This window comes from Malaya genurostris, chromosome 2, assembly GCF_030247185.1.
Source record: "Malaya genurostris strain Urasoe2022 chromosome 2, Malgen_1.1, whole genome shotgun sequence".
Classification (NCBI taxonomy): domain Eukaryota; kingdom Metazoa; phylum Arthropoda; class Insecta; order Diptera; family Culicidae; genus Malaya; species Malaya genurostris.
Genome location: NC_080571.1, coordinates 93722544 through 94010901, shown reverse-complemented (window position 1 = coordinate 94010901; position 288358 = coordinate 93722544). Strand labels below are relative to the sequence as shown.

At 37.1% G+C, this 288358-nt stretch overlaps 2 protein-coding genes and 1 pseudogene across 5 annotated transcripts in view; 2 read left to right on the top strand and 1 right to left on the bottom strand.

The window, feature by feature from the left end:
* The first annotated feature begins 103881 nt into the window (after positions 1-103881).
* LOC131432785 (uncharacterized) lies at positions 103882-255125 on the top strand. The gene is made up of 9 exons (XM_058599297.1): positions 103882-104807; positions 172138-172641; positions 186454-187211; positions 237360-237584; positions 237971-238169; positions 240517-240717; positions 241279-241696; positions 254203-254426; positions 254510-255125. Exons 2-9 carry the CDS (start codon positions 172220-172222, stop codon positions 254694-254696), a joined length of 2634 nt encoding a protein of 877 aa, XP_058455280.1. The 5' UTR covers positions 103882-104807; positions 172138-172219; the 3' UTR covers positions 254697-255125.
* Positions 255126-273218: 18093 nt separating this feature from the next.
* Positions 273219-288358, bottom strand: part of LOC131428708 (uncharacterized) — a 53489-nt pseudogene continuing 38349 nt past the window's right edge.
* LOC131432486 (uncharacterized) overlaps positions 287029-288358 on the top strand; it is a 335082-nt gene continuing 333752 nt past the window's right edge. The window contains exons 1-2 of one of the 4 annotated variants that reach the window (XM_058598792.1): positions 287029-287168; positions 288247-288358. The exon at positions 288247-288358 is cut by the window's right edge and continues 153 nt beyond it. The gene's annotated coding sequence lies outside the window, so the exon portion shown is untranslated. Of the gene's footprint in view, positions 287527-288246 lie in introns of all 4 variants that reach the window. The other 3 variants (XM_058598794.1, XM_058598791.1, XM_058598793.1) reach the window with 3 other exon arrangements.

Sequence of the window (288358 nt, the reverse complement as noted above, 5' to 3'; positions counted from 1 at the left end):
GAAAAAAAATACATATTCACGTCTCTAACAAAACCAAATAAAACGAAAGAAAGAATCTATGATCGTTCTCTCTGTTGCACTGTAGTTGTTTTTATATTCTAGCTTTCAACGCGACTCAACTAGTATATAGTAGTATGTATGCGAGACAGTAATTCTTCAGAAACACACTAACACAGTTACGATAGCGTCGCGTAGGATGTATGCTTAGTAGATTTGTTAGAGAATCGCATGACACAAAATCATTTTATGACTTAGGGAAGCACATGAGTTCGCATCATTTTGCGAATCCTCCGAAATAACAGCTATTTTAACAAACCGAAAAATTCAGAAAACTATATAGAAACCGCATATTTCGAAACTTGAGAAATCCCATAAAAGTAATCATATTTCTCATCAAGTCTGTTCACGACCAGACAGCTATGAATTCCTATACAAGCATTGTATAAGAAATCTCTACCATCAACTAATATAAATCACGAAACAAACAAATATAATTTTCCCAAAAAATAGATTTCTTAGTCATCATGATCACAATAGCGCAAACCTTTTTTTCGAATACTAAACTACTGTTCACATTATCGAATACTTTTTGATAAACCAAGCAATGTTGATGAAGATACACTGCTCTTAAATTATCACACACAAGCTTTTATCAATCTTCTAACCAGTTTGAAAACCCTCGAAAAAACGATCTTAATAAATCAACAAAATCAAGATTACAGGAATTGACAACCCAGAATTGCACACCAACGTCACCAAGTGAGAAAAAATTTTACAACTGTTCACACTATTTAATCTGTTTTTACCTCCTTTACTTTCTTTCCGAAAACACCGCCAATCTATATCATCAGGTTTTAGAGATATAACATAATAAATTTTATGTGATCACAATAGCGCCATTCTGTGGGAAGGTTCTAAACTAACATAGTTTTCATAATGTAAACTATAACATTCCTAACAACTTTCCAACAAACAAAACCGCTCTATATCCTTAAGTTCTTTTTATAAGAACAAAATTCGGATAATTGATATTTGTATTCAAGCACACTAGCTACATCTGATGGAGTAAGTCCGAGTTAATACTTTTGCTGTTTGACAAACTCCCGAATTCCCGCATTCTTCAAAATACTATAATTTGTGAGTAACAAATCGTTTTGTCTGTATTAAGCGAATGATTTATATCATGCATTTTTCGAAGCGCCCCTAGCGGAGCAGTTCTTAACTAATTGTCTGTCAAACTACACTAAATTGTTGGTCTAAGTATCTACAACAAGTTTGCCGAAGATTGTATAGCTCTATCTGTCGACCGAAGCGAGATAATCGTTCACAGTCCCAATCAGTCGAAATCCCATATGCTCTGGGTCCCGTTTATCGCGGTTATCCGGCAATAACGAATCCGGCAACAACGAATACCGGCAAAACCGAATCCGCGTTGTACGAGACCCCACTGTACTATTCGCCAATTAGACCGTTAACCGGCCCTCACAGGGATAGTCAGCTAAACGTCTTTCTCTTTGCCGCCTTCCACAGCCCTTCACCACACTAGTCATCATACAATCAGCTTAAGCACAGGGAGGATTTTTCGTTTCACTCTAGTTATGCTACCATTGCCAAAAGAAAAATAAACACACTCACAGTCAGGACTGTTGCAGTGCGGTGTTATGCTCGATGCATTTGATTTGCTATAGTGTTGAAGTCTTTGACACACACAGCAAAAATTATGAAATTATAGGAGACGCAAATGCACAAAAAAAATCATTTCACCGAATGCCATTCGGGATCATAATGAAAAGGCTCAGATGGCACGTTCCCACAAATATTGGAGATTCATGCCCTACCACGTATGTCATCATTTCCTGAAAGGGAAGAGACAGGAAAAGAATGATCAATAAGGTACTAAAGGAGAATACAGCACTATGTTTCATAAATAGATCATTAGGCTTGTCGTACCCTGAGTTATGTGTTAGCTACAACGATTTTGAATGTGATTGTGTTAGCATGTAGACTGTGTAGACGAGTTTTGGATGAAAGAGGTGAGTAAGGAGTGTATCGAAAATACGCTATCCATAAATTTTTCTTTCAAATTATAATAAAAAACCCTTCTTAATCCACCTAGTGGTGTGATAATGCCTTTCTTTTCTTTCATAACAGTCTCATGAAAATATATTTCTTTTATTAATTTTTATTACTATTTTTATTACTTTTTTATATTTTATTACTATTACTATATTACTATATTTTATTACTTTTATTAAATATGTTCGGATACTAATTTGGACACCAATTGATTCAGATTGATTCGAGTAGTTCACAAAAGCATGCTTCAGTGTTTATGTCACACAGTCAGCATCATTTTTCCAAACTAGTGCTTAACATTTGCGTTGCCTATTTGTATGAGAACAGTAATGCTAATCTAAAGAAACCCTTCTCAGTCCACTTAGTGGAATTTTCATATATCTTGAAAAATCACCATAGGGGAGAGTACATGAAATTTTCGAAATCGAAAAAAATGTGTGATGCCAAAAGGCTTAGAATTGCATGAAACGTCGACATTTAGTGTCGACGTTTCATGCAATTCTAAAAAAAAATTTTTTTCGAAAAAATCAACTTTTTGGGACTTAGAAAAAATATCAAAATTTCCCAGTCCCAGAAAGTTGATTTTTTCAAAAAAAAAAAAACTTTTTTTTGAGATGACACTAAATTTTGATGTTTCATGCAGTTTTAAGAGTTTCGGCATCAAAAAATTTTTTGGAAATTTCATTTCCCCCCTATGGTGCTTTTTCAAGATCAAAAATTGTCAAACCTTTACCCCTTACGCATGTCCGATTTAGCTCATATTTTGCATGAAGGCTTTTTTCGAGGTGCTTAAACTTTTGTGCACTAGAGCTTAACGAAAATAGAGGTGATCCTAAAATGTTGGCACCCTTATATAGATATAAGAGCTGTAAAAATCAACGTGTTTTGTCGGTTACGTCACATATACCATCATATATCTGGAACCAAAAGTTACAACCATTTGATCTTGGAACTTGATCAATGGCCCGACAGTCGCTTTCAAACGAGCCCAAGTTTGTTCAAATCGGTTCAGCCATCTCTGAGAAAATTGAGCGCGTTCAAATATCTTCGAAAAGTGCACACACACACACAGACATTTTCCGATCTCGTCGAACTGAGTCGAATGGTATATAACACTATGGGTCTCCGAGGCTCCGTTCGAAAGTCGGGTTTTCCAGGAATTCTAATACCTTTTAAAGAGAAAGGCAAAACGATATTTTGTTCAAACTAAAAGTTGATCCTTTATTGTACGAGGTTAAAATTGAGCATAATGAAAACCGGATGAAATTTAGGTTATTCTTTCACGAATGTTCGAACTTTTGATCGAATGCTTTTCATCAAGATCCGGAAAAGTGTTGCATCGCATTTTTTGGACGCTTGAGCCCAATTTTTTTTGAACTCCTGCATATTTCCAGCTGCCTTACCAGTCTTCTTGAAAACCCTCTTCACGATTGCCCAGTAACATTCGATGGGTCGTAGCTGAGGGCAATTTGGTTATTTTTCTCAACGAAATTTATACTGTTTTATGCAAACCAATTGATAGTAGTTTTGGCATAGTGAGCCGACGCAAAATCCGGCCAAAACAGTGGAGGTGTACTATGCTTCTTATATAAAGGCAGCAATCTCTTCTGGCGATAGATTCCTGCATTTATAGTTCCGGTAGTGTAAAAAATAGTTGATTTCAAACCACAGGAACATATTGCTTGCCATACCAGTACCTTTTGACCAAATTTCTCCACTTGAATCGACCTGCCCGCATCGCTCACATCCTCCCCAACGACGATAGTGAAGTACTTTGGACCTGGAAGGGTTTTTAAGTCTTCCTTTACATAAGTCTCATCGTCCATCAAAACGCATGCATCCGGACACTGCAAAAGACGCGAATACAATTTCCGGGCCCTTGTTGCTGATCGCTTCTTCTATTCTACACTTTGTTTCGAGATTTTCTGCTTCTTGTAGGTCTTCAGGTTATTTCGCCTCTGTATACGCTGGAGTCGTTCCTCCTTTTTTGGTCAAATCACGTATTGACATTGATTTGTTCTTCATGATTAGAGATACCACTTTCTGGTCTAGTTTCGGGTTGGAAGAACCGGGTTTTCTGCTTCTTCCTGGTAGCTCATCCAAAGAATAGTGTTCCTTAAACTGATTAATAATAGTTCTAACACTGACATGATGAATTCCAAACCGCTTCGCCAATTTTCGCATAGTAATACCGTTCTTACTTAGCCATGTGTCCAGAACCTTAATTTTCACTTCCATTTTAATAAGCGAGCTTTTTAAAACGCAGAATTTCAACCGCACAAACAAGTAAACAAACGAAAGCTGACAGCCAAACGCACAGCATGCTGTGATCTGAGCATAAAAAACCATCACAAATACATGCGTACCACACAAATGTATGTGGATAGCTTATTTTCGATACACTCCTTTTTAGTTTGAAGGCCACCAACGGGTTTGGTTATCTACGGGAAGGAGAATATCAAGATTTCCAAAGAACTCACGAATCTCTCCGCTACGATTCAGAACTCTTAGCCACACTGTTTTCGTTCCCAGAACACAGGTTCCCCAATGCTCGGTGGTCCGAAACGGGAAATTAGCCTGACAAAATATTTTCACTATTAAATATTAGTTTTTTTTTTGTAGTTGGTGTCTTCACAAAAGTGAGGGTGGTCCTCATGTAGATGGAAATCTTAAATCTAACTTTCTTAATTTAACTCAAAAACGATTTTATTGTAGAATGAGGTTGTAGGCAATTTTATTTTGAGCAACTTGGCCAAAAAAAACACCTCTCTAGCTTTTCATTTGATCGAGTTACAACAATTTTCCCGTGTAGAAGTAGGGTAGCTCCTGAAAAATTACTTTCTTTGTTCTAACTTTTTTTGTGGAACGTTCTATGAAAAAGGTGTTTTCAAAAGAGTTGTTAAACTAATTATTGCGCACAATAACTTTTTCATATGAGCTACCAGTAAAAAGTTATGAATGTTTTTTTCATCAAAAACTATTCAAACTTCAAATTTTCATATTCATTAGATGCCAGATCGATAAAAATGTATCCTTTGTAGTTCCTGAAAAGTCATAATATAAGTAAAACTTTGAGAGAAAATTGGAAGGGTGTTATTTTTTCAACTCGTTTAAATTAGTCTTAAAAATACAGTTGTTTCTCATGCCCCGATGCAATCGTAGCGTATGTTAGCAACTCAAAAAAAGGGGACTGGGGTCCACTAGGAGATTCATAGTACCTATTATCTTTCTCCGGATAGTACCAGTCTAGATGCCGTGTGGAATGCTGCGGAAAAAAATGAGCCAAGAATAGATCCACTGGGTTCTTGCTTCCATGTCGTAAAAGGCGACAATTGCAGGAATTTCTTTTCCCTTTCAGTTATTAGATATTTTCAATGTTTCACTTCTGATTACTCTATTTTACTAAATTATCTCTTCAATCAACTTATCAATTTGCGACTAGCTTTGGATAGAAGTTTTATTTGATATGTTTTCTTCTTCTCTGTTATTGCTTGTCTTCCAAGATTATAAACTGAATGATAAAAATCAACTATTGCGCAAATTCGTTAGTATTACAAAGCTAATAATAGAGATAACATGTATCGGTATATTGAATAAATAGTTAAAAATACTTGTTTGTTTGATAAATTAATAATTTTCTCTCGGTAGCCGGCTGCCCAGATCAACCAATATAACCAATTAATAATTTTAATGAATAATTAAAATAATAAAGCAGAAATAATAAGAAATCAAGTCACGCGTGAAATCTGTTGACCTTTGTTTGGCGATTTTAAATGATTTTATACACAAATTTAAAACATTGCACTACAATGAATCAACTATTTTGTCTAAATCCCTTTTCACTCGTTTATTTTTCAGCAGGTATTTCAGCGAAGTTTTTATTCGTTACGCGATAGTATTTCAAATTTTCCTTCAGTTTCCACGAATAAGAACTGTGAATCAAGACTCCTCGGGACTTCAGTATCGGATATTGTTGAAACTTTCACTCGGAAAGCCAGTGAGATTAGTCGTGCTTCCGAGCATCTTGAAACCAGAACATACTAGGTCGCACGCGAATACTACCATTACTGAGATTTATACTAACAAATATTCTTCTCCTGTGACACTTGTGGAGTGCGCAGTAGTATATACGGCCTATAGTAACAACAAGTGTTGTACTAACATCCTTTCTCATTCGAACATACGTTCGGGCCTGGCCTGCGCCGGTACTAATCAATGAATTCTGGGGTTACCAGAAGATGTACATTGAAAGATGATTTGCCAGTCCCAGGTCGGATCATCTAGAAATTCCCTGTACAATTTCAGCTAATCCCGATCAGTAACGGAGTAGCAACCAGGGGTGGTCGCTCAAGCTCATTTAAATTAGTCTTAAAAATACCTTAAAAAGTCAAAAACATTGCATAACTTTTAAACGCCTTAACGTATCAACATACTTCCTTTAACAAAATAAAGGCTATAGTTTTTGTGTGTCGCATTTCTAGAATGGACAATGTATGGAATACTTGTGGGGCTAATGTAAAACTATTATTTTGCTAATAGTGAGAATATTTTTGTCACGCTACCTTTTCGGACCACTGTGCATTGTATGGTAAACCGAAAGTTTGGACACGTAATCGCGTTACTGCTGGGCAGTTCCGTATCAAGTAACACGATGTTCCGTTGTCGGATTCACAAAGATCACACGAGTAATAATTAGCACGCTGAATAGTGACCGGGTGGTAATTGATAGAGTTTTGTTTAAAAAAAATGCAATAAATTCTTAGACATTTTAGGATTTGGATCCGGTAATAAAACCTTTCGCATGTTTTGACGCAGCCCAAGAACGAATCTTGTGTGTTATCCAGGTAATTGGTAATGATAATACTGATTCAGAACCAATGGAACTGGTTGCTGATTCAATGCTAATTCGTCAGCCCATTCCTTTCTAGTAATATTAGAATGATCTGTTATATGAAGCTTACATCAATTGATAAGCCCTTCGATTTGTGTTCGAAAAGCGATCACAAGTCTTTACCTCGCTTCATTTGAACCAAGTGCTTTTAAATCTGCTTAGGACAAATACCACGCTAAATCGTATTCAGAGTTGGCAGCATCCTTTCAGATTTTAATGAAACTTGCTGTACATGAAGAATTTGACTTTGGCCAAATTTTTTTTACCATTTTTTTTTCAAATGGCTGTAGTCGAAAAATGACAAGTCCTACAAAAAAGTTTTGTATGAGTGTCATTTACAAAATTAGTCAAGTTTTTGTTTAAAATATCAAAAAAAAAATCTAATCGACTCTTAAAAAATCGATTTTTGAATAAACTTAGGTTCGTTTGAAAGCTACTGTTGGGCCAGTTAGGAGATATGATTGTATAAGTGGCGTAACCGACAAAAAGCGTTGTATTTTTACGCGCTCATTTTTCTCAGAGATGGCTGAACCGATTATAACAAACTTATGCTCGTTAAAAAGCTACTATTGAGCCATTGATCATGTCGTTTAGACATGCGTGGAGTATCGAAATGTCAGATCTCAACTAATAAATTCCTTGCGTACCCAAGGTAGACTATCCAAAGTCCCAGTTCGCGACATTCTTGCTTGTCGTGACCTTCCTTACATGAAACTTCTTTATCATTTCATTAAGCCCATTGAAGTTCCAATTTAAATTTTATTTTATGTTAGAATGTTTTCTCTTCCATGAGTTCAACCAATAGCCAACTATATGATATTGAATGAAAGTGATGAACTGATGTACAAAATAAATGTATTTTATTTAATGTAATTTAGAATAGCAACTCGCTTGTTAAAACAGTGTTTAGATTAACTAATGAATACCAACATACTAATATGATATTCGAAATGTATTAGGTTTAAAGTACTATGTATTGTGGATGCCACGGCGAAGAAAAACTTATGTATATTATCTATGAAATAAACGTATTTATGGAAAAAAATTAGGGCCATGTTGTGTCTCTTGGTTATATCTAAGTAAATAAATAAAAATTAAAATGATTCAAATTAAATTAATTTAATTAATCTTCAAAGGACATTCGCTATGTGCTTTTCAAAATGAGACATTAGTTCATATAAAAAAAAGTTCATATAAAAAAATGAAAACAAGCGAATCGCGTTAAAAAGGCGGGTGGGTAATGTCAGAGACATAACTGGATGTCGTGAAAACGAAAAAACTAACACGCTCCCATCACTTTTCCGAATATCAGTTAGTTGATTGATTGTATGAATTGTGCAAGCTTTCCTCTTTTTCACTAATAGAGTTTGAAGCGATGCACCTACATTAAAGTACAGATTAGTTACATTAAACAGCTATTATTCTACAACTATATTTTATAAACTTGAAACCAGGTACGACAAATTTGTAGTTTATTTTTATTGAAGCTATGAAGTTCGAGGATATCTGATTCTTCTCGAAATTTCAGCACGAGACAATTGCAATGGCCTGGTCTGAAATGTATCGACGATCTTCGGTATGCAAGAGTCATTCTAATAATAATAATGATAGTAATAATAATGATAATAATAATAAAAATAATTATAATAATACAGATTAACCTTTACATATGGCAACCCTGTTTCGCATGGCATATTTTCACACGACCCCATACTAGTATAAAGATGTGTTCAACATCATCACTTTCGCTTTCGCATTGCCGTTCGTAATTGAATGTGTTAGTGACGTTAGAAACCTGCCTTTCTACCGGTTTTCGGTGCCATCGTGCTGACGGTGTCTCGTACGTTCAGAGTAGCTTCTTTAACTTAATTGACGCTACTATTTCTCACATCACATTTCATTTTATACCTGCTACTGGCAGCGGTGTACGGACAGGCCCTGTGCTAAAATTCCTTTCCTGTTCGCAGAACGGGAAACAGTGAGATGATATAAAAGAGAGAGTTAGTAGAGCGGCAGCCAGTAATACGGAATTGGCTGTCTAGCTGTTAACAGCATCTTGTGGATTTTTTACGCAGAAACACGCACACAGGAGGAACAGTTAAGGGCAAGACAATGTCCCGCTCGAACCGTGCTGGTCTGCAGTTCCCAGTTGGCAAAATCCATCGTCTGCTCCGGAAGGGAAACTACGCAGAGCGTGTCGGTGCCGGTGCACCGGTCTATCTGGTGGCAGTGATGGAGTACTTGGCTGCTAAAGTGTTGGAATTGGCCGATAACGCTGCCCGTGACAACAAGAAAACGAAAATCATCCCTCGCCATCTGCAGCTGGCCATCCGTAATGATGAGAAGTTGAAAACCCCGTCCTTTTCAGGACGACCACATCACTGTGATAAAGAAATATTTAGGATTGCTTTAGCCAGTTCTGATACGCCTGGAAAGTAGAATGCGCAAATCAAGTGGAAACATTTGTTATAACAATTTGTTCATTTTTGTTTTCGGCCGCATACTAAAATAATCACGACAAAAATACATATTGATATGTATATATGGCAACCCTGTTTCGCATGGCATATTTTCACACGACCCCATACTAGTATAAAGATGTATTCAACATCATCACTTTCGCTTTCGCATTGCCGTTCGTAATTGAATGTGTTAGTGACGGTGCAAATTAATTTAACTTCCATCTTCATGAATCTTTTGGTAGAAAATATTGAGATCTGAGATGGTTCTCGTGTGTGTCTTGTTTCGGCAATGGGCCTTGCTGGACATTTTGGCTGCCTTTCTACCGGTTTTCGGTGTCATTGTGCTGACGGTGTCTCGTGCATTCAGATCGGGAAACACTGAGACGACAGGTCCTCGATGTTGATCTCGTGTATCTTGTTTCGGGAACAATTGCTCAGCAAATGGTAGGAAAAATGAACCACTCAACTTTTATATGGATGCTCTTGTACAGAAGCAGACTTCTCGCGTTCTGATTGGCTGGTGCTGTCATGGGTTAAATCAAACAGGTTTTCAATAGTGTACTATTGAAAAACTTCAATGTTGTTGCAAAACACGCTCAAGTTGAAAATTTTCGATTCTATTGGTAGTTAGATTATATAAATTCTTCTACAGATCACTGAGCTATGAGCTTTCAAAATACGAGAAAGGCAAACGCGCCTTATGAATTATCCTCTTTGATACTCGTTTATACAAAACATTTCAGAAAAGTTTAATTTCGAACTATTTGAGAATATGTCACACAACTGAAAATTTTATCATAAAATTGTGATCATATTTCCGATGGCATGTAGCAAAAATTATGTTGATTCATTAGATATAACACACGGAACGACCGAAATTAGCTCTGCGCCTAATTCGTATTACTGTTTTTGAATTAGTTGATTTTAACAACAAAATTTCCAAAATAACTATAAAATTAGTTAAAATTTAGAATTTACTGTGTTGAATAAAACTCTTATTTTTAGAGAATGTGTTTAGTTGGCGAATATTCTGGACACAAACCAGCAATATTTCAATCCAACACGAAATTCTCATTGACAACTAATTTCGTTATTAAAATCAGAAACTTTGATTCTATTTATCTATCACCGTCATTACTGAAGGACAGCAGTGTCAAAGCAAAACAATCAATTAAAAAGCTAAAAGGGACAGCCTTGTTGAAACTGCTCGCAAATTGTTTAGATGTTTTTCGCATGTGTTACGATATATCCCTATATAAATTTCTAAACCGATATGTAAAAATGACGTAAACTGTTAGTGGAAAGTGTATTTATTCAGAATTTGTGCGCAGTTGAAACGATTGTGGGTAATAATGTTTTTACGCGAAACAGTGAAGTGAGTTTCGAATGTTGCACTCTAATTGTACACGTCAAATGATGTTTTTTGTATCTTCTCATTCCGGGCTACGCCGTCCGGTGTACTACTTCTATTCGGTTTTTGTTTTTCGAGTGCTCAAAGTTTTCAGTAAGAGAGTAGATTTCGCGAAGTCGAATGAAGAAAACAGCGATTTAGAAGTAAAATTTTTCAAAAAGAAGTTTATGTTTCGCTTATGTCTTTTTCTCCAATACAACATCGTATTTATACCTGCAAATATAGAAAAGATAACCGCGACTGAAATTTTTTTCGGTAGTAGTGTGCCATCTAGTGGCTAGTAGTCATTACGATGTTAACGAGCGCCATATAGCTGCTAATTGCAGAAACCAATTCAACCATTTATGTTGGTTGAAAACAAGGTTTTATTTCTCTAATTCAACTAAAAAATTAGTTGAAAGGATATGAAGCGTGCCTTAGCTAAGAAATGACAGCACGTTTAATTGGTGAATTCAACTAAAAAACGTGTTTAATCCACCTAGCAGTGAGATGATACCTTTTTTTATCAATCCGCATGTGTTTTTTGCATGAATATTCTTCGGTGTTTAAGTTTACATGACATTATTTTAATGACCGTCGTTTTAAGCGACAATTTGAGATTTAATAGACTCTGTAATGTCGAAACTGCAAATCGGATCGAATTTGAATCTAGAAGTGTGATAATCGATTAAACATGCCATGATATGTAAGTTCCACTCTAGAGTTCACGGTAATTTAAGGTACTTCCAGAGCCGGTATTCAGGAAGCAGCATAACCCAAACCGATTCGTATGGCCATATGACGAATAAATTACAACAGTTTTGAGTCCATCTTTGAAGCTTTTCGGGATTGTCATTTTCTATATCGGTTAGAATTTTAAAAATTCATCATCATGTAATTCGAGAACCGGAAGTCATAATTGGATAAAATTAATTAATTTTTGAATGTAAGTTTGTTTTAATTTGAATTTTTGTTTCTGAAATTTGATTAGGCTTTTTTTGAGAAAAAGATTGAGCTTTGAGAAACGATTTTATACTGGAACCGGAATTCTAAAAGCGGTATGGCCGAAGTCAGATAAATTCACCTGAGTAGCTGTACAGTTTACATTTGTTTCAAAATATTTGAAAATCAGTTAAGACATCTTTGAGAGATCATAGCATGAATTAAATTTTTAGGTGCCTTCTGATCGACAACTGAATACCACTAAAACTGAAAAAAGTTAATTTGTTTATCGACTGTCCAAATCTGCTAACCCGATAAATCTGATTAATTTATGTGGAATAGACATTTTTATACCAATCACCCTGAATCCCCGAAACCGGAAGTCGGATCTGACTGAAGAGCAAGAAACTTTTCATTTGAATCTTAGATGATTCTTAGATTTCATTTGAATCTTAGATCGGTTCAGCCATCTACGAGGAGAATGAGTTACACAATTTTGATTTCGTTCCACATATCATCCTGTAGTTCCAGAACCAGAGGTCGGAACCAAACATAATGCAGGAACTTTGTTTGGGAGCATACGACTTTTCGTATGAATCTGAATTTGTAGAAAAGAAATTTTCCGAGAAAATTAAGTGAAATTATTTGTCACACACGCATTTGCTGATCTCGACGAACTGATTCGAATGGTATATGGATGTTATATTGTTCCAGCATTTATTGCTGTAAGTAGTTTAAAACAAAATAATTAAAAAAAATTCTGCCATCATCTGGTTTACATATGTCATATTCGAACGATTATGTTGCCCAAAACGAGCCGTGCCAAAATCGGTCCAAGGCTAAATGTCATGAAAAAGGATGCTGTACACAATCCTTTTGGTACTTAGAAACAATTGTATGTAACAGTATAAAAAATCGTGTTTTCCGTTGCTCCCAAGCATTTCTTTGTCATACAGCGCTCAAAACTCCTACTGCTGGAATAGGGGGAAAAGCCTCTTACAGAAAAATTTCGATATCTCCGTTAAAAATGGACGGATTTTAACAATCTATGGCTTGTTGGATAGGTATTACCGTGCGGAATCTAAGTCTGAAAACATATTCTGTTTTCAAGGTCAATTGTGACAGATACTGTCAAAAAACTGAAAATTTTGACATAAAACTTCATATAACTCAAAAAGTAAACATCCGATCTCAAAACCATTCAATAGCGTTTTGGGTGACGGGGAGACCTTTCATTTGCGACTAGTTTGATGAAAATCGGTCCAGCCATCTCTGAGATCTCGACCTCTTAGTTGACAACACACATACAGACACACACACACATACACACACACACACACACACACAGATATTTGCTCAGTTCGTCGAGCTGAATCGATTGGTATATGTCATTCGGCCCTCCGGGCCTCGGAAAAATTTTCTAAAGTTTGAGCGAATTCTATACCTATTTTTTATATATATAAAAATAGGTAAAAATAGCCATTTCAACAAATATTTTATTATTATTAAGAGAATTAGAATTAAAAAATCTAAATTAGCAAAAGTAAGATTTTTTTAGTTGTCTCAAAAAATAACTAACTAAAATCAGAAAATCAACTAATTTTTTCGCCAAAATGCTAATTTCGGTCTTTCCGTGCAGAAGATATTCACGATCCAAAACTTATCACTCTCTCAGAGGGTAAATTTTGAAAAGGCGCCCCATAGTAAAGTAAGTCACAACAAAATGTTACATACATACATACACACACATACAAACATCTTGCGTGCTCGACGAACTGAGTCGAATGGTATATGCCACTCGACCATCCGAGTCTCGGTTCAAAAGTCGGTTTTCATAGTGATTGCATAACCTTTCTATATGAGAAAGGCAAAACGCCATATTTCAAATAAAAATTGAATTACTGAAATAGCTGTATCACTAGAAATTATCATTAGGTCCCTTTTGTGTCTCTTGATTATTCTTAAGTAAATGTGCACATTCGCTATGTGCTGTTTGCAATGTTAGACTTTGAGACATTAGCTAATATAAAAAATAAAAACAAACGAATCGCGTAAAAAAATCCGATCATCACACCATATCCATTCAATTCATATTCGAAATCTTAGTACACTGAGGTCTTTTTTTACGCCGGGGATACATACCGTGTGAAAAAATCGTATAAAAAACCGAGTACCTTCGGAAATACGAGTAAAAAAACGCGTAGCTTCGGGAATCCGCGTACAAAAACCGCAAAACTAAAGAAACTTGTTTTATGTTAAATATATTAGAAATGCATGAAACGTCTAGATCTGTTACAAACTCAAAAATTTCTTTGGGAGAATTTGAGACCACGTAACTTCGGAAATCCGCGTGGAAAAAAAACGCATAATTGAAAAAAAATTGTTGATGCCAAATGTTTTAGAAATGCATGAAAAGCCGAGATTTAATGTAATCTAAAAATAAATGTAATCAAAAAGAAATCTAAAAAAACGCCTAAAAAGAGACCTCAGTGTATGAAGATTTCAAATATCAATTAAATGAAAATACACTCTTTTCCCCAGAAGATAATTTGTTTTGCTGATTTATAGAAACGGAATTTCGCCCGTGCACGACTCAGCGGTGGTATGCGGATATAAGGCTAAAAAGTCAAGTAAAGTTCCATTGACATGTTCTATCACAAATCGTGAAGCTCCCGAAAGTAAAAAAGTTTAAGATTTTCATCGATTTGAACACCCCCAATTTGTGTTAGTTGTTACTAATTCACACATCTCTCTCCGGTTTTATAAATAAAATCAATATACTGATTGCGAAAGAACTGACGAAACGCATAGCAGAAATGATAACTAGCGAAAAACAAACCCCAGGGTGAAACAGTTTGTTTCGGGCGAGTTAGGAAAGGGAATTAAGAACAGCCCTAGTTCCTAGCCCTTAATCATTATCGATTTTGTTTGATTGATGATCAGAATCGATTTTGGTCGATGCGATTTGGTGATCACAAATCAACTGATCTTAGAAAAATCAGGTCTGTATTGATTGTATAAGCAAGCATCTGCGGCAGTGATTGCGATTTGATCATGATTTTCTCTGCTATGATCCTCACTAAACAATCCCTGACTGTACCACTAAAAAAACAGCCGGCTAGTATAACTAACAAATTCATCCAACCCACAAACGGCGTCGTATCCTGAACCGGTGGTTTGTTCATACACTAGACTGGAGACTCGCCTAAATGTTGCAAAATTAATCTTCAGGGCCTTTCGGCCCAAGGTTGAAATGAGCCTACCGAGCCGAATAGGAAAATGGTGACAAACCGCAAACCACTTTCGTCCTTCCCTGTCCGTTCCGGTTTTTCCACTGACACCGGAAAAACGGAAAAATCTATTAACGTATTTACTTCTACAGTGCGACGGGTGCTGCCAGAGACAGAGACAGAAACAGAAACAGACCGAAAGCCATCGTGCTAACAACGAGGCATTTTCCAAATCGAGTTAATTTTCCATTTTCCTTTCATTGAGCCAACAAAACTGACGGGGGGTGGAGAAGGGTACCGTAGGGCTCATGATAAATCGTCGTCCTAGCGTACGATTGCTTCTGGTATCCGGTGGCGTGCTACGTGTGAAAGAAAGAGAACGAATAGTAAATTGCATCATTTAGAGAAAAAAGCCTGTTGATGAAAATAAATTGTCGACACCGTCTACCTGAAGTATGATGAAGTTACGTTATTTGTACCGGGAATCCTGATTAAGGCGATACGAAAAAAATCCCAGCAATTTGCATCATTTAATGGTAAAACAGTTACGACATATTTTTTTTTACTTCTACATTTGACTTAGCTGCTGGAGTTTTCTTAAATTGGATGCTGCCTTCTTCTCTGCCCAGTGATGTATGAAGAAACGAAATAATAATTACAGAGTTGTTTTTTTTTTCCTTTCTGCACGAAGTTAATTTATTACTCTAAGCCTGGAATTTACATTGCTTGAAAAGGACCAAGGTAGGCATTGCGACGGTGCAATGGCTTTCGTCATCTTTCGTTAATAGCTGTTTGCTTGAAATGTTTTGATAGACGAGTGGAAGCAATATCGTTGTGACGGCGAAGCGTTGTATTTTCGGGTGCCCCCAGACAATGGAACTTGCGAAAAAGCAACAACATCCATGGTGGTCCTTGAAAACTAGAATCAAAACCACTTATAGCTAGAGAAAGAGAGAGAGAGAAAGTGAAAACGTTTTGGCAGGATGTAGGAACTAATTCCGATGGTTTCGAATATGGCTTGGAGTCAACTTTCAGTCGAAAAAGGACGAAGAATTGTTGCCTAGATAAATATTCCATTCACGATTCAAGGCTAAATTTAATGGCATGTGGTAGGAAAACTGTGACGGCTTGTTAAGGTCATTAATAAAAGTGAAACTTTCAAGGCGAAGTTGTAATAAAACAATTTTAAGCGTAATCAGTAATCAATCAGATTCGAGTTTTTTTTACGGGAGAGACGAATTTTTACCGCTTTTGGTTTTTCGTCTAGAATGTTGACTTTAGAATCAATACAAAAATTCTCTGTTTATCGAAAGTCTAGAAGACCGATTCTAATTCAAGTCGTATTGTTCATTCATTCATTTATTCATTAAAGTTTTTCCTATAAGATTTCAAAGCAAACAGACTGTACTCGAATAAAATTAACCACGCAAGCTTATGAAAGCTTATACTGTAAAAAAGTTGTCATATAGAACGGCTATGGAATCACTGTGAAAACCGAATCCTGCTATTGAATTTCATTTGGACTCGACTTTCGGTTCCGGGATTAAGGGGTAATATGTGAAAATTATGTATAAAACTAGCTGACCCGTCGAACTTCGTCACGCCCAAAAATGATTTGTTCGAATTTATGTTTTCGGACAACAGAATTGTTAAACGACTAAGTGGTTAACGTTTCTCTTCATTATTTTTCTGATTAACCCACAACCAACGGAACTCGGCACACATTCGCTTTAGACCAAAAAAGAAATATCACCAAAAATTAATGTTAAAATGTGAATTACTTGTGTTGAGCAAAAATTGAGCAAAGGTACATATTATCATCTCATCCTTTGAATCAAGGCACTGAGCAGATATCTGTCTCTAATGGCTTCGACATAAAGAATATGAGGTGCCACGTTTTCTCTTCCATATGTGATTCTTGCTTTCGGTAATCTATAAAAAAGCTCACTAATCAGAATTTTGTATTGATAAACCTAACACAATGTTGAAGAGTTTCTCTTCTAGAGTTGTTCATTCGGTAGATTAGGATATGTTTGCTGTTTGTATTTAGCTCAAGTAACTAAAAGTTCTTAAAAAAAGATTTAGCTTACGGAATTACTCATACTCGAATGTTCACGCGACGCAACAGAACAAACTTTGAAGCTTCTACAGCTTCTAATCAGTGTGAAAGTTTTCTCAGAACTTGTTCTGTACGTTCAAGTTGCCAAAAAGTGCCACGCGTACTTTAGAGCTCTAATAAAGTGGATATTTTTCAGGTACTCAGGTAGATCTTTTGGTTGCTTGGAGAGACGACGCTTGAATTTTAATTTTATATTAACTCTACCAATTTGAACATTCTTCACAGAATATGAATTATAAAATGACAGTCTCGTTCCATTATGGTAATCATCTTGAACATTGATCTAATTACCACTTATTATGTGCGGTTAGTGTAATCTAAATCATTAGAAAGCAAAATGCAAAGAAAATCTCTTAGTTTGACCTTAGCGCTTCTACAGCACAATCTTTTCATTGCAAGCATCGAAAATAGTGTTCGGATACTCCAAAATGAAACTCAATCTTTTTTCTCAGATATAGTTCAAGAACTTAGGTTTAAGTAGAAGGTTTTATAATCCCGATTGAATTCCAGAATTTCATCTGTATCCGACTTCCGGTTCCGGAACTACTATATTAAGTGTTAAAAATTTTGTAACGCCACCTGAAGCTACGAAGTGGAAGAGGGAAAATTTCTCAGCTAGATTCAAAACTGGTCCATTTCGTAGATCATGTTTGTTGCTGGCCATACGAACCAACTTCAACTAATCCGGTCCGCGAAATCCGGTTTCGAAAGTATTAGAAATAATTTTCAAAAACTGCAAACCTAAATTAATCATATCAATTTTCACAAACTTATAGTTTCAAAGAAAATGGCTTACGGTTTCATAGAGAATCCCTGAATTCGTTTTTCGTGCTATCCCACCGGAACTATAGAGTGTTTTGAATCGTAGATTTTGTTAGATTACGTTCGAACAAACTTTAATATTTCTATTCAATGAACAGTTGTTCTTGGAACTCCACAGTAATATTGATGACGGTATTATAATATTAATTCATAACTTTATATTAATTCGACGTTCGGGACGTCGGTTTTGATATTACACTTAAGTGTAATACCAAAGAAGTGTTTTGCAAATAGCATTAACTTCACGTCTGCCTAGTGGTTTATGTTGAACCGTCAGATCGGAGGTAGCAGTTCAACATAAACTGCTACGCACTGATGAGTCTAAGACTAAACGTAAAATCAAGTTTATATTTATCTTTTTCTAAGGAGCTGCAAAATTATTTCCCAATCTAGACCCAATACATTTCTACAGTTGTTTGAGGATAAATTTTTGAAAAATGAAGAAAATTGATTTTATAGTTTATTTTCAAAGTAAAGTACAGTAAGTACAGCTGATGTAGATAGTTTCAAGAGGTTAGACATGTGCCATTAATATTCAATTCATATTGCTTCGAATTTTAAAACTAAAACCTTGTTTTTCAATGTGTTAATTATGAGTAATTTTATGTTAACTAAGCAGCATTGGCAAGAAGTTTCAGTTTTCTGCTTGTGGATGTTCATGGTGATAATACTCTAACTGATAAATCATGTAGGAAATGGATCCGACATTTCAAGAATAAAGATTTCAGCGTTGAGGACAGGCCTTGCTTTGGACAATTACATCTCATCCAAAAAAGCAAAGTCCTGGCATTACATTCCTTCCGTGGAATTTGGCCTTTCTGTTTCAACAGACTTCGCAGCCGATTCTTAGTGTACAGAATCATTGCATGGCTAGTACTATGGAATAATGGATCCTACTGACACTAAGAATCCTTCCAGGTCAGGGCTACGACAACTGGCTTGTAAGACCAGCGGCCTTACATCCAGTTTTATAAAGAGTTGGGTGCAATTCAATTCACAAAAGACAATAACAATGTGCACTATGTGGAGCACGAGAACATTAAGTACAACATTCCAGTATATATGGATGATAGTGCTATCGAAGTGCGTGTGCATGATCTTCACTCAAGCGTCACCGATTCTTATATTCACAAAACTATGTCCCAATACGGAAAGATTCTCTCTATCGGAAACGGAAAGTGGAAGAATTTTTTCCCCGGTATTCTAAATGGCGTACGTTTATTACGCATACACTTGAAGAGGCCTATACCTTCTTATGTGATTTTCGGTCAAGATACAAGAATTCCGTGCAAATCAGTTGTTACCTATGACAATCAGATGGCCACATGTCAATATTGCCAAAAAGCTGTTCACTACGGTAAGCCATGTGATAGATGGGACAAGGAGACAACTATACCAAAGGACAACGGTGCTTCCTTCACACCAACCCCAAGCAACCCCAGTACACCTGTGACAGTCACCAACAACAGGGAAGTATCCCCTTCAACGAAACCATCCAGCGTAACCCCTATAGAACAAAGTACACCAGCTGCAGTTAACAGCTTACCATCCAAATAACCAGCAACTGCAAACAATGTACAACAAGGCGCATCTACAGCAACTAGCAACGAAATCAACAACAATACCACGGCAATGTATGACGAGACGAATCACGAACAAACTGCCCCTCAATCCTTGCAGGAAGAAAATAAAAGCTCCTCTCCCCCTAGAAAAAGGGTGACAACGAGATCCAATACAAAAAAAATTATATCTAAAAACTCAGCTAAATCGGCCACGTAAAGCTTGTACGCGAATAGGCCTGAATAAAATATCTTTTGAATATAAAAAAAAAAAAAACAAGTTTATCAACAGTTGATATGTACAACAATTTGTGTTATTTTGAGATATTCAACAAATGAAAACAGTTGAAAGTTAAAACTTATGATAACAATATAATAACAAAATCAGTTATTATGTTTTATTTTCGTTTTCAAGACTTATGATAACGTTCATTAATTGGAAAAATGAGTTCTTTTGTTGCTTTATATCCAAATATAATGATCAGAATTTCATAAAACTGAAACAAGAAACCAGATTACTAAATAAATTATTCATTTAATAAAAAAATCATTCAAAAATTATGGATTGAAACGATGCTTAAAGTTGACTGTGATATAGTGTTGCCGTGTTAAATTTGCTAACTGATTTATTACAACATATTTATTAAATCTATAACTCTATAACTAGTTGATGACACCAAGCATTACAGTACAGTAATAAAAAAAAGGTGATAGAGACAAAAAAGTGGGTGGCGAATGGAGTACGAGAGTTGGTGAATGAGGTGGTGAAGGATCGTGGACTAACGACGATGTTAGAATCGGCATGTAGATCTAGTTAGTGTTCGAAGAAAGCATGATGGAAGACAGAAAAAAAGAGGAAGGGACGACCGGGTTAATTTCTACGAGCAAATCTAGTTAGTGTCCAATGAAGATGGTGAAGAGACGAAGTGGGGGTTGAACGAAAAAACAATATTGTCGGCTACAAAACAAATACTGATCGTAAGGCTAATCTGAAATGTGATTACAGAACAATCGTTTAATCATATTTCGAGAGAAATGAAAGTCGAAAACATTGAAACAGTTGTTGAAAGTTCGACACATACTGGAGAATGGTTCATTGTACCCATAATTTGTTCTTGCAATAGGTAATCTGAGAAAGGGGTAGGAACGTAGATTACGTCGATGAATGTCGAGATTAATCAACTGCAAAAGCTCGGGACAGTCGATATGTGATTGAAGTAAATCAACAACGAATGTTGCCTTGGAGATATTTCGACGAAAAAAAAACCGATCCAAGTCAATACGCTTACAGCGATCTATGTAACTAGGAAGATTAGCAGGATCTCTCCAAGGTAGGTTACGCAGGTCAAATCTAACAAGTTTACGCTGAAGGGCTTCCATCCGCTCTATGTCGATTTGACAATGAGATGACCAGACAACAGCTGAATATTCAAGTGTCGAGCGGACTAAAGAACAATATAATGCTTTTAGAGAATGTACATTGACAAAGCTCTTGGTGATGCGGAAAACGAAACCTAAAAGCTTGGATGCCTTAGAAATAGTCGATATGACTTTTGAAATCTAGCTTGATATCAAGAATGATACCTAGATCTTTATCGATAGACTCACGTTTAAGTACATTCTGCGAAATGTTATAGTCGTACCTAATTAACGAGTGTTTGGGAGTAAACGACATAACGGAACATTTCGAGACATTTCAAACCATTCTTTTGCTAATACACCAGCACACGAATATATCAAGCTGTGACTGCAAAAATATGGTGTCGTCAGGTGATTTTATTGGATAATATAATTTAAAACCATCTGCGAAAGATAGTTTGTGGCATTTCAATATAAAATTGAGATCGTTGAAGTAGAGCAAGAGTCCCAAGTGACTTCCTTGAGGGACTCCAGAGCAGACTGCGAAAGGTGTTGAAATGCGGTCTTTAATTTTTACTGACATTTCACGACCAACTAGATAAGACTGTAGCCATTTAAGTAGTGATCCGTCGAATCCAAGCCTATTGAATTTTGCAACTGTTATTTGATGGTTTATTTCGTCGAAAGCATCGGAGAAATCAGTATATATAGCGTCAACTTGTCGACGTGCTTGTAGACATCGTTTGTTTTTGTTCAAGATGCAAAGAAAAGTTTTTTTTGTAGAATCTCTTACTAATATTTATGAAAACAAGAGTTATATGAGAAACGCATTATAGCACCGCTAGGTGGATTAAAATTAGTTTTCAACTAATGGGTCAAGCTATAACAGATCAGCTGAAAAGTTCGCATCGTTTCTATGAGAGGGCGCCACTAGAATTAAATCCATACCATTTTCAGTTAGTAACAACCTTCAAGAGATACGTGTATAAATTTGACAGCTGTCTGATTATTAGTTTGTGAGATATTGCATTTTGAGTGAAGCTACTTTTGTTATTGTGAAAAAAAATGGAAAAAAAGGAATTTCGTGTGTTGATGAAACACTACTTTTTGATGAAAAAAAATTAGAGGGTTGTATTCAAGACACGACCGAGCACAATAACATTAAAAATGGAACGTTTCTAGGGTCTTCATAATTAATACGAAAATAAAGATGATAATGGTGATGATACACTAAACTAAAAACTTATTCAAATGACTAATTACAAACTTGCTCTAGTTTAAGCGCTTAGATTGTTAGCGAATGATAAAATTGACAATTAGATAGTGATGGGCGAGCGCTCACGAGCCGTTCAATCGAACCGACTCGTAGCAATGAGCGAACGAACCACGGCTCTTCAAAATTGAACCGCGGCTCTCAAGCAGAGTTGCCATTTTAAAATCTGCGTTTCAACTCGCAAAATCTGTGTGCGCCCAAATTTAATTGCTTTGTTGGTTAAACGATGATGTTTTCTAATGAAGCTGCCAAAAATACATAGGAACATTTATTCAGCAGTGAATTTTCCAAGAATTCTGTCGTAATAGGAGAAGAAAAATAGATTTTTTTTCCAAATGGTATTTCAACTTATTTATTTCAATATCCCGCTTTTAGATCGCCCATACCGCTCATGCATTTACGTGGCTCTCACACTCACTCTCTCGAACCGCTTCTCCACATTGACGTTTATTGAAAAAGAGCCAATGAGCCGTTCAAATGAACCGGCTCTCAGGAAAGAGCGTTCGGTTCAGAGCCGCTCATTGAAATGAGCCGGATTGCCCATCACTACAATTAGATTCTTTCTTGGTAATTGATTCTATTCAATTTTGATCCCTTTCCACAAATTTTTACATTGTTAAGTTTTTGAATAAAGTTTAACTAGAAGTCAATTATGATGAATTCAAAGTTACTTGAAAGCTCAATTTTAGATACAAACAACCTAAATATTTAAACCTGAACAAATGAAACTATTTTATTTTATGATAATAATTTTCGAGAAACGTACAAACTTATTAATTGTATAAACAGTTAATCGATCCAAGAGAAGATTTTATTTATTTTAACGAAAAATGTTGTTCCAGTAAACTCAGTAATAGTGTAATTTTATTAATCCTTCTTCAAAATCGTCGATAATCTTCGGAAAGTGTCGGTAAATAATATGGCAACAATACGAGGAAGAGAACATGTGTAACAGTCCGCATAAAATATTTAGTTACTTACATTGATTTTCGCTTTGGCATATTAGGAATATACGGAATGGATACGCAAATTCCGGGTTTTTGTTCATATTGTATCTTGATGTTATTAACACATGAATGAACATAGTCATAGTTACAGACGCTTATTGTTTTGAAGCAAATAATAATTGAACTGAAACTGGCGGTTAGCCAAATTCTACGAGGGTTCCTATTCAAACGATACATGTAAAATCGCAGGTAAACTTACCTTGAGATTATCTTTGATACTATATGATATTGCATCTAATTGTACTGTATATGTGAGCCTGTGGAACTCATTTATACTACTAAACCGAGGAGGCCGCTTTTAGATAAGTTTCAGAATTTAATTTTGAATCTTTTGAACCGTTTAATTCAACTTGTTCAGTAACATTGTCACGTTTTATTTGTATGGGAATGGAGATTTCAGTATGCAAACCGATCCGTTTACAAATTAAGACATTTTTAAGCTTACAATATTGAAGCTTTGGAATCATTTAAATTAGGAAAATCCATTAACAAATCATCGAGAAACAAGCGCTGCAAATTAGATCCGAAAAATCTATCGCCGATAATTCTAAATTGGCCTGATAGCTACCAGAGAACCAAAATAAAATACTCAATTCAAACCAATTTTTGAATGGTATGCAATTGAAATATTCAAATGACGTTATCTCATAAGTTTAAGTTAAATGTTTCCGAATCGATTGGTTGTTGAATTAAATAAATCCATCAACAAATGACTGAGTTATAAGCGTTCAAAATTATGACAGAAAAAGGTTACGCGATTAGTTTTGCATGTTTTAAATTGACACCCAGCCTCGGGAAGCGAAGTGTAAGGCATTTTTAATGGCAAAATCTACCAAAAATTTGCTAAATACATGGGATATTTCAAAAGAATCGGTAACTAAGCTGATTCGGTTCTTCAATAGCTAGATGATATATAAGTGTATAAGATACTCAAGCGAACACGGTGTTGCGCAGACAACAGGAAATTTCACCAACACAATGCAAAAGCGACAATCCAGCAAGTGAACGCATATACAATCCAGTCATCAGCTCACTGGACGAGCTACTTGTTTCATTCACAGTCAAACATCAACTAGGCAAAGAAATATTGTGCAGCCTATATTTATAGATTTCTCTTCATACTACGCATAACTATGCAGTGTTTTTTATGCATGACGCAAAGCCTCCTATGCCGAACAAGAAGTTGACGTCATTTTCTACAACAGGGATTGGTGGATGAAAACATAGGTCGATTCCAACCATTTTTTCAATAGTATGCTATTGAAATACTGAAACGACGTCATCATACATGTTTAAGTTAAAAGTTTCCGAATCGATTGGTTGTTACATTATAACAATCCATCAACAAATGACCGAGTTATTAACGTTCAAAATTATGACACAAAAAGGTTACGCGACTATTTTTGAAACTTTTAATTGACACCCGGCCCCATATAGTGAAGAGTAAGGCATTTTTAATGCCAAAATGTCTGCTTCTATTAAACGATACGAACTTTTCAGCCGAACTGTTATGCATATAATAATCCCGAACAATTCTGAATTTAGAACAATCCCGTGTAGAAATTGGAGGACGTAGAATTGTCGAAAAGGAATCGACATAATTTATTAAATGCACTTTATTGAAGAATGCTGCTGTTGATAGCAAATCCGGATTATAAGTTTTGTTTTCAACAAACTTTTCGATGACTTAATTACCCCTGCTAGCGAGACAAGAAGCACATAACTGCGCTAGGAAGTGCTCTGCAACTCCATCAATCTTCAGCACAGATGAAGATTATTTATTACATCCGGATGATCCACTCAACGGCAGCCAAACCACACTCTACTTAATAAAATCACCGTCAACCACTGACAAAGTGGAAATGAGTGCATAATATGCTCTTAACTGCTCACGGCTGCGACCAGTTCCCTGTCACAACAATCCGTATGCGGACTCGCTAACAAAAGGATTTCAGCGAATTCATATGGCGCTACGGGTGTACGGGAAATACAATCAACCGATTCAGTGTTGCCATTTCGAAACCACAGAACATGCAGGGGCTAGTTGCTTCGATCGAAACAATGTCCAATGAACTGTCGATGCATTTAAGTAAACTTTGTTGTTATCAGGTGATTCAGAAAGGCCTTGGTTTGTAGTTTTTTTTCGATTACCGCTATTACAGCTATTTTCCGGCAACCCTGATTTTCTCCTGACCTGAGGACCCGTCAATTCAAGAGAGCATATGTAATCATAAACCAGAATATGAGGCTGAAGAGTGTATTCAATGGCGCCATTCAGGGTAAATTGATATCGTCAAAGCTTTCTGCCACTTGTGCGCTCGTTTTGGATCCTTGATGGGAAATGCTAAACGACGTCCGATTATGTTCCAGTGCGGCGGCTGACTGCATTATGGTTGGTTCTAGGTTCGACCTTTCACTGGAAGGCTCCACCAGTGAGCTGAGGGCGGTGTTTCACTGTTTGCTCGTATCCCATTTGGGAGCCACATTCCGCCTAATAGGCATCCCTTGGTTGATGGCTTTTTTGATTATGATCTGGAGTTGTTTTCGATAAATGGATGCTGTATCCTCGCGAATAATAGCGCTTGCATAGCGTATTTTGGTAAGCAGTTGATAGATGAGGTGTTTTTCCGAGTATAGAGTTACGGTTCTCTATTTGGCATGGCAAACTAACCGGAGCAGTTGTAACCTTCAAGATTATTCAAAGTCGGTGAAGCAACTGTTCCAACCCCGTTTCGGACCAACCATCCGAAGGTCCCAACAAGGCAAAGAACGCAGATGGCTCTCGAGTGCCGTCTCGAAATCGTGCAGCATGTGTATGTTTGGGTGTGTGTTTGCGCAGACAGCATCACTTTTCTCACAATGAGTTTTGCGAAGCGCGTATAACAATGGAACCAAGTTTTGATAACAGGCACTCGTCCGTCGTGTTTTCTGCCAAGCATCAACCACTTGTCACCGGGGTTGCATAGAAAAGCGGCAATGATTGTACATACACTGTGGGATGAGTTCACCGGAATTAGTGCTCCGCATGAGCCATTCGACGGGTGCACTCAAGAGTACAAACAATCGTATGTGCGGCAGCACATTGTGCCCGACGACACAATGGGGATTTGCTGCATCGCCTCAATTCCCGCTTGGTGCAGGATAAGCTTCGGGATTGAGCAATAAAACCGATGGAAAATAATTGAATTTGAACTCGTGTTTGCAAAATTGCACAGTGAATGCGTGAGCGTTAGTGGAGATCAAAGTACTTCCATATGCATGCCTGTTTTTGGAAGCTTCACGCATGATCTACCTTAAAGTAGGATACGGAACCGCCTGAGCCCACCTGAGTGGTGATTTCATGGGATACGCCTACCACAAAGGATTGTTGGTTTTGCTATACATGAAAGGTATAATTGAGTGCAGACCAGCTATTAGGTATTCTAACACACCGAAACATCAAATTGTCATCAATTAGAGCAATAATCGGTTTATCTGGAAGCGTGGAGCAGTGGAGCAGCTATTAAAACACCAAGAGTGTGAATGCGCTTAATGAATAAACAATAATACATAATAGAGTCTAACTTTAGACACACAGTTGTATTTATAAAACTAACTCGAATCAATCAGTGGCTCATGAGTGTTCGCTTGTTTGGTATATGATATTAGGACCTTTCTATATGAGAAAGATAAAAAGTTTAGAAGGTATATCTTACCATACGTACAACAAATGCAAAAAGAAGAGATTGTACATAATTGTTATAAAATAGACTTATTTTATTGTTAAAATATTTCATATCTATTGAACCAGGCAGTATAACAAAATTCTTCTTTTACTGAAAGTTGCGCCTTTTTGGGCTACTGAATTTCTTAGAACATTACTTTATTGATAAAATTCAAATGAAAAAAAGGCGGGTGGGTTATGTCAGAGACATAACTGGATGTCGTGAATACGAAAACAACTGACATGTTCCTTAACACTTCCGAATATCAATTAGTTGATCAATTTTATGAATTATGCAAGCATTCCCCTTTTCCACATTTTTCGCAAAAACAAAGAAGGCTTCACTTAATCTCGATTACTGTGAATTTCACACAGCGGAAAGTGCACAAATTTAACCAAACTGTTCTAGATTTGCACTAAACTGAGGATATTTACCTTCGATTTGCGAAGAAAAAATCCTAATAGTTCTTTAGAAAACTTTTAGAGCCATTAGAACGGCTGATTTTGTGTGATGTTCTCCACAGTTATCCTCTTTTCGTTGTTTTTTCACCAATGCAAACGACTAGCAGCTGTGACGTAATCGCTCTTGTCGGAAGCGAAACTAGCTTTGCAAACGACACACAATACATGTGCTCGCAGTGGCGATAGAATCCAAACTTATCCAATTTTTGTTGAGAGGTTTCTTTTTACGTGATTTCGTTTGTAGCTTTTCCAATAATGGGCGGTCCTAACGGCTATAAAAATAGCCGCATACAGAATTTTAATTTCGATTATTTCATTCCGGATTTGCATTTCATTGAAAGAAACTATCAGGATGCTGTACGGGATTCATTAATGCCTTTCAGAAGGACCAAATTGTGGAACTTACTACGATATTAAACACTGTTCGGAACATTTTTCTCGAACGATTTGTTGTACAGCAGCAGATATTTTGTTCTCTTTCTTAAACATGGGTCAAATGAGACAGGTTTTTCAATAGTGTACTGTTGAAATACTTCAATGCTGTTGCGATACACGTTTAAGTTGAAAAATTTCGATTCTATTGGTAGTTAGATTATATAAATCAAAACAAGGCAAACGCGTCTTATGAATTATCCTCTCTGATACTTGTTTATATCAAACATTTCAGAAAAGTTTAATTTTAATTTATTTGAGATTATGTCACACAACTGAAACTTTCATCATAAACGTGTGATCATATTTCTGATGGTATGAAGCAAACATTATGTTGGTTCGTTAGATACAATAAGAGATATTCACGATCGAAAACTTATCACTCTCTCAGAGGGAAATTTTGAAAAGGCACCCCATAGTAAAGTAAGTCGTATTCACGACAAAATCTCCGGCATACCGGATATCCCTGCCATAGACGACGGTTTTGAAAGAGTAAGCGATATACCAAAAGAAAGGAATCGCTCTGATTGGTCAATCGATGCAAAAGCGAAACTGTTGGAAGCACGCGAAACTATAAATATAAGCAAAATTATAGCTAACGTTTCAGTCCTACGCTAGAGGTGGGTTGTTGCTAGACAGCAAGGCAAAAAGTGCTATATAACGATTTGAAGCTTTAAATGGTATGCTCTGATCTTGTGTCATGCAAGATCGGATGAAATTCCATGTTATGTCGTTTCGCCTGAGAAATTGACAACTACCCTAGGGTAAATTTCGAGTGCATACAATTAATTTCTAATTTATATAAGATAAACTCGATTGATAATGAGAAAAAGTGTATCGCTTCAATCGAAATCGCAGAATGGTAGTAATAGTAGAGAACCGCTATAAAAATAACTGCTTGCATACAAAACTTGAACACAAGCTTGGCGAAGAGAATTTTAAATATCGATATCTGTATTGCAAACATGTACAAACATAAAATTGCATACATTTGGGTTATTGATATAATTTCGTCGGCTACAAAACAAATACAAATCTCAACAAATAGAGTCTATATTCTGGGCTCGCGTGTTTGGTGTTGGTTCATAATAAAGATCAATCTAAGCAAACTCTCGTGCATTTGCGGATTCAAAAGTGAGACAATTAATTGAAAATGTCGATCATTAGAAATTTTGGTTACCTTGTTTCACATCAATGGCTCGAACAACCCCATGGGGCTGATCCTTTTAGTTTTTCCTTTCTCATATAGAAAGGTTATGGAATCACTGCACGGAGAACCCTTCGATCATAAAATTGCGATATCGCAGTTTTTGATTTTTGCGATAGTTGATTTAACTAATTTCTTTTTGATTCAACCAATATGATTTTTGATTTGCATATATTCAAGTAGTTGAAAAAAATGTTGTTTTGAATGCTGTCAAATGCCGGAGACAGTTGAAAGCAAAACAATAATCGCAATGCAAAATCAACAACTTTTTTAGTTGAAATCTGTTCGCGTCGCTTCAAATTGTCAATGAAAACAACATCGATGGTTAAAGCGTTAGGTGAAATTGTGTTCATTCGATTAGAGAAATTCATGATAACAAGTGTTTATCTAACAGCGGTGTTGTGATAAAGTTAACCTTGTTTAAGATGAAAAAGATTTGGTGACAAATGAGAAAATGTTAATGAATGATCATCTCGTAAACTTTTAGGTATGCGCAAAAATTTTATGCTTCAAATTCGATCATTGATTTACTTCCAGCAGACTGTTTTACTTCCAGCTGTTTGATACCGATGATGATGTTCATGCATTAGCAATAAAACGCTTTTTGACACGAATTTAATTTATAAAAGAAACAGGAGCGAAGCGGTTCAAACACACAGAACGCGCTGCGATTGAATGGCGCGTTAGAATTGCCAGCGCCCTATGCATTGAACCGCCAACCCGGGACGTGATTGATATGAGAAAGGCATTATTACACCACTAGGTGGATTAAAACAGGTTTTTGATTTCATTTTCAAGAATGTTGCTGATAAGCCTAATGCTACAGATTCACTTTCAAGAAAATACAAATACTGGCACTTTACTTTAGCAGTAATTTTAAGCGTTTTTGATTACATTGATATCAACATTACTCGCAGATGAAATAAAAACATACCGTAGGAATATCTATTCAGTACATGGACTACATATTCTTCTGCATACTTTCACTTACATGAAACGGCTACTACATAAATGACATTCATTTACGATTGAAAATTTTCAATATGAAACGTTTCTGGTGATACGAAGAGGATTTTTGTTCTCTGTTTTGCTGTCTTCGTTTTCCGCCAAGTGGCAGCATCTGAATACAACAATTTCGTTTACCTGAATGGTTATGACAAAATAAACTGATATATACTAGTTAAATTTATTGCAATATTGTAATTTTGTGATCTGCGGGTTCTCCATGCAAGTTCGAAATCAGTTTTTGTTGAGCAAAAAAGTACTACTCAGAAGAACCATGCGTTTGATTCAATATGCAAGTCATAGGCGAATATTTGGGTTAATTTTTTCAGAAATAAAAAAAAACTATTATGAGACCCTCTTCCCCCTCGCAAGCAGACGTGGACTTTTGTGAACCCTCTTTCACCCGGTGAGTGTGCTTGGTTTATAAAAGATCTCTTACATTTGCTAAATATCCTTATGCACACAAAATCCGTATTACAGTGCGATACTGGCCGCTATACGCACAGATAGGCAAATGATTACTGATCAAAACAATACCTAACAATACATAAAAAAATACGAGTAGTACACGCAGCGATATGCATCCGCTTATCGTTTTGTTTTGACTTGTCTATTTTAAAATACCAACGAACGGACCTTACTTTTATAACATGCCGCAACTGGCTTGTTTTAATGTACTATTTGACGGTAATATTAGGCCCGAAACCTAAAATTTTCTTCAGTTCATTTGTTACGTTTGAGCACCAGAAGCAAAGCCAGTTCTGATGCTCATAGCAGAAAGAAATATTAAGAGAGCGCTATCTCATTGTTTCCACCACCTAGTGAAGAACAAAGTTCCAGTATAGAAGAAAAACCAAATCCGAATCCATTCAAACATTATCATCCTTCTATTTAAAGCGCGCGGCTAAGTAATTTTCGGTGATGATAATAGAAATCCAGCTCATTATCCTCCAGCACCAATCAGCTTCAATCATGCCTTACATGATTGAGTCGATTAGTTAGTTGGCGAATTCGCACAGTTCGCGAGCTCGGCACTCCAAACCAGTTGCCCGGGGGCCGAAATCTGCCCGGTATTTGCGGCCTACAGCCTCCCAAGCGATGAATAGCAGTAATAATTCAAATCGCGGTTGTTTTTATTCATCTTGTCAAGACACAATGACAATAAACACAGAAATGGCTCACAATTCAAACACGGAAAACACCCGAAAGCTGCTTACAAATACTCAGTTCATGGTGCTGATGGGGCTCAAAAGGAAATAAGAAATAATCACCCTAGCCGCTAGCAGACCAGACCGAATCGAGCTGGCCGGGGTGAACTGACACGGGTCAGACTAGCCAACCGGGCCACGGAGCGGTGCTAGCTTCTTGCTTTGGCAGCTATGAGATTTAGTCAATTCATCCGCAGCGACAAAAAGTGTTCTCCGGCTTCGGCGAAAGCAAGTTGGTTTTTTTTTGTTTCCTCCGCTTCTATAGTCTCTAACCTCCCGGCAGAGGAGGCTGGTTGCGTCGGAAATTTGTGTGTGTGTGACCTTCAGCCTCGAATGGATGCGGAAGACGGCACGCTTCGAGATGTGCTCCGGCTGCTGAACTCAGCGGCACGGCATCGATCCGGGTTCTTTACAGGTTTCTGGGCAGACAATAATTATGCTGCGCTTGGAATCAATTATATAGCATGTTAATCCGTCCGAAGATGCTAAAAGCTAGTCTTCGCTAGCGTTGAGGAACGAGTAAATGTAAGGATTTGGTCTCTCAGAAGTGATACATTAATACACCACGTTGGGCATCGATCGGTAATTTGCTTTTCACTAATGTATGAACGTAATATGTAACACTTTCTACTTTGAAGGGTCATATGTTTAAGTCATAATTCAGTACCGAGGTAAATGTACATAAAATAACTGTACTTCTTTTTTCATGTTCACTGAATTCAAGCGAGTGGAAGTAGTCAGAAGTCACATAACTGCCATAAATGTTTTCAATGTTATCAATCAAACGTACAGCTTAAAACCTTATCCAGATTGTGAGAAAAGTCTCATCATCATTAGATTGCTTTTTCACCATACCATATCCAGGGATGCCAAGTTATTTTTATTTTGCAGTGGCGGTCCAATGCATTGCTTTACAGCAGTGCGCAGTAGATTTTTTATGCAAAAATGTGAGTAAAATCGATTGAAAATAGAATAGCCGCACAATTCACTCGCTGTCTCAATTTCTCTCTTTTTCCTTAAAAAACTATATGCCATTTTATATAAAAAGCTATCAAATCACTTGAAACTCGACTAGTAAAAAAATGACATTCGACTCAGTTCGTCGAGCTGAACAATGTCTGTGTGTGTATGTGTTAAATTATTTTCTGTCGGGTTTCTCGGAGACGGCTGAACCGATTTTCACAAACTCAGGTTCAAATGAAAAGTTTTCGTGATCTTATACGGAATTCCTGATTTTTTTCTGGATGTGACTTCCCGCTCCGAAATTGTAGAATAAAGTGTGTTAAAAATTTCATTCCATCGTACAGTGGGGAAAATGATACAGCTGACCACTAATAAATCGAAAAATTCAATGCAAAGTAATATTATAACAATATTAAAAACCTATACAAAATTGTTTAATAGAGAAATCATTGAGAACTCGAAATATAATATTATAACAATATAAAGCTATGAAAAATGAATGGTCTTGTAATCCCATACAAAATTTCTGAATTTTATTTAAATCTGATTTTCGGTTCCGAAATTATGGAGTAAAATGTGGAAAAATATTTTCAAATTAGTGTACCGCGGAGATATCTGAACCGATTTTCGTAAACTCAGATTCAAATGAAAGGTTTCGCTGTCCCATAAAAAATTTTCTGATTTTTTTTCCATAAAGTTTTTTTTATTAAGGCTCCTTTACACTTAAGCTTAACGCGGGCGTTTTACAGTAAAAAAAAAAATTTTTTTGATGGATCTTGTTATAATTTTTTTTTTTGGAGGAGAGGAGCTTTCGCTGTTATCTAGCGAATGAAGGGGGAGCAGTGGTTCGCTATTCACACTCCCGTTTATTGGTTCTGCATCACTGTTATTAGTGGAACAATCGTTATTTTTACAGGCTTCAGGTAGGTTATTAGCTGCAGCTTGTGTACTTTTTTCTATAAGAAACACTGATGGTTTCGTTGAGGAGGATGCTTCATTGTTGATGGTGGCTGTCACAGGTGTACTGGGGTTACTTGAGATTGGTGTGAAGAAAGCACCGTTGTCCTTTGGTGTAGTTGTCTCCTTGTCCAGTTTATCACATGGATTACCGTAGTGAACAGCTTTTTGGCAATATTGACATGTGGCCATCTGATTATCATAGGTAACAAGTGATTTGCACGGGTTTCTAGTATCCTGACCGAAAGTCACATAAGAAGGTATAGGCCTTTTCAAGCGCATGCGTAACAAACGTACGCCATTTAGAATACCGGGAAAAAAGTTCTTTCACTTTTTTTTCGATAGAGAAAATCTATCCGTATTGGGACATAGTTTTGCGAATATGAGGATCGATGACGCTTGAGGCAAGATCATGCACACGCACTTCGATAGCACTATCATCCATATATACTGGAATGTTGTACTTAATGTTTTCGTGCTCCACATAGTGCATATTGTTATTGTCTTTTACGAATGAAATTGCAACAACAAAGCCTTGGTATTACATTCCTGTAGTGGAATTTGATCTTCTGTTTCAACAGACTTTGCAGCCGATTCAGAGTGTGCAGAACCGTTGCATGGCTGGTGCTACGATCCTAGTGACACTACGAATCCTTCCAGGTCGAGGCTCGAACATACGACAACTGGTATGTTACAACATACTTACACCAGTGCCTGAATGAAATTGTATCCAAATCTTTATAAAACTGGATGTAAATAACATTATTTGTGTTGTTGCATTAATGTCAATATACATTTCCTCCTTAAGCAAACCTTCAAATTGTCGTATCGAAGGTCGAATTTTGCACTGCCTGAAGTCAACAATAATTGTATTTTTTTCGTGGCGGCGGTAGCTTTTGTTCGTTTGGTTCACTCATTTCGAGGTCGTTCTATTGTTCACTACACAATACTGTACTTGGTTTCTTCCGTCCCGATCGTAAGCGGTTTTGTTTTATCGACTAATTTGGATGAGATGTGAAAGTGAACTGATTTCTTAATTTTGTTATCGTATGATGTCCAGACTCATGTCCAATCACTACACGTTAGACGCACATCTCCTTCGAATTGGGCTCTCCGAGACTAATCATTGTGCTTGTGGAGAAGGTTATCGGGATATTGATCATGTCGTTTGGACATGCGTGAAGTATCGTGATGTCAGATCTCAACTAATAAATTCTCTGCGTACCCAAGGTAGACTATTCAATGTCCCAGTTCGGGACATTCTTGCTTGTCGTGACCTTTTATATATAAAACTTCTTTATCATTTCATAAACATAATTGGAGTTTTAATTTAATAAAGGACCCTTTTAAGATTTATTTCTGATTCCAGTTGCGACCATGAGTTCAAACAATGGCTAAATTAGAGTAGAAATTATGTAATGATACAAACAAACTCGAAATACTTTATGAAATTATCAACAAAATGTCTGAAAATAACAGCTTATTTTATTATTTATAGAAGTTATTCGTTTGGTTCAAATAATATTTCCGAGTAGATTTCATAATTAATGGCGAATTACCTAAGATGATATTAAAGTAATAAGAGGAATATGTTTTAATAAATTTAAATCGTTTTGACTATTTTAGAATTATATTAGGATAAGAATTTTATGCAAAAGTGGTACTACGGCGAAGAAAAACTTATGTAAACTGCCTTAAGAAATAAACGTATTTATGGGAAAAAAATTGTTATGGGGTAAAATGTGCAAAAAAAATTAAAATATGTATTCTGATTTATCTCAGAGATGCCGTGATCGATTTTTACAATCTAGAATTCGAATTAAGGGTCTTATGGTCCTTTACAAAACTTTTTAATTACAAATGGATCGACTTCCGGATGTAAAATGTGTTAAAAGTTTTATACCATCACTTAAAAGGACGAAACAAAATAAGTAGAAAATTCCCTAATCTGGCCTCAAAACTAGTCCATTCGAAAGCGATTATCAGTAGACAGCCAAACAAACTGGTTTCGGCTATCCTGGTTACCGGTTTCTGATTCCGGAGGAACCGGAAATAGTGGTCATATTTCCCAAATGGATTTGACTCACTTTTCTCAGCGATGATTGGACCGCTTTTCATTAACTTGGATTCAAGAGAAAGGTCTTGTGATCCTATATGTAATTCCTGAATTTTGTTTGTGTCCGATTTCCGGTTCGGTACGGTTTGCACATTTTACCCCGTAACTCCGTGGGGTAAAAGGTGCAAAAATATGAAAATTTGCATACTATTTCTTTTTCTCAGAAATGACGTTACCGATTTTTACAAGCTTTGGTTGAAATGAATAGTCTTATGGTTTTTCACTTCTGAATTTCACTTGGATCTGACTTCGGGTTCTGGAATTATAGGGTGTGTTAAAATTGGAGTGAAACAAAAAACGTCAAAAATTTCTAAATCGGCATAAAAAATACTCCAAATGGTATTCATTACCGGTAGACGGCCAAACAAAGCGTTTCAGTTTCTTATTTCAAGAATCGAAAAAAATTATTCAGACGAATACCACAGTATTATGTACGATAGTATGATTGATATGAGAAAGGCACTGGAGCGAAATTCGTCTACTAGACTTGCGAAAAACTTTAACTTTCTCTCCTTCTCCTCCTCCTACTTTTGCATTATAAGATGAATAAAATAGACAAGGAAAAAGCCATATCGTTATCCAGTAGGTAACCAAACCAAGAACCCGGATACGTAGTTGCGTCTATACGGAACAGTTACATTTCAGATGATATGAAGTAATCGCATTCACACAAATAACACGAATAATAGTCATCACTTTGAATGTGATAATTAAGTTTGCAATGTTCAATCAGAGCTCTGCCCAGAATACTGCAATGATTCATGGAAAAAAGGCGAGTAGGTAATGTCAGAGACATAACTGGATGACGTGAATACAAATAAAATGAATCGTTCAGTTTTTATGACGATAAAGATCCTGAATTCTTTAACTGGAATTCAGGAACCGATTTTTTGATCCGAATGCTAGAGTAGAATTCTGAAACTGCTTGCTTGAATTCTGAATAGTTAAACTCATCACTGAACCTGTGTTGTGGAGCTAAATTCAAGACCAGGATTCTTCTTTTTCGGCTCTGAATTCTGAACCTTAATCCTAGCATTTAACTCTGGACCTGGATTCTGATCCGCTGAATTTTAGTTACACAATTTCGATCCAGGATTTCGTTTTCAAATTCGGATCCATAATTCCGCTTAGAAGATCCAGAACTTTTTTCAAAGATCTTCCGAATGTAGTGTTCAGTTCAGTTACATTTCTGGAATTGTAGAACTGAACTTTGGAACCAAATTATAGTAGAATAATATTTTAACACCATTCAATTCTACTATACAATCATTATTCCAGTGAAATTATTCTATTCAACGCTCAAGTGTCAAATTAGTGACCAAATGGTCTAGAACTCCGAACCCGGACTCTGGAATGAAGTGTAGAACTCAATTAATGAAATACAACTTAACTTTGGATCTAAATTCTGTTCCCGGATTTCGGTCTGAAGATCCAGAATTTCAGGGTTTTCTGAAACTGAATTCTGAAACTATATTTTAAATCTGAAATCCGGCCAGGATTTTCTGAACTGAATTCTGGTCTGAACCACTATTCCAGAATTCAATTTCAAAATTCAGATCCAAAGTCCAGGTCTCGAATCAATCCTGATCTTGGATCCAAAATCCCGGCTTAGAATCAAGTTTTGAAATTCGGTCACAGTTCCAGAATTATGGTACTTGGATTCTGATCTGGACTCAACGAGTCAACTACGTAGACAATAATGATTAGAAGGGTTGATTTTGTATGATTCTAAGTCGGGATTTTGCTCCAATGCAAACGACCAGCAGCAGAATGATGCAATTGCTCTTGTTTGAAGTGAAACTGGCTCTGCAAACGTCCCGCTTCAATGATGAACTGAATTCTTGATACTAGAACTGGAACTAAGCTCTGGACCTCAACCAACCGGAATGATGCACTTGCTTTACTTCCTGCTCAGTCAACTGCGCAGGCTAGAATGAACGAAATATATCTAGTGTTAACCTTTTTTATATTATCTATTTTACCAGTTAACCTTTTATACCGGGAAAAACGTCATTCAAACATTTTATAAAACTTTAATTTTGAATTATTTGTAATTATGCCATACAACTGAAAATTTTATCATAAATTACTGATCATATTTTCGATGACGTGCAGCAAAAATTATATTGATACCTTAGACACAACAAGAGATATTCACGATCAAAAACATCATTCTCTCAGAGGGTAAATTTTGAAAAGGCGCCCCATAGTGAAGTAAGTCGTATTCACGACAAAAAAAGAATTTGAAATGCTGAGGTCTTTAATTTGAGTTCGACATGCGATCAATTGATTCGACAGTGAATCATTCGAGCTGACTGTCGGACCAAAATAAATTCGTTTACCAAAGATTCTCTGCTGAAGTGCCGATTGTATTCCACACATAGTCGCGTAGGTTTCTGCTTGGAACACATTACAGTATCTACCAAGTGAATAAGACTACTCTAGCTTCATTTCACGACAGTAGACACCAGCACCGTCACGACCATCCAACAGAGAACCGTCCGTATAACAAACTATGTGTTCATCTTGTTGTCTTTCCAAATAACCAGACAACCGTTCCTTCACGAAGATGATAGCTCACGTTGAATGTTTTGAAAGGAAAACTGGATGTGAAAGTTAGGTCGAAAGTTTGTGACCACAAGCGAGCGTGGCTAGTAGCATAGTTTATAGGGTTCCAAAGCCCTGTAACCTTAAGACGGTATGCACAAGATAATGTTTCTTGTTTTAGGAACATATGTAGTGGTTGATTGCACAGTAGCGCCTATAGAGCAGCAGTAGGAGTTGTCGTGAATGCTCCTGTCATCGCCATTAGGACCATCCTTTGGAGATGATTTAGATTTGACTGAACTGTCGCGACTACTCCTATCTGCCACCATACAAGACATCCATATGCTAAAATTGGTCTGACAATAGTTGTGTAGATCCAATGAATATATCTGGGTTTGAGTCTCCATGATTTTTCAAAAGCTCGTCTGCATTGACCGAAAGCCATGCAAGCTCTCTTAATCCTGATGTCAATGTGAGCGAACCAATTCAGTTTTGAATCAAGAATAACCCCGACGTATTTAACTTGATCAACCACAGTGACCTCTGAACCGAAGAACTGTAACGGACGAGCTCCTGTGATTATCCTACGATAAGTGAAAAGGACCATTGATGTTAGAACCACGGGCTGCTCCCAAAATTGAATTGAAAGACACATTATCAAAGGCACCTTCTATATCTAGGAAAACTCCCAATCAAGATTGCTTTTGTGAGAAAGCTTTTTCAATGCTGTACACAACATCATGCAACAGGGTTGTAGTGAACTAACATTCCTGATATAGTGATCGACTATGCGTTCCACTGTTTTAAGAAGAAATGAGCTAAGACTGATAGGCCTGAAACTCTTCGCTTCGTCATAACTGTCGCGCCCGCCTTTGGGAATAAATTTGACAATTATTTCCTGCCCAGCTCTTGAAACATATCCAGTCGCAAGACTAAAAGTAAGTATTTTCTTCAAAACATGTTTGAAATGTTCATACCCTTTCAGCAGTAAAACTGGGAAAACTCCATCCTTTCCTTGATATTTGTACGGAGCAAAACTCTCAACTGCCCATTTGACCGATGCAATCGTCACAACGATTCGAGCAAGGGTCCAAGAATCGTAACTACCCGAAAGAGTCTCGGGAACAGCTGTCGGTGATGGCTCCATACATCCTGTGTTAAAAAGTGTTAAAAAAATAGTCAAGTACATCACCTTCATCAGACAAGTACTCGCCATCTGAAGTTCTTAAGAAACTTACATTAAAGTCCTTAGACTTCGAAAGTAACTTATTTAATCTGCTAGTCTCGTTGAGACTAGAGACATTTGTGCAGAGGCTTTTCCAACCACTTCGCTCAGACGATCGAAGAGCATTTTTGTAAGCCCTTCGAGCCGACACGAATGCCTCCGACCCATCTCTGCGTCGGTGGTTCCAAGCTCTTCTGCATAGTTTCCTTAGTCTAGCAAGCTCAGCATTCCACCAAGAAGTTCCTCTAGTAGCTCGCACAATCCGAAGTGGACAAGCCTCTTCAAATGCTGTAACTATGAGTGAGTTTGTCTCGTCGATAACGTTTTCCAAATTAATTGGGGCTTTAATTGTTGGTTGGTATCCGTAAAATCTAGTCGCCAAGCCCTCTTCATAGAGGTCCCAGTTTGTAGATTTGGGATTACGATATGTGATAATATCAAATTTAACGTTTGAAGTATAGAAAAATGTACTTATGATCAGATAACGAAGGTTCGAGCTCGTCAGAGACAAGCCAATTTACCAACTCATGCGCAAATCTATCAGAACAGAGAGTTACGTCCAAAACGTCCTCGTTTTCAGATCTCGCAAAAGTTGGATGATTTCCTGCATTGACTATGAGCAGGTTTGTACTGCTCACATATTCCATCATATCAGAGCCTCCCGAGTTTATATCTGTGCTGCCCAAAATGATATGGTAAGCATTTATGTCACTGCCAATTACAAGCGGTAAATCACTTTTGCAGCAGTATGATACAACCTTTTTGAAGTCATCGCTTGGCGAAGGTTGGTTATGCGGCAAATATGCCGAACAATAGACATATTTTCTGTCTATGCCATCAATAGTCATACCAACTGTGACAGCACAAATATCCCGAGTTGTGAGCTCCGATATGAAAGAGACATCGAGAGCACTATTTGCAAGTATGCATGCTCGAAGCGTTTCACGTGGATTAGTGATACCTTTCTAGTTGAAGGCAACGAAGACTGGGTTTAACAACTTTCCAACGTAGAAGTTTTCCTTTTCTAAATATGGTTCTTGAACCAAAGCCATAGAAGCTCTACCTTCTTGCAGAAGTCTGGATAGATTCATAGTTGCTGTACGTTTATGCTGGAGATTGATTTGTGCTACTCTAACCATTATCAATTAAAGTAGTGAACAACAACTAAAAAAAAACAAATATATTAGCTTACAGTCGCCTATAGCGAACCATGGAAGGATTTTTTTAAATGCCAAAGCTTCGCTCACAGTAAGATAGAAACCCAAGATATTCCGTTCACGACTGCATTGTTTAACCTCCTGCAGCCATTCAGTCATCGGCATGGAAATACACCTTGACTTGAGAGTTCCTATTTTTGTTGCCTTTTACGACATGGAACAGGAAACCAGTGGATCAATTCTTGGTAGAAAAAAATTCCGCCGGATGCCACACGACTTACCTGTTTGGTGAACTTATACAACCGAGACAGGTGGACCGTAGCGTTATTTTTTAGCCAGTTGGGACACTACATGGTTATCTAGGCTGGTCAGAAAGGGCAGTCTATATTAATAGTCAATTTCCATGGGCGGCCGAAGAGCCGCTTGAAATTGACTTTTTACACATTGAAGGATCAGATGCTCGTGAAGTCAGATCTGGCATCCCTGAAGCAGTCAATACATCGCTTCGTGAAGTGAATACAAAAAAGAACAGTACTCTCCCGACGACTAGTACACTAAGCAACAATTTTGAATGGCAGACACTGACGCAGGAGATTTTGCTACCTGTGTCTAGTGTGCGATCATTGAACTTCTAATTGGTTTGTTGAAGTACCCTAATCAAGTGACTGACTGTTATTTTCACCCATAAACACTAATTGAGCAACACTTTTTTATTACTGTATAAAACAGTGAATGCCATTCTTTTTTTTTTTCCTTTTTGTTTTCTGTTTTTTTTATTAACCACCCTTCAGAATATCGGTGATTCAATCATCCCAAGACTGTTAAACGAAGCTGAATTTTCTGCTCTATTAGTGCGTCGAAAAAATAAAACGATAAAAACTACCCGAAATCCAATAGCTTAGCGTTCGAAACTCGTACCATACCGTTTGACTGTCCAGAGCTGGTAACTGCTGTATGTCAGTCAAACCGCTCAACCGAAAGTCGATCGATGGAAAATCCAGCATTGACGAAGGAACCAATTTTCAAGATATATAATATATTAACGACAATCTTCCGCTCAGTTCCAATAAGCAAGCAAAGGCTACCAGAAACCGAAGGCACTGGGTGGTTCCAATCATCATCGACATAATAATCATCCTCGATTGCCGCAAAAGTTTCCTGAAGACTGAGCTTCTGCCGATCAAAAAGCACAGACACAAGGAGTGATTGAAAAAGTTCTGCCATTGTGTTTTCTTATCATGTTCGAACCTAGAGCCATTCTCCTCCAACACGGGAAAGGTCGACTCCGGATGCCAACGGTTTTAGGACGGTTTTATACACTCGATAAATAAAGTTAAATGGTGCTTCAAATGCGAACAAATTTGCTCGTTTCTCTGCGAGTGTCGCTTTATTAGACTGCCCCCAGTGTTTCACTTCATAAAGTGCCATCTGAGTAACAATCCGGTTTCGATCGAATGGTTATTTTTTTTGCACTCCCCACGATACAGCCGAGTTGTCCGAGATTCGACCAAGACCAAAATCGGACGAACAAATCTAGTTTGAACAAAAAACAAAAAGATAATCATTGGCACAATCTTCTTCCTTGGAGGTATTGCACGTTTGTGTTGCAAATGAGAAACTCATACCACCTTGGGCAGTTCTGTTTCGGCCCACCAGCGGCGAGCCTCTGGCTACACATCTACCGTTAATTCTGATCCTTGTACTCGGTCGACATATGGATGGCCGGTGGTTTATGCAATGTCGTTTCGATTCGAAAACTTCTAAGGATAATATCATTTCAAGGACAGCTCCGTGCAGGTCGATTGACGTTCTGCTCCGGGTGACATTTCTGGTCTATTGATGTTGAAGTTATTGAAATTGAACGGTTTTCGATTTAGAATGTCCTGTATCAATGAGCTTCTGTCGTGTCGTTGAAGCATGAAATGACATGGATAAAGAGGTTTTTATTTTTATTAAGTAACAAGAGATTCTCATGATTCTCATGATTTCATGATGTTAATAAGCCCAATTAAATTTTCAATCAATTCTACATTCTACAGAAATATCCTTAGGAGAAGTTATCGACTGCAAGACAACAATTTCAATTTCTGCTGTGTTAAATTACCCTTCTAGCATCACACTGACAGAAGCAGACACATTCAATTTGTCTGAAATGTAAATTTAATTTACATATATAAGTTTCTTATATCACTCAGAGGGTAAGTGTTCCGTCTCATAGATTTTGTATTGCTTTTCTCTGTAGTCGAGAATTTCTGGAAGAACCTCTAATAGAAGCTCCGAAGACATCTAGTCTTATGTATCATTTGATTCAGCTCGACGAGATCGGAATATACCGGCGTGTGCATCTTTCTACCCATTATCTATCCGCTTTCCGATTTCAACAATTCTAGGCCCGTTTGAAAGCTACTTTGGGCCAGTGATCAAACTGGAAAATCAAATCGATCGGTGAATACAAAAATCGGATACGTAAAAATATTCACACGGAACGACCGAAATTAGTTCTGCGCCTAATTCGTATTACTGTTTTTGATTTAGTTGATTTTAAGAACAGAATTGCCAAAAGAACTACAAAATTAGTTAAAATTGAGAATTTACTTTGCTGAAAAAACTCTTATTTTTAGAGAATGTGTTTAGTTGGCGAACATCCTGGACATAAACCAGCAATACTTCTCTTTGACAACTAATTTTGTTTTTAAATTCAGAAAATTTGTTTCTATTTATCTAACACTGTCATTACTGAAGGGCAGCACAAAGAAAACAAAAATGAAATTGGTTTTATCAACAAGTTTATTAGCCAAAAACTCATGAGAAGTGTCAAAGCAAAACAATCCAATAAAAAGCTAAAAGGGACAGTCTTGTTGAAACTGCTTGCAAATTGTTTAGATGTTTTTCGCATGTGCTACGATATAGCCATATATAAATTTCTAAACCGATATGTGAAAATGACGTAAACTGTTAGTGAAAAGTGTATTTATTCAGAATTTGTGCGCATTTTAGGCGAATTTAATGTTTTTATGCGGAACAGTGAAGTGAGTTTCGAATGTTGCACTCTAATTGTACACGTCAAATGATGTTTTTTGTATCTTCTAGCATTCCGGGCTACGCCGTCCGGTGTACTCCTTGTATTCGGTTTTTGTTTTTCGAGTGCTCAAAGTTTTCAGCGAGAGAGTCGATTTCGCGAAGTCGAATGAAGAAAACAGCGATTTAGAAGTAAAATTTTCAAAAAGAAGTTTATGTTTCTTTTTCTCCAATACAACATCGTATTTATACCTGCCAATATAGAAAAGATACTCGCGACTGAAATTTTTTTCGGTAGTAGTGTGCCATCTAGTGGCTAGTAGTCATTACGGTGTTAACGTTTTTTCGGTGACAGAGCGCCATATAGCTGCAAATTGCAGAAACCAATTCAACCATTTATGTTGGTTGAAAACAACGTTTTATTTTTCTAATTCAACTAAAAAATTAGTTGAATGGATATGAAGTGTGCCTTAGCTAAGAAATGACAGCACGTTTAATTGGTGAATTCAACTAAAAAAATAGCCATTTCAACAAATATTTTATTATTATTAAGGGAACTAGAATTAGAAAATCTAAATTACCAAAAGTAAGATTTTTTTAGTTGTCTCAAAAAATAACTAACTAAAATCAGAAAATCAACTAATTTTTTCGCCAAAATGCTGATTTCGGTCTTTCCGTGTAGAGCAAAAACCGGATATTGAACTTCGTTTATTCGTTTAACTTTTTTTTTGCCAACTGAACAAAGAAACTTTGAATGGAAAAGCCGGATGAACCGTAATTTGTCCGATACGTGTTTTGCGAATAGCATTAGCTTTACGTCTGCCTAGCAGTTTATGTTGAGTCGCCAGATCGCGCTAGCAGTTCAACATAAACTTATCGCATTCAAGACATACCGGGTGAGCAGCCATCTACGTCAGGGAATCGATTAAATTCGGCATTTGATCAAACGGAATTGTTCAACAAATATTTGGTTCTTGGGCATATCGGTTGAAAGAGGCATGCAGCAGGGAAATTATGGAGTTCAAGTGATTTTCGGTTAATGGAAATTAAAAAAAAAACTGGTGGGAAAGTTTCTTAAATTTCAGTAATTATGTTCAAAATTGCATGAGATTTCAATATTGACTGGCTCAGTGACCAAGATTCGAATCATTTGAAACAGTTGTCAGAATTCTTCAACCTCAAGCAAACTGTGAATGAATTCACAAGAATTTCCAGACAGAGTAGAACTTTAATGAATCACGTGTATTCAACTTTTGACGATATTCAATCATTAGTAGCAGGCGGTTGTAAAATCTCAGATCATGAAACAATCTTAATAAAATGCTGGAAAAAATACCGAAGTCAAGCTATATCACAACTGGTATCAATAAGCCTGGATTTTACGCAGTCAGCTGGAAATTTAGATTGCAGAGCGGCTGTTCTGACTGACGTGTTGAAAAGTTGTACTAGTTGCTTGCAGGGTTGGCACATTTCAATCCGTATTTTTCCGCAGGAAAATCTGTGAATCTGTATCAATCTACACAGATGGGACCATTTTGTAGTGTTTACCGTCCTTGATATTCGCTTTTATATAAGTTTCATTCTCTATTTGGAATCAAATGAGAATAATGGATTTACCTCAACAAAAAAAAAAAACAGTGGAGCCATTCCCGGAGTGAGTAGACAAAAAAGTGACAAAATCAGAATCGACCTTCTCCGATTTGGATGAAACTTTGCACATTGCTTCAGTATGGCAAACCATAAGTTTTGAACCGATTGAGAGGACAATCCGACTCACAACTGAATTTTAAAAAGGGCGTATGTATTTTTGCATATCACGAAAATTGCCTTTTTCAAATCGTTGTAACTCGGAATCCGTTAATTGTACAAAAATGGCGTTCAGGAAGCAGTTTTAGGGAATCGATTGGGCACTCTTAAAAATATATATACACTGAAAAAAAAATTGATTTTTTTTCTCAATAATTTCAAAATGAACCAAAAAAATTAAATTAAAAAAAAATCAGGGTTTCGATTTTTTTTTGATAGTTTTTATTTCAAAGCTCTTATTAATACCTACAGATTGATGCTATCCTATCCGTGCCTTTTGAAAAATGAAGAAGTTACAGCTAAAACCATTTACAGATATATTCGAAGTTTCAAGTTCTCGTTGGAAGATAATCATTTAAACAGTAGAATTTTATTTTACAGGTTAAAGGCAATACATTTGTTCATCACATCCTTTCTTCTAAAAGTAGCTGTTCTTGAGATACTTGGATATTTATTTATAACACCATTTTTTTATATTTCTATGAATTGTTTATTTGATTGCTATATCTACAATTATTACATGTACAAGAATAATTCTTAATTATATTTAAGGTTTTAAGGTTTTGAACATTGTATGAGTACTACGTGCATCGTCATTCGAATACAGTCTTGTGACGGTTGTGGTTTCCGAAATAGAAACGAAATAATTGTATTTCTGTGTACCTGAAATCATTTTGGTATCCTTATAAACACTACTTCACTCGATCACACCCCGTTCATATTCTTCTTGTGCAACGTAACAAAAAGCCATGGTCGTGAATGTATCTCGACGTCTCTGCTCTGCCCATTCATATAATTGTTTTGCAGTTGTGATTGGGTGTTCATGTAGTTTAGCCAAGTTTTCACGTCGTGTCATTCGCTTTAAATTACCCCCGAGTGCATCACCTGGTCCTTTACCATGAGAAGTTGCAAAAAAATGACACTTAGCATCCATGTTATACATTGATTTGAATTTACTGAGACTTGCAAAATTTGTTCTGTTTTTATACTGCGAGGCAGTTCCGTCAGACATAAATAAAACCTTAACTATAATTAAGAATTAGTCATGTACATGTAATAATTGCAGATATAGCAAGCAAATAAACAATTCATGGAAATATAAAAAATGGTGTTATAATTAAATATCCAAGTATCTCAAGAACTGCCACTTTCAGAAGAAAGGATATCATCAACAAATTTATTGCCTTTAACCTGTAGAATAAAATTCTACTGTTAAAATGATTATCTTTCAACGAGAACTTGAAGTTTCGAATATATCTGTAAATTGTTTTAGCTGTAACTTCTTCATTTTTTAAAGGCACGGATGGGATAGCCATCAATCTGTAGGTTTTAATAACAGCTTTAAAATAAAAATAATCAAAAAAATCAATTTTTTTGGTTCATTTTGAAATTATTGAGAAAAAAAAATCAAAAATTTTTTCCAGTTTATTTTTTTAGAGAGCCCTATTGATTCCCTACAACTTCTTCCTGAACGCCATTTTTGTACAATCAACGGTTTCCGAGATACAACCATTTGAAAAAGGCAATTTTCGTGATATGGAAAAATACATACGCCCTTTTTAAAAATCAGTCGTGAGTCGGATTGACCTCTCAATCGGTTCAACACTTATGGTTTGCCATACTGAAACCATATGCAAAGTTTCATCCAAATCGGAGAAGGTCAAGTGTAATGATCTGCTAAGCATTTCTGGAATTGCTCAGTATCGATCATTATTCAACTTTTAATTCACACTATCAAAAATCTGTAAAATCTGTATTTCTGACCAAAAACCTGTAATCTGCCTATACAGAATCTTGGTCACAAATTTATATGAAAACTCTGTAAAATACATACTAATATGTGGCAACTCTGGTTGCTTGATATCTGAGAAATACGTTAGCTTGACTAGCTCGAGCAGGTGGTATCCTTTAAACCTTTTACGGTTGAATCGAGAGATGGCTAAAAAGTATAAAACGTTTTGTAGAACTAACAACGAATTTCACTGGCATGAATACACGAATGCTCGGAAGATCGATCAACATCAACGAAATAGCAAGGAGTTGTGGAAAATCCTTGAATAAATGATTAAGCCAACACATAGTTCTTCGAAAAGCATGAGTTTTAATGGGATGGGAAAATGGTGAGAGCAAAAAATAGTTGAAAAATTGAACAGTTACTTCATAAACAGTGTTCAAGTGAATAAATCTAACTTTACTCACTATATAGTAGTTCCTCGTTTAACATTCACTTGACTTAAAAAAAAAAATTTTAAGCAGTCATGATGTTCGAAGGCAATGATGATCACAAAAATCAATGATTTGAGTAAAACCTACTAGTATCTTCTCTGCAGTGTGAGAGTTTAGTGATGAACTATTTATTGGATGCTGTGCCGCATTAATCATTCTTTGGATCGTTCTAGTACAAGATCCAAAAATCGTTGAACATGATCCCAGCTCTGCATTAATAATTCACAAATTCGAAACATTATTGATGGATTCCGTTTTTTGCCACATAAATGTTAATAAACGGTAACACTGATATGCTCGGTTCTCTTGCACTCCTATTATACTCTCACTCTGATTACTACCGAATTTATTTTGTTTTTGCTTTGCTCTGTCTTTTCTCTATCACTGGTTCAACCGTACCTAGCGTATGCCCGGTATACGTACACGATGTACATGCACGGCAACTCGAACCAACTTTCGTACTGTGTTCGTTCGAGTACGATGCTCGGAATGAACTTGAACATGGACTCGCAGTAAGTTTAAGGTTTAAAATGTGCTTGAAATTTCGTTCACAGGTACAAACGTGCTGATGTTCATGGGAAGACTGGATTTAATTATGTTTTCCCGGCTCACTGAAACTACGGATGAAAGATAAATGTTGCACTTTGAGCAAGAGACGTTTTAATTCATGCTAAGTCCGAAATCCCTTTTCGATACTTTGCTCCATAATAAAACCCACGTCGTATTTTATCCAGCTATGTAGCTCAATATTTGTATCAGAGCTAATAAAAGTCGTTCAATGATACAAAATAGACAAAAAAGACGAGAAATAAATGTCACTCTCAGCTTCGCTTGCAAACTTTGAAAAAAGTAGTTTCAAAATTCTCGGTTAATTTTTCAAAAGGGCGTATAAGCAAGTGACAGTTTCTCTTTGTTCATTTTCTCTTCTATTAATTACCAAGCGGTTTCCACGTTTATCACTCAACTTTTTGCATGAAATGATACCCGAAACTTTCGACTTTCAAACAGAATAGTGATATCAAAGAAAATCTTTTTAATCAAATCACAATAATCGAAAGAGAGAGTGATTAACGAGAAACTGTCACTTGCTTATACGCCCTTTTGAAAAATTAACCGAGAATTGTGTTCTTTCTTTCATTTGCCCTTTCAGTCATTTGCTGTTTTCAGTGAATATCCTATAGTATGCAGTGTCGGTATTCAACCGAATCTTTGGGAATCAAAAATGACCGATAAAGGTTTCACGATTGCTTTACCTGTTGGTGCTCGAATTTGTGGTAGTGTGGGTTTTCTAAGAGATTGTGGGATGTAATTAATTAACTCTTTACAGCCGAGCGTCACAGATTTTAAATACATCGATAAAAGAAAGAGAATTGAAATTCAGCTGATGCTCCCTGAAGACGTTAGTTTGGTTTCGTCTTGTCATAGAGGAAAGAGTGACGTTGGCAATTATTCTCTCTCATTTTTTCAATGAGAAACAAAAATGCTTCGTCTTTCTTCGTTTGTTCTGGTGTCGGTCATTTACGAATGAGACAGTAAAATATTGAAAATGCGGTTGTTGGAATGGTTTCTTTTAATGAAAATGCGGGACAATTTTAAGCTCTGATCTGGATTGTATAATCTATAGTTAATGTAAGATTTTTAGGTTTTACAGTGCTCACGAACAGAGCATTTTAAAAATTAAATGAAATCTCTGATAAAATGAAAAATCGTACAAATATTCATTACTTACTTTTCCAAATTCCAAATCGATTAATAGTTGCCGTAAAAGGAGCTCTAATTAGAATCTCAAATGTTGAAAAGTTTACTTGAATTTCTTTAGGTAATTTTCCAATACAACATTTTATAAATTCTTGTTGAGCATATTCTGGAATTCGATTAGCCGTATATATTAGAGACTAATCATTTCATATATCAGCATCCTTCTGGGTAGCAGGTTGATCGATCGATTATGGGATGATTACAAGTTTGCTTTTATGTTATCGGACACGATCTTCTAATGTTCTAATCTTCTAAATGAATCGATACGAACTGGGTACCCAAAGTTACTGGAGCGGATAAAACCGAAGAGTACCGTCTCGTCAACATGTTACACACGCTGGAGTAAACAACATGTCGGAACATGTTGATGAGCTATTTGAACGGTAATAATTTGATAATGCCGGAACAATCGGGATACTGAGAGAGACACTTTTTCAAAACCGCTTTGAATCTGGTATTAGCAAAATGGACAGAGAGAATCGAAGTTAAAGATACTACTTTTGCAGTGTTCCTGGATCTAAAGCGCATTTTTGAAACAATCTCAAGGCCTTTATTGTTACAAACTTTACAACGATTTGGCATTGGAGGAGTAGCATACAAATGGTTTGAAAGCTATTTATGTGATAGAAAACAAAAGACTGTATTTAGTGATTTTGTGTCGAGTTCTCTGGATAATTCACTTGGAGTGCCTCAGGGCAGTGTCCTAGGACCAATTTTATTTATTATGTATACTAATGATATTGAGTAAAGATGTTGTATACTTTAACGAAGACCTACATTACCTAGCACGTTGATAAAAATTCAAGCAATTGAGAGTGAATTTCGCAGAGACGAAATATATGGTTATTTATTCTGCGAGAACCTATGCCTGCTAAGTTAACTAGCTCGTTTCAATTTTTGAATACTCATTGCCGTTTCAACCTTCCGAGCGAACGGACGTGATTTGGATTTACTGCGAAAGCATTGAAAACCAGTTGTGTGTGTGATAAAGTGGTCGGACGATATTGTGTGATAGACAATAGTGCTTTTTCCTCTGAGAGGTTTTTTTTTCGCATTATATAATAGAACAGTGCCTTATTGCGAGCGGTCGATCGAAACGGTACCGTTAGCCGATTATTGTTTCGCCGATCAAGGCCAAGTGTGAGGATTATAGACAAGCGGCCATTGTGTGAGGATTATAAATAAGTGTGCCTTTTCCTCTCGGAGGTTTTTTGCACATCATCAAAGCGGCGATACGCCGATCGACGAAGTCCAGCTTGGTGTCCCCCGTTGGATCTTAGTTAAGTACCTTTACTTCGTTTATTTTTATTTCTTTATTTGACCATTATATTTCCCCCCGAATCATTTGTTTTTGCGCGGAAGTAGTTCCGCTATGTCTAATTTAAAACCTGCCCCCCCCGCTCCCGATGTTCAAATGGAGACTTCCCTTGTCAGTAAAAAGTCCCGCATAAAGAGCTATCCTGATGGGCTCGCACTACCGGCCGGGCCTTACGCGGTCTATTTCCGGACCAAATCAAAGGAAAAAAAACTGAATATTTTAAAAATATCGCGGGACCTGTATTCGCGATATAATACCATAAAAAGTATAGATAGAATACGGCCAGACAAGCTCAGGGTCCTGTTTACCAGCTCAAAACAGGCTAATGAGCTTGTTCAAAATGATCCTTTTACGCTGGAGTACCGCGTCTACGTGCCAGCTCGTGAAGTCGAAATCGACGGTGTGGTCACCGATTCGAGTTTGACTTGCGAGGATATTCTTAAGTACGGGGCGGGTTGTTTTAAAGACCCCTCACTTAAGAATGTCAAGATACTGGATTGCAAGCGATTGCATTCAGTATCGATCGCCGGGGATGGAACAAAGTCTTATCCCCAATCAGACTCTTATCGTGTGACCTTCGCCGGCTCGGCATTGCCCAACTACATCCTCTTGGACCGGGTTCGTTTGCCTATTCGTTTATTTGTACCCCGGATAATGAATTGTACCAATTGCAAACAACTGGGGCATACAGCTACCCATTGCAGCAATAAGCCACGTTGTGCTAACTGTGGGGAAGCTCATGCGGACGGCTCTTGCGGTAAGGATGCTGAAAAGTGTCTCTACTGTAAGGAGGGTCCGCATGACCTCTCTGACTGTCCCGCTTACAAACTGCGAGGAGATCGGATGAAGCGTTCCCTGAAGGAACACTCCAAGCGTTCCTTTGCCGAGATGGTTAAGAGTGCCACCCCTCCTAAACAGGCAACGAATCCATATGCCTGCTTGTCAACTGACGAGAGCGATTCTGACGACCCTTTGGAAGGTCCATCTTCAGCGGTCCCTCATAGCTGTAGGAAAAGAATGAATAAATCTTCTCATAAGCTACCTAGTAAGGGTTCGAAGGTGTCTTCCGAAGGGCTTCGAAAAGTTACAGCTAACGGGAATCGGGAAAAATCACCGAAGCAAAAAGCTCCTGGTCTCGGAAAACTCAATTCCGAGATGGAATTCCCACCGCTTCCAGGGACTAAAAAATCGCCAAGCGTCCCTGAAAATCCACCAGAGAACCAACTAGGTGCTGGACTTATCAAGTTTTCTGATGTTGTGGACTGGATTTTTACAACTTTCAATATTTCAGACCCTCTTAGAAGCATTTTAATTGCTTTCATGCCAACAGTAAAAACATATTTGAAGCAGTTGACTGCAAATTGGCCCCTTCTTTCAGCGATTGTATCTTTCGATGGCTAAATCATCCACCGAGGTCACGGATCTAATCACTGTTTTACAGTGGAATTGCAGAAGTATTATCCCAAAAATAGATTCATTTAAATTTCTAGTAAACAATCTGAAATGTGACGCATTTGCATTGTGCGAAACTTGGCTAACTTCTGAAATACCCTTAAACTTTCACGATTTTAACATTATTCGTCTGGATCGAGATAATCCCTATGGAGGAGTACTTTTGGGGATCAATAAGTGCTATTCTTTCTATCGCATTAACCTCCCCTCGATACCAGGTATTGAAGTTGTCGCATGTCATGTTACAATCAAAGGTAAGGACCTTTGCATTGCTTCCATCTACATTCCCCCAAGAGCCTCGGTTGGGCATCGGTGGCTCAGTGATATCGTAGAGCTCCTTCCTGCACCGACGTTGGTTTTAGGAGACTTTAACTCACACGGTACGGGATGGGGCTGTCTTCACGATGATAACAGATCAACTATGATCCATGATATCTGCGATAACTTCAATATGACAATCTTGAATACGGGAGAAATGACACGGATTCCTGCACCACCAGCAAGACCAAGTGCGCTGGATTTATCCCTTTGCTCGACATCGCTACGGTTGGATTGCACGTGGGAGGTAATTCCTGATCCCCACGGTAGCGATCATCTACCGATCGTAATATCAATCACCAGCGGCTCAAAACCATCGAAGACAATCAATGTTTCGTATGACCTCACACGAAATATTGATTGGAATAGCTATGCGACCTCGATATCTGAGAAACTTGAAAGAACTCAACAACTTCCTCCGGAGGAAGAGTACACGTTTTTGGCTGGCTTGATTCTCGACACCGCGACTCAAGCTCAGACGAAACGTGTACCCGGCGCGAAAACTAACATCCGTCCTCCCAACCCGTGGTGGGACAAAGAGTGCACAAATTTAAACGCGGAGAGAGCCTCCGCGTATAAAATATTCAGAAAAAATGGAACACCTGATAATTACCGGAATTACGCGACGTTAGACGTTAAAACTAAGAACTTGATTAGAGCCAAGAAACGCGGTTACTGGCGTCGGTTTATAGACGGCTTAACGAAAGAAACATCTATGAGTACTCTTTGGAACACAGCCCGACGAATGCGCAATCATAACACCACGAATGAAAGCGAGGAATATTCCAACCGCTGGATATTCGATTTCGCTAAAAAAGTATGCCCAGACTCTGTTCCGGAACAGAAGATCACCCGCGCCGCGACACCAAATACAAACGAAACACCGTTTTCGATGGTAGAGCTCTCACTTGCACTCTTGTCATGTAACAATAAAGCCCCGGGATTAGACAGAATAAAATTCAACTTGTTGAAAAATCTGCCAGACCCCGCCAAAAGGCGCTTGTTGAGTTTATTCAATAAGTTCCTTGAGGACAACATTGTTCCACATGACTGGAGACAAGTGAAAGTGATCGCCATTCAAAAACCAGGAAAATCAGCCTCCGATCACAATTCGTATCGGCCGATTGCTATGCTTTCCTGTATCCGGAAATTGTTCGAAAAAATGATTCTCTTCCGTCTAGACAATTGGGTCGAAACTAATGGCTTACTTTCAGATACACAATTTGGTTTCCGCAGGGGTAAAGGAACGAACGATTGTCTTGCGTTGCTCTCAACAGAAATTCAAATGGCATTTGCTCGTAAAGAACAAATGGCGTCAGTTTTCCTAGACATTAAGGGGGCTTTTGACTCAGTTTCTATAAATATCTTATCTGAGAAGCTGCATCAGCATGGTCTTTCGCCAGTTTTGAACAACTTTTTACATAATCTATTGTCTGAGAAACACATGTATTTCGCGCATGGTGATTTGTCGACAATACGATTCAGTTACATGGGTCTTCCTCAGGGCTCATGCTTAAGCCCCCTTCTATACAATTTTTACGTAAACGACATCGATAAATGTATCAACACATCTTGCACGCTAAGACAACTTGCCGACGACAGCGTTGTGTCTATTATAGGACCCAAAGCTGGCGATCTGCAAGGGCCGTTACAAGATACTCTTGTCAACTTATCCACATGGGCTCTTCAAATGGGTATCGAATTCTCTACGGAGAAAACTGAGCTGGTTGTATTTTCGAGAAAGCGAGAACCAGCACAATTACAGCTTCAACTAGGGGGTGAAACCATAGCTCAGGTCTTCACATTTAAATATCTCGGGGTCTGGTTCGACTCCAAAGGCACCTGGGGATGTCACATTAGGTATCTGAAAAGAAAATGCCAACAAAGAATCAACTTTCTTCGTACAATAACCGGGTCGTGGTGGGGTGCCCATCCAGGAGACCTGATCAGGCTGTACCAAACAACGATATTGTCCGTGATGGAATACGGATGCTTTTGCTTCCGATCCGCGGCGAACACTCATTTCATCATGCTGGAAAGAATTCAGTATCGTTGTTTGCGTATTGCCTTGGGTTGCATGCAATCGACTCATACGATGAGCCTCGAAGTGCTGGCGGGTGTTCTCCCATTGAAAAACCGGTTCTGGGATCTCTCATATCGTTTGCTCATTCGATGCGACATTTTGAATCCTCTGGTGATTGAAAATTTCGAAAGGTTAGTTGAGCTTAATTCTCAAACCCGTTTTATGTCCTTGTATTTTGATTACATGGCTCAGAATATTAATCCTTCTTTGTTTGTTTCCAACCGTGCTCATTTCTTGGATACTTCTGATTCTACTGTGTTTTTCGACACATCCATGAGAGAAGAAATTCGTGGAATTCCGGTTCACGTGCGCCCTCAAGTGGCCCCAAATATTTTTTATAATAAATTTAGAACAGTCAACTGTGAAAAGGTGTTTTACACTGACGGATCAAATATTAACAAGTCCACAGGCTTCGGCATCTTCAATCAAAACATCACCGCTTCTTACAAACTCTGTGATCCGGCTTCAGTTTACGTCGCAGAATTAGCTGCTATTCAGTACACCCTCGAGATCATTGAAACCTTGCCCAAAGACCATTACTTCATTGTCACGGACAGTCTAAGCTCAATAGAAGCTCTCCGGGCAATGAAGCCAGGAAAGTATCCCCCATATTTCCTGGGGAAAATACGGGAACATTTGAGTACTTTATCTGAACGGTCTTATTTAATATCATTAGTCTGGGTCCCTTCGCATTGTTCCATTCCGGGCAATGAAAAGGCAGACTCATTGGCTAAAGTGGGCGCATTAGAAGGTGATATTTATGAAAGACCAATCTGCTTCAATGAATTTTTCAGTATTTCTCGTCAGAAAACTCTCGAAAGTTGGCAAACTTCATGGACGAATGACGAACTGGGACGATGGCTACACTCCATTATCCCTAAGGTATCGACGAAACCTTGGTTCAAGGGGATGAACGTGAGTCGTGATTTCATTCGCGTTATGTCACGACTCATGTCAAATCACTATACATTCAACGCACATCTCCGGCGTATCGGGATCGTGGAGAACGGGCTCTGCACCTGTGGCGACGGTTATCAGGACATCGAGCATGTCGTGTGGTCGTGCGTAGAGTATCGCGACGCCAGGTCGAAGCTACTGGAATCCCTCAGGGCCCGAGGTAGACCGCCTGAGGTTCCGGTTCGGGATGTGTTGGCGAGTCGGGATAGTTCATATATGCTTCTCATATACCAGTTTCTCAAACACATTAATATACAAGTGTAATCTGTTACATCTGGCTTAGAAAGTTCCTCCTATTTATCGACGTTGTTTCAACTGTGGCTAAGAATTATTTCTCAACTGCAGGTTCGACACTAACTTCCGCCGATTATCCCGATTCCTCATCTGTCCACCATCTTCATCGGAACTAACAAGATCTTTTTGCTGTCACTAACCTTCGCTTCCCCCCTCCCCGTCTCTTCACCATCTCGATGTCAACTAATTAGATCTCTGTCGTTTTTAGTCATTTCATTTCCATATCCCCTTTTTACTCCGTTTTACGCAATATTTACTTCGCTATATTTTTTTTTCATTTTCTTCTGTAACAACACCATCAGCGCCCACGGAAACTTATCAACAGCATGCGGGCCACCCGCCGGGTATTCGTAACCTGGGGGTGTTTCCCGCGGACCCACACGGACCGAAGAATGCGGCCAACATGAATATTCACCAACGCCATATGGAAGACTCTCATGAAATATTCAGATCACCGGCCGATCACCACATGAAGGCTGGATCTGCCAAAGTCAACCACTGCGACCCAAATATGACATTACTTAATGATACAACCCTAGTTTTAAGTTAGTCGTAAATTTTAAATTAGTAAAAGCCCTTGGCATCTTAGAGCTTAAGCAGTGTGCCTTAAACATTATATTCTTGAATAAAAAAAATTTTTGAATACTGGTTAAATTATGTAATAATATTAATTAACACTTAGCATAAATAAAATAAACCTAGATTCCCCAGTGTGATAGTAACGTAGTTGATCAACCCGTGATCCGAAAAGTGCCGTCTTATGAAAAATGGGTGAGTAAATGCTCCTGAAAAGTATGTGTAAAGTCATCTGCGCATTTAACATAACCACAGTAGCTAATAGAAAAAAGTACAACCGTTTCTCACTATAAGCGCTGTTAGTGTCTCCGTACAATGGGAAATCTATGTTTATTTGATTTATGCTACTATGGTTGTGTTAAATGCGCAGGAAACTTTAAACATACAGTTTAAGAGCATTTGCTCATCCATTTTTCACCAGTCTCTTTTATGGTCTCGCGGCTTGCTCAACTACATTATGTTACTATTACACTGGGAAATCTAGGTTTATTTTATTTATGGAGGAATGCAGTATACATCGGAACGCTCGTAACAAACAAACAACCCAAAGATTCTTGCATTGAAAATTCCATGACATTTTAATCGAGGCCCGGAGGACCGAATGTCTTATACCATTCGATTCAGCTCGACGAACTGAGCAAATGTCTGTGTGTATGTGTGGACGTGTGTATGTATGCAACAAAAAAATGCACTCACTTTTATCGCAGGCGGCTGAACCCATTTTTACAAACTTAGATTTTACTTAAAGGTTTCATGCTTCCATAGCCGGCTATTGTAGTTAATCCCGATCTGACTTCCGGTCCCGGAGATATGTGATATGCACCAAAGAAATGATAAAAATATGCACTCACTTTTATCAGAGATTGCTGGACCGTCTTTCACAAACTAAGATTCAAATGAAAGATCTAAAGTGTGATTAGTTGAAGATTTCAAGCGTAATTTTTCAAAAAACGATGGTCAAAAACAGGTACAAGTCCCCAACAAAATAACTGTCTAATTCTTCTATTTCACAGAACTTGTTATTATGTTGGCGTATAAATTTTAACTCGACACTACTGGTGTCGTTCGTTCCTGTTCCGGAAGCACCGAAAGTAGTGAAGAAAAACTTCGATTTCTCAGTGACTCTCGAACCAATTTTCACAAATCTTGATTTAAATTAAAGCTCACATTGTATCTAAAATTACTGTAAAATTTTATCCAGATACGATTTCCGGTTCCGCGATTACAGAGCGATCACTTTTATACCATTATCTAAAATGACAATACAAAACCGGTACGCACTCGTGCGTGCTGGTATGGAAAATGAAAGCACAACACGCCCTTACGAACGATGCACACAGCGTGGTGTGTTCGGTTTCGTACACGTGGTAAATAAAACAAATATCGACATCGATGCTCGGGATCGATACCGAAAACACATGGCCAGGAGCTTTCAATCGCTTTGAATAAACCAGAACCACTGCGAGACTAAAAATGTCTGCTACTGGTGTGTGGTTTTGGTAAGATATGGTGCTGCAGTTGAGAAAAATCTTAGCTTTTTAACGATAAGTGTGTCCGAAGAATAGAAGAATGAATGGATTGATCTTTGCACCGTGGCCCGGCGGCCGAGTGTCATATACAATTCAAACCAGTTCTTTAAGTGCCCAAAAATGTCTGTGTGAATGTGCGTATGTAACATTCATTTGATCACTTTTCTCGGAGATGGTTAAACTGATTTTCTCAACTTTAGAATCCAATGAACGATCTGACGATGTCAAAGAAAATTTCAGAATTTCTCTTCCATTCGAATTCCGGTTCCTGAGTTACTTAGGTCTTATGATCCCATACAACACTTTAAAATTTCATCCGAATACGACTTTCGGTTCCGGAATTACAAGGAGAAGAATTTTATATCTCTACTTAAAGCGGTGAAGCCAAAAACGCAAAAAAGAATTCTAAACTGGTCTCGAAACTATTCTAATTGTTTGTCATTGTTAGTAGACGGCCTATCAAATTAACTCCGACTGTCCTGGTTTCCGATTTCCGATTCCAGAAGCACAGAAAGTAGTGTTTAAATTCGCTTAAAAGGAACACAGTCTTTCTTTCCCAGAGATGGTTTGACCGATTTTCACGAACTTAGGTGTGGGCAAAAAGTAATAAAACTTTTGAATTTCATTCCGCGTGGGAACCATATTCGTCGAAATATTTTTTGTTCTAGGTTGGTATGACTTTCAGTGACATTTGTGCCTAGTGTCACGTCAAAATATTCATTAGTCTTTGGTATACGTCTGTCTTTCTGAAGTATTAAAAGTGTAATCGATCTTTTTTTACAATGAGTGAAATTATTCAACAAAGAAGATCCATTAAGTTTTATAAGCGAAATCAATGCACTCCGTATTCCGTCCGACCAACTAAACTGTCAACAAGGAATACTGTTTGAGTGTTATGCGTCATTTGCGTGATGCTATTCGTAAAACGAAGCCGTAATTATGGACCTACAACTATTGGTTTTTGCTACACGATAATGCACCGTCGCATACTCCATTGATTTTTCGTAATATTTTCGCCAAAAATTCAACCAATATCGTTCCGCATTCACCGTATTTGCCTGATTTAGATCCGTGTGACTTTAGGCTTTTCAGCAAACTCAAACGACAGCTCCGAGAAAAACCGTTTTGAGTCAATTGAAAACATCAAACGTGAATCGATACGCGCATTGAAGGCTATACCGGAAATTGACTTAAAGGATCAAGAGTAAACCAGGTTAACTTGTGTTGGTAATTTGTGTATTACGTACATTTTATTTGGTACGTATGTCATAGATATATGTATTCATATATGCAGTGCAACCAGTTTTTCAAAGTGGCTTGCACGATTGAGTTTCAAAAATCTTTTTTAGCAATAATTTATTCTCAAACGAACGTTAACGTTAAGACTTTTTGAAAGAAATATCAGTTTTGATAATTTTTTTACCAACGTTTGATGGAAAATTGCTTACATTTTATGAACGTAGAGTTCAATTCCCTAATGAAAAAGTTAGCAACACTGCTTCAATGGATTTGTATTAGATTGCGCTACACAAAATAAACAAAACTAAATATTTTCTCTTACAAAAGCAGTTTGCCTTTCGCGTGCTAAATTAAAGGTTCCTTTTTTCGGGTTTTCTTATAGAAGGTACGTAAATCTTTATATCGCAATAATTGCTGCAAAAGGAAATCCATATAGGAATGTGTTTGTTGCTAATCAAATGTGTTAGTGGATGTAAGCTGAAGCAGAGATATTTTTTCTCGAGCAGTTTTGAAGGAAAGCGGAAGAGTTTCAGACTAAGATTTTCGCTTTTCCTGAATTGTAATTTTAAGCAGAATGATCCGATTGGTTTATTTTTCAACCATATGGAAGATTTATTGATTAAAATCAGGAAAAGAAGCGCCGGAATTTGTATTTACGCACACATTGTTGACATTACTCATACGCTTGCAAAGAGTCTTGCTCCTTAACAACTCTTTTAAGGATTGAAATTTTTGGCCCACAGTAGTGAAAGGTTTTATGGTTCCATATAAAATTCTTAAATTTCACCTGAATCCGACTTCCGGTTCCGGAACTACTACTATGCGACGAAGCAAAAGAGGGAATTTTTTATAATTAGGTTCAAAATTGTTCAAACTTGTGGGTCATATTTATTTCTGCTCATACGAACTAACTTCAGTTATTCCGGTGCTCGGAATCCGGTTTCGGAAGAATTGGAAGTAGTGGTCAAACTCTGTAAAAAGTATCTTTCTCACTTTTATTCAAGATAGCCAAGATATATTTTAACTAAATACATTATAAAAAAAAGTCCTGCAGTTTCATACGGAATTCCTGAATTTGTAAACAGGATTCATAAATTTTTCTAGATTACGTCAGATCAAAAATTTCTGGTTTTTATTCAATGAACAATTTTTTTCAGAATTCAACAGTAATTTTTACGATGGTATGGGTTATATGACAAAGGCATCATTACAGGTTTGTTTTAAATTAAGTTGTTAGTAATTTTACATCCTCAGCATTGCAATTCAATAGTTCATAACTAAGCTTATTTGTAATTACTATGAAAGATTTTCTTGTATTTCGTTAAAGCGGTAGAAGATCAATAAATGCTAGAATATTTCCAAGACATTTTGCGTCCTAGCTTTTAGAACTTCGAATAATCAGGTAGGATAAACTAATGTGTATTGCCTTAATAATCGTGTTCATGCCAAGTCAAAATGTTGCTCGTGTTAGGATTATCTTGGTGATTCCTTGCTAAATAGTATCAGAAAAGCTGTTGCATGTTAGTCCTAACAAGACAGTGGGATATCAAAAGTTCATGTTCCTAATATGGTAACGACCTGATGGCCCGGCAAATCTCGTCTTCCGTGTCAACGGTCCAGCTCAAGTTCATGTATGCTTTGTAGGCAGCTGTGGGTACAAAGTAAACATAACATCACCCCGAGAAACGGAAGAAACCAAATGATTGATGGAGAAACGAAAACACGGTTCGGTCGGCCGGTTAGCTGTGCATGAGAGGGGTGGGGAGGGTGGAGTTGTAATAAGATTTCCGTCTTTCAATGAGCTTCCTGTGAGGATGCTCTGCCGTTGGCCACGGGCTACACTGTCCTGTTCTGTCCTGTCCTGTCGGACGAGAAGAACGACTACAGATTCCATTTCACCGATCTCCTCTTCAGTTTTGCTTTTGATTTTAAGTATTTGCTGTTAGTGGTAGAACAAAAGAATCGACGGTGGTGGGCGCAAGGAGGTACCTGATCTCTCAGCAATTATCCATTCGGCAGCCTGTGGCAATTTCCGTCCACTCGGAGGAGATGAGAAATACAGTCAACACTGTTGGAAAGATCTTTGCAGGTTTTTGAGTGTATCTAAACGGCCCCCTCCGGCTGTGCCGAAACCGACTGTACAAGAAGTCGGCAAGTGACATTGAGCTTTATTAATCACCGTTTTTTTTCATCTCTCTTATATGGAGCGTAAATCACCACTTTACTACGTTTTCTCGTTTCCGTTTCAAGTGGTAAGAAAACCTGAACGAATCTTTTCCGACGAAACAATCGTCTGGTACAATTTATTCTTTTTCCGTTGAAATGACGAAGAATGAAATCAAATAATCGGTACAAAGTACTTGGTACTCACAGAGGATCAGAGATTTTTGCACAGTTAACAGGAGGTGATTACATAATTTTCGGGTCATTGTTGTTATATGCCAACTGATGTCTGGTAGTAGTGAGAGTTTGTTCAATTTCTCACCGTGAGATTAGTGATATTTAGGACCTTATCCGTTTGCATTCAAGCAGAAAGGAATAATTTTATTCACTGGATCATTGGATAATCCAAATTTATACACCGAACACTGAAAGTGAAAATTAGACAAAAAATATCACTCACGGTGTTAGAAAATAATCTTCTAATTCTACAGTCAAATGAATGTAATGATGTCATCCAAAAGGTGCGTAATCTTTATTCAACAAGGATTACGAATTGTCCCCAGCTAACAGAAAAGCTGGTGTAAAACAAATTTCAGCTAACGATGGAATGCAACCGGGCGACTGGTTGCACCATTAAAGGATCTCTCTCTCTCTCTCTCTCCGATGGTTCCATTTCTATGGAAGGTAGATGTTTACAATCCGCGTTCACTCGCCGGCACAGAACAGTTGGTCAAAGAAAAAGTAAAGTGAAATCCAATAAGAACATTCCGAAAGTTGACTGAAGAAGCGCATATCCGAGATTTCCTCCGAAAGTGGATGGAAGATGAAGTGAACCGTTTTCTGATAATGGACCGACATTGAACCATTGCGAGTTGAATGTTTGCTGTTTTTTTTTCAACAGAAATATGACAGAAAATTATTTTTCAAAGCTTTTAATAAGTTCGATGAACCTTATTGAAAACTATTTCATTTAATTGAAAAAAACATCTGCTCTGCCAGCAAACTTTCATTTGTTACTTAGTGCAGCTGTGGATGATGCAAAATGATGGGACGATTTGTAGACTTTCTAGGAACGTTAAGTGCGGATTCATAAAAATTATGATTTTTTTAATTATTATTTGCGTATCAGCGATGCTTTTAATTCGAACATTAAAAACTCGTGGCAAAAAGAGCAATTCCGGAAATTAATAATAAATCATTGGACTTCACGTGTACCGATTCGGATGCAACTTTGCACACGTCCAATTCGACTAAAGACCAGAGTTTAAAATTGTCATGCATTTTCAATGAAAGAATTCAATACAACAGCCTCATGTTCGTTTTTTTACTGTCTCTTCTACTGAAAATCAGTAGAATTTCAATTCTCATTCTTTCGTCAATATATTGAAAATTTGTGTATTAGACTATAAAGAGTGTTTATATGATAAATCAAACTAAGTACACCCCAGATTATCTTTGGAATCAAAACTACAACAGATTCGAGCACCAACAGGTAAAAATCATTGTGAATCGTTTTCTGACATTATCAATTCTCAAAGCTTCGGTTGAATCGACACTACACAGTATGCATTTTTCACTGATAACCAAAAATGCCTGAAATGCCAAAGAAAACAAAGAATAAAATTTTGAAAAAACTGTTTCGTTAACTGGTCATGGATCTCGTTCTCATATTTTGTAAGCGGCACTGAGAGTAATATTTATTTCTCGTCATTTTCGTCTATTTTGAGTCAATGACTTTTATTAGCTCTGCTAAACACTGATTTTTAAGAATATATTTTCACGTGCACTTTCATATAATCGAAGAAACTTGTGGCAAAAATATGTCTACAAAAATTGAAAGAAATCAAATGAAAATTTATGATTTGTCAAGAATTAGAAAGAAAAAAAGTATAGAGACATTAAAAAATCCGGGTTGGTTATGGCATAGACATAACTGGAGGACGTGGATAAGGAGTGTATCGAAAATAAGCTATCCACTTACATTTGTGTTGTACGCATGTATTTGTGATGGGTTTTTATACTCAGATCACAGCATGCTGTGCGTTTGTCTGTCAGCTTTCGTTTGTTTGCTTGTTTGTGCGTTTGAAATTCTGCGTTTTAAAAATGTCGCGTATTGAAAAGAAAGTGAAAATTAAGGTTCTGGACACATGGCTAAGTGAGGAGGGTATTACTGTGCGAAAATTGGCGAAGCGGTTTGGAATTCATCATGCCAGTGTTAAAACCATTATTAATAAGTTTAAGTAACATTATTCTTTGAATGAGCTACCAGAAAGAGGCAGAAAACCCGGTTCTTCCAACCCGAAACTGGACTAGAAAGTGGTATCTCTAATCATGAAGAACATATCAATGTCAATACGTGATTTGGCCAAAAAAAGCAGGAGCGAGTGCCGGAATGATCCAGCGTATCAATAGGCGAAATCACTTGCAGACCTACAAGAAACAGAAAGTCTCGAAACAAAGTGTAGAACAGAAGAAGCGAACAGCAACAAGGGCTCGGAAATTGTATTCGCGTCTTTTGCAGTGTCCGGATGCATGCGTTTTAATGGACGATGAGACTTATGTAAAGGAGGACTCAAAAACCCTTCCAGGTCCACAATACTTTACTGTCACCGTTGGGGAGGATGTGAGTGATGCGGACAGGTCGATACAAGTGGAAAAATTCGGTCGAAAGGTATTGGTATGGCAAGTAATATGTTCCTGTGGTTTGAACTCAACAATTTTTTACACTACCGGAACTATAAATGCAGAAATCTATCGATCTGAGTGTCTCCAGAAGAGATTGCTGCCTTTATATAAGAAGCATAGTACACCTCCACTGTTTTGGCCGGATTTAGCGTCGGCTCACTATGCCAAAACCACTATCAATTGGCTTGGGTATAAATTTCGTTGGTAAAAATATCAATCCATCAAATTGCCCTCAGCTTCGACCCATCGAACGTTACTGGGCAATCGTGAAGATGGTCTTCAAGAAGACTGGTAAGGCAACTGGGAACATGCAGGAAGTCAAAAAAATTTGGGCTCAAGCGTCCAAAAAATGCGATGCAATACTGGTCCGGAACTTGATGAAGAGCGCTCGATCAAAAGTTCGAAAATTCGTGAAGGAATAACTTAAATTTAATCCGGTTTGCATTATGCTCAAGTTTAACCTCGTACAATAGAGGATCAATTTTTAGTTTGAATAAAATATCGTTTTTTTATCATAATTTGAAAAAAAAATGTGTGGAGAGCTTAATTTCGTTACACTCCTTATCAATGAAACTGGTATGCTTCTTCCGAATATCAATAATCGTACTTATTAGTTAATTGATTGTGTGAATTTTGCGACTTTACTGCTTCACTTCCAGTATCATAATAGCATTTATACTAAAGTATGATTTATTAACGACAAACATATTCTGCCCCACAAATAACGCTGAGCAAATGAGTGTTAAACAATGCTATAGTTACAGCTCAAATAGTTCCTTGGGATTATTTATCTACACCAGAATCTGAGTTCCAGACGTTCGTGATTTTTTTATAGACTTTCGTAAACTGAATTCATTTTCAGAATCCAGATTTCAAATTTAATTCTAGAACTGAATTGTTACCTTGAGTTCCGGACCTGAATTTAGGATCTGAGCTCAGTTCCAAAATCTCGTTCAAGAAGTTCCGGATTTAATTCCAGCATCTTCCAGAATTTGAATTCTGGAAATGAAACTGAGTTTTGGAAATGAGTTCAAAAAGTAAATTATGGTTCAGAACTGAGTTCCAAAATACTGAAACTTCGTTCTAGAATCCAGATCTAAAATTTATATCCAATATTCGAGAATACTGAAGTTGAATCACTGAAGCATTGTTTCAAAAACGAATTCCGAACGTAAATGAAAGCTCTTAATTCAGTTTCTAAATCTCCAGAATCAAGAATTAGGATCCAGTTATAGATTCTATGCAAAAAAATTTGAACCTGTATTCTGAAACTAAATTATGAAGCTGAGATCTAAAACTAATTTTTAAACATAAAATTAAGTTCGAAATTCTAGGTTCTGATTTCAGCCTAAAAATTTAGTTCTATAATTCAGTTTCAGAATCCAATATAAACAAACAACATAAACACAGCAGGTCTGTTTTTGCTGGTGCTTTGAGAAATTGAGCTTTTGAGTAGTTTCTGGTTATTTCATTTTGTTGAAAACCTAATCATAAATTGCTGATCACATTTATGATGGTATGGAGAAAGAATTATGTTATAGCGCTTAGAACAATCTTAGATTCAAATAAAAGGTCTCTTGGTTCCATAGGTTGCTATTGATTTTTACCCGGATCGAACTTCCGGTTCGGGAGCAGCGGGGTAAAATGAGCAAGAAAAAATGTAGAAAAGGTGTACTCGATTTACTCAGAGTTCGCTAATCCAATTTTTACAAGCTTCAAATGACAGATCTTATAACCCCACAGAAACCTACTAACTTTTGTACGTATACGATATCCGGTTTCGGAATTATAGACTGATAAGTATAAAAGTTCCATTTCCAGGAGCGTGCTTTTATGCATGACACGGAAATATCTAACCAAATACATTCAAATATCCATACGAGGTCTGTTCAAAAAGTTCCCGGAATTTTTTAATTGCGCGCGTCTGGAGAGTCCGGCGGTCAACATTTTTTTTTATTGTGTTGGTACATATGTCCCTAATATATGGTGAAATTTTCAGCTGTATTCATTGTTTACATTCTGTCTTGTAGCGGCTGGTGTAGACGTGTTTTTTTTGAGCTCGGCGATTTTTGTTAGTTTACGATTGTGCTTTTGTTTCGACATCATAACCGTACACCCATGTTTCATCACCAGTTAAGACCCTTTCAAGTAAATTTGGATCGTCGTTGACGTCCTTTAACAGCTCCTGAGCGATGGTAATGCGTTTGTTTTTTTTATCAAAATTCAGCAGTTTTGGAACGAATTTTGCTTCCACTCGTTTCATGCCCAAAACATTTGAAAAAATATGATGGCATGAGCCAACTGATATGCCAACTTCATCAGCAACTTCTATAATAGTGATTCGGTGATCATCCATAATCATTTTTTCCACTTTTCCCACATTTTCATCGATTATTGACGTGCTGGGTCGACCGGAGCGTTCGTCGTCTTCAACGTCTTCGCGGCCATCTTGGAAACGCTTATACCACTCGTAAACACTTGTTTTGTCGTGAATACGACTTACTTTACTATGGGGCGCCTTTTCAAAATTTACCCTCTGAGAGAGTGATAAGTTTTTGATCGTGAATATCTCCTGTTATATCTAACGAATCAACATAATTCTTGCTACATGCCATCGGAAATATGATCACAATTTTATGATAAAACTTTCAGTTGTGTGACATATTCTTAAATAGTTCACAATTAAACTTTTCTGAAATGTTTGGTATAAACGAGTATCAAAGAGGATAATTCATATGGCGCGTTTACCTTTCTCGTATTTTGAAAGCTCATAGCTCAGTGATCTGTAGAAGGATTTATATAATCTAACTACCAATAGAATCGAAAATATTCAACTTGAACGTGTATTACAACAATATTGAAGTTTTTCAATAGTACACTATTGAAAAACCTGTTTGATTTAACCCATGACAGCACCAGCCAATCAGAACGCGAGATGTCTGTATCTATACAAGAGCATCCATATAAAAGTTGAATGGTTCACTTTTCCTATCATTTGCTGAGCAACTCTTCCCGAAACAAGACACACGACAGCAACATCGAGGACCTGTCGTCTCATTGTTTCCCGATATGAATGCACGAGACACCGTCAGCACAATGCCACCGAAAAAGGCAGCCAAAAAGTCCAGCAAGGCCCATTACCGAAACAAGACACACACGAGAACCATCTCAGATCTCAATATTTCCTACCAAAAGATTCATCAAGATGGGAGTTAAAATAATTTGCACCGTCACTAACACATTCAATTACGAACGGCAATGCGAAAGCGAAAGTGATGATTTTGAACACATCTTTATACTAGTATACAAATATGCCGTGCGAAACAGAGTTGCCACAGATCAATATGTATTTTTGTCGCGAGTACTCTAGTATGCGGCCGAAAACAAAAATTGTTAGAACAAATGTTTCCACTTGATTTGCGCATTCTACTTTCCAGGCGTATCAGAACTGGCTAAACTTAAAGCAATTCTAAATATTTCTTTATCACAGTGATGTGGTCATCCTGAAAAGGACGGGGTTTTCAACGGATGGCCAGCTGCAGATGGCGAGGGATGATTTTCGTTTTCGTTGTCATGGGCAGCGTTACCGGTCAACTCCAACACTTCGGCAACCAAGTACTCCATCACTGCCGCCAGATAGACCGATGCACCAGCACTGACACGCTCGGCGTAGTTCCCCTTCCGAGGCAAACGATGAATTCTGCCGCCAACTGGGCACTTCAGACCAGCACGGTTTGAGCGGGACTTTGCCTTGCCCTTAATTGTTCCTCCACAGCTCGACGACCCATTCAGTATCACTGGCTGCCGCTCTGCTAACTCTCTCTTTTATATCGTTTCACTGTTTCCCGTTCTGCGTATAGGAAAGGAATTCTAACAAAGGGGACGTCCTACCGTGCTACCACTAGCACGTATAAAAGGAAATGTGATGTGAGAAATAGCGTCATTTAAGTTAAAGCAGCTACTCTGTACGTACGAGACACCGTCAGAACGATGGCTCCGAAGACAGGTAGAAAAGCAGATTTGTACCGTCACTAACACATTCAATTACGAACGGCAATGCGAAAGCGAAAATGATGATGTTGAACACATCTTTATACTAGTATGGGGTCGTGTGAAAATATGCCTTGCGAAACAGGGTTGCCATATATACAGATTAATCTGTATTATCATTATTATTATTATTATTATTATCATCATTATTATTATTATTATTATTATTATCATTATTATTATTATTATTAGAATCACTCTTGCATACCGAAGATCGTAGATACATTTCAGACCAGGCCATTGCAATTGTCTCGTACTGAAATTTCGAGAAGAATCAGATATCTTCGAACTTCATAGCTTCAATAAAAATAAACTACAAATTTGTCGTACCTAGCTTCCTATATTAGCAAATTAAAAAGGAATTGTTTCAAGTTTGAAATATATAGTTGTAGAATAGTAGCTGTTTAATGTAACTAAACTGTACTTTAATGTAGGTGTATCGCTTCAAATTCTATTAGTGAAAAAGAGGAAAGCTTGCACAATTCATACAATCAATCAACTAACTGATATTCGGAAAAGTGATGGGAGCGTGTCAGTTTTTTCGTATTCACGACATCCAGTTATGTCTCTGACATTACTCACCCGCCTTTTTTTTCATAGCAGACTCACCGTAGGCTCTCTGTAACATTTCGCACACTTGGTTACACTTTATTTCATTTTTCACGCAAAATTTAATACAAATTCTTTGACTCTTCAATTCTTCCATTGTTTAAACTAACAAAAATCGCCGAGCTCAAAAAAACACGTCTACACCAGCCGCTACAAGACAGAATGTAAACAATGAATACAGCTGAAAATTTCACCATACATTAGGGACATATGTACCAACACAATAAAAAAAAAAATTTGACCACCGGACTCTCCAGACGCGCGCAATTAAAAAATTCCGGGAACTTTTTGAACAGACCTCGTAGTTAGTTTATAACCAAATACGTTAACTTCCAGTATACCGGATCAGAAAAGTTTGTTCGAACGTAATCTAGCAAAATCTACGAATCAAAACACACTATATTTTCGGTACTGGAAGTATTATCGAAAACGAATTCAGGATTTTTGTATGAAACCGTAAGCCTTTTCTTTTGAATCTATAAGTTTGGAAAATCGATGTGGCCGTCTTGAAGAAAACCGAGTGAGACCGTTTTTGCAGTTTTCTGACCGCTATTTCTAATACTCCCGAAACCCAGTTTCGAATCTAATCGAAAAGAAATTCTCCCTCTTTTGCTTTGTTGCTTAAGGTGACAATATAAAATTTTTAACGCTTAACCCAGTAGTTCCGGAACCGAAAGTTGTATTCGGATGAAATTTTATAGCTTTGTATGGGATTATAAGACCTTTAATTTGAACTTAAGTTGGAGAAAATCGGCCTCGCTCTATCCTAGAAAAGTGAGAAAGTAATCAGCTTAGATGTTGGTTTTCGTTTTCTGTATATCGTGTACGGAATTGAATAAAGTCCGCTGTGTGCATTGTTTGTAAAGGCGAGTTGTGTTTTATTTATTCGTGTCAACTTGTACCGGTGCGTACTGGTTTTGTACCGTCATTTTATATGGCGGTTTGAAAGCTTTGACACTCATCGCCCTGTAATTGCGGAACCGGAAGTCAGATCCGGTTGAAATTTCTCGGTAGACAATATGAGCTTCAATTTCAAGTAAATTTTTTGAAAATCGGTTTAATCACTTTACCTTTGGAGTTTTTCTTTATTACCTTCGGGTCATCCGGAACAGGAAATGAAAAACTATTAGTTCCAAATCAATCACATTAAATTGAAAATTTTTCGCTTATTCCTCTCGTGTTCTGCACAGGAAGTTGAATCTGAATAAATTGTTCTAGGTAATATTAAATTATTTCAAGACCTTTCGTTTGAATCTTAGTCTGTGAAAATCGGTCATTTTCGAGAATATATTTTAAAGTTAATTTTCACATATTACCCTATAACTCCGAAACCAGCTGTCGGATCCAAAATCCAGGGACTGCTAAGTCGATTTTCATATATTTTCAAATAAAATAGTCAACTTCTATGAAAATAGATTACTTTTGGTTTTTGTTCGGAACACACTTCCGGAACAACAGAGTGAGATGTGTTTTTAAAATATTAAACCGTTTCTTAGTATGCCCAACCATTTTTTTTTTGTTTTCTATTCAATATTCAAAGAGAAGGTTTTTGATGAATCCTTTAGTTATATCAATGATAACATGAGTTATATATATTTCAAAAGCCAAAATTGCACAACTAGGTGGATTTAACCAGGTTTATATTAGATATATTATTTGAAGGTTATTTTCGAAATAAAATTTAAATTCATTTGTATCTACTTACTGAATCTGTTGTTGGTCGCTGAATTCTATAATGCGCCAACTTGGTAGTAGGTACTGTATCAACATAACGTTGTAGGTACCTTCATGCGTCTGCATCTGATCGGCACAACACGAACGCGTTCTGTGCTCATTTTTGCCATTTATTAGTAAAAATAGATCACTCGATGTTTTTTTTTATAAATACGTTTATTTCATAGGCAATGTACATCTTCTTTGCCGTGGCATCCACAATACATAGTACTTTAAACCTAATACATTTCGAATATCATATTAGTATGTTGGTATTCATTAGATAATCTAAACACTGTTTTTATCAAGCGAGATGCTAATATAAAATACATTGAATAAAATACATTTATTTTGTACTTGATCTTATAACTATTTCAGGTTTGTTTGTATCAGTTAATCACTTTTATTCAATATAAGATAGCTGGCTATTGGTTGAACTCATGGAAGAGAAAACAGTCTAACATAAAATAAAATTTAAATTGTAACTCCAATGGACTTAATGAAATGATAAAGAAGTTTCATGTAAGGAAGGTCAAGGCAAGCAAGAATGTCACGAACTGGGACATTGGATAGTCTACCTTGGGTACGCAAGGAATTTATTAGTTGAGATATGACATCACGATACTCCACGCATGTCCGAACGACATGATCAATATCGCGATAACCTTCGCCACAAGCACAATGATTAGTCTCGGAAAGTCCAATTCGAAGGAGATGTCTAACATCTAACATGCAGTGATTGGACAAGAGTCTGGACATCACACGAATGAAATTCCTACTGCCAGTCCCCTGAACCATGCCTTTGTCAATATTTTAGGAATAATTGAGTGCATCCATCGACCCAGATCATCTCTATCCCAAGAAGCTTGCCAGTTGGCAAGTGTTCTTTGGTGAGACGCGCTATAGAATTCGTTGAAAGCAATCGCTCTCTCATAAATTTCACCCTCAATAGCACCACGTTTGGCCAAAATATCGGCTCTTTCATTGCATGGAATGGAGCAATGAGCCGAGACCCAAACAATTGTGATTTGATAATTATTGTTCAATATGTGGTTCAGGCTCTGTTTTAGTTTGCCCAAGAAAAACGATTCATTTTTGCCAGCAGCATTTGAGCGCATGGCTTCAATTGCACTTAGACTATCTGTGAAGAGAAAATAATGGTTTGGAGATAATGTGACGATTACACTCAAACTATAATGAACTGCTGCTAGCTCTGCTATATAAACAGATGCAGGTCCTTGAAGCCAAACCCAGTAGCCTCTTCAATTTGTGTAAAATATTTTCTCAGAGTCAATATGCCTGAACTTACTTGAAAATATTTTTGGGATTTCCATCGAGCGTAGGTGTTCCGGGATTCCACGCACTTCACGCTGCATGGATGTATCGAAAAATAAAGATGAGTCAGGGATATTAAGGAGGCTGTCACGGATAGGTAAAAATATACTGTCGTGAATCTTGTTTGTGATTGAATCTCAACTAGCCTTTCGAAGTTATTAATATCTAGGGGATTCAGTACCCCACATCTTATTAGCAGTCGCGATGAAAGCTCCCAAAAACGATCCTTCAATGGAAGAACTCCCGCCAGAACTTCAAGACTCATTGTCTGTGTCGAATGCATGCAGCCTAGAGCAATTCGCAAACAACGGTATTGAATTCGCTCTAATTTGATAATATGAGAGTTTGCAGAGGAACGAACGCAAGTGCATCCATATTCCATCACTGAAAGTGTCGTTGTCTGATACAATTTTATTAGATCTTCCGGATGAGAACCCCACCGAGATCCTGTTATTGTTCGAAGAAAATTTACTCTTTGTTAGCATTTTGTTATCAGATACCTAATGTGTCCTCCCCACGTGCATTTGGAATCAAACCACACACCAAGGTATTAAAAAATCAAAACCTGTTAGATCATTCTTCCCATCATATGAAGCTAAAGCTGCGCGGGATCATGCTTTCTTGAAAAGACGACCAGCTCTGTTTTCTCCGTAGAGAATTCGACACCCAGATGAACAGCCCAAATGGACGAGTTATCTAAGGTATCTTGCAATGGTTTATGCAGATCAATAGCTTTGGGTCCAGAAACTGAAACTACACCATCATCTGCTAATTGTCTTACTGTACATGGGGTTACTAGACAGCTGTCAATGTTGTTCACGTAGAAATAATACAGGAGCGGACTGAGCCATGCGGGAGACCCATGTAGCTAATTCTGAATGTTGCCAAATCGCCATATAAAAAATGCATGCGCTTCACTGACAAAAGGCTGTGCAAATAACTATTTATAATCGCTGGAAGTCCATGTTGGTGGAGCTTGCCTGAAAGAACAACAAGGGAAACTGAATCAAATGCTTCTTTAATGTCTAAAAATACAGATGCCATTTGTTGTTTTTGAGCGACGAAAGTAATGCAAGGCAATCATTCGTCCCTTTATTTCTACGGAAGCCAAACTGTGTTCTGACAACAAACCGTTCGTCTCGACCCAAGTGTCGAAACGTCGAAGAATAGTATTTTCGAACAATTTTCTGATGCAGGATAACATTGAAATGGGTCTATATGAGTTGTGATTGAAGCTGGTTTCTCTGGTTTGTCAGGTGGAATAATATTTTGCTCAAGAAACTTGTTGAATAATTCTAACAAACATCTTTTTGCGAGATCAGGCAGAGTCTTTACCACGTTGAATTTAATTTTGTCTAACCCAGGAGCGTTATGGTTACAAGATAAGAGTGCTACAGAAAATTCCATCATTGAAAAGGGGCTATCAATGAACCATTATTTGGAGAAGACTCCCAAATAATGCTTTGCGTAGGAACAGAATCTGGACAAACTTTCCTCGCAAAATCAAATATCCATCGGTTCGAGTATTCCGCACTCTTATTACCCACGTTACGATTCCTCATTCATTTGGCCGTGTTCCAAAGAATGCTCATTGATGTTTTTCTGGACAAACCTTCGACAAAATGTCTCTAATAGCTATATTTCTTGGCCCACAGTATGCTTTTGTAACTATGATGATTAATAACTATGGTTTAGTATAAGTATAATTTTTCTCTTTTCATCAATAGAAGGTTTAAAAGTAGTTCATCACATTTCAATGAACAATGAACATGAAGTAAGGTATTCTACTGAATCTTGAAGAACAATACTAGTAATTTGCAAATCAGGATTAAATCTATGGTTCTCTTATCTTTATACGAGTCGTTAGAAGATCATCCAATGATACCAAATACTCCTACAAATGCTACTAATTCCTTGCGTTTTCATTGATAAGACTAAACAAGTTAGGTACTCTTCAATCACACACCACATTTCAAAAACACTTAATTTCTAACTCTATCAATTACTATCAATAGTTATCATTTTAGACCAAAGAGAAGACGTGGGGCAGAGTCAATTATGTTTTTAAGAACTGTCTTAATTTTTCCTGTGTACCGAACGAAAGTTTTACGAAAATGTTCCAAATATAAATTACAACCGCAGTCGCTCGTTACTTTGGATATGCTGCCGAGTGATGTTGCCATTCATAAATTAAAAATAAATCTTCATACACAAACGCAAGAAGTAACGGCTTCAGCTACGCTGACAAATATCAGATGTTTTCTTTCATGTTCAATGAAGCTTTCTAAGTATGGGATGTTTTGTAAAAAAACCCAAGGACACAATATTGCTTTCATACGCACTCACGCTCGAAAATGTTTACCGTAAACCACTGAATGCTTCGATAGGAACATGGAAAGCAAAACATAACAGCGTATCCGCCTGAAGCCTCCGTCGAACGTTTCCGGACCAACGTGTGGCAACCGAACGACAGAAAATGGATGAACAGGAAAGACTACTACTATGGAACCCCATCTGGAGTGTCGCGGAATAGACGAGTAAGTATCGTAAATTAATCAGCAACCCCTTTAAAACAACGCAGTGTCTTGAAAGCATAGCTGTTTCGAAAATCTAGCCGTATTTAGTAGAATCGTCTCTGTCTTTACGTCTATTATGCGAGTTTCCGTAGTTCTCCGCTGGCTGACAGCTGCTAATCAGTTTAAATGATGCGTGCGAGGAGTGGAAAACGCTTTTCATCGATGAAGATGGAAACTAAGCGGAAGGTCAAATAAAACGAATCTTGTCATATGTTTTCCTGTGGTTTAGGATGTATTTTAAGAAAAGTTTGGAGTGGGTTATCTGGCCGAACGTATGGTGAATGTAAAACGCTAAGCTGATAATAATATACATGTCACACTGCTCGATGATACTATCGGCCCAAAATGAGTCTGCCCGGCACACGAACACACACATACACACACGTAAAAGCCGCTCAAAAGAGTAGATCTTAATTAGTTCGAATGGTTGCGCTGCCAGTCTTGGGTGCCGAGGCCCGAATGGTGCTTTGTTTTATCTTTCCGATGGTGAGTCTTCGTGAAAGGGAAAAACGATACAATGCCAATGGGGCTCGTAAAATTGTAAAGGAAGCTTTCGACAGGCTTTCATTTGTTTCCAAATACTTTAATCAGTTTAGTAGTTAACTGTACGGTTAGCATGCATAAATGAAAGCGTTTTCCTTTGAAAGGCTTTTAGAAGCATTATAAGAAGATCATGGCGGCGAGAGAGTTTCTTGAAACGTCTGAAATACGCACTGAAATTCAACCAAGCAGTGCAGTGCGGAGCTCTGCTGAGTGATTTTATTGAAATTATATTCAAGGTTATTTAGGAACAGAGGCAAACTTTTGATATTGGGAGTGTTTTATCCACTTTCGTACGTTTGAAGAGTTGGGAAACTTATGAGAATTGTATAGTTCTCTCAATTTCTACTTTGAAATTAACCGTCAGAAGACGTGCTCTCCGTTAACGAAAACTATTCAGATGAAGGATTTGTAACCCTAGAGCATGTTTAATAAAAGTCAATCAAATTGGCGGAATGATATTTCGACTATCAAACATTTATGTGAATAAACACGCATTATATTGCCAGTGTGGGTTCAGTCCAATGGCGCCATGGAATGACAGATTTCGAATTGTTTGTTTCAATCAACGGCTTAGTAGAATGCGTAGAAATGAATAATCCTTTGTGAACTCTGCTATTTCTAACTTCTACTATGCATCTTCAATGTCAGAACGAAAGTTCTGGCATAAACGTTGTACACCCAAACCTCCGCTTACGTTAACTTTTTTTACGTTACCTCTTTTTACGTAACTCTTTTTACGACAAAAATCCCAAATAACGTAATCTTTTTTTACGTTGAAAATACTTCGTAAAAAAAGGTTTTTGCATACAATGAAAATCGTTTCCGGCTCATTTATATTCCATGTAAATTAGTACAATATAGGTATTTTCTGAGCGGGTTTGATGAGTAGATGTCGGAAAACGATGTTTGAGGTGGTTCTGAATCCTAAGATGGCGACCTCCGGTTTATTGATATTTCTTGAAACCCCTTACTATATGGGTATTTTCGGAGCTGGTTTAGTGCATATTGCCTAGAAAATAATGTTTGAATATTAGTGGATTGCTGATCGTATCCTATATTGTATTAATATTTTCGAAATGGAAAGAATCGCCTAAAACAAACTATGTTGTTCCTCTAAAAATCACGTGATACATTGTGAGTCCAAGTGTTTCACTCTGCACTCCAGTATTTTCACACATGATGAATAACAAATTTATTGTAATCTGTCCAATGTATTATGTAATGTAAAATTATATTGGCTATATTTTGCAAATATTATTTAATTTAATTCTCAATTTATTGAATAACTAAGGTTTTCATTGTTTAAGTCATAATCCTCCATTGATACCTTCTACTATCTATATATGTAACACATGGTGACTGGTAATAGGTGTCACACCCGAAAGGAGGTGATAGTAAACCTTTTATATAGCCAAAATTTGTACAGGAAGGTAGGTCAGAAAATCATCCTCAATGAGTCTTTGCCAAAATCAATTGGATTATTGTGTTTACTCTCTAATACGGTCGTCGACGTTTCAAACATATACCGAACGCTTTTAGATGGAACTGTGGATATTTAAAAATAGAACTAAAATGTCTTAGTTCATCATTCATCGAGCTGAGTTGAATGATATATAACGATAAGTGTCTCCGAGCTTTAAACAAATTTTTATTTTCATTCAAATCTATATTCTTTCTATAGAGAAATGCAAAACTAATGGAATTTACACGACTCAACAGTGATCAAAATCGAAATAGATGTTGAATATGGTTGACAGTGCCAAACCATATGATGTACGTTTTCTTACATCGGTCAGTCTAACCCGGAGCTTTATTGTTTAAGTGTAGGAAATGTACTTGTGAGATTGTTTTATGCCTCACCGCCTTTATAACAGGAATTCGAGTCAGGATTTTGAAAAAAATCACTTTTTGTTTACTATTAAATCCGTAAAGAATATTGAAACATTTGCAAAAAACCGGATGATTAAAATGTGCAGCTAAAAATTAGAAAACTTTAGAATTGAAAACAGTTTTGTTAAATGTGTTTTGCCTTTCTCGTATAAAAAGGTTATGCAAGCCGACTGTCTATCCGAGGCCCGGAGGGCCGAGTGTCATATGCCATTCGACTGAGTTCCTCGAGTACGCAAAATGTCTGTGCGCATGTGTATGTAACGTTTTATTACACTAAATTTTATAGGAGATGGCTGCACCGATTTTCACACTCTTAGATTCAAATGATAGGTCTTGAGGTCTCATACAAAATGTGAAAATAAGTACACCAACATTTTCCGGAGTTGAATACCCCGATTTTACTACACTTGGATCAGTTAAAGAATCAGTTAAATAGGTCTGACACAAATTCCTGAATTTTGTTTGGATCTGACTACTGGCTCCGGAGTTATGAGTTAAATGTGCAAAAAAAAAATTTTGTGCTAACTTTTCTCAAAGATGGCGCGACCGATTTCCACAAACTGATTCAAATGGTCTAATAATCCATTACAAACTTTCTCAACTTCATCTGGATCCGACTTCCAGTTCCAAAATAATAGGGTAAAGTGTGTCAAAATAAAATGTGCACACCATTTTTGTTTCAAATGTTTCGCGAATGAAAGTGCGTCGCCATATGCCATTAGCGAGTGTCATTATATTTGAATCTTAAGCGTGGCCATGCTGATATGGACCGATTTGTGCATAAGAATGAATAACAGTTCAGGTATTGAAATCAGTCAACGAAATCGAAAATAACATTTTTAACAGTAGTTCAAAACTTGAATCTATTCAAAAAATTATATTTACTACAATACTGAAAATTAAATACTAACATTTCTTTCACCATAGAATGAACCTTAAAATTTTTGCATCGAAGCATTTTCATCAATTTATGTATTTGTTTGACAATTCGATTGTAAGTGTCAAGCTAATATTATGTTGAATTTGTAATAAAATTTCTGAAGTTTAGTTGAAACCACTTTCTTTCTAATATTGACTCGGAAAATCCATTCCAAAAGTAACAATATTATAAAATATTCGACAGTAAGTCATGATTACTCAAACAACGTTTAATAAGAACTGCTCTTTAAACTCGTTCCGAAAACATTCGTTTTGCTACGGGTTTCGAGAAACACCATCTTGGATTTTGAAATGACATTAAACATAATTTTCCGACGTTAGAAAAATACCCATATTATGAGGGTTTTCAAGGAATATCATTAAACCGGAAGCCGCCATATTGGAATTCAGAACCACCTCAAACATCGTTTTCCGACATCTACTCATCAATCCCGTTCCGAAAATACCCACATTGTAAGAGTTTTCAAGGAATATCAATAAACCGGAAGTCGCCATCTTGGGAAATTGATGCTGCTTAGAACATCCTTTTCCTGTAAATACTCATATTTTCGTTCCATAACTATCCAATATATTATACATATCTAATAATACATATAAAGGGTGATTTTTTAAGAGCTTGAGAACTTTTTTAAACAATAAAACGCATAAAATTTGCAAAATCTCATCGGTTCTTTATTTTAAACGTTAGATTGGTACATGACATTTACTTTTTGAAGATAATTTCATTTAAATGTTGACCGCGGCTGCGTCTTAGGTGGTCCATTCGGAAAATCCGCTTTTTTATCGACAAATTTTGTTCAGCGATGAGGCTCATTTCTGGTTGAATGGCTACGTAAATAAGCAAAATTGCCGCATTTGGAGTGAAGAGCAGCCAGAAGCCGTTCAAGAACTGCCCATGCATCCCGAAAAATGCACTGTTTGGTGTGGTTTGTACGCTGGTGGAATCATTGGACCGTATTTTTTCAAAGATGCTGTTGGACGCAACGTTACAGTGAATGGCGATCGCTATCGTTCGATGCTAACAAACTTTTTGTTGCCAAAAATGGAAGAACTGAACTTGGTTGACATGTGGTTTCAACAAGATGGCGCTACATGCCACACAGCTCGCGATTCTATGGCCATTTTGAGGGAAAACTTCGGAGAACAATTCATCTCAAGAAATGGACCGGTAAGTTGGCCACCAAGATCATGCGATTTGACGCCTTTAGACTATTTTTTGTGGGGCTACGTCAAGTCTAAAGTCTACAGAAATAAGCCAGTAACTATTCCAGCTTTGGAAGACAACATTTCCGAAGAAATTCGGGCTATTCCGGCCGAAATGCTCGAAAAAGTTGCCCAAAATTGGACTTTCCGAATGGACCACCTAAGACGCAGCCGCGGTCAACATTTAAATGAAATTATCTTCAAAAAGTAAATGTCATGTACCAATCTAACGTTTAAAATAAAGAACCGATGAGATTTTGCAAATTTTATGCGTTTTATTGTTTAAAAAAGTTCTCAAGCTCTTAAAAAATCACCCTTTACATAAGGAAAACTTTTTTAAGTTGAAAATTCCAAATAACGTAAACTTTTTTTACGTCGAAAATGTCAAATAACGTAAACTTTTTTCACGTCATAATTCGATTTACGTAGTCCCGATTATTACGTAAATGGAGGTTCGGGTGTAAATAACTGCAACTGATTGACCGAGAACCTCTTCTTAATCCATTCAAAATTAATTCATTCGGTTGATTTTTGATACTCGCGATTTGTCGGTAACGTCACTTATATGAATATATTTCTGCAGCCGGAAGCATCTGCAAGTTGATCAACGCGATCCAACAAGCCTAGGATGCGTTATGTCGGTTACGTCAATTATACCATTATATCTCTGAACCCAAAAGTGACAGCCATTAAATCTTCGAACATGATTTACATCTCAAGATAAGCTTTCAAATGGGTATAAGCTTGTGAAAATCGATTTTGCTATCTCCGAGAAAATTGAGCGGAGAGATAAAAATGCGCATTGTCGGTTGCGTCACTTATAACATTACATCTCCGAAACTTCAAACTAATTGATCTTCAAACTTGATTCAAAGTACAATGCAGACGGTAATTGGCATAGTCGCCTCTGAAAAAATTGCGTTTTATCTGTTCCATCATTTATACTAGGGGTTCCCAAAGTGCTCGATAAAGACCCCTTGGGGTCGATATCATTTTTGCTGGGGTCGACGTAAACGAAAACTGACTATGGGGGTCTAGAAATCGAACCCCTATTGTTTGATATAATTTGTTATTTGAAATATTTACGCTAAAAAGTTGTGTTTATTCGACCATCCGCAGAAGTGTTTTACATCGATGTTAAAAAACAAAGAAATTGAATTTTCAAAGAAATTTGGGGGTCTGATGCCTAAGGTTAATTGTAGGAAAGGGGTCCATGACCCAAAATAGTTTGTTAACCCCAGATTTATACCATTATATCTCCTGAACCGGGAATGACAGGTAATTGATTTTCGAGCTCAGTTTCCATCCCAAAATTAGCTTTTAATCTAGCTAAAGTTTGTTAAAATCGGTACACACATCTCCGAAAAAACCGAGTGTATGGAAAAATCTTTGTAAGGTGCACACACATTTCCCTATCTCGGCGAGCTGAGCCGAATTTATTCGGGTCTACGAAGCTCCGATAAAAAGTCGGTTTCTCCAACAATTCCACTACTTTTCTGTAGAGAAAGGCTCAAACGTATTCAACCAAAATGCGAATTAAACATAGAATTAAATGAAATAGGTTATCCCACTACAGTATAAATATATGCTCCAATATATTTTTTGCTCAGTCAATCATCGACTGTGAGCGAGGCAGGCAGTTTGACTAGCAAGTGGATGACAAATTTGAAAGTTACATCCATTCACTGCATATCCTCTTTTATACTTTGTGCGATGTATGGATGCCATATTTCGTCTACTGCACATCGTGTTAACTTGAGTATATTGAATACCAATTAGCTGATGGTTTTTATTCCCCAGTAACTAGTAAGCTAATTTAGAACTATCGGTGATAATTTTTTCGGACCTCAGCATGATTCGAAAGTATTAGGGTAACTTCAGCCTTTTTTACAGTATCTGTCACAATTGTCCTTGTAAACAATAGCTATCCAACTAGCCAGTCACGTACCCAGAGCCGGGAGCCGAAGGGGCCCTTGCCTCTCCCGAAATCAGAAACAGAAACGAAAAAAAGTTTGAGATTATTATGAGGCTGTTGATCTTGAGATATGAGTTTTAAGAGTTACGTGAAGGTCAAAACTCCACTGCCGATAAAGTACGCAGCGGCATGTCCTACGAAGAAACCATATAAAATAGAGGATGAAACCGGGGTAAAATAAATGACAATAATAATAATAACACATGAAAATACACGTTTTTCGTTCGGCACGTCAGTATAGACATTGCATTTCGATGCAAAGAAAACAAGTGTTCTGTAAGTAGCAGAAACTTTACGTCTGCTTAGCGGTTCAAATTGAACTGCCGAGTTTAGCATAAAGCAGTTCAATTTGAACTGCTATGCACTGATGAGTCAAAGACGAAACGTAAACATATCAGAATCGGTTATGTGCCCTAGCACAAAATTTGGCTAACCCCTGAATGAATACATGAAATAGTAGTTTAGTTTTTGAAGTTATGTACGTTACGAAGTTTTTAAGGCCTATCTGAGTCCACGCTTGAATATTTTTTTGTTATAGAAGTTTTATACTTAAGGTCATTCATCTCTTCGGGCTAGAAAAACTTTTAGACCCTATGTGCGGGGTTGGGAAATCGAACCCAGGCGGATTGCGTGAAAGGTTATACCCGTTCCCAATATGGAAATATGTTTCATTTGACGAAGCGTTTCACTCGATATTATCGTGCAATGGGATGCGTTACGTTAAGTTGAAGACGCTAGAAAACGTTGTATACGATAATTTTGTTAAATTGAGTGTTGCAAATCATATAAGTTATTTTGTGGAAATCATGAATGTTAAAAACCGTTATAAGGATTAGATTCCTGCGTTAAACGAGTTACAATGCGTTACTTTCAAGGAAGTTATAGGCATTACGAAACGTTACATGCGTTACTTCTTATTAGGTTTTAGGCGTTACAGAACGTTATATGTGTTACTTTTTGGTTACATGCGTTTTTTTTTGCTTACAGGCGTTACGAAGCGTTACCTTGTAGTGAGTAGTAGGCGCTACGAAGCGTTACTATTGAGTAAGTTATAGGCGTTAGAGAATGTTACGAAGCGTTACTCTTTTGTAAGTTATCGGTGTTACAAAGCGTTACATGCGTTACTGTTTTGTAAGTTATTGGGTTGACGAAGCGTTACATGCGTTACTTTTTACGAGTTATGATTTTACTACGCGTTACATGCGTTATATTTCAGTAAATTATAGGCGTTACTAAACGTTACATGAGTTACTTTTTTGTGAGTTATAAGCGTAACGAAGCCTTACATGTGTTACTTTTTTGTAAGTCATAGACGTTACCTGCGTTACTTTTTGGCAAATTATAGACGTAAGTTATGGGCGTTACGAAGCGTTACATGTGTTACTTTTTTGAAAGTTATAGGCGTTACGAAGCGTTACCGCTAAGCAGACGCAAAGTCCAGTTGAATTTAATTGAACGGTTAGGCGGAGATGGCGGTTCAATATGAACTGCTTTAAGCACTGATGAGCCGAAGGCGAAACGCGAAGAAATCGAAACTAAATATGTACTCTACGTACAAACCAAAAACCCCAAAATGTTCAAGAACTGCATTCTGTTTTACCCCAAATCATCTATGAATTTACAGAAAAAAAAGTTCTAATGATTAGTGTTTGGACCAATTATGGTTAAACGAGGCAGTTCTATGTTTCGCATATAACTTCAAAAAAAATTAACAGATAGTTTCCATGATTGAATGCTTCGTGCTACATCGTTTTACCCTAATTTTCACTCAAATATAATTTTATGTTGAACTCCAATACAATCCCGAAGCAGATCCAATATGACCTATCAATATTGGTTCATATTAAGTAGGAAACTTCAGTGATCAAAGTACACATAAAAGAATAACAGTACTAGCCCGTTTAACCCTCTATACCCCAATTTAAATCATAGGTTGTATCCCTGGGTGAACTTTATTAAAATCGTTTGATATTACGAAGAAAGACTTAAAAATAAGACAACAAATAGATTCAATGACCTCACGAATCATGTCATACCGTTTTACTCCATTGAGCCTTTTGATAAATATTGATCTACAATCCGGAAGAAGATCCAATACGAACTATTAATATTGTTCCATATTACGTAAAACACTTCAGTGATGAAAATACACATAATGGCAATAACAGTACTAGCCCGTTTATCCCGCTTAACCTCAATTCTGGGGTCAAGTCTGACGAAATTCTATGTTTGTCTACGAGGGGGGAGGGGGGTTTTGTCTAAAGTCTACGTTGTCTCAAATTTTTTTTAATTTTTCAAGCAATTTACTTAGTTTAATTAACCGGCCGCGCGTTTCCTTCGATTGAAATTGAGTAATGAATCAGTTGAAATTGAGTATTCAACCAAATGCATGATGCTTGACAGCAGAATTGCAATTTGTCACGTTGAATAACCTTGACAGACTGACTAAAAACATTGCCGACTGTAATCTGTACTGTGAAAGTGATTATCAAATGTGATACTCCGTAGTTCTATGACCAAGTAGAAGTATACTCAAAGACAGGCGACTCTATTGTTCTTTATTTCATTCTTCTATTCCCAGTCGAAGTGAACAAATAAAACAGAGAACTAACATAAACATAAATTGAAAACGCTCATTATTCTTTGCAAAAAGTAATCGGACTTTAAGTTAATTGAAGTAAATGAATAAATTTCAATTTTTATGCATTCCGATTATTATTTAGTCACATCGTAATCAAGCAGTCAAGGAAAAATGAAGATAATGTCAATTGCTTCTACAATCCATGAGCGTTCAGACGAGTGAAATGTTCAAAGAATTTTAGAAATCAGTAAAGGACCGATGTTAGTAGGGTGACAAAATAATCAAAATTTATCACTCATCTATAGCAGATCACGAATAAGAAAAAAAAAATTATGAAAATACCAAATCGCGGGGAAGTCAGTGTGGCTTCTTCCAAACAAAAATGATTGGAATTGCGAAAGTAAACATTTGCCTAAAAATACACCCAAGAGGTTGAAATAGAACCAACCAACTATTTCCACCCATAAAATTGTTGATTTTAATTTGCAATAATTGTGGTTTCGGCTTTACCGGTCTGTTAAATAAGAACGGCTGTTATATACTGCCCGACGTTTCGACAACTGGTTAAAGACCGTAGGGAAGCTGTAAGTTTATTGGTTATAAAAAATATTACAAAAACATTGAAACTGTGTGTTAACTCACTATCTTATCTTTCCTCGTCTAAAAATCGTATGCCCACGTACGGTTGTTTACATAATATATGATTTTAATCACATTTGCTTTCTCCTCGTTCATCCAGAGATGCTGTTTGAGATTTATTGTATATCTTTACCTCTTGAATATCTTGAATAACTAAGACTTTATGACAGTGATACTGGATCAGATTTTATTTAATCATATTACAGAATGTAAATTATACAAAACTATCAGTGATTGAAGACTAAACATTCACTGAAAAATGATTAAAAAAATTGTTTTGTGGCAAAGAAAAGTCTACGTAGATTTTCTATGAGAATGGGGGGTTAATCCGAAATTGCATGAAAGTCTACGAGGGGGGAGGGGGGTTAAAAATACTAGATATTGGTCTACGTGGTTTATGAACGGTCCCTTTCGGTATGCGAAAGAAAGTTTAACAAGAAATACGACTTTTGATATAAATTAGGGTAAAACGGGTTAAACAGGCTAGTATTGTCATTCTCATTGTGTTTAACTGGATCACAAATGTTTTGTAAGTAATATGACCCAATAATGATAGATTGTATTGGATCGGCTTTTGGATCGTAGATCTTATATCAATTGAATAATATAACTAGAAAACAAATGGGTTAAAACGGTAAAACGAGTTTGCTGCTGTCATTAAAACTATATGCAATCGATTTGTTAGGCTTTTTTTTTATATCAGAAACACTCTATTCACTCTTCTGCAAGTACTTCGGTTTTATATTATTTAGGTAAGCTTGAATACGATACTGTACAAATTGGGAAATTGGGGTGAAATGAACATGATATCGTCGCTTGCGGTGCTTCTAAATACGTGGAATCGATTTTACACCGAAAAAAAGTGCTTTGTGGTCAGCTATATCATGCCTCGAAAAAATCGTCGCGTTTTTGATCCATTTTCCCCACTGTGCGTCGTTTAGATTACGCTGGTCCCTGAGTACCGGCTCTGGGAGTACCGTAAATAATAACCGAAAACTCTAAAGTGCAACTCACTTAAACATCTCATGAAATGCTTAATCGATTCCCGGGTAGGTGTAAATAGCAAACAAAGATCAAAATAATAACAACTTTTACCATCATATCTTGGCTTGATGTTTTTGTGTTGTCACAGCGACACTTGATATTTTTGTGATATTGCATCCAAGGAATCAAGAAATTATACAATATCTGTTTAACATCAAAATTAGTTATAATATCTTATTTCGTTATTGATGAGCTATTCCAATTTCATTAAGTAAATTGATCCAGTAGTTCTATCTTCAAATAAAATACTATTGAATAAACTGCATCAGAATCAGATAAGAGAAATACTTATGATATTACTCTATTCTGAATGCTAAAATATAAAATAATTGAGAAAGTCGTCTTCTATAAATATTTTGTTCTTGGTTTCATATTACAATGACAGAATTTTATATTTTGTAGCTATTTTCTCATGCAAGTTTTGTTATGATCTTTGATATTTTAACTCTTATTTCAAACTAAATAATGTTAACTTCTACCATTGAGATGTTTGGTTTTAATAACAGAATTTGTTATTGGTTTGCAAATCACTTCTACCCGGGTTGTCATACGTTTAGATTCAAAGGAATAATGTTATGGCTACAATTTCTCTTTTCGATTCGATTGAAATTTAAAATTGTCGTTTAAAACGACGGGTATGAAAAGAATATCATAAAAATTACAAAAAAGGTATCATTGACCAATAGTTAAATTGAATAAAAGGTATCATCTCACTGCAAAGTGAATTAAGGAACTGGTTGAATAAATTCAACAAACGCCTTTTGACAGATTTTTCAACAAATTAAATTAGATTCTGTCTAGCCCCGGGGCTCTATTGTTACACGACAAGAGCGTAAGTGAGATACCATCGAAAACGGTGTTTCGTTTGTATTCGATGTTGTGACACGGATGATCTTCTGTACCGGAAACGTGTTGCGATATACTTTTTTAGCGAAATCGAATAAGCAGTGGTTGCTTTCGTTCGTGGTGTTAAAGTTGCACATTCGTCGGGTTGTGTTCCAAAGGGTGCTCATGGATGATTTTTTTTAATTCATCCACGAACCAACGCTAGTGACCGCGTTTCTTTGCTCTCAACAAGCATTTCATTTTAACGCCTAATGCCGCGTACTTTCTATAAATATTCGGTGTACCGTTTTTCCTAAACTCGATGAATGCGCGTTTAATTCTGAGCACTAATTGTCCCATCATGGGTTGGAAGGACGGACGGGAGGACGCCCGGTACACGTTTCGTCTGAGCTTGTACCGCAGTGTCGGGCTAACCGAAATTGAGTTCTCTTCCTCCGGAGGAAGTTGTTGAGTTCTTTTAAGTTTCTCAGATATCGAAGTCGAATAGCTGTTCCAATTAATTTTTCATGTGAAAATTTGAATGTCCATAAACGTCTTAAAACACTGATGATTGAAGTTATGATAGGTAGATTGATTTATGCAGCCTTGTTTATTGCTTCTGACATTCTTCACAGATTTTAACAACTTGTTTATGAAAAAAATCATACCAAAAACTCATTGTAATCCATATCCTCCATACTAGAACTCGCCGTTGTGGTTAGCGAAATGTCTTCGGTAGACTCACCGCCCTGTTCTTCCGCTGTCAGTTGCCTTACGTCTTCACTGGAAACACACTGGAGTATGTTGTCGTGCAACGCTTCCAGGGCAATCGCGGACTCGCTGTATCGCGTGGTCAAGCAGCTGTTTACACGAAATTTGCTGGCAGCCAGTTCCGATGTGGTTATCGAGAACATTCCATTCAACTCCTGTCCGATCACCGTTTGGAACTCCGGCATGTAATCCAAGATCTGAAAGTGGGAAATATCGACTGATTATAGAGTGATTATGTTACTGGTATTTTTTTCAATTACCGTGGTCAAACAAGCCGTCGCCTGTTTTAAAGTTAATGCCGAGTTCTGAACTTTCGAATAGGCCGTACAGCCGAAAATAGTGCTAGCGAATTCCTGGCTACTGAAAGCCGTCAACTGTAGTGCACTTTGAATAGCATTTCCCATACCGATGACAGGATTGTTTTCGCGGTCGATACAATTGGCGATTGTGTTTTGGAAGTTGGACATAACACTGAACAGTTGTTTTACGTGATTTCCGAAGCAGAAATTGATATAATCGGCTTTACGGCTTAGATACAAATCAACTAACTGGTTGGACATTTTCTGCAATTGCGAGGTGAATTCAGTGTTGATGCTTTGGACCTGCTGTTTCATGTTTGCCATAATATTTCTGTACGTCTCGGTGAGGGCTTGTACATCCGATTCATTGCGTCTGAATAAATAGTAGTAAATAATGGTGAACTTTTCGGAATACTGTTCCAAAACAGTCACCAACGACCGGTCCAAAGAAAACACAGATAATTTGTTGATTGCGTTGCTTAGCTCAGATTTAATGCTAGCTTGATAACAGTAATACTTCTTCAGTATGTTATCCTGTTGGCTTAGGATGAAATTTTGCATCGACATTTGGGTGGAATTTAGTTTTTCTTCAATCGATTGGACGCTAGAAGCCACTTTCTCAGCGAAAGAGTTAACCTGGTTCATGTTGCGAAGTGTGTTTTTGAGCACATGAGATAACGTGACCAGTTGGTTTTTCATTTGCAAGATAGCTGATGACAGAGACGAGCTGGTATTAGGTGGGATATTTTTATTCCTAGCAGCCACCATCCCGTCGGTTGAGTTCATCGCATTTTGAGTGGTGAATTTGACGGTTTCCGTTATACTGGTGATGTTCAATAGAGCATCGTTCACTGAACTCAGAGCCCGAATAAGATCCGATGCGTATGCGTTTCCCAGTGTGGAATTGAAATTGAACATTAGGCCTTGTAGGTCAGCATTAAGGTATCGACTCGATTGATCCAACGAATTGTGTAATGACATTAACAATTCGTCCGCCGGAGTTGATCTATCTCTTACCGCTTTGCTAACACTTCCCGTAAGTGCGTGTCCGATGTGAGTGACATTTTTGGCGATGCCCACAATCAAATCTCCCCTCAGTCGTAATTCAACGGTCCGACCTACCGAACCGTACTTGAAAGAGTTTCTCATCATGGTTTTTAGAGTGCTGTTGATACTTTTCGCGTTGGAGTAGATCGATTTGCGATCGGCCGATGGTCCCGGAAACCCGACGTCTGCATTAGCAAGATGAGTCTAAAATTGAATCCTTTAGTTTTATTTCGAATTTCCGCTTAACTGTTTCATATTACCACTTTAAATAAAACAATTAAAAAAAGTAACCCAACAAGATTGATCGAATAAGTCGTGACCGCCATAACGTAAGTTATGTTAACTACTGATTCGGCTTCTGATCGTCCATCAGGTTTAAACTGATGGCTAGACTGAGTCTGTGAAAGATCTGTGGGAATTAGACAAGTCGAAGAGACCGACCGACTTCGGCGACATCAACCTGATCGAAATAAAGTAGGTTACCACTTTCACGTTAGGAGAATTTGGGGCTCGTATCAGTCGACTTGAAGTTACCACTCGATATGTCCACAAATTGTGCGAAATTAGGCATTCTTTCAATGCTTGTGTCAAGCAGTGGAAAAGCATAGCCAAATTACCGATGGTGACTTTTTTTACAGTTACAAATACTTCATTTTCAGTTGGAACTAACTTTCCTAGAGACTAGTGGCTTTCAATCTACGACGCCCCACATTCGTACCGGGCTATAATTTATTGGGTTCATTGGGAAGAAATTTGTCCAATGGCTCATAAACACACAACCAACAAATTATGCTAATGCCAATCGAACCGGTTATATGTATCAAGCAAATGCCACTAAAGAGGCGAGCTTGTCTCGATTAGCACCCGATTGATCCAGTCCACAGAGAAAAAAAAAAATAGACGACACATAAATCAACGGTGAGTTGATAATAACATCACATTGGTGAAAAAAAATGGGTTCGTCGAGGTGAAAATGAGTTCTAATGTATTGAACAGTTGCAAGAATGGCACACGTTTTCAATATAGCAAACCATTTGATGTGTACGGTTGGAGAGAGCAATTCGCCTCTTGCATGTATCTTCTTCATATCGTTTTACTTGAGAACCGGTACTTGTAAAACAAAGATGAAGGGTTTTTAAGGAATATCATTAAACCGGAAGTCGCCATCTTGGTATTCAAAACCACCTCAAACATCGTTTTCCGACATCTACTCTTCAAACCCGTTCCGAAAATACCCATATTGTAAGGATTTTCAAGGAATGTATGTATGTATGTATGTATGTACGGTTGAAGCCACCATCAGTTCAAGGCATTACCAATGTATGCGGGTAGACTTACAGTAGATCCGAAATTGATTATCAGATAGCTTTCATATAATTGCTGTTAAGAAGGCCAAAATGGGTTTTGAGGACCCGGCGCCTTCCAGCAAGAACATCCGGTCATATAATAAAGAATTTCGCTGTACCAGCTTAAACCCGTTTGTTAGAAGGGTGCGTCTTACTCATTTCAGACCTTCAGGGAAAAACACAAAGCTTCCCCCACGTGACTCAGGTTGGCAATCCACTCCATCATCCAGTCATTCACTTGTAAGATACCCTGATGCACTCCCTGCCCTCCCCGTTGTCCATATACTTGAGCATAATACAATATAATATAATATAATATAATATAATATAATATAATATAATATAATATAATATAATTTAATATAATATAATATAATATAATATAATATAATATAATATAATATAATATAATATAATATAATATAATATAATATAATATAATATAATATAACATAATATAATATAATATAATGTAATAAACTACAGTACAATTTAATATATCACATCCTAATGCATAATTTAATGCAATACAGTATACTACCAAGCTAGTACAAACTTTTTTAAAAAGCTATGTGAAGCATACAAGTGAAATTTCATACATTCATACGACTTTGCACGTATGAATGTCTGTTGGATATCTGTTCTCTGTGATATAACATAAAATAAAATAATGTAATGTTATAATATATAACATAATAAAATACAGTATAATATAATATAAAAAAGCACAGTAACAGATCGGCTGAAAAGTTCGTATCGTTTCTATGAGAGGGCGCCACTAGAATTAAATCCATACCATTTTCAGTTAGTACCAACCTTCAAAAGATACGTGTATAAATTTGACAGCTGTCTGATTATTAGTTTGTGAGATATTGCATTTTGAGTGAAGGTACTTTTGTTATTGTTAACAAAATGGAAAAAAAGAATTTCGTGTGTTGATGAAACACTACTTTTTGATGAAAAAAAGTGCCGCCGATACCAAAAAAATGGCTTGATGAGTGTTATCCAGACTCTGCACCGGGCGAAGCAACAATTCGTAAGTGGTTTGCAAAATTTCGTACTGGTCATATGAGCACCGAAGACGATGAACGCAGTGGACGTCCAAAAGAGGCTGTTACCGATGAAAACGTGAAAAAAATCCACAACATGATTTTTAATGACCGTAAAGTGAAGTTGATCGAGATAGCTGACACCCTAAAGATATCAAAGGAACGTGTTGGAAATATTATTCACGAATATTTGGATATGAGAAAGCTTTGTGAAAAATGGGTGCCGCGGGAGCTCACAATCGATCAAAAACAACAACGAAAAACCATGCTGAAATTGAACAAATTGGGCTTCGAATTGCTCCCTTATCCACCGTATTCTCCAGATTTGGCCCCCAGTGACTTTTTCCTGTTCTCAGACCTCAAGAGAATGCTCGCTGGTAAAAAATTTAGAAGCAATGAAGAGGTAATCGACGAAACTGAGGCCTATTTTGAGGTAAAGGACAAATCGTACTACAAAAATGGTATCGAAAAGTTAGAAGATCGCTATAATCGCTGTATCGCCTCTGATGGCAATTATGTTATAACACAATACATATACTTGTAATATAATATAATATAATGCAATGCAGTATAATATCATACAACATTATAAAGGGTGATTTTTTAAGAGCTTGAGAACTTTTTTAAACAATAAAACGCATAAAATTTGCAAAATCTCATCGGTTCTTTATTTTAAACGTTAGATTGGTACATGACATTTACTTTTTGAAGATAATTTCATTTAAATGTTGACCGCGGCTGCGTCTTAGGTGGTCCATTCGGAAAATCCGCTTTTTTATCGACAAATTTTGTTCAGCGATGAGGCTCATTTCTGGTTGAATGGCTACGTAAATAAGCAAAATTGCCGCATTTGGAGTGAAGAGCAACCAGAAGCCGTTCAAGAACTGCCCATGCATCCCGAAAAATGCACTGTTTGGTGTGGTTTGTACGCTGGTGGAATCATTGGACCGTATTTTTTCAAAGATGCTGTTGGACGCAACGTTACAGTGAATGGCGATCGCTATCGTTCGTTGCTAACAAACTTTTTGTTGCCAAAAATGGAAGAACTGAACTTGGTAGACATGTGGTTTCAACAAGATGGCGCTACATGCCACACAGCTCGCGATTTTATGGCCATTTTGAGGGAAAACTTCGGAGAACAATTCATCTCAAGAAATGGACCGGTAAGTTGGCCACCAAGATCATGCGATTTGACGCCTTTAGACTATTTTTTGTGGGGCTACGTCAAGTCTAAAGTCTACAGAAATAAGCCAGTAACTATTCCAGCTTTGGAAGACAACATTTCCGAAGAAATTCGGGCTATTCCGGCCGAAATGCTCGAAAAAGTTGCCCAACATTGGACTTTCCGAATGGACCACCTAAGACGCAGCCGCGGTCAACATTTAAATGAAATTATCTTCAAAAAGTAAATGTCATGTACCAATCTAACGTTTAAAATAAAGAACCGATGAGATTTTGCAAATTTTATGCGTTTTATTGTTTAAAAAAGTTCTCAAGCTCTTAAAAAATCACCCTTTATAACATAACAGAAGATACTGTATGATATAATATGCTATGATACAATGTATAACAGTTAATGTCGCAGTGTAAGTTATGCTCTTCTTTCGTCGTAGTACTGCAGGAAATATAATATTTCTTTGTTAATAATAATAATAATAAGAATAATAAGAATAATAAGAATAACAATAATAATAATAATAATAATAATAATAATAATAATAATAATAATAATAATAATAATAATAATAATAATAATAATAATAATAATAATAAAATTTTAATAATTATAATAATAATAATAACAACAATATAAAGAGTGTATCGAAAATAAGCAATCCACAACTTTTTCTTTCAAATTATGATAAAAAACGATATTTTATTCAAACTAAAAATTGATACTCTACTGTACGAGGTTTAACTTGAGCCTAAAGAAAACCGGATGAAATTTAAGTTATTCCTTCACGAGTTTTCGAAATTTTGATCGAACGCTCTTAATCAAGTTCCGGACAAGTGTTGCATCGCATTCTTTGGACGCTTAAGCCCAAGTTTTTTTGAACTCCTGCATGTTCCCAGCTGCTTTACCAGTCTTCTTGAAAACCCTCTTCAAGATTTCCCAGTAACGTTCGATGGGTCGAAGCTGAGGGAAATTTGGTGGATTGATATTTTTCCCAACGAAATTTATACCCTTTTCCGCAAGCCAATTGATAGTGGTTTTGGCATAGTGAGCCGACTCTAAATCCGGCCAAAACAGTGGAGGTGTACTATGCTTCTTATATAAAGGCAGCAATCTCTGGGTGTGATGCTTGACGACAAACTCAGTTTCAGCAAGCACGTTGAATACGCCTGCAAGCGCGCATCAACAGCGATCGCGGCGCTCTCCCGTCTGATGGCCAACAGCTCGCCTGTGCGCTCCAGTAAACGAAGGTTACTGGCAGGAGTGGCAGTTTCGATCCTCAGGTACGGCAGCCCGGTATGGGCGTCGGCACTAAATGTGGAACGCAACGCACAGATGCTGGAGAGTACGCTTAAACTGATGTGTCTTCGCGTAATCAGTGTATACCGCACTGTATCGAGGGATGCGGCCTGCGTGGTTGCAAGTATGATGCCTATCGGTCTGATAGTAAAGGAAGACGCGGAGCGCTACAGCATGCGAGGAGACAGGAACGCCCGTGGGGCCTCCAAAGCCGCTTCTCTACGCAGATGGCAACAAGAGTGGGACAGCTCAACCAAGGGCAGGTGGACACATCGGCTCATACCTAGGGTCTCGAGTTGGTTAGATAGACCTCACGGAGAAGTGAACTTCGGCCTGACGCAATTCCTCACAGGCCACGGGTGCTTCAGATGGTACCTCCACAGGTTCGGCCACGCGACATCCCCTGTATGTCCTGGCTGCCCAGACGAGATCGAGACGGCTGAACACGTCTTGTTCGCATGTTCCCGTTTCGCGGCTCAAAGGAGTGAGCTACTGGAGGCATGTGGCATGGACATCACACCGGAAAACCTGATCCAGAGGATGTGCCACTGCGTAGAGAACTGGAACGCAGTATCGACCGCGCATCCCACATTGCGGGCATATTGCAGCGGAAATGGAGTGCGGATCAACAACAGGTCAGCCGCGTACCGTAGCAGGCTCAAGAGGAATCAGCGAATAAACGTCGGTTCGGGAGATCCTTCTTCGCCGGGAAGCTCTTCGTCGGAGTAGTCTAGATCCATCGTCGGGGACTAGACGAGTAGTACGTAAAACTGCTAGGATCGTCGGGGCGCCAGTGAACCGGAAGCTATCCTCCAACCGGAATCACTGGATCGACCCAGGCATCCTCTCGGTCGGGCGTTGACGGGTATCGAAAACGTCGGTTTCGGGAGGGCCTCCTTCGTCGGGGAACTCCCCGTCGGTGTAGGCTAGATACTTCGGCGGGGGCTAGTCGAGTAGCCGCCACAACACCGATTCGAGTCGTCGAGGCGCCAGCGAACCGGAAGCCATGCTCCAACCGGAATCGCGGGACCGACCTCGGCACTCCATCGGATGTCCCGTGTGGTGTAAGAGACTCGGTGTCGGGAGATTCTCCTTCGCCGGGGAAATCTCCGTCGGAGTAGTCTAGATGCTTCGTCGGGGACTAGATGAGTAGATCGTCGCGTGGTACCGATAGGATCGTCTGAGTGCCAGTGAACCGGAAGTCACGCTCCAACCGGAATCATTGGATCGGCTTAGGCATCCTTTCGGTCGGGTCGTAGACGCGTACCGTAAGCGTCGGTTCGGGAGGACTTCCCTCGCCGGGGAACCCTCCGTCGGTGTAGACTAGATCTTTTGGCGGAGACTAGTCGAGTAGTTCCTCCAGCCGGCATCACTGGACCGACCTCGTCATCCAACTGGTCGATCCCTCGAGAGCAGGATGCTGATCCCCATTCTGCATCAATCTGGGGAGGGTGCTGTGAGCACCAATAGCCTTCCACCCTGAAGTAATACCTAGCGGTGGTGCCGGGGAGGTAAGGTTGGAGATCCAAGGTGTTTTAGTGGGTAGTTCCAATCAACAGTTGGGTAGTCCTGTGGAGAGTCCCACACTCCGTGCGTAAATGCATTTCACCTTGTAAAAAAAAAAAAAAAAAGGCAGCAATCTCTCCTGAGAACACTCAGATCGATAGATTTCTGCATTTATAAAAGGTGATTTTTTTGAGGTTAGGATTTTCATGCATTAGTATTTGCTCAGATTTTTTGAGGTTATGATTTTCATGCATTATTATTTGCTCAGTATGCTCTGACATTTCATCATGAATAGACTTACTAACGAGCAACGCTTGCAAATCAGTGAATGGGCCCTAGAAATCTTGGCAGAAAATCCGCTTTTTTATCGACAAATTTTGTTCAGCGATGAGGCTCATTTCTGGTTGAATGGCTACGTAAATAAGCAAAATTGCCGCATTTGGAGTGAAGAGCAACCAGAAGCCGTTCAAGAACTGCCCATGCACCCCGAAAAATGCACTGTTTGGTGTGGTTTGTACGCTGGTGGAATCATTGGACCGTATTTTTTCAAAGATGCTGTTGGACGCAACGTTACAGTGAATGGCGATCGCTATCGTTCGATGCTAACAAACTTTTTGTTGCCAAAAATGGAAGAACTGAACTTGGTTGACATGTGGTTTCAACAAGATGGCGCTACATGCCACACAGCTCGCGATTCTATGGCCATTTTGAGGGAAAACTTCGGAGAACAATTCATCTCAAGAAATGGACCGGTAAGTTGGCCACCAAGATCATGCGATTTGACGCCTTTAGACTATTTTTTGTGGGGCTACGTCAAGTCTAAAGTCTACAGAAATAAGCCAGTAACTATTCCAGCTTTGGAAGACAACATTTCCGAAGAAATTCGGGCTATTCCGGCCGAAATGCTCGAAAAAGTTGCCCAAAATTGGACTTTCCGAATGGACCACCTAAGACGCAGCCGCGGTCAACATTTAAATGAAATTATCTTCAAAAAGTAAATGTCATGTACCAATCTAACGTTTAAAATAAAGAACCGATGAGATTTTGCAAATTTTATGCGTTTTATTGTTTAAAAAAGTTCTCAAGCTCTTAAAAAATCACCCTGTAGTTCCGGTAGTGTAAAAAATGGCTGTCCGCACAGGAACATATTGCTTGCCATACCAGTACCTTTTGACCGAATTTCTCCATTTGAATAGACCTGTCCGCATTGCTCACATCCTCTCCAACGACGACAGTAAAGTATTGTGGACCTGGAAGGGCTTTTGAGTCTTCCTTTACATAAGTCTTATTGTCCATCAAACCACAGGAACATATTGCTTGCCATACCAGTACCTTTTGACCGAATTTCTCCATTTGAATAGACCTGTCCGCATCGCTCACATCCTCTCCAACGACGACAGTAAAGTATTGTGGACCTGGAAGGGCTTTTGAGTCTTCCTTTACATAAGTCTTATTGTCCATCAAAACGCATGCATCCGGACACTGCAAAAGATGCGAATACAATTTCCGGGCCCTTGTTGCTGCTCGCTTCTTCTGTTCTACACTTTATTTCGAGATTTTCTGCTTCTTGTAGGTCTTCAGGTGATTTCGCCTCTTGATTCGCTGGATCATTTCGACACTCGTTCTTGCTTTTTTGGCTAAATCACGTATTGACATTGATTTATTTTTCATGATTAGAGATACCACTTTCTAGTTCAGTTTCGGGTTTGAAGAACCGGGTTTCTGCCTCTTCCTGGTAGCTCATCCAAAGAATAGTGTTCCCCAAACTTATTAATGATGGTTTTAACACTGGCATGATGAATTCTAAACCGCTTCGCCAATTTTCGTATAGTAATACCCTTAGCCATGTGTCCAGAACCTTAATTTTCACTTCCTTTTCAATACGCGACATTTTGAAAACGCAGAATTTCAAACGCACAAACAAGTGAACAAACGAAAGCTAACAGCCAAACGCACAGCATGCTGTGATCTGAGTATAAAAAACCATCACAAATACATGCGTACAACACAAATGTATGTGGATAGCTTATTTTCGATACACTCCTTATAATACAATGTAATATAATTCAATTCAATATATAAAAAATAATGCAACAAACAACAGAACCACATGTGCAATATACTACCATAAATATTGCACTTTAGGATGAGCTTCAAACTACAAACCATTTCGCACCCTCTCATTCTGCTACTAACGCAGAAGGCGATAGCACCCAGTCGACGCCGTTCTATTGACCAAATGTCATAATAGACGCTCGGGGAGGCATGAGAAAGTAACTTGTGAGGACTTAGATATCTCACCATTTGACGACCATGCATATTGTAAGGATTTTCAAGGAATATAAATAAAGCGGCAGTCGCCATCTTGGTATTCAAAACCACATCGTTTTCATACATCTACTCATCAAACCCGTTCCGAAAATACTCATATTGTAGTATTTTCCATGGAATATAAATGAGCCGGAAACGATTTTCATTGTATGCAAAAATCTCTTTTTTCACGAAGTATTTTCAACGTAAAAATCTGTTTTAATCCACCTCCACTGTGGAATTCTTCAAAATAATTTTCTTCGATTCTTAAAAGAATAACCGAAATTGGTTTGTTTGACCGTCTACTGGTAAAAACTATCAATTGGAAAAGATTTGAGGTCGATTTAGAATTTTTTTAAAGATTTTTCCCCATTTTCAGTGATGGTATACAATTTTTAACCCACTTTACCCTATATTTCCGCATCCGGAACTCGGATCCGCATGAAATTCAGGAATTACGTATATGATCACAGGACCTTTCATTTGAACCTAAGTTTGTGAAAATCGGTCGCGCCGTCTATGAGAAAAGTTAGAACATATATTTCATTTTTTGTTGCACATTATACCCCATAACTCCCGAACCGGAAGTCGGATCCAAATAATATTCAGGAATTTTTATGGGACCTTGAGACCTTTCATCTGAATCTAAGTTTGTGAAAATCGGTGCAGCCATCTAGAAAAGTTAGTGCAAAAAAACGTTACATACACACATACGCACACACACACAGACATTTTGCGTACTCGACGAACTGAGTCGAATGGTATATGACACTCGGCCCTCCGGGCCTCGGTTCAAAAGTCGTTTTTCACAGTAATTGCATAACCTTTCTATATAAGAAAGGCAAAAAGATTACGTTATTTGGGATTTTTGTCGTAAAAAGAGTTTTGTAAAAAGAGGTAACGTAAAAGAAGTTTATGTAAACGGAGGTTTGGGTGTATGTCGAAATGGCTGTATATCTCTTGAGAAGAAAAAAATAGTGGTATTATGCTCTTCGCAAGGCTAAAACTGATAAGTCGAATTGAAAACCGCGCAGTAAAAACTATTTTTCTGCAGAGTCCGCATTGTTTTGACTGCCTCATGAAATTTTAGATCAGTGTGTGCAGGTTTCTTCATTTTTAGACAAACAATTCGAAACTTGCAAATAAGTTGTACCAGGTTTATCTGCTTGAAATGAATGAGAATATTATCATAAAAGTTTCAGAAATACATCATTACATACGCAATGAAAACAAAAATCAAATCAGGTAGTTTGTATTCGATTTTCATCTCGCGAAAAAATGAACAGACCTGACATCACATGTCAACGATATTGAACGAAAAGTTAAGTTCATCATAGTTACTCTCATAGTTATATATTACCGCTTGAGCACCTTGTTGTTGCAACTATTGGCTCACCGAAATAATACCTACAGTGCGTATCACAAATGTCGGGTTCACTAAGATGAATGCAACTAAACTGTATTGTTGTTTAAGTCAACTAGTTTGATAAAAATTAAAACAAAAATTTCTCTTTTCAATTTTTACATGTTAATATTTCCATTTATTCAGGTAAAATAAATCATTACGTTGGGTGAACCATTTTCTTTTCAACACACTGTTACCCTCGATGCCATATTGGAAAATATTGAAGAACAATTCATTGCCAGATTTTTCAGATTAATTGAAACATCAATATTATTAACTCTTCTGAAAAGGTGTATGAATATTTGATAACTTTCTTGTACATATTTTAAACACTATCCCGATCATATTCATTGAAAAGAATAGTGTGTCAAAAATATTATCGAGAAGTTCGGTAAGATCCATTCCATGAAGAATTTGCCCCGATCCGGTAGGAAAACGGGTCCCAGCCAGCCCGGCCGGGACTTAAAAGTGGTTGAGTACATCAGGCAAAACCCATCGGCGTCGACGCGGGATTTGGCCAAGCAGTTCAACACCAGCATCGGAATGATTCAACGGATCAAAGTTCGGAACTCCCTGAAAACATACAAGAAACAGAAATTGCCGAAAAAGTCCCTGGTACAGCAAGTTCAGGCCAAAACAAGAGCGCGAAAACTATATAACCGGATTCTACAGAATAAAGATGGATGCATCCTGATCGACGACGAAACCTACGCCAAGGAAGACTCTCGAGCGCTGCCCGGAGTCTTTATACGAAATCGGTGTACCAGGACCTGGACGACGCTGACACCACGGTGGCGATGAAAAAGTTCGGGCAGAAGGTGTTGGTCTGGAAAGCAATTTGTACCTGTGGTTTGCGGTCGTCGATTTTCTTCACGAAGGGCACAATTAACGCCAAGGTGAACGAGGAAGAATGTTTGAAGAAGAGAATGCTGCCACTGTACAGAAAGCATAAGGCTCCTCCTATCCTCTGGCCGGATTTGGCCCACTACGCCAACTCCGTTCTACAGTGGTTGTCAAAAAATAATGTACAATTCGGGGAAAAGGACATCAACCCACCGAACTGCCCGGATCTTATGCCAATTGAAAGGTATTGGGCAATTGTCAAGCGGCACTTTCGGAAGGAAGGTACAGTGTCCCAAAACATGCAGGAGCTCAAATAAAACTGGACAGCTGCCACCAGGAAAGTCACAAAAGTAACTGTGCAGAATTTAATGAAGAATGTCAAGTCCAAAGTGCTGGCGTTTCACAGAAACTAGGATTTTCTTCAACATAATCAGTGAAATGCATAAAAATGTAATTTTTCAACAATATATCGAAAACTGATGTCAAAATATGCTTTTATCGCTTTTTTTTTTCAATAATCAATGTTGCTAACTACTTTTCGATACACTCCTTATTATCAATTGAGTTCATCTTATATAAATTAGAAATTAATCTTGAGCACTCAAAATTTATCCTGGGGTAGTTTCAATTGCACAGGCGAAACGACATAACATTTAATTTCATCCGAGCTTGCATGACACAAGATCAGAGCATACCAATTAAAGCTTCAAATCGTTTTACGGCACTTTTTGTCTTGCTGTCTAGCAACAACCTCCCTCTAGCATGCTACGCGTAGGACTGAAGCGTTAGCTATAATTTTGCTTCTATTTTTAGATTCGCGTGCTTCCAACAGCTTCGCTTTTGTAACGACTGACCAATCAGAGCGATGCTTTCCCTTTGATATATCGCTTACCCCTTCAAAACCGTCGTCTATGGCAGGGAAATCCTATATGCCGGACATTTTTAGCAGTTAAAATACGATACTGCTCGCTACTAATCAAATCTTCAATCATATATAATTGAAAATACGTGGCTTGATACAGTCAAATCGAAACTTAGAAATATTTCCAATCAAATGATGAAATAATATTAATAATTGATACAAAACAGATTGAGCTGTAAGTGTTTAAAACCTGACCACATTTCTACGTGTAGTTTTCCTTGAGTTTCTAATTTGCACCTCTGTATAGAAAATAATGATGTGTTCCACATCGAAAACAATCATAACTTTTTACTGGTAGCTCATATGAAAATGCTTAGTTCAGCAAAATTGTGCGCAATAATAACTCTACTGAAAACAACTTTTCCATAGAACGTTTCAAGAAAAAGTTAGAACAAAAACGTGTTTAATCCACCTAGCAGTGAGATGATACCTTTTTTTTTATCAATCCGCATGTGTTTTTTGCATGAATATTCTTCGGTGTTTAAGTTTACATGACATTATTTTAATGACCGTCGTTTTAAGCGACAATTTGAGATTTTAATCACTCATTACTCTGTAATGTCGATACTGCAAATCGGATCGAATTTGAATCTAGAAGTGTGATAATCGATTAAACATGCCATGATATGTAAGTTCCACTTTAGAGTTTACGGTAATTTAAGGTACTTCCAGAGCCGGTATTCAGGAACCAGCATAACACAAACCGATTCGTCTGGCCATATGACGAATAAATTACAACAGTTTTGAGTCCAACTTTGAAGCTTTTCGGGATTGTCATCTTCTATATCAGTTTGAATTTTAAAAATTCATCATCATGTAATTCAAGAACCGGAAGTCAAAATTAGATAGAATAATTAATTTTTGTAAGTATGTATAAAATTAATAATTTTGTATATAAGTTTATTTTAATTTGAATTTTGTGATTCTGAAATTTGATTAGGCTTTTTTTTTTTGAGAAAACGATTGAGCTTTGAGAAACGATTTTATACTGGAACCGGAATTCTAAAATCGGTATGGCCGAAGTCAGATAAATTCACCTGAGTAGCTGTATAGTTTGCATATGTTTCGAAATATTTGAAAATTAGTGAAGACATCTTTGAGAAATCATAGCACGAATTAAATTTTTAAGTGCCTTCTGAATCGACAACTGAATACCACTAAAACTGAAAAAAGTTATTTTTTTATCGACGATCCAAATCTGCTAACCCGATAAACCTGATTAATTTATGTGGAATAGACATTTTTATACCAATCACCCTGTATCCCCGAAACCGGAAGTTGGATCTGACTGAAGAGCAAGATGTTTTATAGAATCTTAAAACCAGTGATGGCCCAGCACACGAGCCAGCTCTCATACAGTCCGTGTGCTGTACCTTTTCAAAACACACACACGAAGTCTGAAGCACACGCTCGTGTGCCGTGTTGCTACTAGATCGAGAGTCGTATGCTTCGAAGAACCAGCTCGCGATGCTGGCTCATCTGCTGGCTCATGAGCTGGAATGGGGAGCTAGCTCGTGAGCTGGCTCATGTGCTAGCTCACGTGCTGAGTTGAGTGTTCGTTTTTGTTTTTTATTTAATAATATGATATAATTTTTAAGCACACAGTGTCCGCTCTTGTATTGTCTCTTGCCAGTAGGTGGACAACACAAATAGCACACGCTCATGGGTCTGGTTTGAAAAGCACAGCACACGAGTTTAATAGGCACACACTGCAGGTATAGAGCAGCTCGTGTGCTGAGCTCGGACATCACTGCTTAAAACTTTTCATTTGAATCTTAGATCGGTTCAGCCATCTATGAGAAGAATAACTCACACAATTTTGATTTCGTTTCACATATCATCCTGTAGTTCCGGAACCAGACTTCGGAACCAAACACAATTCAGGAACTTTGTTTGGGAGCATACGATTTTTCGTATGAATCTGAATTTGTAGAAAAGAAATTTTCCGAGAAAATTGAGTGAAATTATTTGTCACAAACGCATTTGCTGATCTCGACGAACTGATTCGAATGATATATGGATGTTATGTTCTTCCAGCATTTATTGCTGTAAGTAGTTTAAAACAATATAATTAAAAAAATTCTGCCATCATCTGGTTTACATATGCCATATTCGAACGATTATGTTGCCAAAAACGAGCCGTGCTAAAATCGGTCCGAGGCTAAATGTCATGAAAAAGGATGCTGTACACAGTCTTTTTGGTACTTAGAAACAATTGTATGTAACAGTATAAAAAATCGTGTTTTTCGTTGCTCCCAAACATTTCTTTGTCACACAGCGCTCAAAACTCCTACTGCTGGAATATGGGGAAAAGTCGTTTACACAAAAATTTCGATATCTCCGTTAAAAATGGACGGATTTTAACAATCTATGGCTTGATGGATAGCTATTACCGTGCGGATTCTAAGTCTGAAAACATATTCTGTTTTTAAGGCAGATACTGTCAACAAACTGAAAATTTTGACATAAAACTTCGTATAACTCAAAAAGTAAACATCCGATCTCAAAACCTTTCATTTGCGACTAGTTTGATCAAAATCGGTCCAGCCATCTCTGAGATCTCGACCTCTTAGTTGACAACACATATACAGACACACACACAGACATTTGCTCAGTTCGTCGAGCTGAATCGATTGGTATATGTCATTCGGCCCTCCGGGCCTCGGAAAATTTTTCTAAAGTTTGAGCGAATTCTATACCTATTTTTTATATATATAAAAAAAGGTGAAAAGTGATCTTTTTGGAGCCATCCTACTTTTTCTCTGGAAAATTGATGTAACTCTATCAAATGATAAGATAGCGAGGTACTTTTTTAAGCCAAATTTCTCAAAATAAAATTTCCTACAACTTGACTGTATAACCGTTTTTGAGTACAATAAAGAAAGTTATATTCCAGATGTCAATCTAAACAAGTTTCACCCTATTAACTTTTTACAATAAAAAGAAGCGCTAAGCTTCGATTTAATAGTGAAAATATTTTGGTCACGTTAATTTCCCTTTTTGGACCACTGTGCAATAATGCAATTCCGTGGTACTTGTCGATGTCTTTTTGTCTCCTTTTTTATAAATTGAAGGCATGTATGAAAACCTTCAAGAATCAGTGAAGATCCCAGATGTTAGCGATAAACGAAACAATTGGTAGAGAGATGAAATCAAACCAATGAAGCATTTTTTTTTACAAAGATTGCAGGAATACCAACGGGTCCGGAAGAACTCGAAGACTTCATTTTGGTGATAGCCTTTTTAAACCTTTCAATTCAGTAGTTTGCCATGAAGCTTGTCTGAAAGCATTACTCAGTCGTTTCGGGACATATTGACCTATAGCATACGTTAAGATATTGGAAAAAGTATGAACAGCAAGATTTGCATCGTCTTTGTCGATTTGGATGTTTTAGAACCAGATTTGATGAGTAGATAATGTGAAACGATTTTTTAAGAATTTTCCTCGTAGACCTTACAACTAGGGTCAATAATGGGAACAACGAAGTTTCCATTCCAAAACTATAAAAAGTGAAAAAAAAAATTGCACACTGAAGCTCATTTTGAGCAAGAAACTAGCGCAAGCAAAATGTGCCAACTTCTGAAAACTTTAGTATTTTTTTGGTCGACATGGACAGTAAATGGCAGAAGGCTTTTACTTTTCGGCATACCGGAATTGCGATACGGCATTGATGAGATGCTTAAGTTTGACTGCTCAGAAGGTAGAAGACAAAAGTATGATTACGGAAAGTTTTCTACTCGCCCATAGAACCCTTGACACATTTCGTCTTTTCAGTCATTATTTCTACCTTCCACTACTCTAGAGTACTTGTGTTCTATTGTTCTATAGATGTTTAAAGTGAAGTCATTCTAATTTAAAAATAAAAAAAAATGAGTTATTGAATAAATGATTAGTGGTAATGAGTAGAAAAAGAGATACGCTACAAAGTTACGGCATAATATTAATAACATGCATAATTAAATGTAACACTACAAGTCTGTCAGATTAAATCTGATGCAGGCAACAGCAACAGCAGCAGCAGTAGCAACATCCTTCCAAGTCGGTAGTTGGAATGAAATCCAGTAGTAAAAAGTCATACGCCAAAGCCGAAGAAAGACTTGCATCAGGATAGACACTTACCAAGTAGAATTTGATTACCCTGCAACAACTCTTAGTTAGTTGCTGATAAAGACGAACATGCTTCAGCAGGATACAGATTCCTTTGTGCGGGTACCGGCGGGCACTTCAGACGATGACCACAACAATTCATCACGAGTGTTAGTATTCTGTGGGAATGAACTCGCCGCACTGAGAGTGAGTACGCCCGAAAGCATTTCCCTCTCTAAGAACGGTGGTTTTTCCACGAGAAGATTCACCCCAGGGGCAATACATACATACAAAGACGTAGCCTGAGTGGTCTCCAACTGCTACTGATGCTGCTGTTGCTGTTGCTGCTAGTCGCGGCGGGCGGCGTTTGGCGCCTCTTCGTCAGTCATAAGCGCGCATTCGGACGATTCGCACGTGGTTCGCGGCGGCATCACAATTCTACTGGCTGTTGGCTTGTGCGGTGGTGGTGGTGATGAGCGGGACTCGAGTGGGACTGCTGTGAATAAATCTTACCGTGGGACATAGTGCTTTCGGCACACGTTTTTCCGACGCCGGAACTAGAAACCGGCAACAAATGAGAAACGGATCTTCGTTTGAGCATAAATTGTGTTCCAGTGGCAACAACAGTCGATAGCCTCGCAGTCAGTGACGCGGATTTACATTACATAAGGAATAATTGTGGCGGATGCACCTGCACAAATAGATTCGGTTCGGAATTGGTTTGCATTTTGTGTTCCCTCCCGCTCCGTAGGGCGAATTGCGGTGCGGTACAACGACGGGGTGACTCCTATTGCTGGCACCACTAGTGGCAGGATGTAGTTACAGTTGAAGAGTGATGATTGGTGATTTTTTTTCTAACTTCCTTGCTGAGAAATATTTGAAGTTGTGCGAACACCGGAAATTCAATCCGCATACGGTGGAAGTGATCTGACGCCGCGCCGGGATCTCAAAGTGGTGGATTGTGCGAAAACTATCCGCTATCTGTGCTGGATAAAGTTTCCGGCGACTGGTCGGATTACAGGAATACTGAAACATACAAAAATACACACACAGAGAGAGACGAAAGAAGTAAATTGTTTGGTGACGTAAATTTTTGTTTTCCAATACACAGTTCTGTGCCAAAGTTTGAGCAAGTGAATGGTGGTGAACGAGTTCGGAGTTTCAACAAATTGGCAACAGTACTAAAACTATCAGATTTCTGCAGTTCGACCGAGAAACGATTCCAGAACTTCGATTGAGATTGGTTTTCCCAATACTCCGATAAATTTGATGGGAGCCTTGGCTCCATGACTTGTAAGTTTCGAGTTAGCGATAAAAGTGGATTAATTCAAAAACTACGTTTCATTCAGATAATTCCTTCAGATGCGTAATTTTGATTGGAATCATATACAATCCCAGTTTGATGTGGAACTTCAGGTGTAAAACAATAATTGCAAGATCAATAAAAAAAAGTTTACGTTTTCACTCATCATGGTTATTCAAACCGAAATCAACCGTACTAGCGCAATCGTAGTTCTCATGAAACTAACCCTCTGATGCCAACAAAATCCGCATATAATAGCAATGTTTACCAAACGAAATAGTCTGCAATAGCATGCAAATCCAAAATGCATCACCATCCATCCGACGCTGCTTAAGTTCCGGAGCAAGGGTTCTGTCACGAACGAAACTTTCCGAACTGCTTGCCAACTTGCTTGCAAAGTTTTTCAAGAGCTACGACGTCATTTCACTTCACAATTTTGATTCGACAGATTTTCCGGTCCGTTCGCGTGGTTCAGCTAAAGATTTCCATCGTACATTCCACCGTTTACGAGAAACAAACAAAGATAAAACACACGACTTTCGGACAAAGTGAGAAACTTTGGTTGTTGTTTTATTTTCTCACAAAATACGTTTCTGCTCTAGATTTTGAATGATTAATGTTGATAACTGAAAAAAAACCATTATGAAATATGATTATTGCTGTGGTTTTGTTTTAATGCATTGGTAATGGGGTTAATTTCGGTGGGAAAATGCGTAGCGCATTGGTTTTTAATTTTTTTTAAATTCAGTGTTCAAAGACTTATTACATTTAATCAATATTGATAGCAAGATAAGAAGAATTCTTTGCCTATTTGTAATAGAAGAAATACTAATTAACTGTAGTAATGTGCTCGACTTTACTAGGTTATTGCATAAGAACGGCAGTTTTATACTGCCCGACGTTTCGACCACTGGTTTTGGTCGTAATCAAGGGAAACTGCAAATTTGTTGATTGTAGAAAATTAAACAAAAATTTTAATTTTTGTTATTACCTCCCTATCTTATCGTTCGTCAAGTGCTGGGGTCCATTAGAAGATTGATAGTACCTATTATCTTGCTCCGAACAGGACCAGACTCGAGGCCGTGTGGAATCCGGAGAGTAGATCCACTAGATTTCCTGCTTCCATGTCGTAATACGCTGCAATTGCAAGAGTCTCTCTTTTCCTACTCTCAGTTGCCAGAACTTCTTTTTACCTTTTTTGCCTTTCTCATACGGAAAGGTTATGCAATCGCTGTGAAAACCGACGTTACAACCGAGGCCTGGTGGGCTCGACGAACTAAGTAAATGTATGTGTGTAGAAGTGTGTATGTGACAAATAATGTCCCTCGATTTTCTCAAAGATGGCAAAACCGATTTTCACAAACTCAGATTCAAAGGAAAGGTTTTATGGTCCCATAGGTCGCTAATGAATTTAATCTTTATCCGACTTCCGGTTCCGGTACTACAAGGCAATATGTGCAAATCGAAGAGAAATTGCGCACTCAATTTTCTCGAGAATTTCTTAACCGATTTTCACCAGCTAAGATGCAACTAAAAGGTCTTTAAATTTTTTAAAAAGTCCTCGAACAGTTGATCCAAATCCGACTTTTGGTTCCGGTATTACAGCGCGATAATTTCAATTCAGTTTCATGAGAATTTTTTCAAGAATGATAGCGAAACGAGGTGAACATTTTTGTAAAATTGGCTAGTAATTCATCTAATTTGCAGACCTCGTTAGTTTGTGGATCTATAAATCTATTTTGGAACTACTAGTGCCCGGTTTCCGCTTCAGAACGCACCGGTAATAGTGAAGAAAAGCTCCAAAAACCTATTTTGATCCACCTAGTGGTGTAATGAAGCCTTTCTCATATCAATCATACTATCATATATAATACTGTGATATTCTTCAAAATAATTTTCTTCGATTTCTAAAAAGAATAACCGAAATCGGTTTGTATGACCGTCTACTGCTAAAAACTATCAATTGGAGAAGATTTGAGGTCGATTTAGAAAACTTTTCACGGATTTTCGCCCTTTTCAGTGATGGTATACAATTTTCAACACACTTTAACCTATATTTCCGGATCTGGAAGTCGGATCCAGATGAAATTCAGGAATTACGTATGGGACCACAGGACCTTTCATTTGAACCTAAGTTTATGAAAATCGGTCACGCCATCTATGAGAAAAGCTATAAAACATATTTTCATTTTTTTGTGCATTTTACCCCATAATTTCGGAACCGGAAGTCGGATCCAAATAATTTTCAGGAATTTTGTATGAGACCATAAGACCTTTTATTTGAATCTAAGTTTGTGAAAATCGGTTCAGCCATCTCCGAGAAAATTTAGTGCAAAAAAATGTTACATACACACATATGCACATACACACACACACAGACATTTTGCGTACTCGACAAACTGAGTCGAATGGTATATAACACTCGGCCCTCCCGGGCCTCGGTTCAAAAGTCGGTTTTCACAGTGATTGCATAACCTTTCTATATGGGAAAGGCAAAACGGAACTCTTTTCTATTTCTCAGCAATGATTGAACCGATTTTCACAAATCATGGTTCAAATCAAAGGTCTCAGTGTCTTCAAAGATACTGAGCAATTTCATTTAGATCCGACTTCCGGTTTCGAAATTATAGGGCAATGAGTATCAAAACTTTCAAACTGTCATATAAAATAATGCAAAACCGGTACGTATCGGTACGTGCTGGTACGGAAGAAGAAAACACCACCGTCTAGCACACAGCGTGCTTTATTCAATTTTGTATTGCGTGCAGGGTTGCTACATTTTAATCTTTATTAACTTGACATAACAGTTTACAAATTGTACAGATGATGGTAGTTTATACCAATGAAAGTTTTTTATTTTATTCAAATTTAGAAAAAAAAATTTTACCGCATCTTCTAGGGATGTTTTTTGAAAATAAAAGTAATATGAGAAAAGCATCATTACTAGGTGGATTAGAAAAGGTTTTACTAAACAATCACTTGATTCAACAAATTGATTTTATTTATTCTTATCTTTTTCTAGCAATGGTCTCTTATCCAATGTTGCACCTATTCTTAGTGTAACTAATTCATTCATCCATCCTCGCCGCGAATATCTTTCTTTTACTTACGCCCGTCTCGAACAACGTTGAACTATTCACTGCACGAAAGAGAGAAGGGTGAAAATGAACAAGCAATAATCGTAAAGAACCCGAATCTACTAATAATGAGTGTATCGAAAATAAGCTATCCACATACATTTGTGTTGTACGCATGTATTGGTAATGTTTTTTTTGTTCAGATCACAGCACAGCGTTTGGTTGTCAGCTTTCGTTTGTTTACTTGTTTGTGCGGTTGAAATTCTGCGTTTTCAAATGTTGCGTATTGAAAAGGAAGTGAAAATTAAGGTTCTGGACACATGGCTAAGTGAGAAGGGTATTACTATGCGAAAATTGACGGAGCGGTTTGAAATTCATCATGCCAGTGTTAAAACCATCATTAATAAGTTTGGGGAACACTATTCTTTGGATGAGCTACCAGGATGAGGCAGAAAACCCTGTTCTTCCAATCCGAAATTGGACCAGAAAGTGATATCTCTAATCATGAAGATCAAATCAATTTTAATACGTGATTTGGCCAAAAAAACAGAAGCGAGTGTCGGAATGATCCAGCGTATCAAGAGGCGAAATCACCTGAAGACCTACAAGAAGCAGAAAATCTCGAAATAAAGTGTAGAACAGAAAAAGCGAGCAGCAACAAGGGCCCGGAAATTGCATTCGCGTCTTTTGCAGTGCCCGGATGCATGTGTTTTGATGGACGATGAGACTTATGTAAAGAAGGACTAAAAAACCCTTCCCGGTCCGCAGTACTTTACTGTCCAACGACGACAGTGACGATGTGAGCGATGCGGACAGGTCGATTTAAGTGGAGAAATTCTATCGAAAGGTATTGGTATGGCAAGCAGTATGTTCCTGTGGTGTGAAGTCAACCATTTTTTTTACACTACTGGAACTATAAATGCAGAAATTTATCGATCTGAGTGTCTCCAGAAGAGATTGCTGCCTTTATATAAAAAGCATAGTACACCTCCACTGTTTTGGCCGGATTTAGCGTCGGCTCACTATGCCAAAACCATTCTCAATTGGCTTGCGGAAAAGGGTTTTAATTTCGTTGAGTAAAATATCAATCCCCCAAATTGCCATCAGTTTCGACCCATCGAACGTTACTGGGCAATCGTGAAGAGGGTCTTCAAGAAGATTGATAAGGCAGCTGGTAATATGCAGGAGTTCAAAAAAATTTGGGCTCAAGCGTCCAAAAAATGCGATGCAACACTTGTCCGGAACTTGATGAAGAGCGTTCGATCAAAAGTTCGAAAACTCGGAATAACTTAAATTTCATCCGGTTTTCTTTATGCTCAAGTTTAACCTCGTACAATAAAGAATAAATTTTTAGTTTGAATAAAATATCGTTTTTTATCATAATTTAAAAGAAAAATTTGTGGATAGCTTATTTTCGATACACTCCTTACATTCTTCGCTGCTGGTATAAATCGTGCAGAGTCGTTTTATGCATTCGTTCATTTACTTTACTTTTCGAATATACGGGCAAGTCCGAATATCAAAGCGATTATCGAACAAAGGCGAAGGAAAGCGAACGATGATCATTGGCGTTCATTGCATTTTTGATATTCGAGCAACATTGCTCTTATCTATACTTTCGAGCTTTTGAGAATAGTCTAATTTGTAAAAAAAATGTCTTTTTTAATGTTACCGTTTTTCAGGGCAAAATTCCGATTCTAGAAACGAGCAAAACGTGATAAAAAGTGGAGTAATTCTATGATTTAAGGCTAATCCAATTTTACAATTATTTCCCAATATGTGTCGGTAGTACAGAAGTAAAATAGATTACCGATGAACATTTGCCTTTTACTTACATCGAAACATTCGAAAACAACACTGTTAACATTGTTCAGCGTTATGCATTGGTAACATATATAAATGTAAAATGTAAAATTGTGAAAAGATTATAATACTATTGTTCGGAATTAGAGTTCACAATTCTGATTTAGGATTTCATTTTCATAATTCTGGCACATGCATTTTCAGAATGTATGTTGGAATATATTCCGAACTTGGATTCTGGAACTACATTTTGGAACTGAATTCAGTTCTTTTATTCTGGTTCTAGAACTTCAGTTCAGTTCAGTTTCAGACCTCTAGAATCAAATTCATATGCTGAATTCCTGATCTGGATTCCGAAACAGAATTTCGCAACTGAATTCTGAGCCTGCCCCGGATTTTGAGTCAAGTTATAGAGTCCAGTTTAGGGTTGCCACGTGCTCGGGCCTCGCCCGGTAGTGTCGGGCTTAAAAGAAGATGCCGGGCTGCAAACTTACGAAAATTCTGCCGGGCCGCAGTAAAACAGACGACTTCTGAAGATTCACTCGTTGTGATGTAAAGTATTAAAAATGAAAATGTTCTCTTCTGAAACAGGGATCGCATCGCAGATTTCCCAGCAAATAGATCTCCAGTTAAATACTTACCTCCCTTGTATGTATGTGTGAAGCCACCATCAGTTCAAGACATTACCAGTGTATGCGGTTAGACTTACAGTAGATCCGAATTTGATTATCAGATAGCTTTCATTCAATTGCTGTTAAGAAGGCCAAAATGGGTTTTGAGAACCCGGCCCCTTCCAGCAAGAACATCCGACCATATTATAAAGAATTTCGCTATACCAGCTTAAACCCGCCTGATGGTTTGTTTGTTAGAAATGCGCGTCTTACTCATTTCAGACCTTCAGGGAGAAACACAAAGCTTCCCCCGCGTGTCTCAGGTTGGTAATCCACTCCATCATCCAGTCATTCACTTGTAAGGTACCATGATGCATTCCCTGCCCCTCCTCGTTGTCGATATACTTGAGCATAATGAAATATAATATAATATCGTAGAAAAGATATAATATAATACAATACAATATAATATATCAAATCCTAATGCAATACAAAACAATATAATATGATATAATTCAATAAACATAACATAATATAATAGAATATAATATAATAAAACACAATATAACGAAGGTTATCGCGATATTGATCATGTGGTTTGGACATGCAAATCGCTTGATAAAAACAGTGTTTAGATTAAATAATGAATACCAACATACTAATATGATATTCGAAATGTATTAGGTTTAAAGTACTATGTATTGTGGATGCCACGGCGAAGAAAAACTTATGCATATTGCCTATGAAATAAACGTATTTATGAAAAAAAACACAATATAACATAATATAATATGATATAACATAATATAATGCAATACAGTAAACTACAATATAATATAATACAATATAATATAATTAAATTCAATATAACATGATATAATATAATATAACTACAGAGAACAGACATCCAAGCTAGTACAAACTTTTTCAAAAAGCTGTGTGAAGCAAACAATTGAAAATCCGTTAAAAGTCACCGTTGCACACGACTTTGCATGTATGAATGTCTGTTGGATATCTCTTCTCTGTGATATATCATAATATAAAATATTATAATATAATATAACATAATATAACGCAGTATAATTTAATATAATATAATATAATATAGCACAATTTAATATAACATAATACAATATAACACAATACATATACTTATAATATAATAAAATATAATATGATATAATGCAATGCAGTATAATACCATACAACATAATATAACATAACAGAAGATAATATATAAAAAAATAAGCTAAGATCCAATGTATAACAGTTGATGTCGCAGTGTAAGCTATGCTCTTCTTTCGTCGCAGTACTGCAGGAAATATTTCTTTTTTAATAATAATAATAATAATAATAATAATAATAATAATAATAATAATAATAATAATAATAATAATAATAATAATAATAATAATAACAATAATAATAATAATAATAATAATAATAATAATAATAATAATAATAATAATTGTTCGGATAAAAAAAACCCTTACTAATCCACCTAGTGGTGTGATAATGCCTTTCTCTTCTTTCATAACAGTCTTCTGAAAATATGTTTCATACTTTTATTAAATAATTTTGGATACTAATTTTGACACCAATTAATTCAGATTGATTCGAGTAGTTCACAAAAGCATGCTTATGTCACACAGTCAGCATCATTTTTCCAAACTAGTGCTTGACATTTGCGTTGCCCATTTGTATAAGCACAATGATGTTAATCTAAAAAACCTGTTTTAATCCACCTAGTGGTGTAATGATGCCTTTCTCATATCAATCAAACTATCATATATAATACTGTGGTATTCTTCAAAATTATTTTTCTTCGATTCTTAAAAGAATAATCGAAATAGATTTGTTTGACCGTCTACTGATAAAAACTATCAATTGGAAAAGATTTGAGGTTTGAGATTTAGAAAACTTTTTACGGTTTCTCGCTCTTTTCAGTGATGGTATAAAATTTTTAACACACTTTACCCGATATTTCCGGATCCGGAAGTCGGATCCGGATGAAATTCAGGAATTACGTATGGGACCACAGGACCTTTCATTTGAACCTAAGTTTGTGAAAATCGGTCGCGCCATCTATGAGAAAAGTTAGAACACATATTCTCATTTTTTTGCACATTTTACCCCATAACTCTCGAATCGGAAGTCGGATCTAAATAATATTCAGGAATTTTGTATGGGACCTCAAGACGTTTCATTTGAATCTAAGTTTGTGAAAATCGGATCAGCCATCTCTGAGAAAAGTTAGTGCACTTATTTTCACAATTTTTTGCACATTTTACCCCATAATTCCAGAACCGGAAGTCGGATCCAAATAATATTCAGGAATTTTGTATGGGACCACAAGACCTTTCATTTGAATCTAAGTTTGTGAAAATCGGTTCAGCCATCTCCGAGAAAAGTTAGTGCAAAAAAACGTTACATACACACATACGCACATACACACACACATGCACACACACATACACACACACACATACACACAGACAGACATTTTGCGTACTCGACGAACTGAGTCGAATGGTATATGACACTCGGCCCTCCGGGCCTCGGTTCAAAAGTCGGTTTTCACAGTGATTGCATAACCTTTCTATATGAGAAAGGCAAAAACCCTTCTTAGTCCACTTAGTGGAATTTTCATATATCTTGAAAAATCACCATAGGGGGGGGGGGTCTACATGAAATTTTCGAAATCGAAAAAATAATGTTGATGCCAAAAGGCTTAGAATTGCATGAAACGTCGAGATTTAGTGTTATCTCGAAAAAAATTTTTTGGGGGTTTGTTAAAATCGGTTAAGCCATCTCTGAGAAAATTAAGCGCGTTCAAATATCTTTGAAAAGTGCACACACAGACACACACAGACACACACAGACATTTTCCGATCTCGTCGAACTGAGTCGAATGGTATATAACACTATGGGTCTCCGAGGCTCCGTTCGAAAGTCGGTTTTTCCAGCAATTCTAATACCTTTCTATAGAGAAAGGCAAAAAGAAAACCTTTTTCGTAGCAGCTTGTTGCGTTGCAGCTCAAAACTAAAATTAAAATGTATATTATAAAATTCATTTCACCATTTTGTTTCCACTTTTCTTGCATGAATAGTTTTCTTCCTTACGCTATTACTATCCGAAAGCTATAATTTTCTTGGCCACTATCTGCAAACTGCATTGAAATTGTATTCATTTGTTTCAATAAGTTCAATCAATCTTTACCTTCACTAATTCATCTAATTTTCATTAATTTAAAAAGAATGCTCACCAAACTCACTCTAGCTACGTTATTGCGCAATGATTATTTGACAGTAAATTATATTGTTTTTGTTGTTTTTTATTCCCACAATGACTATTCTACAGTGCTGCCAGTCGAATTACAAGGTGCCGCTACAATAAAAATATTAATAATAATAATAACAACAATATATAATACAATGTAATATAATTCAATCTATAACACATAATGCAACAAACAACAGAACCACATGTTGCAAAATACTATGATAAATATTGTACTTCAGGATGGGCTTCAAACTACAAGCCATTCGCACCCTCTCATTCTGCTACTAACGCAGAAGGCAATAGCACCCAGTCGACGCCGTTCTATTGACCAAATGTCATCATAGACGCTCGGGGAGGCAAGGGATAGGAACTTGTGAGGACTTAGTTATCTCACCATTTGACGACCTTCATAAGGTGCAAATAACACATTGTAATAAATTTTCAAGTACAACTTCAGCATCAGGTATTACATCAAAACGTTTTTATATTTGCGGCATATCAAGGAAAGTAGAAAAAAGCAACCCTCCCAACCATTTTTTTAACCTAAATTATCTACATTGTCAATACAAGAAGTATTGACAATACTTTTGATCGTGTAAAGGAAACTTCATTGAATTGACGAAAATATTGTCAAAACATCAAAACGGCTCATCAATTAAACAATACTTTCTCTTCATAGAGAAACTGTTAAATATGTGCAATGACCTCTTCTCTCAATAATTTTATATTCAGCTGCAATATTAAAAGCGCCAAATGCTTGAATTTTTCGAAAAACTTGGACTCCAGTTATCAAGTCAATTGGATTGATGGTATTGACAATACTTTGGATTGACAATAATATTGTCACGTGTAAGGGCCGCTTTAGATGCCAAGGACACGCGCTCACTCTGTCTGCAGACTAAGACTAAACGATATCTACAAATTGATATAGATCTCGATTAATTGATTGCTATTAATCGCTTAGCTCGATTACTAGCATTGCCGTTAATCGATTACAAATACTCGACTATTCTAGCCTTTTAATCGATTATTTTGATTAATCGAGTAAAACAATACATCACTACAGGTGAGCTAAACTCACTAATGATAATTATAAAAATCAGGCCCGTACCCAGGATTTCATTTCGGGAGGGGCCCGAAGATAATAAAAATTATGTTACTGAGGATTGCTTATGTACATAATTTTCGGTGCGCCTTTTACCGGTGTTTCCAACAGACACTGGAACTATCATTATTAAGTATTTAAATTAAATTTGTAACTGTGACCGAAAGAAGATTGTTGTGTTACATTTCTTAACATTTACTATCATGCCATTTCAGTCGCACATGTCTAAGATCTTCCGTCTAAGGTCCGAGATTGCTCCCTTACTCAGATTCGTGGAGAACGGAAAACTTACTCTGGTTATACAGGTTTCGGTATCACGTCGAGGAAGTAGCGGTCTAAAATTCCAAAACGAAACTCACATCGATTTCTCAGAGTTTACTTGAGGTTTTGGAACAGATAATAGTTCGAAGAAGCCAAATCAGGTGAACAAGGTGGATGGGCAAGTAACTGAAGCCCTAAACCGTTGATTTTACCCGTAGCAGCGATGCTCATTTACTTCATGTAAGGTCGATTTCGGTCTTTAATCGCCCCCTTAATACACACGCTAATACTTGTATTGAGGTAATCCTCCAAAAGTATACTATGACAATCCCAGAAACCCAGCATCGTAATCTTTCCGACCCATGCACTCGTGCCGCTTCGAAGCACGACTTCAGTCCATTGTAGAGTAATCAATTTGTTCTCTAGCGTATAATAATGAATCCATCCAAACATGTACTAGAAGTGCACTTGCGTTCGTCTTTTAAGTCCTAAATAAGCATATGCGTCATCCAGCTGCAGGATAACTTCCTTATCTGCAGAATCTTGCAAAACTATGGTAAGTTCGCGAACTTTCTCTTTCCGGTTACCCAGTACAATTTAGTGTCTTTTTTATAATTGTCGTATATTGTGCCCTGGATTTAACCTCCAGTTCATTTAGTTTTGACACTGTTCTCTTCGTGTCATTCATTATTATTTTGATTTCGGGTACGTGCCTGATAAAAATGATGATTGCAGACTTGGGAATGAGTATTTGAATTAACAAACGCAACATGTCTAAATCGTACTAACATTTTATGATAAATTACTAAACCATTGATGAGCCGAAGATAGAGTGTAAATGCGAATGCTTAATCATTGTATTGTTTATGTTTATTGCATACTACTTATACTTTTATGAAGTGATATTGTTGCACTAAGCGGAATAGGAGATATTTACGATAAAGTTGTTCGACTTATTCGCAAGATAAATTTTGATACGATACCCAAAGATTAAAGAAGTCGTCTTCAAGAAATAATACTCGTAGAAGTTAGTAATCAAAACGAAGATACCAATTCGAATCATTTCTTGCATCCTCAGATTCTAGATTTAACGTTGCACAGCGAGCGTGCCGAATAATTTAATCTGAAATGTTCCGCCATCAAACGAGGTTTTATTTGAAACAATTTTAATTCCCATCAAGCTACGCAGTTCCGGAGATGGGTTCGCCAGACACAACGCAAAATGGAGTTGGCCGGTCTCTAATCCTTTTTGGCCAATGAAAAAATTCAACTCTTGAACAAGGCCTCCTTTTAAAACAACCCAAACTGGCGAGCCTCGTGTCGCAAAGGAAGTGCTGAAAAAAACGAACTTATAAATTAAATGAAGTTGGAAATTAAATCAAACAATGAATTCTGTGCTTGCTTCTTTAATTTATGAGTGGATCCTTTTTTTTGTCGAACGCAATCAATTTACGTTCTTTGCAGATAATTTTCTTTATCGACAATTTGAGTCGTACAGAATGTTAAGCACCAAAGATTTCAATAATAGAGTACATGTCAATAATTTTAATGGGTCTGATGGAGGTAAATAATGCAAATGAACTAAAAAACTTTCCCATGATGCTTCTGAAGTTTCGTGCCCATTCAGTCATATTGAATAATGGACTGGTTAATATAATGATTGAATGTTCCGTTCCCTTGTTTCTGAGGGTATAAATAAATGACCGAAGACCGTTTCGACTAATTACAATGTTGATTTGAGCACCGAGAGATGGATTTGAAAAGAAAGTTTTTGTTCGCGTTTCAGTGCACAACAGTTTGTGTTGAACTGTTATGCCATCTTGCAGCTCAACATAAACTGCTGGGGAGTTGCTGGTTTGCTAGATTGCACCGAAGCGCAATGTGTTTTTCTGACTGCTCATGTTGAATGCTAGATTGCATAACAGTTAAACATAAACTGTAAACTGACGAGTCTAAAAGCAAACGTAATGACTAAATCGGTTATGTGTCCCAAGAACAAAAGAGACCAATAGTCCCTAAACGCATATTATATCGGTTTTGAAAACATTTCAGAAATACGACGGCAAGCTTTAATTTTGCAATTTCATATAAAGCATGTCGCACCCTCTATCTCAGACACTAATGTACAAGGCAATAGCACTCAATCGAGGCGCTTCTTGCAACAAAATGTCATCATGACCCCACGGAAAGGCATGCGATAGGTACTTGTGAACACTTAGTTTGCTCTCTTTTTGGCGATCGTTTGGTCGCATCTCATAATTGTCGGAAAATTGTATTGAAAATGGTTTCAAATTAAAAACCTATTTTGATCCAAGTAGTGGGGTAATTATGTCTTTGTCATATCACCTCTGTCTTCATGAATTACTCAGGAATTCTTCAAAAATGTTTTTTTTAATCTTGAATTAGAACTAGAAAGATTATACGGCTAGGAACCAGCATAACCATTCCAATTTGTAATCAGTTTTGAGCTAATTTTGAGAATTCTTCCGCTTTTCGCAACGTCGCTTCAAATGACGGTTTGAGATTTTAAACACACTCAATCCTGACTTTCATCGGATTCGGATGAAATTCGAAATCAGCTTATGGAAACAAGAGATCTTCCATTTTAGCATAAGTTTTTGAAAATCGACGTCTGTGAAAAAATGAAGTGAGTTTTCGATCTCTACTCCCCAAATCGGGAGCTGAGATTTGTATGACCAGCAACTGAACTATAGATTAAATAAGTTTTGAGTTAAATTTATAAGAAATTTTCCTCATTTTGCATGACGGGTTGCGCAATTTCACGTGCACTTTACCTTGTAATTCCGGAACCGGAAACCGGATCTGGGCAAAGGGTATAACCGGGCTTTCATACAAAAACTGCCCCCAAACAGAACAAAAATTGATATACGCTGTTTGAAAGGGTTTATATTGGAGATGATTGTTTCAAAATTTTTACCCTTTAACTGCCATATTGGTGGAGTTAGGGTGGTTCTTATTATTTTCATTTCATTTATTTTTTTCAAAAAACCTCTTTAGCAAAAAAATTGAAAAAAAATCAGGAATATTTAAGGAATTATGGGAAACCTCTCTGATTTTTTTCAGAATTTTTCAAAACGTATTTCATGTGAAAAAAAATGTTCAAAATTTTCGATTTTTTTTTCAATCGCACTTAGAATTTTGGTACCACTCTAGATTTTACATCAAAAATAAATCATTTATGAGTAGATTACGCTGTATTTTTTTCAGAATTTTAAAAAATGTGGACGGGTATAATATCAGACTTTAAAAAAATAATTCATTCGGAAAAGCATGCGTCTCCATCAAATTGTCATCAACCGATGGAGACGCATGGTGTTTCGTTCTAAAATCGTATATCACATGCCCTTAGAACTAAATACCATGCATTTTCATATACAACTTGAGTTCAGGGCTGAAGAAAGAATTTTCATAAGGAAGGATCGGTGAGAGAAACATGAATCAGAACTAATGAATTGACAAATATTTAGGTTTAAATATACGGTTTAAAGTTTTTATTCATGAACTGATAAGTAATTTACTAAGCTCTACAAAAGAGCCTACGGATAATTTGAAAAAATCTGGGGTATACAAAATCTCGTGTTCTCATTGTGATAAAATATATATTGGACAAACAAAGAGAACTCTAGACATCCGTTTCAAAGAGCACGTCGCTGAAATAGCGAAAGCATCTAAAGAATTAGAGAAAGGACTACCACATCATTTCAAGTCAAAAGTAGCTGAACATGCCTTTTTTGAAGATCATGAACTCACTACCAACGACATAAAAATCATGAGACAAATTTCCAACCCATGGAAATTAGACACAGCTGAAAGTTTAGAAATCTTCAAAAATAACTCCATTTCTTTATTGAATCGTGACCAAGGAAATAAGCCCTCCTGGCTATTCAAGCTATTACCGACACATAAGATACAAATAGATTTAGGTAATACTTAATCTCTTAATACCGCACTTCTTCAGTTTGTTGCCCTCCGCTGACAATCAAACTACCGTCCTACCCGTTTGTTACTACCTGTTTCTTCCCGTTTTTACCCGTTGACAATAAGACATTTCGTATAAAAGGAGCAGCATTACAGCATTCTTTCAAACAAACTTATAAAACCGATACACTGAAGAAGGATGTAAATAATATTCCGAAATACGCGTATCTGTATTGTAACGTTTGTTATGCTTCATTAAAGTATAGTGACTTTGTGAAAGTGTAATAACGTGACAGTGAAATAGTGGAATTAAATGGTACATAAATAGTGACACTATTTATTATATTCGAGCGAAAAGTATACCCGAAATCAATGTATATGGGAATCAGATCTGCCTAACTGAAGAATATCACCAGAAGAATATTTTTTTCAAACTTGAATAAAATTATAAACTTTCTTTGGTTATAAACGAACATAACCTTTTCAATTTGTAATCAATTATGTCAAGTTAATAAGAATTTTTCTTTATCTTTAACCGTATTTTAAAATAGCTTTAACAGTAATTTTAAATTTCATACACACTTTATCCTTTAGCTCCGGATCCGGAAGTCGTACCCGGATGAAATTCAACAGCAGCCTACAGGACCTTTCATTTGAGCCTAAAGTTTGTAAAAATCGATCAAATCATCTCTGAGAAAAATGAGTGATTTTTGTTTCCAAGTTTTTGACTCCTATATCCGAAGTCGGTTCGTTTAGTGAGTAAAATAGTGTGCAAATTAAATCAGGTTTGAGTTCAATTTAGAAGACTTTTACTTTTTCCAGTATCGTCTCTTAATGACGGTTAAGTAATTTGCGTGCAAATTGAGTGCGAATTTTTTCTTAGATTCGCACATATTACCTTTTAATTCCGGAACCGGAAGCGGGATAAAGATGAACTTTAATAGCAAGCTAAGGGATCATAAGACTTTACGTTTGAATCTAAGTTTGTGAAAATCGATTTTGCAGATAAAAAATTTTAGTCATATTATTCGAAACACATCTTGACGAACTACTCGAATGGTATATGACCCTTGGTCCTCCAGGTTATAGTTCAAAAGTCTATTTTCACAGTGATTGCATAGCTTTTTTTATGCAATTTATTTTCTCGGAAATGGTTGAACAGATTTTTCTAGTCTAATTTTCATATGAAAGGCCATACTTTCCCAAGGAACGCTTCTAAATTTGATCCGGATCCGACTTTTAGTTCCAGAGTTACAGAATGATATGTGCAAAAAAGGCGGGTGGGTAATGTTAGAGACATAACTGGATGTCATGAATACGAAAATAACTGACATGTTCCTTAACACTTCCGAATATCAATTAGTTGATCAATTGTTTTAGTTATGCAAGCTTTCCCCTTTTTCACATTTTTCGCAAAAACAAAGAAGGCTTCACTTGATCTCGATTACTGTGAATTTCACACAGCGAAAAGTGCACAAATCTAACCAAGCTGTTCTAGATTTGCACTAAACTGAGGATATTTACCTCACTCACTACGATATTAAACACTGTTCGGAACATTTTCTCGAAAGATTTGTAGTACAGCAGCAGATATTTTGTTCTCTTTCTCAGAACGCGTTCTGATTGGCTGGTTTTAACATGGGTCAAATGAGACAGGTTTTTCAATAGTGTACTATTGAAATACTTCAATGATTTTGCTATACACGTTTAAGTTGAAAAATTTCTATTTTATTGGTATAAATCCTTTCACGGATCACTGAGCTATGAGCTAAAAAAATACGAGAAAGGCAAATGCGCCTTATGAATCATCCTCTTTGATACTCGTTTATACCAAACATTTAAGAAAAGTTTAATTTTGAAGAAAAGTACCAAATTGTGATCATATTTCCGATAGCATGTTGCAAAAACTATGTTGATTCGTTAGATACCACAAGAGATATTCACGATCAAAAACTTATCACTCTCTCAGAGGGTAAATTTTGAAAAGGCATCCCATAGTAAAGTAAGTCGTATTCACGACAAAAATAGCAACATATAGGAACTTCATGTTGTTGTAGATGGCTGCACCGATTTTTACGAAGTTAGATTCAAATGTACGAAGTTAGATTTTGTGTACATCTTGTTAGTAATCGACCAACAAAACATGTTTTAGAGGATATTGGTTATTAGTTCCCGTTTCCGAAAGTACCGAAAATAGCAGTAAAAAATATCCGTCAGTCAAAGTGACGAAGCAAAGAAGAGAAAATTTCTTCTGAATTTGTCTTAAAACTGTTCGGAAGTTATGTCAGCTGCTGGTCAAACAACTCGATTCTTTTAATTGTTTTTTCGACCTGACACTAAATCTCGACGTTTCATGCAATTATAAGACTTTTGGCATCAAAAAAGGCGGGCAGGTAATGTCAGAGACATAACCGGATGACGTGAATACGAATAAAACCTATGGTTAAGTTTATTTATCTTGTTTGAGAATCTGAAATCCTTACCTGATATTCTGGAATCGAATTTTGGAGCCGAATACTAAAATTGAATTTTTAAACTCAATTTTGATGCTAGGTTCTGGAACTGAATTCTAAAACAATTCTCGATTAGAATTCCGCATCATTGAATTGGAGCTGTGCTGTGGAAGAGACCAGATCTCTGGTTCGGCACTGAATTCTGAACCTGAATACAAGCACTGATCTCTGGACCAAGATTCTGAACTCCGTCTCAGGATTCAGTTTTTTTTATTCAAATTAAAAATTCAGCTCTGAAATTCAATTCTAGAAAACTGATCCGGAATTTAGATCTGAAATCTGGAAATGAAAAAGAAATTTTGGTCTGGGAACTTAATATCAACACTGAGTTTATTCTTCACATATCAAACAGTTTAGAAAACTTTATTTCGAGTTATTTACGGTTATCGTATGCTTCTGAAAATTCTGTCACAAATTTTTGGTTACATTTCTGATGACGTGGAGAAAAAATTGTTTTGTTACTTTAAATAAAACATGAGATATTCACGATCAAAAAAGGGTATTCACGACCAAAATTACCTTACCCATATCCAATTTAGCTCAAATTTTGATGAGGACTTTTTTCTAGGAGCTTAAACTTTTCAGCACTGCCGCTTTACGAAATTAGAAGTGATCCCAAAATATTGGCACCCTTATATACTTTATGATAAAAAAGAGCCGGAATTTTCATTTTAAAATTCCCGCGCTTGTCCAATCGGTAAATTTTTATTCTCGCAACGTTGGCAACACGTTTATACACATTCTGTCAAATTTTTAAGCTTATTGTACGATTAGTTTTTGTTTGGCGTCTATACAAAGAAGTTGGAAAATTTTCGTGTGACGATTTTTATAATGGATGAAAATTTAGAACAACGTGCGTGCATCAAATTTTGTGTTGCAAATGGATTTAAGTGTTCCGAAACGTTGGAAATGTTAGAATGGGCCTTTGGTGAATCGTATCTAGGAAAAACACAGGCATACGAGTGGTATAAACGTACGATGTGAGTTGTGTGTTAGAGTTGTGTCTATCACAAGACTTAGGGTGGCGAAATGGTAGCGCGTATGCACGGAATGCATTATATTTTCGGAACCGAAATTGACAGCCACTTATTCATTGAGCTTAATTCGACTTTCAAACCAGTGTAAGCTTGTTGAAATCGGAGCAGCCATCTCTGAGAAAATTAAGCGTGTAGAATGTATATTCGAAAAGTATAATCTTTCACACGGATGCATTTTCCGATCTCATCGTGCTGAGTCGAATGGTATATAGCACTAGGAGTCGCCGAGGCTCCAATCAAAAGTCGGGTTTTCCAGCAATTCTATTAAATTTCTGTAGAGAAAGCTAAAGTGTAAAAAATCCATTATTTTAATGTAATTCCATTTTGTAGGTATTGTTTGTTAATGCCCCTGGAAACATTTTTCTGTACCCATCTCGGGATCCAGTGCCAGGAATAATAGAAGTAGTAGTCAAACTTTTAGAATACAATTTTTATCAACTTCTCATATTATGGCAAACATCGTCCAAGTACTCTGCACGCGGGTGATTTTAGGAAAATTTCGATGGGAAATTTTCCAGAACAACCAACATAAAAACCTTTGAATAGCTTTTATCTATCTGCAGGGCGAAAATGGCTGAAAAATTGAAAAATGTTTCAAATGTTATCGAAAATAGCTCTGAAATGTGAATTTTTGTGATCTTTCTTAATTATCTGAAATAAAAATAATGCGATGACGTGATATACATTTTTTAAATAAAGCTTATTTGGGCTATAAGGTTTAAATTCTGACATGATTTTGGGAATGCTTTCCACGACTTTCATGAATTTAACAAATCGATTTCGTTGACTTTTGGCGATTTGAAATCAGTAAATGAATTGGAAGCTATTTAAATTAACAAACGGAATAAAGCCAGTTTTGTAGGATCCGCATCGTTTTGAATGTGTGTGTGATGTCGATAAAATAAATCGAGAAGCATGCTAATTGCATGTCTTGGAATCAAAACTGCTTCGTTGGTTGCATTACAGTGCGCTAGACTCCAAGTATATTGACATATACTCCAAATTCACAACATCCAAATATAAATTAGTCGAAATAATCCAATCGGTAAACCAGCTCTCGGCGGAATGGCTGTCAGTCAAACGGCTTTCGGAAAAGAGGTCCGCTCCCAAGAAAGATAAACGTTTCCATATTTTACCTTTCTTGAGGCTCATTGAATCTAAATATTTTTGGAAAATTTAGATTTTGAGATTTACTCAACACATGCCTGAACGTATCTCTGACGGTGTGGTACTGCAGAAAACTTTCAAGGTCAGACACATATTACTTTTTAAAGCCTATAAGGCGACATGAAGACGATTTTTGTTTGTTAAAAGTCTCCAAACTAAATCCCATACAAGTTTTAAGCTTCGGAGGCGAAAATATTGTTTCACCAAACGAGCTAAAAATTTGTAACACCTAATGTTTTGTGGAGTTTAAATCTAAATTTTGTCCCATTTCGTTGTGCGAAATTGAACGCATTGACATTCAGCGAAATGACCCCGACAGTTTGTACTTCTATTGAATAATGGATAAAATGCATCCATTCAATTTAATCAATGTTTCGAAATAACTTCTACGCAATCTATGCAAGTACTGTTTTCGTAACCCCATTCGAATTGCAGATCTGTATTACCTCTCAGCTCATTGAACTCTCGTGATTGTGGTTGGCTGTCATTAAATGGTTTATGTGGTTGAAAGTGGTCGAGTGCGGTACTGTTTAATCTGATTTGCGGGATAAACAAACGTGCATGTAGGACTGACTGACGATGTAGAAAGCAAGCATCCTTTTTCAGGCTCAAATTGGTTCAGAGTGTCTGTGGATTTGACTGCTGCAATAATTTCCACACTCGGCATAATTCGTGGTGAGATACCATCGAATAATTCACACATGCTGCTTGTATTTGCATTTAAATGAGATAATCTTATCAAGGTTGCACTAGGAGTAATCGGCGTCACTCCAGCGGCGGTGGAAGTGATGGTATTTAAGCAATTTCCTAGGACCGGCAACCATCGTCACAAATTCGTTCCGCGTGTTGCCTCCCATGATTATTGTTTATTGCGGTGGTGGTGGTGATGGTATAAATGCGATTTAAATGGTATATTTTTGAGGAGGAAACTCGATTCGTTGGTTTAGCGTTTAATTATAGGATCACTAACATGATAAGTTGGGTGTCATCTCGTTAAGTATTCCTTGTGGGTTTAGCAGAACTGTTTATAAATGATTATTTCGATATAACGTTGTCATTACAAAACGGGGTCATCCAATTCGATCCCTTTACATTATTTATGCTTAGCCAAGCATTTATAGATGTCGAATGTTTCTGTTGGGCGCTTATCAAAGTGGAGCAAGGGCTTGAGGGTTTGTGAATTAGCATGCATAAAATTTGTTTTAATCCACCTAGTAGTGTAGTGATGCTTTTCTCGTGTTATCCACTATTTCCTATATATTAAAGCAAGATTAGTCAGAACACCACAAATTAAAAACGTTTAGTACCCAGTATTGAGAACTTTTTTTTGCGCAAAACTAATGCATTCAAATACTACATTTGAATTTAAATAAGTCACAATCGATTCAACCATATTTGAGAAAATTAAGTTAGCTCAAGAGTTTCTCAGGAATCAGGATACTCTTATGGGATTTGTAGACCTCTCAGATGAATCTGTGATGGTCAAAATCGGTTAAGTCGTTTTCGAAAACAGCTTTCGATATTATTTTCATTTTTTTTGGTGCATATCACCTTGTAATTCCTTGTAATTATTTTCATTTTTTTGGTGCATATCACCTTGCAATTAATTGTATTGTAATTATATCACCTTGTAATACTCCCTACAAACCGTTCATACGTGACAAGATGGGCATATATATTGAGCACAAGATTTTTTAACAAAACCTATTTCTTGGCCAAACTGAATTTTCCATCCAGCGTTTTTTTATCGAAAACTAAACGATTTCTTCTCAAGAAAAATTAGCTCGATATTCAGTGTAGTCATCTATGTTGGAACAATTTCATTCAAATGAAGAATGGTTTATTTTATACTTCGATTTCAGATTATTAGGATCGATACTTTAAGTATAGGGCTCGATGAGTTTTTTTTCAGTATTTCCATTCGAAATTTTATTAATTTTGTGAATATCGCTAGCACAACAATTTTTCGTAGGATTTGTTATTTTCAGACAATTTTTTTTGACAAAAAATTGATAGAAAAGAAGACTAGCCCTTTTCAAAAGACAGTCAAGATCAAATTTTGAAAAGAAAGAAGTAAGAAAAGTGTGATAAAGTCCAAATGTCGAGAATGTTTCATTTCAATCTGAGAGGGTGTCGCCAAATCCGAACACGATTTGAAACCAAATTCGTCTATTCGAATCCTGCACGAAAAGAAAAAAGATTTTCAAAACTTACAGTCGGTTTACAAAAAAAGAAACACTATTTCAATGAAACTTTTGTCCTAAGGTTGGTAATTATTTTCCCTGTCATCCTTCCATATATTTCAAGAGGGACATTTTCAATGGAAAAGCTAGTCCCTTTAAAACAGGAATTTGGGCTCATTTTTGTTATAAATCCATTGAGATTGATACGGATAGATTACAAAAGTATGCTTCAGCACTTACGTCACACATTTGGAAACATTCCTCAAAATAAATGTATTGCAAATAATACAATGTCATATAACGCTCAATCACTTTTTGAAATCTGCTATGTTTCAAACAGTATCACACACATGGCTTTTTTTTTTTAAAAAAGCTTCAAAAATAAATGTTTCATTCATGTCTATTCATGTTAACTTGAATATGTGTATTAGGCCGCAGAAAACTTTTTTGTTGTTGTCGCTCATTTAAATCAAGATGTAAAAAAAAATTATAGTGGTCTATACCTCCAAAATAGAACTGGTATCGATCGATTTTCACGAACTTAGATTCAAAGTTTGAATGGAGCGTTTGAATTGGTGTAGCAAAATCCTGCCCTCCTGTTACTTCTGTGTATGATATTCAAGCTAAATAGGGTAATATTAAACAGCTGCATAGCACGCACAAAGATTGTTATTATAATTATTATTCATCGCAGCATGTATTAGCTGTTTTTATTGATGACATTACTCCACTACGACGGTATTGCTGAATAAATTTCAAATACATCACGACGCATGGAATTTCGATGCGACCGACGAAATAAGCTCACCAAACGAGCTAAAAATTATTGATATCGGATAATCCATATCCGATAAAATTGAGTGATAATCAAGTTTGACGTTTACGTCACTTATACCATTATATCACCGGAGTGACAGCCATTTGAACTTCAAACCTGTTTAATGAACATAGAGTAGCATTAAAACGAGCCTAACTTTGTTGAAATGTTGATTCCGAATCAGACAGTGATACTGATAACGATGAAGACATTTTTAAATTCTAAGTAAAACCAAAATTTATCTTATCAAAAATAATTTGTTTCAAAACTCATTATAATATCTACAATAAATATATGATATGAAAAGATAATACTGACTATGTTTATTTAATGTGAATCAAAAAATTTGCTTATTTCCACCCCTGATATGACACTCGGTCCTCTGGGTCTCCGTTCAAAAGTCGGTATTCATAGTGATTGTGTAGCCTTTCTATATGAGAAAGGGAAAATCCCTATCCTTATCCTACACTGAAATAAATTTGCTAAAAATTTAAAATCGATATCCCAAAAACTCAGTTTTGATGATTAAAACTGACAAAATTGATGATTATATTCCCTACGAGCCGTTCATACATTGTAAGATGGGCACTTTAAATGGAAAAAGTTTTTCTAACAAAAACTTTTTCTTGTCCAAACTGAGTTTTCCATCCAGTGTCTTTTTATCGAAAACTAAACTAAACTGAATGTCATTATCATCCAAGATTTCAAAGGAATTGCGAAACGAAGGCAACCCAATAATTTTCGAAAGTCGAATTGATTCCAAACTGGTTCTGAAAATATCGTGTGTTATCTTACATTTGGCATTAGGCCCTTTTAAGAAGAATTCTGATATTTTGGATCTGAGAGTGTAATAGTGCATTATTTTGTTTTGATTGCTATCGCCATTGCTAATTAAAAGGATGAGTATAGGAATAACGATAGGATGAATAAAAATCCAATGAGATGAAATTAGGAACGGAGTAGTGAACATATCAGAAGTGTTTTGAGCTGTTTTTTAAATAGTAGTTTAATTTCCAACAAATGGGAATCAATTGCCAATGTGGAGCAAGGCGAATTCAGCAGAAATAGGAAATAATTACAATGTATCTAGTGGCCAAAGCAAGTTTTTGAGGTAATGTCCTCACAAATGAGATGAAATCGGGAGCCATTACCATTACATCTTTCAAAATATGAACAAATTCTACTCATTTCTAGCGATGACAACCAATTTCGATTAATTTAAAACTGTGTCTACATTTATGTTAGAATAAAACAATCAAACTTTGGGTTTGACGTGCAATCAGTCGTTCACGTTTCTGCGTGTAAATGAAATTTCTCCGTATCTCGATTGTAAATGATTTTAAAAGCAAGCCTACGGTAATTGATTGATAGCACTTTGTTAATAGGGATGCTAGAGCACATGCTACGTCAATCTTCTAATGTAATGAACCGGTTACCTACGCCATGAGGTGCACTAACAGTCGGTTGCACAGAGCATAGATGCAACACTCCGCCTGGAAGGAAAGTGACTCGACCTAACGGCAGCGGATGACAAATATGACAGCTTAGTAAACTGTTGCTGTACTAGTTCATGACGAACTTCCTGTAAATTGCCTCTTTTGTACGCAAATAACTCTTCTCTTCTCTGCTGACTCTGATTACTCTGTAATATCACGTAACAACCATCCCACCCCTACCCCCCCCCCCCCCCCCCCCTCCACGCAATGCATCCTACGTTCGCTTCGTCGCAGGGCTCCTCAAGCAGTTCAATAAACTTACTACCGGAGATGCATTTCGTCGACTAATCGAGTTGTCGTTTCTCTCGCGTAGGACATAGAGACGTTTCCGATGCGTATGTAGGCGTGGACCAACGTGCCTTGTCGAGTCCACGATATTGCTGACGTGAAGACGATGGAGTCGATTTCCTATTCATCAGACTAATAGGTAAGAGGTTTACCTGATGAAAGCATTCAATGGATTCCATATTGCAATTTTCCTATCGATATTTCCGAATGCAAGAAGGAACACCGAAGGCTCCACGAACGACAACAAAAGCTGGTTTATTTTCTCACCCATTGTGTGAACACGTCTCGTTTCGATTGATAAGGATGGTAAATGTTTGTCTGCAAGATGTGGCCTAATCGTTACTGTGACAGCTGGAAAATGCAGATTCCGTCCATCATGTTTGGTTCGATGAAGCAATTAATCTTTGATTGATAAACAAAATATCCATTCATTCGTTCGTACGGATTTCACTCTTGCTGTAGATATTATTGTAGGTACACTTTCTCGATTCCAGGCATTTGTCAATAGTCAATATTGAAAGAGAGACTAAGAATGTTGACGAGTCCGTCTGATTTGTGTTTTTTTTCCCAATCTTAAGCTGGTCTGACTAATTCGACCGAGGCAGCATCTGGACTCAGTGACACTCAGAAATGTGCAAGAAACCCACCTGGAAGCATCTATTTCAACGATATGTTGCTCGGTGGAATCGGAAGTGATAATAAACTTTTGACACATCTACAGACCGTCTGTCAGACGTAGAACTCGACACCGATACCTGATTTGTGTTAGGTCTCTTCGATAATAACAACTTTTTTGTGCGATCATCTTATTCAGCATAACACATTACAACTCAACTAACTTTTATTTATGGATATGGTACCATCAGTGAATAACCAAGGATTTGCTCAATTACCCTAGCGTTGTTCGAAACATCGAAAAGAATATCCGTTTTTGTTAATTGGCTCGAAATAAACGATTTCAGACCGTGTTTCTGTGCATTCATACCAAAGAGCCGAAACTATCGTATACTGCGGAAATAAAACCAGTCAAAAGCACAAAGAACAGACATCCAAGCTAGTACAAACTTTTTCAAAAAAACTGTTTAAAGCATGCAAGTGAAAATTCGTTCCAAATCATCGTTGCGTACGACTTTGCACGCATTAATTACCATTGAATGGAAGCTCGAACGCAAGAGCCCATAAGCGACTGCTGAGCTACTCGAAGCGCCTCTACAGGAGAATTTAAAACAAGCGTTAAATTTCTTACACACATTAATATCTCTACTTGGATGTCTGTTCTTTTTGCCTGCCCATATAAAAGCTAGTTAACGTCTAGAACACACTAACAAGTGACAAAGCAATTTTTTAAGAATAAACTCAGTGCAGAATTATCAATGTCAGAAGTGCAAGAATCAAAGCAACATAATTTCGATGATGTTTTACTATACACTTATTTTTGTATTATTTGTTTTTTTTTGTGTGAATTTTTCGTGGTTGTTTAAAGTCAAAACCGCGATTTTGCACAAAATATCATCGTTTTATAGCTATAAAACCTCCCCAAAGTAACAAAAAACGAAAAGGAGAACGATTATTTTAGATGAAGAAAGTGTGCAAAATTTGAAAACAATTACTGAAGTAGTTTTTAAAAGACGATGGACACGGACTTTTAAAACATGTTGTCGAGAAAAACGCGTTTGAAGTTTGTTGTCTATAAAATAGAAGAAAACATATTTACAACCTTGATTATAAAGTTTCCGGAAGCTATTCAGAAAATTGAAAATACAAGACTATTCATCAAAATCGATATTGTCCACTTCAAAAGTACACCTCGTCGACTGCAACACACTTATGCCAACGCTTGATCCAATCCTCGAAACATTTTTGTAATTCTCATATGGGTAGGCTATACAATCACTGTGAAAACTGACTTTTGAACGGAAGACCGAGTTTCATACGCCATTCGACTCAGTTCGTCAAAATCAAAAAAATGTCTGTGTGCATGTCACAAATAATGTCACTCGATTTTCTCAGAGATGGCTGAACCGATTTTCACAAACACAAGGTTCAAATGAATAGTTTTATGGTCCCATTGCAACTGAAATTCATCTTTATTCGACTTCAGGTACCGGAATTTCAAGGCAATATGTGCAAATCTATGAGAAAATGTGCACTTAATTTTTCCGGATTTTTACAAACTAAAGTGGAAAAGTTGATCCAGATCCGACTTCCGGTTCCGGTATTACAGTGCGATAAATAAAAAATTCTTATTTTTATTAGCATTTTTCTCAAATGATGGCGAAACGAGGTTAGAATTCTTATAAAACTGACTGGTAAATTAATCTATTCCGCAGACCTTGTCAGTTAGTGGATATGAGAATCTACTTTTGGACTACCAGTTTCCAGTTTCCACTTCCGAACGTACCGGTAATAGTGAGGAAAATCTCCAAAAACGGAACTCACTTCGATTTCTGTGCAATGGTTAAACCGATTTTCACGAATTTTGAATCAAATTAAAACTGCCATTGCCCTCAAAGATACTGTGCAACTTTTTCCATATCCGACTTCCGGTTCCAAAATTATAGGGCGTCAAAACTTTCAAACTGTCATGAAAAATGATGCAAACTCGTTGATACATCGGTCCGTGCTGGTACGGAAGAAGAAAACACCACCGCCCAGTACACAGCGTGCTTTGTTTAATTTTGTATAGCGTGCGGGGCTGCCACATTGAAATCTATGTTAAATTGAAATAACTGTTTAAAAATTGAAAGAGTTACGGTAGATTATACCCTAAGAAAGTTTTTGATTTTATTCAATTTTAAAAACAGAATCTTCTAGTGATGTTTTTGAAAATATAAATAATATGCGAAAGGTTTCATTACACCACTAGGTAGATTAAATTTTTCACAAAAAAATATTAGAGGGTTGTATCCAAGACACGACCGAGCACAATAACATTATAAATGAAACGCCATAATAAATACAGAAATAAAGATGATAATGATGATGATACACTAAACTTCACAACACTTCAAAGTTACTTGAAAGCTCAATTTTAGATACAAACAACCTAAAGATTTAAACCTGAACAAATGATTTATATCGTTTATTTACCCCCAGTTTTAACCTAATAATGGTCGTTCACTGGGTGGACTTATTAATTTTATAAACAGTTAATCGATCCAAGAGAATGGTGTACCAGTAATCTCAGTAATGGTGTAATTTTATTAATCCTTCAAAATCGTCGATAATCTTCGGAAAGTGTGGGTAAATAATATGGCAAAAATACGAGGAAGAAAACATGTGAAACAGTCCGCATAAAATATTTAGTTACTTACATTGATTTTCGCTTTAGCATATTAGGAATATACGGTATGGACACGCAACAATATTCCGAAATTTTGTTCATATTGTAACTTGATGTTATTAGCACACGAATGAACATTGTCATAGTTACAACGCGTGTAGTCATCAGACGCTTATTGTTTTGAAGGAAATAATAATTGAACTGAAACTGGCGGTTAACCAAATTCTACGAGGGTTCCTATTCAAACGATACATGTAAAATCGCAGGTAAACTTACCTTGAGTTTATCTTTGATACTATATGATATTGCATCTAATTGTACTGTACATGTGAGCCTGTGGAACTCATTTATACTACTAAACCGAGGAGAACGCTTTTAAATAAGTTTCAGAATTTAATTTTGAAGCGTTTAATTTCTGGTGGGACAACAACTTGTTCAGTCACATTGTCACGTTTTGTTCGTATGGGAATTGAGATTTAAGTATGCAAACCGATCCGTTGGAAAATTAAAACATTTTTAGGTTAACAATACTGAAGCATTGGAATCATTTAAATGAAGAAAATCCATTAACAAATCATCCAGAAACAAGCGCTGCAAATTAAATCCGAAAAATCTATTGCCGATAATTCTAAATTAGCCTGATAGTTACCAGAGCACCAAAATAAAATATTCAATTCAAACAAATTTTTCAATGGTATGCAATAGTAATATTCAAATGACGTTATCTCATAAGTTTAAGTTAAATGTTTCCGAATCGATTGGTTGTTGAATTATATAAATCCATCAGCAAATGACTGAGTTATTAGCGTTCAAAATTATGACAGCAAAATGTTACGCGATTAGTTTTGCATGTTTTAAATTGACACCCAGCCTCGGGAAGCGAAGTGTAAGGTTTTGTCGTGAATACGACTTACTTTACTATGGGGCGCCTTTTCAAAATTTACCCTCTGAGAGAGTGATAAGTTTTTGATCGTGAATATCTCCTGTTATATCTAACGAATCAACATAATTCTTGCTACATGCCATCGGAAATATGATCACAATTTTATGATAAAACTTTCAGTTGTGTGACATATTCTTAAATAGTTCACAATTAAACTTTTCTGAAATGTTTGGTATAAACGAGTATCAAAGAAGATAATTCATAAGGCGCGTTTGCCTTTCTCGTATTTTGAAAGCTCATAGCTCAGTGTTCTGTAGAAGGATTTATATAATCTAACTACCAATAGAATCGAAAATCTTCAACTTGAACGTGTATTACAACAATATTGAAGTTTTTCAATAGTACACTATTGAAAAACCTGTTTGATTTAACCCATGACAGCACCAGCCAATCAGAACGCGAGATGTCTGTATCTATACAAGAGCATCCATATAAAAGTTGAATGGTTCATTTTTCCTACCATTTGCTGAGCAACTCTTCCCGAAACAAGACACACGACAGCAACATCGAGGACCTGTCGTCTCATTGTTTCCCGATATGAATGCACGAGACACCGTCAGCACAATGACACCGAAAAAGGCAGCCAAAAAGTCCAGCAAGGCCCATTGCCGAAACAAGACACACACGAGAACCATCTCAGATCTCAATATTTCCTACCAAAAGATTCATCAAGATGGGAGTTAAAATAATTAGCACCGTCACTAACACATTCAATTACGAACGGCAATGCGAAAGCGAAAGTGATGATTTTGAACACATCTTTATACTAGTTTACAAATATGCCGTGCGAAACAGAGTTGCCACAGATCAATATGTATTTTTGTCGCGATTACTTTAGTATGCGGCCGAAAACAAAAATTGTTAGAACAAATGTTTCCACTTGATTTGCGCATTCTACTTTCCAGGCGTATCAGAACTGGCTAAACTTAAAGCAATTCTAAATATTTCTTTATCACAGTGATGTGGTCATCCTGAAAAGGACGGGGTTTTCAACGGATGGCCAGCTGCAGATGGCGAGGGATGATTTTCGTTTTCGTTGTCATGGGCAGCGTTACCGGCCAATTCCAACACCTCGGCAACCAAGTACTCCACCACTGCCGCCAGATAGACCGATGCACCAGCACTGACACGCTCGGCGTAGTTCCCCTTCCGAGGCAAACGATGGATTCTGCCGCCAACTGGGCACTTCAGACCAGCACGGTTTAAGCGGGACTTTGCCTTGCCCTTAACTGTTCCTCCTGTGTGCGTGTTTCTGCGTAAAAATTCCACAATACGCAGTTAACAGCTCGACGACCAATTCAGTACTGGCTGCCGCTCTTTTTTTTTTTTTTTTGACTAAATTGTATGTTTATTTATCATGAATTTGCGTTTTACATCAATGGTTTACATTACAAGTGTTTCGGTTCATAGTCCTTTCATCTTTGTTTCCCTATCTTAAGTTTTTAATGTTGTTGTTGAGATTATCTTGGATTATTTTACATTTCAAAATTTTGATTTTGTTTGTTTGAATTATTAAATTACTCCTACCTACTTAATCTATCTTAACCTAAAACATTCAAATTTTGAATTATTGCTATTTCTGAGGCAGAGCACCTCTCTCCAAATTTTATATTTTGATGTTCAAATCGTTGTTCTAGGGTATCAAGGGAAGCTAGCTCATGCACTTCACTGGTTCTCGTCCAAGGGGGCAGATTCAGGATCATTTTAAGGATTTTGTTTTGAACTCTCTGGAGCCGCAGTCTGTGTGTCCGTGCAAAACCCCGCCAAACGGGGACTGCATATTCGATTGCGGGGTAGATGATTTGTTTGTAGACAGCCATCTGATTCTTCAGGCACAGTTTAGATGTTCTACATATCAACGGGTACAGAGACCTGATGAGTATGTTACATTTGGTGATTATTTTTTCAACATGTGACCTGAAGATCAGATGTCTGTCATACGTTAGTCCTAGATAGACCACCTCGTCGGACCACCGCACATCAGCGCCACCGAACCGAATTCTGCAATCTTCAGACGGAACAAGTCTAGTCGATCTCGAATGCGGAAACAGGATGACCTGTGTTTTCGCCGCATTGATTACAATTTTCCAGTTCGTGAAATATTCATTTAGAGCATCCAGACCCCTCTGCAGTTTGTTCTTCAGAATACTGACGACTCGTCCATCATAAAGGATGGCCGTATCGTCAGCAAACTGTGACAAGACACCACCCCCCGGAAGAGGTGGGATGTCTGATGTGAAAATGTTATACAAGATGGGACCCAGGATACTTCCTTGGGGCACACCTGCAGGGATGGAAAATTTGTCCGATTGGACATTTTGCAGAGAAACCTGAAAAGCTCTATTTCAGAGATAACTTTTGATGATCTTAATCAGATACATCGGAAAATTGTATCGATGAAGCTTGTACAACAGGCCATCGTGCCACACATTGTCGAACGCTTTCTCGATATCCAAGATCGCCATTGCTGTCGATTTGGATACTGACTTGTTCCGTCGAATGATGTTGGTAACTCTCGTGAGTTGATGAATGGTAGATCTTCCTTTCCGGAACCCAAACTGTTCCTCCAGGAAGACACCATGTTGGTCTGCGAATGCAAGGATTCGGTTTTGGATCGATTTCTCAAACAGCTTAGACAGGGCAGAGAGTAAGCTGATGGGCCGATAGCTCTTAGAAAAAGAAGGGTCTTTTCCCGGTTTCAGTACTGGGATAACTTTAGCTAACTTCCACATTGAAGGGAAGTAGCCAAGCTCCCAGCACCGGTTAAATATTTTAGCTAGAAAAGCAAATGAGCGAGTGCTCAGATGCTTCAGCTCGATGTTAAAGGTGTTGTCGAAACCGGGGGCCTTCATGTTTTTTGATTTTTTCATAAAAGCTATCAGCTCATCAGCAGTAACTCTCATATCCTCAGGTACTAAACTGGCCGATCCATCAATTTCAGCTACGCTGTCGGCTACGGCCCGTTGATGTGGACTAACTATGTTAAGTCCCAAATTGTGGGAACACACAAACTGCCGCCCCAGTTCATTCACTTTCTCTAAAGGTGTTATAAGTATCCCTTCATCTGCGCCCTCAGGCGAAACCAGTGGAGGGATAGGTCGTTTTTTATTCTTAAGCACCTTCGTCATTGACCAGAAGGGCTTAGAATGAGGCGGAATTTGCCTTAGCTTTTGCTGGAATACTTTATTCCGCAAATCAGATAATCTTTCCTTGATAACCCTAGTCAGATTTTTATAAGCTATTTTCTTGGCACGATCGCCAGTTCGTTGAAATTGTCTCCGGAAGATATTCCGGAGACGGATGATATATTTGGTATTATTATCTAGTTGGAGAGAGGTACTCACCTGATGATGTTCTGCCGGTACCGTCCTATCCCGAGCGACCACGATAGCTTGATGGATGTTTGATACTGCTGCGTCGATTTCCACCGGGGTACCAAGTGGCAGATCGACGTCGATGAGCTGGTCGGTGATTTGTTGATATCGTGGCCAGTCGACACGATGGTAGTTCCGGCGATGTTGTATCGGCACTGTCGATGCTGGAGAGTCCAGAGTCAGTACCACCGGAAAGTGGTCGGATGAGAGGTCATTGATGGTGACCGGAGGGCTGTCGATGACGATGTTACTGAGGAATATGTCTAAAACGGAATGGACTCCCGATTTGGACAATCTCGTTGGGCAGTCCGGGGCAAAGATGTTGTACTGCCCAGCTTCTTGATGGTCAGCGAGGACGAGCCCGTTCCGGTTCCGCCTTCCATTTCCCCATCTTTCGTGCCTAGCGTTGAAATCTCCTCCGATGATATATTTGCCATTCCGTCGGGTGACCAATGACAATTCATTTTTCAGCATTGCAGCCGTACCATTCCGTGTGCTGGATTGCTTCGGACAGTAGACAGCAGTGATGACAATGGGTCCTCTCGTTGTTTCCATTTCGATCCCGATGGTTTCCAGCAAGCGAAGTTTGAAGGCAGGCAGTAGCTTGTACCGAATGCCTCTTTTGATGAGTATGGCCACACCACCTCCCCCAGAAGAGGTGCGATCCATACGTACGATGACATGATCCGGAAGACTAAAGCTGATGTTTGGCTTCAGGTGTGTTTCGGTGACTACTGCAACATCGATGTTTTCGGTATTAAGGAATTCGGCGAATTCCAGTTTCTTGGGACCCAAAGATTGGGCGTTCCAATTAAGGAGCCTTATTGACGAGCTGCCCGTGACGGTAATAGAAAAGCATCATTACTGATACTTGTTCCTGCGCAGTACGACAGGCACGAGTTTGCTTGTCCAATTCCGTAAATAGGAAGGCGAGCTGTTCCATAGTGTAAAGCTGATTACCAGTGGGGGGCTGGTTTACTGCATCAGCATAACTACGGAATCCTGGAGGAACCTGTTGTCGTCCACCAAGGGGAGGCGGTGGAGGAGTGTCAAGAGGTGGTATCGGATTCAACGGTGGGAAGAACATATCCAGTTCTTTCGGTGGCATCTGTTTCTGCTTCTGCTTTGGTTGCTTTTTCTCCATCGCTGCTTTTCTAACTTTGATGAATTCAGCTCGCTGTGGACACGCTTTGTTGGTCGCGTGATGTTCGCCTCCGCAGTTGGCACATTTGATGGCCGGTTCTCCCATCGGCTCGCATTCTTCGGTTCGGTGTTTTCCGGCACAGGTTGAGCAACGGCTTTGGATGTAGCAGTTCCGTGCGCCGTGACCATATTTGAGGCAATTGGTGCACTGTGTTACCTAACGGTGGACGGGTTTGTATCGTTCCCACTCTACCATGATGTGGAATAGGGCTTTGATGTTCTTCAAATCGCTAATCGTTGTAGAACCTAGTTCTAAATGTACCAGGTAGAGCTGATCCCGATATTTGACGTTTTGGTTATGCCGTTTGATTTTATATACTGCCACTGGCTTCAGTTTGTTATCTGCCAGTTCCTTCTGGAGCTCTTCCAACAACATATCCGGTAGACCACGAAGAACTACCTTGAAAGGTTTACTGGAAGCGATGTCGTGGGTGAAATACTCCAGCTTCATCATCTTCACGTAGTTCTCTACTGAGTTGTAATGCAGTCGAGATGGCACGATGATTTTGTATCCGTTTGAACACATACGGAATGTTGCTTGTAAACCGTGGCTGATCAGACTGTTGAGGTCCGTACGAAGGGTAGCAGGGAATCCCTGTATGTAGAAAGGTGGTAGTTTCTCCTTCTTTTCAATTTCCTGAACTTCAAGTCCAGCGAACTTGTTTTTGCCTAACAGGCGTTTGGTTGCAGCCGCCTCGTCTCCGCCGGCATCTGGATCATGCTGACGTTTGCCAGCACCTGAGCTGGATTGCCCTTTACTAGAGCCCGCTTTTCCCATTACTTGGGATACCGACGAACTAGCGAACAACGCGTGAAAAATTTCCAAATACTTAATAACACTTTCAAAAATGCGTCTTTACTCGGAGAGAGCTAAACACAGAATGTTGCAGGCTGCCGCTCTGCTAACTTTCTCTTTTATATCGTTTCACTGTTTCCCGTTCTGCGTATAGGAAAGGAATTCTAACAAAGGGGAAGTCCGTCCACCGCTACCACTAGCACGTATAAAAGGAAATGTGATGTGAGAAATAGCGTCATTTAAGTTAAAGCAGCTACGTACGAGACACCGTCAGAACGATGGCTCCGAAAACAGGTAGAAAAGCAGATTTGTACCATTACTTACACATTCAATTACGAACGGCAATGCGAAAGCGAATGTTGAACACATCTTTATACTAGTATGGGGTCGTGTGAAAATATGCCTTGCGAAACAGGGTTGCCATATATACAGATTAATCTGTATTATCATTTTTATTATTATTATTATCATTATTATTATTATTATTATTATTATTAGAATCACTCTTGCATACCGAAGATCGTAGATACATTTCAGACCAGGCCATTGCAATTGTCTCGTACTGGAATTTCGAGAAGAATCAGATATCTTCGAGCTTCATAGCTTCAATAAAAATAAACTACAAATTTGTTGTACCTAGCTTCCTATATTGGCAAATTAATAAGGAATTGTTTCAAGGTTGGAATATATAGTTGCAGAGTAGTAGCTGTTTAATGTAACTAATCTGTACTTTAATGTAGGTGTATCGCTTCAAATTCTATTAGTGAAAAAGAGTAAAGCTTGCACAATTCATACAATCAATCAACTAACTGATATTCGGAAAAGTGATGGGAGCGTGTCAGTTTTTTCGTATTCACGACATCCAGTTATGTCTCTGACATTACTCACCCGCCTTGTTTTTTAATGGCAAAAATCGATCAAAAATTTGCTAAATACATGGGATATTTAAATAGAATCGGTAACCACGCTGATTCGGTTCTTCAATAGCTAGATGATATATAAGATACTCAAGAGAACACGGTGTTGCACAGCCAAAAGGAAATTTCACCAACACATAATGCAAAAGCAACAATCCAGCAAGTGATCGCATATACAATCCAGTCATCAGCTCACTGGACGAACTACTTGTTTCTTTCACAGTCAAACATCAACTAGGCAAAGAAATATTATGCAGCATATATTTATAGATTTCTCTTCATACTACGCATAACGATGCGGTGTTTTTTATGCATGACGCAAAGCCTCAACAAGAAGTTGACATCATTTTGTACAACAGGGATTGGCGGATGAAAACATAGGTCGATTCCAACCTTTTTTTCAATAGTATACTATTGAAATACTGAAACGACGTCGTCATACATGTTTAAGTTAAAGGTTTCCGAATCGATTGGTTGTTAAATTATATCAATCCATCAACAAATGACCGAGTTATTAACGTTCAAAGTTATGACACAAAAAGGTTACGCGACTATTTTTGAAACTTTTAATTGACACCCGGCCCCATATAGTGAGGCATTTTTAATGCCAAAAAATTGTAATTTCATAGCTATAAAACCTCCAAAAGTAACAAAAAACAAAAAAGAAAGCGTTGGGGTTAACAAGCAACACTCTTTGCAAGCGTTCGAGTAATGTCAACAACGTGTGCCTAAACTCAAATTCCTGTGCTTCTTTTCTTGATTTTAATCAATAAATGTTCCATATGGTTGAAAAATAAACCAATCAATTCATTCTGCTTAAAATTTTAATTCAAGAAAAGCGTAAATCTTAGTCTAAATCTCCGTTTTCCTGAAAACTTTGCTTACTTCCAATAATACATTTGAGTAGCAACAAACACATTCCTATATGGATTTCCTCTTTCAGAAATTATTGCGATATATAGATTTACGTACCTTCGATAAGTAAACCCGCAAAATAGGAACCTTTAATTTAACACGCGAAAGGCAATGGATATGGAATGTTGTCGTAAAAGTATTTATTTTTTTTCGGAAAACTGATTTTGTAACAGAAAATATTTAATATTGTTTATTTCACATTCATAAAAATGTAAGCAATTTTCCGTCAAATGTTGGTGAAAAAATGATCAAAACTGATATTTAATTCGAAAAGTCAGACTCAACATTCATTTGAGAAAAAATAAATCATTCCTAAAAAAGATTGTTTGAAACTCAATCATTCAAGCCACTTTGATAAACTGGTTGCACTGCACGATGGATACGGGCTTTTAAAGCGTGCTTTCAAGAAAAACACATTTCATGTTTATCTATCTTTCTATCTATATATATATATATATATATATATATATATATATATATATATATATATATATATATATATATATATATATATATATATATATATATATATATATATATATATATATATATATATATATATATATATATATATATATATAAATGCTGAGATCATTTTTTGTTATCGCATCCCGTAAGAACGGATGGACGGATTTGCATGATTCTTTTTTTTTGTTTGATCAGTTTTTACCCCCGCCGGATTCATACATCAAAAAAATTAGAAAAAATTGCTGAAAAGTCCATGAAGATGTTTTGTATGGGAAATGGAATTTTCCGTTGAAAAAGTCGCCTATGTTTGCGAGATCATCGTTAGGTGCTTGGCGTACAACGAGTTGCTCAGTATTTAACCTTTGTAGAAAAGAATGCTAGATTTTATTAAAAAAATATCTGTTTTAATCCCCCTAGTGGTGTAATGATGCCTTTCTCATATCAATCATACTATCATATATAATACTGTGGTATTCTTCGAAATTATTTTTCTTCGATTCTTAAAAGAATAACCGAAATAGATTTGTTCGACCGTCTACTGATAAAAACTATCAATTGGAAAAGCTTTGAGGTCGATTTGGAAAACTTTTTACGGTTTTTCGCTCTTTTCAGTGACGGTATAAAATTTTTAACACACTTTACCCTATATTTCCGGATCCGGAAGTCGGATCCTGTTGAAATTCAGGAATTACGTATGGGACCACAGGACCTTTCATTTGAAACTAAGTTTGTGAAAATCGGTCGCGCCATCTATGAGAAAAGTTAGAACACATATTTTCATTTTTTTGCACATTTTACCCCATAACTCCTGAACCGGAAGTCAGACCCAAATAATATTCAGGAATTTTGTATGGGACCACAAGACCTTTCATTTGAATCTAAGTTTGTGAAAATCGGTTGAGCCATCTCCGAGAAAAGTTAGTGCAAAAAAACGTTACATACACACATACGCACATACACACACATACACACACATACATACACACAGACATTTGGCGTACTCGACGAACTGAGTCGAATAGTATATGACACTCGGCCCTCCGGGCCTCGGTTCAAAAGTCGGTTTTCACAGTGATTGCATAACCTTTCTATATGAGAAAGGCAAAAAGTTTAAGTCATAGAACGAATCTTAAGTTAAACTCAAAAACAGTTCTGACTGTTTCCTTTTGAATGTTCAGTAATTGTGCTAAAAACATTCCAACTGTTTTTAAACATTGCATGTGACCGAATTGAATGGTATCTTGTGGATAATATAAATTGTTACTAATAATCACTACCTGCTACTCCGGTTATTCAAAAGATGAGCCCGAGTTTTGTATTGGAAAAATTAACACAATATTAAAGAGGAATATATTTACGATTTGCACATATGGTTGTGAGACTCCGCATCTGCACTCATGGCAATGAAACTGAAGTCCCGCATTGATTTCAGTTTCCTATATATATATATATATATATATATATATATATATATATATATATATATATATATATATATATATATATATATATATATATATATATATATATATATATATATATATATATATATATATATATATATATATATATATATATATATATATATATATATATATATATATATATATATATATATATATATATATATATATATATATATATATATATATATATATATATATATATATATATATATATGAGTTACACAGACTCACAAATATAGAACCATTAGATGTAATGTCACATAATATTATAAGCAAGTTCCGACAAAAATCGATGCAATCTTCAATTGAATCGATTCGCTCTTTGTATTAGTTGGTAAGTTAGTATATAAACTCCTTTTCCCGATTACACAATACAAGCAGGTCTAGAATTTTCCCTTCTCAGAATTGCGGAAGCAAATGATGTCCTCATGGTAATAACCAAATCATGTATATAATAGGGTTGAAAAGTCACCACTTGTGGCTGAGCACCCAATTGAATCTTAATTATTTAGATTTTAACTCATATTTCAATAAAAAAACCTGTTTTAATTCACCTAGTTGTGTAACGATGCCTTTCTCATATCAATCATACTATCATGTATAATACTGTGGTATTCTTCAAAATAATTTTCTTTGATTCTTAAAAGAATAACCGAGATCGGTTTGTTTGACCGTCTATAAAAACTATCAATTGTAGAAGATTTGAGATCGACCTAGAAAACTTTTCACGGGTTTTCGCCCTTTTCAGTGATTGTATAAAATTTTTAACACACTTTAGCCTATATTTCCGGATCCGGGTGAAAGTCGGTTCAGCCATTTCTGAGAAAATATATTAAACTTATTTTCACAACTTTTTGCATATTTTACCCCATAATTCCGGAACAGGAAGTCGGATCCAAATAATATTCAGGAATTTTGTATGGGACCACAAGACCTTTCATTTGAATATAAGTTTGTGACAATCGGTTCAGCCATCTCCGAGAAAAGTTAGTGCAAAAAAACGTTACATACACACACACACACACAGACATTTTGAGTACTCGATGAACTGAGTCGAATGATATATGATATTCGGCCCTCCGGGCCTCGGTTCAAAAGTCGGTTGTCACAGTGATTGCATAACCTTTCTATATGAGAAAGGCAAAAAAAATAAGGCCAAAACGAATATAATAAACAAACATCAAAATTAAAAAATTGTTATCTTGCAGTTTCAAAATTTTAACTACATAATTGTTTAAAACGACGGTCATTAAAATAATTTCATGGATACTGAACGCAACGAGTTACCGATAAAAACGCCATGAGCGACACTCCAGTGCTCCATGATGGAAAACTACTAGATAAAAATAAACCTCCATTCTTCTACTCTTCGATGCCGTGTTCGATTTCTCCCATCCTTATTTGGTTCCAGTGTAACCGAAAAACAAAATGTGTCAGGTTCCTTTGCGCAGTCCTGTATTAGTAATCAAGATCCAATTTACAGATGGACCTCTGTAAATCCAATTTACAGATGAACTTCCCTAAACAATTGAAACTACAAATTTCCTACTCTCTTGGTTTGATAATTTAATTGAATTCCCACTGAAGAATGATCGCTTGGCGTTGGAAAGGAATATACCGTGAATTTCGTGTTCCAGAAACACCCAACCGATGAAGAATACTAAAGGGTTGTAATAAATCGGCATGGGTGGTAAATTTCGTTGGCATATTGAATTGCTAGGGTAACAGAGGTATTTTGGCCCGCTTTAGGATCGATTTTATTTTGGCCCACTTTGTAAAAGTATCCACCAAATGATTTAATATCTTCGAAAAATCCTTCCACAATAGGTAATTTAATGTGATTAGCTTCAAACTGATGCAACATAGGTTACCTAAGATCGATTGAATCCATATAGTTTGTTAGGTGGGCCAAAATATATGAAGTGGCCAAAATACCTCTGTTACCCTACTCTTTTCAGCTGGTCAGGTAAGACAGTGTTGTAGTTATGCCATAGAATCTCAAACTCACAGTTCCTTGATGAGAGGAAAAAAAAACACGTCCGAGGCCTGAGTCTAAGCAAGAAAAGAGTTCAATTCAACCCCGGTCCACGGTAGCATTTCTAACCGAAAACGGAATTACGTGCACGGCAACCCTAGGTCATAAAATGACAATAAAATAGACATCACGATGATATAAATTTGAACGATGGATGACAATCGAAACGAAAGTGGTCTCATTTGTATCGGTACTAATGAAAGAAGTGTTTTATGACATTGCAAATTAATGACAGTGCTAGTAGTTCCGTTAGGGCTACAACCGATATTATTAGGAAACAAGGCACGTTTCCGAAATGGCACTCGTAGGGGCCTCGTAGTTGGGTCGTACGTTTGGTGTACGAGGAGAGATATTTGTATCGAAAATTGTTTTCCTCCGAAAAAGCTCGTTCCATCTGGCAACAGGTTCTATGAACTTCTTCAACAGCTGCGCATGCAGAAGGTGGCAGACTAAACTATTTTGTTGGAAGCCGCACTTGCAATTTAAAATTCCCCAAAACAGAAGCACGGGGCTGGCTAGTCATCATCGCATCAATTAGATCATGCCCAATTCAGAACTATTAAATTGCTTTCGGTAATGTGCTTTTTCAAGCCCGCAAACCCGACAGTCGATTTGCTGTCGGATGGGTTAAATGTACACCAGCAGAAAGGTGAACTGTGGTCGCCTAAAATAATAAAAAGCACTCCCATTAATCAGCGCTTCAATTAGAACTCCATGATACAACTTGCCCTAATACCAGTCCGGTGTAAAAACGGCGGTGAAATAAAATTACCGGAATCCTTGAAAAAAAAAAACACTTCAATTGTTTGGTTGGAACACGAATCGCCTTGTAGCGTTTTCGTTTTCTACACCGAAATAGTACAAGAAATGGACGGAACGATTTCTCATAAGTTCAAGCTTCGGCTCTCGTAGCTTTTGTACTGATGTATTTCATTAAAAGAAACAGATTATTTGCCCGCGACCACAGAGAACAGACATCCCAGTAGAGATTTGAATATGTGTAAGAAATTTAACGGTTGTTTGCAAAATAGCAATTCGCCTGAAAAAAAGCCCTTCAAACCGCCCAGTAATCAATTATGGAATCTTGCGTTCGAACTTTCATACAATAGCAATTCATGCGTGCGAAGTCGTACGCAAAGGTGATTTTTGACGGATTTCAACTTGTATGCTTTAGATGGATTTTTCTAAAAATGTTGTATTAGTTTGGATGTCTGTTCTCTGTGCCGCGACTTTGAGTGATTGTGTTTGATATTCGGTGGTACTTCGACGTAGCATCAGTGTGAAAAAAAACAGAAACATTACCAATTGCGATGGATGCTGGAGTACTTCAAAATACCTATCCAGTAAATTAATTTTCAATGTTTGACCGGCTATGGACTGGAGACAAAACAAAAAACAAAACAACCACCGAAAAAAGGGAAGGCTAATCTCGATGACTTGCACACACAGCAACAAAGCCTTCGCGTTGTTTTGACGAATATGTACAGCACAATCCATACCGTAATTAGCAAGTCATACTGAATCGGCCACAACAATTTTGCGAAGTCATTGCCGGATCGTCTTGTCGTCGTTCTGTGGCTTAGCACAATCAATCAGTTCGAATATTCAGTAGGAATCCTCGCTCCGGTAGGATATTAAACGGACTACGGTGAAACAAAAAATGGCAACCGTTAGCTACTTCCCATCCGGGGCTGAATGAGGAGTCATTTTTTTTCGAATTGACACTGATAATTGATTTAATCGAGGAAGGCTACCAAAAATGTCAATACGATGGTTTTGGAACTAGCCAATAAGCCACCTGTCGAGATACACTTCGTGGTGGAATTCCGGACGATTCAGTGCTAGCCCGAAATCAATCACAATAACGAACGCACAAAAAAATGAATCTCTTTGATCTTCAATAGTGATTAAGGTCCTAAATGATATTGTTCGTCTGGAATTCTCTTTCGCAGAGAATAGAATTTTATCTGGTGAAATATCGGTTTCATGATTGTTTTTCTTTTTCGATAGAAAACCGAACGTTGATGTCACTTTTCTCCTACATGGCTGAACCAATTTCCACAAACTCAAACTCAAATGAATGGTCTTACACGAAATCACTTGCGATAAAAATTCAACCAGAAAACGTAGGTTGTTATTTATGTATTTACACAGATAAAAATATTTTGTGAATTTACATCTATTTTCATGCACATATTTAGGTAATTGAACATAAAATTACTTTACAATTCTGTACGTTTCAAAATAATTTAATCGCAAAATGAGCGTTAAATGAAAGATGCAGTTAAATTAATTGAAAATTCAATACAATCCAATTTAGTTTTGCACCGATGAACGTTTTTAATCAAAATCTAGATTCAACTCATGTCTATACCATGTTACTATTGATTTACATCTCGTGTAAATTTCATTATTTCTTTCTGTGTAGTCTAAGAGTTGTCCCGGTGGATTTGACGTTTCCATCATAAAGTGTGACCTTTTTTACCATTACCATTCTGTCATTCGAACGCTATTTGTTTTGCTTGGTGCGAGTTGAAAATTTCACCTCAGCAAAAAAAAATGAAATTGAATCTTGAACATTTTCGTGCAATGCTTTATTACGATTTTCGTCGTGGATTATCGCGACAGGAGTGCAATCAATCAACTTAGGTCGGCTTTTGGCAATGTAAAACCATCTTATGCGACGGTAAAAAAAACCTTTTTGTCGTGAATACGACTTACTTTACTATGGGGTGCCTTTTCAAAATTAGCCATATGGAAGAATGGGCAGAACTTAATCGTGAATATCTCGACTTGTATTAATGGTAGCAACATAATTCTTTCACCATTTCATCAAAAATATGATCAGGAATTTAGGATAATATTTTGAACAATGTGAGATAACTACAAACAACTCAAAAATTAAGTTTTCTCAAAATTTGAAAATAATGCGGAAAACTCTTTACTTTCGCTTGGATTTTTCGCGCAAGGACGACGAATTTGAGGCAGTCAGGCACATATTTTCAACTGAATGCGTATAAAAGGGAAACCGTGGTCGAAAATCGATCATTTCTTTTCGTGCGTTCGGTGGAAGCAGACGTCGTGGGAGTTGAACCATCAACCAGCAGCGACGGAGAGTGCACCTTTTGCGTGGTTAAAACCTCAAACGCTCAGGTAGCAACTATAATTCGCTTGCTGGCCATCAAAGCGAGAAGACTGCCATTGCGAGAGTTAAACCATCAACCAGCAGCGACGGAGAGTGCACCTTTTGCGTGGTTAAAACCTCAAACGCTCAGGTAGCAACTATAATTCGCTTGCTGGCCATCAAGGCGAGAAGACTGCCATTGCGAGATTTAAACCATCAACCAGCAGCGACGGAGAGTGCACCTTTTGCGTGGTTAAAACCTCAAACGCTCAGGTAGCAACTCTCATTTGCTTTTCGGTAGTCTTAACGAGAAGTTCAAATTTCAGATATTAGTTCCGCAATATAGGTTTAGTATTCAGAGCCTGCGTGCTGAAACTGTATTCCGGAACTAATTTCAGTTTCGAAATTGCAGTTCTAGAATTCAAACTGGATTCTGAGTCTGTTATTGGTTCTAAATTTAGTTCTTGAACTCAGGGTCCAGTTCTTTATTCCAGACTTCTTCTATTCGGTTCTTTTTAGAACCATAATAATACTCGTATAGAATTATGCGGAAATTTACTTTACTGTACTCTATACAACTCATTCTGGTAGTCTTGGCGGTCTTCAAGTTTCAGAGCTTAGTTCCGGAATATGGGTTTAGAATTCAGAGTCTACGTGCTGAACTAGCTCAATTCGTCACTCTTCATCACGAACGCTTTCATAAAAAGTTCTTTTCAGAGCCACCATTTTATATTACAATGAACTATACTGCTTATTTCATAATATTTAATTGCGTTTCAGAATGTTTATTGTAACTAATCAGAATGTTTATTGTAACTAATTTAGTCTAAGCGCATCGTTTAAAATTCTAGTAACGAAAGAGGGGAAAGCTGCACAATTCGAACAATCGATCAAGCAAATCAATCTAGACTAAATCAGACAAATAAACCAATTTTATGTCGAATAAGGATTTCTGAAAGCTCACTTACAATTACAAATGCAAATGAGATTGGTTTGTTTTCATCAGGGAACGCCTGCATTAAAATGTGCGGGTGTGTAATGTCAGAGACATAACTGGATGTCGTGAATACGAATATGACACGCTTTATTTATGCTTCCGAATTCGAATCGGTAGTTGAATTCGGAAGCATAAATAAAGCGTGTCGTATTCGTATTCACGACATCCAGTTATGTCTCTGACATTACACACCCGTACTTTTTTTTAAATTCACCTAGTGGTGTAATGATGCCTTTCTCATATTACTTATATCTTCAAAAATATCACTAAAAGATACTGTGAAGAATTTTTTTTTTCAATTTTGAATCAAATAAGATACTTTCTTTTGGTATAATCTAACATAACCTTTTCAATTTGTAAACAGTTACATTCTGTTACATAAGAGTAGGGTCACTGTTGTGAGAAAATGAAAAGACTCAACATGACCATAGTTTTGAATATTGTTTTATTAGATCAAAAACTTGCATGCAAATATATTAATAGCAAGTCCAACCCTCTTCAGCGATAATAAATTGCTTGACACCTTCGAGGCATACTCCGAGCGAGATTTTGCGCGTATTCTTCTGAAAACGACCTTCGAATTTGTGAATCGTCGAACACGCTGTTTCGAATTGTGTGGTCGGGTTTTCCCAAACTTCATCTTCATTTGAGCCCAAACGTTCTCAATTGAATTGACATCGGGTGACTGAGAGGGCTAATCCAAGGTCACGACACCATTTTGCTCCTTTGCCCATTCAAGACGTTTTTGCACATGTTTTTCACTCAATATCGGTTCTTGCAAAGCACTTCGAAATTTCAAATTATTTGCGATCAAATGTTTGTGAACAGTTTCGTACGATAAATTTAAACCTTTTTTGGTTAATTTCGAAGCACTTTCGCGTAAAGTTAATGTCGAATTCTTCAAAAACAGGTCACATAATAGATTTAAACCCTGCACGCTATACGAAATTGAACAAAGCACGCTGCAAACGGAGCAAAACCGCACGTACCGACGCGTACCAGTTTTACATCGTTCATTTGAATGATGATTTGAATATTTTGACACTCATCACCCTATAATCTCGGAACCGGAAGTCGGATCTGGATGAAACTACACAGTGTATTTAAAGATAATGAGAGCTTTAATTTGAATCATGATTCGTGAAAATCGGCTTGACTATTTTGCAGTAAGTTCTATAAAAATGTGTACCTCGTTTCGCCATTGCTTGTGAAAAAGTACTGATGAAATTGTAAATTTTCTTTAATCGCACTGTAATGTCGGAACCAGAAGTTGGTTCTGAATCAACTGTTCCGGGCCTTTTTAGAGAATTTTAACACCTTTCATTTCAGTTCGGGTTTACATCTCATCCAAGTCAGTCGATAAAACAAAACCGCTTACGTTGGTGACAGAATAAACCAAGTACAGTATTGGGTAGTGAACATTAGACCTCGAAAATGAGTGAACCAAACGAACAAAAGCTACCGCCGGTACGAAAGAATACAATTATTGTTGACTTCAGACAGTGCAAAATTCGACCTTCGATACGAGAACTTGAAGGTTTGCTTAAAGAGCAAATGCATCTTGACATTAAACATGTGCATTTACTTCAATGCAATAAGACCAATAATGTTGTTTATATCCAGTTCTATAGAGAGTTGGATGCAATTCAATTCGCTATAGACAATAATAATGTGCACTATGTGGAGCATGAAAATATCAAGTACAACATTCCAGTATATATGGAAGATAGTGCTATAGAAGTGCGTGTGCATGATCTTCCCTCAAGCGTCATCGATCCTTATATTCGCCATACCATGTCCCAATACGGAGAGATTCTCTCTATCGAAAAAGAAAAGTGGATTAATTTTTTCCCCGGTATTCTAAATGGCGTACGTTTGTTACGCATGCGCTTGAGGAGGCCTACACCTTCTTATGTGACATTCGGTCAGGATACAAGAATACCGTGCAAATCACTTGTTACCTATGACAATCAGATGGCCACATGTCAATATTGCCAAAAAGCTGTTAACTACGGTAAGCCATGTGATAAACTGGACAAGGAGACAACTACACCAAAGGACAACGGTGCTTCCTTCACACCAACTCCAAGCAACCCCAGTACACCTGCGACAGTCAGCAACAACAGTGAAGCATCCCCATCAACGAAACCATCCAACGTATCCTCTATAGAAGAAAGTGCACCAGCTACAGTTAACAACTTACCATCCAACCAACCAGCAAACTGCCCCTCAATCCTCGCAGGAGGAAAAGGGAAGCTCCTCTCCCTATAAAAAGGGTGACAACGAGATCCAATACAAAAAAAAATTATCTAAAAACTAGCTAAAGCGGCCACGTAAAGTTTGTACGCAAATTGGCCTGAATAAAATATATTTTAAATAAAAAAAACACCTTTCATTTGTTACTAAATTTGTGAAAATGGGTTAAGAAATTTCCGAGAAAATTGAGTGCACATTTTTTAATAAATTTGCATATATTTCCTTGTAGTTCCGGAACCGGAAATCGGATGCAAATGAAATTCAAAAAGATTGTATGAGGCCATATGACCTTTCATTTGAATCTAAGTTAGTAAAAATCGGTTTACCCATCTCTGAGAAAATTGAGTGACATTATTTGTAACATACACACAGACAGACATTTTGTGATCTCTACGAACTGAGCCGAATGGTATATGAAACTCGGCACTCCGGGCCTCGGTTGTGAAGTCGGGTTTCACAGCGATTGCATAACCTTTCTATATGAGAAATTCAAAACTGGCATAACGAACTCAATCGTGGTCGTCGGTCGCTTACAGATGAATTCACGGAGGGTCGTCAAAAAACAGTTGTTTTGCTTGAAAACATCTACACGGAAAGAAATCCGTTACTGCTGTCATGATTAGAAAATCATGAAACCAATCATTTTAACTTATCACGAAATTATGAGCAATAACTCTTCTCCCATGAAAATTAATCATGGTTCGAAAATGCGTTACTTGAAGAATGCATTTCTTTCAAAACTCGTAACTCTAATTTTCTACCCGGATATCACTTTGAACCCTCTGCCTCAAGTGATGTGATAGATTGCTTAATAGATTAACGGTAAAGCAAAAAGCAGACATTGAAAAGCAAGACCTACTGAAAATGTTTACTTGATCCTGAAGCATGTTCATTTAATAATCGTGTTGTTTTACCCACCGGCTGATAGAAAATAAAACATAACATACAAATAAGATAATGAACCGAAAATTGACATCATAATTAGTCTCGGCTACACTTTTCATTTGACAAATATCAATATTACATATTGTTTGAATGTATTCTTACATATTTGAGTGTTGCTAGAATAATATTCCGAGAACTAGCGTTTAATTCGATTGTGAATTTGGAACACCATCTAACGAAAATCAGAAAAAGATTTTGTTCAACCACTTTGATTAATTTGTTTCATAGATATAACAACACAAGCTGTATTGATTCCCCTAAATATTATGAATAAGACGATTTTTTTGCAAGAATTCGACATAGAGTTTCGTTTTTAAGAGGTTTGATTCACACGTGTTTTTTCATGCAGTTCGTTTAAGTGTTTAAATTCTAAAACACAAAATCAAACGTTATTTCTTGCGTTGTCGTTTTTCAAAAAACAGAATATTTTAACTTTAAAAGAAGTTCCTCGTGCTTATCACTGAATTTATGTTGCAAAAGTGACCATCGTTGCAAAAATCACACATAACGCCTGAATTTATGTTGCAAAAATTACCATTGTAGCAGAAATATGCCTGAAGTTATACCTAACAACGTCAAGTGCGTTACGTTTAAATTTCAGCGAAATCAGTACGAATGGATCATGATTAGAGAAATTTTAATCATGGTGTATTATCATAACATGAAAATATATTATTTTCCCCAAATCATGACTCGTTTTGCTCATTTCTAGAATCGGAATTTTGCCCGTGTATGCTGTGAAAAATCTGATAATGGTACCAAAATTCAATACCAAAACCTTCCACCATTCATCAGGGTTTGGATGAACAAAGCAGTGAAGATGAGTATTCATGCTTCACGGTGTATGATACTCATGAATATACCTGTTTTATGAAGAAGGTATAGAATTCACTCAAACTTTAGAAAAATTTTCCGAGGCCCGGAGTGCCGAATGTCATATACTAATCGATTCAGCTCGACGAACTTAGCAAATGTCCGTGTGTCTGTATGTGTGTGTTGTCAACTAAGAGGTCGAGATCTCAGAGATGGCTGGACCGATTTTGATCAAACTAGTCGCAAATGAAAGGTCTCCCCGTCACCCAGAACGCTATTGAATGGTTTTGAGATCGGATGTTTACTTTTTGAGTTATACGAAGTTTTATGTCAAAATTTTCAGTTTTTTGACAGTATCTGTCACAATTGACCTTGAACACAAAATATATTTTCAGACTTAGATTCCGCACGGTAATACCTATCAAACAAACCATAGATTGTTGAAATCCGTCCATTTTTAACGGAGATATCGAAATTTTTGTGTAAACGACTTTTCCCCCTATTCCAGCAGTAGAAGTTTTGAGCGCTGTCTGGCAAAGAAATGCTTGGGAACAACATAAAACACGATTTTTTATACTGTTACGTACATTTGGTTTTAAGTACCCAAAAGACTGTGTACAACATGATATTTTGCCTCGGACCGATTTTAGCACGGTTCGTTTTTGGCAACATAATCGTTCGAATATGACATATGTAAACCAGACGAATTTTCGAGTTGAAAGAAATTCCATAATTATATTGATTTAAACGACTTACAGAAATAAATGCTGAAAGAAAATAACAGTCATATATATATTCGAATCAGTTCGTCGAGATCAGCAAATTCGTGTGTGACCAATAATTTCACTCAATTTTTTTCGAAGATGACTCAACCGTGTTCTACAAACTCAGATTCATATGATAAATCGTATACTCCCAAACAAGACTCCTGAATTATGTTTGGTTCCGACCTCTGGTTCCGGAACTACAGGATGATATGTGAAACGAAATTAAAACTGTGTAATTCATTTTACTCGTACATGGCTGAACCGATCTAAGATTCAAATGAAATCTAAGAATCATCTAAGATTCAAATGAAAAGTTTTAAGATTCTATAAAACATCTTGCTTTTCAGTTAGATCCAACTTCCGGTTTAGAGAGATACATGGTGATTAGTATAAAAATGTCTATTTCAAATAAATTAATCAGATTTATCGGGTTAGCAGATTTGTATAGTCGATAACCAAAAAAACTTATTTCATTTTTGGTTGTACTCAGTTTTCGATTCGGAAGGTATTCAAAAATTTAATTTGAGCTACGATTTCTCAAAGATGTCTGCACTGATTTTTAAACATTTTAAATCAAATGTAAACTACATAGCTATTCAGATAAATTTTGAATTCCGGTTCCAGTATCGAATCGTTTCTCAAAGCTCAATCGTTTTCTAAAAAAAAACCCAAATCGAATTTCAGAAACAAAAGTTCAAATTAAAATAAATCCAATTTTATCCAATTCTGACTTCCGATTCTGGAATTGTAGGATGATGAATTTTTAAAATTCAAGGCGATATAGAAGATAACAATCCCGAAAAGATTCAAAGTTGGACTCAAAAATATTGCAATTTAATCGTCATATGGCCATACGATTGGGTTTGGGTTATGCTGGTTCCTGAATACCGGCTCTGGTAGTACCTTAAATTACCCTAAACTCTAAAGTGGAAATTATTTCGACATATCATGGAATGTTTAATCGATTGTTACACTTTTGGATTCAAATTCGATCCGATTTGCTGTTTCGACATTACAGAGTAATGAGTGATTAAAATCTCAAATTGCCACTTGAATCGACGGACATTAGAATAATGTCATGAAAACTGAAACACCGAAGAATATCCATGCAAAAAACACATGCGGATTGATAAAAAAAGGTATCATCTCACTGCTAGGTGGATTAAGCACGTTTTTTCGGAGATATCGAAATTTTTGTGTAAGCGACTTTTTCCCCTATTCCAGCAGTAGAAGTTTTGAGCGCTGTCTGGCAAAGAAATGCTTGGGAGCAACATAAAACACGATTTTTTATACTGTTACATACATTTGTTTCAAAGTACCCAAAAGACTGTGTACAGCATGATATTTTGCCTCGGACCGATTTTAGCACGGTTCGTTTTTGGCAACATAATCGTTCGAATATGCCATATGTAAACCAGATGATAGCAGAATTTTTGAGTTGAAAGCAATTCCATAAATATATTGATTTAAACTACTTACAGCAATAAATGCTGGAAGAACATAACAGCCATATACCATTCAAATCAGTTCGTCAAGATCAGCAAATGCGTGTGTGACAAATAATTTCACTCAATTTTTTTCGGAGATGACTCAACCGTTTTCTAAAAACTCAGATTCATATGAAAAGTCGTATACTCCCAAACAAGATTCCTGAATTATGTTTGGTTCCAACCTCTGGTTCCGGAGCTACAGGATGATATGTGAAACGAAATCAAAACTGTGTAACTCTTTTTTCTCGTAGATGGCTGAACCGATCTAAGATTCAAATGAAATCTAAGAATCATCTAAGATTCAAATGAAAAGTTTTAAGATTTTCAGTCAAGTCCAACTTCCGGTTTCGGAGATACAGGGTGATTAGTATTAAAATGTCTATTTTACATAAATAAATCGGGTTAGCAGATTTGGATAGTCGATAACCAAATAAACTTATTTCATTTTCGGTTGTATTCAGTTTTCGTTTCGGAAGGCACCCAAAAATTTAATTCGCACTACGATTCCTCAAAGATGTCTACATTGATTTTCAAACAATTTGAAACTAATGTAAATTATACAACTATTCAGGTGAATTTGTCTGACTTCGGCTACACCAAATTTCGAATTCCGGTTTCAGTATCGAATCGTTTCTCAAAGCTCAATCGTTTTCTAAAAAAAAAACCAAATCGAATTTCAGAAACAAAAGATCAAATTAAAATAAATCCAAGTTTATCCAATTCTGACTTCCGATTGTGGAATTATAGGATGATGAATTTTTAAAATTCAAAGCGATATAGAAGATGACAATCCCGAAAAGCTTCAAACTTGGACTCAAAACTATTGCAATTTATTCTTCATATGGCCATACGAATCGGTTTGGGTTATGCAGGTTTTTGAATACCGGAACTGGAAGTACCTTAAATTACCCTAGACTCTAAAGTGGAAATTACTTCGACATATCCTGGAATGTTTAATCGATTGTTACACTTTTAGATTTAAATTCGATCCGATTTGCAGTTTCGACATTACAGAGTAATGAGTGATTAAAATCGCTAATTGCCACTTAAAACGACGGTCATTAAAATAATGTCATGAAAACTGAAACATTGAAGAATATTCATGCAAAAAACACATGCGGATTGATTAAAAAAGGTATCATCTCACTGCTAGGTGGATTAAGCACGTTTTTCTTTCAACATCGGTTTTTGCAATCTGGCTTGAAGTGCACAAACCTCGAAATCTAAGATCTCAAAATGGCTGGGACGAAAATAGCCTTACAACTTTTTCGTACATGCAAAATTTTATTTTATCAATATCAATGGTTTTGTTGAATAAAAATGGAAAATATGTTTTTTGAGTTACGATTTAAATGACCAAAAAATGGCTCCAGGAAGTAACTAAAGCATGTGAAAATGGAATGCTCCCATACAGCCTCACCCTCACTACGGCATTGCTACGTTATCTTTAATGTGATGTGGTGCAAATAATTGTTTGTATGATAGGCAGTTACAGGAGCTAATGAGAAATTATGTGCTCATCTATTCACAGTCAAATGTTTCGCATTGGATCATAAATTCGAATACTATAATTGGAACATTGTTTTTCGTTACTTTCGTGACATACATTCAATTCCATAATTAATGGTCAATGCTCACATATCACTCAACTGTACATAGAATAATTTATCCTCAATACCACCTCTACCCTCCAGTCTCATCATCGTATCATTATAACTGCCCATTTCACTCCTTCCATTTTTTAATTGTGACCCGCCCAGAAAATAAACTAATTTCCTACTGCACGAATGCACAGGACAAACTGATTCATTACACTGGCAATTAGGAAAACACAAATACATTCTGCTCGCCACATGCTACCACTGTTAATAGTGCAAGATGAACGACCAATCCCGTTTATAATTACAACTATTCTCTGTGCCAGTACTCAGCCTATGACAATGCAATTCTCTGCCGGGAGCACTTTGTGGAACATGCGGAATTTCAGTTTTACTTAGGCCTTGCTCGGACCGGACTTGCAGCTGCGACCTGTAAGACGAGAAACCGGCTTGCAGAAAACCGTATCGTTGCGTACGGTTGCTTCCAGTCTGTACCGAGCTTAAGAATCTCAGTGGTGAAACTCGATTCCGTACAAAGTGCTAACATTACCGCAAGTTATTCGCAACAGCAACTCACGGAAATGGTATCGTTTTGTGCTTGGGTGCTATTCAGGATTTGATATCATTCATTCCCGTTCCCCCCTTTCTCTTTCTCTCTGTCGCAATGTTTGTATATTTCTGTCTTTCGCCCGCGCGCGCTCTTTCTCTCTCTATCCATCCACCTATCAACTGACAGGCACTACTAAAACTCTCCTCGTTGATAAGTATTTGCCAACAATGTTCGTCGTGCAATTTCAGAATATTTGCTGCTCTGCGGCTTCCGCGTATGGCGTCGAGATTAAGCGCTGAACTGTGACGGCAACTCTATCCGTGTTCACGCCTTCCTGGCGTGTGTCAACTGCAGTGACAAGCACGAGTGGTACAGCAAGAAACTTGATGCAATTTTTTTTGTTTTGTTTTGTTTTTGAATATGCGTGTTTAGTTAGTTAATTGAAAACGCAAAAACGGTGATGTTTTTCAGTGACGTGTGTTCGCAAGCACATAAATTGGGTTTCTCCGGGAGGATGCTGCTGGCATCCTTTTGATGTAAGGAAAGTGCGGAATGATGAGGGTTAACACCTGGATGGACCTAATAAGGATGTTCCTTTAGAACATAAAATCTACACATGGGGGCCGTAAATTCACAGAACATTGACCAAGAACGTGTTGGCGGCGCTACCCCAATCAAACATTCCCATCCAACAGATAGTGACATCCGACCCCGAACACGCATCAAATTGAATCAAGCAGCAATAAAACGGATATGCATCCATTAATTCATCGAAAGTATACTTTTGGCCAAAAGGTTTCACTCGTTCGAAAAATGATTCTCGAACCCTTGCAAATACGCTATCGTTTTACTTGTGATTCATTTTTCCCCATCGTCCGGAACCTTACCCGGAATCAGGTTGCGAACCTGGTCAGGCGTGAGGGTCGGCGAGAGGGCCGCCACAAAGATACCGTCCAGGCAGCAATAAAACGGTACGTAAATCATTGCCCGCCCCAGTCGAAACGGGCAAGCGAAAGCCAGTCAGACCATATTCCTCTCTGTTTTTGATCCTAGGCACCACTAGGTGAAGGAAGGTTGGAGCATTATATATTTGTGGCTCGTTTTACCGATGGATTTGAGGAAGGCACGTGGACGTTTATCGAGAGGCACTTTCAGGTTTTGCTTTGGCAGATGGTGCTACATTGTGTCTGTCGGATCGGGATTGGGTATGAGTGACCATCCCCGACAGCAATATCGGTTAGACACGAGGAACACCGAAGACGTGAACCGGCAGCCGGTCCTAACAATGCCCCACTCACTGTTGAGAGAAGATAAATCTTGTTCTAAGCGTATCGCCGTTTCGGAGGAGGAATAGGAGGAACTTGGAATGCCGCTTGAAGTTTGCTTCCTGAGGAATGCATCCGTTTTGCAATTAGATATGCAAGTTTCATTCTTTTTTTTTTGATTTTTGGAAGGATTTGAAAATGGTTACTCGAACTGTGGCCAAAAGGCTGAACAAGAGATAACTGTTCGATGAGAAATATGCGAATTGCTGGGTAGAGTAGATTAAGTTATTCAAAGTCATCATGTTTCAAAGTAACATTGTCAGAGTTTTTGCTTGCTCTTTATTGTTAATGTTAATTACAACAGATGAGCTAAAAAAAACTTGAGCAAAGTTGTTAAAAAGATCATTACATCAAACAGCTTTTCAAGCCGATAAAGTCTAAAGAGAAGTGATTAGAATTTATGGAATCAAGTCCCATTATTCGGATTCAATGCACCATCTATGCCCTGGTTCCTTTGCCTTTTTTATGAGTTTAATTTTTTTTGTCGTGAATACGACTTACTTTACTATGGGGCGCCTTTTCAAAATTTGCCCTCTGAGAGAGTGATCAGTTTTTGATCGTGAATATCTCTTGTTGTATCTAACGAACCAACATAATTTTTGCTTCATGCCACTGGAAATATGATCACAATTTTATGATAAAATTTTCAGTTGTGTGACATAATCTCAAATAAATCAAAATTAAACTTTTCTGATATGTTTGGTATCAACATGACGCGCGTTTGCCTTTCTCGTATTTTGAAAGTTCATAGCTCAGTGATCTGTGGAAGGATTCATATAATCTAACTACCAATGGAATCGGATTTTTTCAATTTGAACGTGTATTGCAACAACATTGTAGTTTTTCAATAGTACACTATTGAAAAACCTGTCTGATTTGACCCATTTCGCCATCAGTAAATAAGAACACGTTCTGAGGAAGAAAACAAAATATGTGCTGCCCCAGTGATATAAAAGCTGAATATTTCACTTTTTCTATCATTTTGTGAGCAACGGTTATAGAAGCAAGACACACTTGAGAGTAACATGGGGCCAAGCACACAGCGTTACTACACCAGAGGTCTGCCAGCTGAAGTCATCCGTCGTCCAGAGAGAGCTGCTCTGTTAGGGTGTGGGAGCAACATCAAAGACTTCACGCTGGAATGAAGCGAGCGGCAGTCGCAGCCGGGCCGCGATCACACAGCGAAACCACACCAGAAGCCTGCCAGATGAAGTCATCAGTGCACACGCCAAGAATCATCTCGGATCTAAATGCAGATCCTGTTGGTCGTGACAATTCAAAGCACTTTTCAGTGCTACAGACAGTGATGGCATTTCACAAGAGTGATGCACGCTGGTGTCAGATTCTTGTCTACACAGGGGATGCAAAAAGCGAAACATCTCACAAAGAGGAAAGCGCACTCCTTTTCAGTGTCGAATGGACAGAATTTGAGTGTGTGCTTGTGGTTAAATCAGCTGGCGCGAGTGAAACTCATTCTTTTCGTATGAATCGCTCTCACGTGCTCTCGCCTAAATACACCCAAGTGACCACTGGTGCGTGCTAGTGAGCGAAAACTTCTGTGATTTAATTTTTAAATTTATAGAAAGTAACGATGGCCTTGCTATAAAAATGTTTTTAGTAGCAAGAAAAAAACTTTGATTGTTAGCCGATATGGTATGTTTATGCTAAATTTTTTTATCCTGTCTGGCATACTTTTTAATATAGTTATTGATTATAACGGTTCATTTACTTATCTTGAACATACTTTGTTTTTCAAGAAAGTTATAATAATAATGAAATAATGATAGTACTAACAATCACATATTATTTTTATTATTATTATTTTTTTTTTTAAATAATATTTTTATAATTTAGGGAAAGCTTGCACAATTCACACAATCGATCAAAAAACTGATATTCGGAAGTGTGAAGGAAGCATGCCAGTTTTATTTCGTATTCACGACATCCAGTTATGTCTCTGACATTACCCACCCGCTTTTTTTCTAGTACCAAGTACGTATGTTTAAAATGTCTTAAAACTATAATCTTGAGAGTACGAATTAATTCGTTCCGTTTTTTTGGGGTCAAAAATGTCTTTTTTTCAAATTAAAAATAATTTAAAAATAATAATCAAAGTACACTGAAACCTCCATCAAAGTACACCGAAACAATGTTTTAGGTGGTTCTGAAATCTAAGATGGCGACCTTTGGGTTCTTGACATTCCTTGATAACCCTTACAATATTGGTATTTTCGGAAAGGGATTGATGAGTAGATCTCGGAAAACGATATTTGAGGTGATTCTGAATTTCAAGATGGCGACTTCCAGTTTCTTAATATTCCTTGAAAACCCTTACAACATGAGTATTTTCTGAACGGGATTGATAAATAGCGGAAAACTATGTTTAAGGTTCTTCTGAAATTCAAGATGGCGATTTCCGGTTTCAAGATATTCCTTGAAATCCCTTACAATATAGGTATTTTCTGAAAGAATTGATAAAAAGGAGCTGGAAAACAATGTTTAGGGTCGTTCCAAAATCCAAGATGGCGACTGCCGTATCATCTATATTCCTTGAAATCTCTCACAATATGGGTATTTTCGGAAAGCATTTGATGTGGTTCCAAAACTATGTTTGTGATCGTTCCGAATCCAAGATGACCACTTCCGGTCTATTGATATTCTTTGAATATCAGAATCACCTCGAACATCATTTTCCGGAATCTACTCTTTAAACCCGTTCCAAAAATACCTATATTGTAGTAGTTTCCATGGAATATAAATGAGCCATAAATCGATGCATTTCGATGCATTTCAAAACCTCTTTTTACGAAGTAGGTTCGTAAAAAAGTTTACGTTATTTGGGATTTGGTTCGTAAAAAAAAATTACGTTATTTGTTGAGATTTGGTTCGTAAAAAGAGTTACGTAAAAAAAGGTAACGTATAAAAATGTTCGTTAACGGAGGTTTGGGTGTATCGTGAATCGCTATTTCCACTAATTTTCCACTTCTCCGACAATTTTCGGATTCCAATTCGCGTCCAGAGCGAGGTGATCCAAGTTTGAAGCAAATTTTTGATTTCTGTGGAAGAAATAAACCAACAACCAGTAAACAGAAGGAGCAATGTCAGGAGAATACGGCATGTGCGCAAAAAGTTCCAAATATTTTTTCACGACAATCAAACCATGAATGTTCCACTTTGGTGTTGTTGTTGAGCTCGATGACGACAATTGGTCGGGCATAGCGTAGTATTTTTCTTCTTGGAGTTAGCATAGATTATCCATTGAAAAAAAAAATTCCCAGTAACAATTCGATGTAAAAAAACCCTTTCTATGTTGCCTTGGTATCAGCTGCTCACAAGTGAAGAATCCTTTTTTTGATGTCTCTTGGTTTCAGTTCATAAGACACCCAACTGACTTGTTTTTGAATATGGAAATATCGATTTTAATCGTACAGAAACTGTTTGTTGAGTCACTTCCAATAATTAACGCAGTGAAAAACAAGGTTTAAAAAAAACTCGAAGCAATATGAACTGCATATTAATTACAGATATCTAGCAGTTTCAAGAAGTTAGATAGATGCCAGTTGTTACTGTTCACTAGAGTCTTTTTTTTGAAAACGAAACGAACTAATTTATACTCCCAATGTTTGTTTTCTTGGTTTCGAGCTAAAAACATACTTTTATTTTGTTTTGAACATATCTGGCATGTGTTTTCGAGTTTATTAAAGAACATTTGCGGCATGTGATGATTTTCGTTTTTAATCAATCAATCCATGGCTAATCTCATAAACCATTGCACAGTGGGAAAAATCTATGAAAACCCGCAAAGAATTCTGTAACTCATGAACTAATTGAGATAGGTCAACAAACTAAAGCGTTTCTTATGTAAAAACGTCTATGGAATTCAATGGAATGGTTTACAATGGCCGCACGAATCGTAATTCTGCTCGTTTTACCAAAATGTACAGCAGTTTTGTGGTTTCCTATTACATTCGCTCTGTAACTTGAAAAGAAGTCGAGTGCGGTATTGTGAAATACCTGAAAATCGATTAGAAGAACCCACACTGGCCGCACGAAACGTTTTGGTGGCTATTTTAGCCCAATTCCTCAATTTCATGAGATCCTTACTGTGAATCGTCCTTAATTCTTGATAAAACTTATTAGAAGTTTACTAAATCTAGCTTATCATATGCTAAAAATGTCTGTAGAATCGAATGGAAGAAGCTACGCTGGCCGCACGAAACATTTTGATGACTATTTTACCGAAGATATCAGGAAATAGAGAAATGGGGTAAAATAGTCACCAGAATGTGGTGTGTAGGTTCTTTCATTCGGTTCTACAGACTTTTTTTTCTATAAGATAAGCTAGATTTAGTAAACTTCCAATAAGTTTTGCCATGATTCAAGACCGATTTACAATAAAATACCATAAAATGAAGAAAATGGGGTATAATAGTCATCAAAACGTTTCGTGCGGCCAGTGTGGGTTCATCGATTCTCCAGACTTTTTAACATGCAAGTAGGCTATTCCAGAATACCGCACTCGACTTCTTTTCAAGTTACAGAGCGAATGTTATAGGAAACCCCAAAACTGCTGTACATTTTGGGGTAAAACGAGCAGGATAGCGATCCGTGCGGCCATTAAAAACCATTCCATTGAATTTCTTGGATTTTTTTTTACATAAGAAACACATTGGTCGGGCATAGCGTAGTATTTTTCTTCTTGGAGTTAGCATAGATTATCCATTGAAAAAAAAAAAATTCCCAGTAACAATTCGATGTAAAAAAACCCTTTCTATGTTGCCTTGGTATCAGCTGCTCACAAGTGAAGAATCCTTTTTTTGATGTCTCTTGGTTTCAGTTCATAAGACACCCAACTGACTTGTTTTTGAATATGGAAATGATATCGATTTTAATCGTACAGAAACTGTTTGTTGAGTCACTTCCAATAATTAACGCAGTGAAAAACAAGGTTTAAAAAAAAAACTCGAAGCAATATGAACTGCATATTAATTACAGATATCTAGCAGTTTCAAGAAGTTAGATAGATGCCAGTTGTTACTGTTCACTAGAGTCTTTTTTTTGAAAACGAAACGAACTAATTTATACTCCCAATGTTTGTTTTCTTGGTTTCGAGCTAAAAACATACTTTTATTTTGTTTTGAACATATCTGGCATGTGTTTTCGAGTTTATTAAAGAACATTTGCGGCATGTGATGATTTTCGTTTTTAATCAATCAATCCATGGCTAATCTCATAAACCATTGCACAGTGGGAAAAATCTATGAAAACCCGCAAAGAATTCTGTAACTCATGAACTAATTGAGATAGGTCAACAAACTAAAGCGTTTCTTATGTAAAAACGTCTATGGAATTCAATCGAATGGTTTACAATGGCCGCACGAATCGTAATTCTGCTCGTTTTACCAAAATGTACAGCAGTTTTGTGGTTTCCTATTACATTCGCTCTGTAACTTGAAAAGAAGTCGAGTGCGGTATTGTGAAATACCTGAAAATCGATTAGAAGAACCCACACTGGCCGCACGAAACGTTTTGGTGGCTATTTTAGCCCAATTCCTCAATTTCATGAGATCCTTACTGTGAATCGTCCTTAATTCTTGATAAAACTTATTAGAAGTTTACTAAATCTAGCTTATCATATGCTAAAAATGTCTGTAGAATCGAATGGAAGAAGCTACGCTGGCCGCACGAAACATTTTGATGACTATTTTACCGAAGATATCAGGAAATAGAGAAATGGGGTAAAATAGTCACCAGAATGTGGTGTGTAGGTTCTTTCATTCGGTTCTACAGACTTTTTTTTCTATAAGATAAGCTAGATTTAGTAAACTTCCAATAAGTTTTGCCATGATTCAAGACCGATTTACAATAAAATACCATAAAATGAAGAAAATGGGGTATAATAGTCATCAAAACGTTTCGTGCGGCCAGTGTGGGTTCATCGATTCTCCAGACTTTTTAACATGCAAGTAGGCTATTCCAGAATACCGCACTCGACTTCTTTTCAAGTTACAGAGCGAATGTTATAGGAAACCCCAAAACTGCTGTACATTTTGGGGTAAAACGAGCAGGATAGCGATCCGTGCGGCCATTAAAAACCATTCCATTGAATTTCTTGGATTTTTTTTACATAAGAAACACCCTTGTTTGTTGCCTTTTTCCATGGTTCCGATTTCTTTGCGGGTTCCTGGTTTTTTTCCCACTGTGCATTGCTTCATTGTCGGTGTTGTATGTGGTTTCCGTTTTCTTTTTGTTTTCCTTGTTGATCGTAGTCTTGAGCTCGTTTATAATTGCAACTGATGATTGGTTTGAGGGTGAAAGCCTTTTTATAGCGGAGGTATCGGGCTCACTAGTTACCGTTGCGCAACAGTTGTTCTTGTCTTTGGTTGAAGATGTCCTTTTCACAGTTTCAGTGCAAGTTTTGCCGTAGTGGGCAGGTTGTTCACAAAACTGACATGTAATCAGCTGATTCTCATAGGTAATCAGCGTTTTACACGGATGTTTTCCGCCTGGAGCATAAATGATATAATATGGAATTGTCTTATGTAGTCGCATACGTACCACTAGCAGGACATTCCGGATACCGGGGAATAATCCGCAATACTTCCCTTCAATGGATAGAATTTCCCTGTACTGCGGCATATTGTCTAAAACGAACTGATCACTGGCCTGCGGGTACACGTATTTCTCTGGCATCGTCCACCACGTACACCGTGATTTTGTATTTAACATTGTCACATTCCACGCTGTGCGCCTCGTTGTTAAACGAAGCGAATGCAATTGCATCTCTGTCATATTCAAACATAATGTACACAGAGTTAGACGCCTTGTTGAATTGAATCTCAATTAAATTATTAGCGTCTGGATGCATTCGTTCTTCAAGTAAGATTTCGTTTGCTGCTGGTCTAACTTTGCAGCGCTTGAAATCAATACATACAAATTGAATTTCGTTTTGTAGGTTAAGTTTCAGGCTTTGATACATCGTATTTGCCCATTTCGTACACTCTATTGTTCACTGCACTGTATTGTCTTTGTGTCTGCCGTCTCGACCGTAAGTAATTTTCGACTGTGTCGGATGAGATGCGAACGCGGACTGAATTTTAATGTTCTTGATAAAGACCCGACTAAATTGCTTTTTAAATGACAATCGCCCGCTGATGATACACAAACTCAAAAAAATGAGGACGGAGTAGCCAGGAGGAAAAATCTAATAATCTCGAAAATGGGTTCCATACAAAAAAATGTAAACGAGAGAGACGAAAAGAGAACATTGATGTGTTTCGCGCTAATTCAATATAGTTGAAGGAGATTTTGATGGTTTTATACTAAAACGTCGAATGACTGAAGGTCGAATGACAAAACGATGAACGACAAAAAGTCTAATGACCAAATATCGAAAGTCACAAAACGTCGAATGTATCAAAAGTTCTACTGCAACAGAAGGTCGAATATAACAAATAGTCGAAGTACCAGATAATCGAGATACCTAAACGTCGAATACAACAAAACGTCGAATATAACAGAAGGTCGAATGCCACTAAAGGTCGAATACGTCTTTTTACTGTCGTGCCGAACGTTAACGAGTTTCGTCTTAAACTGGCCGATTCAGGTGATGGTCATTTAGGGGTTAACCTATTTTGTGCATAGGACACATAACCGATTTCTATACTTTATGTTTCGTCTTCGACTCGTCAACACAACAGTACAGTACAGTACGCCGAAGACGAAACATAAAGTATAGAAATCGGTTATGTGCCCTATGCACAAAAAAGGGTAACCCCTAAGTATGCAAAATTAATATTTTGGCAACTCACAACTTTTAAAATCGCTGAAAATCCAGGAAGTCAACATTATGTCTGTGTTGTAATTTAATCTTATAAGTTATTTTATGTAGGAGGTAATTGTCACAATTTTTTTTTTTTTTTCCATAAATACGTTTATTTCTTAAGGCAGTTTACATAAGTTTTTCTTCGCCGTAGCATCACTTTTACATAATATTCTTATCCTAATTTAATTCTAACATAGTCACAACGTTTTGCATTTATTAAAACATATTCTCTTATTACTTAAATATCATCTTAGGTAACTCGTCATTAATTATGAAATCTACTCGGAAATATTATTTGAACCAAACGATTAACTTCTATAAATTATAAAATAAGCTGTTATTTTCAGACATTTTGTTAATAATTTCATAAACTGTTTCGAGTTTGTTTGTATCATTACATTATTTTTATTCTAATTTAGCTATTGGTTGAACTCATGGACGCAGCTGGGATCAGAACTAAGTCTTGAAAGGGGCCTTTATTAAATTGAAACTCCAGTTTTCTTTATGAAATGATAAATAAGTTTCATGTATGAAAGGTCACGACAAGCAAGAATGTCTCGAACTGGGATATTGGATAGTCTACCTTGGGTACGCAAAGAATTTATTAGTTGAGATCTGACATCACGATACTCCACGCATGTCCAAACGACATGATCAATATCTCGATAACCTTCGCCACAAGCACAATGATTAGTCTCGGAGAGCCCAATTCGAAGGAGATGTGCATCTAACGTGTAGTGATTGGACATGAGTCTGGACATCACACGAATGAAATCTCTACTCACATCCAGTCCCCTGAACCATGCCTTTGTCGATATTTTCGGAATAATTGAGTGCATCCACCGACCCAGATCATCTTTATCCCAAGAAGCTTGCCAGCTGGCAAGTGTTCTTTGGCGAGACGAGCTATAGAATTCGTTGAAAGCAATTGGTCTCTCATAAATTTCACCCTCAATAGCACCACGTTTGGCTAAAATATCGGCTCTTTCATTGCCAGGAATGGAGCAATGAGCCGGGACCCAGACTATAGTGATTAGATAATTATTGTTCAATATGTCGTTCAGGCACTGTTTTATTTTGCCCAGGAAAAACGGTTCAGTCTTGCCAGACATGTTTGAGCGAATGGCTTCAATTGCACTCAGACTATCTGTGAAGAGGAAATAATGGTTTGGAATTAATGTGACGATTACACTCAAACTATAATGAACTGCTGCTAGCTCTGCTATATAAACAGATGCAGGTTCTTGAAGCCTAAATGAGGCCGAAACATTATTGTTGAACATACCAAACCCTGTCGCTTCTTCAATTCGCGATCCGTCCGTGTAAAACATTTTCTCAGAGTCAATATGCCTGAACTTACTTGAAAATATTTTTGGGATTTCCGTCGAACGTAGATGATCCGGGATTCCACGCACTTCGCGCTGCATGGATGTATCGAAAAATAAAGTTGAGTCAGGGACATTTAGGAGGCTGACACGGATAGGAATATATCTTGAAGGGTTGATTTCCTGTGACATATGGTTAAAATATACTGTCATGAATTTTGTTTGAGATCGAAGCTCGACTAGTCGTTCGAAATTATTAATTACCATGGGATTCAGCACCTCACATCTTATTAGCAGGCGTGATGAAAGCTCCCAAAATCGATCTTTTAATGGAAAAACTCCCGCCAGAACTTCAAGACTCATTGTATGTGTCGAATGCATGCACCCTAAAGCAATTCGCAAACAACGATACTGAATTCGCTCCAGTTTGATAATATGAGAGTTTGCAGCGGAACGAAAGCAAACGCATCCATATTCCATCACTGAAAGTATCGTTGTCTGATACAATTTTATTAGATCTTCCGGATGAGCACCCCACCAAGATCCTGTTATTGTTCGAAGAAAATTTACTCTTTGTTGGCATTTTGTTATCAGAAACCTAATGTGTCCTCCCCACGTGCATTTGGAATCAAACCACACCCCAAGGTATTTGAAAGTCAAAACCTGTTGGATCATTCTTCCCATCATATGAAGCTGAAGCTGCGCGGGATCATGCTTTCTTGAAAAGACGACCAGCTCTGTTTTTTCCGCAGAGAATTCGATACCAAGATGAACAGCCCAATCGGACAAGTTATCTAAGGTATCTTGCAATGGTTTATGCAGATCAATAGCTTTGGGTCCAGTAACTGAAACCACGCCATCATCTGCCAAATGTACTAGTGTACATGGGGTTACTAGACAGCTGTCAATGTCATTCACGTAAAAGTTATAAAGGAGCGGACTGAGGCATGAGCTTTGCGTTAGATCCATGTAGCTAATTCTGACTGTTGCCAAATCGCCATGTGAAAAATGCGTTTCTCTGAAAAAAGGCTGTGCAAATATTTATTTATAATCGCTGGAAGTCCATGTTGGTGGAACTTGTCTGAAAGAACATCAATGGAAACTGAATCAAATGCTCATTTAATGTCTAAAACTTCAGATGCCATTTGTTGCTTCTGAGCGAAGGGAATTTGGATGTCAGACGAAAGTAATGCAAGGCAATCATTCGTCCCTTTATTTCTACGGAAGCCAAACTGAGTATCTGAGAACAAACCGTTCGTCTCGACCCAAGTGTCGAGACGTCGTAGAATAATTTTTTCGAACAATTTTCTGATGCAGGACAACATCGCAATGGGTCTATATGAGTTGTGATTGGAAGCTGGTTTCCCCGGTTTTTGAATGGCGATAACTTTCACTTGTCTCCAGTCAGGTGGAACAATATTTTGCTCAAGAAACTTGTTGAACAATTCCAACAAACGTCTTTTTGCGAGGTTGGGCAGATTCTTCACCAAGTTGAATTTAATTCTGTCCAACCCTGGAGCGTTATTGTTACAAGACAAGAGTGCTATAGAAAATTCCATCATTGAAAATGGGTTATTAATAAAACCATTATTTGGAGGAGATTCCCGTATAATGCTCTGCGTAGGAACAGAATCTGGGCAAACTTTCCTAGCAAAGTCAAATATCCATCGGTTCGAGTATTCATCACTCTCATTGCCCACGTTACGATTCCTCATTCGTCTGGCCGTGTTCCAAAGAGTGCTCATTGAGGTATCTCTTGACAAACCTTCGACAAAATGTCTCCAATAGCTTCATTTTTTGGCTCGAAGTATGCTCTTGTACTTGGTTTCTAAAACCATAAGTTTTTCAAAATTCTGAGGAGTTCCTCCTCCCCGTTTTAGAAACGTCTTGCAAGCATTTTGTTTTGCGAGTTTAGCCTCTGAGCACTCTTTGTCCCACCAGGGGTTGGGAGGCCTTCTGTTAGTCGTTGGCCCAGGAAAGCGTTTAGTTTGGGATTGTTCTGCTGCCTCCAGAATCGAACAAATGAGGAAGTCATATTCTTCAAGTGGAGGGAGCTCTTCCATTGAATTCAAAATACTAGAGATTCTACTTTGGTATTTAATCCAGTCGATATTTTTTGTCAAATCATATGGAATACTAGCTGAATTAGCAATACATTTGTTACAGCTAATTGAGATGATGATTGGTAAATGATCGCTACCGTGTAAATCAGGCAATATTTTCCAGGTGCAATCTAGTCGAATTGATGTTGAGCAAAGAGATAGATCTAATGCACTTGGGCGTGCCGGAGGTCTTGGGATCCGTGTCATGCTACCCATATTTAATACCGTCATGCTAAAATTGTCACAAATGTTTTGTATTAAAGATGATCTGCTATCATTGTAAACGGAACCCCACATAATACCGTGCGAATTTAAATCCCCCAGAATCAATCGTGGTGCAGGAAGGGCTTCAACCATTTCATTAAGCTGTTGCTGTCCAACTTGTGCTTTTGGAGGAATATAAACCGAAGCTATGCAAATATCTTTGCCTTTAATGTTTATTTGGCAAGCAACAACTTCTATACTAGAAGTTGAAGGGATGTTTAATCTATAAAAGGAATAGCATTTCTTAATTCCCAAAAGCACTCCACCATACGGAGAGTCTCTATCGAGACGTATAATGTTAAAATCATTAAAATTTAAAGCTATGTTTGAAGTAAGCCATGTTTCGCATAAAGCAAATACATCACATTTTTGACTATGCGATAAAATTTTAAATGAATCAAGTTTTGGCATGATGCTTCGACAATTCCACTGCAGGACAGTGATTGTATCATTTGCGACGGGTGATAAATTATCCATCAAAAGATACAAAACCTGAGACAATTGGCCATTGAGCTGATAACTGCTTCAAAAAGGTTCTAGCTATTGGAAGGAATGCCATTATGAGGGTCTTTAAGGGTTCAGATATATTGAATGCTGAGAAAATCCATTCAACAATTTCCGAAAACTTCAGTAATCCTGTTGGTGGCTGTGAAATGGAGCCCACTGGATTATTATCTTTTTCTGTACTAGATCCTGGATTGGTTTGTGAATTTGACAAACCAGGAGGCACAGTCTTTGGTTTTGACTTTTTTTGTTTAACACGGGGATCTTTTTTTGAAGATGAAATTTTAGGTGTCTTTTTTGGTAATTTGGAGGAAGACTTCTTTCTCTTAACTGACCCTTGGGTAGTGATAAACGAATTACCTTCACTATTTTCGTCAGAATCAGAGTCCTCTGGTTCCTCTAGATTTGAAAACCCGTTTTCGGTTTCCAAAGGGGGGACATCAATGACCGTTTTAAGCATTTCTGCATATGTGCGCTTAGACCGTGCTTTTAAAGAAAGCTTAATTTTGTCTTTGTGCACTTTAAATGCAGTGCATACTGAAATATCATCATGAGGACTATTCCCACAATAAATACATTTTTCAATTTCCTTGTTGCAATCATTATCTTTATGAGGCCCTTCACACTTAATACATTTTGGTTTATTACTACAGTAAGTAGCTGTGTGGCCGAATTTTTTGCAGTTCGTACAATTCATTACATTTGGAACAAAAAGCCGAACAGGGAGGCGAATTTTATCGACATAGACATGGGACGGCAACGCAGACCCGGCAAATGTCACTCGAAACGAGTCTGATGGGCGATAAACTTTTTTTTCCTCTTCATGAACTACTGAGTACAGTTGTTTGCACTCCAGTATTTTCACACCCTCAAGCATAGAGTTCTTGAAACGACCAACACCATGCTTGAGTAAATCATCTACCGAAAGACTCGCTTCGGTAACAACACCGTCAATTTCGACATCTTTGGAGGGTATGTAAACTTTATACTCTTTATTGAAATGTTCCGAAGAGACAATATCATTCGCGTGTTTCAAATTATTTACCACAACACGAATTTTATCGTTATTTACTTTTATGATCTCTTTGATTGAAGAGTATCGTGATGTCAAACTTTTATTAATTTGAAAAATGTTTAATGGCTTTGATATACGTCTAAAAAAGACTATCCAAGGCCCAGAAGAGCTCTCCTGATATTTTTTCGTTCGTGGGGGTATCGGATTCATGCTAGGATTTACGTCCATGGATTCATCCATTACATTAAAATTTTTAACTAAACTTTAAAATAAAATTTGAACCAACACTACACAGTACTCAATCAAAAGGAAAAGAAAAAACTTCTACCTTGAAATTGTTGTCTATCTCCGTTGCACTGCCGTGTAGATCCTCGTTGCTCTAGATGTTCTTGTTGGATGCTGATTGTTGGATGTGATGCTACTGCTACCTGACATCCAGCACCACTCGAATTCCGATTTGCTTTCGTCTTCGCCAGCTGTAACCAGCGCAGGTCACCGGTGTATACCTGCGTGTTGTATGGCAGTGGAAAGACCGAGTTGTCTTGTCTCCTTCTTCCTAGTGCTCCGCACCGATATGCTTCTGCACCGAAGTGCCTTCGCACCGGTGTGCCTTTGCACTCTCCTGCTTCTATGTGCCTTTGCACTCTTCCTCTTCGATGTGCCTTTGCACTCTCCTGCTCAGCACTTGTGGCTGTATATTGCGGCCTGGGTAGAGTTTGGGAAACGCCCTTTGTTGTTTCCTTCACCAGCTTGGCCCAGCACTAGGGCTCTCTTATGCAGCACGACTATACGTTTTAACGGCTGCTGCCAACAGGTTTCTACCTGTAGTTCAACCGTTGTCGTATTTAACGCGTGTAAACCAACCAGCGTTATTAAACTGTACGCTTCTATACACAACCTTCTCGGTTGAACGGCTATTACTGTAGTTGTCACAATGACTATAAAGAAACTAGTTAATATTTAGAAGTAGTTTTGAGATTGATAAACAAAAATAAATGCTGAAATCTTGGAAAGTTTGTGATACACACCAGGGCCAGCGAAAAACGACCAGAGGTATGATAAAATTATAATTTCGTAGATGTATTAAAAATGAACTAAAATAATGATAAATGGTTTTAATATCATGTTACATGTTGTTCATTGTCCAGTCGGAACAAGTAGATAACAGAAACTCGAAACAAATGGAACTCCTAATCAATAATTGTGTTCAAATGGAATGCAATTAAAAATAACCTATAAATCGTTACAATAATCCGCATCGTATTATGATAAGCCAAACTGCGTAAACAGCTTTACAGCATTTCCGTATTGAATCGTTCATCATCGAAGCATGTAAAAACACTATTTTGAAATCAATTATTTCACGATCACGCTCATTTGCTTTATTATGGTTCCCCGATTGAATATGGATTTTTTGTTCTTTGCTCCCGTTCGTTGCAGGGCGAATAAACATGACCGTCAACATCGCAATACAGAACGGCTCGTGTCAGCAGCAAATCAGCACCGGGCAGCTGCCCTGAGAATGGATAATGACCAGCCGTGGACCGGTGATTGGTGCTCGAAAAACTACTGGCCAACGTTACGCTATTTGGTATCCTGTGCCAACTATAATAACAGCTGGACGTCCTACTGGGGACCGGACATTATCTGCGATTACAGCACCTTTTCCGGGTCCCTGTTGGCCACGATACCGTCTCGGGGATCATCGGTACCCCCCCAGCTGGCTCACTTGACGACCAGAATCCCCCTAAAAGGAAACAGTGCAGCTGGAGGTGGTGACGGCGGCGGCACTGGCAGTGATGCGGGTGCTGGTGATGGAGGCAGTTCGGTATTCCAGTCAGCAGCATCGATGGATGGCCATTCCGCAGTCGGGACAGCGATGCGATGCTTCCAAAACTTGAAGTGTGTGTTGAAATCTGTAACCCCCAGCAACGATGACAAACAGTAAGTATCTAGCGTAAATGTCATTACGGGTAAACCGGATTAACTACCCGGGGCTGCGGTTGCCGGCGCGCGCGGTTTCGGCCGGATTGCTGCGGTTTTGTTTGTTCGGTCCGGGGCACGGGTAGCAGTAATTATGGACTCGATCAGTCGAGCACCGATAAACACTAAACAGTCAGCGTGCAAACGATATCAGTTACATGCTGTAGGCAAACTTTCAGTGTATTGTTCTCTGCCTGTCTGTGTTTATTATAGATAATTACAGTGTTATTTTAATGCCAAAATTACATGCAATAATTATTAATTTTCACTCGATCGTGTTAGGAGAAATAACAAAAAAATCAATCCCATCGAATGTTTTTTATGATTGAACACGAAGTCCAACATTCATAGCAACTTTTTTCGTTGAAGGATACACGCTGACAAAAAATTGCTTAATGGCATGACTTGCAATCAATGCGGAAATTTAACGAAAGAAGCTTACGGTTGGAGGAATTGATGTTACGATTCATCTAATTTTAGATTTCTGCTGAATTACCCAGTAATCGGTTATTTTTCTTACCGTTTGCTGAAAACAATTCAAAAGAAGTACGAAAACATAAGATAATTAACCTTAAGGAAAAAGTGCATAACTATTGCTTAATGCTTTCTTACAGTGAATGTGAGCAACGAATTAGTATAATTATTCCAATTTGGATTGGATTTGGATTGAATTATATTTATGATTCAAAACATTGAGACTTCATAGAGAATTTATCTAAATTTCAATCCAAGTAATTCGGTTTTGCTAAATTTAACCATTACCTTGTGCACTTTACTTACTGTTGAAAGCTTACAGTTTATTATTTATTTATTTATTTCGTCAAGCAAATGTAGACTACATATAAATAATTTACAATGTTTACTTATACTACACATTATTTTTATGATTAAGTTGGGTTTTTATTTAATTTTTTGACTTAGTAAGGTCAATATGATTACAAAATTGGTTATAGTAAAGCATAGTTCGATTGACTGCTGGGCTATTCTTTGCATAATTTGTTGTATTGTTTCCAGAGCTTAAAATTGTCACGCATTCTCAGTGAAAGAAACCATTCCAACCACTTCATTTTCAATATTTTACTGTCTCATTCGTAAATGATCGACACCAAAATAACCGAAGAAAGACGAAGAATTTTCGTTTCTCATTGAAAAAATGAGAGAGTATAATTGTCAACGTCATTCTTTCCTCTATGATAACACAAAACCAAACTAACGTCTTCAGGTAGCAACAGCCGAATTTCAATTCTCATTCTTTCATCGATGTATTGAAAATCTGTGACGCTTGGGTATAAATAGTGACTAAAATATGACAAATCGAAGTAATTACATCCCAGAACCTCCTTGGAAACCAAAACTAGTACAAATTCGAGCACCAACAGGTAAAAGTCATTGAGAAACCTTTTTCTGTCATTTTCGATTCTCAATGCTTCGGTTGAATATCGACATTGCATACTATGGGATTCTCACTGAAAACAGCAAATGTCTGAAAGAGCAAATGAAAGAACACAATTTTGAGACTAATGTTCCGCTTATGTCATTGACTGGACATGAATTTCGTTCTCATGGTTTGCAAGCGAAGCTGAGAGTGACATTAATTTCTCTTCATTTTCGTCTATTTTGAGTCAATGAAAATGACTTTTATTAGTTCTGATTGTGTCATTCTAATTTTCGTGTTCGTAATTGACGGTCTGGTCCATGCAAACTTAATTGCGATTGTAGTGAAGATGATTTTACTCTTTGAGATATAATGTCGTTGATAAAATAAAGCACTGAAAGATAGATTATGACGTTTTTTTAGTGGTTGTGTATTGATAAGCATCCAGCTTTCTTCATACGAGGTCAGAGGGAATGCTGTCCAGTTTAATTTACGAAGTGCATTCAAAAGAATTTGTTTCTGGATCAATTCAATGCGTTCTTTGTGAATAATATTATATGGATTCCATACTAGACTGCAATATTCCAAAATGGGCCTATATAATAATTTAATTGTTTATGTGTATAATTGAAGCATTTAATAAAGCCCAGCTTACTATTTGCTTTATTGATTATACTATTGCAGCGTTCCACAAAAAAAAACTTGGAGTCTAATGCCGTTTTTCATTGAAAAACACTGGTGGCGTGGATTGCTCTGATTTTGCACTCTCGAGCAGAAATGCAATATTTTGACGGTGTTTCATTGCCATTTTTGCTCGAAAGTTCAAAATCAGAGTAATCCACGCCACCAGTGTTTCTCAATGAAAAACGCCATAAGACTACGCCTAAATCTCGTACAATTTTACATTTTTCTTCAAGTCGGTTTCCTGATGTATGTCTATAGATAGAGTTTCAGTTTTGTTATTGAATGTTATCAAGCCACATATTTTTACATTGAGCTTGAGTAGACTTTTGCTGCTCCAAACGTGGAACGTAGCAGCGTCGTTGATGTTTCTAGTTTCCATGAAGAGTTCCACGTCGTCAGCATAGGCATAAGCACTTTTAGATGTTTGAGTATGAAGAAAAAGTCGTTCACGTGCAGTATGAAAAGAAGAGGTCCTAGATGAGAGCCCTGAGTTACGCCAGATGTCACCTTAATTGGTTCAGACAGAATGTCATGAAAGCAAACTACTTGTACACGTTTGCTTTTTTTTAAATGGTTGGAAAAGGACTTTGTTTTGCTCAAATAGTGTCTATCCTACGATAGTTTCGGATATCAGATTTCGAGCTTGATTTGAATATTTGTACAAGAAAAGATGATTTCCATGTTTTAGGAAAAAAATTGTTTATTTTGTGATAAATTTAAAAGTTGTAGAATTTATTGTGAAAGTTCTTCTGCAAGATTTTTTAGGAAATAGGTGGTATTCCATTAGGTCCACGTTCCTTTTGAAGCGTTTAGGTTTTTCAGTGCGGGCAAAATGTTTACAGACAGTTTACAGGGATGTGATTTGAAAATTAGGTATGAACGAAAAGTATTCACGATCATGGTCAGATTCAGAATGAGATGTATATACTTCATGAAAAAGTTGTATATTGGTTACAGATTTCGATGATGTTCTCTCCTACTTGCCGAGGTCGAAATGCAGAAAGTTGCAGGGTTCTAACTTAGGGCCTCTCCTTTACATTTTACATATAAACGACATTTACTTCATACTCAAAAATCTGCTTTTATATGCAGACGACATGAAACTATTCATGGAAATTAAAAATATCAACGACACTGTAATATTCCAGAACGAAATCAATCTATTCCACATTTGGTGCTGCAAAAGTCTACTCCAACTCAATGTAACTCAATAACTTTCAGTAGGAAAAATGAAACTATATCTATAAACAAACATCTAGGAAATCAAATCGTAGAAAAATGTAAAGTTGTACGAGATTTAGGCGTAATCTTAGACTCCAAGCTACCTTTTATGGAACACTACAATACCATAATCAATAAAGCAAATAGCATGCTGGGCTTTATTAAACGCTTCAGTCATAACTTTCAAGACCCATACACAATAAAAATATTATACGCATCGAATCTATTCAAAAACAATTTCTTTCATATGCATTTCGTAAATTAAACTGGACAGCATTTCCTTTACCACCATTTGAAGCACGCTGCATGCTCATCAATATTCAAACACTTAAAGAACGCCGCGACATTTCAATGCTTTATTTTATCAGCGACATTATTTTTCAACGCATTTAATCACCTTCTTTGATATTGCAATTAAATTATATACTTATTTATACACCTAGCCGTCAATTACGAACCAGAAAATTATTTTTCAATTTCATCAATCGAATAATGGGCCACTACAATCAATATTGCGAACATCTTGACCTTGGTATGTCCAAAAATGAAATGAAATTCCAGGTTAGTCGAAGAAATAATGCGTAGTATCTAAGTAAACATTGTAAACCATTTATATGTAGTCTACATTTGCTTGATTAAATAAATAAATAAATAAAAGTAATGTTGAAGGCTAGCCTCTGTTTTCTCTTGTATATGCATTTTATGTGCTTTCTGGTTTTCATTTTTTAAATGTTTGCGTTGTGATTTGAATCACACAAGTAATTTACTGTTGTGATTATTTCTTCTTGTTTTCATTGGCAGAGTTTCAGATAGTACATTACTTGTAATATGATAAAATTTGTCTACTTATTCGTCAACTTTTTATAACTACATATGTTGAAACTGGCAACATACTTTCGAAAAACCTTCTTTAATCCACTTAGTGGTGTAATGATGCCTTTCTTATATTACTTATGTTCTCAAAAACATCACTGGAAGATTCGACAAGATTTTTTTTCAAACTTGAATAAAATTAAAAACTTTCTTTTAAAAAAATTATCATCACCTTTGCAATCTGGAAACAGTTATGTTAAGTTAATATAGTTTTAAATGTGACAACCCTGCATGTTATACAAAATTGAACAAAGCATGCTGTGTGCTAGGCGGGTGCGTTTTCTTCTTCTTCTTCCGTATCAGCACGTACCGATGTGTATCAATTTTGCATAATTGTGTATGACAGTTTGAGAGTTTTGATACTTATTGCCCTATAATTTCGGAACCGGAAGTCGGATAGGAATAAAATTTAGCGATCTATGGGACCGTAAGTCTTTCATTGGAAACTGAGTTTGTGAAAATCGGTTCAGCCATCTTTGAGAAAATCAAGTTACATTTTTTGTCACACACACACACACACACACACACACACACACACACACAGACATTTGCTCACTTCGTTGAGCTGAGTCGAATGGTATGTGACATTCGGTCCTCCAGGCCTTGGTTCAAAAGTCGGGTTTCACAGTTATTGTATAGCCTTTCTATAAGAGAAAGCAAAAATACTAAAGCATCGATTCAGATTAATTTGTGTCAGTTTTGTTTTGCCTCTGACATTACTCACCCGTCAATCTAAATTCGTTCAGAATATTACCCGCAAACGAAAATAGCATTATATGTTCAGGGTGTCGTAAAATGTGAAAACCAAAAGCTTTTGAAAATCGAAGGAGAATAGTTTTTGGTAGGTTACATCTCTGCTGTAACCAGCCCGATTTAAAAATGTTATATTTATGAATTACACATTATACTAAATAACAGAAATGGTTAAAATGCTTCAATTACGATTGCCCTAGTTTAATAATTTGAAAACTTCGAGTTTTTTAACAAACTTGCGATGGCGTAGACATTCTTTATAAGATACTAGCTGAATTACCCGGCGTTGCTCGGGAATATTTCGTGAAGGGAAGGCCGAAAAAAATTGTCGAAGTTGTCCTGCTTAGTGAAATACTCTGTTTGTAGTGAAACATAACTTAGACGGCAAGCCGATTGAACAATACTCCGTTTATGTTCAGAGAATGATTAGTGTCCCATCTCATAATTTTCATGGTATTCTCGACAAATTGGATCAGTTTTATATTTGAACCCTTTTTTTGGAAACATTCAAAACACCTTTCTGTCTATGTATACCTTCTTATGTCGTTTTCGCTTGATGCTAAACCTAAACCAGTTTCCACACTGCTGTCAAACCGTTTGTTTGAAGCCAGTTTTAAACCTAGTTTCAACGTTGTTGAACTGAAAATCAAGTCAGTCTCGAACCTGGTTTTTATATCAGGTTTGCTCAAACCACCGCTGCTATGTGCAAAATCAACACAGTTTCGTGAAAAGTGTTTTTTTGATGAAACTACCCTGGGTCAGGTTAATTTTTGCTTTCTCATATAGAAAGGTTATGCAATCACTTGAAAAACCGACTAGTGAAAATTGGCCCGGAGGGCCAAGTGTCATATACCATTCGACTCAGTTCATCGAGCTGAGCAATGTGTTTGTGTGTGTGTGTGTGTGTGTGTGTGTGTGTGTGTGTGTGTGTGTGTGTGTGTGTGTGTGTGTGTGTGTTTTTTTTTTTTTTTTTTTTTTTTTTTTACAAGGTGAAATACCTACTTATGTACTTTCCCAGTTCACGCGCTCAGTAGTTGTCAAGCTACCGCTATTGTGAACCAGCGAGTGGGACTGGCTGAACCTTACCCACTAAAACACCTTGGACATCTTGCCTTGATCCCCCCGGAACTAAGCTAAGCTCAATACTTCGGGGGAGGCTGTGCTCATGCACTTCTTCGTTTGGGAGAAAATGAGCTCCTGCTCTCTATATACATCTCGGCTGTGCTCATGCACTTCTTCGTTTGGGAGAAAATGAGCTCCTGAGTTTCTATCTTTATCCCTCTCGATCCACCTTTGGCGCCTCGACAACCCAATGCCGCTACGTCGCACCGCACTACTCAACTGATCCCCGACGATGGATCTAGCCTACACCGACTGAGAGTTTCCCCTTTTACGCCACGCGGGACACCCGAAGGAGTGCCGAGGTCTGCTCTGCGATTCCGGTTGGAGCATGGCGTCCGGTTCGCTGATGCCCCGACGACTCGAATCGGTGTTGTGGCGTCTGCTCAACTAGTCCCCGGTGATGGATCTAGCCTACACCGACGGAGAGTTCCCCGACGATGGAAGTTCTCCCGAAACCGACGTTTTCGATACCCGTCTACGGCCCGACCGTAAGGATGCCTGGGTCGATCCAATGATGCCGGTTGGAGGATGGCTTCCGGTTCACTGGTGCCCCGACTATCTTAACGGTGCTACGCCACGATCTACTCGTCTAATCCCCGATGAAAGATCTAGACTACACCGACGGAGAGTTCCCCGGCGAAAGAGGCTCTCCCGACACCGAGTCCCCTGTTGCACCACTCGGGACACACGAGAGAGTGCCGAGGTCGGTCCGGCGATTCCAGTTGGAGCATAGCTTCTGGTTGGCTGGCGCCCCGACGACACAAGTCGGTGTTGTGGTGGCTACTCGACTAGTCCCCGCCGAAGGATCTAGCCTACCGCGACAGAGAGTTCCCCGACGCTGGGAGTTCTCTCGAAACCGACGTTTTCGATACTTGTATCCTTACGATGCTATGACGTGGTCTACTCATCTTGTCCCCGACGACGGATCAAGACTACACCGACGAAGGAAGTTCTCTCGATCCGACGCTTACTCGCTGATCCCTTCTCCATATTCGCTGCAACTCCGAAAGTATCTGTGTTACCACTTTGTTTACTGCATTCCAAGTGCCTTCTTCACGACACATTTCCTCAGATATATTATCCACCCTTAGAGCAGGCATTTCTCTACGTACTTCCGCAAACCGGGGACAATCGAATATCACATGTTCTGGTGTTTCTTCAACATACTCACACTCCGGACAAAATGGAGACGCGGCGTGACCACACCGATGCAGATACTTCCGGAAACAACCATGGCCAGATAGAAACTGCGTTAGATAGAAGTTTACCTCTCCGTGTTGTCTATTCATCCACGGCGACAGATGTGGAATGAGCCGGTGAGTCCATCTACCTTTCTCCGTACTGTCCCACTCCTGCTGCCACTTCGCCATCGAATCGATTCGAACCATCGTTCGCACGTTTCTGGTGGTTCTACGCTGATAACACTCGATATCCTCCGCCAGGGTAATGCAGATTGGGATCATTCCAGCGATAACGCTTGCTGCTTCCGACGATATTGTCCTGTAGGCGCTCGTGACTCGTATGACCATAAGCCGGAATGCTCTGTTGAGCTTTTCACGGTTCCTCTTCGTTTTCAATGCTGTTCCCCAGGCAGGAGCACCATACCGTAGTATTGACGAAAAAACACTGGCTAACAGACGTCTTGTGCTGCTTTTCGGGCCACCGACATTTGGCATGATCCTCGTTATTGCATTTATCGCCTTCGCGGACTTCTCGCAGGCATAGTCGACATGGCAGTTAAAGTTCAACCGGTTGTCGATCATCACTCCGAGAAGTTTCAGAGCTCGCTTAGTTGAAATCGCATGTCCCCCTACATCTATCTCGATACGCTGGATCGACTTGCAGTTGCTCACCAACAACACTTCCGTTTTGTGGTGAGCTATTTGTAGCTTGACTCCGTTCATCCAGCCCTCAATCGTGCTTATCGTCTCTGTCACCGAGGCCTCTACTTCTTCCAGAGACTCGCCCATCACCGTTAACGATATGTCGTCCGCGAAGCCCACGATTTTCACTTTCCTGGGAAGTTTCTGTGTCAAGACCCCATTGTACATAGCGTTCCAGAGAGTCGGACCGAGAATGGATCCCTGAGGGACGCCCGTAGTCACTCGCACTGACCTCTGTCCTTCGTTCGTATCGTACACCAGGATTCTATTGTGGAAATAGCTCTTTAGGATTCGGCAAACATAATCTGGGACCCGCATTCGGTGTAGTGCTGGGGCGATGGCCTCCCAGCTGGCACTGTTGAAAGCATTCTTCACGTCCACTGTAACCACGGCGCAGTATCGGTCACCTCTTCGCTTCTGTTTGGACGCCTTCTCAGCGCTCTCAAGCACTGTCCGGATTGCATCAATCGTCGACACTCCTTGACGGAAACCGAACTGCATGTTCGACAATCCTCGTTCGCCTTCTGTGCATTTCATCAACCTGTTGAGAATAATTCTTTCCAGGAGTTTCCCAAGTGTGTCCAGCAGGCAAATAGGCCCCCCAGGGATTGGCGTCTGCTTCTCGACACAGTCTCTTGTAGCAATTTGATTTGCTACGCTTAATCTCCCGTTTGAAAGCGGACCTGGCTTCCCGAAAAGCCGACTTGCGTTCCTCTATTTCTGTTTCTGTTCTTGCTCTCTGGGCCCGCCTCCTGGCTCTGAGGCAAGCAGCTCGTAACGTACTGAGCGTCTCGTTCCACCAGTAAGCTGGGCGGCGGCTATTCGTTGGCTCCGATTTTCGCAGCATTGTGGTGTCGCAAGCCATCATCATTCTTCTTTTCAGTTCGGTCGCATCGATATTATCGACGCCGCCGTCCGGTCGAAGTGCCTCAATAAAGAGGTCCTTGTTAAAGGTTTTCGTCTTCCACTTTTGCCCATCGGTAATGCTTCTCCGTGTCGCCACTGGGATTCGTTGGCCGATGCGATAGTGTATCGCTTGGTGATCGCTATGAGTGTATTCCTCGCTCACTTTCCAATTCATGTTTGCTGCCAGATTAGGACTGCAGAACGTGACGTCGATGATCGACTCTCTACCGTCTTTCCGAAATGTACTAACGGAGCCTTCATTACACAATCGTACTTCTAACTTTGCTAAAGCTTCCTGCAGGATGTATCCTCTTGCATTGGTTACTCTGCTGCCCCATTCCACCGCCCAGGCATTGAAGTCTCCTCCTATGACTACTGGTTTTCGTCCGATTAGCTTATTGGTCAATTGTTCCAGCACCTGGCTAAACTGTTCCACTGTCCACCTCGGAGGGGTATAGCAACTGCATACAAAGACGCCGTTAATCTTAGCAATCACGAAGCCTTCACTTGCGCTCTCGACCACTTCCTGTATAGGGAATCTTCCCATGACGTGTATCGCGGCCATTCCTGTTCTATCTGACACCCAGTTGCCGTTATCAGGGGGAACTTGATACGGCTCTGAGATTATCGCAACATCGCACTTCGTTTCTGTCATTGACTGCCATAACAGTTGCTGTGCGGTATCACAATGATTCAGATTTATCTGGGTTATCTCCATTACTGTTGGCCCGCAGTCGCCCTCTTGTAGGCAGGGCACTTGAAGCTACCAGTCTGATGATCATCTCCCTCCTCCGAAGTGCAAAGCATACACTTCGGTTTTTGCGTGCAGTCTCTCGCAACATGACCCATCCCTCCACATTTCCAGCACATTTTGGATCTGTCGGGGCCTTTACAAGCTCCTGCTCGATGTCCAAAGTCCAAGCACTTGAAGCATCTTTCCGCTCTCTTTTCCACTCGCGGTACAGCTCTCAGTAAACACCGCGACCATCCGATCGTTATTTTACCTACCTCCAATGCCTTGTTAGCAGCAATTGTTGGTAGACGAATCAACGCGGTCTGTGTGCCACTATATGCTTTCCTTAGACGGATCATAATTTGCACGTCGCCCAGGTTGCACTGTGTCTTAAGTGCACCGCTTAGCTCCTCTGCTGAGGTGACCTCATCTAGGTCCTTGCATATAATCATCGTTTCCGGGCATAAAGCTTTCACTTCCGCTCCTTCACCCAATGATTTACCCAAGAGCTCCTTCATGGTCGAGCTGTCGACCGTAGGGTCCTTTTTCAACTCGAAAAGCATTTCTCCTTTTTGCGTGCGCCTTGCTCTCACCACGTTCTCACCGAGATTCTTCAGCTCCGGGTCCTCTCTGACCTTCTTGAGGATTGCTGCGTACGTCATAGTCTCGTTAGCCTTGACGAGAACTGCGTCCCCTTTTGGTGTCCTTTGACGAGGCACAAATTTTCTTTCCCCTTCTGCTCCAATTTTCTCCGCTCCTTTCGCTTTTGCTGACTCTTTTTTCTCTCTGTTTTCCGGCCACCAACAGTATTCCATCCTTCCTTTTGCTCAGCCGCCTCCTCAGAGGAGTCCTCGTCTAGGCGTATAGGTCTCTTGGAACCGCCTGGTCTCTCGTCTCCTGGAGATGTTCTTGGCCTCTTTGGAGTAATGGAAACAGAGACATTATCCACCCCAGCAACCCCCTCTTTCCTTTGTTTCGTTGAGCTCACCGGAGCTGCACTGGTGCCTCCCTGCTTCAGAGAACTCGTGATAGCGGTAACTTTAGCGGATGTTAATGTAAGTTCCGCTGTGTTTGCTCGTTCTACTATCGTTTCGTACTCTTTGACGGCCGATACTACCGCCTTCCGAATTCTGTGGACCATCTCTTTAATTTCTTTGTGGATGTTGTTCCTTGCGTCCACGAAACTATGGAGCTCGTCCACTAAACTTTTCGCTTCTAGTACTCTCGGCTTCTGCATTGTTTTGTTCAACACATTCTGCTTTGGCTGGTGCATCTGTTGCTGCTGCTGTTGCGGCTGCTGCTGTGACTGCTGCTGCAACTTCTGTTGCTCCTTATCACGAGACTGGTGCCCATGTTGGTTTTGCAGGAGCGGAGATCTCGATAAACCGCCTTTGGCGAACGGATTCATCGTTCCAACTTCCTTTTGATTAGTGCTCTCTTCCATTTTCCAGGGTCCCCCCTTCGGACCGCTATCTCCACCCGAAGTAACTAGTTGCCTTCTGTGATCCCATGGTTATCTATGCAAGCAGTGAGGTCATGCTAGGGTTGACACGGCCCCTCATGAGAACCGTGTTCAGAGCCGGATCGGCGTAAGTCGGGAATATTACATCCGAGCCTAGTACTCATCAAGTTGATGTACGGGTATCGAACGTATCCGAAGGCCTGCCACGGTTTTACCGGGACGGAGGCAGCCGTACTGTTATCCTACTCGCCATTTCAAGTCGATATCACCCTTCCTTACTGAGGGAGCAGAACAGCACGACTGTCAGCCCAAAGTCGTCATATCCTATCCATAAACCAAAAAATCCTGTCCGTTATGTTCGCCGTGACCAGTATACCATAATCAGGATTTCACTGATATTAATCCTGATGTGCCGATAGGCACTCCCGCAGGGCTTGTGTACTTTAAGCGGCACACGGTCGCTTAGGAAGGGCTTGCCTGCGGATACATGCAGCTTTTTATAGAAGTTCAACAGAGCCCACTGCCAAACTCCACCACATCCTAGACAAGCCCCACAACTCACAGTTGCCGAGGGAGGGGTCGTCAAGCCCTTGGACAAAGTCCCTGCTGCCCCATGTGTGTGTGTGTGTGTGTGTGTGTGTGTGTGTGTGTGTGTGTGTGTGTGTGTGTGTGTGTGTGTGTGTGTGTGTGTGTGTGTGTGTGTGTGTGTGTGTGTGTGTGTGTGTGTGTGTGTGTGTGTGTGTGTGTGTGTGTATGTGTCAAATAATCTCACTAGGTTTTCTCGGAAATGGCTGAACCGATTTTGACAAACTTACTTAGATTCAAATGAAAGGTCTCGTTGTCCCATACGGAATTCCTGAATTTCATCCGGATCCGACTTCCGGTTCCGGAGTTATAGGGTAAAGTGTGTTACATATTGTACACTGTCACTTAAACCGGCGAAACAAAAACGTAAAAAAATTTCTAAACTGGTCTCAGTTATTATCAGTAGGCAACAAACCAAGCCGATTACGGCTATCCTGGTTCCCGGTATCCGGTTCCGGAAGTACCGGAAATAGTGGTCATATATACCAAAATGGATCTCACTCACTTTTCTCAGCGATGGTTTGACCGATTTCCACATACGTAGATTCAAATGAAAGCTCTTCCGGTCCCATACGGAATTCCTGAATTTCATCCGGATCCGACTTCCGGTTCCGGAGTTATAGGGTAAAGTGTGTTCAATATTGTACACCGTCACTTAAAATGGCGGAACAAAAACCGTAAAAAATGTTATAAACTGGACTCTAAACCGTTATTCCCAATCTTAGGCTCAATTGAAAGGTCTTATGGTCCTACCAAAAATTACTGCATGTTTTCGGATGCGACAAACATTTAAATTGTAATTTAGAGTGCGTACTAGAAGAGTTTGTGTGTCATGTTAGTTGGTGGCTGTACGAACCGACTTTGATTATACCGGTTCTCGGGTTCCGGTGCCGGAAGTGCATATAATAGTGAACCCACTTTGTTTTCTTAAGGATGACCTACGCAATCAAAGTACTGTTTTATTCTGTATGTTATGCACAAACAATCTCTTGGTTTTTTTCAAAAATCGAAGAGAAAAATTTTGAATATTGTATACATGAGAAAGGCTTCATTACACCACTAGGTGGGTTAAAACAGGCTTTTTAAGAGAAAACGACATTAGTAACGTACTTGAATTATTATGTATATGTGCTTGTAACGTACTTCCGTACTTGCTTATCACATTCGATCTACAATACCTTAAATACACTCGCGTTCATAGGCAGATAAAAATTATAATTTTTATTTTAGTTCTTTGAATATCCCGGAAAAATGGAACCAGATCTTTTGAAATTAAATAAAGAAAATTGCGTTGTATTCAAATTAACAACAGCAATACTATCTACTACGATCTTGAAATTCTTGCCACTCTCGTGCTTTACAAAAAATGAGAGACGAAAATTTATTTTCATAAATCCCTCCTTCTAGTCTACACGTCGATTCACTTTAAATTATATACATTTCGTCATTGAACCCCTCCCCTCATGTTAAGGACATTTCCTACACACTCCACCCTGAAAATGTCCTAATAATCATCACTGAAAAGCAAGAAGTATGTGAGCAAAATTTGATAGCAATCCCGTTCAGTAGTTCCGGAGCTATGCCGTTGCATCCCCCTTTTTAGAGACATTTGGTACATCCACCTAAGAAATGGAAAATGTTTGCATGGTCTCAAAAAATGATTGATTCGTGTCAAATTTTATTATTTTTTTCATGGCCCTCCCTGTTAATGATACAGCTACGCTTCCTCCCCTCTAAAATACCTTTATGACTATTTCTGAAGAGCATAAAATACCTGTGTTTTATAGCAATTTGTGCAGTAGTTCCGGAGTTATGCCGTTACAAACATTACACTCCCTTCTAATAGTCAATGTTTTGACGAAATATTCTTTATTAATAATAAGGAATCTAAGTAATTCAATAAATAATCAATGAGGAGTGAAGTACCATCCTTACCATTGGGAGGCGATCAAAATTTCTTCAATTCTAATTCGTTTGTTATTTTTCCTCACAAACATGCACTGACTTCTCAAGCAACCTGAAAGAAACTTTCCTAAATATTGGTCCCTAAATTGTCCCAAAAATGCAAAAAAGCAAACGAATCGAGAATGAAATCAAGTTCAACCGGTAAATCTTGACCTTACCACCGTACTAATCCGATTTTCTTTGATTCGATGGTTTTTCCTTTCCGAACCAGAACTGATTCAGCAATATCGAGCGTACCATGGACCGACGCATTGTACGAGTGCAGTCCGCTGAAAATGATGGACAGTGCGGACAACCTGTTGAAGGACTGCCTCACCAACTATAACAGTACCGTGATAGCCCGGAACATCGCGAAACCAGTATCGGAACTGCTGCTAAAACTGCCGAAACTATCACTGGAAATGATGGCCAACGGCACGGTTCAACCCTGCGGCGTTACCTTCAGCAATAATAATAACAGCAGCAGCAGTAGCATTGCCGGACCGAGTCGGATTAGCTACTATCGGCACCAGCTGGTATGCAACAACAGTGCTGGTCACTTTACCTTCTACGAGAATGATTCGTTCGATCTGCAGAATTCTTCGCTGGTCAGCCCGGTCAGCTCGTTAGATCCACTGCAATGTTTGCTGAGTATCGATTACGACGACGTGATAAAGCAATTGGCCGGGTTGGTGTTGGCCGCCAACGGGACAGCAGCAGCAGCAGCCAGCAGCAGCTCGACCAGTGCCGATTCCCTCTCGACACTCGCGGAGGACGGCGGCGGATTGACGATGCGATACGAGTGGAGTTTCCTGTTTGTAATACTGTTCATTTTCGCCGGCGGTCTCGGTAATATACTGGTTTGCCTTGCCGTTGCCCTGGATCGAAAGCTGCAGAACGTAACCAATTATTTCCTGCTGTCGCTTGCCATCGCGGATCTGCTCGTTAGCCTGTTCGTTATGCCACTGGGAGCGATTCCGGGATTTCTGGGTATGTAAGAATGCATTTTCTTTCCGTTTGGTTTGAGAAGTAGTAGAATATATTTCAGTGCGATCGTTTGTTTAATATGGACACTATTTTCATTTCACTGATTTATTTTGAATGAATAGAATATTCAATATTATTCTTGTTAGCAACCGAGTGCGACTCGTTAGGAAACACGTTAATTTCGCATTACCGCCTATGCTCGAACCAGTTCTAATTAATTTCAACCATCGTTTATGCATTCAGTTCTAGTAAACGGAATACGTGAATTGAATGTCGCGAATCGAACGTCAATTAGTTTAGAAATACTTTACAAGCGAATTCTAATGATTTTGTTTTATGATTTAGAATACAGTGCTTTTGCGAAATTGAATAAAACTTTTGTAAGGAGAAACCTTAAATAACGATATTTCAAAATTGTACCCTAAATACGACTACATTGATTCAAATGTAAGAAATCAATTCTACCTCGTGATTGTTTCGATAAAATAAGAAATTGAAATGCCGAAATAATGGTCAGTGATTCCCAAAGTTGGTCCTACAGCCTATTGGTGGACTCTAGCTCATTTTTAGTGGGTAGTAAACTCAAAATTGACAGCAGGTGCGCAATAAGTTGCAAATAGTGGAATTCACCAGTTAAAAAAAATCTCAGAATGGCCCTAAGTAAATATGGAAAACTTTTCAATATATCATTGCGAAATACAATCCAGAATCAAGCTAATCTATTAGTGGTAAGAGTGCTGTGATTAGTAAATCACTGAATTCTTGTCAGATTTGTGAGTAAGAAAATGAAAGTGAGAAAATGAATTCTTAAGTGGTGTCACGGCCAAAAATTTTTCAAATAAAAATGAGTGAAAAAAGTTTAAATGTTTCATTAGAAATTCAAATCATGTCTTTTTTGCGAATTCAATCCATACAAAATACAGAAAGGAAATTCAGGTCCAGGTTCAGAATTCAGAATAAGAAGTCAGGTCTACATTAATGATTCAGGGCTATGGTTCTGTTGAATTCTCAGAATTCGAATCCAAAATCTTGTTCAAATACAGATAAGAAGTCCAGAATCTTGCTTCCCGAATTAAAATTTAAGATCAGATTCAAAATCTCTTCAGGAGCTCAGATACAGATTCTAAGTACGGTATAAGAATTCATATCCAAAACTGAAGTCCAGATCCCTGTTTAGAATTCAGGTCACGGAAATCTATGAATCAGGAGTCAGGAGTTCGGGCGCTTTGTACGAGGTTCACCAGTTGCTGTTAACTCAAATAATGATCGTTTTGATGCCGGAGTGAAGTGGTGAATCCATGTTTCATCCATTGTCACATATCGACGCAAAAATTCCGGTTTGTTACGTTTAAATATGGCCAAATACTACTCAGAAACATCAAAACGTTCTCGTTTTTGGTCAACAGTGAGCAAACGCGGCACCCACTTTGGACAGAGCATTCTCATAGTCGAATGCTCGTGCAACAGAGCCAACACGTTCTTCTGACATCTGTACGATGTCAGCTAACTCACGCAACTTTACTTTTCGATCGCTCAAAACGATTTTGTGGCCTTTCTCATATAGAAAGGCTATGCAATCACTGTGAAAATCGGAGTGCTTAGTGTCAGTGTGTGTGTATGTATGTATGTATGTGTGTATGTGACAAATAATGTCACTATATTTTCTTAGAGATAGCTGAACTGATTTCACAGACTCAGATTCAAATGAAAGGTCTTATGGTCCCATAGACTGCTATTAGGTTTTCTCCCGATCCGACTTCCGGTTCCGGAATTACAGAGTAATATGCACAAAAAAAAAGGAAAAAAATTAGTCACACACGTTTCTCAGGGATGGTTGAACCGAGTTACACAAACTTAGATTCAAATGAAAGGACTTATGGTCTCATACAATTTTACTGGATTTTATTCTGATTCGATTTTCGGTTCCGGAATTACAAGAAAATATGTGCAAATTTATGAAAAAATGCTCACTCAATTTTCTCGGAAATTTGTGGACCAATTTTCACTAAATAAAAAGCAAATAAAAGGTCTCCGAAAAGCTTATTCAGATCCGACTTCCGGTTCCGATATTACAGAGCGATTAGTGAAAATTTTCAATTTCATGAGTATTTTTTCACAAGTGATGGCGAAACGATGTGCATATTTTTATAAAACTTACTGCTAAATTCATCTAGTTGAAAGTTGAAAGCACCGATAATAGTGCAGAAAGGTTCCTAAAATGGAACTGAGTACGATTTCTCAGCAACGATTGAACCGATTTTCATGAATCATGATTCATATTAAAGCTCTTATTGTCTTAAAAATATACTGTGCAATTTCAACCAGATCCGATCTCCGGCTCCGAAACTATAGGGCGATGAGTGTCAAAACATTCAAATCGTCATACAAAATGACGATGCAAAACTGGTACGCGCCGGTATGTGCAGCTTTGCTCCTTTCGCAGCGTGCTTTTCTCAACTTCGTATAGCGTGCAGAGTTTCCACATTGAAATCTATGTTTTTCTAGTGAAAAATTTCTTAATCTTTTATTCAATTTGTACGTACTGGTTAGTGTATAAAAATGTACACTTTTTGTCTTTCTCATATAGAAAGTTTATACAGGGTCCCAATTAAATTAAAAAGGCCATAAATTCAGTTTGGAAAATTATTTTTACTTAATTCAAAGTACAAAATGTGTAAAAATAATACAAAATTCAGAATCAATTCACTTTTGCTCGATATAACCACCTTTTGCCTTGACTATGGCCTTGAGACGGTCAAAAAACGAATCGCAAGCTGCCCGAATGTGACTTGCAGGTATTTAGGCCCACTCGCGGACAATAACTTTTTTCAGCGCCTCGAGACTAGTGTATCTTTTAGTTCGGACTTTGCTCTCCAAAATGGCCCAAAGAGAATAATCCATTGGATTCGCATCTGGTGAATTCGAAAGCCATTGTGTGGACGTGATGAAGTTCGGAACGTTGTTTTTCAGCCATTCTTGGTTCACTCGAGCTTTGTGAGACGGTGCCGAGTCCTGCTGAAACGTCCATGGTCTGCCACCCAAAAGTTTGTCTGTCCATGGCTTCAAAGCAACCTCCAGAATACTTTCCCGATAATATGTCGCATTTACCTTGACGCCAGGCTCGATGAAAACGATTGGCGAGCGCCCATCTGCGGTTACAGCGGCCCAAACCATTATCTGTTGCGGGTGCTGCCTCCTGGTGGCCAATCGATGACTCAAATTCTCGTATGAACGGTCGGTCAAGTAAACCCTATCGTTTTGAGAGTTTACGAATTGCTCGATTGGAAAAATTTTCTCGTCAGAAAATACATTGTTCGGAAATTGACCGCTTTCGGCCAAACGAAGCAACTCCTTCGCTCTCTCAAGTCAAGATTTTTTTTTCGCGTTCACTTTTGGCAAAATGCTTTCTTGCGCTTGTAAACAATACAACTCCGAACTGTCGTTTAGCAAATTTCTAGAGAGCTGATGCCCGTGCGTCAACTGCGCGAGCGGTCTGAAATTGGTTACACTTCGAGTGCCGGACCCTGTACTTGAAAAATTGAGTAGTGAAAATTGACCCGGAGGGGTAAGCGTTCTGTATCGTTCGACACAGCTCATCAAGCTGAGTATTGTCTCTGTGTATGTATGTATGTGTGTGAGTATGTGTCAAATAATGTCACTCATAGAATAAAAAACCTTTTTTAATCCACCTAATGGTGTAATGATGCCTTTCTCATATTACTTATGATTTCAATAACATCACTAGAGAATTCTGTCAAGTGCCTTTTTTTGAAACTTGAATAAAATCAAAAACTTTCTTCGGTATACACTACCATTACCTTTTCAATTTGTAAACAGTTATGACAAGTTAATATAGATTTAAATGTGGCAACCCCGCACGCTACACAAATTTGAACAAAGCACGCTGTGTGCTACGTGGGTGCGTTTTCTTCTTCTTCGTTACCAGCACGTACCGATGCGTTTCGGTAGCTTGAAAGTTTTGATACTCATTATCCTATAATTTCGGAACCGGAAGTCGGATCTGGATGAAATTGCATAGTATTTTTAAGACAAAGCGAGCTTTAATTTGAATCATGATTTGGGAAAATCGGTTTAACCGTTGCTGAGAAATCAAAGTGAGTTCCGTTTTTGGAGCTCTTCTTCACTATTACCGGTGCGTTCGGAAGCGGAAACCGGGCACTAGTAGTCTCAAAGTAGATTTATATATCTACTAATTAACAAAGTTTGCCAACTAGATGAATTTACCAGTAAATTTTATAAAAAAAATGTGCACCTCGTTTCGCCATCGCTTGTGAAACATTCTCATGAAATTGAAAATATTCACTAATCTCACTGTAATACCGGAACCGAAAGTCGGATTTGGATCAACTTTTCGGGGGCTTTTTGAAGAATCTCAAGACCTTTGCATCTTAGGTTGTGAAAATCACATTTCCGAGAAAACTGAATGCGTATTTTTTTTAATAGAATTGCACATATTGCCAAGTAATTCCGGAACCGGAAGTCGGATAAAGATAAAATTCAATAGCGATTTATGGGACCATAAGACCTTTCATTTGAATCTGAGTGTGTGAAAATCGGCTCAGCCATCTCTGAGAAAATCAAGTGGCAATATTTATCACGTGCACACACGCATATATATTGTCTTTATTGTCTTCGATTAGAGTTAACCTTTCGCACAGACTTTGGCTGTATAACTTAACACTAATGGTAACTTAATAATATTTTTGATTTAAACATGTCTTTGCTAATATTAAAATCAAACAGATGATACACGCTGTTGAAACGATGGCAACAAACATCCATTGGATTATTCTGACCATATTGTGTGCGATGAAATGAGCGTCTAAGAAAATCCGTTCTTCGCAATGATCTTCCTGGAACGTTAAAGTGAATTCTTTCGAGTAGCACGGGGCAATCGATGTTATCAGTCAGTAGATCAAAAACGAATATCCTTTGTAGATGTACTCGTCTATTTTGCAGAGTCGGTAGGTTCATGAGAGCACAGCGATTCTCGTAACGTGGCAATTGAAGATGATTCTGCCAAGGTAGTCGTCGAAGAGCAAATCGGACGAAACACTTTTGGACCCTTTCGATCCGGTCGATGTGAACATTATGATGCGGAGCCCAAATTATAACTCCAGCCCAAATTATAACTCCATATTCCATATTACAGGCTGCTCGGCCATCCATGGAAGTTGACCATCAATGTCAACTTTCCCTCTCTGAGCAGCCTAGATAGCCGTGTAGTGTCGGTAGCGGTTTCCCAACTGGCTAAGAATAACGCTACGGTCCACCTGTACCGATGGTATAAGTCCACCAAACAGGTAAGCCGTGTGGCATCCGGCGGAATTATTTTTTACCAAGAATTGATCCACTGGTTTCCTGTTCCATGTCGTAAAAGGCCACAAAAATAGGAACTCCTAAGTCAAGGTGTATTTCCGTACCGATGGCTGAATGGCTGCAGGAGGTTAAACATTGCAGTCGTGAACGGAATATCTTGGGTTTTTCCCTTACTGGATACACGCAATGCTTAGCAATCGACTTCTTTGTTCATCGCTTCGGCAAGCAGAGATTAGAAAGCTGAGTGTCTGTGGGTGTCCTCAAGGTGGTGTACTATCCCCACTTTTATGGAACCTAGTCGGTGATGGTTTGTTAAGGAAACTTAATAACCTTGGATTTTCGACTTATGGTTTTGCCGACGATTATCATATATTGATGACCGGTATAAGCATTAACACTCTCTTTGATTTAATGCAGCAAGCCCTGCGATCTGTTGAACAATGGTGTTGTCAGGTTGGATTATCTGTAAATCCGGGCAAAACATCAATGGTGCTTTTCACTCATCGTAGGATAATTACAGGAGCTCGTCCGTTGCAGTTCTTTGGTTCAGAGGTCACTGTGGTCGATCAAGTTAAATACGTCGGGGTTATTCTTGACTCAAAACTGAATTGGTCTGCTCACATTGACTTCAGGATTGAAGGAGCTTGCATGGCTTTCGGCCAATGCAGACGAGCTTTTAGAAAATCATGGGGACTCAAACCCAGATATATTCATTGGATCTACACAACTATCGTTAGACCAATTTTAGCAGGTCTTAGGTTGTCTTGTATGGTGGCAGAAAGGAGAAGTCGCGACAGTTCAGTCGAAGCTAAATCATCTCCAAAGGATGGTCTTAATGGCGATGACAGGAGCATTCACGACAACTCCTAATGCTGCTCTAGAGGCGCTACTGTGCATTAAACCACTACATGTGTTCCTAAAACAAGAAGCATTATCTTGTGCATACCGTCTTACTGGCGCAGCTTGCAAACTTGCGCTCAGACAAAAGCATTTCTACCAGATTTAAATCTGAAAATGTCAAAGTGTCTACTGCATTTCTCCAAGTATCATTGCAGTATTCTGGTCAGAGCTCTGACTGGACATTGCAAACTCACTTATCACATGGCTACTATTCAACGTGCTGAGTATTATTCGTGTGATTTGTGTGAATGCGATTATGGTACTTCATATCATCTGATATGTAACTGTCCCGCATTGACGCAGCTACGTATCCGGGTTTTTGGTTCTCCATACATGGTTGAGTCTGTGTATGCGGAGCTAAAATTGAAGGATATTCTCTCGTTTCTCACCCAATGTGGTAAGGAGCTATAGTCAGAAGGGTTCATCGTTCTTCCTGGAGTGAATGAATCCCTTCTGTATTCACCTTAAATAGGGTTTAGCAGATTGTTTGGCATCCTTTGGGGGGTGCCGAATTTACTTCTGCTCGTACATACTGCGAGTCGTTCTGCATTCTTCCGAGAATGGTGTCGCTTTTGTAAGATCTCTAAATCCTCTCGGGGGTTGGAGGTTTTATTAACAGCAGACTGTTCGGGACCTCGTAGAGGTTCAGAATTTCCTTCTGCTTCCACTAAATGTGATCCTCAGCAGATTGTTCAGCATCCCTTAGGGGTGCAGAATTTACTTCTGCTTTTATGTGTTTTTGTGTCGTCAATTTTTCCCATCCTCCTAGTCCAACCCTTACCATTTCCTTTCAATCCTTCCCTCTTATATATCGGGAAAATGATGCTAAAAACAAATTGATGGCAAGGCACAAATCTCCAAATATCAAGGGGAACGTGCCATTTGAGCCAATTTGTTCTGATTCCTGATTCCTGAGATGTACTCGTCTATTTTGCAGAGTCGGTAGGTTCATGAGAGCACAGCGATTCTCGTAACGTGGCAATTGAAGATGATTCTGCCAAGGTAGTCGTCGAAGAGCAAATCGGACGAAACACTTTTGGACCCTTTCGATCCGGTCGATGTGAACATTATGATGCGGAGCCCAAATTATAACTCCATATTCCAAAATACTTCGTACTAAAGCGATGTAAATTGTTTTTAGACAATACACATCGTTGAAATCTTGCGTGTTGCGTTTAATGAGTCCCAAAACTGCAAAGGCTTTCGCAGTAACAAAGGCAAACTGTTCGATGAAGCGGAGCTTGCGATCGAGAATGATGCCTAAGTCTTTAACAGATGAAACTCGCCTAATTGTAGCCGCCATTATGGAGTAATCGAATAAAATCGGTGAATGTGCTCGTGAGAAGGTTATTGAATTACATTTCTTGATGCTCACTGTCATGCCGTTTCTATCACACCAGTCTAAAACCCTCTTAATGTCCATTTGTAGAGCACAGCAATCTAAAAGACTTGTGATGATGCGATAGAGTTTGAGATCATCAGCATACATTATTCTGAATGACGACAATACACAGCAAAGATCGTTAACGAATAGAACGAAGAGGAGTGGGCCGAGATGACTCCCCTGTGGAACACCCGATGTAACATTGAAGGATTCAGAGAGTACGGTTCCGACTCGTACGGTAGCACTTCGATCAGTGAGATACGACATAAACCAATTAGTTATCCAATCAGGAAATCCGTTTCGTCTCAATTTTTCCACTGCGAGCTGATGAGGAACACGATCGAAAGCTTTTGAAAAATCAAAGTAAATCGCGTCGACTTGTTGCCGTTTTTCAAGTTTGTCGATCAATATTGAAACGTAGCTCATTAGGTTTGTAGTAGTAGACCGCTTTCTGACAAACCCGTGCTGATCAGTGGATATGATATGTTTTACTGAGGGGTAAATAAGATCTAACAACATACGCTCGAATACTTTAGGTAAGCAGCTCAGAATTGAGATGCCTCTGTAGTTTGTGACGTCGTGTACGTTGCCGGTTTTGTGAACTGGAACTATCAAAGCTTTTTTCCACTTCGCTGGGAAATATTGTTCAGCAAGAGAGCGGTTGAAAAGCAGAGATACAGGTAAAGCCAAAGCAGAAGAACACTCCATCACGAAAGACGGTGGTAGCCCGTCCGATCCTGGCCCTTTGGATCCATCGACTTGTCGTAGATATACACAGACAATTGCTCAGTTCGTCGAACTGAGTCGAATGGTATATGAAATTCGACCTTCCGGACCTCCGTTCAAAAGTCGGTTTTCACAGTAATATCATATCCTTTCTATATATGAGCAAGGCAAAAATGCATAGTCCAATAGCATGCTATTGAATTTCAGCATGTGTTCATAGGGTAAAGTGTGTTTAAAATTGCTAGATTTGGCTCAAAACTAATTCAATTTGTAGGCTATATTAGTTACTTGCTAAATGAACCGACTTCGGCTATACTGGTTCCATGTTCCCGATTCCAGATGTATTGAAAATAGTGTTCAAAAACTCTAAAACGAGACTCTCTCAATTTTCTCAGAGATGATTTGATCGATTTCCACAAACTCAGGCTCAAATAAAATTTTCTACTGTCTCATAGGTTGCTGTTTAATTTCACCCGGGTTCGACTTCCGGTTCCAGATCTCTACGGTAAAGTGTATTTAATCATTTTGTGCGACAATGCAAAATGAAGTAAAATTCTTATTAACTTGACATGTCTGTTTACAAATTGAAAATGTTATGTTAGTTCATACCCAAAAAAAAAAGTTTCTTATTTTATTCAAGAATGAAAAATTCTTGACAGAATTTTCTAGTGATATTTCTGGAAATATAAGTTATATGAGAAAGGCAACACAACACCACTTTCTGGTGTAACCGCCACATCGTCCACTGCGTTCTGCATCATCGGTGTCTCTAAAACCCTTTTTGAAGCTTGAAGGGTATTTTTTCCCATCAAGAAGCAGTGTAAAATTAAAACACGAAATTGTTTTTGATCCATTGTTCTGAAAAATAACAAAAGTAGCGTCACTGTTATCAGAATAGCTGTCTTTTAATGATTAGTATTAACCGAAAAAAGGTGACTGCAATAAAACTAGCTCCATCTATGTGTTAGGACCGGGACTTTTCAATCTACGTGTTAATTGAAAGAAAAGGAAAACAAAGAGAAACTGTCGTTTGCACTTAGGACCTTTTCTAATGTTCACTGAGATTTGTTTGGATTTTATATGAGTGGATTCCTTTATTTTTCACGGATAGTTGATTAGGTGCAGCCACATAATCAAACGATTTGTATTAATATTGTTACGACGTGGAGTCTTGACCTATTCGACAAAATGGCCTTCGACAAAGTGGTCTTTTCGCGAAACAACCCTGACCCAGCATTAATATTCGGAATGGAAATAAGTGTTTAATCAAAATAACATCGTTCCATGTAATCATAATAAACACTCATTTTGCTACCTACCGGGGGGCATAGATTCTGTAAATTGGATTTGCATGTCAGAAGAACTTTTCGGTAGATCCTCGCATGCTCAATTGACATTCGAATTAGGAGCGTTATAATGATATTTCCTACTTCATGTTAAACCTGTTTCTTGCTGTTGGTAACCTGCATGAAAATATTTTCCTAATAGCTAATCTATACGAGCCCCAGGGAATCAAACGCTGGGGTCATGTTCTGACATGGTAGAGAAAATTTCATCAAATTTGCTCACGTTAGAATCATAAATTCTCTAGTTTGTTTATTCTATTGTAATAAAATCAGATCACAGAACGGAACGGAATGCGGTACAAACGAAGCTCTAGCCTTGCAGATGTTATGCATGCCAAACGAGAAAGTCCGCAGTTTGTCTAAACCGACGGTCAAGGGGATGCAAAACAGAACAGATTAAAACTTCAAAGCATCCTTCCATACTAATTGCATTGTGGCAAAATGTCACTAATGAAGCAGGGTAAAGGTTAAATGCGACAGTTAGGAAAAATTCATGCCACCCTAGCTCGTTGAATCCGTATGTTATTCTTTGTTAACCCATTCGTTCGTGACTAGACCACATACCTTTACAGTCTTCTACCTTGCTATGCCATGCTGCCGGGTTATCATAAATAATAACACGCGTGAGCGCTAGTCATCATAAATCTTGATGTCGGGGCACGAGATTGCAGCGTCAGCATAAAACCGAATTGTATAATCAGACCCTGAATGAAATGGGCATTCAGTTAATCAGACAGCGATTCCGAAGGTTCTGAGTCGCGTGCAACCGGGCGAATCCGTCCGACGCAAGATTCGCCATTTGTTTGATGTTAAGCTCGAATCAAACATCCCTGCGTAAAGCCCACCATTAAAATTTCGCACCATGCCAACCGGCAGGCCCGGCTCCGGTGGCAGAATGTTTCGTTGCGCATATTTAACGACCGCACAGCCATCGCATAAAATGATAATCCATTTGTATGACGAATAGCATATATGCGGTTATACGTGGTGGCATCGAATGGAAGGAAGAATGTTAATATCATTGTCGTTTTTTCTGCTTATCGAGCGGGTAATACCACAAACTCGGTGCTTTTTTTTGCGATGAACTTCCGGTGAAAGCACGATTTTGGATGTATGTTTTGCGCTGGTACAATCCATTTTTTGTTGTTTAGTTCTGGTGACGTGTGGACACTACCGTACAGTGTTCATTCCTATTGTACTCGGGCTGTTGCTTTGGAAACGGAACCAGGATCTAGTTTTGTAGGTGAATGTAATCATGGAGACTGTTGGAAGTTGTAAATAATCGAACAAACTATTAAAAAAGTTCTCATTTGTGCAAAAATCAATTCAATAATGTTTCATGGATTTGAATTTTTTTAAATAACAGCACAACTCTAGAACATACTGTAAATTGAATAGCCGGATTTATTTTTACCACGTACAATTGAACACTAAACGGTTTACCTTTTTCACGACATTGTACTGCACATTGGTTGCAAATGCTTGTGCGACAAAATACATCTATTTAATGGAAACTCTATTGCAGAATAAAACAAACTCTCGTAGTTTTCGTTCAATTGAAAAAAAAAAATGACTCATTTTTATTCCTTCTTGTACCGGAAGTGAGAAGTAAAATGGCGTAGATAAAAGAACTACAAAAAAGCAACAGAAAAATATGAAAAGAAAAAAAAATCACGGATGTGTAATGCTGGATGTCGTGAATACGAATATAACTGAAACGCTATCTTCTTACTTTCGAATATCAATTAGTTGATCACAGTGTTGGTGATTGCCGAAAAGCTTGCTATATTGCTATCTATATTGCGTACAACATTTTCAATCCGTTAGAAGATGCTACAAGTACTAGAGTCTCTCAATGCATGAACCGCGAGAGAAGTTTTCTTCATTTCTTCGCTCCACTTCATACTCTGAGTATTTCACGCCCTTAAAAAAATTTACAGTCTGATAATGATCGTTGCTGTGTGGAATTTCCCAAGAGAGAATTGCAAGTTGACAATTACCGCAGAAAATCGAATCGATGATTCTCATACTAGGTTGTAATATTTCAAAAACCTTGTGTGGAACATTCACAGATATTTTCATAGACACAACTTATACAAAGATTATATGCACATAGTTAGAATAAGCGGCAATAGTAATATGATTCTATCGCAATTATCAACTGCCTGTATAGAATCGGATCGCGAAACGAGAATAAGCGACCGTTTGTTGCTTCAGAGAGGATCCCCACAGCAGCGTGCTATCCTTTGATTCTCAGAAATCGAGAGAAATTCGCTCTCGCACTGGTGTCGATTCTATGTTAAATGAGCCATGCCGGGTTTTTGTTGTTGCGATGATATCCGTCTCTCTTTAATGGCACTGATTCAATCGTGTGAAGAGTTGCCAGTGAGCGTTCTTTGATATGATAAGAGCCATCCTTGAAAAAAAGGTTTTTGCTTTCCTTATATAGAAAGGCTACACAATAACTGTGAAAATCGACTTTTGAACCAAGGAACGGAGGCCCGAAAGTCATGTACCATTCGACTCTTCTCGACGAATCCCATTTTTCATTCGGATCAAACTCCTGGTTCCGGAGGTAGAGTACTTAGTATAAAAATGTAAATTTGAAGAATACTTTGTTCATAAGCTATCTCTTTATCATTCAGGGGTTAGCCAAATTTTGTTCTAGGGCACATAACTGTTATTAATTGTGTTTACGTTTCGTATTCGAATCCTCAGTGCATAGCAGTTCAAATTGTACTGCTTAATGCAAAACTCGGCTGTTCAATTCAAATCGCTAAGCAGACATAAAGTTTCTGCTATTTGCAGAGCACTTTTGTTTTGCATCGAAGTGCAAAGTTTATACTGACGTGCCGAACAAAAACATGGTTTGGCCGATGCAGGTTTGGTCATTCAGGGGTTAGCCAAATTTTTAACTGCTATTTATATTGGTTAGTTATTTTCTCTAGTTTGCAGATCATGAGAGTCTGTATTCAAATAAACCATTTATAGTTCCATAAATGATTTGCTAATTTTTATCCAAGTCTGGCTACCGTTACATTTTTTCCAAAATTCAAATGGTTGAATGAACCGAATGTTACAATGCCGATATCCAGCTTTCGATTTCGAAAGTACCGACAATAGGAATCAAATGTGATAAAATGGAGCTGATTTCACTTTCTTACCCATGATTGAATAGAATTTCACTAACTTAAATTTATATGTAGTATATCAACCGGGTTGGCGGTTCAATTCATAGAGCGCTGGTTTTCCAAGCCAGTTGTCGTATGTTCGAACCCCGACCTGGAAGGATTTCTAGTGTCAGTGGGTACGCTATGAATCAGATTCTTCATCTCGATCTGGAGTACAAAAAGGCGGGTGGGTAATGTCAGAGACATAACTGGATGTCGTGAATACGAAAACAAATGACATGTTCCTTAACACTTCCGAATAGCAATTAGTTGATCAATTGTATGAATTATGCAAGCATTCCCCTTTTTCACATTTTTCGCAAAAACAAAGAAGGCTTCACTTCATCTCGATTACTGTGAATTTCACACGGCGAAAAGTGCACAAATCTAATCAAACTGTTCTACATTTGCACTAAACTGAGGATATTTTGTTTCGATTTGCGAACAACACATCCTAATAGTTCTTCAGAAAACTTTTAGAGCCATTAGAACGGCTGATTTTTTATAATGCTCTCCAACGTTGCTCCTGAGCTGTTTCAGCGAATCGAATCATTGAAGTGAGCTGACAGCTCACAGCTCTTTTGAAAAGAACCGCAGCTCATCAGCTCACTCATTTGCTACCCAGTTCACTGCATTATGAGGAAGGAAACATGCTACGAGCTGATCGGATCTTCGGCTCTTTAAGAGATTCAATTTAGTCGACATCAATGAAAGATAAACTAATTCGCATTGCATTCATTGCATCATTGCAAATCAATGATTCAATTTCGATCATGCATATGAAAGAAAACCGGTGCATAAGAAAAACGGAAGCGAAACTAGCTGTGTAGGCGACACAAAACACATCTGCTCGCAGTGGCGATAGAATCCAAACTGATTCAATTTTTGTTAAGAGATTTCCTTTTATGTGATTTCGTTTGTAGCTTTTTCACTAATGGGCGGTCCTAACGGCTATAAAAATAGCCGCATACAGAGTTTTTATGTCGATTATTTCATTTCGGATTTGCATAATTTATTGAAAAAAAAAACTATCAATATGCTGTAGGGATTCGTTTCCAGCATTCAGAAGGGTCAAATTGCGTAATTCTCTACGATATTAGACTCTGGACATTTTTCACAAAAAAAGGCTTCACTTGATCTCGATTACTGTGAATTTCACACAGCGAAAAGTGCACAAATCTAACCAAATTGTTCTTGATTTGCACTAAACTGATGATAATTACCTGAGATTTGCAAACAACAAATCCTAATAGTTCTTTAGAAAACTTTTAGAGCCATTAGAACGGCTGATATTGTGTAATGTTCTCCACCGTTGTTTTTTCCCCAATGCTAATGACTGGCAGCTGTGACGTAATCGCTCTTGTCGAAAGCGAAACTAGCTGTGCAGACGACACAAAACACATCTGCTCGCAGTGGCGATTGAATCCAAACTGATTCAATTTTTGTTAAGAGATTTCCTTTTATGTGATTTCGTTTGTAGCTTTTTCACTAATGGGCGGTCCTAACGGCTATAAAAATAGCCGCATACAGAATTTTATTGTCGATTATTTCATTTCGGGTTTGCATAATTTATTGAAAGAAACTATCAATATGCTGTAGGGATTCGTTTCTAGCATTCACAAGGACCAAATTGAGGAATTCACTGCGATATTCACCACTTTTCGGAACATTTTTCCCGGACGATTTGTTGTACAGCAGCAGATATTTTGTTCTCTTCCTTAGAACGCGTTCTGATTGGCTGGTGTTGACATGGAGCAAATGAGACAGGTTTTTCAATAGTGTACTATTAAAATACTTCAATGCTTTTGCTTTACACGTTTAAATTGAAAAATTTCGATTCTATTGGTAGTTAGATTATATAAATCCTTCCACAGATCACTGAGCTATGAGCTTTCAAAATACGAGAAAGGCAAACGCGCCTTATGAATTATCCTCTTTGATACTCGTTTATACCAAACATTTCAGAAAAGTTTAATTTTGAACTATTTGAGATTATGTCACACAACTGAAAATTTTATCATAAAATTGTGATCATATTTCCGATGGCATGTCGCCAGAATTATGTTGATTCATTAGATACAACAATAGATATTCACGATCAAAAACTTATCACTCTCTCAGAGGGTAAATTTTGAAAAGGCACCCCATAGTAAAGTAAGTCGTATTCACGACAAAAATTCAAGTTATCAGCTACAACGTATGAGAAATTAAAAAAAAACATTATAAAGCTTGCTTCATATAGAACTGGAACAAAGACAATTGCCTGTATTTCATTTATTTATTATTTAATTCAAGATCTTTTTTTTTATACAAAGATAGCGTTAAGGTACTTTTCAGAAAAAATACGGATAAAATTATTCGTCACGGTTTCGAAGGAATTCTCGAATTTTTCCTGCAACACCGCTCATTAGGCGGCGCACACTTTCTTCGTCCATCGTTTTAGCTATCTTATTCCACCCGGTCGTCAGCTGGTTGATGTCTTTGACAATCTTTCCCTTTGCCTCGCTCTTGATGATTGCCCAGTATTTCTCAATAGGGCGGAACTGGGGGCAGTTGGGTTTTTCGGAACAAACTGGACCTCTTTCTCTGCATACCATTCTTGAACGACTTTGCTGTAATGACAGCTTGCCAAATTTTTAGCCACAGCTGCAAATCCCCTGCCAAATCATAAATTTTCTTGCAAATTTGTCGGCAAAAACAAATTTAAATTTGGTTGGAACATCCCCCGAGCCGTCACCAAGAAAAAAATTTGACCTGGGATTTGCCCGAAGTCAGCCTAGACGTTGGTTTCATCGTACATCAGAAGACACCCGTCGAACTTGGTCACCACCTGGTCATACAGTTTCCGAGCACGAATTTTTACCACACTATTCTGTTTTGTGGTCCGATTTGGCTGTTTGCTAGCTCAATACGACTTCACTCCTTCCCGGAGTCGAGTTCTCCTCACGGTACTATGGGCAGCACCGAATTTGCTGGCCAAATCACGACCCGACAGATTTGAATTCCTCTTAATCGTCTTCAAAATCTTACCACGCAGTTTCCGGTCGACAGTTCCACTCCGACGATTGGCTTGAGGCTTCCGAATCGTCGTCAATGTTTCCTTATACCGTTTGATAACGCGCCATATTGTTTTTCTGGGAAATTTCACAATGGATTTTCCAAATAAATGTGCACAATTTTTTCTCTTATTTCGGCTTCCATGTTGATTGTTTACAAATTACAGTCGATTTGCGGAATGTCAAAAATCATACGTGAAGCTGACAAAATTCCCGACACGTGGGCGCCAAGAACTTCCAAATCCGTCCACCAGAAGCGCCACAATATGAGCAAAAGCTTGTTCCAATTCTAAATGAAGCAAGCTTTACCTGCTTAGACATAATTAAATTTAAACTATTGTTGTACGACTGGGGAATATCTCAAATCTATCTTTCTCAGTCTCCATGATTTCGAACATTCAACGTTCGGTAATTGGTTTTGTCAGACAGTGTTAGGATTGTCTGGATTTGATTTTCGCGACGCAGTGAAACTTGCCGGGACTATTAAACAATAGTTAGTTTTATTGGACTAATAAATACAAAACATAACTGATTAACACATTAGACTTTCATGCCTTGACTAACAACTGTCAGTAGGATCGTAACACAAAAGCCATTCCATCGGTCTGCACACTAAGAATAGGCTACCAAATCAATAAGAGCTAATCGATACCGATACCGAAACGATAATTAAATACCAATTTATAGTGTCAAATTTTGTCCTGAGTTTCATTGTTGGAAAAGAGTAGCTATTACTAAATAGCTCGATGGCCTATCGATAGACCGATGAAACGAGCAATTAACTAGAGCATCCGTCTGATGCTGCTGCTGTGTGTGTGAGTGTGTGGAACAAAGGGATGCAAATTACTGCTCGACTAGACGGAAAATCGCTGACTGACCGGAAAGGGAAATGGAATTAAGTTTCGACATGTTTTATAATAGCCGAATGATGGTATAAAGAATACCATAATTAAACAGATGAAAAATTAGTTCGAGTAAATACATGGAATGCGAAAATACAATTGCGATTGTCAATAGTTTAATCAGCTCAAAGATTACTTGTAAAGGGTGATTTTTTAAGAGCTTGAGAACTTTTTTAAACAATAAAACGCATAAAATTTGCAAAATCTCATCGGTTCTTTATTTTAAACGTTAGATTGGTACATGACATTTACTTTTTGAAGATAATTTCATTTAAATGTTGACCGCGGCTGCGTCTTAGGTGGTTCATTCGGAAAGTCCAATTTTGGGCAACTTTTTCGAGCATTTCGGCCGGAATAGCCCGAATTTCTTCGGAAATGTTGTCTTCCAAAGCTGGAATAGTTACTGGCTTATTTCTGTAGACTTTAGACTTGACGTAGCCCCACAAAAAATAGTCTAAAGGCGTCAAATCGCATGATCTTGGTGGCTAACTTACCGGTCCATTTCTTGAGATGAATTGTTCTCCGAAGTTTTCCCTCAAAATGGCCATAGAATCGCGAGCTGTGTGGCATGTAGCGCCATCTTGTTGAAACCACATGTCTACCAAGTTCAGTTCTTCCATTTTTGGCAACAAAAAGTTTGTTAGCATCGAACGATAGCGATCGCCATTCACTGTAACGTTGCGTCCAACAGCATCTTTGAAAAAATACGGTCCAATGATTCCACCAGCGTACAAACCACACCAAACAGTGCATTTTTCGGGATGCATGGGCAGTTCTTGAACGGCTTCTGGTTGCTCTTCACTCTAAATGCGGCAATTTTGCTTATTTACGTAGCCATTCAACCAGAAATGAGCCTCATCGCTGAACAAAATTTGTCGATAAAAAAGCGGATTTTCCGAATGGACCACCTAAGACGCAGCCGCGGTCAACATTTAAATGAAATTATCTTCAAAAAGTAAATGTCATGTACCAATCTAACGTTTAAAATAAAGAACCGATGAGATTTTGCAAATTTTATGCGTTTTATTGTTTAAAAAAGTTCTCAAGCTCTTAAAAAATCACCCTATATAAATGCCCTAATTTACGCATGACACAATTGTGTGACCAATCGGTAGTGTCATATAGATTCAACTAAAATCACACAAATTGTGGGGTTGTGCAGGCAGAAACTTTATTGAAACAAATGCTCTATTTCCTACGGACCTTCTAATATGGAAATATAAACTAAACTGGCGGTGAAAGATAAGCAGTATCATAATCCGTCACTAACATTGCACACTTGTGATAAACCATGCGTAGTTTCCGAAATTGTGAGTCAGGTAATTTCTACACTGGTGTGACGTTTTGTACATTGCTTCAGTGTAGCAACACACTAAATTGAAGAAATATTATCGAAATGAGATTCAAAGTATATATCTTCATTCCTGGTAAAAAAAATTTATTTCAAATTTCACCAAAACATCACCTTGGAATCACTGTGCACTGCTCTGATCTATACCCGGAAGCATCCATGAATTAACTTTGACTTTCCTCTCTCTCTTCCATAGTCGGAGGACTCGTCGACACGCTGGTAGTTTAGTTTTATTGAATTTACTACCGTCAATAGAATTCAATTGAGCCGGTAATCGCCGGCTATGAAAACGAATTCCCGAATTGCGAATAATGTTGGCACTGGAGTAGTAATAAATTTGCTTAAAATGTAGCATGGCTAGAGAAGTCACGGGAAGCGACTGGGTGTATTTTCAATTCTAGCTGAACGATTGGAACAATTCATTTTACTTCACTGTAGCCTGTATAGAAGATGATGATTCTTCGAATATGCCGGACCATTTCGAAGTTTATATTTTCAATTGTCATCAGATTTATGTGTTAATTAATTTACTTAACAAAAGCGAACAGCGATTACACACAGTTTTTAGTTCTAGTTTACTACTTAATCTCTCCAGTCAGATTGGAAAGTAGCTAAGTAAAACTTTGTATACCTTTTTGGTATGGTATTTGTTAAGCGAAAACAGAAAAACATATTCAACTGAAGACTAACTATTGAAAAAAGTGGATGTATTTGGAATGCGTTTTCTTGTAATAGTTGTTCTTCAAAAATCGTTACTTATACAAAATTGATGACCCTAAAAAGGTTTCAGGAAATCAAACGGGCAATGTAGAATGTATTTCCAAAAATTAAAAAAAATATGAAAATTCGAAAAAAAATTTCAAAATTTTTTAATTCGTATTAGTTTTTGCAAAATTTCAACTTTAAATTTGCTACTAAAACCAATATTTGACGGTAATGTGCTAAATGCTAAAGCTAAATGCTAAAGCTAAATGCTAAAGCTAAATGCTAAAGCTAAATGCTAAAGCTAAATGCTAAAGCTAAATGCTAAAGCTAAATGCTAAAGCTAAATGCTAAAGCTAAATGCTAAAGCTAAATGCTAAAGCTAAATGCTAAAGCTAAATGCTAAAGCTAAATGCTAAAGCTAAATGCTAAAGCTAAATGCTAAAGCTAAATGCTAAAGCTAAATGCTAAAGCTAAATGCTAAAGCTAAATGCTAAAGCTAAATGCTAAAGCTAAATGCTAAAGCTAAATGCTAAAGCTAAATGCTAAAGCTAAATGCTAAAGCTAAATGCTAAAGCTAAATGCTAAAGCTAAATGCTAAAGCTAAATGCTAAAGCTAAATGCTAAAGCTAAATGCTAAAGCTAAATGCTAAAGCTAAATGCTAAAGCTAAATGCTAAAGCTAAATGCTAAAGCTAAATGCTAAAGCTAAATGCTAAAGCTAAATGCTAAAGCTAAACGCTAAAGCTAAATGCTAAAGCTAAATGCTAAAGCTAAATGCTAAAGCTAAATGCTAAAGCTAAATGCTAAAGCTAAATGCTAAAGCTAAATGCTAAAGCTAAATGCTAAAGCTAAATGCTAAAGCTAAATGCTAAAGCTAAATGCTAAAGCTAAATGCTAAAGCTAAATGCTAAAGCTAAATGCTAAAGCTAAATGCTAAAGCTAAATGCTGAAGCTAAATGCTAAAGCTAAATGCTAAAGCTAAATGCTAAAGCTAAATGCTAAAGCTAAATGCTAAAGCTAAATGCTAAAGCTAAATGCTAAAGCTAAATGCTAAAGCTAAATGCTAAAGCTAAATGCTAAAGCTAAATGCTAAAGCTAAATGCTAAAGCTAAATGCTAAAGCTAAATGCTAAAGCTAAATGCTAAAGCTAAATGCTAAAGCTAAATGCTAAAGCTAAATGCTAAAGCTAAATGCTAAAGCTAAATGCTAAAGCTAAATGCTAAAGCTAAATGCTAAAGCTAAATGCTAAAGCTAAATGCTAAAGCTAAATGCTAAAGCTAAATGCTAAAGCTAAATGCTAAAGCTAAATGCTAAAGCTAAATGCTAAAGCTAAATGCTAAAGCTAAATGCTAAAGCTAAATGCTAAAGCTAAATGCTAAAGCTAAATGCTAAAGCTAAATGCTAAAGCTAAATGCTAAAGCTAAATGCTAAAGCTAAATGCAAAAGGTAAATGCTAAAGCTAAATGCAAAAGCTAAATGCTAAAGCTAAATGCAAAAGGTAAATGCAAAAGGTAAATGCTAAAGCTAAATGCTAAAGCTAAATGCTAAAGCTAAATGCTAAAGCTAAATGCTAAAGCTAAATGCTAAAGCTAAATGCTAAAGCTAAATGCTAAAGCTAAATGCTAAAGCTAAATGCTAAAGCTAAATGCTAAAGCTAAATGCTAAAGCTAAATGCTAAAGCTAAATGCTAAAGCTAAATGCTAAAGCTAAATGCTAAAGCTAAATGCTAAAGCTAAATGCTAAAGCTAAATGCTAAAGCTAAATGCTAAAGCTAAATGCTAAAGCTAAATGCTAAAGCTAAATGCTAAAGCTAAATGCTAAAGCTAAATGCTAAAGCTAAATGCTAAAGCTAAATGCTAAAGCTAAATGCTAAAGCTAAATGCTAAAGCTAAATGCTAAAGCTAAATGCTAAAGCTAAATGCTAAAGCTAAATGCTAAAGCTAAATGCTAAAGCTAAATGCTAAAGCTAAATGCTAAAGCTAAATGCTAAAGCTAAATGCTAAAGCTAAATGCTAAAGCTAAATGCTAAAGCTAAATGCTAAAGCTAAATGCTAAAGCTAAATGCTAAAGCTAAATGCTAAAGCTAAATGCTAAAGCTAAATGCTAAAGCTAAATGCTAAAGCTAAATGCTAAAGCTAAATGCTAAAGCTAAATGCTAAAGCTAAATGCTAAAGCTAAATGCTAAAGCTAAATGCTAAAGCTAAATGCTAAAGCTAAATGCTAAAGCTAAATGCTAAAGCTAAATGCTAAAGCTAAATGCTAAAGCTAAATGCTAAAGCTAAATGCTAAAGCTAAATGCTAAAGCTAAATGCTAAAGCTAAATGCTAAAGCTAAATGCTAAAGCTAAATGCAAAAGGTAAATGCTAAAGCTAAATGCTAAAGCTAAATGCAAAAGGTAAATGCTAAAGCTAAATGCAAAAGGTAAATGCTAAAGCTAAATGCTAAAGCTAAATGCAAAAGGTAAATGCTAAAGCTAAATGCTAAAGCTAAATGCAAAAGGTAAATGCAAAAGGTAAATGCTAAAGCTAAATGCAAAAGGTAAATGCAAAAGGTAAATGCTAAAGCTAAATGCAAAAGGTAAATGCAAAAGGTAAATGCTAAAGCTAAATGCTAAAGCTAAATGCTAAAGCTAAATGCTAAAGCTAAATGCTAAAGCTAAATGCTAAAGCTAAATGCTAAAGCTAAATGCTAAAGCTAAATGCTAAAGCTAAATGCTAAAGCTAAATGCTAAAGCTAAATGCTAAAGCTAAATGCTAAAGCTAAATGCTAAAGCTAAATGCTAAAGCTAAATGCTAAAGCTAAATGCTAAAGCTAAATGCTAAAGCTAAATGCTAAAGCTAAATGCTAAAGCTAAATGCTAAAGCTAAATGCTAAAGCTAAATGCTAAAGCTAAATGCTAAAGCTAAATGCTAAAGCTAAATGCTAAAGCTAAATGCTAAAGCTAAATGCTAAAGCTAAATGCTAAAGCTAAATGCTAAAGCTAAATGCTAAAGCTAAATGCTAAAGCTAAATGCTAAAGCTAAATGCTAAAGCTAAATGCTAAAGCTAAATGCTAAAGCTAAATGCTAAAGCTAAATGCTAAAGCTAAATGCTAAAGCTAAATGCTAAAGCTAAATGCTAAAGCTAAATGCTAAAGCTAAATGCTAAAGCTAAATGCTAAAGCTAAATGCTAAAGCTAAATGCTAAAGCTAAATGCTAAAGCTAAATGCTAAAGCTAAATGCTAAAGCTAAATGCTAAAGCTAAATGCTAAAGCTAAATGCTAAAGCTAAATGCTAAAGCTAAATGCTAAAGCTAAATGCTAAAGCTAAATGCTAAAGCTAAATGCTAAAGCTAAATGCTAAAGCTAAATGCTAAAGCTAAATGCCAAAGCTAAATGCTAAAGCTAAATGCTAAAGCTAAATGCTAAAGCTAAATGCTAAAGCTAAATGCCAAAGCTAAATGCTAAAGCTAAATGCTAAAGCTAAATGCTAAAGCTAAATGCTAAAGCTAAATGCTAAAGCTAAATGCTAAAGCTAAATGCTAAAGCTAAATGCTAAAGCTAAATGCTAAAGCTAAATGCTAAAGCTAAATGCTAAAGCTAAATGCTAAAGCTAAATGCTAAAGCTAAATGCTAAAGCTAAATGCTAAAGCTAAATGCTAAAGCTAAATGCTAAAGCTAAATGCTAAAGCTAAATGCTAAAGCTAAATGCTAAAGCTAAATGCTAAAGCTAAATGCTAAAGCTAAATGCTAAAGCTAAATGCTAAAGCTAAATGCTAAAGCTAAATGCTAAAGCTAAATGCTAAAGCTAAATGCTAAAGCTAAATGCTAAAGCTAAATGCTAAAGCTAAATGCTAAAGCTAAATGCTAAAGCTAAATGCTAAAGCTAAATGCTAAAGCTAAATGCTAAAGCTAAATGCTAAATGCTATATGCTAAATGATAAATGCTGAATGCTAAATGCTAAATGCTAAATGCTAAATGCTAAATGCTAAAGCTTAATGCTAAATGCCAAAAAAATAAAATAATTTCATACAATGATTATGGAAAGAAGGAACCGCGTGAATATGTCGCACTGGTTCATAAATAATGAATGAAAAGATTTTTTTATTTTCAACAATATAGGATCAGAATGAACCACCGAACTAGGTTCGATGATGAAACTGCATACAAATTTTTTTTATTTGCTTCCAAAAACAAAAGAGTTCGTAGCTCGTCCTGCATCCCGCAATGGCTATGAATAGGAACATGTCCCTGGAGAACGAAATGCGACCGTAATGCATTCCTTCAGAGCAGTCGACGTTCCGGAAAACGGGTACTTAAGAAAGTAGCAAGACATAGCGAACCTGGTTGGATGGATGTTAAGCATTCTCGCAATTGCGTTCAAAAAATATTTCATCTTGTTCTTTTGCCCCAAGTTTTTTTGTTCATGGTTACGCTTTCCCATAGGGTAATGGAAGTGCCCTGTGACGCTTGACCATTTACATTATGCAACCAACGGATGTTACCATTTTTTATGCCACTGCTGGTGCGGAAGACGGATGGGAAATTCCATTGAAACAATTTGGCTGACCGTTTTTTTTACAAGTTGTAGAAAAAGACATAAGAGGAATGGTTTTCGATCTTGTTCAATACAATGTTGATAATGTGGCTTACACTAAGGAATGACTGATGAACCAAGTCCACTTATGCTATCAGAGCAGACGCAAATGTCATCACAGTCTGTCCGCTGCGAATCCAAAGAGAAACTTCCGTTAAATTCGCAGGATATTGCTAGCGTTTTTGCAGCGCCTTTGGTATTGGTATCTGGTCCCAATGCACGTCATCGGTATCTTCAACAACGTCGATGGTAACATCCTCAGTACGATATGTACCAGTTGATATTGATGAAACTGTTCAAACAGTTGACATGATTGAAATGTTTACAATGAAACATTGGAGGTCCGTTGGGGGCGGAGAGAGCAATTCGCTTCCTTTATCGTGAGTTCCGCTAAGATCGCAGCCGGGTACAATTGAAAAGTTTTTCGATGCTGGTCGAAAAGAAAAACTTAGAAGACTTTACTTTTCACAAACTTCATTCGAATAGAATTTGTTTCCGTGGCTCAGTAGAATTGGTTGTACAAAACGTTGAATAAATTAGAAGGCATTGCTTTTATCATATTTTAGATCAGTCCGTCTAATTAGTCTTCCTAAATAATATAAAATGCACGGAATAGGATTACTCTTTGAGTTAAAAAAAACTCAAAATTGTTTTTTTATGTAACTATTCTGTGTAAATGAACATAAAAGGGTGTAGCCGGGGTTTCATATAAAAACTGCCTCAAAATAGAAAAAAATGATATACGCTGTTTGAAAGGGTTTATATTGGCGATGATTTTCCCAAAATTTAAACCCTTCAACTGCCATATTGGTGGAGTTAGGGTGGTTCTTCTGATTTTCATTTTATTTAAATTTTTCAAAAACCTCTTTAGCAAAAAAAATTAAAAAAATCAGGAAAATTTTAGGAATTATGGGAACCCTTTCTGATTTTTTTTTCAGAATTTTTCAAAATGTATTTCATGTGAAAAAAAATGTTCACAATATTCGATTTTTTTTAAATCGCACTTACCATTTTTGTACCAGTCTAGATTTTACATCAAAAATAAATCATTTATGACTACATTACGCTGTATTTTTTCAGTTTTTTTGAAAATGTATGCAGGTATAATATCAGACTTTAAAGAAATAAATCATTCGGAAAACCATGCGTCTCCATCAAATTGTCATCATCCGATGGAGACGCATGGTATTTAGTTCTAAAATCATATATATCATGCTCAGAACTAAATACCATGCGTTTCCATCTACAACTTGAACTCACAGCTTGAGTATAGACGTAATTAATAATGATAAAAGAGTTTTATTCCACATATTATTTACACACGCCCGCACTCCTGGGTCGATTTACCAAGCAATGATTTAGGGAATGCATTAGTGAACATGTCTGCCAGCGGGCGGTTGTAATTCGTTTCTAATTTCAACATCTTGCGGAATAGACTGGGGGATTCGAGGATAGCTATTATCAGTCCTAAGTAATACTATAAACCAGATAGAAATCAAGTCGAACCGCCTGCAGCAAGTCCCGAAGACCCAAAAAGAACGTATCAATTCGCATCGTCGATTTTATGTACAAACAATATGTTCTTTTAAACTTAACATTTTCAGTTTTTTGCTATTTCCTGAAGAGAACCCCTTTATTAAACAGTTTCGGAAAATCGTATTGTTTTATTGCTTTAATCGAAATATGTACTAACTAAGAATGAATGAGAAACTGAGCTATGTATAAAAATTGAATTTCAAACGCTTTCGCAAATATAGTTCATCGAATTTACTTGCATTAAGTGGTCTTTTTCTGATGTTTCTTGGAGTACTTTTCTCAAGTATCAGCTCAAACTCGTTTATTATGTATCTGGAAGTCGTCTCCATACAGCTCAGACTATGACCAATCTTTGCCTTTATTCGATCGATCCACCTTGCTCCCTATGCTTCTCTTTTTCTTACGCCTTCCGAATCACATTCAAGAACCATTTTCAAATGTTTGCCGTCTGTTATCCTGATGAAATGCCCTGCCGATTGTAGCTATCCAGTTTTAGCTGTACGTATGAAAGGCGGATCTCCAAGCAGTTGTTGAAAACCGTGGTTTACACGCCGTTGATTAATTTCTTGTGGTGACCTATTACTTTTCTTGTATCCTAGCCGCGGTCATAAATGAATGAATACATGAATTCATGAACCACCACGATATCGTCGCCACGTACCTTTATTCGAGTGGGAAGGGGTTATATTTTGAAACCTTTCCCTCTCATACATTTTGTTTCCACGGATTTACTGTCAGTCCGATCTCAGTTTGATTTATCCGTCTTTATGAGCTTAAGCCGTTTGACTTTAGTTGTCTTGTTGAGCAATTTCAGGCAACTTGGCTATTCATATCATGTGATACAGAACGTCGACGAACATTTTACCTTAAAACTTATAGTTTTTTTAGATTTCGCTTTGTTTATTAATTTTCATAAATATGGCGCTTGGTATCAAGGATCATCTTTTTCTGCAAAAGAACTCTAATTTAATTGTCCTTTAGAATTTTTACTTAATATACACAGAAAGAAAAGATGAAAATTACACGACATGTAAACCATTAGTATTATGAAACAGGCATCAGTAACCTAAATATTTGTCAATTCATTAGTTCTGATTTATGTTTCTCTCACTGGTCATTTCTTATGAAAATTCTTCCTTAAGTTCTGAACTCAAGTTGTAGATGGGAACGCATGGTATTTAGTTCTAAGGACATGTGATATATGATTTTAGAACTAAATACCATGCGTCTCCATCGGATGATGACAATTTGATGGAGACGCATGGTTTTCCGAATGATTTATTTTGTTAAAGTCTGATATTATACCTGCCCAAAAATACAGTGTAATATATTCATAAATGATTTATTGTAAGTGCGATTAAAATAACGTCCTTAATCCACCTAGCAGTGAGATGGCATTTTTTATCAATCCGCATGTGTTTTTGCATGAATATTCTTCAGTGTTTCAGTTTTCATGACATTATTCTAATGACCGTCGTTTTAAGTGGCAGTTTGAGATTTCAATCACTCATTTCTCTGTAATGTCGAAACTGCAAATCGGATCGAATTTGAATCTAAAAGTATAACAATCGATTAAACATTCCATGATATGTAGAAGTAGTTTCCACTTTAGAGTTTAGGGCAAATTAAGGTACTTCCAGAGCCGGTATTTAGGAACCAGCATAACCCAAACCGATTCGTACGGCCATATGACGAATAAATTGCAATATTTTTGAGTCCAACTTTAAAGCTTTTCGGGATTGTCATCTTCTATATCGCTTTGAATTTTGAAAATTCATCATCCTACAATTGCAGAATCGGAAGCCAGAATTGGATAATATTGGATTTATTTTAATTTGAACTTTTGTTTCTGAAATTCGATTTGGCTTTTTTGAAAAAAAAAACGATTCGATACTGGAACCGGAATTTGAAATTCGGTGTAACCAAAGTCAGAAAAATTCACCTGAGTAGCTGTATAATTTACATTTGTTTCAAAATGTTTTAAAATCAAAATAGACATCTTTGAGGAATCGTGGTGCGAACTAAATTTTTGGGTGCCTTCCGAAACGAAAACTGAATACGACCAAAAATGAAATAAGTCTATCCTACTATCCAAATCTGCTAACCCGATAAACCTGATTAATTTATGCCAAATAGACATTTTTATACTAATCACCTTGTATCTCCGAAATCGGAAGTTGGATCTGATTGAAAAACAAGATGTTTTATAGAATCTCCTAACTTTTCATTTGAATCTTAGATGATTCTTAGATTTCATTTGAATCTTAGATCGGTTCAGCCATCTACGAGAAAAATTAGTTACACAGTTTTAATTTCGTTTCACATATCATCCTGTAGTTCCGGCACCAGAGGGAGTATACGACTTTTCATATGAATCTGAGTTTGTAGAAAATGGTTGTCATCTCCGAAATAAATTGAGTGAAATTATTAGTCACAAACGCATTTGCTGATCTCGACGAACTGATTCGAATGGTATATGGCCGTTATGTTCTTCCAGCATTTTTTGCTGTAAGTAGTTTAAATCAATATAATTATGGAATTTGTATAACTCAAAAAGTAAACATCCGATCTCAAAATCATTCAATAGCGTTCAGGGTGATGGGGAGACCTTTCATTTGCGACTAGTTTGATCAAAATCGGTCCACCCATCTCTGAGATCTCGATCTCTTAGTTGACAACACACATACAGACACACACACGGACATTTGCTCAGTTCGTCGAGCTGAATCGATTGGTATATGAAATTCGGCCCTCCGGGCCTCTGAAAATTTTTCTAAAGTTTGGGCGAATTCTATACCAATTTTTTTATATTTATAAAAAAAAGGTAACTAGGGATAGGTAATGTCAGAGACATTACTTTGAAATCGACGTAAAATTGACTGTATTTGATTGTTTTATATTATTATTGTGTCGATATATATTCATTGAAATTAGTAAAAGCAAAGTCTTAGTCGATTAAGTTCTACCCATTCTTGCAAAGTCCTGGCATTACATTCCTTTTGTGGAATGTGGAATTTCTGTTTCAACAGACTTCGAAGCCGATTTTGACACTAAGAATCCTTCCAGGTCGGGGCCTCGAACATACGACAACTCCCTTGTAAGACCAGCGTCCTATGTAAGACCGCCAACCCGGGACAAAAATTTCATTCAATAATCATTGATATTAGTGCATCTCTCAAAGGACCGCAAACATCTTCACAACATGCTCTAATCTGAACAAGTCAGTAAAAATGTTGAAAAAATAGTAACGTTTATGTTTACTCGGCATTGTGTGTTAAAATTTTGAGGGTACATTGAAACCTCAGTTTACGTAAACTTTTTTTACGTTACCTCTTTTTACGTAAATCTTTTTACGAAGCAAATCCCAAATAACGTAAACTTCGGACATGCTTCGTAAAAAGAGGTTTTTGCATACAATAAAAATGATATCCGATTCATTTATATTCCATGGAAATTACTACAATACGAGTATTTTCGGAATGGGTTTGATGAGTAGACGTCGGAAAACGATGTTTGAGGTGGTTGTTAAATCTAAGATGGCATAGCCATCTGCTCCAGCTCTTCATATCCAAAATTTCGCTTTATTTAGGGCACTGTTTAATGTCTCGAAATTGAAAATTATGATGAATTTTGATAATTTGCCCTCCCACTTTATTTAGCTTATAATATCTTGATAATTTAAAACCGTTTTGATTGGTATGATTTAGATGTGCCTCATTGTACTACTGATACAAAAATAGTAATAGAAATTTACCGGAAGCCGCCATTTTGGATTTCGGAACGGCCTCAAACATCGTTCTCCGATATTTATTCGTTCCGAAAATACTCATATTGTAAGCGTTTTTGAGGAATATTTATAAACTGGAAGTCACCATAACCTTTTCTAACCTTATGACACATGCAATCGATCAATACAGGCCCGTACCCAGGATTTCGTTTCGAGAGAGGCCACAAATAAGAAATAATGCATCTAACTGATGATTCTTGTGGCATTAGTATTTTTTGTTTTTTTTTAAGAGTGAGTGCAATTAGCAATTTTTAACACATATTTGTATCACATATTTTGGATTGAACAATGAGGTATTCAAGTAAGAAGTTATATGTGTCAAAGGGAAGGGATCGATTTTTACATTTCTTCTATCAAATAGTCCCATAGTTCGGCTTCGACTTCTGGTTCCGGAAAAACTGAGTGATGAGTATTAAGACATTCAATTTTAAAGGTATGGTCTTATGTAAAAAGGATGTTCACGATATAAAAAGGAGCACATATTTTAAAACTATTCAATCTCTACTAGTTTGCAAAACTTGATGATTATTTGTCGAACAGATAGTCGAGCAGATTTTAATAAATTTATATTCAAATGAAGTTCCTTATAATGCCACATGATCCTATTTAATTTCATAGAGTCATCTTCCGTGTCTGGATCAGAGATGCTAGACCTGCAGATTTGTTTGTAAATCAACAGATTTATAAAATAAGCTGCAGACATGTTTCAGTTGCAGACTTTTTTGTAGGCTTTTTAAAATCGCGTTTTTTGTAGACGTTCGTAAAAATTTACAGACTTTTGAAATTTCCGCGGTCTTTTTTTTTTGTTCACTATACCAATTCCTTACATCGTTCTTTGAAGAAAACTTGGAGTCCGCAGATTTTTGTTTTGAGTTTACAGACTTCTTCAATCCTGTATGAATATATTTAAAATTTTTACTTTGCATCTCTGGTCTGGTTATACAGGGTGATGAGTATAAAAGTTTAAATGCGTCATTTGGAGTGACTATGCAACAACAGAAAAATCTTCTTTGTAGCGGTCAAAAACTCCAAAATGGAGCTCACATACATTTCTCAGAGATTAATAGGACGATATGCAAAATGTAAGAATGGTTTCTAATGAAAGGTATTATGGACTTATAGACTTGTATGTTATTTTAACCGAATCCGGCCTCCAGTTTCGGAACAGGTCCGGAAGAAGCGGTCAGACCTCCAAAATGAAGCTCACACTCTGCTCTTGTGTATCTTGTGTAAATTCAAACTAAAAATTGATCCTTTATTGTACGAGGTTAAACTTGAGCATAATGAAAACCGGACGAACTTTAAGTTATTCCTTCACGAATTTTTGAACTTTTGATCGAGCGCTCTTCCTGATTTCCGGACAAGTGTTGCATCGCATTTTAATGACGCTTGAGCCCAAATTATTTTGAACTCCTGCATGTTCCCGGCTGTCTTACCAGTCTCTTGAAGACCCTCTGCACGATTGCCCAGTAATGTTCAATGGGTCGAAGCTGAGGGCAATTTGGTGAATTGATGTTTTTCTCAACGAAACTTGTACCCTTTTCCGCAAGCCAATTAAAAGTGGTTTTGGCATAGTGAGCCGACGCTAAATCCAGCCAAAATTGTAGAGGTGTACTATGCTTCTCATATAAAGACAGCAATCTCTTCTGGAGACACTCAGATCGATAGATCTGTGCATTTATAGTTCCGGTAGAGTAAAACATGGTTGACTTTAAACCACAGAAACATGCTGCTTGCCAGTACCTTTCGACCGAATTTCATCACTTTAATCGACCTGTCCGCATCACTCACATTCTCCCCAACGAAATAAATACCACTTTCTGGTCAAGTTCTGAGTTGGAAGAACCGGGTTTTCTGCCTCTTCCTGGTAGCTCATCCAAAGAATAGTGTTCCCCAAAATTATTAATGATGGTTTTAACAATGGCATGATGAATTCCAAACCGCTTCGACAATTTTCGCATAGTAATACCCTTTTGACTTAGCCATGTGTCCAGAACCTTAATTTTCACTTCCTTTTTAATACGCGACATTTTGAAAACGCAGAAGCGGCAGGACATTTTTTTCATTCGCTGAATCTTGCTAAAACTATGATTAGTTTTGCTCAGTACTAATCCTCATGGCATTTTCTGGTCATCCAGTACAATTCCCTTTAATATTGAAATTGATTCTAATCACTGTGAAAACCGACTTTTGAGCTTCGAAAAAAATTCGATTCCGAAAAGAAGCGGGTTATCTAAAACTAATTGGTAAAATCTTCTAACTAACAGATCTTGTTGTTGATAGGCACAAAACTCATTTCTGTTCTTGATTCCGGAAATATTGGTTAAAAATCCTAAAATAGAAATTACTTTACTCCGATTTCGGGAGGGGCCAGGGCCTTTCCGCCCCCCCCCCCCCCCCCCCATGGGTACGTGCCTGGATCAATACGTTCCTAAGCGAATTAACCAGCCCTTCAAACAGCTTTCCGTGGCAAACTGCATGGATAATACGATTGAAGAGCTTGAAATATTCGTTTTTTATGTTTTAAGGACTTAAACTACCTATCTCGGACCACGATCGATTTTGCGACTGCAAAAAATGTCAATCTGAGATTCAAATATAAAATTGAGAGAAATGGTGAAAAACTAATTTTCTGCTGAATCCTACACGGTAAAAAGTAGATGCCAATAGAAACCCTACGAAATCTCACATATTATTCATTTAGGGGTTAGCCAAATTTTGTGCTAGGGCACAAAACCGTTTTTATTATTTTTACGTTTCGTCTTTGACTCATCAGTGCAGAGCAGTTCAAATTGAACTGCTTAGTGCTAAACTCGGCAGTTCAATTTGAACCGCTAAGCAGACGTAAAGTTTCTGCTACTTACAGAACACTTTTTGTTTTGCAACGAAGTGCAATGTCTTTTCTGACGTGCCGAACGAAAACGTGTTTTCGACTATTTCTGGCCGATGCAGGTATGGTCATTTAGGGGTTAGCCAAATTTTGTGCTAGGGCACATAACCGTTTTTATTATTTTTACGTTTCGTCTTTGACTCATCAGTGCAGAGCAGTTCAAATTGAACTGCTTAGTGCTAAACTCGGCAGTTCAATTTGAACCGCTAAGCAGACGTAAAGTTTCTGCTACTTACAGAACACTTTTTGTTTTGCAACGAAGTGCAATGTCTTTTCTGACGTGCCGAACGAAAACGTGTTTTCGACTATTTCTGGCCGATGCAGGTATGGTCATTTAGGGGTTAGCCAAATTTTGTGCTAGGGCACATAACCGTTTTTATTATTTTTACGTTTCGTCTTTGACTCATCAGTGCAGAGCAGTTCAAATTGAACTGCTTAGTGCTAAACTCGGCAGTTCAATTTGAACCGCTAAGCAGACGTAAAGTTTCTGCTACTTACAGAACACTTTTTGTTTTGCAACGAAGTGCAATGTCTTTTCTGACGTGCCGAACGAAAACGTGTTTTCGACTATTTCTGGCCGATGCAGGTATGGTCATTTAGGGGTTAGCCAAATTTTGTGCTAGGGCACATAACCGTTTTTATTATTTTTACGTTTCGTCTTTGACTCATCAGTGCAGAGCAGTTCAAATTGAACTGCTTAGTGCTAAACTCGGCAGTTCAATTTGAACCGCTAAGCAGACGTAAAGTTTCTGCTACTTACAGAACACTTTTTGTTTTGCAACGAAGTGCAATGTCTTTTCTGACGTGCCGAACGAAAACGTGTTTTCGACTATTTCTGGCCGATGCAGGTATGGTCATTTAGGGGTTAGCCAAATTTTGTGCTAGGGCACATAACCGTTTTTATTATTTTTACGTTTCGTCTTTGACTCATCAGTGCAGAGCAGTTCAAATTGAACTGCTTAGTGCTAAACTCGGCAGTTCAATTTGAACCGCTAAGCAGACGTAAAGTTTCTGCTACTTACAGAACACTTTTTGTTTTGCAACGAAGTGCAATGTCTTTTCTGACGTGCCGAACGAAAACGTGTTTTCGACTATTTCTGGCCGATGCAGGTATGGTCATTTAGGGGTTAGCCAAATTTTGTGCTAGGGCACATAACCGTTTTTATTATTTTTACGTTTCGTTTAGCACTAAGCAGTTCAATTTGAACTGCTCTGCACTGATGAGTCAAAGACGAAACGTAAAAATAATAATCACATATTATTGCCCAGCCGGAGAATATAAAGGAGATTCAATAGGTAGGGGAAATTAAAGAGAGATTCAATAGGTACGAAGTGAAACTAAAATTTGAACCATACCGGCCGTACCAAGTTCTTTTCTACCGGGCTTCTGAGGTTGTGTTTCATCACATCCATAGTTGTTCAATTGTCAGAACGATTTCCCTGGATTGTAAAATGTTGCCAGTTTTAACCTGTCTCCGAAATCTTTTATCGCCAGTCTTTGGACTTCACTATTTTTATATTACCAGTCATATTTTTAATCTGTGTTTAGGTTGGGTAATGGAAGAAAGTTCTACATTAGGTATGTTTTATTGTGCATTTTTCTTAGATGCTTTTATAAAAGTCGTCATATAGGACAAACAAAAAATTGACAAATACGTACACAAATAAACACTTGTTTAAATATTTATGTGGCTCCATCGGTTATAGGACTTCGTCAAAAATCTTGTTGTATGAAACGCGTATTTACTGAAATTTTTGACCGTGCTCAACTCTTGCCCAAAAGATTTGAAACATTTATGGTATTGGTTTTATTTTTTTTTGTGCGATAGGAAAAACCAGAAACATTTGAGGTCAAACAATTTATTTGAGGTCAAACGATTTATTTGAGGTCAAACAGTTTATTCGCGTCCCAAAGTCTTTCAAATGGAAAATTAAGACACAAGTTTTCACGAGAAGGATGTGCAAGATGGTGTTATAATTGATTGTTTATTACTCAGAAATAATGAGGCAATTTCTCAGTTTGGTAAAAAAAACTATATTTGATTTTGATTCGACAGGACATGAAGAAGGAATAACAATAACATTTATTTCAATAATGTTTCATAGGCCAGACAAAAGGTTTAAGAATCAGCTGAACCAAAAAATCCAGAAAATCTCCCTTAAACATAAATATTACGTCTTAATTTTCCTTCATCTTAATCAACTTGTCTTGTAGTTGTAAAACTGGCTTTTCCATATTTGTAAACGGATCCAAATGAAAATATCAAAATTAAAAATATCATCAAATCTCGAAATAAAGTTCTAAGTTCTAAATTCTAAGTATCACCATCTTTAGCCTGTCGTTGGGCGAGATACAAAAAATGTGTAAACTTCATATTGTGTTTAAAATTTCAAAAGTTTGCAACCGTATCTCAAAAGTTTTTGTCCAAATTTAATTGATCGCGTTGCAACTACAATCGGACTATATTGAAATCAGTGTACAAATTTGTACGCTAATGGCGTTTTCGTTTTTAATTTGCACTACACCGGTGCAGTGCTACACTGAGGCACGAATAAACGAACAAAAATGACGAAAACATAAACAGTAACCATTAACTACAATAAACGATTCCATTGCACAGAGCTACACCAAACTTTTGATGAGTGCTACACCAGTGGTATCGCTGCAGAAAAAGTGTAGCACCGGTGTAGTGCAATTGGTAAAAACGAACGGTTTCAGTGCAGCTTTCGCTACACCAGTGTAGTGCAATTTAAAAACGAAAACGACATAAGTCGCATTAAACCGCAGCAAGCACCATGCCTACTGTTGGATTTTGATATTTGCTTATCAGTTGTGAAAATAACTGTCAAAATTTTGCTTGCGCATCGCGAAAATTCATACTATTCACTCGCAAAGTTATCGTATTTGATCAATTTGGTTAAGTTAATGGTTAATAATGTAATAAAAATATTCGCAGATCGTTTGTTGACAGCCAGTAAGTTGAGATCGGGAGGGAATCGAAAGCCGCATGTTGTAAAAACGCCGAAAAGAGTGGCCATCTGTTACAAATGGAATCTTCAAAATACACCATAGTTACGTTAAATAGAAGTATATTGCGACATTGAAATAGTCAACTCAATAAGAAGCAACAGACTATCGTCAGTGAGATGCGGTTCAAGGCAACCGGAAGGCCTGGATATTCGCATATCTGAAAAAGCAATAGTGAATATTTTTTTCTGTATTCTGTATGAAATATAAACATGATTTGAAATTTTATTCAAACATTTGAACTATATACAGTCATTCTTGTTTGACCATTTTTTGATCGTAGCACCTCTTAAGTTATCATTTTCGGTTTTCTTTTTTAAGAAATCTCACAAGAATTGAATAATTCACTATTTACATAATATTTGAAACTAATAAATTACCTTGACCATGGATTGCATTTAGCAATGATTTATTGAAATGTTTTTCATAAGTCGATATAAACTTGTAAAGGCTACATTTGATCAGAGCCTTTCTGAGATAGATTTTTTTTAAGTAACAAAGCCTACTGTTTGCGACTTATTGCTCACCTCTTTACAATTTTGAGTTTGCTATCCACTGAAAATGAACTAGTGCCCACTAGTGAGCTGTAGGGACCACTTTTCGTCTGAGATGTCAATATAGATTAGATTTACGTCTGCATGAAAAAAAAAATATGGTGATGTTGTTCTGGATAATGTTAAAGTAAACTTTTACCTTATAAAGCAAGGAGAATTTCTCTAACGTAATTTGTAGGGACAACAAGTTTTTCATTTCATTTTGCGTCTCGCCATCGCACAGTGATGCCTCTCCATACAAAAGTTGGCAAAAACCATAAATACGTCGATAAACGTCAGCTGAATGATTTTTTATTATTAATTTGAGGACTCTGAATATATTTCCATCTTGATAAAGTATGATAAAATATTCGGTTCATCATGTCACCTTAGGTGGATCACATGATGAACCGTTCGCTACGGAACGGAAAATGACGACTTTTTTAATAAATTAACTTGTGTATTTTTTTACTTCGTGATTGATTTGGACCTTTCACTAATGTTTCTGATAATGATTAAACCTGTGTGGAAAATGTATACACTGAGAAAAAAAACTTTTTCCTTATATCTTGAAAACATCAATTTTCTCCAAAAGGTCTATTTTTATTTTATGATATGTTGTAACTTACAACTGATGAAGTTGATTGCACTATGAGTAAAGATGGAAAAGTAACAAACGAAAAAATTTTTTTTTGTATTTCACTAAAATATTAATTTTTGTAACATGTTCGGCATTTAACATTTTTTAAGTTTTTCGAGTCGATTTTATGAAAAAACACAAACTATTCAATAAAAGAAAAACAAAATAGAATTTGGTTGAATACTACCGCTTTAATAATATTAATGGATTTTTATTTTGTTAAATTATCTAATTAAACTTATTATTTTATTATGTTAAAGTATCTTATGTAAAATGAAAAAATACGAAAAAAATGACGATGAGCAAACATGCATAAAGTGGTTTTCGCGGCTCAAATTTGAGAATATTTTATAAGAACTACAAGAAAGTTCCGGACAACTGAAAAAGTACATGTGGTGTGATCAACTGAGCGCTATTTATTATGATCTACTCAAATTAGGTGACACCATCACTGGTTCTATATACATATTACACATGCTGCGTTTGGACAGTGCATTGCATGAAAATCGGACGTAATATGAAGATCTTCATGGCATAATATTTTTGCTTCATGACAATGCAAGACTCCATGTTTCGAAAGTAGTAAAAGCTTTAATTTTGTAATCACTGTAATAAATATTTCTGCCCCAGACGCCATTTTATATCAGACATACGGTTGCCATTTGCTCCAATCCATGGCGCATAACTTGTTTGGTCAGTTTCAAAAACTACGACACCACCAAAAATTGAATCTATTCATTTGTCGAATCTGAGGAAAAAGATTTTTTCAAACGTGGTATGCAAGTCTTGCCATAAAGATGACAGAAAGTGGTACATAATGATGGACTATACTTTGAAAAACGGTACTGCAATGATACTCTTACTAAAAAATCATGAAACTTAGCCAAAAAAACGCTACTAATTTATTCCAACGCCTGATATATTATCAATAAATTTATATAACAACATTTATATAGGTGTTTTATGTTATGTATGTTATAAATGTTCTGATTTTATTTATCATAAAGGGTGATTTTTTAAGAGCTTGAGAACTTTTTTAAACAATAAAACGCAAAAAATTTGCAAAATCTCATCGGTTCTTTATTTTAAACGTTAGATTGGTACATGACATTTACTTTTTGAAGATAATTTCATTTAAATGTTGACCGCGGCTGCGTCTTAGGTGGTCCATTCGGAAAATCCGCTTTTTTATCGACAAATTTTGTTCAGCGATGAGGCTCATTTCTGGTTGAATGGCTACGTAAATAAGCAAAATTGCCGCATTTGGAGTGAAGAGCAACCAGAAGCCGTTCAAGAACTGCCCATGCATCCCGAAAAATGCACTGTTTGGTGTGGTTTGTACGCTGGTGGAATCATTGGACCGTATTTTTTCAAAGATGCTGTTGGACGCAACGTTACAGTGAATGGCGATCGCTATCGTTCGATGCTAACAAACTTTTTGTTGCCAAAAATGGAAGAACTGAACTTGGTTGACATGTGGTTTCAACAAGATGGCGCTACATGCCACACAGCTCGCGATTCTATGGCCATTTTGAGGGAAAACTTCGGAGAACAATTCATCTCAAGAAATGGACCGGTAAGTTGGCCACCAAGATCATGCGATTTGACGCCTTTAGACTATTTTTTGTGGGGCTACGTCAAGTCTAAAGTCTACAGAAATAAGCCAGTAACTATTCCAGCTTTGGAAGACAACATTTCCGAAGAAATTCGGGCTATTCCGGCCGAAATGCTCGAAAAAGTTGCCCAAAATTGGACTTTCCGAATGGACCACCTAAGACGCAGCCGCGGTCAACATTTAAATGAAATTATCTTCAAAAAGTAAATGTCATGTACCAATCTAACGTTTAAAATAAAGAACCGATGAGATTTTGCAAATTTTATGCGTTTTATTGATTAAAAAAGTTCTCAAGCTCTTAAAAAATCACCCTTTATAACCGTTTATTTAAATTTTACTCGCACCGACTTCATTTACAAAAGTATAGCCCTTGTCTTTGTGATCTTTGTTGTCGACCCCACCAACAATTGAAAATAACCTTTAAATCAAATACTATTGAACAGTGGCAGCCCTTTCCTAACTATATAGAACTCTAATCGCAAAACATCATCATTGCGTCATATTTTTTGTATGGAAGGATGAAAAAAAGTTTACAATACCCTATCTTTGAGAGGATATGGAGGGATTATTTCTTATTCAAAAATTTTTATACTTTAAACAGTAATCCTTCACTTATCGGAGAATTCAAAAAAATAATACAGTGCAGGAAAAAAAGAAATTTATTTTTTGGATTTCTGCCACCTTGGCATCACTGTGCATCGTGCTGATCATGTTCCGAGTGGTTGGACGATTTCCTCTTACATGTAATTGCAACCTGGTGAGATCAATTTTCCCATCCTTTTACTGGCTGGTTAGTGTCACTCGGCTGATGATTAACCAATAGCCACCATGGACTAGATTGGCCATATGTAGTGGCATGTAAAAACCATCGCGGTGCGGTATGTTTATTCCATCACGTGTCGGCATTCCGCCATGTGTCGATAAGATCCTGGCTGACCTGGCTCGTTCTTATGCTGCCGCTGGTATGCTAGACTCCGGAATTCTCTTCCAATTTCCTCGCCAGACTGGACGGCGATGTATTTGCATCTGAAATTAAAAAGATGTGTAGGTAATGCGATAAACATAACTAAGTGTCCTGAATACAAATGAAGCTGACATGCTTTCTTCGCACTTCCGTGTGTCGATAATCGTTATCATGAGTTGATCGATTGATTGAGGCATACAGACAAAGGGCCAATTTGACTATTTCAGCTGAAGGGAGTATCGTAGTTAGTACTATGGATACTAGTATTACAATGTTGATAGAATTTTTCTCGATAACACACAACATTTAAATAAAAACTATCTTTGAGGTAATTGTGGTCTTATCATAGTACTGAATATTTGATCAGCATTTGCTGCACAACTTTCCAATAATGCAAAGCGAAAATTATGTTGTTACGTTAAGTACAACAAAAAAACATTCACGTAATTTGAACAAACCGTACCGATGAGCATTTCTTGGTTCAACTTGTGAGGTATGTAGATGTGGAGTTTTTAGGATCTGGGAAAGTTTCAGAAAGAAACGTGCACAAGTCTGAAAATATTAAAACATTGCATTATTCTCACTACACTCACACATATGATATCCGAGTTTGTCGAACTGAGTCGAGTGGTATAGGACACCGTGGGCCTCCGAGGCTCCGTTCGAAAGCAGAGGCTTTCTAACTATTAACCATCTAAGCTATTTTAAAAATTAGTAGCCAATCATCAGATTACACATGTTCTCATTTGGATTAAAAGTTGCAAACGTTTTTTTGTACAATTTTAGTCGAGTTTGGTGAAAATATGGAAAATCTGTTGAAACAAAGTAAACCAGGTGGAAATACGTTTTTGAAAATTTTCTCGATATTTTATTCTAGTTGATGATGATGATGATGATGATGGTCCCACCTCATACCCCTGTAAAGGTGTGAGCTGAACGAGTTATCTAAGTGATAGTTAATATTATTACATGCTTTAACCAGTAATCAAAAATTTAAACGAGCTGGTTAACTTAGTTTCAGGCTAACTGTTATATTTTCACTTTAGAAAAAGAGCCGAGTGTCATATAGCACTCGATTCAGCTCGACGAACTGAGCAGATGTCTGTGTCTGTATGTGTGTACCGAGGAAAAAGGTGCAGATCTCAGCAATTTGGTCGGACTTCCTGTCAGCCAGGACGCTGCTGTTTGCTGTTGTTTTATCCATTGTTTATTTTTCGAGTTATCAAATTTTTATGTCAAAAGTTTTGACAATATCTTCTTCAGTTGACCTCAACAACAAAGCCGATTCTAAAATTTGGACACCTCGTTTTAATATCTTTAAAACAAGCCATAGTATGTTGAGATCCGTCCTTTTATAACGGAGATCATGACATGTTTGTGAAGGTGACTTTTCCTCTCCATCCCAATGAAAGGAAATTTGAATGCTCATGACGAAGCGAAGCTCGGAAGCAAACAGCACTTAAAAGACTGTATACATCCTCTTTCGAATCAGTGTTTCAAGATTAACACATGTCAGTTTGTAGGTGTGTGTGTGTGTGTATGTGTACATGCAACATGAAATCACTTTTCGCGAAGTAGGCTGGACGAATTTTCTCAAGCATAAATTCAAATGAAAGATCTCTTGGTCCTACCTTATGATCAAAAAAGAACCGGAATTTTATTAAAAAACGCAAAATTTCAATTTTTAATAAATTTCTTTATTATCGCGTTCAAAGTACTCTCCTCCTGCGCAGAGATGGCATTTCACCAGAGTTATACACGCTAGAGTCAGATTTTTGCCACACCGAGGATGAAAAAAACGAAGCACCGCACAAAGAGGAAAGCGCACTTCTTCTCAGTGTCGAATAGACAGCATTTGAGTGTGTGCTTGTGGTTAAAGCAGCTGGCGCGAGTGAAACACATTCTCTTCGCATGAATCGCTCACACGCGCTCTCGTCTAAATACACCCAAGTGACCACTGGCGCGTGATGGTGAGCGAACACTTCTGTGAACTTCAATTAATAGAGAGTAGATCTGGCCTTGCTATGAAAAATTTGCAAGGAAAACCGAAAATTTTACGATAAATTGTTTTATTTTGCTGATTTTGCGTGTCCACGCTTCATCTACGAAAACCATACAGCAGAGTGCTCACCGGCGTGTACACCTATGTGAAAGTATCTGCATCCACCTCAGAGAATTTATTAGCTAATGCTCTAGCACTTTGGTGCGATTCAGTGGAAGAGGTAAAAGGAAATAAACAAACGCACTCATGATGCGTGCACACTTACACAACAGTGGTGTATAAATGTGAAAGAGAAGAGCTCTCGTTGAAGTTGTCAGTGCGAGGGGAGAAATTTTGCTTGCTCTTCGTCACACAGAGGAGATAGACATCTCTGCTCCTGCGACAATACATGCATGCCAACGCTTGATGCAATTTTTCATACAAGTTTTATAGGCCGCCGAAGGTAAGGCCTTTAGTTCACGCAGCGAATTCTCTTTTATGGTCTCTATGGTCTCAAAACGCGATCCCCGCAATGGCAATTTGAGTCTGGGGAAGAGGAAAAAAGTCACACGGGGCCATATCTGGAGAGTACGGTGCTTGGTTGATGATATTGGTTGAGTTTTTGACCAGAAAATGCGACACAACCAACGCTGTGTGAGCCGGCGCATTATCGTGGTGTATGCTTTTTTAGCACCAGCCGAGAAGCGACGCGTTTCAAACCCAAAACATCAGTTAAAATGTGTTCGGCTGATCCATAAGAGCTGACCAACAACACAGCAATCTCTCTAATCGATACAGAACGATTTTGCAACACGATTTGCTTCGCTGATTCAATGTTATCTTCAGTAACAGATGTTGTTGGGCGGCCAGAGATCTCATCATGATCCAAGCTTGTACGACCACCTTTGAAGCGTTTATACCACTCGTATGCCTGTGTTTTTCCTAGACACGATTCACCAAAGGCCTTTTCTAAGATTTTCAACGTTTCGGAACACTTAAATCCATTTGCAACACAAAATCTGATGCATGCACGTTGTTCTAAATTTTCATCCATTATAAAAATCGCCACACGAACATTTTTCAACTTCTTTGTATAGACGCCAAACAAAAACTAATCGAAAGTATATCACACTCGTTATCCACGTAGATGGCTGAACCGATTTTCTCCATCTAATATTCAAATAAAAGATCTAAAAATCCCATAAAGCAACCTTTCACTTAATCAGTTCCTACTTCCGGTTCAGGAGATGCAGGGTGATGTCAGTGGAAAAAAGTCCATTTCACATAAATTAATCGAGTTGATCGAGTTTGCAGATTTTAATAGTCGATGACCAAATAAAATTATTTAAGTTTTCGATCCTGGAAGTGACACAAAAATTTAACTTGAAACGTACTACGATTTCTCAAAGATGGCTACACTGATTTTTAAAAATCTCGAATCAAATGAAATGGTTTACAATCCCTTAGATGAATTCAGCTACACTCGTAAAACTGAATATTAATTCATAGGTATCATGAAGTCAGATTGAAATATTAAATAGAAATATAAGGATTCGGTACCCCCATTAATCTCAGCTTCAGTAATCATCTCATATACAAAAAAAAACATTAGTTACAGTGAAACCTATAAATATATATATAAATAAATAACTATTTATTGGAATATGAGTTAAAATTAAATTATTAAGATTTAAATTGGGTGTTCAGCCACAAGTGGTGACTTTTCAGCCCTGTTATATATATATGATTTGGTTATTACCATGAAGACATCATTTGCTTCCGCAATTCTGAGATTTTTGTGTAGGGAAAATTCTAAACCTACTTGTATTGTGTAATGGGGAAAAGGAACTTATATACTAACTTACTAACTAATACAGAGAGCGAATCGATTCAATTGAAGATTGCATCGATTTTTGTCGGAATTTGCTTATAATATTATGTGACATTACATCTAATGGTTCTATATTTGAGAGTCTGTGTAACTCATTTGTACTAAACCAGGGAGGACGCTTCAGAATCATTTTCAGAATTTTATTCTGAATCCTTTGAAGCGTTTTCTTCCTGGTGGAACAACAGCTTGACCAAATTGGTACCGCATAAAGCATGGCTGGTCTGAAAATTTGTTTATAAATTAACAATTTGTTTTTTAGACAGAGCTTTGAATTTCTGTTTATAAGAGGATATAAACATTTAATATATTTATTACACTTTGCCTGGATTCCTTCAATGTGATCCTTGAAAGTGAGTTTTTTGTCATACGTTAAACCTAAGTATTTAGCTTGATCAGACCATGTCAATTCCAAGCCATTCAATTTGAGAATGTGATTATTGTTTGGTTTAAGAAAAGAAGCTCTTGGCTTGTGAGGAAAGATAATTAATTGCGTTTTTGCTGCATTTGGTTTAATTTTCCATTTTGACAGATAATCACAGAAAATATTTAAACTTCTTTGTAGGCGACTGCAGATCACTCTTAGATTTCTACCTGTGGCTAACAGACTTGTGTCGTCACAGAATAGCGATTTCTGACAACCAACGGGTAGATTTGGAAGATCAGAAGTGAAAATATTATACAAGATTGGAGCTACACTCGAACCCTGCGGAACACCGGCTCGTACGGGTAGCAATTCAGATTTACAATTCTGATAGCTAACCTGAAGAGTACGATCAGTTAAATAATTTTGAATCATTTTGATCAAATAAATAGGAAACTGGAAATCAGACATTTTTGCTATTAAACCTTTGTGCCAAACACTGTCGAATGCTTTTTCTATGTCTAGAAGAGCAACTCCAGTGGATAACCCAGAAGATTTATTTGATTTTATCATGTTCGTTACTCTGACAAGTTGATGAGTAGTTGAATGTTCATGACGAAATCCAAACTGCTCTGGTAAAAAAATTGAATTCTCATTTATATGAGTCATCATTCTTAACAAGATAATTTTTTCAAAAAGTTTACTGATAGAAGAAAGTAAGCTAATTGGGCGATAACTTGATGTTTCTGCTGGGTTTTTATCAGGTTTTAGGATAGGAATTACTTTAGCGTTTTTCCATCTTTTTGGGAAGTAAGCTAATGAAAAACACTTGTTGAAAATTTTAACCAGGAGTCTCAAGGCAACATCGGGAAGATTTTTAATAAGAATATTAAAAATTCCATCATTACCAGGAGCCTTCATGTTTTTGAGTTTCCTAATAATTGATTTAATTTCATCAAAATTCGTCTCAATAATGTCATCGTGTGATAACACTTGGGTTGAAATATGATCATACTTCAGTGAGACTTCATTTTCAATAGGACTCACAACGTTTAAATTAAAATTGTGGACACTCTCGAACTGCTGAGCTTTTTCACCATTTGTAAGAAGTATTTGATTTCCTTCCTTGAGAGCAGGAATTGGTTTCTGAGGTTTCTTAAGAACCTTAGAAAGTTTCCAGAAAGGTTTAGAATATGGTTTAATTTGTTCAACTTCTTTAGCGAAATTTTCATTTCGCAAAAGAGTAAATCTATGTTTAATTTCTATTTGTAAATCCTTAACTATGTTTTTCATAGCAGGATCACGAGAACGTTGATATTGTCGTCGACGAACATTCTTCAACCGAATGAGCAGTTGAAGATTGTCATCGATGATAGGAGAATTTAATTTAGTTTGAGCTTTGGGAACTGAAAGATTTCTAGCTTCGATAATATAATGATTCAAATTATCAATTGCTGTGTCGATGTCCGCAGAATTTTCTAAAATAGTTTCATGATCCACATGATTTTCAATGTGAGATCTGTAATCCAACCAATTAGCTCTATGATAGTTGAAAATAGAACTAATTGGATTAATTATAGCTTCGTTGGAAAGTCTGAATGTTACAGGAAGATGATCTGAGTCAAAATCAGCATGAGTAACCGGTTCACTACAAATGTGACTTTGATCTGTTAGAACCAGATCAATTGTAGACGGGTTTTTCACGGAAGAGAAACAAGTAGGATTACTGGGATGAAGAACTGTAAAGTAACCAGCTGAGAGTTGATTATGAAGTATTTTACCATTACTGTTATTTTGCCTACAATTCCACTGGACATGCTTAGCATTTAAGTCCCCTATTACGAAAAATTTCGATCGATATCTTGTAAGTTTTTGCAAATCGCCTTTAAAGAAATTTAATTGTTCGCCGGTGCATTGGAATGGCAAATATGCTCCAGCGATGAAATAAATTCCATGAATGGTTTCAACTTCGATTCCCAAGCTTTCAATAACTTTAGTATTGAAAGAAGGTAAAATTCGATGTTTAATTTGCCGTTGGACAAAAATGGCAACTCCACCACCAATTCCAGTAAACCTGTCAAATCGATGAACCACATAATGTGGATTACTTTTCAATTTTACATTTGGTTTAAGAAAAGTTTCTGTCACAATGGCAATATGAATTTTGTGAACTTTGAGAAAATTATAAAATTCATCTTCACTCGATTTCAAAGATCGAGCATTCCAATTTAAAATATTCAAATAATTATTTAACATCACTGTTAAATTTTAAATTCATTATAATATTATTTGCAAATTTCCATCCGATTTGAAATGCTTCAAAAAGTGATGAAGTCGAATTCATTTGGATGATCATTTGAAAAAGTTGATCTTGTAGGTAGATCATTTTATTTTCAGTTATATCGCCTAAATCGACTTCATTTAAAGAAGCGAATGGCATTGAAGGAATATTTGTAGGTAGACTGCCATTAGAAGAAGATGATTTGGCCGGTCTACCTATTAATAAATTGTTTTCGTTAGAAGAAGAACTGCAAGGCGGTCCTGTGTTTTGATTATTTACATTAGAAGAAATAGGAGATAGATTTCTACCTAATATACCAGCATAACTGACATTAGAAGAAGATGATGACGAGGTCGATCTACCTGTTAATAAATTGTTTTCGTTAGAAGACGAATTGGCAGGTGCCTTAGAAGAATTTTCAGGTATGTTCTGTAAATTTAAGGTCGTTGATTTGACTTGTTGTCTAAGCGAACGAGCGTTTAAAATTTTTTCCCTGACAGGACATTTCAAATAATTGGATTTATGATTTCCATTGCGATTTGAACATGAAAATTTATCAGTGGTTTCATTCATTGGACAAACGTCTTTCGAATGCGATTTACCACAATTCAAACACCGTATATCCATATGACAATTTTTGGTTCCATGGCCGAAGCCTTGGCAACGACGACATTGCGTTAAGTTTGCAATACGATTATGCCGTTTATAATGTTCCCAATGAATTTTAATGTGGGAAATGAAACGTACTTTTTCTAAAGTTTTCAAATTGTTTACATCACTTCGATTGAAGTGTATTAGGTAAAGTTCATGGGAAATTCCAGAGCGTGGTTTAGAAGTACCATTCGCTCTTTTTTTCATAAGTATTACTTGGGAAGGGGCAAAACCAAGCAATTCTTTTATTTCATTTTTAATTTCATCAATACTTTGATCATTTGATAATCCTTTCAAGACAGCCTTGAAGGGTCTGTCTGATTTTATATCATATGAATAAAATTTATGAAGTTTTTCGGACAAATATCGAATAAGACGTTCGTAATCTTCTAATCCATCCACCAAGACTCGAAATTCTCCTCTTCGTCCGATTTGAAATGAGACTTTTACTTCCGGGAGAAAAGTAGAAAGCTCAGTACGGAATGCTTTGAAGTCGGAAATCATCACCGTCACTGGTGGCATAGATTGATGTTTCTTCCCAGAACGACAAGCGTCCATTTTGGGAATTTTCGAAGAATTTTCTTCTATGTCGCTACAATCGGATTCAGGAAGAATCTCGTAAATTTTGCTAGACGGAATAGAATCTACGGAAGGGAAGTCCGTCCGTTGTGTTTTTTTTACATTCAGATTCTATAAGATCGTGAATGTTATTAGAAAAATTTTGAATAACGGATTGTGATTTATTCCGTATTGAATTATTTTTAGCCTTAGGCTTGTTGCCTTTCCGGTTGGACGCAGGCATTTTTGAAATTAATGAAATTTTAAATTAAATTAACTAGGCTAAATTAGTCTTCGATTAGACTCCTAGCTAGCCTTAAAAAAGGCTGATTAATTTCTTAGTCACTCTAATATCACTCTTTGTATCACTTAGTCACTTAGTTAGTGATTCAGGTAGCCTTGAAAAAGACTGAAGCCTTGAATCAATGAAACTCTAGGTAGCCAGAAAAAAATTCCAGGAGCCAAGAGCTATACGCGTGCGGTGCGAACGACTGTTCAACACCGACTCTTACAGTGAAACCTGTTTTGCCTTTCTCATATAGAAAGGCTATGCAATCACTGTGAAAACCGACTTTTTAACCGAGGCCCGGAGGGCCGAATTTCATATACCATTCGACTCAGCTCAATGAACTGAGCAAATGTGTGTGTGTGTGTGTGTGTGTGTGTGTGTGTGTGTATGCATGTAACAAAAATATGCACTCACTTTTCTCAAAGATGGCTAAACCGATTTCCACAAACTAAGATTCAAATGAAACGTCTCATGGTTCCATAGTCTGCTATTGAATTTCATCTCGACCCAACTTTAGGTTCCGGAGATATAGGATGATATGTACCAAAAAATGGAAAATATATGTACTACCTTTTCTCAAACATGGCTGAACCGATTTGCACACACTAAGATTTAAATGAAAGGTATTATGATCTCATAGTATGCTATTGAATTTCATTTGGATCCGACTTCCGGTTCCGGAGTTACATGATAATATGTGAAAATTAGAGAAAAAGTGTGCACTCAATTTTCTCTGTAACGGCTCAACCGATTTTTGCAAACTAAGATTTAAATGAAAGGTCTTATAGTTTCCTAAAAATTTGAAAACATTTTATCCAGATCCGACTATCGGTTACGAAACTAAAGCGTGATAAGTGGATAAGTCAAAAACAGGTGCAAATCCCATAAAACTGTCTAATAAATTCTTCTAGTTTGCCTAGCTTGTTAGTTTGTGGATATAAAAACCTAACTCGACACTACCGGTCCCCTCTTTTCCTGTTCCGGAAGCACCGAAAGTGGTGAAGAGCCGATTTTCACAAATTTTGATTTGAATTAAAGCTCATATTATCTTTTAAGCTACTGTAAAATTTTATCCGGATCCGACCTCCGGTTACGCAGCTACAGGGCGATGAGTGTCAAAGATTTCAAATCGCCATGTAGAATGACAATATGTACAACACCGGTACGTGGTTACACGGTGGAAAAAAAACACAAAATGAACTATATTGTGATATTGGTAAGAGACGGTGCTGCGGTTGATAAAAATTTTAGCTATTTTATGATAAGAGCGACCGAAAGAATAAAAGAATGTAAAGCCGGGATAAAACAAATTGTATAAAAATCTATTTTAATCCACCTAGTGGTGTAATGATGCCTTTCTCATGTATAATATTGTGGTATTCTATTCAAAAATTTGTTCTTTGATTTTTGAAAGAAACCAAGAGATTGTATGTACATTAACTAGTATAACATACAGAATAAAACAGTGCTTTGATTGCGTAGGTTATCATTAAGAAAACGAAGTGGGTTCACTATTATATGCACTTCCGGCACCGGAACCCGAGAACCGGTAAAATCAAAGTCGGTTCGCACGGCCATCAACTAACATGACATACAAACTCTACTAGTACGCACTCTACATTACGATTTAAATGTTTGTTGCATCCGAAAATATGCAGTAATTTTTGGAAGGACCATAAGACCTATCAATTGACCCTAAGATTGGGAATAACGGTTTAGTGTCCAGTTTATAACATTTTTATTAATATTTATGATGTTGTGAGTAATATGAGGAAGGCATCAAAACACTACTAGGTGGATTAAAACAGGGTTTTGTTCTGTTCGATAGATTGGCCCTATAACCCTATAACAGCAGTAACAAGATTCGAGTTTTTTCTCTGCAGTATTGCTTCTTAGAACCGAAGCAAAGATATTGTATCCGATTTTATCACAATTCGTTGATTGAAAATCGAATAATCCACTAAATAATCTGGCGATTCTACTGATGAGATGACTATTTGTAAATTAACCCTCTATCGCTCATTCAAAATTTTGTATTCCGTGCAACATCAATTAGCTGGAACAATCCCGTGGGGCTGATCCTTGTAGATTTTTATCAAATTTCTGAAACTGCTCAACGGTGAGCATTCATTCTAGAAAGAAGGGTATTACATTCCCTTCGTGATTACATCTGGAATGCATCTGCCGTATCATAGAATAAAACTTTTGCCGTAATTGATGCATCAACATTATCTAAATTATAAGCACTTTAAATTTTACTGCTAATTTTGAACAAATGCTTGGTTTCCGAAATTTTACCAAAGCAGTTCTGCTCGTCTACATTTCTATCTCTCTCTCTCTCTTTCTGAACAATTGTTTTTCACGGCTCCACAGTAAGTGTAAGAGATCGTTTTGAAACAAGTCCTGTGAGTCATCCGTCCTTGCCATATGAGGCACGACGAGCAGTTAACTAAGCACAAACAGAATGCATACATTTGAATGACAAACGAACCTTGCTGCAGTGATGAATCTGAAACAGGATTTCCCCTAATCTATTCACTTGAATCGGTAACATTGCAATTTAAAATCCGGTGTTTCCGGAACAAAAGAGTCAAACGAATATAACAGTTTCAGTTTTCACCCAACTCAACAATTCTGCTTGTGCTTGCCCACCACCACCACCACCACCACCACCGTAAAAATCTAGTACAAGACATGCAAGCTTTCGACTGTGTCTGACTGACTAGTATTATCAGCCAGCAAAGTGCAAAGTGGAAAACCAAATCCATTGTGTAAATGAGACCTGCTTCAATTCGACTTGGCTCTGGATAAAAGTCAACAATAAGGTTTCAAAGGAGCTGAGATGGTTTCGACTTTGCCGGTTGTGAGTCCCTGCTCTGCTTTTTGATGCAACGAATATAAATGCAATTCAAGCGACGATCGATTCAAGTATTGAACTCCAAAGGACCGAATCCAGTAAGTTTTCTTGCATCGTACGAGCAGAGTGATTTTTTCTCTCTCTCTCTCGTCGTTCTATCACAGAAAATAGACATCCATGTAGAGATTTCAATGTGTGAACGAAATTCAACGGTTGTTGGGCAAATTGATCACCAAGTATCACAAGATGCGCTTCGAGGCGCTATGGGCTGTTGCGTTCGAGCTTGCATGCAATAGGAATTCATGCGTGCAAAATCGTACGCAACGGTGATTTTAACGAATTTTCACTTGTAAAAGTATGTAAAGCAACACAGCTTTTTTCAGTAAAGTTTCTCCTAGATTGAACGTCTGTTCTCTGTGGTTCCATCCTTGTGACTTTCTGTGGTTATTTGCTTCATTTTGCAGATTAGCCAGGTTCTTTTGGGTAACGAAACGAAATCGAAACCCGGTCGGTTTCTAGTCGGGAAAGCGTCTCACCAACGGCGCCCCTTTGAAGAAAGGAAAAGCGACTGGCAATGGATGCACAGAGTTAAAAGGAACTTCAGATTTATAACTTTTTGAAAGAGTTCACGGTCGGACCGCCATGTACAATCAATTTCGTCCTGTCGGTTCTGGTCCAACATGACAATCCGGCATACTTAAATCGAAAAAGAAACTCACTGCACTGCTCTGTTATTATGCAACCAGATTGTTACGTTTTGAATAGAAAATTAAGATATGCAAAATTTGTATGCAGAATGTTAAGGACGCCCGAAAATTTATTTCTCTTCCACAGGGTACTGGCCGTTTGGCGTAACGTGGTGTAACATTTACGTGACCTGCGATGTTTTGGCGTGTTCGGCAAGTATCCTGCACATGTGCTTCATCAGTCTGGGACGCTATTTGGGCATCCGGAATCCACTCGGGAGCCGGCATCATTCTACGAAGCGACTGACGGGGATCAAAATAGCGCTTGTGTGGTTGCTGGCAATGCTAGTCTCCAGTTCGATTACCGTTTTAGGTGAGTCATCGGGGAAGGGGATTGGCACGGGTACCGAATTCGGTGGAAGCGATAAGTGAGTAGGTGAAGCTCTACATCTGGTATGAACCAAGAAGCCAAATGCAAATTCTCTATGGAAGTGCTGGTAGCATACGGTAGTGGATTCATTTTTCTTTTACTTGGAACATCCGACCTGTGTGCATATGTGTATGTGTGTGGGCTGTCAATTCTGTCGTTATTCGATGAAATTCCCAATCCACCAGAGACATGTGGTGTTAGTTACGACACGGTTTATTAGCTGCGGATTTGTAATGCAGATTTAATAAATTCAATTGTGACGAAGCTGACTGTGACCTTAAAGTGAATCCGACGGAATTGATTGATAATGAAGACATCTTTCTCCACAGGTATTATCAACGAAAATAACATCATGCCCGGACCGCGAGAGTGCGTGATCAACAATCGAGCTTTCTTCGTGTTCGGTTCTCTAGTCGCATTCTACATCCCTATGGTGATGATGGTAATTACGTACGCATTAACGGTGCAACTACTGCGAAAAAAGGCCAGATTCCTTGCCCAGCACCCGGAAGGAGAGCTGTTTCGACGGTGAGTCTAATCGCTATTAATACATTTCTGTATAGAAAGAATTAATAAAGTAAGAAAGTAAAGAAGTAGAGAAGTAAAGAAGTAAAGAAGTAAAGAAGTAAAGAAGTAAAGAAGTAAAGAAGTAAAGAAGTAAAGAAGTAAAGAAGTAAAGAAGTAAAGAAGTAAAGAAGTAAAGAAGTAAAGAAGTAAAGAAGTAAAGAAGTAAAGAAGTAAAGAAGTAAAGAAGTAAAGAAGTAAAGAAGTAAAGAAGTAAAGAAGTAAAGAAGTAAAGAAGTAAAGAAGTAAAGAAGTAAAGAAGTAAAGAAGTAAAGAAGTAAAGAAGTAAAGAAGTAAAGAAGTAAAGAAGTAAAGAAGTAAAGAAGTAAAGAAGTAAAGAAGTAAAGAAGTAAAGAAGTAAAGAAGTAAAGAAGTAAAGAAGTAAAGAAGTAAAGAAGTAAAGAAGTAAAGAAGTAAAGAAGTAAAGAAGTAAAGAAGTAAAGAAGTAAAGAAGTAAAGAAGTAAAGAAGTAAAGAAGTAAAGAAGTAAAGAAGTAAAGAAGTAAAGAAGTAAAGAAGTAAAGAAGTAAAGAAGTAAAGAAGTAAAGAAGTAAAGAAGTAAAGAAGTAAAGAAGTAAAGAAGTAAAGAAGTAAAGAAGTAAAGAAGTAAAGAAGTAAAGAAGTAAAGAAGTAAAGAAGTAAAGAAGTAAAGAAGTAAAGAAGTAAAGAAGTAAAGAAGTAAAGAAGTAAAGAAGTAAAGAAGTAAAGAAGTAAAGAAGTAAAGAAGTAAAGAAGTAAAGAAGTAAAGAAGTAAAGAAGTAAAGAAGTAAAGAAGTAAAGAAGTAAAGAAGTAAAGAAGTAAAGAAGTAAAGAAGTAAAGAAGTAAAGAAGTAAAGAAGTAAAGAAGTAAAGAAGTAAAGAAGTAAAGAAGTAAAGAAGTAAAGAAGTAAAGAAGTAAAGAAGTAAAGAAGTAAAGAAGTAAAGAAGTAAAGAAGTAAAGAAGTAAAGAAGTAAAGAAGTAAAGAAGTAAAGAAGTAAAGAAGTAAAGAAGTAAAGAAGTAAAGAAGTAAAGAAGTAAAGAAGTAAAGAAGTAAAGAAGTAAAGAAGTAAAGAAGTAAAGAAGTAAAGAAGTAAAGAAGTAAAGAAGTAAAGAAGTAAAGAAGTAAAGAAGTAAAGAAGTAAAGAAGTAAAGAAGTAAAGAAGTAAAGAAGTAAAGAAGTAAAGAAGTAAAGAAGTAAAGAAGTAAAGAAGTAAAGAAGTAAAGAAGTAAAGAAGTAAAGAAGTAAAGAAGTAAAGAAGTAAAGAAGTAAAGAAGTAAAGAAGTAAAGAAGTAAAGAAGTAAAGAAGTAAAGAAGTAAAGAAGTAAAGAAGTAAAGAAGTAAAGAAGTAAAGAAGTAAAGAAGTAAAGAAGTAAAGAAGTAAAGAAGTAAAGAAGTAAAGAAGTAAAGAAGTAAAGAAGTAAAGAAGTAAAGAAGTAAAGAAGTAAAGAAGTAAAGAAGTAAAGAAGTAAAGAAGTAAAGAAGTAAAGAAGTAAAGAAGTAAAGAAGTAAAGAAGTAAAGAAGTAAAGAAGTAAAGAAGTAAAGAAGTAAAGAAGTAAAGAAGTAAAGAAGTAAAGAAGTAAAGAAGTAAAGAAGTAAAGAAGTAAAGAAGTAAAGAAGTAAAGAAGTAAAGAAGTAAAGAAGTAAAGAAGTAAAGAAGTAAAGAAGTAAAGAAGTAAAGAAGTAAAGAAGTAAAGAAGTAAAGAAGTAAAGAAGTAAAGAAGTAAGAATTTAGCCAAAACCCAGAAGCAACCAGAAACCAGAAAACAGAAACAGAAGGCAGAAGACAGAAGACAGAAGACAGAAGACAGAAGACAGAAGACAGAAGACAGAAGACAGAAGACAGAAGACAGAAGACAGAAGACAGAAGACAGAAGACAGAAGACAGAAGACAGAAGACAGAAGACAGAAGACAGAAGACAGAAGACAGAAGACAGAAGACAGAAGACAGAAGACAGAAGACAGAAGACAGAAGACAGAAGACAGAAGACAGAAGACAGAAGACAGAAGACAGAAGACAGAAGACAGAAGACAGAAGACAGAAGACAGAAGACAGAAGACAGAAGACAGAAGACAGAAGACAGAAGACAGAAGACAGAAGACAGAAGACAGAAGACAGAAGACAGAAGACAGAAGACAGAAGACAGAAGACAGAAGACAGAAGACAGAAGACAGAAGACAGAAGACAGAAGACAGAAGACAGAAGACAGAAGACAGAAGACAGAAGACAGAAGACAGAAGACAGAAGATGTCATTAACAAAATTTTTAAAATAATCTATTCCCTTTAAAAAAAATTAATTCCATTTCACAAATCGGTTTCTCTTTCCTATAGGCTCGGTGGTCGTATGGCAGTATCAAAGCACTCATCTACTGGAGCGGGAGCTGGTCTCCCACTTCAAGCGGATACGTCCTGTGCAATTGTTTCCAAAGACTCGCTGGAGCTGCAGAGGAATAACATGAATAATAACAACTGCAAACAGCAGTCCCCCACCGGAATGGCGTCGTGGCGGCTTCATGGGTCAAATTTAGACCGGTAGGTTGATACTACGAGATTGGTCAAAATTGAAAACGATAGCCGGGTCGGAGAGAAACATTTGTGCAGGTTTCCAGCAAGATCAAATTTCACAGAAATTTCCAACCTTTCCTAATAGATTGATTCGCGATACGTTTTTTTTAAATTCGTTAATTAAAACATGGCATCTGGTCTCATTTTTCAACCTTTAATCGTCTCTACCGGGACGAGAAATGCGAACATGGTTGAATTGGATTACCTACTGAAATGTGGGAATTCCACCATTTCAAATAAAAAAAATGGAATCTTTTCAAGTTCTTCTCCATTTGACATTTACTTTGAATTTAAAACACGGTGTCTTCACCTAGCTTATCGTTAAATACAGAAGTAAACAGTTGCTCTGTCGGATTGATTGGGTCTGATTCGCCACTCACGAACAATCAGTCACCTACTGGCAGCAACAGCAAAAAAAAACGCCGATCGCCATCATTAAATTTAATGCATGATTCCGAAATTCAATTACCAGCCCGGTTTCTTTCACTTTGCTCTAATAAAAAGGTTTTCTTTCCCGTTTCCGTGCAGGATTGGCATCATCTCGGGAGCACACCCGGTAACCGGGTACAGCAACGGTGGAACCGGCGGTCCGGTGAGCAGCAGCCCTTCTACTCCAATCGCCGGGTCAGGCTCACGGGCAGTTCTGAAGCGGGGCCAGCAGCAGCAACTGCATCAATACCACCCGCAGCAGCACCACCATCATCACAACCGGCGCCATCATCATCATCGCCATTCGCCGCAGCCGGGCGGCACTTGCGACCAGAGCACCCAAACGCCCGATAGCATCGAGCGGGAGACGAGACGGCGGCAAAAATTTCGCTCCTTCCGGCTGAACCTGAACAGTGTGCCAACGCCGAGCATAAATTTCAATCTGAAATTTCTGGCTAGTAAAAAGCGTAGCAACCTCTCGGCGAACGCGGTGGCCACGGAGCAAAAAGCTACCAAGGTATAATTGATTGCATTTCATTATTACTCGCCCGGTTCGCTACTTTTAACACCCCGTACAGTGCACTGCATTCCCATTGGTGCCGTTTGCTGGTTGAATTCACAGTTGGTACAAGTAGATTTCACTGTGGAAGCTCATTTTTTTTCTCCGAGAGCCAAAGGGTATATATTATAAGCAGAATTCAAGATTTCTGTCAGGTTGACATATCACCGGGCAAATATATTAACTCGTCAGAGTTCTCCCTCTCCCTCTCTCGTTCACCTATATCTCTATTATCAATATATCTTCTGAAACTCAACACAATAAATTTGCTCCGTTCGTGCAGTATTTGGTTAGCAACTTTGTAAAAATTTGTAGGTGCAATTTGGTCGGTAGTTAAGGCTAGCGATTTGTTTGCGGTGCACTTGAATGCAATGTTTGATCACCACAATAACACAGCAATAAATTCCAAACTAAGGTTGTTCATTAGGGTGGGACAAGGTTGTAGAGAAAAACATGAAATTTATTTTCTCGCTCCACCAAACTTTTTGTGTTCTTTTTGGGTCCCATAAGCACCATGCAAAATTTTAGCTTGATCTGAGAAACTATATTTTCGCGCCCGAGGTCTAAAGTTTATATGGGATTTACTATGGCGAAGTTTACTTTTGACAAAAAAATCGGCTGGAGATCAACCTATGAACTCTAAACATCAGTGCGTATTTCATTTTTGTAGGAAATTTAACGAGAAAGAAAAACTTCGAACGGTTTTTTTTAACGATATCTTTTATTCAGGCCTATTTGCGTACAAGCGTACGTGGCCGATTGAGCCGATTTTTTAAATAATTTTTTTTTGAGTTGGATCTCGTTGTCACCCTTTTTCTAGGGGGAGAGGAGCTTCCATTTCCCGCCTGCGAGGATTGCACTTCGTTTGTGGTTCGTCTCGTCATCCATTGCCGCATTGATGGTATTGTTGTCGATTTCCGTCTTCTTTTCGTAGCTAGTTGCTGTAGATGAACCTTGTTGTATATTGGTTGCAATTGCTGGTTGGTTGGAGGATAAGTTGTTAACTGCAGCCGGTGTAGTTTGTTCTATAGGGGATGATGATGATGGATTCGTTGAAGGGGATGCTTCATTGTTGTTGGTGGCTGTCAAAGGTGTACTGGGATTGCTTGGGGTTTGTGTGAAGGAAGTACCGTTGTCCTTTGGTGTGGTTGTCTCCTTGTCCAGTTTATCACATGGCTTACCGTAGTGAACAGCTTTTTGGCAATATTTACATGTGGGCATCTGATTGCCATAGGTAACAAGTGATTTGCACGGAATTCGTGTATATTGACCGAAAATTACACAAGAAGGTATAGGCTACATCAAGTGTATGCGTAATAAACGCCATTTAGAATACCGGGGAAACAATTCTTCCACTTTTTCGATAGAGAGAATCTCTCCGTATTGGGACATAGTTTTGCGAATATAAGAATCGGTGACGCTTGAGTGAAGATCATGCACACGCACTTCTATAGCACTATCATCCATATATACTGGAATGTTGTACTTAATGGTCTCGTGCTCCACATAGTGCACATTGTTATTGTCTTTTGCGAGTTGAATTGCATTCAACTCTTTATAAAACTTGACGTAAATAACATTATTTGTCTTATTGCATTGAAGTAAATGCACACGTTTAATGTCAAGATGCATTTGCTCCTTAAGCAAACCTTCAAGTTTTCGTATTGAAGGTCGAATTTTGCACTGCCTGAAGTCAACAACAATTGCATTCTTTCGTGTCGGCGGTAGCTTTTGTTCGTTTGGTTCACTCATTTCGAGGTCTATTGTTCCCTACACAATACTGTACTTGGTTTTTTCTGTCCCGAACATAAGCGGTTTTGTTTTATCGACTGACTTGGATGAAATGTAAAACCGAACTGAACTTCGAACGGTTGATCAGAGTTGTTTGATTTCTTAACGATAGTTACTCAGCTTAGTACGAAGGTTTTTTCAAGTGACAAGCCATGTTCCAAAACTCACTGTAAAGACTCAAAAAAGTCTATTTTTTTAATTTGAAGAAACAGGTCAATGGAGTCAATATTTTCGAAAAACTCAAATCCTCAACTTTTCCAAAAATACAAACTCTCTATCTCTTATAATTTAGAAGATACGGACAATACTGTTTTATGCAAACAAAAGCATAATTTACATAAGGGGCATTCCACGCAAAATCAGCCACCCATTTATTTTTCATCTAACTATTTTTTCGGTAAAGAACTCGAGAATTTTTAAAAAGGGCGTATGTATTTTTGCATTTCACAAAAAATGCCTATTTCAAATCGTTGTAACTCGGAAACCGTTAATTATACAAAAATGGCATTCAGGAAGAAGTTGTAGGGAATCGATTGGGCACTCTAAAAAAATACACTGAAAAAAAAATTTGATTTTTTTACCTTTTTTATATATATATAAAACAGGTATAAAATTCGCTTAAACTTTAGAACAATTTTCCGAGGCCAGGAGAGCCGAATGTCAAATACCAATCGATTCAGCTCAACGAACTGAACAAATGTCCGTGTGTGTATGTGTGTTGTCAATTAAGAGGTCGAGATCTCAGAGATGGCTGGACCGATTTTGATCAAACTAGTCGCAAATGAAAGGTCTCCCCGTCACCCAGAATGCTATAGAATGGTTTTGAGATCGGATGTTTACTTTTCGAGTTATACGAAGTTTTATGTCAAAATTTTCAGTTTTTTGACAGTATCTGTCACAATTGACCTTGAAAACAAAATATATTTTCAGACTTAGATTGTTAAAATCCGTCCATTTTTAACGGAGATATCGATATTTTTGTGTTAGCGACTTTTTCCCCTTTTTCAGCAGTAGAAGTTTTGAGCGCTGTCTGGCAAAGAAATGCTTGGGAAAAACATAAGTACCCAAAAGACAGTGTACAGCATGACATTTTGCCTCGGACCGATTTCAGCACTGTTCGTTTTTGGCAACATAATTGTTTGTATATGACATAAATAAACTATACGATGGCAGCATTTTCGAGTTGATAACAATTCCATAATAATATTGATTTAAACTACTTATAGCAATAAATGCTGGAAGAACATAACACCCATATACCATTCAAATTAGTTCTTCGAGATCAGCTAATGCGTGTGTGATAATAATTTCAAAATAAATAATTTCACTCAATTTTTTTCGGAGATTACTCAACCGTTTTCTACAAACTCAGATCCATATGAAAAGTCGTATGCTTCCAAACAAGATTCCTGAATTCCTGAATTATGTTTGGTTCCAGCCTCTGGTTCCGGAACTACGGGATGATATGTGAAACGAAATTTAAATTGTGTATTTCATTTTTCTCGTAAATGACTGAACCGTTTTAAGATTCAAATGAAGTCTAAGAATTATCTTAGATTCAAATGAAAAGTCTTTAGATTCTATAAGACATCTTGCTTTTCAGTCGGATCCAACTTCCGATTTCAGGGATACAGGGTGACAGTATAAAAATGTATATTTCATATGAATTATTCAGGTTTATCGGGTTTTCAGATTTGGATAGTCGATAACCAAATAAACTTGTTTCATTTTTGGTTGTGTTGGCACCAAAAAAATTAATTCTCACTACGATGCCTCAAAGATGTCTACATTGATTTTCAAACATTTTGAAACAAATGTAAACTATACAGCTACTCAGGTGATTTTGTCAGACTTCGGCTACACCGAATTTCGAATTCCGGTTCCAGTATCGAGTCATTTCTCAAAGCTCAATCGTTTTCTCAAAAAAGCCAAATCGAATTTCAGCGATATAGAAGATGACATTCCCGAAAAGATTTAAAGTTGGACTCACTAATATTGTAATTTATTCGTCATATGGCCATACGAATCGGTTTGGGTTATGCTGGTTCCTGAGTACCGGCTCTGGAAGTACCTCAAATTACCCTAAACTCTAAAATGGAAATTACTTCGACACATCATAGAATGTTTAATCGATTGTTACACTTTTAGATTCAAATGCGATCCGATTTGCAGTTCGACATTACAGAGTAATGAGTGATTAAAATCGCAAATTGCCACTTAAAACGACGGACATTAGAATAATGCCATGAAAACTGAAACACCGAAGAATATTCATGCATAAAACACATGGGGATTGACAAAAAAAGGTATCATCTCGCTGCTAGGCGGATTAAGCACGTTTTGCCTTTCTCATATAGAAAGGTTATGAAATCACTTGAAAAACCGACTAGTGAAAATTGGCCCGGAAAATTGTGGAAAAACTAGTGAAAATTGGCCAAGTGTCATATACCATTCGACTCAGTTCATCGAACTGAGCAATGTCTGTGTGTGTGTGTGTGTGTGTGTGTGTGTGTGTGTGTGTGTGTGTGTGTGTGTGTGTGTGTGTGTGTGTGTGTGTGTGTGTGTGTGTGTGTGTGTGTGTGTGTGTGTGTGTGTGTGTGTGTGTGTGTGTGTGTGTGTGTGTGTGTATGTGTCAAATAATCTCACTAGGTTTTCTCGAAGATGGCTGAACCAATTTTGACAAACTTAGATTCAAATGAAAGGTCTCGTGGCCCCATACGGAATTCCTGAATTTCATCCGGATCCGACTTCCGGTTCCGGAGTTATAGGGTAAAGTGTGTCCAATATTGTACACCGTCACTTAAACCGGCGAAACAAAAAACGTAAAAAATTTCCTAAACTGGTCTCGAAGCTACACAAATCGATAGTCATTTTCAGTAGGCAACTAAACAAACCGATTCCAACTATCCTGGTTCCCGGTATCCGGTTCCGGAAGTACCGGAAATAGTGGTCATATATACCAAAACGAATCTCACTTACTTTTCTCAGCGATGGTTTGACCGATTTCCACAAACTGAGATTCAAATGAAAGGTCTCGTGGTCACAAACGGAATTCCTGAATTTCATCCGGATCCGAATTCCGGTTCCGGAGTTTTAGGATAAAGTGTGTTCAATTATACACCGTCACTTGAAATATTTTCGGATGCAACAAACATTTAAATCGTAATTTAGACTGCGTACTAGTAGAGTTTGTGTGTCATATTAGTTGGTAACCGTACGAACCGACTTTGATAACACCGGTTCTCGGGTTCCGGTGCCGGAAGTGCATATGATAGTGAACCCACTTCGTTTTTTTAAGGATGGCTTACGCAATAAAAGCACTGTTTTATTCTGTATTTTATGCACAAAAAATCTCTTGGTTTCTTTCAAAAATCGAAGAGAAAAATTTTGAATGGAATACCACAATATTATATGTACATGAGAAAGGCATAATTACACCACTAGGTGGATTAAAACAGGTTTTTTTGTTAACATTTATTATAAAGTTCTTATTAAAACCTACAGATTGATGGCTATCCCATCCGTGCTGTTTTGAAAAATGAAGAAGTTCCAGCTAAAACAATTTACAGATATATTCGAAATTTAAATTTCTCGTTAAAAGATAATCATTTAAACAGTAGAATAGTAGTATTCTATAGGTTAAAGGCAATAAATTTGTTCGTGATATCCTCATGATATCTTTCAATTCTGCTCTGCCCATTCATATAATTGTTTTGCAGTTGTGATTGGATGTTCATGTAGTTTAGCCAAACTTTCACGTCGTGCCATTCGCTTTAAATTACCCCCGAGTGCATCACATGGTCCTTTACCATGAGAAGTTGCAAGAAAATGCCACTCAGCATCAATGTTATACGTTGATTTAAATTTACAGAGACTGAAATAAATACCTGAACCGCGATGGTATCGTGTTTAAGCACTTCTGAAATCACAATGAAACTTAAATGTTTAAGCTTTTCTGATTCTCTATAATAAATTTCAAACGGATGAACGGTTGCTTGATCATTGCTCTAATAGTGGCTTTGAACAGCATCCTGAAGCACAAATGAAAAATTTCCTAAAAAACATCACAAATAATTACAATTTCTCCTGTCTTTAAATTACATTTTGCCTTTTCAAGAAAATCAGATTGCTGATTTTTAATAAAATCATGATTCACAAGTTTTTCTAATTTTTCGCAAAAATATACTTCAAATTCTTCTACTGGTTTGACAAATTTCTCTAGATCACATCTGTCAGTAGAAACCCATTGTTCAAATCTTATCTCAGTCAAATCACGTTCCTCGAAATTGTCTAAAACGCTTCTCTCCAGATCTTGTGTCGCTGGACAACCTTTGCATTCACGGATGTAGTAGGATCTTTTTGACGAGTCACATAATAGCTTTTTGAAATAATAATTCTTATCATCATATTTTAAATAATTTTCAACAGCATGAATCATTAATGAAACATTCTCATGGATTGTGCGAACACATATGTTATGTGAACCAGAACTTCCAAGCAACTTGCAGTGTTTTGGTTTTAATGCTGCAAATGTACTAAATCCAATATTTCGATCTGGAAATTCCTCCTTATAACCCAAATAAATTTCTTTCAATGATGAATAAAGCAATCGTTTTTGTTTGCGTTCACACTTACCATTCATTTTGACTGTGACGCAATCTCTTGATCCCGGCATTACTGTGCTGACGTCATCGCTGTTGAAATATTGAAGCACCTCGTTTTCTATCGTTTCGTTCTTGCTGCGTCCCGTTTTTTTTTTGGCTTTTTTTCGTCCGTTGATTCTCTTGCCTTCGACACAATGTTTTTGTTCGCCTTGAATTGGGTGGCTATTTTCACCTTTGACCCAGAGTTTGGCAAGACTGACAACAAACGCACTTGTTCATTCCTAGTGCAATCAGGCTTAGCAAACTGCTCTATCATTTTAGTAGTCACTTCATCCAACTCTGCTGCTCTCGTATTGAGTAATTCTGGATCTTCTTCATCCGCCGGGAACCCGAATATTTGCTTTTTTATACCTATTGAAATATCAGAATATTTTTCTCGTGGATAATTACCATTCCGGGTTTTCTTCGTTGATATCGGAGACACGTTGATTCCTGCGATGCCCTTGTTGAAGTGTTCAATGTTGTGTGCTCTTGAATACTCCGCCGCGACTGATGTTTCAGAAGATGCTGAGTTGATTGAAGTACTTCCTCTAAATCGTATTGCGATGTGGATGGTTGTGGTTCCGTTGTTGACTGCCCTTCTGTTTCCGACGTATGACTTTCATTATAAGCCCGCCTAGGACAGCGATCACAAATGCTTAACGTGGTATTCAATTTAACCTTGCACTTTTGAGCTTCTAATTTCCCAATTATGGTTTCTGTGATTTGGAAAAATTTTCCGAAACACACAAAACCAAGAAAAGGTTTAGAACATTTTGGGAAACCCATATTGTAGTATTGTAACTGTTTCGAAAGGGATTTGTTATAAACTGGTATCTGTTCTACGATGCATAGCTAATTAATTATTGAGAAAAAAAATTTGCCATTTTTGTACAATTAACTTTCCTAGTTCCCGAGTTACAACGATTTGAAAAAGGTAATTTTTGTGAAATGCAAAAATACATACGCCCTTTTTAAAAATCAGTCGTGAGTTGGATTGACCTCTCCATCGGTTCAAAACTTATGGTTTGCCATACTGAAGCCATGTGTCAACATGTGTCGACAAGTTAAGCCCGTATCCGAGCGAATTGCGCTGCGGTACGCTCCGCGCTTCCGGGTCGTAATTGAAAAATTCACTGGCCCGAAAGTATTGATCTTTCCACTCTGAAACTTTGCCAAGATTGAGTTAAACCCCTAAGGCTTCTATTTTCAACAAAAAAAAGAAAAAAATTAGGCCCAAGTCTTAAATGTTTTTATTTGTTTATTAATTTTCAATTTTTTCATTATAATAACACTTAAAGTTGTTTTATGGAATCGCTTATTTGAAAGCTAAGAAAAAGATGCATATTTCATGTCTTGGAAGAACTTTTATATCTTTATTGGATTTTACAATAGAGGCTGTTGAAAAAGGCTTTTTTTTAAACGCGAAACTTCAAAAAATTATATTTCGAAAATTCCACGTACCATATTGAAATAAAAAAAAACCGTGTCGAATATTTTCGAGTTCTTTGCCGAAAAAAAATAGATGAAAAAAAAATTTTGGGTGCCTGATTTTGCGTGGAATGCCCCATAAATATTTGTGTTTTTACAGTAAGGTTTGCAGCATGGTTTGTCACTTAAAAAGTTCTTCATTCGTCAAGACAACAAACAACTCAGATCAACCGCTATAGCATAATAAAAGAAAGCAAAATCATATTGCCACCACTAGCAGCAGTGATGCTAGATATATTAAGGAAAAAGCCATCGTTCGGACCTTGTGTCGGTTTTCATTTAAAAACTGTTTTTTTTTACAAATGTCGGATTGTTTTGGAGTCTTCGAAGTTTTTCTTCCTCGATAAATTTCCTACAAAAATGACATACGCACTGATTTTTAGAGTTCATAGGTTGTTCTCTAGTCGATTTTTACCTTTTTTTATAAATATAAAATCATATACCAATCGATTCATCTCGACGAACTGAGCAAATGTCCGTGTGTGTGTCTGTATGTGTGTTGTCAACTAAGAGGTAGAGATCTCGGAGATGGCTGGACCGATTTTGATCAAACTAGTCGCAAATGAAAGGTCTCCCCGTCACCCAAAACGCTATTGAATGGGTTTGAGATAGGATGTTTACTTTTTGAGTTATACGAAGTTTTATGTCAAAATTTTCAGTTTTTTGACAGTATCTGTCACAATTGACCTTGAAAACAGAATATGTTTTCAGACTTAGATTCCGCACGGTAATAGCTATCCAACAAGCCATAGATTGTTAAAATCCGTCCATTTTTAACGGAGATATCGAATTTTTTGTGTAAGCGACTTTTCCCCCATATTCCAGCAGTAGAAGTTCTGAGCGCTGTATGGCAAAGAAAGGCTTGGGAGCAACGTAAAACACGATTTTTTATACTGTTACATACAATAGTTTCTAAGTACCAAAAAGACTGTGAACAGCATTATTTTTCATGACATTTTGCCTCGGACCAATTTTAGCACGGTTCGTTTTTGGCAACATAATCGTTCGAATATGACATATTGGAAAGATGGCAGTACTTCCGAATTCTGAACAATTTCATAACTATATTGATTTAAACTGCTTACAGCAATAAATGCTGGAAGAACAAAACACCCATATACCATTTGAATCAGTTCGTCGAGATCAGCAAATGCGTATGTGACAAATAATTTCACTCAATTTTTTACCTTATTTTCGAAGATGACTCAACCGTTTTCTACAAACTCAGTTTCATATGAAAATTCGTATGCTCCTAAACAAGGTTCCTGAATTATGTTTGGATCCGACTTCTGGTTCCGGAACTACAGGATGATATGTGAAACGAAATTGAAATTGTGTAACTTATTTTCCTCGTAGATGGCTGAACCGATCTAAGATTCAAATGATATCTAAGAATCATCTAAGATTTGCTGATTTGAATAGTCGACAACCAAATAAACTTATTTCAGTTTTAGTGGTATTCAGTTTTCGATTCGGAAGGCACCCAACAATTTAACTCGTACTACGATTTCTCAAAGATGTCTATACTGATTTTTAAACATATTGAAACAAATGTAAACTAATCAGGTGAATTTGTCTGACTTCGGCTACACCGATTTTCGAATTCCGGCTCCAGTATCGAATCGTTTCTCAAAGCTCAATCGTTTTCTCAAATAAAGCCAAATCGAATTTCAGAAAAAAATTCAAATTAAAATAAACTTATAGTCTCACACAAAATTAATTAATTTTATTCAATGCTGACTTCCGATTCTGGAATTACAGGAGGATTGCAATTTATTCGTCATATGGCCATTCGAATCGGTTTGGTTTATGCTGGTTCCTGAATACCGGCTCTGGAAGTACCTTAAATTACCGTAAATTCTAAAGTGGAACTCACTTCGACATGTCATGAAAAGTTTAATCTATTGTAACCATTTTAGATAGAGTAATGAGTGATTAAAATGTCAAATTGCAGCTTAAAACGACGGTCATTAAAATAATGTCATGAAAACCGAAGAATATTCATGAAAAAAACACATGCGGATTGATAAAAAAAGGTGTCATCTCACTGCTAGGTGGATTAAACACGTTTTTTTTTTGTAAAAAGTGAATTTCTCCATACTAAATCCCATACAAACTTTAAACCTCGGACGCGAAAACATAGTTTCTCCGATCGAGCTAAAATTTTGCATGGTGCTTATGGGACCCAAAGAAACACGAAAAGTTTAGTGGAGCTGAAATCAATATTTTGTCCCACCCTATTGTTCATGTGCCGAAAAGATGAATGGGTAATGTCAGCGATGCACCCGCACGGACCTAACTACGATTAGAGTTAATAATTGACATATTCGAACACCAAAGTTCTTCTTATATTCCTAAAAGAGACGGTTGTCTTTTTATTTTTCCCGTTCGAAGCTCCATCTGAACTTCAGTGTCTGCATAGTGAGGTTTGTGTACAAAATCGGTGTACCAAAATTTTTAAATCAAATGAAGATTTCATAGGGTGTTTGGGTTTTTGCAATCATGTAGTTCACATGAAGTGCGCGAAGCTGAACAAGCCGTTTTTTGGAGGTAATTGACAAGAACCCGAATTTGCTCTGAATTTGTGACGAATGCTGTAAATTGATAACTTGCTTGCTTTCGCGAGACTGTTTCCTCCATTGGGTGTGTTGTTTCAGCCATTGATGAAAAAAAAACTGAGTCGATATGTCCTGAGCTGAAGTAGAAATTACAAAAAATATCCAGCAAATATCTCGCATAATAATAATAATAATAATAATAATAATAATAATAATAATAATAATAATAATAATAATAATAATAGTAATAATAATAATAAAAATAATAATAATAATAATAATAATAAGAATAATATTAATAATACGTATTTAACGGTGAAAACGGATTGGAATTCACTGAACCGCCCATTTGTGAAAAAGTTACAAAATGAAATCACGTAAAAAGAAAGTTCTTAACCAAAATTGATTTAGTTTGGAATCAACCGGCACTGTGAGCAGTTCGAGAGATTGCGTCATATTGCTACTGGTCGTTTGTATTGGAGAAAAAAACAACGATGGGGAGCATTATACAAAATCAGCTGTCCTAATGGCTCTAAATGTTATCTAAATAACAATTAAGATTACTTCTTTAAACATCGAAGGTAGCATAATCAGTTTAGTGCAAATTAATTGTGAAACTCGCACCAAAAGAGTGCAAATAAGCCAGTATTTGGCTTCTTCGCAAACTGTGCAAACGAAATCACATAAAAAGAAAACTCTTTACTAAAATTATTTTAGTATTGATTGTGTGCAATTCTGCTGCAGGACGGACAAAAGAAGTTAAGCCTTCTACGCCAGGAAAAAACGAACGATTTTGTTATTTTGACCTACTATGTTCACCGTTCGCAGAGCGGTTTTCGTTCCAAACAAGTGCAGAAAATTCATCAAAGTATGAACACAACGAGAGAATACATGTACAAATCGACAGTTCTAAGGGTCATAAATGATTGTGTTATAATCCGCAATTACGACCAAATCATTTAGTTCCTAACCCTTTTCAGTGTCACCATTTCATTTCCTCATATTCATTAGTTTGATTTCGTAAAATCGAATTTTAATCAGAATAAGTGTCGTCACTAATAAATACAAGTCCAATTTTATTGGTGTCGCGACTCGGTGCGGAAAGTTTGTGCGTCGTTCGTCAAATGAGAGGCAACCGATTTGTTCGAAATTTTGCTCGTGGAAATAATTATCAGCTGTGTTGAAAGTTGAAGAAATGGTAACTTGAGATTTTACTTGAAATTCATGGGTAGAACAATATGCCAAAATACATGTGCATTTTTACAGGGATCGGCCCCTTGTCGACAGCAGTTTTACGTCAATCTCGCGGTTATGTCTCTAACTTTACCTACTACAAGTTTATTAAAACTGATTATTTAGTTCTTTCAGTTTGCAGATCTTGTCAAAACTTAATTTTAGCTGAAATGTTTCAAAAGCAATTGTGAAATTTCATTCAGATTCGACTTCCGGCTCCGTAATTACAGAGCGATGAGTGTCAAAACTTAAAAACCGCCATATAAAATGACGTTGCAAAACCAGTACGCACCGGTACCGAAAATACAACGTCGCTTTTACGAACGATGCACACAACGTGCGCACTTAGATTAGATTACTAATATCAGCTGTTCAAATCTCGGTAGCTGATTTTTTCAGAAAGGTACTGCTGTCAAGAAATGTTTATTTGTATAGATATATGAGTAAAATGAGAATGTTCGATAGCTCGACTGTTCTAAGCTCTTCAAAAGATGAAAAAATACCGATCTATTGGAGAGTACGCTCCACTGGAATTTCATCTTTGTCACTTTGTTTAAATAGAACATTTTCTGACCAATGTTTGTTAGATTCCGAAAAAAAAACTCGAGGATGAAACTTTTTATGAATTTTGCAGGCTCCTTTGTGTGATTTCTAACTAACCTTTCCAACTGGTGTTCAACATTGGTAGCTCAAACAAAACTAGCACTAACTATGATAAATCAACATACATTTATTTTTTGCATTTCAGGTTCTCGGACTGGTGTTTTTCACCTTCGTGTTCTGCTGGGCACCGTTTTTCATACTGAATATTATCTTTGCGGCGTGTCCCGAAGTGAAAGTCCCGGAACGGATAGTCAACATCTGCCTATGGCTGGGCTACGTCTCATCGACCATCAATCCAATCATCTACACAATCTTCAATAAGACCTTCCGGGCGGCTTTTATTCGACTTTTGCGCTGCCGATGCGAAAAGTAATGCTCGCTCTTGACTCCCTGCGAGTCCACTAGCTAATGTTGAGAATAATTGAGTTCTGTTTTCTTCTCTCCCTCCGTAGATCGGGCCGCCCATCGAGGTATCGATCCGTGACCGACAGCCGGGGAACCATCAGTCTCTGTACCCCGTCGGCACTACCGTTGGCCATTTCGATGCAAGGGGCACCGCTTCTGACGCCGAACAGTACTCAAGTGACACCGCTCAGTGATTTTCGTGGAAGCTACGAGATCACCGATGACGATTGTTAGATCTCCTCGCTGTACCTGTCCTGATTGTATTAAATGAAGAAAGAAAATAAGAACAACTAGTATATAATTGGTACTCCTACAAACTATCTTCCTAAATTAACGAGAAAACGTAGTATGTATGTATTGATGTATTGACGTATGGACTGCTCAGCAGTTGGACCAGTTGATCAAAATATAACGCAGGTTTTAAAAGCAAACATTAGTTACCAAATAGATCATAAGTAAATGAAATTGTGCGCACATCCATCCTCACCCAAAAATCCCATTCACTAGTCAGATGTTTGGAATTGTAAAACTAAAGCAATGTAAACCCAAAGTATTACAGTTACAATTTATTAGTGAGCAGAATACAGACCCTAGCAGTTAGGTCCTTTGTCGATGTGAAGACGAAATGATGTTAAAATAAAGATTATACTGTTTGACGTTTGATACTGTTGTTATTCTTGTTGGTTGCAAGGATCATTGGCTCTCGTTACATATGTTCACGGGATTGAATTTCGTAGTCTTTTCCGTTATCAACTTCCACGCTGGATCTCGATTTTACCCAACCTGAGAACAATGTGTCATGTTGACCAAATTTCACGTACCCTCTTTGAAAATTTAGATGCCGCACGTGAATCTTTTGTAACTTGTTAAAAGGATCGTTCATCAATCATGCAACTTTGTAACTTTATGGAAAATCGTGCATTTGTTTCGTGTTCCATGAAATCAGAGGGTCATAAAGCTGATAATTGATGTAACATTTGAAAATGGTATATGCTAATAATGTGAATAGTATAATAATTAAAATATTTGTACAGTGTACTTTGAGATCTAGTTTTTGTAGTTTAACATTTTAGTATTCATAGATTTCATATCCTCATATCTTTTCAGTATATGTTTGTAACAAAATATTTGCTGGTTCATGTAATATAACCGCGTGAGAGCACAAATTGGTTTGCGTGAGTCATTATTTTGAATTGTAAATGCATCCGTTAAACGTGAGCATCCTTTGTTGAACCCAACAACTTAATTTTTCTCCATGATATCGGAAATGTGATCAACAATTTTCAATAAAATTTTCAGTAGTATGAGATATCCGAAAATATCTCAAAATTTAAATTTTCTTGAATGTTTGGTATGAACAAACAACGCGCAAAATTTCAAACACATGAATTGAACGAATCATCACACAAAACGTATCGTGCAAAACCAACGCATGGAAATACAGAATAGTTTTCAGTGATTGAGTGCTGTAAGCTTACGGAACACTAATAGAGCAGACACTAACTGTTGATGGTTATAAACCATGAGTATTTTTAATTGACATGTTATGCATGTTGTTCAAGACGGTCAATTTAGTCATTCATTTAGTCATTTATAACGAAAATGCTCTTGTAAATCATTTTCTCGCCTATTGCGAAATTTTTCATTTTTTGGTACATATTAAAATCTGTTCCTTGTATCCTCTGATTTTTTTTTAAAATTTATTACTTAAACATTGCTATACGTTTCAGATACCATACACTTCCCACTTCCCCAACCCCCTGAAAATTCAAAAATATTAATGTTTTGCGTTATAAATTTAAAATATTTGGTTTCATTTGATTTTTTGTAAAATTTTTGGTAAGATTCGACATGAATGTATTTCTATTATGTTTGTTTACCTTTTTTCATGTATAGGTGTATAATCCGCTCAAACTAAAGAATGTCAGTTTTATTCGTATTCATGTCACCCAGTTATGCCTCTGACATTACCCACCCTTCTTTTGTAACCTGTCGAAGTGTGCTTACAATGTTTTTGAACACATAAAATACAATTTTACCCTAATCAAAATAACGCCCTTTTAAAATGTAGTAAATCTTTTTGACAGAACCAGAGAACCATAATTTTGGTTATGCTTCAAAACAATGGGAATGATCAAGTTGTGACCCGGTTTATTTTATCACACTGGACATGTTTGAATTGTAGACTTTATGATTGAATAGAGCACCATTAGGGCGTAAATATATTGTATGGAAAATAATGTGCGTTTTTTTTTTTTGAAAATTTGTTTTTTCAATGGGGATTACTTTATTATCCGAAAGTGGTTTTGACAGTGGAAAGTGATATCTCTACTCAGTATTGTTTGGCAAATTATCCTGAATAGGTGACCTCCAGAACAACGCTTTCAAATGGTGTAAATTTATCTTCAAAATCAGTGTTAAATTATCAATGATTTTTTGTTGCTTAATCTTCAAGATGAGGATGTAGAAGAAATGTTCTTTCAACAGGATGGTGCCACTTGTCACACTACGGCCGAAACAATCGACTTATTGAAAGAACATTTCAATGACAACATTATTTCGATAAATGGACCGGTGAATTGGTCTCCGAGTTCGTGTGACTTGACGCCACTCGATTTTTTTTTGTGGGGATACGTGAAGTCATTAGTTTATGTGAATAAACCAGTAACGATTGATGCTATGGAATGACATTTGTGAAAAATAGTCGTTACGGCCATATGTCCGAAATCATATTTAAATGTAAAATACCAAGAAATTATCAACCAAATAAAAAAAATTTGACCATTTTATAATTTGGTTAGTGTTTTATTTAGATTTAAAATCAACAAGCTCTTAAAAAACACCCTTTATGGAACCATCGAACTTTGCAAACTAGCAGTTGCTAAAACATTTAGCAGCTCAAAAAAAGTTCTAGTGCGAAATCAATGATCGAATATAGAAAATTTTTGTTTTCTATCTTGAAAAATCACCAAACATTTCATGTAATGTTCACGAATTGAAATAAAATATGCCAAATGTCTTAGAAATAATGAGCATGCCCTATTCTTCTGTTCAATCAGGCTTTTTCTTCGTATGTTACACATGCAGGGTAGTTCAAATGGCAAAACAATTTCCCTGGATAGGAACTAGCTGTGGGTTTGAGTCCCGTCTTTTTTGCGGTATTCACATGTCATTCCTCGTTAGATATTGATCAATTTTAAAACTGGCGCAATGCTTTACGTCTTAAGGTGAAATACAGCGGAATGCGCGCGTCGCGTTTTTGATCAATTATTCAAAAACTAGACAGATCTTCGAAAATCTAAAAACCCTTAAGTTTTCGCAATTAAATTCACCACAAACAAGTATTCTTATAATTTTTTTATTGTGCTTTACGGAGTCGTAATTGAATTTTTGAAATATTTCATACATTTTTTATATTTTTTCTTGCATTGCCTGCGCGCTGCTGTTTCGTATTGTGGTGGAGTGCGAAAGTGCACGGTGGGCTCGGTGGCGTTATATAGTGAACAAAAATTACGTATCAAATAATGACACGAGTTTATGCAACGTAGTGTTTTGTATTGAAATAACGGAGCTACCCCGTTTGGCATAAAGTCGTTTGGCATAAAGCCATTTGGCACAAAATTTACAATTCTTGAATACTGAAATTTTTTCCTCGATACTGAATTTTTCTCGGTAATAAAAATTTGGTGTGACTCAATGTCGTTTAATACAAATTGTTTCAAAGATATGATAGATAATAACACCTAAAACTGCTGTAGTTGTCAGTTCGCATGAGAGAATTTATCCGGATTCTTGAGCACACTCACTGAGCTTTTGATCCCAAATTAGCATCCAATGCTTTAGCATATTCCTTATCATTATGACATGAATTTAAGTTCTGAACAAATTTACTTGGTGCTTTCAGTATTTTTTTTTGACTATTAGGTTTATGTTTTTTACTGGTATTGAATGAGAGATAACTGAGCGATTTCACCGCAAATGACAAATTTTTTTTCGAAATTTATTTTAGTTATTATTTATTTTGCTCATATTAAGAAAAGGGTTATTTATGGCCAAACGAAGCAAATTGCATCACCAGTTTTCTATATTAACTCTAGCCTGGCTTTTGAGAAGGGACTAACCAAATCACTTGAAACTTCTCAATATGTATTCCATGTGTCCGATCGATTTGGTGTCTTATGCAATGTTTTAAGGACTGTATAAAAAAATTAATATTACAAAATTCAAATATCACAAAAACGTATTTTTGAATTATTTTATTTTTTGATATGTTGTAGCTGAAGTTTGAATTAAAATAGTGTCAAATTTTTAGAATGGAGAAATAATATTTGCAAAAGTTATATGTTTTCAAAATAATGTAAATTCATGAAAATCATGAACAATATTTTTTTTTCAACAAAATGTTGTGAAATAACTTTGGATTCCCAATAAAAAGGATGTTAATGAAAATTTTGCTATTTGCAATCGTTCTCCAAATATAGTAGCTTGAAAAAAAATTTATTTTCGTATAGTTTTTCGGATGATTATTTAAGTTTATCAGTGAAAAGCTTTTTTACCCAAATTTAACTTGAAGTATTGTATTTGAGAGTCGCATTTGTTAAAGATTACTTATAGTTCAATAATATCTACAGCATTTTTGTGGTGAATACGACTTACTTTACTATGAGGCGCAGTTTCAAAATTTCCCCTCTGAGAGAGTTTTTGATCGTTAATATCTCTTGCTGTATCTGATGTATCAACATGATTTTGCTACATGCTACCGGAAATATCATCATCAATTTTCGATAACATTTTCAGTTGTATGACATAATCACAAATTATTCAAAATCAAAGTTTTCTGAAAATTTTGGTATAAACGGGTATCAAAGAAGAAAACTCATGACGTAAAACTTGATATATTTCGTTCAGCTTAGTTTCAGTCCGAGTATCAAGAATTCAGTTCAATATTTAATCCCTTCAAAGAAGGTCGATTGCGTCATCCTGCTGGTCGTTTGCATTGGAACAAAATAGAACGATAAGTGGACAACGATGGGGAACATTATGCAAAATCAGCCCTTCTAATTCAACTCACACAATCGATTCACTTACTGATATTCAGAAGTGTGCCAGTTCTATTCGTATTCACGTCATACAGTTATGTCTCTGACATTACCCACCCACCTTTTTATATCATTTATTTTACCCCAGTTTTAACCAGTTTGGTCGTTCACATGGGAACTATAGTTTTACTATTAGAAATATTTTCTTTGAATGGAAATTAATTCTGAATATTGTTCATTAAAATGTTGCTTGGTATTTTTATACTCTGTTGTAGTTGCATAGGAAAAGAAAATTTGTGTTAGTTGTTCCCTCTTTCGATTTTGAGCCCGATCGAATAGTTCCTGTGAAAGCTTATTTATTCGCAGCATCAGTACAAGATCACGTTTCCAATTTGTTAACAGTTATGTCAAGTTAATGTAGATTTAAATGTGGCAACCCTGCACGCTATACAAAATTGAACAAAGCACGCTATGTGCTAGGCGGTGGAGTTTTCTTCTTCCGTACCAGCACGTACCGATGCGTACCGGTTTTGCATTATTTTGTTTGACAGTTTGAGATTTTTGACGCTCATCGTCCAATGATTTCGGAATCGGAATACTGTGCCATTTTTCCAGACCGACTGGAAAAAATTGCACAGTATCTTTCAAGACAATGATAATGAGCTTTAATTCAAATCGTGATTTGTGAAAATCGGTTTTACCGTTTCTAGGACTAGTAGTCCGAAAGTAGATTTATATATCCACCAACTAACAGTCTGCCAACTAGATGAATTTACCAGTAAATTTTATAAAAATGTGCACCTCGTGTCTCCAATGCTTGTGAAAAAATACTCATGAAATTAAGAATTTTTACTAATCGTGCTGTAATACCGGAAATCGGATCTGGATCAACTTTTCAAGGTCTTTTTAAAGAAATTTAAGACCTTCTATTTGTATCTTAATTTATACCATTCGTTTGAGAAATTTCCGAGAAAATTGAATGCGCATTTTCTCATAGATTTGCACATTATGCCTTGTAATTCCGGAACCGAAAGTCGGATCGGGATAAAATTCAATAGCAATCTATGGTACTATAAGACCTTTTATTTGAATTTGAGTTCGTGAAAATCGGTTCAGCCATTTCTAAGAAAATCGAGTGACATTATTTGTCACATATATACATAAAGCAAAGTCTTGGCATTACATTCCTTTGGTGGTATTTTGCCTTTCTGTTTCAACAGACTTCGCAGCCGATTCTTAGTGTACAGAATCATTGCATGGCTAGTACTATGGATCGTACTGACACTGAGAATCCTTCCAACTGGCTTGTAAGACCAGCGTCCTATGCATTGAACCGCCAACCCGGGACTTACACATATATACCTACACACACATATATACACTACAGACTCAGTTCATCGAGCTGAGTCAAATGCTATACGACATTCGTCCTTCCGAGCCTCGGTTCAAACGTTGGTTTTCACAGTGATTGTATAGCCTTTCTATATGAGAAAGGCAAAAACCATACCATAGAATCAATAGTAGCTATTGCGTAAAAGTTTATCTATTGTTTCTAGAAAATTTGATTCTATGTTAGTAAGATTCAAGGATCATCCAAAATCGAAGCATATAACTTGTTTTCGTTCGGCACGTCAGGACTTGGCACTTCGGTGCTAGTTATACGTGTATTGCAAATAACAATAACTTCACGTATTCCTAGCGGTTGATGTTGAACCATAACAGTTCATCATAAACTGTTTCACTGACGAGTTTTAAATGTAGCATTCTTTCATAAAATTTTGTTGAGAAATTTAAAACGATTTTTTTTCCTAATTTTCAAAAATTTTATTTCTGCGTTCTAAACATTTGACAGTATTCTATTTTGTACTTCAACTACGACATATCAAAAAATAAAAAATCAAAAAAACGTATTTGGAGATATTTGAATTTTAAGTATTATTTTTAAAATAAAGAAAAACCAAAATATCGCCAACATTGTAGAAGATACCAAATCGATGGCACCCACCGTTTATGGAATATATATGTTATTTAAAATTTCAAAGGGATTATGACTCAGTTCCTTCTCAAAAGTGAGGCTAGAGTTAAAATGGCAAATTGACTCTTTTGATCATGAAGAATGCATATGCAAAATTTGAGCCAAAACAAATATTGCAAGGAAAGAGCGACCGTCGATTTCGTATGGAATTGCTCAACTGTTAATCTGACCTGCTTTGTATTTCTCTTCTGTTCTCAATTCGAGATTATCATTATGTATTTCGGTACACCGCCTAACAACTGCATTCCACCGACTGTGCCAACTTTCGATTTGATTAGCAGTGCGAGGTATATTGTCAACAACATTCTCAACCACAATTGTGGTACGGAGTTCTCTTCTTTCTGACGTTTTGCGAGGGACTTTTCCTTTTATATAATTTTCTTCAATTTATGACATAAAACCAGTTGACTCTGGTGGACAGACGCTTTAAGTTCTTCAAAAGCTCTTGCATTTTTTTACTGAAGGCAAATATGCAAGAGTCCGAATGCATTTGAAGTATTCGAATAACTGAGTACTACCCTTTATAGTGGAAGATATTTCCTTGATCAATTTAGTTGGGGCACTCATATCCTCCGTTGTTTTCCTTGTCAGCGCAGATCGATTTTTAATTTGCATCACATGTATGGGATTTTATTCGAGGTTATGTTTTGTTTCCGATGTTATGTAATGTTTTCCATGTCGTTTTTGTATTATTACACGAGATGTCCCGATATTCTAGTTTAGTGACTTCTACCTTGACTTTCCCAATAATAGGTATTATCACCCTACGAATGAAACCAAATATATTATGCAACCATGTGACATAACCTTAGTCAAAATGTTGTGCCATGTGATCATGCGATCAACAAATGGAATATAATACGAAAAATCCTTTAGGTCTTCTATTTGAATAATATGAGAATCCTCGGTAGTTTAGCAGATCTTTCCCCTTTGAACTTATAAAAATTTCTAGTAACGGCTGACCGATGGCATTCTCATCTAATCGAAAGAAATTGTCAACTTATCAACTGCTTTTGAACAAATGATCGGTTAAAAAGAAACAGCCATAATATGACGGAAAATAAGGTTTTCTTTTCGTGATGAATACACTTGTTCATTCTCCTCAGCTGAATATTTTATCATTCTCGTTAGCACTTTATGAAGTGCTTCACATTTTTCACGTTTGTTTTCTCGTTCCTCGCGTAATTAGAGTAATACACGGGCAAAATTCTAAATGAGCAAAACAAGTCATGATTTGAAGTAAATAGTATATTTCCATGTAATGATAAAACACCATGATTAAAAGTTCTTGGATCATGATCCATTTGGGCATATTTCGCTGAAAGCGAAAGCGTAATGCACTTGACATTTTTGGGTATAACTTCCAGTTCCTGCTACGATGGTAACGTTTGCAACATAAATTCAGGTGTTATATTTTGAAATATGAAGATTTCAAATAGGAATTAAATGGAATGGTCTGATGAACGCATGTTTACGTGATTTGACCTAATGTCTCATTCGAATAGCAAAACAGTGAAAAGCACGACGATTTCCTTTCATTCTGAATCGTTAACAATTAAAATATCATGTTTTTAAAAAACGACGACGCCGAAAATAACGTGTTTACTTGCGTTCATTACTCCAGTTTTAATTTTATGTTTCAGAATTTAAACAAATTTGCATGAAAAAACACGTGTAAAAACAAACCTCTCAGAAACAAACTCTATGTCGAATTCCTGCAAATACCGCGCAATGATTTCTCCCTTTTATTTTTGTTTAAAAAAAATCGATTGCAAAATCGTCTTATTTAAAATAATTAGGTGAATTAATACAATTTCTTGTGTTGTTATATCTACGAAACAAATTAATCAAAGTGGTTGAACAAAAATTTCTTTCAGATTTTCGTTAGATGGTGTTCCAAATTCACAGTCGAATTTATTTTTCGGTTTGCGCTAGCTCTCTAATGTATTATTCTAAAAACAAAAGTCAAATCAAATATGTAAGAATACATTCAGATATATTCATATAGTAGTTGTTGCTTTTCAATGTCTGCTTATTACCTTACCATTAATCTATTAAGTACATCACATTTGAAGCATAGGGTTCAAAGTGATATCCGGGAATAAAATTGGAGTTACGAGCTTTGAAAGAAATACATTCCTCAAGTAACGCATTTTCGGAACATGATTCATATCTTCTAAAATCGAAGTAATTCAAATCGCAACGCCATCCGAGAAGGAAATCAGAACAAAACGGCTCAAGTGACGGCACTTACTCCTGGTTACTTGGAAAGTTGTGTCTACGAATGCACAAAAAAGTTAAAAGTTCTGGTGAAGTGCGCCAAATTTTCTTCGCATTTATGGAGGCAATTTAACTTCCCGCTCGACTGTTGATGGTGTGCGCATGTCCTCAGTTTTGAACTTGAAAAGAATGCTTTCAGAAAATGGTGAGAACTTCTATCCCGAATACATTTGCTGGCCTCAAAACTTTGGATAGTCCAAGCTTTTGTAGATTCAACGAAAAGCTTTCCCATCATTTTAATCCCACAGTGGCTGGCAGTAGTGGAACTTGTATGTCCCACCCGGATTGCAACCGAATATTTATTAATTGTGAACTTTTGTTTTTAATTTTGTGATGTCAAAACAGTTCATATTAGAAACGAAGAACGATTTAACTCTTGTCTCAAAATATGCCTCAGTTTCAGCGATAACCTCTTCATTCGTGCGAAATTTCTTACAGGCGAGCATTTTTTACAGGGAGCCAAATCTGGCGAATACGGTGGATGTGGGAGCAATTCGAAGTTTAATTCATGTAGTTTTGCTATTGTTTTGATTGACTTTTGACACGGTGCGTTGTCTTGATGGAACAAAAAAATTTTTTTTGGCGCTTTGAACTAGGTTCACCAGTTGCTGTCCACTCAGATGACGATCGTTTTGAATCCGGAGTGAAGTGATGAATTCATGTTTCATCCATTGTTACATATCGACGCAAAAATTCCGTTTTGTTATGTTTAAACATGGCTAAACACTGCTCAGAATCATAAACACGTTCTCGTTTTTGGTCAACAGTGAGCAAACTCGGAACCCACTTTGAACAGACTTTTAGCATAGTCAATATCATGTCAGCTAACTCACGCAACATCACTTTTCGATCATTCAGAATATTTTGTGGATTTCTTATGTTTTCTGGTGTTACCGCCTTATTTGGACGTCCACTGCGTTCTGCTTCATCGGTGTCTCTACGACCCCGTTTGAAGTCAGAAAACCAACATTTTAAAGTTGTTACTGATAGAGCGGAGTCTCTATAATACATTTCAAGTCATTTCTTTGCTTGAACGGTATTTTTTCCCATCAAGATGCAGTGTAAAATTAAAACACGAAATTGTTTTTAATCCATCGTTCTGAAAGTAGCGTCACTCTTAGGAAAAAGGTAACAGCAATAAAACTAGCGCCATCTATGTGTTAGGCCTGGGACTTTTCAGCTCATGTGTTTTGCATTGTAACCTCAATTTACGCGCAGAGCCGTGGTGCGTAAATTAAATAAAACATCGCGTTATTTCAAATTTTTCGCGTTATAAAAGGTTTGTGAAAATTTCATTTGATTTTATTGTAAATAACATGAACAATCCTACTACGTCCGATGCTTAAGCGCCTGAGGACCCTCTGTGTATGTTCTGAGGCTTTGGGAATGCTTAAGGGATGTTCCAATGTCCAAGAACTACTTAGGGACTTCACTGTGTCACAGCAAGAACTACAACGGCTAGTGCCTTTTTTGTTTGTGGTTCATACTTTTAGAGCTACACATAGCTTACTTGTCTATTTATAGCTGTTCCAGGTAGGTTCCCGGTCGTCCAAGAGCTGCGGTGAAAACAGGTCTTAAGATCAACTCGAGTATTCGGCAGTCTATGTATAGTTTTTCAATGCTGCTCATAGTCGTAGTGCTACATACTGCTTACTTGTGTGTTTCAATCTTTTTTCGAAACATTCCCAGTCGTTCAAGAACTTTAGTGAGAACAGGGGTGGCATTATGTATCTCGATTCGACTGAAATTTTATCGAATCGACCACGTTTCGTATTATGGTTCTCGATTCGAAGTCGATCATCGAGCTTCGTTCGACTTCACTCGAAGAAGTATTAGATTATCGAGAAGTTTTGGCATTATGGAACCAAAACAATCGAGCTCGTAAACGACTGAACTCGATAAGAAATGGTCGAAAGCCTTATTACTATCGACTATGAGTTTTCGAATACGTTTCTTTTTTATTTAGGTAGTTTTCGATAACATCTTAGATTTTCATAAACATATTAGTATTGATAATCTTTATTTTAATGCATTGTTTTGTATATCGTTATATATATTTTGTGTGTTTGGCATATTATGAACAAGTCGAACTGTTTAGAAAGCATATTGATTTAAAGCTGCGTGGTGTTTACTTAAAATAACAAAAATAAGTCGAAACTAACCTATGCCCAGTAACTGTAGTTTGTAATAAAATTTCTGAATCCTGTGGACAGAAAACGGATTGTAGGAAAAAGCTTATTCGCTCGATAACAATGAGCAAATAATGTTTTTACCCATATATCTAACTCATGTAAATTGAAAAATTGGTCCAAACACCATGAAAGTATTTAGAATATGCCAAAAGCATCACAATCTCGTGCTATTAGCGTGTATTTGACTCTTCAATAGTACCTAAATATATTATGAAGACTACAAAGAATGGGTTGCTCCTGGTATCTTAAAGCTTTAGCAATATCTCCTAATAAATATGATAAAATACTACAAAGAAAGCTGCAAAACCTAAAACCCTTTGATTAAAACTACACATATGGATGACGTAAATTGTATTAGACTTGAAACAATACATGAAAAATACAGAATTTTTTTTATTATAATTTCAAAAGTTCATCAATAAATTGTGTACAACACGCTTGAAAAGATTCTTCACGTTTTCAAATGGAGTGGAAACGAATCTGCTTCTTGATTTAAATTTCAGAAATGTGTTCATGTTAATTTCGTGCGGCAACTTAAAACCGCAGTATTACAAACAGTTCGCTTCTTTTCAGTACTTGAACTGAATAAATGTAATCGAAAATACTCGAAGAATAATTCAGTTTAATTTTTTTCATGATTGCAATGTATATGGGTTTGTTTACCTATGTATGTTATGTCCAGAGATGCCAGATTATTTCATAGAAAATCTGTATTGATTCGTATAAAATATTTGTATTTATCTGTATTCGCTAATAAAATGAAATTTCTACAATACTAAAGAAAGGTGTTATTCCAATACATTATGGTTATAGAGTGGTAGATTAAATTTCATATCTTATATTATATTCATCGACGAAATTTTATAGTTTTTTCCTATCAACAACAATTGAATTATGGTGCCATAAGCGACCCTTACACGAGACAATATTATTGTCAATACAAGGAGTATTGACAATACTTTTGATCGTGTAATGGAAACTTCATTGGATTGACGAAAATATTGTCAAAAAATCAAAACTGCTCATCAATCCGACAATACTTTCTCTCCAGAGAAGAAACTGTCAAATATGTGCAATGCACTCTTATCTCAATGTCTCAATGTTCACTTGCAATCTTTGAAGCTTCAAACGCTTGATTTTCTCGAAAAATGCGGACTCAAGTTACCAAGTCAATTGGATTGACGGTATTGACAATACTTTGGATTGACAATAATATTGTCACGTGTAAGGGCTGCTATATACTTGTCTAATTTGAAAATGTTCATTTCATAAGTTGAGATGGATTTCCAAAACCCAATATGCAACGTCGAGTCAGGTAATACAACTGTCAGTCTGGCAATAATGTTTCATGATGCCAAGACTTGTCTAACTTTTAAGTTCAATTTAGTTACAAATTTTAATATAAATGGATTTCAGTGTTCTTCATTAAATATCTGCACAAAAAATATATATTTTAAAAAGTGATTTGTACGTTGATTCCTAAACGTTTATCTCGTCATTGCAATCAAATACTAATAGATAGTTTAATTTTTTCCTTAATACTTTTGGCGAAATCTGTATAAATCTGTATTAAATTTAAGAAATCTGTAAGAAATTTGTACTCTGTATTAAATCTGCATGCGCATGTAAAAATCTGTATAATACAGATAAATCTGTATAAATGGCATCTCTGGTTATGACAGTTCGAGCAGCGTCAGTCGAAATCTAGTACCACATTGTTAGGATCTCGATCACGAGGTCGAAAGCGATACGTAATGCCTCAGTTCACTCGAATCGACTTCAAAAATAATCGTTTCGCCAACTCGATTCGAGATGCATAATGTCAGCCCAGGTCTTAAGATCATAAGTCATAAGTTTATGTATAATTTTTCAATGCTGTTCATATTCGAAGAACTACAACTCCAGGCAGCTTTTGGATGGCCTAGAGCAGGGGTTTCCAAAGTGGTCGATATACTTTTTGCGGGGGTCGACGTAAACTAAAACTGACTATAGGGGTGGTGTAATAAGTTGTTATTTGAAATATTTACGCTAAAACAGTTGTGTTTATTTGATCATCTGCAGAAATTAGTAAGTATTTTACATCAATATTAAAAAAGCAAGAAATTGAATTCTCAAAGGAATTTGTTGATGGGGATCAGAGGCCTAACCCAGACAACCATTTTATATGTATAATGCAAACTGTGACTGTATAATACGTACATTTATGCGCTCCAGTTAAATCGTATAATACGCTTCAAATGTGCCTTATACATGCTAAACTGGAGGCGATATACATGCATTTTTAGAAAATAGAAAACCTAATGCAACATATATAGTTGTTTAGTCCGACTTTCTTCAGTGAAGTCCTTTCGTTCTGTTATACGGCTAATTTCAAAACTCAATACGACTTCAGAACATCACTTTTGCAATATAAACCCTAGCTATTCTTTTTAAGAACTTATTTAAAATGCTATGCGACTATATCCGCATTCGTTTTGACGAAAAAAAAAACGAATGATACGAATACTAGTCGATTATCAAAATTATGTTGATCTTTCGACATTTTACATTATTTATTATTTTATTATAATAATTGAGTCATATAATTTAATTGCCATCTTGTACATATATTAAATGTACTATTTTCATCCATTGGAGGCGCGAACCTAGAATGTTTGAGTTATTGAACGCCATTCTTTGCCTTCGTCCATATTCTTCTCGTAAGAGAATTCGATTTTTGGTAAATACATTCATCCCATTTGGCAAATGTGATGAAAACTATTCGCATTAGCATTCATATCAGAACATCTACAGCAATGTTCTGCTAGGAATGCTATGCGATTAATTTTCATCACATTTGCGATTACATTCATCTTAAGATTCGCGCAGAAATGTTTAGAGTGTATCGTAATAGTTGTATTTAGCAGTAATGTGATAGTGTGAGTTGCTGCGAAACCTTATACGAGGAGTCAAACTGACATTTACATCATACTGTCATGGCCGAAACTAATCCAATACTTTTGCTGAGAATTTAGTTTGTTCGGCGAACTACCCGGGTAGAAGTGATTTGCAAACCAATACCAAATTCTGTCATTAAAATCAAACATCTCAATGGTAGAAATTAACATTATTTAGTTTTGAAATAAGAGTTAAAATATCAAAAATCACATCAAAGCTTGCATGAGAAAATAGCAACAAAATAAAAAATTCTGTCATTGTAATATCAAACCAAGAACAAAATATTTATAGAAGATGAATTTGTTAATTATTAAGCAATCTAGCATTTAGAATAGAGTAATATCTTAAGTATTTCTCTTATCTGATTCTGATGCAATATTATTCAATGGTATTTTATTTGAAGATAAAACTACGGGGTCAATTTACTTAATGAAATTGAAATAGCTCATCAATAACGAAATAAGATATTATAACTAATTTTGATGTTGAACAGATATTATACAATGTCTTGATCCCTTGATGAAATATCACGAAAATATCAAGTATCGCTCTGACAACACAGAAACATCAAGCCAAGATATGATGGTAAAATTTGTTATTATTTTGACCTTTGTTTGTTATTTACACCTACCCGGGTAAGGTACGAGAAAAACACTAACATTTATAACTCTGTATTAAAAATAACCTAGATAATGTTTATTTTTTTCGTAGATGTTTACAGTGGCACAATTTTTGTAAAAACAACAGAAGTTAGATAAGTTGCGTACATCAGGAATCGAATTGGTTGCGTACAGTTGCGTACAGTTGCGTACATCAGGAATCGGGGCCATAAAAAAAATTCCAGTTCTCGCGGGCAAGAAATATAAATCGCTTAAAGCTGCCGAAACAGCCGCTGACAGTCTTCTAAAGCAAGATGTTTCTGATATCGAAACAAAGCGGAGAATATTAAAGCAACCAAAAACCAAAAAATTCTGATCCGCGTCCACTCAAAGACTACAACAAGATCATTCAAGGTAAGTTTAACTGGCTTTTAATATTTATTTACTCTATTTCGTACTTGCAGATATTTCTTCATCGGAGAAGACTTTGCAAATTGAATCAAACAATCAGATACAACAGGGTTTTGCGGAATTTGAAGAGACGAAACCATCTCGTTTACCATCAAAATTGACAAAGGAATATATTTCCGGATCGGCACGGATTCATAATCCAGATGATCCGCTTCTGAAACAGGCAATTGAACCACAAAAAGATCACACAACGTACAATTTACTGCAGAGTCAACCGGTTCCACAAATAAAATTAAATTCTTCGAACTCTCCCGTGCCAGGTAAAATTATTAAAAGTCAGACGAAGATTACTGGTCCAGCAATAAATCTGCTGCGAAATATTGATACTGGAATACTTGAAGGTAAAAAAAGTTACATATTATCTAATCAAAGCGTTAGGTGTTAGCTACAGTAACCGAATACACAATACCGTACAAGTTATTCCAGAATGATACGCGCGCTTTCTATTTTGGTCGTTCGTTTTATTTAATAGTCAATATTATTAACAGATTTGACATCAGCTGTACCGATAAATGTCTTGGAGAAACAGCTGATCGAACCCACACTAATTACGGATGATAACATCATATACATCAATACACCGACAAACTGTTCCGAAACAATCAGAGAATCAGGTTTGATTAGACTCAAATTTTAAAAATACATTGGTGTTTTTGAGTTAACCTCATAGCCATTTCAGATTTTTCGGATGCTATCACGATGGTACCACTGAAGAGCGAGGTAACATTACGAGAGACGTTGACTATCCTAAAAACTGAAGTAACAGCCATGCGAAATAAAATTACTCAATTGAAAAATGACATTACTGTCTCAATTAGACTTGCTGTTGAAGATTGTTTGGAAAAAAGCTTCCAACGATTCGCGACAATACTCGATATGGAAAGGAAAGTAGCATCACACGCATTATGTGAAGTGAATATAGCAGAGGAGCATAAACTCATTGATGATGAGGATGATCTTATAAATTTCAATAAAAAGTTGGCCAGCAAACAAGTGCGTGAGCAATACGTGAGAATTATATCTATCATGAAGGACTGCATGTTTGTGTGTATGTATTGAAGCAAGTATGTAAATGTGTATGTAAAGTTGAAGCGCATTGAAACAATTAATGAAGTAGTATAGATATAAAATTGAGTATGTAATAGATCAATGCTTGTATAAATCAAATCAAAATCACTATCAGTGTCAGTTCACAAACAAGTTTTTTTTTTAGATCAAATATTTCTCCAAAATAATTGTACCAGTTGCATACTACAGTAAAGGAGACTCTGCATGCTATTTGATAGTGGATTGTCTATTCACTCGAGCATTTTGGAATGCTTTCACTTGGACTGGTATTAGTAGAGGAAACAAAAAAAAAGTGTGGATTTCGCGAATTCGCTAATGTTTTGCAACTTCTTCTCGCCATAGTCTGCGTTGGTGATCCGACATATACCAGTTTAAAATTGGTATTCAAAATCCAGATGGTCCAGTTACGCAAGTCCACGTGTCGTCTTACAAAAAAGAAGAAGGATAAGGCTTGCAGCAACTCAGTTGAGATTGATGGTCACGATGATGACGATGACTTCAGGGATGAGCTGATATATAATACGCATCTGATCCTAATCAAACCGAGTTGCAACCTGAAGTGGAAGTGTTAATAAGTGTAGATGATTGCTAATAATTTTGGATTTTCTGAGAGGATAACACAAGTGATTCATGAAAACATTGATTCTATCCTTGATTTATTTTATTACTAAATCGATTGAATTCGTGTACAACGAAAGACTTAAAATAAAAATTTTAAAACTTCACTGTTCAAATGTATGAATCAATGGGACAAAAACAGTTTCCCTTTTTCGTTTAATAACAACAAGTTTTTTTTTTATTTAAAAGATGTTTTTATTCAGGCCTATTTGCGTACAAGCTTTACGTGGCCGAATTAGCCGATTTTTTAAATAAACAATTTTTCGAAGTGGATCTCGTTGTCACTCTTTTTCTAGGAGGAGAGCTTCCATTTCCCTCCTGCGAGGGTTGAGGGGCACTTTGTTCGTGGCTCGTCTCGTCCTCCATTGCCGCATCGGTGGTTTTGTTGTTGATTTCCGTCTTCTTTTCGTTTTCCTTGTTGTTCGCAGTCTTGAGCTCGTTGCTAGTTGCTGTAGGAGCGCCTTGTTGTACATTGGTTGCAGTTGTTAGTTGGTTTGATGGTGAAACAGGAGTACTACGCTCACTAGTTTTCGTTGTTGAACGGTTGACCTTGTCTTTTGTTGAAGATGTTCTTTTCGCAGTTTCAGTGCAAGGTTTACCGTAGTGTGCAGGTTGTTCACAAAACTGACATGTAACCAGCTGATTTTCATAGGTAATCAGCGTTTTACACGGATGTGTCCCACCTTGACCACAAATGATGTATGATGGAATTGCCTTACGTAGTTGCATGCGTACCACTCGCACGCCATTCCGGATGCCGGGGAAAAAATTCCGCCATACTTCTCTTTCGATGGAAAGAACTTCACCGTATTGCGACATAATTTCCCGAACGCACTGATCGCTGGACTGCGGGGGAAGGTCATGCACGCGTACTTGTATGGCATTGTCCACCATGTGCACAGGAATTTTGTATTTAATATTGTCACACTCAACGCTGTGCACCTCGTTGTTAACCGAAGCGAATGCAATTGCATCGCTTTCACGTTTAAACATAATGTACACACAGTTCGACGCCTTGTTGAATTGAATCTCAGTTACATTATTAGCATCTAGATGCATTCGTTCTTTAAGTAAGATTTCAATTTCATTTGCTGCTGGTCTAACTTTGCAACGCTTGAAATCTATACAAATTGAATTTGGCCTTGTTGGCCAAGTTTCAGGCTTTGTTAAATCGTATTTGCCCATTTCGTACACTCTATTGTTCACTGCACTGTATTGTCTTTGTTTCTTTTGCTTCGACCGCAAACGATTTTGGACTGTGTTGGCTGAGATGCGAGCACGAACTGAGTATAACAACAAGTTTGCACATTATAAAACTGAAGTCGTACATTGTTCTCTTTGAAAAAAGACAACCTTCTTTTGCTACATATATGTGAATATGTGATGATTTAAACGGTTTTTCGAAAAATTCAATCTTATTCAGAATTGGACGGCCTTCCATTTTCCAAACCAAATTTACGTTTGTGACGTTCTCTAAACAAACTATCGAACAATCTTTCAGCAAAACCCAGTTATCCTCAAAGTTTGTACACAAACTGTAGTTGGTAAGAGTGATTTTACAATTCGATGCACCCTTCTCTACTATATAATCATATTTTCTCTGTTGTGATTCTTTGATGTTTATCGATTCCGCAGTATCTATTACCTCTGTTAATCGATTCGCAATTTCTTTTAAAGGTAAAGGTCCAGCATGAAGCATTTTTTTTTATTGAATGAAGATAGTTTTCGAACGGATAAGCGGTTAGAGTTGATAAGGGTCCAAACTTGGCAACTTCGTCTACTACATGACATAAATTATGTACATTGCTTGTTAGATATTCTACGCCATAAAGATTTTTGTAGTTGTTTTATGAAATCAATAAACAAGTCTCTGGCAACTGCACGGAACCCCTCGCGATCGTGAAACAACCAAAATGTTAGTTGTTTTTCTGAATTCGATTGGTTAAAATTTGGTACAACTAATCGATTGTTGTTTCAACTAAACTGTCATTTTTGTTTTTCGATTAGCAGAAACGATGGTTGAAACAACTAATTCAACTGTTTGAAAAAAAATGCTGTCAATTAGTGAGGACACATACCTTTCAATTTCAACAAATATTTTAGTTGAAATAACTGGTGTTGTTATTGAAACAAAATTCTGTTAGTTGAAAAATAAATCGGTTTTATTTGTTTGTTTGTTTTGAGATCAGTAAAGATCTAAATTCTAAAAAAAATACTTCTGATTCGATCGGAAATGATTGATGTAGAAAAACGTTTTCAATCAGCAAAAGTGCCCGGAGGGGCGAGTAAATTAGCGAAATTATTAAATTTACCTAAAATGATGCTTTCAAACGGTTGAACTAAAGTTATGCACTGATAATTTTAGTCAATTTATATGAGCTTTGGTGCATCAACCGCTGGGAATTGGAATTTTGCGACGGCAATTCAAACGCGCCATTCAATCGCAGCGCGTTCTGTGCGTTTGAAACCCTTCGCTTCTGTTACTTTTATAAATTAAATTCATGTCAAAAAGCGTTTTATTGCTAATGCATGAACATAATCGTCGGTATCAAACAGCTGGAAGTAAAACAGTCTGCTGGAAGTAAATCAATGATCGAATTTGAAGCATAAAATTTTTGCGCATACCTGAAACATTACGAGATGATCATTTTCTAATTTGTCACCAAATCTTTTTTATCTTAAACAAGGTTAATTTTATCACAACACCGCTGTTAGATAAACACTTGTTATCATAAATTTCTCAAATCGAATGAACACAATTTCACCAAACGCTTTAACCATCGATGTTGTTTTCATTGACATTTTGAAGCGACGCGAACAGATTTCAACTAAAAAAGTTGTTGATTTTGCATTGCGATTATTGTTTTGCTTTCAACTGTCTCCGGCATTTGACAGCATTCAAAACAACATATTTTTTAACTACTTGAATATATGCAAATCAAAAACCATATTGGTTGAATCAAAAAGAAATTAGTTAAATCAACTGTCGCAAAAATCAAAAACTGCGATATCGCAATTTTATGATCGAAGGGTTCTCCGTGTGGAAGTAAAATTCCGTACTGCTTAGCCGAACAAATTCTTACTGCACAAAGCAACATGAGAAAATGTTCATAATATTTTTCTGTCAAATAATCTTTTAGTACAACCAAGACAACATAGTTTAAAAAATTACGGTATTCTAAACCTTTCCAAAGAGATGCTAATTCCAAATGAACGCATTCTACGGTGAATTTCACGTGGAAAACGTATTTTCACTATAAAATCTGATATTTCATTTTTGCCTTTCTCATATAGAAAGGTTATGCAATCATTGTGAAAACCGACTTTTGAACCGAGGCCCGGAGGGCCGAGTGTCATATACCATTCGACTCAGTTCGTCGAGTACGCAAAATGTCTGTCTGTGTGTGTGTGTGTGTGTGTGTGTGTGTGTGTGTGTGTGTGTGTGTGTGTGTGTGTGTGTGTGTGTGTGTGTGTGTGTGTGTGTGTGTGTGTGTGTGTGTGTGTGTGTGTGTGTGTGTGTGTGTGTGTGTGTGTGTGTGTGTGTGTGTGTGTGTGTGTGTGTGTGTGTGTGTGTGTGTGTGTGTGTGTGTGTGTGTGTGTGTGTGTGTGTGTGTGTGTGTGTGTGTGTGTGTGTGTGTGTGTGTGTGTGTGTGTGTGCGTATGTGTGTATGTAACGTTTTTTGCACTAACTTTTCTCGGAGATGCCTGAACCAATTTTCACCAACTTAGATTCAAATGAAAGGTTTTGAGGTCCCATACAAAATTCCTGAATATTATTTGGATCCGACTTCCGGTTCGAGAGTTATGGGGTAAAATGTGCAAAAAAAAGAAAATATATGTTCTAACTTTTCTCATAGATGGCGCGACCGATTTTCACAAACTTGAGTTCAAATGAAAGGTCCTGTAGTCCCATACGTAATTCCTAAATTTCATGTGGATCCGACTTCCGTATCCGGAAATATAGAGTAAAGTGGGTTAAAAATTGTATACCATCACGGAAAATGGGGAAAAACCTTAAAAAAATTCTAAATCGACCTCAAATGTTTTCCAATTGATAGTTTTTAATCAGGCATCATTACACCACTAGGTGGATTAAAACAGGTTTTTTCTATGATACTCCATTTAGCGCGTTTTGTCATTGAGCCTGTTCGCCATCCATTCAGTAACTTCCGCATTACTCCTAATTCTAATAAATGAAGTGCATCGGAAACTATGACATCTTCTATCGTATCTATTGGTATTCGAATTAATGGTGTCTCACAGCGTTGATGTTCGAAATATTCTCTGTTGCGAAATTTTTCATTGGTTCGCAGTGGGCAATTAGTTTCTGGGTATATAACTGTTCCAGCTGTATAACAATATTTCCCTTTTGTTGTACATTTCAGACAGCCATGTTTACCGTTAAAATTGATCACACCTTTGATAAAAGAGCGAGCAGGCGAGTCACAAATGAAACAACAAACTCAGACATCAACGTTATAACCGTTTACCTCGTTCGAGAATAGGAAGAAGCTCATCAATAAACGGATTAAGAAACTCAACAGCATTCTTGGGTTTGCTGATGCCATAGTATATACCTATTGCCATTGGGGGTAATTCAGAAAACTCGTGAATATTACAAAAAATAGGCCAGAAGCTTTTGTTACTACTTTTGTGAACTGGTAAACCGTCAATATTAATATTTATTGATATCGATGTTGGTCGGTCAAGTTTGTCTAATGCTTTACGCAAGCACTTTTCGAACCCATGGTGCCAATATTGGCCATTGCCCGACATTTCTATGATATCTATATGCCTCGGAGTTCTCATAATAGAACGAGCATCACTTGGTAGATTTAAACTTAAATGGGAGTTGAGGATTCCTACTAAAGATTTCAAAGCAGTCTGAGTGATATGAAACTCAGTAGACCAGATCCGAATATCTGCAACTATATTGGAACTTCCAGCTGAAATGATTTGAATTATAGATTAATCGGTAAGCCCTGATATACTAACATAGTACAATTATTGTGTTCAACTTGTTCTGGATGCGTTCGATAATTATCACCAATAGGCATTGATCTAACCGATTCAGTAGAAAGCCCTTGACTAGAAATGATTTCATCTTGACGTGTTAATCGCTCTACATTTTCATTTGGTAATGTAATGGTAATGATATGATTGATATCTCCCGCCATTATTTATTTATTATCATAACTTTCGTCATATCGATGTTTCTAACAATTGTCTTATACGAACAATTTCGTGCTCAATGCGATATAACGCAATCAACTATGCGATATTCCATATAACCATCACTGCATAGATTTATTTATGAATTCATTCATACATATTAAGACTGTACGCGTATGTTTTTACGATGCTGTATGATTCATCGTAACAAGTATTATATGTAGCATCGTATGCGACAAAAAAATAGATTTAGAATTGCATTTTAAACGAAACAATTTAAACAATCTTATCCGATTTCGGGTTGTCTTGCAAGTTAATTTTAGTAAAAGGGTCCATGGCCCAAAATAGTGTGGGAATCCCTGGCCTAGAGCAATCACGAATATGGACCGAGAATGATGAGGTCGTTAATGCACTTTGTTACACTGGTAGATCTCAAGGCCTGAACTTCAGGTAGTTTTTAGATGGTTCATCGGTTACGTTGGTAGACCTTAAGGCCTTTTCTAAGGAAGTTTTGGATGAGCAAGTTCTTCTACAGGTCTTACCACAGTATGTTAATTTTCTGTAAATAATTTAGTTCCTTAATGTATTAATGTATTCCTTGTTTTACGAAGTGTCAACAGTAATTCCTTTTTGTATAATTTTTTTAGTTAGCCTATATCGTTCTGGATCCCTTAAAAGGAAATCAATTCCACTGGGATTCCGCAATATTTATTAATAATGTTTAATTGCACATCATGAAAATACAAACATCTCAGCGTTTCTTTTTTAGTAGTATTTTGCCAGATTATTTTTTTTTTTTGAGCTGAGATTAGTTTGCGTCCACTACCAGTACTACGAGTACATACCGCATTCAATAGACATATAAAAGTGATTGTACACAATATTTGCTTTCCAGATAATTCTTGGATGCCCACGATCTTTATTAGATTTTTTGAAACTAAACAACTCATTAATGTACATTTCACAATATTCAATTCCCTGAAGCATGTTAGATTGTTTTGTATCTATATCAGTGCGGTAAAATTTCATTTTCAATCGAATGAAATAAGATGAAAATGAAACTTATGGCCGCTGACAGTCAGCATATCCCTACTAGTTAATTTGACTTTTGCTGCCATTTTCAAGTGAAGCTCCCGGAATTCATCGTCTGTTGAATAATCGTATCTAGTCATTTGAAGTTTTGCTTGCTCAGTTTCGAGTGCCAAGTAGTATCCTGCTTCAATGCCTTCGCTCTTGGTAGTAAGCAAATTCGAACGAATAGAATTATAAATGGAGCAAAGTATTAAAAATGAAAACTGAAGGAGGAAACAATTAATTTATGTGTATTGTGATTGATATTTCAGTTATCTGGTTTGTCTTTCATCTATTTTCTTGAACCAATTCGAATGTTTACATGAACCTCATTTGAAGGCCGCTCTTACACTATTGAAAGAGATATTTTGTTACTTCAAGAGATCAACTGACGGTGGTTTAACCAGCCTCGATTGAAGAGAAACGAGTGATGATCTGAATGCTGCCCGTTCGGGCCGTCAACAAACATTGTGTGTGTCAGAGAGTGAAGTGTACTGCATTAGAGAGATCGTCAATGTGTTCCACATTCAGTTTCAATTGAATTGAATGAAGTTTTACAGCACTGATCTATATATATATATATATATATATATATATATATATATATATATATATATATATATATATATATATATATATATATATATATATATATATATATATATATATATATATATATATATATATATATATATATATATATATATATAATGCAGAGATCATTCTATGAAATCGCATCACGTAAGAATGGATGGACGGATTTACTTAATTCTTTTTTTGTTTGTTCAGTTTTTACCCCCACCGGGTTCGTACATCAAAAAAATTAGGAAAACTTGTTGGAAAAGTGGGAAAAATCCATAAAGTTTTTTTGTATGGACAATGGAATTTTCCACTGAAAAAGTCTCCCATGCTTGCTAGATCATGGATAGGTGTTTGGCGCATAACGAATTGCATAAGTATTTGACCGTCGAAAGAAAGAATAACATAGATCGTTGAAAAAATCTTTTGGCGCGCAACAAGCTGTTTTGTGTGAAGATTTCACATGCATATTTGAGCAACGTGCTTAAATGCAGGCATGTCCAAACACTGCACTGCACTGCGTGCTTCATATAACCACCGCCACCGCGTGTATTGAGAATGCCAGTGCGTGCCAGTGCACAAAGAGAAACACGAAACGCAATATCCGAAGCCACGGTGCTCGTGGCGCTGTTTTATTTTCGGCACTGGTGTTTCAAGCTTCGGCATACACCGAAACCGCGTATTTTCAGTTTCGTTAAACACCGGAGCCGAGTGTTTTCAATTTCGCGAAGGCACCGAAGAGCTCCCATGCGTTGGTTATATTGTCAATCAATTGAATTCAATCAGACGCGTATTGATGAAAAAAGAATTAATCATTCAAACGCATTTTTCGTTATACCGTGGCGCTATAGGTGCTTATAGTACAAGCAACGTATGTGGCAAAATCGGGAACACTCGGCTTCGGTGTTTGCCGAAGTCAGGAACACTCGACTTCAGTGCTGCCCGAAAATCCAAGCACCGGTGTTTGACAATTACACGACCACCGTTACGGGTGCTTTTTCTACTGCGTTCGGTGTATGTTTTTCAACACGGGCACGAAGCGTAGCATTCAATACTCCTGGTGGTGTGCTCACGAGTGAAGGTGAGTACCGTGCAGAACGGATCCGTGTTTTTGCCATGCCTGCTTAAATGGGTATCAAAATTATTGCTTGTTAACTGTTCTAACTATATAATCGGTAGAAGTTTTGATAGTGGATAGTGTACAATGGAGTCAAATGAGAATAATACAGCAATTTATTGAATGAATCAATGAAAAGATTGTGCTGTAGAAGCGATAAAGTCAAACTACGAAATTTTCCTTGCATTTCGCTTTCAAATGATTTAGACTAAATTTAGATTACAATAAATTGCCATAATGAATTGAGACTGGCATTTTATATTCTGTTGAAGACTGTTCAAATTGGTAAGATCAATATCAAATAAAAATTGAAGCGAAGTCTCTTCAGACAACCGAAAGTTTCACAGAGTCTGAAAAATATTAATTTTTTAAATTTTTTAAAGTACGCGTGACATATTTTGGCAACTTGAACGTACAGAACAAGTTCTTAGCGAACTTTGCTCACAGGTGAACAAGGAGCGGCTTTAATGTTTGTTTCGTTGCGTCGGGTGAACATTTAAGTGTGGACAATTCTTTAAAAACAAGCTGGTTTGAATGATATTCATTAGCTTTGAATGCTTCTTAAGAAAAAATCATTTTCTTTTTTACGAGCTTTTGGCTACTTGAGCTAAATACATACCCAAGTAGCAAATGTAACTTATTGAACTTTCAAGATGTTTTACAATTGATTTAGAAATGTTATTTATGTTTGATATGTTCAGAAAGATTTTTAAATATTTTAAAATTGGTTGTGCAACTTATCACTGCTAAGTTTCACAATACTACCGAAAAAATCACTGTAGAACAACTTTAAGTACATCTAAAACAATTGTGCAGTAAATCACCAACTTGTTTATGTTTCACTAAAGTTCTGCCAAAAAAATCACATCATCATGTGAAACGGAAGTAACTATAACAATTGTGCAACTTATCAAAAACTTTCCAAACGGCTGTCATAATTGTAGCGGACACAATATACGTCGAAATTGCTTTAAATCTCTTGTGGAAGAAAAATTAGTGAAATAATTGATGCTCTCCGCAAGGCAAAAATGATTAGCCGAATTGATAACCTTGCTGTAAAAATATGTTTCTGCTGAGTTTTGGCTGCCTCTTGAATTTTTAGCTCAGTGTGTGCAGTTTTCTTCAGTTTTAGAAATAACAATGATATAAAATTTTATATAGCAGAGTTAGCAGCAGTTCATTATAGTTTGAGTGTAATCGTCACATTATCTCCAAACCATTATTTTCTTTTCACAGATAGTCTGAGTGCAATTGAAGCCATTCGCTCAAAGGCTGCTGGCAAAAATGAACCTTTTTTCTTGGGCAAAATAAAACAGTGCCTGAACGTCATATTGAATAATAATTATCAAATCACAATAGTTTGGGTCCCGGCTCATTGCTCCATTCCAGGCAATGAAAGAGCCGATATTTTAGCCAAACGTGGTGCTATTGAGGGTGAAATTTATGAGAGACCAATTGCTTTCAATGAATTCTATAGCGCGTCTCGCCAAAGAACACTTGCCAGCTGGCAAGCTTCTTGGGATAAAGATGATCTGGGTCGGTGGATGCACTCAATTATTCCTAAAATATCGACAAAGGCATGGTTCAGGGGATTGGATGTGAGTAGAGATTTCATTCGTGTGATGTCCAGACTCATGTCCAATCACTACACGTTAGATTCTCCTTCGAATTGGACTTTCCGAGACTAATCATTGTGCTTGTGGCGAAGGTTACCGCGATATTGACCATGTTGTTTGGACATGCGTGGAGTATCGTGATGTCAGATCTCAACTAATAAATTCCTTGCGTACCCAAGGTAGACTATCCAATGTCCCAGTTCGCGACATTCTTGCTTGTCGTGACGTTCCTTACATGAAACTTCTTTTTTATTTCATTAAGTCCATTGGAGTTCCAATTTAAATTTTATTTTATGTTAGACTGTTTTCTCTTCCATGAGTTCAACCAATAGCCAGCTATCTTATATTAAATAAAAGTGATGAACTGATACAAACAAACCTGAAATAGTTATAAGATCATGTACAAAATAAATGTATTTCATTTAATGTAATTTATAATAGCAACTCGCTTGATAAAAACAGTGTTTAGATTAACTAATGAATACCAACATACTAATAGGATATTCGAAATGTATTAGGTTTAAAGTACTATGTATTGTAGATGCCACGGCGAAGAAAAACTTATGTATATTGCCTATGAAATAAACGTATTTATAAAAAAAAATGATATAAAATTCAAAACTTGCAAAAAAGTTGTGCAAGATTTATCTGTTTGAATTGAACGCAAAACTTGCAGACATGACATTATTATCATAAAAGTTGCAGGAATACAGCATTACATACGCAATGAAAACAAAAATCAATCAGGTAAATTGTATTCGGTTTTCATCTCGCGAAAAAAATAAGCAGACCTGACATCACTTTTCAAAGATATTGAACGAAAAGTTAATGTCATCATAGATATGTATCACCGCTTGTGCAACTTGTTTTTGCAACTCCAGCACACGGACTTACCAAAATAATACCTACAGTGCGTATCACAAAAGTCGGGTTCGCTAAGATGAATGACTATACTGTATTGTTGTTCAATTTAACTAGAAGATTTAAACTGATAAAAAAACAAAACGTAGATCAATACTTTCCGAAATATTAAAATGTTAATGTTATTTAAATAATATATGTCATTACGTTGGGTGAACCATTTTCTATTCAACTCACTGTTACAATCGATGCCATATTGCAAAATATTTAAGAAAAAATCATTTCGAGATTTTTCAGGTTTAATTACACATTAGTAAACACCATTCCATTCCGATGATTCTCATTCAAAATAATAGACTGAAATTTTCACAGTAATTGGTGCACAATCATTAAAAACGCGTTAATTCAAAGGCAATTGAAAATTTCGGCCGTACGAATACATGTTTCACCATAAAAATGCAGTTCGTTGTCGATTTTTCAATTACAAAAACACAAAAGATCAATTCTACAATATGTAGCATTACAATTTTTCTTGTGCAGATTATTTTACAAGATCCATGTTTGTGTTAAGAGCAGTTGTATTGAAAATCAAATGTGAAACTTATTCGTTAGAAATTAAGTTTGCATGTTTTTGTAAACGTCATTCCATTTCTTGTTTACATTACGTAGTAGTTCTCACGAGTTTCACAATTGTTTTTTCACTGATTTTATTACTGCCTTTGTGATGGGATCGAGGCATGAGTTTTTGTATCAGTTATATGTTGCACAACACAGAAAAATTGCGCTTTTTCCATAACACAACAGTTATCAGAATAGTAATATAAACTAACTTGATAAATTGCACAATCGGTAGACAAATACAGGACAGCAACTTAACATGCTACTTGGGTATTGTCAATATAACATACCACCCCCCCCCCCCCCCTCCCAGGCTTTTGGAAGGTTTTCAATAGTTCCATGAATAACTTAACTTTTCTTCTAATTTGGCGCCTTCCCCACCATTTGAAACCCCCTCACTTCCTGGACCCACCCAACCCCCCCCCCCCATTTAACACCTCTCCCCCCTTGAACCATTCTCCTTTTGAACAATCCCTTGAACGATTCCTGCACACGGGCCTGGATTGTAGGTTTAGTAATCAGTAAAATAATGAAAAGAAACGTTAACCACATAGTCGTTTGATAATTCTACCGTCCGAAAACATAAATTAGAATAAATATATTTGGGCGAGACGAAGTTCGAAGGGTCAGCTAGTATGTATATAAATTCTAAGTTTATGAAATTCAAATTTTAATATTCTACCGATTATAATTGATGTCGTTCAGGATAGCGAAAAATCTAAGATATATGATTTATTATTAATTGAAATCATGCAATAAATTATTTTTAAATTGTAGTTGGTTTCTTTTGCCATGGGTTAGTATATGAAATTCATATAATTTTACGTACTATTTCTTATTGTACAAAACCATTGAAATTATTTAAAATTTTCGTGTTGTCACAAAATATATTTTATTAGTAAAATTCAAATTCTACGTCTCTATGAACCGGTTGATATCAACACGGATTGTAATATATTCACTTCGATTTGCAGAAACGTTTTAACGTAATATATGTATATCGAAAATTTAGAAATTTTCGATCTTTTACCAATTTTTTTTTTGAGATTTTACGGAAAACCTAAAACAAAATCAAAATTTTAGTAGTTATCAATTGCGTTTGGGTTGTGCATAAAAATTTGTTAGATCTTTTGTGCAATACAAAGATATAATTATTTTTTGATTTAAGGTATATTTACCGAAATTTTAAGGATTGTCAGTGAAATCCAAGTTTCAGCTATATTGTAAATTTTGTTCATAATAAATTTCCAACTAAAATAATAAAAAAGTATATGTCATAAGATTTAAAAATTTTTTGATTTGATTTTGTTTGGCAAAATTTTCCCAATAATAGAAATTCTCTGTATTTGTACCAAATTTCTTCATATTTTTTGAACGGATATATAATTTTGTCCATCAATACATTGATTCTGGTAATGATACCAATATTTTGGAGTAGAAAAAAGTACATGTCATCGGTATAATTTTTGAGTTATATACAAGCATGTGAAAAAAATAAAAAATTATGATTATGATAAAAAAAGAACCGGAATTTTCATTTTAAAATATCCACGCTTGTCCAATCGGTAAACTTTTATTCTCTCAACGTTTATACACATTCTGTCAAATTTTGACGCATATCGTACGATTAGTTTTTGTTTGGCGTCTATACAAAGAAGTTGAAAAATTTTCGTGTGGCGATTTTTATAATGGATGGTTTCGGTTCGTTTTCGAAGCGCCATTCGGTCGATTGTTGTGCGGTTTCGACGTCATATTCATAGATCCACAACTCATCACCAGTTATGATACATTCGATGAATGTGGGGTTACTATCTGCGTTGGAAATCATCTCTTTGGCCACATTAACACGACGCTGTTTTTGAATAAAATTTAGCTTTTTTGGCACCAGCCGAGAAGCGACGCGTTTCAAACCCAAAATATCAGTTAAAATGTGTTCGGCTGATCCATAAGAGATGCCTAACAACACAGCAATCTCTCTAATCGATACAGAACGATTTTGCAACATGATTTGCTTCGCCGATTCAATGTTTTCTTCAGTAACAGATGTTGTTGGGCGGCCAGGGATCTCATCATGATCCAAGCTTGTACGACCTCCTTTGAAGCGTTTATACCACTCGTATGCCTGTGTTTTTCCTAGACACGATTCACCAAAGGCCTTTTCTTAAATCCATTTGCAACACAAAATTTGATGCACGCACGTTGATCTAAATTTTCATCCATTATAAAAATCGCCACACGAAAATTTTTCAACTTCTTTGTATAGACGCCAAACAAAAACTAATCGTACGATATGCGTCAAAATTTGACAGAATGTGTATAAAAGTGTTGCCAACGTTGAGAGAATAAAAGTTTACCAATTAAACAAGCGCGGGAATTTTAAAATGAAAATTCTTTTTTGATCATAAAGTATTTATAAATTCAACGTTTTTTTAAGGTTTTCTTTGATATTGCAGGAATATTTTCTATGCGACGTTTATGCCAAAGGTAAGTAAATAGGAAGGGCATATTGGGCACGTGAAAAAACTCTGGAACGTGAAAAATCAAATTTTCATTGGTCTTTCTTTACCAATCGTCTCCTACAAAGTTTTTGAATCAATCTACGAAATTCACAAAATTCGAGGGTGTAAAATTTATTAAGATTCGTTGAAAAACAACTGAGCTATGACAGCTCGAAGTTACCGTTCTAACTTTTTTTAAGGCTTGGTATTTGGAGTGTTAAAAATGAAAACTGAAGGCGGTAACTATTACTTTATGTGTATTCTGTGATTGACATTTCAGCTACCTGGTTTATCTTTCATCCATTATCTTGAACCAATTCGAATGTTTGCATGAACCTCCTTTGAAGGCCGCTCTCACACTATTGAAAGAGATATTTTGTTATTTCAAACGATCAACCGACGATGGGTAAACTGAGCTTTGATTTGAAGAGAATCGATTGAAGAACCGAACGCTGCCCGTTCGGGTCGTCAGCAAACATTGTGTGTGTGTGTGTGAGTGTGGGTGTGTCAGAGTGTGAAGCTTACTGCAGTAGAGAGATCGTCAATGTGTGTTTCACATTCGGTTTCAATTGAATTGAATGAAGTTTTACTGCACTGATGGTGATCATGTTTTGAGACGAATCGATTAGTAGATACTCCGAAACATGACGAACTGTAAATTTTGCGAGTGTGTTTGAATGAAAATAAAACGATCGCCGAAGAATTTAAAACCATTTCTTTTCATGGAAAAGTATGGCAATAGCTTAAATAATCATTTAAAAACATTTCACAGTTTGGTTCAAGTGCTACGTTGTAAGATATTATTCATGTTCAAACTACTAAGCAGAGCTGCTAAATGTCACTATCAACTAGCAACTTTGCACGACGAAGATTGGAAAGCTTATGTCACTGGACTGCTGCCAACCAGGCTCTACCAATCATCATATATTGAGTGTCTGAGAGCCGATCTGTCATAAGTCATAACTTAAATACTCTTGATATTACACTCACCAGGACGGTCATTGATTGTCGATGCGATTGATATTATCTTCATTTCTCCTGTCACTGCTTGATTACGATGTGACTAAATATTATGTTACACCAATAAACTCCGAAGTCCGATGACTTTTTGCGAAGAACAATGAACTTTATCAATTCATGTTTATGTTAGTACTCTCATCGATTTTTTTTTACTTCAATAGGGAATAGGAGAATGCCAGAGAAAACAAAAAAGTCGTCTGTTTTTGACTGAGTATACTCCTACTTGGTCATAGAACTATCGAGTATCTCATTTGACAGACACTTTGACCGTATCGATTACAGTTGACTGACAAATTGCAGCTCTGGTACTGAGATGAAGGGATGAGATGGAAATAGGAGCTCAGATGAAATAGGAAGCCGTTACCTTATGAAAAAACAGTTGTCAAAGTGGGTTTCGTTAATTCCCAGCGTTGTTTGGAGCTGAAATGCCAATCGGCGTGTCCGTTAAAAACACTAGAATACCCGCGGAATTTTGTCTATCTAATTAGAAAAGAATCGGTCTTCCAAGAACGAGTATCAAAATTGATCGAATACTTATTTAATGTATTCAAACTCCAAAAACTAGCAACCCTGAACCGGTTCGGAAAAAAGCTCCCTACTTCGGAAAACTGAACGATTTTCCCCTCCACCGAGAGCGAGCGGAAATCGGCGAAAGTCGTTCACCGTACGGAACAACAACAACGATGACGAACTTGTTGCAGGTCAGGACACACAACCAAGCCGAACGCCAAGCATGTCATCTGGCGGAACCGTGCGATGGAACCGGGACTGTTACTGAACCCGTGCTGCTGTAGTCTTGTCTTGTCGCAAATGCGAATTCAGTTCTTGCTGAACAACCGTGCGCTTCGGATCGCCCGCAGCGCTCAAGGAGCACTCAGTCAGTCCGACAACGAAAACACCGTTTCCTACTTTTAGGTGAACATCCGTGTGGCGAGTCGACCTCGCGTGAGAATTATTGTTTTTTTTCGGGTTTTTTTGCGCGCGTTTTTCCTGTGGCAGTGCCAGTGTCGGTGTGTGCATTTGTGTATGAGGAAAAGTATAACTGCTTACGAAATTCCGTGCAAGTTGTTGAGCGGGTGGCTTTTCCCATGCACGGCGGGCGGCAGAACTGCATGCTGTCAGTAGGATTAAATGGTAAAGTGCATAAAACCGTTCCGGCGCGCAGCAAATGGTGCTTCACATTGCAGCAATTGTAGATGGTTCTTTTTCTTGTGTTTCAAGGAAACGACGGAATCTCCCGGATGCACTGCCATTCGTCGAGGGCAGACAAATTGTATTTATCCTTTTTGTGCTATTTTAATTTCAAGTTGAATAATTCCGTTTAAATTTTGCGATAGAGCTTCGCGCGTCAAAAAAAAAAAGAGGGGAGATTTTATCTTGGGGTTTGGATTGGAGTTTGTGTTCAATAGTGAAATACAGTCGTCACACGTGGTGCCGGGTCCTGTGCCGTGCAGACAGACCGTCGAGGAGGCGTAGTTTTTGCATTAGTGGCTATTTAGGGGGAAGCAAAGGACAAACATTACGTTTAGCTTACGCTTCGCATCCGCATCGCTGGCCGGAAAGGTTGTCAGTGGAACAGCAGCAGGCTTCAGGCATCGGCCGGTCGGTCCGTTAGTCGTTCTTTTGTTATAAATTACTAACCAGTGCTGAAGCTTGTTTTACGAGCAGTTTAAGTGGTAATTTGCAGGCTTATGATGATACCAGCAGTGCTGGGCTCTTCTTGCACGTCAAAAGCCTCCGCACTCGTACACCATAGGGGTGGGATAAAAGTAGTCTAGTAGTCCTGTAGTTCCGGTTAAACGTTGCTGGCCGGGTGGTAGGCTGGTTAGCAGCTGGCCAAAACGACTTTAAGTCTTTCACCTTTGGAAGTCATTAAGAATTCATGAGACTTTAATGAAAAATCTAAACAGATCGGATCAGCTGAGTTTTTGTCTGAGAATTACCGTAGGCTAAAGTACTAGTATAATAATTCTTGTTATTCTCCGTCGGAAAGAAACAGCAAGAGTGTGTTTGTGTAAGACGGCGGTTTATAAAACCAGAACTTTGTGATTTCGCTGGAGATGTACGGTAAAAGATTCATAAAAAAACTTTTTTTGTAACTAGTG

Coding starts and splice junctions, on each gene's coding strand:
- LOC131432785 (XM_058599297.1), top strand. CDS start 172,220: ATGGATAATGACCAGCCGTGGACCGGTGATTGGTGCTCGAAAAACTAC. Junction 238,170..240,516: donor GAAGGAGAGCTGTTTCGACG/GTGAGTCTAATC, acceptor TCTTTCCTATAG/GCTCGGTGGTCGTATGGCAG. Junction 254,427..254,509: donor TTGCGCTGCCGATGCGAAAA/GTAATGCTCGCT, acceptor CTCCCTCCGTAG/ATCGGGCCGCCCATCGAGGT.